General features: G+C 38.6%; 1 protein-coding gene across 1 annotated transcript; it reads right to left on the bottom strand.

Annotated features, from left to right (window-relative positions):
• On the bottom strand, nt 117,674–245,947 carry DKK2 (dickkopf WNT signaling pathway inhibitor 2). The gene is made up of 4 exons (XM_005681333.3): nt 245,002–245,947; nt 123,420–123,570; nt 122,001–122,156; nt 117,674–119,324 (listed from the first exon to the last, which is right to left on the bottom strand). The coding sequence occupies exons 1-4, from the start codon at nt 245,221–245,223 to the stop codon at nt 119,074–119,076; spliced, it is 780 nt and encodes a 259-aa protein (XP_005681390.1). The 5' UTR covers nt 245,224–245,947; the 3' UTR covers nt 117,674–119,073.

The following is a 288,358-nucleotide window of genomic DNA, read 5'->3' as shown; positions in this document are numbered from 1 at the left end:
TAGTCCTAGGACATAAAGCAAATGGATGGGAATGTGGCTGGACAGCTTGTCTGGAAGTGACAGAGGTCAATAGGTGCAGTAGAGAGAGACAGGTATTTATGTCATTGACTAAGTAAACTTTGACTTGTATTCAACAGTGTTTTTTTTTTTAAATTTGAATATGTGATTGTTTAAGTTATAATTTAATTGAATATAAACAGTTCAACTTCAGATCAGTTACACCTAAAAGGTCACTTTGCAATCCATTTTCATTTCAGATAAACAGATTTTTTTTTTAAATTTATTTTGGTTAAAGAAGTATATATGTACTTCTCAGTTCAGTTCAGTCACTCAGTCATGTCCAACTCTTTGAGACCTATGGACTGCAGCATGTCAGGCTTCCCTGTCCATCACCAACTCCTGGAGCTTGCTCAAATTTATGTTCATTGAGTCGGTGATGCCATCCAGCCATCTTGGCTTCTGTCATCTCCTTCTCCTGCCTTCAGTCTTTCCCAGCATCAGTGTCTTTTCCAGTGGGTAAGTTCATTGTGTCATGTCAGGTGGCCAAAGTATTGGAGCTTCAGCTTCAAAATCAGTCCTTCCAATGAATAATCAGGACTGATTTCCTTTAGGATTGACTGGTTGGATCTCCATGCAGACCAAGGGACTCTAAACAATCCTCTCCAACACCGCAGTTCAAAATCATCAATTCCTCAGCACTCAGCTTCTTTATGGTCCAACTCTCACATCCATACATGACTACTGGAAAAACCATAGCTTTGACTAGCAAAGTAATGCTAGTTGGCATTTGTTGGCAAAGTAATGTCTCTGCTCCTTAATATGCTGTCTAGATTTGCCATAGCTTTTCTTCCAAGGAGCAGGCGTCTTTCAATTTCATGGCTGCAGTCACCATCTTCAATGATTTTGGAGCCCAAGAAAATAAAGTCTCTCACTGTTTCCATTGTTGCCTCATCTATTTGCCGTGAAGTGATGGGACCAGATGCCATGATCTTCATTTTCTGAATGTTGAATTTTAAGCCAGCTTTTTCAGTCTCCTCTTTCACTTTCATCAAGGGGCTCTTTAGTTCCTCTTCACTTTCTGCCATAAGGGTGGTGTCATCTGCATATCTGAGGTTATTGATATTTCTCCTGGCAATCTTGATTCCAGCTTGTGCTTCATCCAGCATGATGTACTCTGCATATAAGTTAAATAAGCAGGGTGATAATATACAGCCTTGACGTACTCCTTTCCTGATTTGGAACCAGTCTGTTGTTCCATGTCCAGTTCTAACTGTTGCTTCCTGACATGCATACAGATTTCTCAAGAGGCAAGTCAAGTGATCAATTCCCATCTCTTTAAGAATTTTCCACAGTTTGTTGTGATCCACACAGTCAAAGGCTTTGGTATAGTCAATAAGGCAGCAGTAGATGTTTTTCTGGAACTCTGTTGCTTTTTTGATGATCCAGCAGATGTTGGCAGTTTGATCTCTGGTTCCTCTTTCCTTTCTAAATCCAGCTTGAACATCTGGAAGTTCTCGGTTCACATACTGCTCAAGTCTAGCTTGGAGAATTTTGAGCATTACTTAGATAGCATGTGAATTGAGTGCAATTGTGTGGTAGTTTGAACATTCTTTGGCCTTTCTTTGGGATTGGAATGATAATTAACCTTTCCAGTTCTATGGCCACTGCTGAGTTTTCCAAAATTGCTGGCATATTGAGTGCAATACTTTCACAGCATCATCTTTTAGGATTTGAAATAACTTAGCTGGAATTCTATCACTTCCACTAGCTTTGTTTGTAGTGATGCTTCCTAAGACTCACTTGACTTTGCATACCGCGATGTCTGGCTCTAGGTGAGTGATCATATCATCATGGTTATCTGGGTCATTAAGCTCTTTTTTGTACAGTTCTTCTGTGTATTCTTGCCACCTCTTGTTAATATCTTCTGCTTCTGTTAGGTCCATACTGTTTCTCTCATTTATTGTGCCCATGTTTGCATGAAATATTCCCTTGGAATCTCTAATTTTCTTGAAGAGATCTCTAGTCTTTCCCATTCTGTTGTTTTCTTCTGTTTCTTTGCATTGGTCACTCAGGAAGGCTTTCTTATATCTCCTTGCTGTTCTCTAGAACTCTGCATTCAGATGAGTATATTTTTCCTTTTCTCTTTAGCCTTTCAGTTCAGTTCTGTCACTCAGTTGTGTCCAACTCTTTGCGACCCTATAGACTGCAGCACACCAGGCTTCCTTGCCCATCACCACCTCCTGGAGTTTACTCAAACTCATGTCCATCAAGTCGGTGATGCCATCCAACCATCTCATCCTCTGTTGTCCCCTTCTCCTCCTGTTTTCAATATTTCCCAGCTCTTCACATCAGGTGACCAAGGTATTGGAGTTTCAGCTTTATCATCAGTCCTTCCAGTGAATAGTCAGGACTGATGTCCTTTAGGATTGACTGTTTTGATCTCCCTGTAGTCCAAATGACTCTCAAGAGTCTTCTCCAACAGCACAGTTCAAAAGCATGAATTCTTCAGCACTCAGCTTTCTTTATGGTCCACCTCTCTTCTTTTCTCAGCTACTTGTAGGGCCTCCTCAGACAACCATTTTGCCTTTTTGCATTTCTTTTTTTGGGGAAAGGTCTGTGTACTTCTAGCAATACCCAATTATCCATGCTCTCCCTTTAATAGGAATATCTGATTTATTCAATGTGGCAATGTGCCCAGATAAAAGATTATATTTCTCACCCTTCTTGACGCTTGGATCAGTCATACGATTATGCACTGGCAGTTAGATATAAACAGAATTGTTTTATTGGACTTCTCGAAGTTTTTTCAATTTGCCATCAAGAAAAACAATGTGGTAGCTGGAGTCCCATGGCAGCAGGGCAGGACAGAGGGCTGTAGAGAATAAAGATGGAAGCGCAAGGGTCCTTGACAACCTCAGAGGCCCTGAGTCCCAGTTCTTGCCATGACTTCTTCTGGGTTTTGTGTGAGAAAGGCACTTTATTTGAACCATGTCATTCAGTTATCCACTTGTTACATTCAACTAGTGGGTAATTCTAATTAATATAAAAGATAACCCATAGAACTTTTGAACATTTGGCTAAAGATTGCAGAGTTTTAAAATATTTGTTTATACCACGTGACCTGTCACCTAAACTAAAAAAATCATTTTCTACTGAAAACAAAAAGTGTAGTAAAAACATTTTTTAGCTTTCATCTTGAAGGTAGAGGGCCTACTATAGAGTAGAAATTGAATAAATATTTAAGTGAATCATCATATAAATTAAGGACCTGGAGGACCTATTGTACTTGTCAGTATAAGTATACAGAGATAAATGAATGTTGTCTTTGCCTTAATGAGGTTTCTCATTTTATAAGAGTAGTATAAACAACTGGCATTTATACAGCATGAAAGGCATGAAGTCTTATAGCAGAGGCACATGGAAACTATTAAATGAAGTGAAGTGAAGTGAAGTCACTCAGTCGTGTCCAACTCTTTGCAACCCCATGGACTATAGTCTACCAGGCTTCTCCGTCCATGGGATTTTCCAGGCAAGAGTACTGGAATGGGGTGCCACTTCCTTCTCCAGGAGTTCTTCCTGACCCAGGGATTGAACCCGGGTCTCCTGCATTGCAGGCAGACACTTTACCGTATGAGCCACCAGGGAAGCCCAAAGTACTGAGAGTGGCATTTAGATACTGACTGAAACACAGAATGGTAAAGCAAGGAAAGTAGATTGGGCAAGACTGTAAATTCATGCTTAAGAATTTGTATTTTGTTGCCCATTTAATTGAGAGAATGATTAAGTTTTAGGAGGATCATTCTGATGATCATGTGAGAAATTTATTGGAGAGGCAGAGACTGAAGGCTAGAAGGGAGTACAGTTAGAAGCAAGTCTCTGATTACCTCAGTCTCAGCAGGGAAAGGGAGAAATGTAATTTCACTTCTGTGAGTCCTATAAAGTTGAAGTCAAGGCAAGAGGGAAGTTTTTTCCTAAAGGATTAGAAGGTGAGAGTTTAGTGGGCAGAGACAGTATTGGAAAAATAACCATGGATCAACAGAAAGCTACAGGAATCACTGTCATGGTGATTCCTGAACTGCGTCCTTCTAAATTCAGGCATTGAGCCCCAGTGTGAGTGTATTTGGAGATGGGGCCTTTAAGGACATAATTAAGGTTAATTCTGGCACTAGTGGTAAAGAATCTGCCTGTCGATGCAGGAGATGCAGGTCCAGTCCTGGGCTGGGAAGATCCCTTGTAGTAGGAAATGGCAACCCACTCCAGTATTCTTTCTGGGTTAATCTCATGGACAGAGGAACCTGGTGGGCTACAGTCCATAGTGTCACAATGAGTCAGCTGCAACTGAGTGACTGAGAATGCACGAGGCCATTAGAGTGAGTCCTGATGTGATAGGATTGGTGACTTTATAAAAAGAGGAAGAGATACCAGAGATCCTTCTCTCTCTCTGAAAAAACAGAGGCCACATGAAGACCTAGCAAGAGGTCTAGAAGCCAGGAAAAGAACTTCACCCAAAATCAATCATGTGAAAGCACCTTGATTGTGGACTTCCAGCTTCCAGAATGATGATAAATAAATTTCTTCTCTTTAAGCCATCCAGTCTGTGTTATGGTGTGATGTCAGACTTAGCAGACCAGTCCAGTCATAGGGTTTGACCAAAAAGAATAGAACCAAGGTAGATTCCTGTGTTGCTTCTAAGGGAAGAGGGGAGTGCTTCTCTCCATACTCCTCATTCCTCTGTGGGAAGGACACATTGTGTCAGACGGAGTACAGTGATTGAGCCACACTTATTATGTTTCTTCGTTGATAAACAACAATAAAAATGGTACTGACCTCATAATTTTGTTATGGGAAGTAAACAAGTTACCAGTGAAGGTAATAAGCAAAAAGTTATTGCCCAATAACATTAGCTGTTTTTATTTTGATTAATACTGACAGTTTCCACTGGCCCCAGTTTTATATTCTGCATTCTACCAAACCATAAAGATCTGACTCATAGATATAAATCTGGGAATTGTTGACATGCTTGATTATCTCTATGGGAGTACAGAAGTTGGTAGTACACTAAATTCTGTACTCTAATAGATTAAATAATAGCAATGTTCAAAGCCAAGACACCCACCACCGTCCTCTTTACTTTCCATAGCAAGTTGCCATAAAAGATAGAATTGTCAAAACAGACTCACATGAATCATAGGCCTTACCCAACACCAAACTACTAATGATTCAAAAGATACAAGCCAGAAGCATGCACACATGTAGTATTCCTTTCCTGAGGGGCCTGAGCCTTCAAAGCTTCCTAATTGTCCCTTTTCCCACACTGGGAGTAGCAAACAAGCACTAACAATGTGTGGTGTGCGTGTCAGCTCAGTTGCTTAGGTTTAGAGCTGCTTAGCTTTTATATGTGCCTAGTCATTCAGGGTCAAAGATATTACAGCTTTAATTTCCATTCTCTGGTCAGCTATATCCCATAGTTGCATAAATTCCAGATTATTTATAGTAATTAGTATAGATAGGCATATCCTGCTCAAATCAGCTTTTAGGTATAAATTCTACAGATTCTACCTTTTCTTTTTAGTTTTAAACCAAAAAGTTGGTGAGTAGAGGTCAGGATTTCCTCCTTTCCCATCCTACAGAACTTCCTGCCAGAAGGTGAGACAGGATAGAGTAGTATTTTGGAGGATGGCCTCAACATCCACCTTGCCTGAATAAAGTGAAAAAGTTGGCTTAAAGCTCAACATTCAGAAAACTAAGATCATGGCATCTGGTCCCATCACTTCATGGGAAATAGATGGGAAAACAGTAGAAACAGTGGCAGACTTTATTTTTTTGGGCTCCAAAATCACTGCAGGTGGTGACTGCAGCCATGAAATTAAAAGACGCTTACTCCTTGGAAGAAAAGCTATGACCAATCTAGATAGTATATTCAAAAGCAGAGACATTACTTTGCTGACTAAGGTCGATCTAGTCAAGGCTATGGTTTTTCCTGTGGTCATGTATGGATGTGAGGGTTGGACTGTGAAGAAGGCTGAGCACCAAAGAATTGATGCTTTTGAACTGTGGTGTTGGAGAAGACTCTTGAGAGTCCCTCGGACTGCAAGGAGATCCAACCAGTCCATTCTGAAGGAGATCAGCCCTGGGATTTCTTTGGAAGGAATGATGGTAAAGCTGAAACTCCAGTACTTTGGCCACCTCATGTGAAGAGTTGACTCATTGGAAAAGACTCTGATGCTGGGAGGGATTGGGGGCGGGAGGAGAAGGGGACGACCGAGGATGAGATGGCTGGATGGCATCACCGACTCGAGGGACGTGAGTCTGAGTGAACTCTGGGAGATGGCGATGGACATGGAGGCCTGGTGTGCTGCGATTCATGGGGTCGCAAAGAGTCGGACACGACTGAGCGACTGAACTGAACTTGCTCTCATTGGCTGCATATGCTTGCCAAGTTACTTTGTCAGTCATTGCCTCATTTTCTTCGTTTTTTCTTTTGATCTGCACAATGGACATAATGATAATGAAATTTAACACAAATTAAATTACTGTGGAATTTATGTTAGTCAATGTAAAGTACTTAGTTTAGAATAGTGCATGAAATATAGTGAGTTCTCAGACTATCAGCTAACAAGTTTAGATGTTACTATAATTACAGGAAGAGACTCTATGAATGAGATCTGTTTTTTGGTCCGTCACCATCAACCACTTTCTGCTAGCTCCTCTCTTCTGCTCATAAGTATGCTATGAGCTCTCCATCCTAAAGGGATACTTTCCTGCTCTTTAAAAGTCCCACCTCGTCATTTCCAAAGGAGAAGAAATGTTCCTCCAATAAAACAGGGTATCACTTGATTGGTTGAAGAGAGAATAGTAACATATCATTGGGGATTGGTCATTTTTCTCTTTACCTCACAAATCTATGTCACAGTTTTCAAAAAGTTCTGGCATGCATTCCATAAAGCTCTAGCCAAGTTCAAGGTCACAGAGAGACAGACTTACATGGTTGGCTTGAAGCTTGTTGAAATGTTTCTTTAGTGATGTTAATATTTTATTGAATCACCTTTTCACCATCCACACTGGTCCAACCTTGATTAAGGCCCTAATCTACTCAGTGCTTAAATAATTATCCCTTAATTAGACTTTCTCACATTTTGCTGTTTCTGTTCTTGCTGCTGCTGCTGCTAAGTCACTTCAGTTGTGTCCGGCTCTGTGCAACCCCATGGACGGCAGCCCACCAGGCTCCCCCATCCCTGGGATTCTCCAGGCAAGAACACTGGAGTGGGTTGCCATTTCCTTCTCCAATGCATGAAAGTGAAAAGTGAAAGTGAAGTTGCTCAGTCGTGTCTGGCTCTTCATGACCCCATGGACTGCAGCCTACCAGGCTCCTCTGTCCATGGGATTTTCCAGGCAAGAGTACTGGGGTGGGGTGATATTGCCTTCTCCAGTTTCTGCTCTTCTATACCCTTAATTTGCTCCCCTGACCTATTAAAATTCACCAACTAAATTAACAATCTGTTCAAGTCATTATCCTGCTTAAAAACAATCTCTGCTCCCAAATTTCCTAAAAGATGAAAGCTTTATTCAAGACTTTTCAAAACTCTTTATTTAAGGCTTTTCAAAATGTGATTTCCAAACTCACTCTTAACTCGTATCATTCACTGCAGCTTATTCCATTCCCCAAGCACCCAGATCAATGTCCCTGATCTCTGATGATGTCATATGCTCTTTTGTGTATTTTATTAATTTTTTAACCCCAGAACTTTGATCACTCATTTCCCTCTATTTGGATTGCCCCTCCTGTGTTTTAGCTCACCTCCCTCTACTTTGAGAGCTTCTCAGATTAAACTCATGTCTTCAATTTCTGGTTTAGGAAATTTCCCTGATTCTCCTGGGTAGACAAGTTCTCTTCCGACAGTTTCACTTGCCACAGTGGTTGTCAATGTGGAATGAGGGAAGAGTTAAGAATTTCTTGAGGGACTTCCTCAGCGTATATAACATTCCCAGCCTTCACTTCTCCCTGATAATTAAAGATAGTCATTTGATTGGCACACTACTTCATAGAAGTTCAAGTATATGGTTGTTATTTATTGAGAGGCCTGTTTCCCATTATCGACTGAGCGTCTCAAGAAAAGCAACTATATCTTAGTCACCAGCACATCCACCATACATAATATAGGTGCAATAAAATTATTTTAAAATGTAAACTCAGTTTATCAGTTTTCACATTAAGACACTGTTTGCAAATAAAGTTGAAGTAATTTTCATCCATCTTGGTGTAGATTAGTATCTAGAATTAACAATACACTTAGTTATTCTGGAGGTTGTGCTCTGTGAATTTTAAAGGAGCATTTGTTTCATTCCCTCTTGTTCAACTCATAATAGTTCATTGTATTAATTCCCTTTCGCAGAAATTTTGATGGAGAAATGTAGAAAACATGAGCATGTGTTTATAAAGTATGCTTTGTTTGCATCTCCATCATAATAAGTTTAAGTTTACTGTTTAGCGATCTTCTACAGACACTTAGGATATTTACTTGATTTACTCACAGGTGTATAAGCTATAATTATTAAAATATGACTTTATTTTTTTGAAAAGCAGAGTAGAAGAAAAATGAGAGCCCTCTGGTGGACAATAATTTCCAAGTATCATATATAGTATTTTCCTGATAGAATTTTCTAAAAATTACAGAAACATTATAGTTATAAACTGATCAGTAACTAAAATTAAGATGAACTTTAAAAGTTATTTCAACTCCTAAAGTATAATTTAAGTACATTATTTTCCAAAGAAAATGTCTGATTCTAAGTAACTCTCCTACTAAAATAAAATCAATTAAAATCCATAGGAAAACTCACAAAACAGACAAGAATAAACAAACCCATTTTCTCATCCTTTCACACTGAGTTATGCAATAGATTCATTAAATTACAATCCAGAAAAGTGATAAAATTAGGAGTTTTGAAATGCAAATTATGCAATATGCAATGGACAGGTGTATTATCTTTTCATTTTTTCCTAACTTGAAATTCTCAGATCATAAAATTAAGCATTTTGAAGTGAACAGTTTAATGACATTCAGTTCATTCAAAGCGATGTGTGCCACCACCTCTATCTACTTCCAAAATATTTTCATTATCGACAAATAAAAACCTATATCCATTAAGCAGTTACTCCTCTATCCTTCTTTCCTCAGTCCCTGGCAACCTCCAATCTGCTTTTTTTCCCTATGGATTTACCTAGTCTGAATATTTCATATAAATAGAATTATACAACATGTAACCTGTGTCTGGCTTCTTTCACTTTCACAGCATAATTATTTTAAGGACTCATTCAGACTGTAGCATGCATCATCGTTACATTGTCTTTATGGCTGAAAAATGTTCCATTTTACATATATATTAATTTTTGTATCCATTCATCTATTGATGGACATTTGGATTGTTTGTACCTTTTGGTTCTTATGATTTATGAGTATTTGTTTTGAGTACCTGTTTTCTTTTTTTTTTTCAATTCTCTGGGGCATATGCATAGGAGGGGAATTGCTGGTTCTTATGGCAGTTCTATGCTTAACTTTTTGAGGAACTACCAAACTTTTTACACAGCAGCCCCATTCCTACCAGCAGTGCACGAGGGTTCCAATTTTTCCACACCCTGACTACTATTTATTATATATTATCTGTCTTTGTGGGTGTTAAGTTATATTTCACTGGGGTTTTGACTTACATTTCTCTGATGGATAATGATACTGAGCATTTTTTCATGTGCTTATTCACCATTTGTATATCTTTGGAGAAATGTTTATTTAAGTACTTTGGTTGTTTGCCTTTTGTTGTTGAGTTGTAAAAGTCTTTATATATTCTGGGTACCAAATATATGATTTGCCAAAATTTTCTCCCATTCTGTAGGCTGTCTTTTCAGTTCCTTGATAATGTAGTTTGATGTACAAAAGTTTTTAATTTTGAAGAAGTCTAATTTGTCTAGTTCTTATTTTGTTGCTCATGTTTTTGATGTTATAGCTAAGAGTCCATTGCCAAACTAAAGTTCCTGAAGATTTATTAATACCCTAATGGTTTCTTCTAAGAATTTTATTGTTTTAACTCTTATATTTAATCTTTGCTTCATTGTGAGTTTATTTTTATGGTGTTAGGTAGAGTTCTAACTTTATTATTTTACATGTGGCTATAGAGTTGCTCCAGAACCATTTGTTGAATAGGCTATTCTCTACCATTGAATGGTCTTGGCATTCTTGTCAAAAAGCAATTGGGCTTAGATACATCGGCTAATTTTGGATTCTCAATTATATTCCATTATCCTTATGTCAATACCACACTGTTTTGATTACTATAGCTTTGCAGTAAGTTTCAAAATTGGAAAGTGTGAGCATTATGACTTTGTTCTTTTTCAGGATTGTTTTGCCAGTTCATGACCCTCTGTATTTCACATAAATTTGAGAAATAGCTTTTCCATTTTGGGAAATAAAGCCATTAAGATTTTGATAGAATCAGTAGATAGTTTTTGGTAGTATTGCCACATCTTAATAATACTAATTATTCCAATCTAAAGCATAGGCTATCTTTTCATTTATTGAGATCTTCCTTAATTTTTTCATAGTTTTAGCAATGTTTTACAGTCTTCAATGTACAACTCTTTCACCTGTCTTATTAAATTTATTTCTAGCTTGTTTATTCCTTTGGATACTGTTGTAAATGGAATTGTTTATATATATCTATATATATTGGATATGTTATGTGTCATGTCCCTGCAACTTTGCTGAATTTGTTTTTTAACTCTGGTTGGTTTCTTTTGTGCATAATTTAGTGCATAAATGTTTTTAAATCATTATGTAAGAGTAGTATATAATTCTGGAGTTTAATATTAATTTTACTATTCTAGAAGCAATAAATTTCAAAAAGCCCTGCATAATCAGAGAAAAAGTGCTTATTTAATTCAATTGTAGTTTTATCAAATGTTATGACTCTTAGCGACTGCAGAGTACATAATAATTTTATAATTATTTCTTAATCCAGGCAATATTTACACAAGGCTAAAGATCCTCTTTTTAAATCATTTTATGAAGTTAAATGTGAGAATAGTTTGACCCTATCTTCTTCCAATCTATATAAATTCCTGTTCCTATCTATGTAGTCCTAGCATGACATGGGGGGAAATTTGCACATACAACGTAAACTCCTATACACCAAGATGAAGTTACAATTATAAAAATAGAAACATGATGCCTAGGTACAAGGCAACAGTGGTGGTTCTTGTGGTTCAGTGCTTGAGTCTATAGTTAGGGAGACAAGGAGGAGATAAAATATGGACAGTCTCTGTGGAGTTGTCTTGAGGATGGGACAGGCAAGGTAACTTTCAGAAGAGGGAATAGATACAAATAAGATAGTGTTGGATACAAGCATGAGGAACAACCAAGGGCAAAAAAAGCACAGAAATTTCTCTGCCTCTCACTATGCCATACAGTTTCAACATCACAGAAAATCAGCAGACATTGAACCATGAATCAATAGTAAAACAAAGTCAAAAAGTGATTACATTGGCTCTAGATTATCTATGTATCCTTGGAGTCTAATTACTTTTCAACAACTTAATTTCAGTTGCATGTTACTATAGATGATGGAGAAGTTGTAGGATGCCCTCTGACATTTTTCAGGAAAACCAAAGTGTTTCTTGTAATAGAGATACTGATTGAATCCAAAGTAGGGTGGCAAAGCAAGCCAAATCCCCACTAGTATATGTAAGAGAAATAGGCTGTAACTTATAAAAATAAAATAACTGCCCTCTCCGTATCTATTTCTTTCAGGTAGTAAAACAGTTACTTGAAGGAACCTAATTCTTGAGACATAGTTCCTACATTAATGACTCCAGCTCTGTTCTTTTTTAAGATCGGTCTTGCTGCTTAGGGTCTTTTGTGCTTCATTGTGAATTTTAAGATTTTTTTTTCTATTTCAATGAAAAATTCCACTGGACTCTTGATAGGTGTGCATTGAGTCTGTAGATCACTTTGAGCAGTGTGGACATTTTAACAATGTTAAGTCTTTCAGTTCATGAACATGAGATGTTTTTCCATTTGTGTCTTCTTTAATTTCTTTCAGCAGTGTTTTATAGCTTTCAGTGTACAGTGCTTCATTGAGTTAGTTAGGCTTATTCCTAAGTATTTTGTTCTTTTTGATACTATTGTAAATGATAGTGCTTTCCTAATCTCCTTTTAAAAAAATTATTTATTTTAATTGAAGGCTAATTACTTTACAGTATTGTAGTGGGTTTTGCCATACATTCACATGAATCAGGTATGGGTGTACATATGTTCCCCATCCTGAACCCCCCTCCCACCTCCCTCCCCAGCCCATCCCTCAGGGTCATCCCAGTGCACTAGCCCTGAGTGCCTTGTCTCATGCATCGAACCTGGACTGGAGATCTATTTAACATATAGTATATTGTCACCCTGCTTATTTAACTTATATGCGGAGTACGTCATGAGAAACGCTGGACTGGAAGAAACACAAGCTGGAATCAAGATTGCCGGGAGAAATATCAATAACCTCAGATATGCAGATGACACCACCCTTATGGCAGCAAGTGAAGAGGACTTAAAAAGCCTCTTGATGAAAGTGAAAGACGAGAGTGAAAAAGTTGGCTTAAAGCTCAAAATTCAGAAAACAAAGATCATAGCATCCAGTCCCATCACTTCATGGGAAATAGATGGGGAAACAGTAGAAACAGTGTCAGACTTTATTTTTGGGGGCTCTAAAATCACTGCAGATGGTGACTGCAGCCATGAAGTTAAAAGATGCTTACTCCTTGGAAGAAAAGTTATGACCAACCTAGATAGCATATTGAAAAGCAGAGACATTACTTTGCTGACTAAGATCTGTCTAGTCAAGGTTATGGTTTTTCCTGTGGTCATGTATGGATGTGAGAGTTGTACTGTGAAGAAGGCTGAGCGCTGAAGAATTGATGCTTTTGAACTGTGGTGTTGGAGAAGATTCTTGAGAGTCCCTTGGACTGCAAGGAGATCCAACCAGTCCATTCTGAAGGAGATCAGCCCTGGGATTTCTTTGGAAGGAATGATGCTAAAGCTGAAACTCCAGTACTTTGGCCACCTCATGCGAAGAGTTGACTCATTGGAAAAGACTCTGATGCTGGGAGGGATTGGGGGCAGGAGGAGAAGGGGACAAACGAGGATGAGATGGCTGGATGGCATCACTGACTCGATCGACGTGAGTCTGAGTGAACTCTGGGAGTTGGTGATGGACAGGGAGGCCTGGCATGCTACAGTTCACGGGGTCGCAAAGAGTTGGACATGACTGAGCGACTAAACTGAACTGAACTGCATATACATGTTTCAATGCTATTCTCTCAAATCATACCACCCTCGCCTTCTCCCACAGACTCTAATTTCCTTTTTATACATTTTTTTTGTTAGTGCAACTGATTTTCGTATATTGATTTGGTATCTTGCACCTTCACTGATTTTCTTTTCTAATTCAAATATTTTTTGTGGATCTTTAGGATTTTCTGTATATAAGATCAAGTAGTTTGCAAATGGGGACAGTTTTACTTCCTCCTTGCCAATTTGGATGCTGTTTATTTTCCTTTCCTAATTACTCTGACTAGAGATAGTCACACAATAAAATAGTAAAGCTTCTGTCTTAGGAAAATGTAGCAGAAAAGACAGGTAACTTGTGTTTACCATTATAAAGATGAAATTAAAAATATATTTACTCATTTGAAATAAATTTACTCTCAGAAATAGTATAAGCATTGTTAGTGTAGCTCCTCCAGAATAATTTGAGGTGAGTGAATTTTATGGTTTGAGCTGATTGGTTTATAGTTCATTGTAATGTTCAAGCTAACTAACCTCTACAAATACCTACAATTAAAACAGTTTTTATGAAAGGCCATGACATTTTCTTTGGATGAAAAAAAAACGCAATTCTTTAACTTTAAAAAGAATATTTAAATTAGACGTTTAATTTACAACCAGTCAAGATATTAACTCAGAAAAGTTTTTCTAAATGTCAAATTTCCCTTCACAGATGCTATGTCCATTTTCTTCATAATCTTCTCTCATTATTACTATAGTGTCATTTTTCTACCTTTCCGAATAAAAGGAACTGGGTTTTTAAGCAAAGTAAGATGAACATCATAATCTCACAGTGTACAATATCAAACTTCTGATATACCTATTCGTGATATCCCAGGAAATGCAAATTATCTCCTAACAAAATGATGCTACATTTTTTTTAGTAATGTTCTAAGTAGAATAGATCATAGTTTCTGGAGTTTCAATTTTTAAAATTTGGAAAGAGTGTTTCTGGAAAAGCAAATCTCTCATTGGGTCATGGAATATCACTATTTGTTTCCCAAATTTGTATGTTTCCTCTTAGGATCAAATCTCCTCTGTCACTGTCTCAGAAAATAGTAAAATATGACTTCTTTCCAGATGTCTTTTGTTATGGAGCAAATTACATCCTCCTAAAAGTCATAGATTGGAGCCTAATCCTCAATATGATTTTATGGTTTAAGAAGTTAATTATGGTTACATGAAGTCATAAGGGTGGAACTCTAATCCAATAGGACTAATATCCTTATAATAAGAGCAAGAGATACTAGACAGCTCTCTCTCTGCACAGATATAGAAAACAGTCCAAGTAAGGAAACAGTGAGAAGAGGGCTGTCTGCAAACCAGGAAGAAGAATCCCACCGGAAACAAACCCTCTGGGCATCTTGCTCCTGTATTTTGAGGCTCTAGAATTGTGAGAATATAAATTTCTATTGTTTAACCCATCTACTTTGTTGTATTGCACTATGACAGTCCTAGCAGACTAAGACAAATAAGAGAAAAGGACATTTGTTACAAAGAATTGCCTCACATGATTACATCTAGAAATCCAATGTAGAATCCAAAATCTTCAGGGTGGATGGACAGGCTGAAGACTCAGGAGAGCCAAGGGTGCAGATGAAGTCTGGAAGCAGTCTAATGTAGATAGAAAAACTTTAGGAATGCCAGTCTTTTTCTTCTATTCAGGCTTTCAACTGATTGATGGCAGCCTTCTTACAGAGTTAAATGTTAATATCATTCAAGAATATGCCCCTAATTGACATGTAAAATTAACCATCACACCTTTCAAAGTTTTTTTAAGATTATACTGAAATTAAGCAATATATCGTTTAAAATTACGATCTTGTCCTTTCCTTCCAATTTCACAATATCTCCTTTTAATTTTGAAATGTGATTCCTATAAAGATCCTGAGATATGTAGTATACATCTTTTTCCACTTAATTAATCCTGTTTTTCACTATAATTTGTGATTGCCTGGGGGAAATGGTCTTTTTTCAATGATTGGCTAAGAGTTTTCCTCCCACATTTATTTGGGTAGCTTGTTAGTTTTTTTTCCTTTTTCTTTGTGTATAAAAATGAAAAGTATCTATAAAGGAACAGGCATCCCTGGAATAGGCATACAGCGTAATTCAGATGTTATGTCAGAAAAATCTACATGCACTGAGAACCCCAGCATTTAACCTCATTACTGTTTGAAATGGAAACTTTTCAAATAGGACTTCATCCATTGTGAAATGATACAGAGTTGAAATACAGTTGGATGATAATCATATTAGTATCTTAGAAAATCAATTCCAATATGTAACTTGATACATTTCTTTTTAAAAAAGGACATTCATACACACCAAGAAGCTCCTGACAAGGAAGAATATAACAGTCACTACAGATGTTTTTATCTATCTGCTTAGCCATAAAAATATCATTATGTGATATTTTTACCTGAACTGACAGTTATGAATAATCAAGCTATTTCATATCTATAATAAATTTTACCATCATGGGGTCTGTCATCCAGAACTTGGGTCATTTGTAGCCTTAGTTGCTTTTGATCTATTTGATTCCTGCTCTTTCTAGTACCAATAGGCATGCCAACAAAATTTTTCTGAGATAATTAAGAATGTCTTTACTTAATTACCTTTAAGATTATCAGTCTTACTTTAGAGAAACTTACTCTTTCTTTACTTTGTGTCTTTCTGTCCAGCTGAAAGGATACTTGGTGCCACTTAATGACTCACAGATTTTTAATAAAATGTGTTGTCTTAGCTCTGATTGCTATACTGAAATATCATAAACTTGGTGGTTTATCAACAACAGAAATTTGTTTCTCATGGTTCTGGAAGCCTGAGATCATTGTGCCAGCATGACAGTATTCTTCTGAGAGCCCTCTTACAGGCTGTGGATGGCTGAATTTTCACTGTATCTTCCCATGGTAGAAAAATATTTGCTGTCTCTCTAACTCCTTATAAGGGCACTAATCCTACTGATGTGGGCTCCACCTTCATCACCTAATTTCCTCCCCAAAGGCCCTGCCTCCAAATATTATCTGGCTATAGATTATATTTCAGCATATGAATTTGGGTGGGGGGTGGTCACAAACCTTTAGTCCATTGCAAGTGTGAACAGTGTACTGTTGATGTAGTTTTTGACCCCAGTGTGAGTTTCAGTTGGCCTGTATTGCTTAAGGCCTTCTTAATTCCATTTCATTTGTCAAAAATGAGAAATATGACATTTGCTATCCCAGAAAATGTGGGATTATTTGGAATACCTGGTTTTCTTTTATTCCTGAAAACTGGCCAGCTCATCTCTTGACTCATATCTTTCACTTTGTGTGCAGCTGTGGCACACTAATAATATTGCTTTCTAATCTCTATCTAAAACCAGAAACTAAATCAGTACGTTATGTGCCTTTCAAGTTATCGCAAGTGACACGATTACATAATGTTTTGTACAGGATAATATTGGTTGTCATCTTTCCAGATTCCTAGATAAATGTCCTTGGTACCTATTACCCACCACCAAAGTCAATGACATTTACTATTTTTTTCATTCGAACCCCAATTCTGGTACCAATTTCCATGTCAATCAGTATAGCTAAGTTATGCTGTGATAACCAATGATCCATTATCTTGGTGATCTGTCAAAAAATTATTTCTTGTCATGTTATATATCCATTTTGGGTTAACTGCATTTATTCTTCACTCCAGGACCCAACTTGGTAGGCCTGACCCATTTCTGGGGAAGGCTGATCTCACAGCAGACAAGTAAGAGAGAAGGTTGGATAAGACCATGGCTTTTATAGATTTTGTTTAGAAGTAGCACAGGTCACTTCCATTCATATTCAGTGGAAAAAAACAAATCATATATAACTTTATATGTAAACAACTTTTTAACTCTTTGAGTCTAAATTCCTTCACCTGTAAATTGGAGCTGGTACTGTTTCCTACATACTGGTGCTATTATAAAAGATAACTGACTAAATACAGATAAAGTGCTCAGAGCTATAGTTCTGAACTTGCCATGCTTATATTTGAACTAGGATACCTACCTAGTAGAAGAGTCTGGGCTCTGTCATTGCAGGGTATTTTCCCTCCTTAAGATATTTATGGAAGCCATATACATAGGTATATTTTAATATGATTTTGTAATAAAATAAAAAATAATTTCCCAAATCTTCTGTCAATTGCATTTCCCTCTTCACTCTGTTTTCGCTTGTAATCCAAAAATGGCTTATCTGACCGCTTAAATTGTTCAGAAAAAAATTGCAGATTATATTACCATTTATAAATATATCCCACTGATCTGATAGTAGAGGATTCCATAATTGTGTTCTAAACCTAAAATAGATGGCTTTATTCATATATTTTCTCTCATCTGGATAAGGAACTTGATATGAATGGAAAGGAAGATTTCAAATATTTATTAAGTCCAAAAACAATGTTTTCATACTCAACTTCTATTGTATGGACATCATGCTATGATACTGAGATCTTTAACTGTGAATTTCTCTAAATAATGTGTAAGGGGAATGATTAAGATGTCCCTAAAGAGCAGCATCTGTGGGATAGTTGTAGGAATTTATAGTAAGAATTGGAGATGTAGCTTAACATCACCTTTTGAATAGTTAGGACAAGGTGGCTCAGATGGTAAAGAATCCGCTTGCAATGCAGGAGACCTGGGTTCAACCCCTTGGTCAGGAAGATCCTCTGTAGAAGGGATTGGTTACCCACTCAAGTATGCTTGCTTGGAGAACTCCATGGATAAAGGAATTTGGTGGGATACAGTCCATGGGGTTGCAAAGGATCAGACATGACTAAGCGACTCACCCTTTCTAGTAGTTAATTTCAGGTATACAACATAGTGGTTCAATATTTTTCACAGATTATACTCTTTTAAAAATTATTATAAAGTATTATCTGTATTGTCCATTATATGCGTGTATCTTATTTTATACCTAGTAGTTTGTATTTGTTACACCCCTCCTCCCCATTGGTAACTACTACATTTTTATCTGTATCTGTTGGTCTGTTTCTGTTTTGTTATAGTCATTCATCTAAATTTTTTTTTAGTTTCCACATATGAATGAAAACATGCAGTTTTTTTCCTTCTCTGTCATCTTTATCTAAGCATAATACCCTCCAGGTCAACCTGTGTTGTTGCAAATGGCAGCATTTAATTCTTTTTTTTATGGCTGATCAATATTTCGCTGTATATATACCCCTACTTTTTTATCCATTCATCTGTAGATGAACACTTAGGTTGCTTGCATATCTTTGCTAATTTAAAGAATGCTGCTATGAACATCAGGGTGCATATGACTTTTCAAATCAGCGTTTTCAGTTTCTTCACATGTATACCCAGAAATGAAATTTTGGATCATATGGTAGTTCTAGTTTTAAATCTTTGGCGGGTACCTCTGTATTGTTTTCCATAGTAGCTGTACCAATTTACATTCCGATGAACAGTGTACTGAGTTCCTTTTCCTTACATCCTCACCAACACTTATTATTTACTGTCTTTTTGAGGGTAACTATCCTAATAGGAGTGAGATAGTATCTCATTGTGGTTTTTATTTGATTATCATTTTTCTGACGATTACTAATACTAAGCATCTTTTCATGTGTCTGTTGGCCACCTGTATGTCTTCTTTGGAAAAATGCCTATTCAGGTCTTCTGCCCATTTTAAAATCATTTTTTTCTGTTGAGTTATGAGTTCTGTTTATGTATTTAGATGTTGTTGCTTAGTTGCTGAGTTGTAGCCGACTCTTTTGTGACCCCCTAGACTGTAGCCCACCAGGCTCTTCTGTCCATGGGATTTCCCAGCAAGAATACTGGAGTGGGTCGCCATTTCCTTCTCGAGGGGATTACTGACTCAGGAATCAAACCCACATCTCCTGCACTGGCAGGCGGATTCTTTACTGCTGAGCCACCAGGGATGTGCAGTTTGGGTATTAATGCCTTATCAGATGTGTCATTTACAACTATCTTTTATTCAGTAGGCTGCCATTAGCCTTAGTTTTGCTAATGGTTTCCTTTACTGTGCAAAAGCTTTTAAGTTTGACTAGGTTTCATTTATTTTGGCTTTCGTTTCCCTTGCTTGAGAAGACAGATTCAAAAAGATGCCACTAAGATAGATGTCAAAGAGTGTGTTGCCTATGCTTTCTTCTAGGAGTTTTATGGTTTCCAGTCTTACATTTGGGTCTTTAATCCATTTTGAGTTTATTTTCATATATGGTGTGAAGAAATGTTCTGATTTCGTTGTTTTTGCATGTAGCTGTCCAGTTTTCCCACCACTTACTGTCTTTTCCCCATCGTATATTCTTGCCTCATTTTTCATAGATAATCGACCATATGTGTGTGTGTTTATTCCCAGGCTCTGTATTCTGTTCTCTTCTATTGAACAGACTGCACCTGTTTTTGTGCCAGTACTATGTAGTATAGAGTGAAGTCAAGGAACATGTTAACATTTTTTTTTAATCAATTGCTTTGGTAATTAAGGATCTTTTGTGGCTCCATACAGATTTTTGGATTGTTTATTCTAGTTCTATGAGAAATATGGGGATTTTGATATGAACTGCATTAAACCTGAAAGTTGGGCTTCCCTGGTGGCTCAGAGGTTAAAGCGTCTGCCTCCGATGCGGGAGACCCAGCTTCGATCCCTGGGCCAGGAAAATCCCCTGGAGAAGGAAATGGTAACCCAATCCAGTATTCTTTCCTGGAGAATCCCTTGGATGGAGAAGCTTGGTAGGCTACCATCCACAGGGTCTCAAAGAGTCAGACACGACTGAGCGACTTCACTTTTAAACCTGAAAATTACTTTGGTTAGTATGGACATTTTAGCAATATTAATTTTTCTAGTCCCTGAACATGGGGGCTTCCCTTGTGGCTCAGCTGGTAAAGAATCTACCTGCAATGCAGGGGACCTGGGTTTGATCTGGGTTTGATTCTGGCCTGGAAAATTCCATAAAGTATATAGCCCATGGGATCGCAAAGAGCTGGACATGACTAAGTGACTTTCACTTTCACAGAGGATGGGTTATCTTTACATTTCTTTGTATTATCTTTAATCTACTTCATCAGTATTTTATAGTTTTCAGAGTATGGGTATTTCACCTCATTGATTAAATTTGCTTAGTAATTCGGTCGTGTATGACTCTTTGCGATCCTATAGACTGTAGCCCACTGGGCTTCTCTGTTCATGGGATTCTCCAGGCAAGAATACGGGACTGGATTGCCATTTCCTCCTCCAGGGAATCTTCCCTACCCAGGGATCAAACCCATGTTTCTTACTTCTGCAGCATGGGCAGGCATGTTCTTTACCACTAGCGCCACCTGGGAAGCCTAGGTATTTTATTCTCTTTCATGCAGTTTTAAGTGCGATTGCCTTCTTATTTTATCTTTCTGATTGTTCGTTAGGGTATAGAAAAGCAACGGATTTCTGTATATTAAACTTGTATCCTCCAAATTTACTGAGTTAACTTATTCTAGTAGTTTTTCTTATCTGATTGCCATGGCTGGAACTGTCAATACTACTTTGAATAGAAATGTTTATGGTGGGCATCCTGTTTTGTTCCTAACCTTAGAGGAAACACTTTCAGCTTTTCACTGTTGAGTATGTTAGCTGTGAATTTATCATAAATGGCCTTTATTCAGTTGAGATGTGTTCTCTTTATACCAACTTTTTTGAGAGTGTTTATCATGAATAGATGTTGAATTTTGTTAGATGTTTTTCTGCATCAATTGAGATGATCATGTGATTCTTCATTTTGTTAATAGGGTATATCATATTGATTTGTGGATATTGAACCATTCTTACATTCCCAGGATAAATTCCACTTGATCATGGTATATGATCCTTTTAATGTATTATTGAGTTCAACTTGTTAATATTTTCTTGAGGATTTTGGCATATATATTCATCAGAGATATTGACCTATTTTCTTTCTTTTTTTTTTTTCCTTGGGTTTTTTGTTCTGATTTTGATATCAGGGTAATGCTGGCCTGATAAAATGAAAATGGGAGTGTTCCTGCTCTTCAGTTTTCAGGAATATTTTGAAAAGGATAGGTATTATCTCTTCTTTATATGTTTGGAATTCTCCTGTGAAGTAGTTCAGTCCTGGACTTTTGCTTGTTGGGAGTTTTTCTTTATTATTATTATTATTCCTGATTCAATTTCAATACTAGTAATCTGTATCTTTAGGTTATCTGTTTCTTCCTAACTCTTGGGAGACTGTATATTTCTAGGAATTCATACTTTTTTTTTCGGGGTTGTCCAGTTTGTTGACATATTACTGTGCTCCTACAGGTCCCCACAAGAGGTGCAGGTGCTGACTAGTTGGCTTCTCTTCCCTTCCTACCAGACTTTGTGTCGTTCTTTCTGTACAGCCTTGATTGTGGAAGAAGCATTCTGCTAGTCTTCAGATCATTCTCAGTGAGAGCTGCTCTATGTGTAGTTGGAGTATTGATATATTCATGAAGGGACATGTGCTCAGGGTTCTACTCTGTCATCTTGATCCCACCCTTAGAAATATTTGAGATGAATGTATTTAATATAGAATTAAATTAAAATTCGTATCAATGTGTCTACATTTTTATAGTGACAGGAAAAATCCTATTTTATATTGACAAGTTTTTCATACAAAAATCCAAGCTCCATCATATACTTTTCCTAATCGTTTTAGCCATTTTAGATTATAGGAAAGCATTCTTGTATGTTCCTTACTGATATATCTTTTTTTCTTTCTTTTTTATCTCCCCATAACAAAATTGTTTTACTGTTTTACTTCTTCTACATCAACTTACCTTAGACATATTTCATTTATGTTTCATCTATTTGTGCCTTCAAACTAGACCTCACTTATTTTAGTGAAATAGCATAGATCACAAGATTGTTGCTTGATAGGCAAAAGGTATGGAAAATAGATCACACCTCAAACCACTTCATAGAGGCTGTGTTAGCACCCATAAACATTGACAACACAAACGTTTAGGAGTCATACTTAAGATTCAGATTCAACTATGAGCCATATAATTCTAGACAAAATACTTAACACCTGAAGACTTCTACCTAACTGGACAGGAAAAGTGGAAAAATGCACATATATTAATAACATGATGTCCAGAGCATATTATATTTACCACAGAGGTTAGTTTTATTTCCTGGACTTAATTGTCTAATTCCATGATTTTCAAAATAAAAACACTTTTTGAATGAAATGAAATCTTATGTGTGTTATGCTCCGAGCCCGTATCTCTGAACCGACCGAGAGAGAGAGCAAGTCCACCACGGTACTGCAAGGGCAAGAAGGGAGTTTATCTCTAGAGCGCTAGGGCCCAAGTCTCATCCCACACAAGGGAATCCGACAAGAGCCCCGAACAAAGGAGTATGGCGGCTTATATACAGGCAGTTCTTTGTCTCAGTTAGGGAGTAGCTGGCGTTACATGATTGGCCAGGCAGGATGAGAGCATATCCTGTCTCTTTCTGGTAAACATGACTCAGGTCCTAGAGACCGTCGTTTGGTCCCTAACAATGTGAACTCCTACATACAAAATGGATATGATCCCATGTAATATGGTCAAAATGTCAATGGGTGCAGAGAATCCTATCAGTTCATTGATCACTGCCCCTTCCCACTTCATTCCTCCTGGATCATATATTGCACCATCATGGAGATAATTTATAAGATATTGAGGTACTTCTCAAAAGAACAATAGGATTTTGGAGGTACAGAGCTTTTACTTTTATCCAAAAGATGTTCTTTTATATCTTACAGGACATATCCATTATTTCTACCATGTGTTTTCTTCTACTTTTTTTGAGTTCTGACTGCTTACCTACCTATATTTTGACTAATCCTATTGACTTGATATCCTCTGAGTTATTCCAATTTTGCTTTCTTTTTAAAGGCAATTGTGTCATTTTAATTTTGAGTCAGAAAATGTAGGATTTTCATATTCTCCATAGCAACATTTTCCTGGGACATGCCTCTCATCTATTGGTGCATTTAGGGGTATACTGAGTCTCTCTCAGATTCTTCTCTGTACTTCCTGTTACGTATTTTTGCTGAGATATCAGGTATTTTACAAGCCTTTCTACAAACTTTGGAGTGTATGTGTATATATGCATATACATACATACATACATACATACATACATACATACATGTACACTTAGATTTGTTGAAAATGTAGCTTTCAGGTTTTCTTATATTTTCTAGTTGACTTTTTATGGATTTCAGGAGAATAAGAAAGTATTTTATGAAGCCATATTCTTGCTGCATGTCTCTCTTATTATTTCTGAATTTTGATATGACAATGAAGCTGTCCAGTTGAGTTTATTAGAGTGGTAGTTAGGTCATAAGTATAAATGCAATATCATGAAAAACTACTACTGTCATGAAAATGTACTGTCATCAATAATCTATTCATTATGCTAGGCAATCTTAGCATAGAAGACTGCCTGTGTATAAGAGATTTTAATCTATATTTTAAATGCTATCTGATTTAAATCTGTTCATGGGGTTCTAATTTAAATCTGTTCATGGGAGGGTAGCAGAGGATGAGATGATTACATAGCATCACTACCTCAATGGACATGAATCTGAGCAAACTCCAGGAGACAGTGAATGGCCAAGGAAGCCTGGTGTGCTGCATGGGGTCTCAAAGAGTCAGACATGACTTAGTGACTGAACAACAACAAAATTTAAATCTAATTTTTAAATGCTAGTTTTTGTATTATAAATATCTTTGCTGAGGACTAATGGAACAATATATATAACTTAGTTCAAATTTTTGATACATTTTTCTTAATGAGAAGGATAGAAATGATTAATTACTTGTCCCAATTCACAAAGCAACCCAGAGGACCAAAATAGACAATTTCATTATTTGGATAATTGTTTACACTGATGAAGCCTCTGTATGAGTTCCAGTTGTTGCCCATATGTGCAGTGATCTTTATAAATGGTCTTTGCAACTACTTAAAAATATGTACAGCTTATGCAACCAAGACCATTTTTGTCAGCATGAGGGGCTATCAAAGCCAGTTATCGTTAGTGTTTTTCTTTAAAGAAAAAATCAGATTGTGGCATTAAGTACAGGAGAGACAAAAGCTATAAAATTTGTTATATCATGGAACTCCTGACTTGTTTGTGCACAATAGTCATCTGCTACATGATTGAAATACCAGTCAACCACAGAGACATTATTTTTTAATTAGCAAGTGAGCCAACTACTGGAGTTGGAAAAATACTTGGTAGATCCAAGTATAAGATTATTCAAAGTTCAATAAGAAAGAGAAAGGGATTCAGTAATTGCATAAATGATCACATTCCCTCTTGATTTTTCTTTGTTTTGCACCTGCTTTAATATTGATATTCTCCTTACACATGGTTTTAGTTTAAATTTAAATGAATTAACCAAAGTAGCCAAGAAATTGCATTTGTTTCCTAGCCTCTCTTTACTTAGTGAGAAAATAGATGCTAAAAAGAGAATGGTTAAAGAGAACTTTTGACCAAAAGGGATAGCAGATGTCATACATTTTCAGAAGTTGTAACATTTGTTTCAATTGACTTCAATTAATTAATTTAACTTTCCCAAGAGAAAAACTGCCAAATATTCTGAAATCAAGTGAAAACCACATGTGAGAAAGAGATAAATTATACTAAATAACACTGGAATGTGGTAGAGTGGAAAGTTCTCATTTAAATAGGCTGTAAGATAAATAATGGATGTGAGAGTTGGACTGTGAAGAAGGCTGAGCGCCGAAGAATTGATGCTTTTGAACTGTGGTGCTGGAGAAGACTCTTGAGAGTCCCTTGGACTGCAAGGAGATCCAACCAGTCCATTCTGAAGGAGATCAGCCCTGGGATTTCTTTGGAAGGAATGATACTAAAGCTGAAACTCCAGTACTTTGCCCATCTCATGTGAAGAGTTGACTCATTGGAAAAGACTCTGATGCTGGGAGGGATTAGGGGCAGGAGGAGAAGGGGACGACCGAGGATGAGATGGCTGGATGGCATCACTGACTCAATGGACATGAGTCTGAGTGAACTCCGGGAGATGGTGATGGACAGGGAGGCCTGGTGTGCTGTGATTGATGGGGTCGCAAAGAGTCGGACATGACTGAGTGACTGAACTGAACTGAACTGAAGATAAATAATAAAAAAAAAAACATGAATAACTTATTGTAAAAGATTACATATTTATGAAGGAGGTTTTCCTGGAAAAAGAGTAGTAAGTAGTCTTAAACATGGGAGACATGGCTATATTAGTTTGTGGTTTCTTCATGTACTTCATATTGTATGAAGTTACATATAGCATACCTGTATTCTTCAGCTAGAGTTATTTATTACTGTTACATTTTGAGGAATAAGCATAAAAATGACATTTTCCCCCTCAGTCAAATGAATACATCATAGATAAATAATTATTCTATGTCTCAAAAAGCTGGTGGTGGGCAGGACAATGGAAGGATGAGGCATGAACCAAGGAAACTTGTATGTAATATCTTCTTATATTAACAATATATAAAGCTTAAAATTTTATCCACTTTGTAACCCCCAATATATTACCCTTCAAATTTGCTGAAAATACCTATAAAATCACAAAAAAGTTATACATTTGCTAAATGAAATAATTTAAACTTGAAAGAAAAATCTGTATGATCTTATTTATATGGAGAATCTAAAAAAGTTGAATCCATAGAAGTAGAGTAGAATGGTGCTTACCAAGAGTGAGGAGGTGGGGGAAATGGGGAGATATTAGTCAAAAGGACAAAGTTTCAGTTATGTAGGATGCATAAATTCTTGAGACCTAATTTATAGCATGTTAGTTAACATTATATACCAAAAATTTGCTAGGAGAGTAGATCTCAAGTATTCATGCCACAAAAATAACAAGAACAATAATAATAATCAACATGAAAGTACCAGGGCCTGTTTAGCACATTCACTATCAGAGAGAGTGAACCAGGATAAGAACATGCACCCTGATCTCATGGCATATCTGGATATTTGCATGTGCAGTAGAGTTCCATGGATGTTGGGAAGATGGTATCTCCCCAACACAGCATGCTCCCAGCTGAATAAAATACCTAGAGGATCCTCCCCATTACCAACGAGGTGCTACTTTTTAAAGTTATTTATTTAACTTGTTGAGGCCCAGATTCCAGTTTCTTCTTGTCTATAATCCCTATCTCCAGATACGTCTATGTTGTTTTCACATTCATACAGAAATAGCAACTCCAAGCAAACAACTGGACGTAAAGGAAAGAAAATGACTTGGCATTATGTAAACTTGATTGTCTCATGGTAAGGAGATAAGAAGAATGTTGTTTGCCAGATTACTGGGAATGTTATTTTCTCACTTTTTTTCAAAAATTCAGAGTACCACAGAACCAGGTGTGGGGAGAAGAATAAAATAATATGCCTGTATGATTGACCTCCCTGACAAAACTTTGAAATTGAACATAGAACTATGATCATTAACCAGCTCTTTTGTTGGTCTGAAAAGATCACCCTTCATCTAAGGCAAAACTGCTACCACTTTCTACAGCACTTAGTATACATGAGATATTATTCTAAAAATGTTGTGTAAATCAACTTGTTTAATTTTACTAGACACCATATGAGGGAGATATTATCATTGTATTACCCAAGATTTACAGATGTGAAACTGAAGTATAGAAATGTAAAATTCACAAAACTAGTTAGCAGTGAAATTTGGATTTGAAACCAGGCAATATGGATGCAATGTCTGACTTTGAATCATTTTGCAATACAGAAAGAGATAGGGACCCAGGTTGGCTCTGCACCAGACCTAACTCAACGATCCATCACTTCAGAATTTGTAATGAAATAAAACATTATTAGAATCAATGAGAAAAATGACCTGACATGAGGAAAGAAATATCCTAATGGACCAAAGGAATAACCCCCTCTGAGAATGATCTCTTATGAAATCCAGAAGAAAATGTTAAAAAATTGTATGGAATCTTTAAACATTGTCTTAGAAGAGAAAAGAAAACCTGAAATCACTAAGATATGAAAAAAGACAATAGGCTGCGGTGAAAATAATGGTAGGAGATTAAAAAGAACCTTGAGAATATCTAATTCAGTATCAGATTAAAAATCCACAAGATACTACTCTATGCTGATACTTTATACAACTTAATGAGTAACAAATAGGAACAACTTACATGCATTTGCCAAAGACTTAAGCTGAAAATTAATACTCCTTGAGAAAATATTAGGCCAAACGGAAAAGAAGCAGTAATCAATAATACATAGTAGAGACTGTTTTATGATATGGGGGGAAAAAACCTGATGAAATACTAAAAGAGCTCTCCATGTTCCACAGAGAATAAAATATATTTATCTTAGATTCTTAAGTGCAAAAGACTAGAGATCCCTTTCAGAAAATTAGGGATACCAAGGGAACATTTCATGCAGAGATGGGCATGATACAGGACAGAAATGGTATGCCCTAACAGAAGCAGATGATATTAAGAAGTGGTAGCAAGAATACACGGAAGAACTATGCAAAAAAGATCTTAATGACTCAGGTAACCACAATGGTATGATCACTCACCTAGAGCGAGATGTCCTGGAGTGCAAAGTCAAGTGGGCCTTAGGAAGCATCACTATGAACAAAGCTAGTGGAGGTGATGAAACTCCTGCTGAGCTATTTCAAATCCTAAACGATGGTGTTGCTAAAGTGCTGCAGTTAATATGCCACCAAATTTGGAAAACTCAGCAGTGGTAACAGGGCTGGAAAAGGTCAGCTTTCATTACAGTCCCAAAGAAAGGCAATGCCAAAGAATATTCAGACTACCACACAATTGCACTCATCTCACAAGCTAGCAAGGTAATGCTCAAAATTCTCCAACCTAGGCTTCAACTATAGGTGAACCAAGAAATTCCAGATGTTCAAGCTGGATTTAGAAAAGACCGAAGAACCAGAGATCAAATTGCCATCTGTTGGATCATAGAAAAAGTAAGAGAATTCCAGAAAATCATCTATTTCTGCTTCATTGACTACTTTAAAGCCTTTGACTGTGTGGATCACAACACACTGGAAGATTCTTCAAGAGATGGGAATACCAGATCACCTGGCCTGCCTCCTGAGAAACATATATGCAGGTCCAGAAGCAAGAGTTAGAACCAGATGTGGAACAACAGACTGGTCAAAATTGGGAAAGGAGTACATCAAGGCTGTATACTGTCACCCTGCTTATTTAACTTATATGCAGAGTATATCATGCGAAATACCAGGCTGGATGAATCACAAGCTGGAGTCAAGATTGTGGGGAGAAATATCAATAACCTCAGATATGCAGATAAAACCACCCTTATGGAAGAAAGTGAAGAGGAACTAAACAGCCTCTTGATGAAGGTGAAAGTGGAGAGTGAAAAAGCTGACTTAAAACTCACCGTTCAAAAAATGAAGATCATGGCATCCAGTCCCATCGCTTCATGGCAAATAGATGAAGAAACAATGGAAACAGTGACAGACTTCATTTCCTTGGGCTCCAAAATCACTTCAGAGCATGACTGCAGCCATGAAATTAAAAGATGTTTGCTCCTTGGAAGAAAAGTTATGGCAAACCTAGACAACTTGTTAAAAAGCAGAGATGTTACTTTGCCAATAAAGTCCATATAGTCAAAGCTGTGGTTTTTCCAGTAGTAATGTATGGATGATAGAGTTGGACCTTTAAAGAAGGCTGAACACCCAAGAATTGAAGCTTTTGAACTGTGGCATTGGAGAAGACGCCTGAAAGTCCCTTCGACTGCAGGGAGATCCAACGAGTCAATCCTAAAGGAAATCAGTCCTGAATATTCATTGGAAGAACTGATGCTGAAGCTGAAGCTCCAATAGTTTGGCCACCTGATGTGAAAAGACTCATTAGAGAAGACCCTGATGCTGGGAAAGATTGAAGGCAGGAGGAGAAGGGGACGACAGATATCATCCCCTCTATACAGAGTATCATACGAAATACTGGGCTGGATGAGTCGCAAGCTGGATTGAAGGCAGGGAAGAAGGGATGTCAGATAGCCACACCGACTCAATGTACGTGAATTTGAGCAAGCACCAGGGGATGGTGAAGGACAGGGAAGCCTGGTGTGCTGCAGTCCATGGGGTCACAGTCAGACATAACTGAGTGACTGAACAACAACAAAAACAAGAGGAATTATCATTTTTTTTATTGGTTTGGAGAAACTCATTCCCAAAATCATATGGCCTCTAGACCCAAGACCAGATGATGGTAGTTCCTTGACATTATTTTCCATTGCTTTTATAGTTTGGGCAACCTGTTTCTTGCTCATTGTTGACTATTTTTATATTCTAAAGAAGCATAAAGGCAATCTAAATTTCAAAGTTTACAACTTGGTTATTTATTTTAATATTTTAAAACAGTATGACTTCCTATTTGTGGTCATATACCTTTTCTCATTCCTGATGTTATTTATGCCTGTCGTTTTGTCCTTTCATCTGCAAGTTGTCCAGAGACTTATTTATGTCATGGATTTTTTCAAAGAACTAGCTTTTAAATACAATTAGGAATTTTGCTGCATTTCTGTTTTCTTGTGTTTTGCTTCTGCTGGAATTTTTTTTTTTTTAATTTCCTCATGGGTTTCTTTAAGCTTGGGTTTTGTAGGGTGGAGTGCTTTCACTAGTTTGAAGAGCTGAATATTGAATGTGTTTTCATTTAAAGCTAAAACCTGTTTATTTTTTCGTCTTGTATTCCACAACTGTATTCCACCACTGTGTTCCACCACTGTATTCCACAACTTGTAGTGCAGATATATTATTTAACTACAAAGCAGTTGCAATTTTTATTTTCTTAATGATACAGGACTAATTTGAGAAAGTGCTGTTAAGTTTCCAAATGGATAGATATTCTGGATGTTTCTTTTTCCTTTAACCCTTCCTATTACTTCCTAATTTATTTCACTGTGGATGGAGAATGTAATTTGTATAAATTCTATGTCTGCAAATTTGAAATATATTCTTTCTGGCCTAATATGTAATCAATTTTAAGGTTTCCATGGGAGTATAAGAAGTGTTCTTTATTGGAGTTAAATTATATGAAACAATTAAATCATTATTATTTATCATTACTTTTATGTGCGTCCTGTATAATGGATAGCCCAGGTTATAGCTGAGCAAAATTAGTTTCTAATTGTCTGCTTTTTGATTTCTAGTATCATTCCAAATCATATTGATGCTGATCAAAGTAGTACTCTGGACATACATATTAAAAAATTGAACATTACTTTATTGGGAGATTTTATGTATGTATAAATATGTATGAAATGTATATGTATATATGTATAAAATATATTTATATATAATCTCCCAATAAAGTAATGTTCAATTTTTTAATATATATATATAATATATATATCAAGTTTTGAACAACTGTATTATGTACTTGTAGTAATATTCTTTAATATGATTTGATACAATCAAGTGTATATTGTTCAGTTTAGTTTTGTCACTCAGTCGTGTCTGACTCTTTGCAACCCCATGGACTGCAGCTCACCAGGCTTCCCTGTCCATCACCAACTCCTGGAGCTTACTCAGATTCATGTCCATCAAGTTGATGATGCCATCCAACCATCTCATCATCTGTTGCCCCCTTCTCCTCCTGCTTTCAATATTTCCCAACATCAGGGTCTTTGCCAATAAGTCAGTTCTTTGCATCAAATGACCAAAGTATTGGAGCTTCAGTTTTACCATCAGTCCTTCCGATGAATATTCAGGACTGATTTCCCTTAGAATCAGCTGGTTTGATCTCTTTCCCAGTCCAAGGGACTCTCAGGAGTCTTCAACACCACAGTTCAAAAGCGCTAATTCTTTGGCACTCAGCTTTTCTTTATGGTCCAACTCTCACATCCATAAATGACTACTGGAAAAACCATGGCTTTGACTATATCGACTTTTGTCAGCAAAGTAATGTTATCTTCTTTTAATGTGCTGTCTAGGTTGGTCAATAAAATAAAGTCTGTCACTGTTACCATTGTTTCCCCATCTATTTGCCACGAAGTGATGGGACCGAATGCCATGATCTTCGTTTTCTGAATGTGTAGTTTTAAGCCAGCTTTTTCACTTTCACTGTGGTATATTGGTTACCATATCATATTAGTGTTTTCAATGCCAGATTAATTTGGTATTAAAATTGTACACTGTGCTTTACCTTTTATATCTGTTTACTTAATATATTTATTTCAGTGTTAACTATTTAGGTTACTTTATTTTAAATGTACCTGTTTGAAAACACCCTTAATTGTTCTTACCTATTTTTCTCTCTTCAGTTCAGTTCAGTCGCTCAGTCGTGTCCGACTCTTTGCGACCCCATGAATCGCAGCACACCAGGCCTCCCTGTCCATCACCAACTCCTGGAGTTCACTCAGACTCGCATCCATCGAGTCAGTGATGCCATCCAGCCATCTCATCCTCTGTCATCCCCTACTCGTCCTGCCCCCAATCCCTCCCAGCATCAGAGTCTTTTCCAATGAATTAACTCTTTGCATGAGGTGGCCAAAGTACTGGAGTTTCAGCTTTTCTCTCTTAAGAAGGGATATTTTACCATTTAGATTTATTTCTAAAAATTCCATGTTTATAAATAGCATTTTAAAATAAATTATAATATTAATAGTAATGCTAATTTAAAATGTTTTCCATGGACAAATATATATGTAAACACTGAATACTGCAATAACTTTTTAGAAATTCTAATTTCACATTAGAAAATTAAAGGCTCTAATAAGTTTTGAGTAAAAAAATATGTTTAAATCTTACTAATTTAGCTGATAATCTAAGATTGTCTAAGAGAGATATTTTTGTATGAAGAGCTTCTTTAATTATGCTTGAAAATAATGTTTAATTTATACCAATTAAAATTCATAAACTTTATTTTTGTTGGATAATTAAGTTCAACTTGCTATGTTGTTTATAGATCCCATAAAATAAGAACAATCACCATTTAAGAAAGGACTTCCCCGGTGGCTCAGCTATAAAGAATCTGCCTGCAATGCAGGAGATGCGGGTTCAATCCCTGGGTCAGAAAGATCCCCTGGAGGAAAGCATGGCAACCCACTCCAGTATTTCTTTCCTGAGGAATCCCATAGGCAGAGGAGCCTGGTGGGTTACTGTCCATAGCATCACAAAGAGTTGGACATGACTGAAGTGACTGAGCACACATATCATTTACGGAAAATTTTGTGTTCTATTGTATCAGATTGAACACAGTAAACTCGTAAATTATCAGATCCAATTATAAACCTAATTAACATCCTTCTCCATATTAAGCTGCATTTCAGAAATGTAATATATTAAAAAGTTTTGTGTTCTATGTATATTTGACAAAATAAATTTACAATTTTAATTTGCCACAATTTAAAAACTGAAGCTTTGCAAGTTATATATAAATGAGTAAAACCACTTTTAATTATTCCTTTACAGTTTGCAAACAGTCAAAGTTCTGTGTATATTTCAGCTCAAAATCACAGAACAAATATGTCAGCTTTCGTAAATATAAAACATTAAGTATGATAATATTTAAAAATACAAATACACCAAAGTATTTTTTAACATAGCACAAATAAGACTCCTACGATTTTTAATTAGATTCATCACCTCTATAGTTGGTTACTTTTTTGTTTAACTTTTAATTTTTATTTTATATTATGGTTCATTAACAATGATGTGTTTGTTACAGATATACAGCAAAGTAATTCAACTATACCCATACAAGTATTCATTCTTTTTCAAATTCTTTTCCCATTTAGGTTATTGTAGAATATTGAGCCACGTTCCCTGTACTATACAGTAGGTCTTTGTTGGTTATCTATATTAAATATAGTGGTGTGTACAGGTCAATTCCAAACTCCCAATCTATCCCCCAGCACCAACCCTTTCCCCTTGGTAACCGTAAATCCTTTTTCTAAGTATGTGAGTATTTCTGTTTTATAAATAAGTTCATTTGGATTCTTTTATTTTTTAGTTTTCTTGCATAAGTGATATCATGTGGTCTGACTTACTTCACTTACTATGATAATCTCCAGGTCCATCTGTGTTGCTGCAAGTAGCATTATTTCATTCTTTGTAATATTTAAGTAATAGTCCATTATATGTATGTACCACATCTTCTTTATCCATTCCTCTGTCAATGGACATTTAGATTGCTTCCTCATCTCCAGTGTTGTAAACAGCACTGCAGTGAACATCAGGGTGTATGTATCCTTTTGAACCATGGTTTTCTCCAGACATATACCCAGGAATGGGGTTGCTGGGTCGTATGGTACCTCTGTTCTTTGCTTTTAAAGGAACCTCCATACTATTCCATACCTGTTATATGAATTTATATCCCCACCATCACTATAGTTGGTTACTCTTAAAAAATTATTAGATTTATGTTTTAGAACAGTTTCAAGTTTACAGAAAAATTAAGTAGAAAAAAAGCAAGCTTCCTTCATGTCACTTACACATAGTTTCCTCTGTTATGAATATCTTGAATTGATGTGGTATATTTACTATAATTAATGAATATTGATATATTACTATTAACTAAAGCTCATAGTTTTCAATAGGGTTTGCTTTTTTTTTTTTTGCAGTTGTTTGTGTGTCTTTGTGTGTGTATGTGCTCAGTCATGTCTGACTCTTTGCAACCCAATAGACTATAGCCCGCCAGGCTCCTCTGTCCATGAAAGTTTTCAACTAAGAATACTGGAGTGGGTAGCCATTTCCTACTTCAGAGGATCTTCTCAACTCAGGGACTGAATCTGTGTCTCTTACATTTTCTGCATCGACAGGAAGGTTCTTAACTATAAGCGCCACCTGGGAAGCCCTTATAGTTATATGAGTTTTGATGCATGCCTAATCAACAATTACTATATCATACAGAATCATTTCACTGCACTAAAAATCCTCTCTGCTGCCCCTATTCATTCCCTCAGCCCCCACCAATATCTGACAATCATTTATCTTTTCACTGTCTGAGAAGTTTTTCCCTTTCTTTTTTTTGTTTTCAGGAATAGTATCAGGCAAACTGTGGTACATGCTTGCCCCACTCCCTGTCATGCAAGGCCACCGCCATCCAAAGCCCAGCACCTATATACCCGCCGACAAACAAAGCTGTTTGTAAACAAAGTTGATTATATATCAGGTTTCTGAGTCCATATCTATATTTATATCTATATATCTGTATCTATATATGTAGTCTTCTTCCCTAGTTTTCTCTCAATGCTGGTGTTCCAGTGCCTTCAGTTTTTTATCTTATTTCAAGTATATGTCTATATTATAATGAAAATACCTCTATAATATTTCTTAATTTATGCCCTGTCAGACTGTCACCTTCCTATTAAGCCTGATGACTTTCTAGTCTCATAGTGCTATTTGAAACTCATTTGAAAAGCAGTTATGAAACTCATTCTATAATTACTAACTAGTTCAGGGATACTGTAGATGGAATCAGAAAAAAAAATCACCAAATAGTAACATTTATGCTATATTTCTATCTTCTGCTAGAATATAAAACATGAGTCACAAAGACAGCCATGTAATAACATAGCTCAAGTACTGCTGAGCAGAGAGAAAGTTGAATATTTGAAATAAACACCTAGGACCATGCTTAAAGTTTTCTAGACTTGGGATATATAAACCAAAAAGTGATATCGATTTGGGATTGGGCACAGCCACTGAGGAAGAGAGCCCCACAATTTCAAACTAGAAACCACTGCCAAAGGTTATTGAGATTTATTAAAGGAAATTTGCTTTCTAACTAGCTCATCCCTCAGATTTTATAAATAAATAACATCATGCATTTTACCAAGAGATAACCGAGAAAGACTCTGAAAATGCAGGCAAAAAAGTATCATTTGTACTCTGTGGTATTTATTACCAAGCAATTATATTCTACATTTGTCAGCAAGTATATAGGTGCTGGGCCTTGGATGACGATGACCCCACATGGCAAGGAGTAGGGCAAACACACATCACAGCCTGCCTGACACTATTCCTGTACACACCCTCTTTTTTTTTTTTTTTACTTTATTTTACTTTACAATACTGTATTGGTTTTGCTATACATTGACATGAATCAGCCACAGGTGTACAAGAGTTCCCAATCATGAACCCCCTCCCACCTGCCACCCCATATCATCTCTCTGGATCATCTTCGTGCACCAGCCCCAAGCATCCTGTATCCTGTATTGAACATAGACTGGCGTTTCATTTCTTAAATGATAGTATACATGTTTCAATGCCATTCTCCCAAATCATCCTACCCTCTCCCTCTCCCTCGAGTCCAAAAGTCCGTTCTACACATCTGTGTCTCTTTTGCTGTCTCGCATACAGGGTCATCATTACCATCTTTCTAAATTCCATATATATGTGTTAGTATACTGTATTGGTGTTTTTCTTTCTGGCTTACTTCACTCTGTATAATCAGCTCCAGTTTCATCCATCTCATTAGAACTGATTCAAATGTATTCTTTTTAATGGCTGAGTAATACTCCATTGTGTATATGAACCACAGCTTTCTTATCCATTCATCTGCTGATGGACATCTAGGTTGTTTCCATGTCCTGGCTATTATAAACAGTGCTGCGATGAACATTGGGGTACATGTGTCTCTTTCAATTCTGGTTACCTCGGTGTGTATGCCCAGCAGTGGGATTGCTGGGTCATAAGGCAGTTCTATTTGCAGTTTTTAAGGAATCTCCACACTGTTCTCCATAGTGGCTGTACTAGTTTGCATTCCCACCAACAGTGTAAGAGGGTTCCCTTTTCTCCACACTCTCTCCAGCATTTATTGCTTGCAGACTTTTAGATCGCAGCCATTCTGACTGGTGTGAAATGGTACCTCATTGTGGTTTTGATTTGCATTTCTCTAATAATGAGTGATGTTGAGCATCTTTTCATGTGTTTGTTAGCCATCTGTATGTCTTCTTTGGAGAAATGTCTATTTAGTTCTTTGGCCCATTTTTTGATTGGGTCATTTATTTTTCTGGAATTGAGCTGCATAAGTTGCTTGTATATTTTTGAGATTAGTTGTTTGTCAGTTGCTTCATTTGCTATTATTTTCTCCCATTCAGAAGGCTGTCTTTTCACCTTGCTTATAGTTTCCTTTGTTGTGCAGAGCTTTTAATTTTAATTAGATCCCATTTGTTTATTTTTGCTTTTATTTCCAGAATTCTGGGAGGTGGATCATAGAGGATCCTGCTGTGATTTATGTCGGAGAGTGTTTTGCCTATGTTCTCCTCTAGGAGTTTTATAGTTTCTGGTCTTACGTGTAGATCTTTAATGCATTTTGAGTTTATTTTTGTGTGTGGTGTTAGAAAGTGATCTAGTTTCATTCTTTTACAAGTGGTTGACCAGTTTTCCCAGCACCACTTGTTAAAGAGATTGTCTTTACTCCGTTGTATATTCTTGCCTCCTTTGTCAAAGATAAGGTGTCCACATGTGTCTGGATTTATTTCTGGGCTTTCTATTTTGTTCCATTGATCTATATGTCTGTCTTTGTGCCAGTTCCATACTGTCTTGATGACTGTGACTTTGTAGTAGAGCCTGAAGTCAGGCAAGTTGATTCCTCCAGTTCCATTCTTCTTTCTCAAGATTGCTTTGGCTCTTCGAGGTTTTTTTTATTTCTATAGAAATCTTGAAATTATTTATTCTAGCTCTGTGAAAAATACCGCTGGTAGCTTGATAGGGATTGCATTGAATCTGTTGATTGCTTTGGGTAGTACACTCATTTTCACTATATTGATTCTTCCGATCCATGAACATGGTATATTTCTCCATCTATTAGTGTCCTCTTTGATTTCTTTCATCAATGTTTTATAGTTTTCTATATTTAGGTCTTTAGTTTCTTTAGGTAGATATATTCCTAAGTATTTTATTCTTTTCGTTGCAATGGTGAATGGAATTGTTTCCTTAATTTCTTTTTCTACTTTCTCATTATTAGTGTATAGGAATGCAAGGGATTTCTGAGTGTTGATTTTATATCCTGCAAATTTACTATATTTATTGATTAGCTCTACTGATTTCCTGGTGGAGTCTTTAGGGTTTTCTATGTAGAGGATCATGTCATCTGCAAACACTGAGAGTTTTACTTCTTCTTTTCCAATTTGATTTCCTTTAATTTCTTTTTCTGCTCTGATTGCTGTGGCCAAAACTTCCAGAACTATGTTGAATAGTAGCGGTGAAAGTGGGCACCCTTGCTTGTTCCTGACTTTAGGGAAAATGCTTTCAATTTTTCACCATTGAGGATAATGTTTGCTGTGGGTTTGTCATATATAGCTTTTATTATATTGAGGTATGTTCCTTCTATTCCTGCTTTCTGGAGAGTTTTTATCATAATTGGATGTTGATTTTTGTCAAAGGCCTTCTCTGCATCTATTGAGATAATCATATGGCTTTTATTTTTCAATTTTTTAATGTGGTGAATTACATTGATTGATTTGCAGATATTGAAGAATCCTTGCATCCCTGGGATAAAGCCCACTTGGTCATGGTGTATGATCTGTTTCATGTGTTGTTGGATTCTGATTGCTAGAATTTTGTTGAGGATTTTTGCATCTATGTTCATCAGTGATATTGGCCTGTAGATTTCTTTTTTTTGTGGCATCTTTGTCAGGTTTTGGTATTAGGGTGATGGTGGCCTCATAGAATGAGTTTGGAAGTTTCCCTTCCTCTGCAATTTTCTGGAAGAGTTTGAGTAGGATAGGTGTTAGCTCTCCTCACAATTTTTGGTAGAATTCAGCTGTGAAGCTGTCTGGACCTGGACTTTTGTTTGCTGGAAGATTTCTGATTACAGTTTCAATTTCTGTGCTTGTGATGGGTCTGTTAAGGTTTTCTATTTCTTCCTTGTTCAGTTTTGGAAAGTTGTACTTTTCTAAGAATTTGTCCATTTCTTCCACGTTGTCCATTTTATTGGCATATAATTGCTGATAGTAGCCTCTAATGAGCCTTTGTATTTCTGTGTTGTCTGTTGTGATCTCTCCATTTTCATTTCTGATTTTATTGATTTGATTTTTCTCTCTTTGTTTCTTGATGAGTCTGTCTAACTGTTTGTCAATTTTATTTATCCTTTCAAAAAACCAGCTTTTGGCTTTGTTGATTTTTGCTATGGTCTCTTTTGTTTCTTTTGCATTTATTTTTGCCCTAATTTTTAAGATTTCTTTCCTTCTACCAACTCTGGGGTTCTCTATTTCTTCCTTTTCTAGTTGCTTTAGGTGTAGAGTTAGGTTATTTATTTGACTTTTTTCATGTTTCTTGAGGTATGCCTGTACTGCTATGAACTTTCCTCATAGCACTGCTTTTATAGTGTCCCACAGGTTTTGGGTTGTTGTGTTTTCATTTTCATTCACTTCTATGCATATTTTGATTTCTTTTTTGATTTCTTCTGTTATTTGTTGGTTATTCAGAAGCGTGTTGTTCAGCCTCCATATGTTGGAATTTTTAGTAGTTTTTCTCCTGTAATTGAGATCTAATCTTAATGCATTATGGTCAGAAAAGGTGCTTGGAATGATTTCAAATTTTTTTTAATTTATAAAGGTTAGATTTATGGCCCAGGATGTGATCTATCCTGGAGCAGGTTCCGTGAGCACTTGAGAAAAAGGTGAAATTCATTGTTTTGGGGTGAAATGTCCTATAGATATCAATTAGGTCTAACTTGTCTATTGTATCACTTAAAGTTTGTGTTTCTTTGTTAATTTTCTGTTTAGTTGATCTGTCCATAGGTGTGAGTGGGGTATTAAAGTCTCCCACTATTATTGTGTTATTGTTAATGTCCCCTTTCATACTTGTTAGCATATGTCTTACATATTGCGGTGCTCCTATATTGGGTGCATATATATTTATAATTGTTATATCTTCTTCTTGGATTGATCCTTTGATCATTATGTAGTGGCCTTCTTTGTCTCTCTTTACAGCCTTTGTTTTAAAGTCTATTTTATCGGATATGAGTATTGCCACTCCTGCTTTCTTTTGGTCTCTATTTGCGTGGAATATCTTTTTCCAGCCCTTCACTTTCAGTCTGTATGTGTCCCTTGTTTTGAGGTGGGTCTCTTGTAGGCAGCATATATAGGGATCTTGTTTTTGTATCCATTCAGCCAGTCTTTGCCTGTTGGTTGGGGCATTCAACCCATTTACGTTTAAGGTAATTATTGATAAGTATGATCCCGTTGCCATTTACTTTATTGTTTTGGCTTCAAGTTTATACACCCTTTTTGTTTCCTGTCTAGAGAATATCCTTTAGCATTTGTTGGAGAGCTGGTTTGGTGGTGCTGAATTCTCTCAGCTTTTGCTTGTCTGTAAAGCTTTTGATTTCTCCTTCATATTTGAATGAGATCCTTGCTGGGTACAGTAATCCAGGCTGTAGGTTATTTTCTTTCATCACTTTAAGTATGTCTTGCCATTCCCTCCTGGCCTGAAGAGTTTCTATTGAAAGATCAGCTGTTATCCTTATGGGAATCCCCTTGTGTGTTATTTGTTGTTTTTCCCTTGCTGCTTTTAATATTTGTTCTTTGTGTTTGATCTTTGTTAATTTGATTAATATGTGTCTTGGGGTGTTTTGCTTTGAGTTTATCCTATTTGGAACTCTCTGTGTTTCTTGGACTTGGGTGATTATTTCCTTCCCCATTTTAGGGAAGTTTTCAACTATTATCTCCTCAAGAATTTTCTCATGGTCTTTCTTTCTGTCTTCTTCTTCTGGGATTCCTATAATTCGAATATTGGAGCGTTTCATATTGTCCTGGAGGTCTCTGAGATTGTCCTCATTTCTTTTAATTCTTTTTTCTTTTTTCCTCTCTGATTCATTTATTTCTACCATTCTATCTTCTATTTCACTAATTCTATCTTCTCCCTCCATTATTCTACTGTTTGTTGCCTCCAGAGTGTTTCTGATCTCATTTATTGCATTATTCATTATATATTGACTCTTTTTTATTTCTTCTAGGTCCTTGTTAAACCTTTCTTGCATCTTCTCAATCCTTGTCTCCAGGCTATTTATCTGTGATTCCATTTTGATTTCAAGATTTTGGATCATTTTCGTTATCAATATTAGGAATTCTTTCTCAGGTAGATTCCATATCTCTTCCTCTTTTGTTTGGTTTGGTGGGCATTTCTCCTGTTCCTTTACCTGCTGAGTATTCCTCTGTCTCTTCATCTTGGTTATATTGCTGGGTTTGGGGTGGCCTTTCTATATTCTGGGAATTTGTGGAGTTCTTTATTATGGAGTTTCCTCACTGTGGGTGGGGTTGTATCAGTGGCTTGTCAAGGTTTCTTGTTTAGGGAGGCTTGTGTTGGAGTTCTGGTGGGTGGAGCTGGATTTCTTCTCTCTGGAGTGCAATGAAATGACCAGTAATGGGTTATGAGACGTCAATGGTTTTGGAGTAACTTTAAGCTACCTGTATATTGAAGCTCAGGGGTGTGTTCCTGTGTTGCTGGAGAATTTGCGTGGTATGTCTTGCTCTGGAACTTGTTGGCCCTTGGGTGGTGCTTGATTTCAGTGTAGGTATGGAGGCGTTTGATGAGCTCCTATCTATTAATGTTCCCTGGATTCAGGAGTTCTCTGATGTTCTCAGGATTTGGACTTAAGCCTCCTGCTTCTGGTTTTCAGTTTTATTTTTATAGTAGCCTCAAGACTTCTCCATCTATACAGCATCGATGATAAAACATCTAGGTTAGAGATGAAAAGTTTCTCCACATTGAGGGACACCAAGAGAGGTTCACTGAGTTACATGGAGAAGAGAAGAGGGAGGGGGTAGTTAGAGGTGACTGGAATGAGATGAGGTGGAATCAAAAGAGGGGAGAGCAAGCTAGCCAGTAATCACTTCCTAAGTTCGCTTTACAGCCTGGACCACTCACAGGTGTTCACGGAGTTATACAGGGAAGAGGAGAGGGAGAAAGTAAACAGAGGTGGCCAGGAGGATAAAAGAGGGAAATGAAAAGGAGAGAGACAGATCCAGCCAGTAACCAGTTCCCTAAGTGTTTTCCACTGTCTGGAGCACACAGAGATTCACAGAGTTGGGTAGAGAAGAGAAGGGAGAGGGAAGAGACAGAGGCCCCCTGGTGGAGAAAAAGGAGAGTCCAAAGGAGGAGAGAGTGGTAAGCCAGTAATCTCGCTCTCAGGTAAAATTGAGTACTGAAGATTGGGTTTTTAAATGTACAAAATTGACAACAAATACCAAAAAGCAAAGATTAAAAATCTAGAGTAGAGGTTGGATTTTCAAAAATACAATATTAAAGAAAAGAACAAGAAGAAGAAAAAAAAAAGCCACAAGAATTATTAAAAAACAAGGACAACCACAAAAAGACTATATACGGCATTTGCTTTAAAAATAGGGTCTTTTTTTTTTTGAAAAGTAATAGTAGGTCATAAAAATAAAAATTAAAGGAGAAATAGAGGACTTAAAATTTTTAAAAAGTTAAAAAGAAAAAACAACCACACAACAACATCAACCAAAGAAAGAAAAACAAAGGAATGATCATAGAAATAGTAAAGATATATCTGGCCCTTTCTCTGGTGTTGTGGGCAGTGTGGGGTCACTTCCAAGGTGGTTCCCTCTGTTTAGCTTCTTCTGTTTGTTGGTCTCTTCAGTGTCTGATTTCCGCCCTGAGGCAGGGGGGTGGTGGTGGACACTTTTTTTTTTTAGGCTCACTTGTTCAGTTGCACTGTGGGAGGGAGGGCTGCTGCAAACAGATAACACTGGCACGTGCTGGCAGTGTCTCAGCCCCACTGGGCCTGCCCCTGCTCGCGGTACACACCGCTCAGGCTCTATGTTGCTCCGCTGGGAACCATCTGAGGCCGGCCTTAGGCTACATGCACCTCCCCGGTCTAAGCCACTCAGGCTCGGTGCTCAGGTAGCCCTCAGAGGCGCAGATTCGGTTGGGCCTGCATTTTGTGCCCTTCCCAGGTCCGAGTAGCTCAGGTGTTTGCCGAGTGAGGTCGCTGCGACTTATCGCCTTTCCCATTTTTGCTGCTCAGTTTTCTGGGAGTACCGCTGGCATCCCTTCTCAGGCGGATGATGACTATCCAGAACCCCTAGAAGTTAGTTAGCAAAGAAGCCTGCTTGCATTTTGTTAGGTAATGTCTCTCTTGGGTTGCTATTGCCCCCTTCCAGCCCTACGGCTCTGGCTGCCTGTCACCGGAGGAGGATGGTCTGTGGCAGGCTATTTCTGTTCCATCCTTTGTTCTGTGTGTGGTCCCAGTGGTGTCCTGTGTTCGAGCTTTTCACGTGGTAGCTATCCCACAGTCTGGTTTGCTAGCCCAAGTTAGTTCGTTCTGGTTACGCATGGGGTGTTCCTGCCCGATTCTTAAAAAGCACTGCAGCCCACACCTCCCTGCCCAGGCCCCACTTGCTAGTGGCGGATGCAGGCATCTGCACTGCTTCTCCACTGGCGGAGTTACTGTTGGGCTTGTAATCTGTTGGTTTTAATTATTTATTTATTTTTCCTTCCTTTTATGTTGCCCTCTGTGCTTCCAAGGCTCGCCACAGACTCGGCAGCAAGTGTTTCCTGGTGTTTGGAAACCTCTCTTAAGACTCCCTTCCCAGAACGAGACTCCCTTCCCAGGACGGAGCTCCCTCCCTATCTCTTTTGTCTCTTTTTTCGTCTTTTATATTTTTTCCTACCTGTTTTTGAAGACAATGATCTGCTTTTCTGGATGCCTGATGTCCTCTGCCAGCATTCAGAAGTTGTTTTGTGGAATTTACTCAGCGTTGAAATGTTCTTTTGATGAATTTGTGAGGGAGAAAATGGTCTCCCCATCCTATTCCTCAGTCATCTTAGGACCGCCCCCAGTTTTGCCCTTTCTAAAACATTGTGTAGTTTGAATCATGGATAGCCTTAGCCTATGGATGGGGCAACAATGGAAACAGTGAGAGACTTTGTTTTCCTGGGTTCCAAAGTACTGAATATGGTGATTGCAGCCATGAAATTAAAAGATGTTTCCTCCTTTGAGGAAAAGCTATGACCAACCTAGACAGCATACTAGAAAGCAGAGACATTACTTTCCTGACAATGGTCCATCTAGTCAAAGCTATGGTTTTTCCAGTAGTCATTATGGTTGTGAGAGTTGGACTATAAAGAAAGCTGAACACCAAAGAATTGATGCTTTTGAACTGTGGTGTTGGAAAAGACTCTTGAGAATCCCTTGTACTGCAAGGAGATCCAACCAGTCCATCCTAACGGAAATCGGTCCTGAATATTCATTGGAAGAACTGATGCTGAAACTCTAATACTTTGGCCACCTGATGTGAGGAACTGACTCACTGGAAAAGACTCTGATGCTGGGAAGGATTGAAGGCAGGCGAAGGGAACGACAGAGGATGAGATGGCTGGATGGTATCACCGACTCAATGGACATGAGTTTGAGCAAGCTCCGGGAGTTGGTGATGGACAGGGAAGCCTGGTGAGCTGCAGTCCATGGGGTTGCAAAGAGTTGGACACGACTGAGCGACTGAACTGAGAGCCTTTCCAGGCTGGGTTTTTCACTCAACAATATGCATTTTAGGTCCTGTCACGTCCTTTTTTTTTTTTTCTTTTTTAATTTACATTCTTTTCCAAATGTCTTTTTGTTGGGTGGGGCGTGGGGCGAGTCTGTGCCTGGTCTTAGTTGTAGCACATGGAATCTTTGATCTTCATTTCCATGTGCAAATTCTTTAGTTGCGGCACACAAACTCTTAGTTGCTGCCATGTGGTATGTAATTCCCTGATCATCTATTGAACCTGGCCCCCTGCATTGGGACCGTGGAGTCACTGGACCACCAGGGAAGTTCCCATGTCGTTTTATAGCTTGATGGTTTATTTCTTTTGCAGTTCATTTCAGTTTCTCAGTCATGTCCAAATGCAACCCCATGGACTGCAGCACGCCAGGCCTCCCTATCCATCACCAACTCCCAGAGTTTGCTCAGACTCATGTCCAGCCCTGGTGGATCCAGGGTAATTCGAAGGGGAGACAGAATTGGCGTTCTAGGAAAAAGCTATTTAATTAAAAGTATAAAGAGAGATTAGAAAGGAATAGTGTAGTAGGAAAAATAGTGGAGAAAAAGAGACTGAATAACTTGGTTTACGTGGGATACCAATAAAGCTTCAAGACAAGAAGCTTGCACCACCTACACAGGCCATAGGCGTCTTTCCGTTCTCCTGAAGGAGAGGAGGCACTGAGGCCTCCCCGGTCCAATCTTAGAAGCCCAGGCAAAATTAGCAGGCTTGGTGAGTACCCACCCTCCAGATGGGAATTCAGCCAGAAAAACAGAGAATAAGAAAGAAACGACACAGGGGAATCAGTCTTTCCATTTGCTTATATACTTTTTGTTATACATAGGGATGAATACAGAGTCATGCGGGGTCAGCAGACCTGACCCTTGTCAAAATCAGGTGCTTCATATAAAATTATACAAAGGTCTTAGGAGTTTTACATCATCTTATGGCCATGAGGCCTGCTGACATTTTATGATCCTTTCTTTCTGATAACCAAAAAACTTACTTTCCAGGGGTGATTTTTCTTAAACCAGGCACCACCCTCCGAAGGTACCAGATAAAGTTGCATTCCTATAGGGTGAGGGTGTAGTGGGTTACAACTAAGAAAGGAATTTACTTAGCCTAAGGTTAACATGATTAATCTAAAGGTTAATACTTATTTCTCCTATATGCTAGTTATATATTCATTAACATGTATGAGGGCAGGGGATTTAGCAGCAAACATTGGCCCAATAAATGAAAAAAAAACCCTTCACCAATATAATTCCTAATCAACCCACTATACTAATAATTTCTAACTTTCTAAAAGAATCTGCCTTTAGTAGGTCTAAAACATCTCATGCCTCTCACAGGCAATCATATGTGGCCGGACGAACCTGTACAAGCAGGCTAGATAACCTTCAGAGGAGTTCGTAAGTTGAAACACTCTTGTCACGCCCAGGAATTTTTATTAACTGGAACTGGAGGTTAACTCCTTCTCCGAGAGAGGTGGTGGTGGGTCAGCCCCCCGTAAAGTCAGAGGTATAGGTGAGAGCATAAAACAGTAAAGTAGGACTCTGGTTTGGGGGGTAGATGCTTGGGAACAGGGGGTTTCCTGAGGCTCAACCCCACCTTTGCGTATGCCAAAGCCTCCTTCCTCATGACCTTTGCCATGGGCAGAGTTCCTCACGCTGGCTCCTGGCATCCTCCCACCTTCCATCTTTCCAGCATCGGGGTCTTTTCAAATAAGTCAGTTCTTCGCATCAGGTGGCCAAAGTATTGGAGTTTCAGCTTTAGTGTCAGTCCTTCCATGAACATTCAGGACTGATTTCCTTTAGGATGGGCTCGTTTGATCTTCTTGCAGTCCAAATTTCTTTTTTAGCACTGGATAATATTCTGTTGTATGAATATATTCATTCATCTCTCCCAGGTTTTGACAGGTATGAGTAGAGCTTCTATAAACATCCATGTATATGTTCTCATGTGGATTTAAGTTTCTCACTCCTTGGAGTAAACACTAAGAATCCTGGCTACTGGGTCATATGAAAAGTGTATATTAAGTTTTGTAAGAAACCACCAAACTGTCTTCCAGAGTGGCTGCTTTATTTTGCATTCCCATCAGCAATAAATGAAAGTTCCCACTGTTTACATGCATTTGATGTTGTCACTGTTCCTGAGTTTGACCATTCTAAAAGATGGTATCTCGTTGTTTTAATTTGTAACTCCCTGATCACATATGATATTGAGCATCTTTTCATATCCTACTTGCCATTTATGTAGTATATCTTCTTTGAGGTGTCTGTTCAGGTATTTTGCCCATTTTTAAATGGGCTATTCACTTTCTTTTTGTTGAGTTTTACTAATTCTTTGTATATTTTGGATTCAATCTCTTCGTTGCATATGTGTTTTGCAAATATTTTCTCCCAATCTGTGGCTTTACTTTTCATTCTTTGACATTTAAAAATCAATCTTTTCCAAACTCACAGCTACTTACTTACCAAGAGATGCTGATTTTTCGTCTCAAGTTAGTTGACATTACTGAATTGAAAAATCAAGACACTATTTTTATATGGAACCCCAATGGTTCGGGTGTTCTGTCAATCATAGCAAAAAATAACAGTAATAGTAAAACAGTGGACGTTTCGTATTATGCCAGGCATAGTGGTAAGGACTTCCAGTGTATCATCTCAGAGTCTTCTCATTGCAATATTCCTTAGTAGTTGCTGGCCATTATTCTTATTTAAGAACTGGGAACATTACAGCATGGAAAGATTCTATAATCTTTCCAAAACACAGGGCTTTTGGTCTTTACGGTATTATCTGGGAAAGAGCTGATTATCTCATATCCAAATTGTAACAAATCCAAAGGTTCCAGATAGATAGGGCCTTGCCCAGTGGCTCAGCAGTAAACAATCTACCTTCAGTGCAGGAGACACAGGAGACCCGGGTTCCATCCCAGGATCAGGAAGATCCCCTGGAGGAGGGCGCGGCAACCCACTCCAGTGTTCTTGCCTGGAGAATCCTATGGATAGAGGAGCTTGGCAGGCTATAGTCCATAGGGTCACAGAGAGTCGGACACAACTGAAGTTAGTGAGCACACACAGATAGATAAAGTAGGTAAAACTTTCTCTCTTTGTCTAAACTTTGAGAAACTGAGATGCTTGCTTCTTGACAGATGGATACTTAAAGAAAGATAAATATGGTTTCTAATTGTCCTTTAAAATGGTTTTAGAATTTACATTCTCACTTAGCTTTTTGATATTAATAAAAAGCTTCTGAGTGTATAGATGATGTTTGACTACATATAAACGAATTAAAGGAAATAGAAATTCCTAGCTCTAAAAGGACTAAAGTATTATCAAAGTGGCTCCAAATGATTGACTGTCAGGCATTCAGCATCTAGCTCAAAAACCTTTGGCTGATTTCAAAGGGAAACCATTTAGTCTTTTTGCTAAGGCCTGGCGTGCTGCGATTCACGGGGTCGCAAAGAGACGGACACGACTGAGCGACTGAACTGAACTGAAAGTATAGCTACCACATGCCAAGGTGATTCCAAACTATGTTAGTAGGATCTCAGTTTGCCGAAGGCTTAACTGATTGCATAGAAGAAAGTATTGTGCATATTGGAAAACTGAAGTTATTGTCAGTGAGAAAATAACCTGTTTATTTAGTATACATCCCTACTTTACGTGAACAGCTATTAGTGTAGTGATTAAGAGTATGCACTCTGGAGGTACACAGGCTTTGGGGTTAAGCACTTGCCTCTCCATTTTAGATTTTGTATTATTTTAGACAAGTCACTTCATCATCCTAACCTGTTTTATGGTTACTAAGATGGGGATAAAACTAATATATATTAGTGTCGTTATAACCACTAAATGGTGTAAACTAAGAAATACATTTAAAATAGTTCCATGGGCTTACCTGGTGGCTCAGAAGAAAAAGAATCTGCCTGGACTGTAGGAGATCCGGGTTTGATTCCTGGGTTGGAAAGATGACCTAGAGAAGAGAATGGCTACCCACTCCAATATTCTTGCTGGTGAATCCCATGGAAAGAGGAGACTAGCAGGCTACAGTCCATAAGGTCACAAAGAGTTGGACATGGCTGAGTGATTAACACTAAGCATAGGGCAGGTACTTCAAAATAGCACCTATATTTAAAGGGTTAATTTTCTTCCTGCATTACAGCTTTGTGAACCTTATCTTACTAGGGGAGGTAATTTTTCCTAAGAAACCTGCTGCTGCTGCTGTTAAGGTGCTTCAGTCGTGTCCGACTCTGTGCGACCCCATAGACGGCAGCCCACCAGGCTCCCCCGTCCCTGGGATTCTCCAGGCAAGAACACTGGAGTGGGTTGCCATTCCTTCTCCAATGCATTAAAGTGAAAAGTGAAAGTAAAGTCGCTCAGTCGTGTCCGACTCTTAGCGACCCCATGGACTGCAGCCTACCAGGCTCCTTCGTCCATGGGATTTTCCAGGCAAGAGCACTGGAGTGGGTGGCCATTGCCTTCTCCAGGAAACCTGCAGTTAGCTAAACTAAGAGAAATGTATTTCAGTTCTAAAGGTAAAGCAAGCACACTTCACCTTTTGATTGTTTTAAAAACCTGTCTTTTTCAAGTACTTAACAATTGGTTCAGTTTTTTCCTATTGGTTGCCTATACTATAGCAGTCACCATGCTTTGTAGTAGAGTAGCAAACATAAATAAAAGAACACTACCCTTGCATACCTACAAATGTTCTCTGTAACACATATTCTATCGGAAATTAAGTTAAAATCCATTTCATTTGGAGACCTTTACCATTACTCTTGAGACAATCAGAAATTTTTTGGCAGAGGCAGAGGGGTAGTGTTGACAGAGACAGGGATTACAAAATGAAGAAAAATATTTAGCATTTTGGGAAATACTGTGGTTCTCACTTTAGTTTCCAAAAGTTTTTTCAGGACTTTCCTAATGTTGCTGATTAAGAAATGATGAATCTAAGCTATCATTATTATCATTTTAACAAATAGAAGATTTATTTACTGACTTTATACACTTCTGTGCCATGTTGTTCCAAGAGAGAACTTTCATAGGGTCATTTCTGAGATGTCGTTAGGAAGTTCTTTGATACTCAGATTCTTAAGATTCCTTCCTCTCTTTTCCTCTCCTGCCTTTATCCAAGAGTACAGCAGTTGAGTGAAATGCTATACGCCCCTCTCTGGAAGAAATATGACATAACATTCCTTAATTTTCAGAAGTATGGCACAGGATTTTTCAGCCCTTCTGTCCAGATCTGAATTTCTACTTCACTATGGTATTGTGATCTATTACCAGGAACAAGAGGCCAGCTTAAAAGACTTAAACGGTTTTCATTTAAACTCTGGAACTTGATATTTTAAAAGCTAAAAATGCTGTCGTGTTTAAAGTAATCATCTCAATGTTTCTAAGTCTTGGTATGAAGCTTAACTTACAGAGAATGCTGACTTGCCAAGTGACTTTCAAGCTACCTCAGTATTTATTCAATTTTCAGGTCTTAAAATCTAGTCACAAAGCATATGTGAAGGGAATTCCTCCAAGCTATACTTCAGGTTAAAAAGAAAATTTAATTCAGAGAATGTACCCCAAAAGTAATTTACATCTAAGGAAATTTGATCAAAAAACTAGAGGAGAATGAAAACTAAAAAAAAAAAGATGACTCCAATGGTGTTTCAAAAAGTGACACTAAACATATCCTGTCTCCCTTTTTATGAATCATGATAGAAAAAGATACAGGGGGAAATAAAACTCAAGAAGCAGCTAGGGAACAGAACAATGTGGATCCTACAATCATGGTCTGCTTGAGTTCCTTAGTGACCTAAAAGCAACAGGGGTCTACCTATGAGTGTTGGGAGCAAGAACAGCCCCTCAAGTAGCTACAGATTTGGACTTGCTCAACTTTTTCATTCCTGTAAGGTAGCCAGAGAGTCCTGAAGTCCCTTCCTTATCCTGAGGGATAAGGAGCATAATTTGGAAGCTCTCTACAAAAAGTACTACATATTTTCCTACAGCTATTCCCAAAAAGTTTCTTGAGTTAAAAAAAAATAGATACACATACACCACACATATGCAGATATATGCAGGCTTTTTTTTTTTTTTTTTGGTGTTTACTCAGTCTCTGAGTCGTGTCTGACTTTGTGACCCCATGGACTGTATAGTCTGCCAGGTTCCTCTGTCCATGGGATTTTGTAGGCAAGAATACTGGATTGGGTTGCTGTTTCCTACTGCAAGGGATCTTCCTTATCTAGGAATTGAACCCACATCTCTAATATATATGTATATATATGCACACACACACACACACACACACACACACACATACCTGCATACATGCTGGCCTTCAGTCTCTCTGAGGTCCAGTTTTTTAATCTGTTGAGTAGGCATTATGCTTTACCTCATGGGTTTTTATGACAACTGTGTTTGAGGATAGGGCCTGGTGCCCTTGCAATTCTATCTCTAGAGCCTCATCAGTTGCCTGTCACAAAGTACCAATGGATGCTTAGTAAATATTTTCTGAATAAGTAAAATGAAAAAAAAAAAAAAACAATAAATCCAGTATTTGAGCAAGACTTAAAAGGACTTAAAATCCTATCCAAATGCTAATTGTTACCATTATAAATTATTCTGCTGACACTAAAACACAAAACCATATCATTATTCTTTTGCCATGGTTAAATTGATCTGCTGTGATTTCACATATGAAAGAGTTCTTTTGAAAGTGATGAAATATTTCCATGTAAATTCTGGTCAATCGCCTTTAAGGAAAAACGCAATGACTGTTAATTCTCCTGATTTGAGTTTTGGTGTCAGTCAGCAGGGGACAGAGAGACATTTTCTCTCATGACTTAAATAACTAAATGTGCTACAATGACTATCTGGTTTCCTCAGAAGAATGTGGCAATATGGCATTGGACTTACCCCAAATAATAACTGAATATCATACACCAAGTCTTCGAAGACTAAAAATCTTCTCTGATAATGACAGATTATTTGTTCTCAAAGATATATCACAATAGAAGCCAAAGAGATCATCTGATGGTCATAAAAATGTTTTTTTTTAAGAAGTTACTTACAGGAGGTACCTGCTTCTTTATTATAAAATCAATGCTAAACAAATCTTAGAGTCTTTACTTAATCATGATCTTACAGACTGAGTAAACAATGTTTTTAACATTTAGATATAATCTTGTTTTGTTTTCCATTTTTCAGTATCATTTAGAAGTCCTATATAGCCAAAAATTTTTTCAGAGTGAAATTAAAACTTATGTATTACTAGAAAATTTTGAAGCATTTTAATATTGTTTTTCTATAATTTAATGTTTTTCATACCATCAGTTCAGTTCAGTCGCTCATTCATTTACAACTCTTTGCAACCCCATAGACTGTAGCACACCAGGCCACCATGTCCATCACCAACTCCCAAAGCTTGCTCAAACTCATGTCCATCGAGTTGGTGATGCCATCTCACCAGCTCGTCATCTGCCATCCCCTTCTCTTGCCTTCAATCTTTCCAAGAGTTAGGGTCTTTGCCAGTGAGTCAGTTCTTTGCATCAGGTGGCCAAAGTATTAGAGCTTCAGCTTAATCATCAGTCCTTGCAATGAATATTCGGGATTGATTTCCTTTAGGATTGACTGATTTGATATCCCTGCAGTCCAAGGGACTCTCAAGAGGCCTCTCCAACACCACAGTTGAAAAACACCAACTCTTCAACACTCAGCTTTCTTTGTCATCCAACTCTCACATCCATACATGACTACTGGAAAAACCATAGCTTTGACTAGATAGACCTTATAAGCAAAATAATGTCTCAGCTTTTTAATATGCTGTCTAGGTTGGTCATAGCTTTTCCTCCAAGGAGCAAGCATCTAATTTCATGGCTACAGTCACCATCTGCAGTGATTTTGGAGTCCGAGAAAATAAAACCTTTAACGGTTTCCACTGTTTCCCCATCTGTTTGCCATGAAGTGATGGGACTGGATGCTATGATCTTCATTTTTTGAATGTTGAGTTTTAAGCCAGCTTTTTCACTCTCCTCTTTCACTTTCATCAAGAGACACTTCAGTTCCTTTTTGCTTTCTGCCATAAGGGTGGTTTCATCCGGATTTTTGTGGTTATTGATATTTCTCCCAGCACTGGTGATTCCAGCTTGTGCTTCATCCAGCCCGACATTTCGCATGATGTACTCTGCATAGAAGTTAAACAAGCAGGGTGACAATATACAGCCTTGATGTACTCCTTTCCCAGTTTGGAACCAGTCCATTGTTCCATGCCCAGTTCTAACTGTTGCTTCTTGACCGGCATACAGATTTCTCAGGAGGCAGGTCAGGTGGTCTGGTATTCATATCTCTTTCAGAATTTTCCACAGTTTGTTGTGATCCATACAGTCAAAGGGTTTGGCAGAGTCAATAAAGCAGAAGTAGATATTTTTCTGGAACTCTTTTTCTATGATCCAACTGATGCTGGCAATTTGATCACTGATTCCTCTGCCTTTTCTAAATCCAGCTTAACATCAGGAATTCTCATGTGGAGAGTTTTGAGCATTACTTTCCTAGTGTGTGAGATGAATGCAGTTGTGTGGTAGTTTGAATCTTCTCTGGCATTGCCTTTCTTTGGTATCAGAATGAAAACTGACCTTTTCCAGTCCTGTGGCCACTTCCAAGTTTTCCAAATTTGCTGGCATATTGTGTGCAGTACTTTCACAGTATTATTTCTTAGGATTTGAAATAGCTCAACTACAATTCCATCACCTCCACTAGTTTGTTCGTAGTGATGCCTCCTAAGGCCCACCTGACTTCACATTCCAGGATGTCTGACTCTGGGAGAGTGATCCCACCATCGTGGTTATCTGGGTCATTAACATCTGTTTTGTACAGTTCATCTGTGTATTCTTGCCACTTCTTAGTATCTTCTGCTTCTGTTAGGTCCATACCATTTCTGTCCTTTATTGAGCCAATCTTTGCATGAAATGTTCCCTTGGTATCGCTAATCTTCTTGAAGAGATCTCTAGTCTTTCCCAGTCTGTTGTTTTCCTCTATTTCTTAGCATTGATTACTGAGGAAGGCTTTCTTAATCTCCTTGCTATTCTTTGTAACTCTGCATTCAGATGAGTGTATCTTTCCTTTTCTCCTTTGTCTTTTGCTTCTCTTCTTTTCTCAGCTATTTGTAAGGCCTCCTTAGACAACAATTTTGCCTTTTTGCATTTCTTTTTCTTGGGGATGGTCTTGATCACTGCCCTCCTATACAATGTCATGAACCTCCATCTATAGTTCTTCAGGCACTCTGTCGATCAGCTCTAATCCCTTGAATCTGTTTGTCACTTCCACTGTATAATCATAAGGGATTTGATTTAGGTCATTCCTCAATGGTCTAGTGGTTTTCCCTACTTTCTTCAATTTAAGTCTGAATTTGGCAACAAGGAGTTCACGATCTGAGCAGCAATCAGCTCTTGTTTTTTCTTTTTGCTTCCCTTTGCTTTTTATTGTTTTGCTTTTTTTTTTTTGTACCTTCAGTTCAGCTCAGTTCAGTTCAGTCGCTCAGTCATGTCCGACTCTTTGCGACCCCATGAATTGCAGCACACCAGGCTTCCCTGTCCATCACCAACTCCCAGAGTCCACCGAGTTGGTGATGCCATCCAGCCATCTCATTCTCTGTCATCCTCTTCTCCTCCTGCCCCCAATCCTTCCCAGCATCAGAGTCTTTTCCAATAAGTCAACTCTTCACATGAGGTGGCCAAAGTACTGGAGTTTCAGCTTTGGCATCAGTCCTTCCAAAGAACACCCATGTCTTATTTATTCACTCAACAATGTGGGTGTCATCTGGTGGCCCTAATCTTTCTTTTCAGCTTCCTAAATTTTAATGTGATATTTCATCCTGTGTCTTTGCTTTATTTGGTGAAAGCACAAAAGCGCAATTCTGTTTACTAGAATCTTCATATTATTTGATTTTTATTTGTATCTGATAAGCTGCTGACTTAATTTCTTACCACCTTACCAAAATATTTTTCTGGAGGATTTCTATAGGACCTATACCATAAAAAAGCATCTAAAGTGAGAATGACTATCATTCTTTTTCATCTTTAAAAACTCGTATTTGCTTTAAGGAAATAAATTCAACAAAATATCTTGGTAAACTCAAATAATTCAAATAAGGAATTTAAAAAGTTAGCACTTTTTCTAATATGTATATGCATGTGATTATATATTTGATGTGTTCTTTATTGTATATAGTGAGTTCTGTAACAGTCGAGGTTTTTTATTTTGATACTGTCAGAATAGTGCTTCATAACCTATAGGTATGTAAATAAAATTTATTCTAGTGTAATCTTTAATTCCCAGTGTTCATTCATTCTGTTCATTTAATGATACATGAGCTTTAAAAGCGCCTCTTTTTTGGCAAAATACATATTAATAAAATGTAATGATAGCTTCTCTGGTGGCTCAGTGGTAAACAATCTGCAAGCAATGCGGGAGATGCAAGTTTGGTCCATGGGTAGAGAAGATCCCCTTGAGGAGGAAATGGCAACCCACTCCAGTATTCTTACCTGGAAAATCTCATGGACAGAAGAGCCTGGTGGTCTGTAATCCATGGTGTCCCAAAGAGTCGAACATGGCTTAGGAACTGAACAACAATAATAATAGAACACAATATTTACGATGTGTTTATTCTAAACATTTATTGTTGTTGTTCAGCCACTCAGTCATGTCTGATTCTTTACAATCCATGAACTGCAGCATGCTGAGTTTCTCTGTCCTTCACCATCTCCCTAAGCTTGCTCAAACTGATGTCCATTGAGTCAGTGATGCCATCCAATCATCTCATCCTCTTTCGTCCCCTTTTCCTTCTGCCTGCAAGGGTCTTTTCTACGGAGTCAGCTTTTCATATAAGATGGCCAGAGTATTGGAGCTTCAGCTTCATCATCAGTCCTTCCATGAATATGCAGGATTTATTTCCTGTAGGATTGACTGGTTTGATCTCCTTGCAGTCCAAGGGACTCACAAGAGTCTTTTCCAACACCACAGTTCAAAATCATCAGTTCTTTGGCATTCAGCTTTCTTTATGGTCCGACTCTCACCAGAAAAACCTTAGCTTTTACTAGATGGACCTTTGTTGGCAAAGTAATGTCTGTGCCTTTTAATGTGCTGTCTAGGTTTGTTATAGCTTTGCTTCCAAAAGAGTAAGCATCTTTTAATTTCATGGCTGCAGTTACCACATGCAGTGATTTTGGAGCCCAAGAAAATAAAGTCTGTCACTGTTTCCATTGTTTCCTCCTCTATTTGACATGAAGTGATGGGACTGGATGCCATGATCTTCGTTTTTTGAATGTTGAGATTTAAGCCAGCTTTTTCACTATCTTCTTTCTCATTCATCAAGAGGCTTTTTAGTTCCTCTTCACCCTATGCATAAGGGTAGTTTTATCTGCATATCTGAGGTTATTGATATTTCTCCCAGCAATCTTAATTCCAGCTTGTGCTTCATCCAGCCTGGCATTTCACATAATGCACTTTGCATAGAATTTAAATAAGTAGGGTGACAGTATATAGCCTTGATGTACTCCTTTCCTAGTTTGGAACCACTTTGTTGTTCCATGTCTGGTTGTAACTGTTCTTTCTTGACCTTGCATACAAGTTTTCCAGGAGGCAGGTAAAGTGGTCTAGTATTCCCATCTCTTTAAGAATTTTCCACTGTTTGTTGTGATCCACACAGTCAAAGGCTTTGTGTGTTATATCACATCAGTCATGTCCAACTCTTTGCAACCCTATATAGACTGTAGCCCACCAGGCTCTTCTGTCCATGGGATTCTGTAGGCAAGAATACTGGAGTGGGTTGCCATGCCCTCCTCCAGGAGATCCTCCCAATCTGGGGATGGAACTAGTGCCTCTTGGGTCTCTTGCACTGGCAGGCAGGTTCATTACCACTAGCACCACCTGGGAAGTCAATGAAGTAGAAGTAGATGTTTTTCTGGAATTCTCGTGCTTTTTCTATGATCCAGTGGATGTTGGCAATTTGATCTCTGTTTCCTCTGCCTTTTCTAAATCCAACTTGAATATCTGGAAGTTCTCTGTTCATGAACTGTTGAAACCTTGCTTGGAGAATTTTTTTTTAATTTATTTGTTTTAATGGAGAGCTAATTACTTTATAATATTGTAGTGGTTTTTGCCATACATTGACAGGAATCAGCCATGGGGGTACATGTATTCCACATCCTGAAACCCCTCCCACCTCCCTCTCCATCCCATCCCTCTGGGTCATCCCAGTGCAACAGTCCTGAGCACCCTGTCTCATACATCTAACCTGGACTGGCAATCTATTTCACATATGATAATATACACATTTCAATGCTATTCTCTCAATCATTCCACCCTCGCCTTCTCCCACAGAGTCCAAAAGACTGTTCTATACATCTGTGTCTCTTTTGCTGTCTCACATATAGGATTATCAGTACCATCTTTCTAAATTCCATATATATATATATGTTAGTATATTGTATTGGTGTTTTTCTTTCTAACTTACTTCATTCTGTATAATAGGCCCCAGTTTTATCCACCTCATTAGAACTGATTCAAATGTGTTCTTTTTAATGGCTTAGTAATATTCCATTGTGTATATATACCACAGCTTTCTTATCCACTCGTCTGCTGATAGACATCTAGGTTGCTTCCATGTCCTGGCTACTGTGATGAACTTTGGGGTACACGTGTCTCTTTCAATTCTGGTTTTCTCGGTGTGTATGCCCAGCAGTGGGATTGCTGGGTCGTATGGAAGTTCTATTTCCAATTTTTAAAGTAATCTCCACACTGTTCTCCATAGTGACTGTACTAGTTTGCACCAACAGGGTAAGAGGGTTCCCTTTTCTCCACACCCTCTCCAGTATTTATTGTTTGTAGATTTTTGTATAGCAGCCATTCAGACGGGCGTGAGATGGTACCTCATTGTGGTTTTGATTTGCATTTCTCTGATAATGAGTGATGTTGAGCATCTTTTCATGTGTTTGTTAGCCATCTATATGTCTTCTTTGGAGAAATGTCTGTTTAGTTCTTTGGCCATTTTTTGATTGGGTCGTTTATTTTTCTGGAATTGAGCTGCAGGAGTTGCTTGTATATTTTTAAGGTTAATTCTTTGTCAGTTGCTTTGCTTGCTATTATTTTCTCCCATTCAGAAGGCTGTCTTTTCACCTTGCTTATAGTTTCCTTTGTTGTGCAAAAGCTTATAAGTTTAAATAGGTCCCATTTGTTTATTTTTGCTTTTATTTCCATTACTCTGGGAGGTGGGTCATAGAGGATCCTGCTGTGATTTATGTCGGAGAGTGTTTTGCCTATGTTCTCCTCTAGGAGTTTTATAGTTTCTGGTCTTACATTTAGATCTTTAATCCATTTTGAGTTTATTTTTGTGTATAGTGTTAGAAAGTGATCTAGTTTCATTCTTTTACAAGTGGTTGACCAGTTTTCCCAGCACCATTTGTTAAAGAGATTGTCTTTTCTCCATTGTATATTCTTGCCTCCTTTGTCGAAGATAAGGTATCCATAGGTGCATGGATTTATCTCTGGGCTTTCTGTTTTGTTACATTGATCTGTATGTCTGTCTTTGTGCCAGTACCATACTGTCTTGATGACTGTAGCTTTGTAGTATAGCCTGAAAACAGGCAGGTTGATGCCTCCAGTTCCATTCTTCTTTCTCAAGATTGCTTTGGCTATTCGAGATTTTTGTATTTCCATACAAATTGTGAAGTTATTTTTCTAGTTCTGTGAAAAATACTGTTGGTAGCTTGATATAGATTACTTTGGGTAGTATACTCATTTTCACTATATTGATTCTTCTGATCATGAACATGGTATATTTCTCCATCTATTTGTGTTCTCTTTGATTTCTTTCATCAGTGTTTTATAGTTTTCTATATATAGGTCTTTTGCTTCTTTAGGTAGATATATTCCTAAGTATTTTATTCTTTTTGTGGGAGAATTTTGAGCCTTACTTTGCTAGTGTGCAATTGTGTGGTAGTTTGGACATTCTTTTGTATTTCTTTTCTTTGGGATTGGAATGATAACTGATCTTTTCCAGTCCTGTGATCACTGCTGAGGTTTCCAATTTTGCTGGCATATTGAGTGTTGCATTTTCACAGCATCATCTTTTAGTATTTGAAATAGCTCAGCTGGAATTCCATCACCTCCCCTAGCTCCTCAGCCAACCATTTTGCCTTTTTGCATTTCTTTTTCTTGGTACTGGTTTTGATCACTGCCTCCCATACAATGTCACAAACATCTGTCCATAGTTCTTCAGGCACTCTGTCTATCAGATCTATTCCCTTGAATCTATTTGTCACTTCCACTGTATAATTGTAAGGGATTTGATGTAGGTCATACCTGAATGGTCTAGTGGTTTTCCCTACTTTCTTCAATTTAAGTCTGAATTTTGCAATGAGGTGTTCATGATCTGAGCCACACACAGCTCCTGGTCTTGTTTGTGCTGACTGTATAGAGCTTCTCCATCTTTGGCTGCAAGAATGTAATCAATCTAATTTCAGTACTGACCATTTGGTGATGTCCATGTGCAGATTAGTCTCTTGTGTTGATGGAAGAGGGCGTTTGCTATGACCTATGAGTTCTCTTGTTAAAACTCTGTTGTCCTAAGGTCAAACTTTCCTATTACTCCAGGTATCTTTTGACTTCCTATTTTTGTATTCCAATCTCCTATATGAAAAGGACATTTTGCGGGAGCTTTAGTTCTAGGAAGTCTTGTATGTCTTCATAGAACCATTCAACTGCAGCTTCTTTGGCTTTCGTGTTTGGGGTATAGACTTGGATTACTGTCATATTGGATGGTTTGCCTTGGAAATGAACAGATCATTCTGTTGTTTTTGAGATTGCTCCCAAGTACTGCATTTCAGACTCTTTTGTTCACCATGAGGACTACTCCAATTCTTCTAAGGGATTCTTGCCCACTGTAGTAGAAATAATGGTCATCTGAATTAAATTTGCCCAGTCTGGTCCATTTTAGTTCACTGATTCCCAAAATGTCGACATTTACTCTTGCCATCTCTTGTTTGAATAATTCCAATTTAACTTGATTCGTGGACCTAACATTCCAGGTTCCTATGACGTATTATTCTTTACAAAAATGGACTTCACTTTCACCACCAGAGACATCCACAGCTGGGTGTTGTTTCCTCTTTGATTCAGCATCTTCATTCCTTCTGGAGCTATTTCTCTGCTCTTCTCTAGTGACGTATTAGGCACCTACTGACCCGGGGAGTTCATCTTCCAGTGTCATATCTTTTTTTGTCTTTTCATACTGTTCATGGGGTTCTCAAGGCAAGAATGCTGAAATGGTTTGCCACTCCATTTCCATTGGACCACATTTTGTCAGACCTCTCCATCATTACATGTCTATCTTGGGTGGCCCTACTTAGTATGGCTCATAGTCAACTCACTGAGTTAGACAAGACTGTGATCCATGTGATCAATCTGATTAGTTTTCTGTGATTGTGGTTTTCATTCTGTCTGGATGAAGATAAGAGGCTTGTGAAGCTTCCTAAGCTTCCTAATGGGAGGGACTGGCTGTGGGTTAAACTGGGCCTTGCTCTCATGGGCAAGGCCATGCTCAATGGCTCTGGCCCCAAGTCTGGCTCAGTATCTTTTGGGGTCCCTGCTCCTTTCTCCTGGGCCCTGGTACACACAAGGTTTTGTTTGTGCCCTCTAAGAGTCTGTTTCCCTGGGGGGCTTCTGATTCCTTTTGCCGGATCCCTAGGTTGGGAAATCTGTTGTGGGCCCTCGAAGTTTTGCTACAGTGCCAGAACTTATTTGGTGTAATTTTTCTCCAGTTTACCAGTTGCCTGCTCAGTGGCTCTATAGTGGTGCTAATAGCAACCTCCTCTGAGAGGACTTACACCATATGCTGCACCTCTCAGGTCTGCTGCAACCAGAGCCCCTGTCCCTGCAGCAGGTCACTGCTGACTTGTACCTCTGCAAGAGACACTCAAACACTCAAAGGTAGGTCTGGCTCAGTCTTTTGTGAGGGTCACTGCTCCTTGCCTTCGGTCACCTCTGAGCGTCTCTGGCAGGTCTGAGATTTTGTTTTAAATGCAATTGCGCCCCTCCTACCATCTTGCTGGGGCTTCTCCTTTGCCCTTGGACATGGGGTATCTTTTTTTGGTGGGATCCAACATTCTCCTGTCAATGGTTTGTTCAGCATCTAGTTGTAATTTTGGTGTTCTCACAGGAGAAGATGAGCCCATGTTCTTAAACTCTACCATCTTGTACTAGTACCATTTTTGATTAAAGTTTTATGATGAATTGTATCTTATATATGCAGTGTAATTAACAATATGGACTTAAAAGACAATTTCATTTTCTTTGTCAGCCCACATTTCTTCTTCTAACTACAATAAACAGAATCAGCTTTTATTATTTGTTTATACAAGTCAATAATTTCATATCCAATTTTCATTTATACTTGAATAATAATTTATATGTAGTTTGTAAAAGATTCCATTTCTGTCATGACAGATTGTGAGAAGAAATATTTTATTTCACTTCAGCCAGGATTATACTTGGATTGGATATTTTCTGTACCTCATGCAAATATTCTGCTAGCCTAAATATAATATTTAAAGATCACTCTGTGTATTTATGGGCAATGACTGCTTTAATTTGTTACAAAAATTTTTACAAATTTTATTCAAATGTAATTTATTTGCAATGTGTTCATTTCTGCTATACAGCAAAGTGATTCACTGATTACATATATATATGTATATATATATATGTATGTGTGTTTTCTTTTTAATGTTCTTTTCCATTATGATCTATCACAGGATATTGAATATAGTATCCTGTGCTGTACAATAAAACCTTCTTGTTTATTCAGCCTATAGGTAATAATTTGCCCCTGCTAACCCAAAACTCCCAATTTCCTCCCACCCCTGGAAACTGCAAATCTGTTCTTTATCTCCATGAGTCTGTTTCTGATTTGTAGATAAGTTCATTTGTGACATATTTTAGATTCCACATATAAGTGATATCATGTGGCATATGTGTTTCTTTCTCACTTACTTTGCTTAGTATGATAATTCCCAGGTCCGTCCATGTTGCTGCAAATGGCATTCTTTCATTCTCTTTTATGGCTGAGTAGTATTCCACTGTGAATATGTACCACACCTTCTTTATCTGTTCATCTGTCAATAAACATTTAGGTTATTGTTTTGTCTTGACTGATGTAAGTGGTGATGCACATATCTTTTCAAGTTATAGTTTTGTCTGAGTGTATGCCTAGGAGTGGGATTCTTGGATCATATTGCAATTCTATTTTTAGTGTTTTGAGGAACCTCCATGATATTTTTCTGCACCAATTTATATTCCCACCAGCTATGTAGTAGGGTTCCCTTTTCTCCACACCTCCCTAGCCTTTACTGCTTGTAGCCTTCTTAGTGATGGCCATTCCAATCCGTGTGAGGTGGTACTTCATTGTAGTTTTGATTTGCATTTCTATAATAATTTTATGATGATGCACATCTTTTTATGTGTCTATCGGCCATCTGTATGTCTTTGTTGGAGAAATGTCTGTTTAAGTCTTCTGCCTATTTTTTTTATTGAGGTGTGTGAATTTTTTGTTGTTGAGTTGTATGAGCCATTTGTATAGTTTGTAAATTAAGCCCTTGTTGCCTGCATCATTTGCAAATATTTCCTCCCAGTCCATAGGTTGTCTTTTCATTTTGTTTATGGTTTCCTTTGCTGTTCAAGAGCCTATAAATTTGATTAGGTCCCATTTGTTTATTTTTGCTTTTATTTATATTGCCTTAAGAGACTATCTGAGAAGACATAAATATAATTTATGTCAGAGAATATTTTGCCTGTGTTCTCTTTGAGATTTTTGGTGTCTTGTCGTATATTTAGTATTTGAGCTATTTTGAATTTATTTTTACCTATGTTGTGAGGGTCTGTTCGGACTTCATTGATTTACATGTGGCTGTCCATCTTTTCCAATACCGCTTTTGAAGAGGTTGTCTTTTCCCTATTGTATATTCTTGCCTTCTTCGTCAAAGATTAATTGTCCATAGGTGTGGGATTTATTTTTGTACTCTATTCCATTCCGTTGATCCATATGTCTGTTTTTTGTGCCAGAACCATGTTGTTTTAATTACTATAGCCTTATAGTATTGTCTGAGGTCTGGGAGGGTTATGCCTCCTGGTTTTTTTTTCCCACCTTGGGATTGCTTTGGCATTTCTGGGTCTTGTATTTTTCCATATAAATTTTAGGATTATTTGTTCAAGTTCTGTGGAAAATGTCATGAGTAATTTGATAGGGATCACATTAAATCTGGAGATTGCTTTGGGTTATATGGCCATTTTATTTCTTCCAATCCAAGAACATGGATATATTTCCATTCTTTGAATCATTTTTGATTTTCCTTGTTAAAAATGTTTTATAGTTCTCAGTATATATCTTTCACCTCCTTGGTGAGATTTATTACTAAAATTTTTGATGTGATTTTAAAAAGATTGTTTACATTCCATTTCTGATATTTCATTATTAGTATAAAGAAATGCAACTGATTTCTGTATGTTAATTTTTGTCCTGCTACCTTGGTGAATTTGTTAACAACCAGTTTTAGTAGTTTTTGTGTGGAGTCTTTAGGCTTTTCTATATACAGTATCGTGTCATCTGTGTATAATGACAATTTTACCTCTTCTCTACCAATTATGCTTCTTTTTCTGGTCTGATTTCCATGGCTAGGACTTCCAATACTACTTGCATAGAAGTGGTGAGAGGGGCATCTTAGTCTCATTCCAAATTTTAGTGGGAAGTCTATCAGTTTTTCACCATTGAGTATTATATTGGCTGTGGGTTTGTGGTAGATAGTTTTCATTATGTTGAGATATGTTCCCTCTATACAAACTTTCAAAGTTGTTTTATTTTTATCATAAATAGATGTTGAATTTTATCAAATACATGTCATGCATTTATTGAGATAATCATGTGGTTTTGATCCTTTTTTGTTGATGTAGTGTATCATATTTGTTGATTTCTTTATGTTGAACCATCTTTGTGACCCAGGGATGAATCCAGCTTGGTTGTGTTGTATGACCTTCTTTTGTCCATTGTTGGATTAATTTTGCTAATATATTATGAATTTTTGCATCTATGTTCATTAAAAATATTGGCCTATGGTATTTTTTAGTAGTGTCTTTGTCTGGTTTTGGTATTAGGGTGATGGTTGCTTCACAGAATGTCTTTGGAAGTATTCCTTCCTCCAGTCTTTTAGATGAGTTTGAGAGGAATCCTTTTAAGTTTTTCTTTGTATGTTTGGTAGAATTCCCTAGTGAACCCATCTGGTCCACAGTTTCTCATTTCTTGCTTTGTTTAAATTTTTTATTCTTCTGGAAATATGGGGAATATATAGAGACGTACTTCATTGACTTGAAATGTGTACCTAAGATACAATAATCGTGTGACAAATTTTTCTGTAATGTGGAAAACATTTTGTTAAGATAAACATTTAGCCTTAATAAAATACAAATTAGCCTTTAATTTTTTGAGTTTATAGAATATTATTGAAGTGTAAGTCAAAAGGAGAGGAAAAACTTTCATGTATGAAACTGTGAAAATTTAGCCTCAATTAGTGTCAGGTGAGGAGAAGGCAATGGCACCCCACTCCAGTACTCTTGCCTGGCAAATCCCATGGACAGAGGAGCCTGGTGGGCTGCAGTCCATGGGGTCGCAAAAAGTCGGACATGACTGAGCGACTTCACTTTCACTTTTCACTTTCATGCATTGGAGAAGGAAATGGCAACCCACTCCAGTGTTCTTGCCTGGAGAATCCCAGGGACAGGGTAGCCTTGTGGGCTGCTGTCTATGGGGTCGCACAGAGTCAGACACGACTGAAGCGACTTAGCAGCAGCAGCAGCAGCAGCAGCAGCAGCAGTGTCAGGTGAACAAAAGAGGGGACTCTCACACCCTGTGATGCCAGCGGAGCCCAACACAAAGGAAAACTCGACCTTGCCAGCAAGGACATAGCCAATGAAATGCCCTGGGCTGTTCACTACAGCCCTCCCCACTTTTCCTCTCTAGAAGAGTTCTTTCCCCCATCTGGGGGGCCTTGCGTTTCACTTGTTTGCCATGGTTGTACACCCTGAATTGCAATTCTTTATTAATTGTGAATAAGCCTATTTTTTTCTTGAGAAATGATTGACAGTCTATTTTTTAGGTCAGCAAAGCCATATGCTTATACAAAATAGGAGTAGTCTTCTGGGCAAGTGTTCTAAAGAAAGGGAAAAAATGGATATCAAGAAGGAAAACAGTCAGAGTAGAATTTGGTGATAATAAAAAAAGTTAAGACAGATGAGAGAAAGCGAGCAGTCAAGTGATCAAAGGAATGATCAAGAAGTGGGGAAAAGACACATAATGTGGAGTGGTGGAGAATGCAGAACAGGATTAGAAGTCAGGAGCCTCACCATCCAAATTTGGCTGAAGAACTATCATTGGCTACCCTTATTCCATTTACAGATTCAGCTTGTTTTTTGATATCAGTAGAAATTAGGAGTTAGCGAGATCAGGATTATCTTTCCCCAGAGAGAAAAGACTTGAGACCAGAGAAGTTAAAGAGAAAAGGGCTGCCTAGAGACTGGGCTTCCATCAGCACTGCATGCCTGCAGATGAGTTTCACAGTTGGGCTCCTCTGAAAGAAGGACCGTGTATTTATTGTGGTGCAGCTGGAGGCACAAAGGCTTGGGAACTGAGTGGGTTTCAGGCATGGATCACACTGACAACAAGTTGGCTTACAGTTAATTCAGACTGTCATGAACCCATCCTGTTGGAATGAAAATGGCAGAATCAACTGATACCAGGGAGGGCTCAGGGTGTGCTTTAAGTACTCCATGGCCCAAGTCTTCAATTCCACTAGTCTCTTGCTGTGTCCAAACCTACTTTGTGGTCGCGGCATGCCAGAAATGTCCACATCCTAAACTTAATAGCCAGGAGTAAGCTATTAGCTTAGGATCATAACTAAAATTAATATGGGGTATGGATAAGCAAGACTCTGGAGGAGTCATTATCTGTCTTCCAGATGCAAGGGGTCAGGAAAGTATGGGAGCAACTGTTCATCTAAAAATATTCATATTCTCCTGGCTTCAGTCCAGATCCTGACTAATAATTTTGAAATGCTGAAGACAGAAGTTAAACAGGCATCTAGATCCATTTCCACTAGGGAGCCCTTGATCAGCCAGCAGTGGGCCAGCAGTGAGAAAAACTCTGAATCTTGAAGGCAGGCCAAGAATATAAAACCCAGTGGGTCTTGGCCTATTGTAGGCGCTAATGGAGAGACTGAGTCCTAATGAGGGTCAAGGCCAAAGTCTAAGAAGCAAGGATTGACTGAGAAGTGATGGAGTTGTGTGAGTTCAAGTTGCATAAACGTAAGGAGGGCCTCTCATGTTAATGTCTCAGAAACTATAAAGAACTAGGGGCATAATTAGAGCTTTATGTATGTTCGTGATTATCTTGTCTAAATGCTGATGAGGGAATGATAGTGAGAAATAAGAGGGTATAACGTCAGTGAGGTCAGGATAATAGCTTATTGGGGGTCAACTTTAAAAATACTCAGTTAATTGAAAAGGTAATCAATGTTATCATCTAATTAGCATTCTGTTTGCAATGTAAACTAAGGTCACCCTCTGGGGATTTTGTCTTGTTTTTTAACATTTCCTGAGTGGTCTCTATGATTATTATTTGTAGTTTATTTTCCCAAAGCACTTTTTTTTTTAACTTTAATATCGAAAAAGTCATCAAGGAAAGTATTGCTTCCTCCTAATGCCTCACCATTTATGCTATTACATTACAAAGAGGTAATTTAGGAAGGTTAGGTCATAAAAATTAGAGCTAGCTCTAATATCTAAACTTAATAGTAAGTAAAACTAATTGTGTTTTATACATTAATAGGTATACATTTAATATAAATATTCGATAAAATAATATTCATTGGAATGTTTATTGCTTGCCCCATATGTATTATTTACTTCACATATATTAATTCAGTTTTTGAACTAGATGCTACCATTATACATAGTTTATAGAGAGAAAACCGAAGCACAGAGAAATTAAGTAACTTGTCCAGAGTCATAGTTTGTAAACTTATAAACCAGAATTCAAATCCAAGTCGTATACTCATGGGCCTATTGAATATGTGATCTTGTTGCTTTTGGAGGGGAAACACACGCGCACACACACACACACACACACACACTTTAACTGAGGATCAAATTGAGATAGAATTAATGAAATAAAATGGTGCTTGGGGGCCTGTTAGAAATGATTTTTTTCTCAAAAAAAAAAAGCTTTAATATCAACATTATTGAAAGTCATTAAGTGCCTGCTCACCAGAATCCAGATAAGGAAATAAATCCAGGAACCACAGGATCCAGTAAAAACCAACTAAGTTAGCCATTTGTTGTAGTTGTTCAGTCGCTCAGTCATGTCCAAGTCTATCCAACTCCGTGAACAGGAGCATGCCAGCCTTCCCTGTCCTTCACCAGCTTGCAGATTTTTTTCAGACTCACATCCACTGAGTCAATAATGCCATCCAACCATCTCATCCTCTCTGTCCCCTCCTCCTCCCACCCTCAAGCTTTCCCAGCATCAGGGTCTTATCCATTGAGTTGGCTCTTTACATCAGATAACCAAATTATTGGGGCTTCAGCTTCAGCATCAGTCCTTCCAATGAATATACAGGATTTGTTTCCTTTCAGATTGACTGATTTGATCACCTTGCAGTCCAAGGGACTCTTAAGAGTCTTCTCCAGCACCACAGTTCAAGATCAGCAATAGGTCTGTCACTACTGGCGTATTTAAATTGGATTCTTCCTGTATCCTCAGAAATAAGTGATGCTCCAGTTTTCTTCTGGCTTTTTGTCCTGAATATCATTCCCCTGAAATAGCTCCTTGAATTCCTTGTTCATTCAAGCATGACTTGAAGAAAGGGCACTTTTATCTTTAGCTGTGTCACTCCTTGATCCTTTTTTTTTGTTTTTTTTTTGGTCCTTCTTCTGAGCTCTAAGTAAAACTACAATTAAATGTTGTACTATCTGGGGCAAATGGAACCTTAAAGAGATAGCTTCAATAAAGCTGGTTTAAGAGTCCCTGTCTCTCAACCCAGAGCCAAGCTATGACATATTACATATTAACAATGACAATATAATTTGGGCAAACATGTTGCCTATTACCTGCGTGATTACTGTCATCCTCAGCTTCACAATGATATTGGTTCCTGATCCCCAAAGGACTGCATTCGGGCTAAGTTTAAATCAGAGTCAACGGAGGATAATAGGCAGGCCTGACGCAAGCGCTCCAACAGGAAAAGTGAAGATTGCAGAGGAACACTGAGCAGAAATGGCTTGGGAAGAAGAGAATAAAGGCTAAAAATATACAGAAATAAAAAGGAAGAGGAGTCTCGGTTATATGGGAAAAGAAAATTTGTTAATAATTTAGAAGAGGCTTTCAGATATAGAAGTTTTAAAGGGAAAGTTATTTTACTTCATAAAGAAGTTTGAAGTTCTGGATTCCTTGCTCCATTAAGATAATTTAGGTAAACTGAAAAAAAAAAAAAAAAGAGGTGTGTAATTAGGTGAGAGGAAAAAGAGCAATTGACCATGCCAGGTAGGGAAAATAAGAGATTTATGCTACAGTCCACAGGAAAATGTGATATGGAAATATTTCGTGAATTTTTTTTTTTTTGGTGATAGAATGTCACTCCCACTAAAAACAAAACCATGCTGTCTCAAATTGGATAAATGTTTGGGGAATATCCCTTTTCCCTGAACATTTACACTGAGATAAAGTACACTGTAATTGATTAGAAATTTTATTCATGTCGATATGTTATCATTATTTTCTTGTTACTTACATATTATAATTTTCATCAGCTATAATTTGTTGTCCTTCAGTGAATTTATCATTTTTATATCATAGAGGCTGAATTAATGAATCAGTTTGTATCTATAGTATTCTTAAAATTTTAAACACTCAAAATTAAACTATATATATATATTTTTTAGACACAAGAAACTATATATAAGAAAAAGAAACAGAACAAAAATTATTTTTAAAACTGGAATATTTATTTCTCAATTTGCTGTCTATGCCTATGGATGTAATCTAGATTCTATAAAAATCAGATTATACTATAAATATTATATGACAACCTACTTTTTTCACCTAATGTATTTTGCACATTTTGCTTTGAAAATATAAATGCCTCTTTTCAGAAGCTTTGTGGCATTCCATGCAACGAGTAAACATTTCTTCCAACCTGTGTAAAAGTTTAGTATTCCTATTTTTTGCTATTATCTAAAACAAAGTGCTGTATGCAATATGCCAGCAAATTTGGAAAACTCAGCAGTGGCCACAGGACTGGAAAAGGTCTGTTTTCATTCCAATTCCAAAGAAAGGCAATGCCAAATAATGCTCAAACTACCACACAATTGCACTCATCTCACATGCTAGTAAAGTAATGCTCAAAATTGTCCAAGCCAGGCTTCAGCAATACGTGAACCGTGAAGTTCCTGATGTTCAAGCTGGTTTTATAAAAGGCAGAGGAACCAGAGATCAAATTGCCAACATCCACTGGATCATGGAAAAAGCAAGAGAGTTCCAGAAAAACATCTATTTCTGCTTTATTGACTGTGCCAAAGCCTTTGACTGTGTGGATCACAATAAACTGTGGAAAATTCTGAAAGAGAAGGGAATACCAGACTACCTGACCTGCCTCTTGAGAAACCTGTTTGCAGGTCAGGAAGCAACGGTTAGAACTGGACATGGAACAACAGACTGGTTCCAAATAGGAAAAGGAGTACGTCAACGCTGTATATTGTCACCATGCTTATTTAACTTCTATGCAGAGTACATCATGAGAAACGCTGGACTAGAAGAAACACAAGCTGGAATCAAGACTGCTGGGAGAAAGATCAATAACCTCAGATATGCAGATGACACCACCCTTATGGCAGAAAGTGAAGAGGAACTCAAAAGCCTCTTGATGAAAGTGAAAGTGGAGAGTGAAAAAGTTGGCTTACAGCTCAACATTCAGGAAACAAAGATCATGGCATCTGGTCCCATCACTTCATGGGAAATAGATGGGGAAACAGTAGAAACAGTGTCAGACTTTATTTTTGGGGCTCCAAAATCACTGCAGATGGTGATTGCAGCCATGAAATTAAAAGATGCTTACTCCTTGGAAGAAAAGTTATGACCAACCTAGATAGCATATTCAAAAGCAGAGACATTACTTTGCCGACTAAGGTCTGTCTAGTCAAGGCTATGGTTTTTCCAGTGGTCATGTATGGATGTGAGAGTTGGACTGTGAAGAAGGCTGAGTGCCGAAGAATTGATGCTTTTGAACTGTGATGTTGGAGAAGACTCTTGAGAGTCCCTTGGACTGCAAGGAGATCCAACCAGTCCATTCTGAAGGAGATCAGCCCTGGGATTTCTTTGGAAGGAATGATGCTAAAGCTGAAACTCCAATACTTCGGCCACCTCATGCAAAGTGTTGACTCATTGGAAAAGACTCTGATCCTGGGAGGGATTGGGGGCAGGAGGAGAAGGGGACGACAGAGGATGAGATGGCTGGATGGCATCAGTGACTCGATGGACGTGAGTCTGAGTGAACTCCGGGAGTTGGTGATGGACAGGGAGGCCTGGTGTGCTGTGATTCATGGGGTCGCAAAGAGTCAGACACAACTGAGCGACTGAACTGAAAACCAAGAACATCCACTGTAGCTAAATTTTGCACTTATCTCTAATTGTTGCTCTAATATAAGTTTCCCTGAAGAGAAATAATACAAAATGGGTCTCAGCCAAATTTCACTCCAGAAAACTTTTAATGAGTTATAATTCCCCTAATGATATATGAAAATATCCATTTGCATATGGAAGGGAGTGAAGCATAGGAAGGCAGAGGGCTAAGAAGTGGTGGTGAGATAATCCCTTTGAGACCCCCAATATCCGTTTATTCTTGAATTCATACCCTGTATAATCTCTCACCTGGACTAGGGCTGGGTCCTATGACTTGCTTCTTTCTCAATATGGCAAAGGTGATAGAATGTCACTCCCATAATTGTTACTTTACTTTGTGTAAGGCTCTGTCTTTCCAGTAGACTAGAGCTTCTGTTGCTGGTTTTCAAGAAGCCAGCTGCCATGAAATTAGGGGCAGTGTGAAAAAGCTTACATTGTAAGGGACTGGAGGTAGCCTCTATGAGCCAAGGGTGATTTTCAGCAAAAAAGTAAAAACCCTCATGCCTGCAGCTGCAAGGAACTTAATTCTGCAAACAATCTGAGGAGGTTTGGAAGCAGATCTTTCCCTAGCTGAGCCTCTGATGAGACCATTGGATTGCAGCCTGGCAAGGCCCCGAATGAGAACCTAGCTAAGCAGTGCCCAGACTTGTGACCTGCTGAAACTGTGTAAGAACAAATGTGTATTGTTTAAAGCCACAAAGCCTGGAGTAATTTGTGATGTAGCAGCAGAAAACTCATATATTAATCAAACTGGCAATTCACTCACTTATTTTTATAAATATTGACCTATGGTTTCTAATTCTTTACCATCATTTATTTCAATGCTCTTATTGTCCCAGATTTGACCAGTGTGAACCCCTACAGTAGGGTTTCTGTGTCCTTTGACATGAGGCCATCATTCTTTGATTATCTCCTGCTTTCTGTCACAATGCTTCTTCCTCTTTGCAGACACCCTCCCAGTCACAGTGAGGTTCTCATATACTGCCCCAAATTTTACTGCTCCTTCCCCACGCTTCCATCCCCTGCCACCATGGACATTCTCTTTACTCTGCTTGAAATGTGATCCTCAAGCCAGGCTGCCTACGTCCTATCCTTGAGTTGATGTCTGCTTTGTCCTAGTTGAACTCAAGACAGTCCCTGTCAGCTCATCCTTCCATGTAAACGCTCTTTTCAAGCTGCTGAATTGCTGGCGTGCTATGCCAGGCAGTTGCTATACATGGACACCTCCTCATCTCCCTCAAGCTCTGATAATCCATGCCAGGCCTTCTTATTGAATCCTCTCTTCCCTATCTTCAGGTTCTGAAGTGAGACTGTCCCTTGAGTGGATGAATTCCCTACATGCTTCAGGCTTTGACACCTAGTTCTGGTCATTCCTCCCATCCACATTTAGTCTCTGAAACCTCATTTGGTCAACCCTCTGCAAGGATGCCCTACTCACCCTGCTTGAATTCTGACAGCCTACAATAGATTTTCTAATGCATGGATATTCCTTTTAGCCTTCTTAATTTTCAACACTGAGGCCTGGCAGTCTTTCTATGCAGAAGCCTTCCTTGCATAGAAGGCAGCTCTTCCTCCATCTAGACCACCATGACTCATTCCATCTCCCCAGTACAGATACCTACCTGGTTTTCAGCCTCACCAAATGTCTTTGAACTTAATTATTTAGAGAGAGGAATGAAGAAAGGAAAGGCAAATTAAGGGTGGAGAAGGAGAATTGAAAGGGGAATGAGAAAAGAAAGAGGAAGATACATACATACATACATACATACATAAATGTTTATACATATATATATATATATAAATAATCCTATCTAAATTAAATATACCAGTAGCTCAAGCCATAAAGAATCTGCCTGCAATGTGAGAGACCTGGGTTAAATCCCTAGGTCAGGAAGATCCCCTGGAGAAGGGCATGGCAACCCACTCCAGAATTCTTGCCTGGAGAATCCCGTGGACAGAGGAGCCTGGTGGGCCCAGCCATGGACCCACAAAGAGTTGGACATGACTGAGCAACTAACACACACACAAATTAAATATCATAATAAATTTCATAGGTCAAAATGTATAATGATGCTTTGTATTTCCAGGTCTTATAAGGTTGCTCAAATATATTTATTAACATAAAGTTTTTAAAAGTTTAGTTTATTATGGAATTTAATCACAGTAGAAACTTTCCCTTTCACATCAACTGTGCTAGGCACCTATAAGGTACTCAAAAAGTTAATTTCTATTTCTTTTTTAAAGAAACTTGATGAATTTGATATTGATTTTTCTCATAAAGTATTTACCACCATCTATTTATTTTATGTGACTTATATGTAAGCAGTATATGTCCCTTATCTATCAAAATACAACTAAATTGAAAGGTAAGCCAGAACATAATTTTAATGATATCTCAATTCAGTGTTATACCTTCCTCTGCAAACATATAAAATTTATCCAAAATGACAAATTTTTATTTCCTCCACAATATGAGAAAGTGTTTAGTCTTCTTGAATTTTTCCACTCCATTTTCAAATATTGTTCTTGTTCAGTCACCAAGTCATGTCCAACTCTTTGTGATCCCATGGACTACAGCACACTAGGCCTCCCTGTCCCTCACTGTCTCCTGGAGTTTGTCCAAGTTCATGTCCATTGAATGAGTGATGTCATCTCATCCTCTTTTGCCCTCTCCTCCTGCCTCAGTCTTTCCCAGCGTCAGAGTCCTTTCCAGTGAATCAGCTCTTTGCATCAGGTGGCCAAGGACTGGAGCTTCAGCTTCAGCATCAATCCTTCCAATGAGTATTCAGAGTTGATTTCCTTTAGGATTGACTGGTTTGATCTTCTTGCTGTCCAAGGGACTCTCAAGATTCTTCTCCAGCAACACAGCTCAAAAGCATCAATTCTTCAGTGTTCTGCCTTTTTTATGGTCCAGCTCACATCCATACATGAATACTGAAAACACCATAGTCTTGAGTGTATGGACCTTTGTCGGCAAAGTGATGTTTTTGCTTTTTAATAAACTGTCTAGGTTTTTCATAGCTTTGCTTCCAAGAAGGAATTCTCCCCTAATTTTGTTGATGCAGTCACAATTTTGCAGTGATTTTAGGGCCCAATAAGAGGAACTCTGTCACTGCTTCCACTTTTTCCCCTTCTCTTTGCCATGAAGTGATGGGACCACGTACCATGATCTTAGATTGTTAAATATTGAATTTTAAGCCGGCTTTTTCAGTCTCCTCTTTCACCCTCATCAAGAGGCTCTTTAGTTCCTCTTTGCTTTCTGCCATTAGGGTGGTATCATCTGTACATCTGCTGCTGCTACTGCTAAGTCACTTCACTCATGTCCAACTCTGTGTGACCCCATAGACAGCAGCCCACCAGGCACCACCATCCCTGGGATTCTCCAAGCAAGAACACTGGAGTGGGTTGCCATTTCCTTCTCCAATGCATGAAAGTGAAAAGTGAAAGTGAAGTCGCTCAGTCATGTCCGACTCTTCGCGACCCCATGGAAGGCAGCCCACCAGCCTCCTCCATCCATGGGATTTGCCAGGCAAGAGTACTGGAGTAGGGTGCCATTGCCTTCTCTGTCTGCATATCTGAGGTTCTTGATATTTCTTCCAGCAATCTTGATTCCAGCATGTAACTCATGCAGTCCGGTGTTTCACATGAGGTGTTCTGCATATAAGTTAAATTAACTAGATGACAATATATAGCCTTGTCATACTCCTTTCTGAATTTTGAACCAGTAAATTTTTCCATATAAGGTTCTAACTGTTGTTTCTTGACCCACATGCAGTTTTCTCAGGAGACAGGTAAGATGGTCTGGTATTCCTATCTCTTTAAGAGTTTTCCAGTTTGTTATGATCTACACAGTCAAAGGCTTTAGCATAGTCAGTGAAAAAGAGGTAGATGTTTATCTGGAATTCCCTTGCTTTCTGTATGAGGCAGAAAATGTTGTCAATTTGATCTCTGGTTCCTCTGCCTTTTCTAAACCCAGTTTGTACATCTGGAAGTTCTTGATTCAAGAACTGCTGAAACCTAGCTTGATGAATTTTGAGCATAACCTTACTAGCATGGGCAGTGAGTACAATTTTCCAGTAGTTTGAATATTCTTTAGTACTGCCTTTCTTGGGAATTGGGATGAAGATTGACCTTTTTCAGTCCTGTGGCTACTCCTGGGTTTTTCAAATTTGCTGACACAATGAGTGCAATATTTTAACAGCATCATCTCTTAGGATTTTAAATAGCTCAGGTGGAATTCCAGCACCTCCAGCAGCTTTATTGGCAGTGCTTCCTAAGGCCCACTAGACTTACCACTCCAGGATGTCTGGCTCTAGATGAGTGACCACAGCATCAAGGTTATCCAAGTCAGTAAGATTTTTTTTTTTTTTTTTTGTACAGTTCTCCTTTGTATTCTTGTCATCTCGATCTCTTTGCTTCTATTAGGTCTTTACCGTTCCTTTCATTTATTGTGCTCATCTCTGAATGAAATGCTGCTTTGATATCTCCAGTTTTCTTGAAAGCTCTCTAGTCTTCCCCCTTCTGTGGTTTTCCTGTTTCTCTGCATTGTTTGTTGATGAAGGCATTCTTGACTCTCCTTGCTATCTTCCGGAACTCTGCATTCAGTTGGCTATACCTTTCCCTTTCTCCCTTGCTTTTTGTTTTTCTTCTTTTCTCAGCCATTTTTAAAGCCTCCTCAGACAACCACTTTGCCTTCCTACATTTCTTTTTCTTTGGAATGGTTTTGGTCAGGGCCTCCTATACAGTATTATGAACCTCTGTCCATAGTTCTTCAGGCACTCTGTTTACCAGGTCTAATCCCTTAAATCTATTCATCACTTCCACTATAGAGTCATAAGGAATTTGATTTAGGTGGTACTTGATTGGCATAGTGGTTTTCCCCATTTTCTTTAGTTTAAACCTGAATTTTGCAGTAAGGGGCTAATGTACTGAGCCACAGTAGATCTAGGTCTTATTTTTGCTGACTGTGTAGAACTTCTGAGTCCTAAAATGTCAGTGTTTAACTCTTGTCATCTCCTGCTTGACCACTTCCAATTTGCCTTGATTCATGAACCTAACATTCCAAGTTCCTAATACAGTACTGTTCTTTACAGCATTGGATTTTACTCTCATCACCAGACACATCCACAACTGAATGTCATTCTTGCTTTGCCCCAGCCACTTCATTCTTTCTGAAGCTATTAGTAATTGTCCTCCACTATTCCCCAGTAGCATATTGGACACCTTCTGACCTAGGGGGATCATCTTTTGTGTCATATCTTTTTGCTTTTTTATAGTGTTCATGGGGTTCTCTCGGCAAGAATACTGAAGTGATTCGCCATTCCCTCCTCCAGTGGACCACAATTTGTCAGAACTCTCCACCATGACCCGTCCATCTTTGGTGGCCCTGCAGGGCATGGCTCATAGTTTCACTGAGTTACACAAACTCCTTCGCCCATATTCTAAAATCAGTGCAAATTTCTTGTAGTTGTTAAGTGGTCACAATCAGAAGACTAGTTCATGTGATAGTCAACTCATAGGAGAGAGAGAATAGACAACTGAATTTTCAGTCTTTTCAATAAAATACTTAATACCTAATTGACAAAACAAGTAATGTTTGCAGGGAAAAAACAGTGACATACAGACTGGTCATTTATTTAGCCGATGGGAAAAAAGTTGAAAACAGTTGAATTTTAAATAACAAAAATGAGGAGAGAGTGATTATCTTTGCTTTATACTGATAAAGTAGTCGTTGTATATATGAGTATTTTATAATACCTATGTCATAGCATATGTTGTTGTTAAAACAATGCATATTGAAATATATTTGATTTATTCTTTTTAATAGAGTTAGCAAATTCCCTTGAAGAGTTTGCTCAACTTAATGTCAAGGTCAATTAAAATATGCCATTTTTATCCACAAGTGTGACATGTTTGTTGAAATATGGAATGTGGACTTTCCATCTCTTCAGTAAGTGGTTTCAAATTAACTCAAATTTGTATGCTCAGAGAAGACTGTGTTCAATAATGTCTGTTTCCTAGAAGTAAAAGTATGGTAAGAATAAAGTAATAAAAAAGAACAATAAAGGAGGAAATAAACAAATTGTGCAAGGCCTGGAGCATAATGAAGTTTTTACTGGCATGAATGGTACTAACTGTAAATTGTATCTGGGTGGTCAAGCCACAGGAGATGAGGCAATCAATGATAAAACTATGTAACTTAGGACATGGTCAATTTATTACCACTTTTATTTTGTGCTCTTCTAAGATCTTTGTAACATATAGTATAATTGATGGATACCTTTAGTATGACATCCTTGCTGAAATGTAGCCTATGGAACTTTTCAGTAAGGATAACTGCTTCCTGAAAATACTTCATTTTGAAAATCAGTTTTTATTTGCAGACAATTTAAAACACCTCTAATTTTTTATGAAGATATACATTTTATATTTTATGCTTTGGGTTGATTTTAATATTTTAAAATTTTTATGTGCATTGATTTAACTTTTATAAAAAGTAAGATAGTTATTTGGGGATAATACTAGAATTATCTCCTTGGTTATATTATAAAAATAATGTTTGTCATTTATTCAGTAAATGCCTGAGACTTGAATTATTTTCTTTATTCTTTCAACAGCCTTTGGCCATAAATGCCATTGTGTCCTCCACATTTTGCCAGAGGAAGATAAGCTTTAGAGAAGTAACAAATCCATGGTTACAGAGTTAGGAAGTGGTCAAGCCAATCAAAATCCAAGTTTATTCTAGGCCCATAATCAGCTACTATACTGGCATAGGAAAAAAAAATAACTTATTTTGTTTTTAGTCTCCATAACTGTGGTTATGTGCAGAGAGAAGGAAATACGTGAAATTAAGGACTTCTGTAATAATAAGAAAATTGCTTGAAGGTTTTAGAAATAAGTGCCTTGGTCCATGGTCCCAGTTCCCTCTGCAGATCCCCTGAAAGCAACGTTCTCCATGTGCTCCTTGGTTCACTTACTGCAGAGTCCAACAGTGCTGGTGAGGCTGGGTCACTGCCCAGGGTGGGGTTTTAGCTACAGCTAGCTTAGACCATGGTAGTTGTTGTTCACTTGCCAAGTCATGTCCAACTCTTTGCGACCCCACGGGCTGCAGCAAGCCAGGCTTCCCTGTCCCTCACCATCTCCCAGAGTTTGCCCAAGTTCATGTCCATTGAATCAGTGATGCCATCCCGCCATCTCGTCCTCTGTCACCCTCTTCTCCTTCTGTCTTCAATATTTCTAAGCATCAGGGTCTTTTCCAATGAGTCGGCTCTTCACACCAGGTGACCAAAGTATCGGAGCTTCAGCTTTAGTATCAGTCCTTCCAATGAGTATTCAGGGTTGATGTCCTTTAAGACCATGGTTATGTTGGGTGAAATTCTCAAGGTACTGCAAGGCTGGAGAACATCCAGAAGCAAAGACTTGTTAACTGACTTACTTCCATTTCTCTTCCATAAAGAACTTCTTAGTTTGAAGTTTCAGGAAACATTCTTTAAATGACTTCTGTCTTCTACTTTACCTTTATAGTTTTTAGGTTGCTTTTCCCCTATGTTAGTGAAATGATGGTATATGACACTGATGACTGATTTTCTGGCACATATTTTGAAGCAAAATTATTCTCAAAGTTGGGAATTAAAATATTATTGATCCTATACTCTGTATCTACCCACCACCACTAGCTATATTCCATCCCTGTTACTTCTTAACTTACTAAGTAAAGTCAGGTTAGAAATATGAATTTTAAAAAATATAGCTAGAAATCTGATCTGTAATCATCTGTATCAGCAGTGTCAGTAAAACTATAGTGTATATTGTATATATAATTTTATTTTTTAGTTTTTTAAATTAGAATATTTTATTGAAGTATTATTGATTTATAATGCATCAGATATACAATGTTGTGATACAAATTTTATATAGACTATTTATTATAGTATTATACCCCATTTAAATTTATTATAAAATATTGGCTGTGTTCAGTTGCTCAGTTGTGTCCAACTCTTTGTGATCCCATGAACAGCAGCATTCTAGGCCTCCCTGTCCATCACCAACTCCCAGATTTCAGCCAAACTCATGTCCATTGAGGCGGTGATGCCATCCAATCATCTCATCCTCCGTTGTCCCCTTCTCCTCCTGCCCTCAAACTTTCCAGGCAAGAGGGTATTTTCAAATGAGTCAGCTCTTCACATCAGGTGGCCAAAGTACTGGAGTTTCAGCTTCAACATCAGTCCTTCCAGTGAACACCCAGGACTGATCTCCTTTAGGATGGACTGGTTGGATCTCCTTGCAGTCCAAGGGACTCCCAAGAGTCTTCTCCAACACCACAGTTCAAAAGCATCAATTCTTCGGCACTCAGCTTTCTTCGCAGTCCAACTCTCACATCCATACATGACTACTGGAAAACCATAGCTTTGACTAGATGGACCTTTGTTGGAAAAGTGATGTCTCTGCTTTTTAATATGCTATCTAGGTTTGTGATAGCTTTTCTTCCAAGGAGCAAGTGTCTTTTAATTTCATGGCTGAAGTCACCATCTGCAGTGATTTTGGAGCCCAGGAAAATAGAGTCTGTTGCTGTTTTCATTTTTTCCCCATCTATTTGCCATGAAATGATGGGACCGGACGCTAACCCCTTATTAGTCATATCATTTCCAAATGTTTCCTCCTATTCGGTAGGTTGTTGTTTTATTTTGTCAGTGGTTTCCTTTGCTGCACAAAAGCTTTTAAGTTTAATTAGATCTGATTTGTTTGCTTTCCTTAAGAAATCAAAAACATATTGCTATGATTTATGTCAAATCTGTCTTTCTTCTAGGAGTTTTGTGGGTTTTGGTTTTATATTTAAACGATTAATTCATGTGAGTTTATTTTTGTATATGTTGTGAGATGTTCTAATTGTTTTGCATGTAGCTGTCCTGTTTTCCTGACACTGTTTTTTTGAATTATTTTTTAATTAGAGGATAATTGCTTTACAATTTGTGTTAATTTCTGCTGTACAACAGCATGAATCAGCTGTAAGTATACATAAATCCACTTCCTTTTGAGCCTCCCTTCCACCACCACCCTCAGTCCCACCCTTCTAGGGCATCATAGAGCACTAGAATGGGTTCCCTGCAACACTGCTTATTGAAGAGACTTCTTTTTTCTACATTGTATCTTCTTGCTTCTTTTGTCATAGTTTAACTGACCATAAGTGGGTAGGTTTATTTATGGACTATCTGTTCCGTTCCAATGATCTATGGGTCTTTCTGTTTTTAATGTGTCTGTTTTTGATCCAGTACCATACTGTTTTAACTACTGTAGCTTTAAACCATAGTCAAAAGTCAGGGAGTGTGATACTTCACTGTTCCAGCCCTATTCTTCTTTCTTAAGATTGTTTTGGCTATTTGAGGTCTTTTTGGTTCCAAAAAATGATGTTGAAGGAGACTTTTGAGAATCCCTTGGACTGCAAGGAGATCCAATCAGTCCATCCTAAAGGAAATCAGTCCTGAATATTCATTGGAAGGATTGATGCTGAAGCTGAAACTCCGATACTTTGGCCACCTGATGCGAAGAACTGACTCATTTGAAAATACCCTGATGCTGGGAAAGATTGAAGGTGGGAGGAGAAGGGAAAAACAGAGGATGAGATGGTTGGATGGCATCACTGCCTCAATGGACATGAATTTGAGTAAACTCCAGGAGTTGGTGATGGACAGGGAAGCCTGACTACTGCAGTCCATGAGGTCACAAAGAGTCAGAGATGACTGAGTGACTGAACTAAACTGAAATATTTTAAAACTGTTTGTTCTGTTTCTATGAAAAATAGCACTTGTATTTTGGTAGGGACTACCTTGGGTAATATGATTGTTTAACAATATTAACTTTTCTAAGCCGTGAACATGGTATATCTTTCCATCTATATGTGTCTTCTTTGATTTCTTTCCCAGTGTCTTATAGTTTTTCAATGCATGTCTTTTTCCTCCTTAGATGGATTTATTCCTAGTTGTTGTGTTTTTTTTTTTTGCATTATAAGGGGTGTTGTTTCCTTAATTTCTCTTTCTGATAGTTTATTGTTAGTGTGTAGAAATGCAACAGATGTCTGTATATTACTTTTACATCCTATAATTTTACCAAATTCATTAAAGAGCTCTAGTAGTATTTTGGTGGTGTCTTCAGAATTTTCTGTGTCATGTCATGTCATTAGCAAACATGATGATTCTGCTTCTTTTCCAGTTTGGAGTCTTTTATTTCTTTTTCTTTTTTTGTCTGATTACTGTGGCTAGGACTTCTAAAACTATATTTCATAAAAGTGATGAGTGTGAGCATCCTTTTCTTTTTCATGATTTTAGATAAAATGCTATCAACTTTTCATCATTAAGTATGATGTTACCTGTGGGCTTTTCATATATGGATTCTATTACATTATGTTCTCTATATACCCACTTTATGGAGAGTTTTTTTTTAAATCTTTAATTGGTATTGAATTTTGTCAAGCTTCTTCTGTATCTATTGAGTTGAACATATGACTTTTATTCTTAAATCTGTTAATATGATGTATCACATTGATTGGGCTTCCCTTGTAGCTCAGAGGGTAAAGAATCTCCAGTGCAGGAGATCTGGGTTTGATTCCTGGGTCAGGAAGATCCCCTGCAGAAGGAAATGGCAACTCACTCCAGTATTCTTGCCTGGAGAATCCCTGTGGACAGAAGAACCTGGCAGGCTACAGTCCATGGGGTCACAAGTGTCAGACACATATTAATCACATTGATTAATATGCAGATATTGAATCATTCTTGCATCCCTACAATAAATCCCATTTGATCATGTTGTATGATCCTTTTAATGTATTTTTGGATTTGTTTTACTAACATTTTCTTGAGGATTTTTGTATTTGTGTACATCAGTAATACTGGCCTGTGATTTTCTCTTTTGTCATATCATTGTCTAGTTTAGATATCAGGATGATCCTGATCTGAAAATTAGTTGTGGAGCATTCCTTTCTCTGCAATTTTTAGAAAATTTTGAGAAGTTAAACCTAAATATTTGGTAGAATTCACCTGCAAATTTTTCTTGTCCTGAACTTCTGTTTGGCAGGAGTTTCTTTCATTACTGGTAATTGGTCTCTTCATATGTTATATTTCGTCCTGGTGAAATCATGGCAGATTATATTTTTCTAGAAATATGTCCATTGCTTCTAGGTTGTGCATTTTACTGACATATATTTGTTTGCAATAATGTCTTATCTCATATTTTTGTACCCACTCCAGTATTCTTGCCTGGGAAACCCCACGGACAGAGGAGCCTGGCGGACTACAGTCCATCAGGTCGCAAAGAGTCAGACAGGACTGAGCAAATAAGCACAGCATAGCACAGTGTTATTTTTAGCTACTCTTTTTTCATTTCTGATTTTATTGATTTTATTTGATTTGCCCTCTTGATGAGGCTAGGTAAAGATTTATTGTTGTTGCTATTGTTTAGTCATCATGTTGTGGCTGACTCTCCTGCAACCTCATGGACTGTAGCCCACCAAGCTACTCTGTCCGCAGGATTTCCCAGGCATGAATACTGGAGTGGGTTGCCATCTCCTTCTCCAGGGGATCTTCCTGACCCAGGGATCAAACCATATCTCCTGCATTGGTGGGCAGATTGTTTACAACTGAGCCACCAGGGAAACCCACAAAAGTTTATTAGTTTTCTTTATCTTTTTAAAAGCAGATCTTAATTTCATTGACCTCTTTTTTGTTTTGTTTTATATTTTTCTATTTCATTTATTTCTTCCCTCTTCTTTATGATTTCTTTCCTCCTACTAACTTTGGACTTTGTTCATCTTTTTCTAGTTGCTTTAGGTATAAATTTAAACTGTTTATTTGAAATTTTTCTTGTTTCCTAATGTAGGCTTGTATTGTTATAAACTTCAATCTTAGAACAGCTTTTGCTGCATCTCATAGGTTTGGGCTCATTGTGATTTCTTTTTCATTTTTTCTCTAAGTATTGCTTAATTTATTCTTTGATTTCTTCAGTTATCCATTGATGGTTTAGTAGCGAACAGCTGACTCATTTGAAAAGACCCTGATGCTGGGAAAAATTGAGGGCAGGAGGAGAAAAGGACAACAGAGGATGAGATGGTTAGATGGCATCACTGACTCAATGGACATGAGTTTGGCTAAAGTCTGGGAGTTGGTGATGGACACAGAGGCCTGGCATGCTGCAGTTCATGGGGTCGCATAGAGTCAGACACAACTGAGCAACTGAACTGGACTGAAAAATATACTCATAATCCAGCCATATTTCACTGTTTCCAATGCAACATCCATGATGTGATTCATCATGGTGCATGCATGCTAAGTCACTCAGTCATGTCCAATTCTTTGTGACCGCATAGACTGTAGCCCATGAGTTTCTTCTGCCCTTGGGGTTCTCCAAGCAATAATACTGGAATGAGTTGCCATTTCCTCCTCCAAGGGATCTGCTGTTGTCTCTTAATTCTTCTCTTTTCTATCCTTGACCCCATAGCCAATAAGTCACTCAATAGCCAGTGTTTAAAATGCGAGAATCATATTACTCCTTTGTTTTAAAACTTCTGAAAGCTTCTCTGTCTGAATAAAAAAGCAAGTTTTTTACAGTGCCCTGTGAGACCCTCCATCATTTGGCCTCCATAACCACACATTCTTGAAGGATCTGGCTACCTCAGGACACTGAAGGGGATGGCCCTTCTCCTTGGAATTATATTTTTCCAGATATCTTATTAATTCAAGCTCTCATCTCCTTTCACTATCTGTTTTAATGCCACCTTTTCAAGAAAGCCAACCTTGATCATTTTGTTTTATAAAATTGAAATCCTGTCTCACTTGACATTGCCAATCTGCTTTACCCATCTCTCCATTTTTCTTCCCATAACGTTTGTTTATTTCTAGCTTTCCATTTATCTACTAACTAGTATTAATTATCTTTTTTATTTCTGGTAGAATATAAGCTCGTTGAGGAAAGAGATTTCATCTTTTTTATTCACTAACTTACCCAAGTGCTTAAAAGTGTATCAGAAACACAGAAACTGAATATTCATTAAATACTGTTACATGACTAAACAAGAAGCAGTCAAAAATTAAATTTTCTCAAGGCATCATTATATTTTTAACAAGCAAATATACTGAATGTGTTCTCTGATCCACAGAGCAATAATATTCAAAATTAATAATTAAAGAAACTTTAAAAAAAATCCTGACTGTCTGGAAAAAACAAAATAATGTACTAGAAAAAAACCCTTGAATTAAACAGCAAATCTTTAGGGAAATTATAAAATGGTAAAAACTGAACAAAAATGAAAACATTACAGTTAAAATTTATTGTGTACACTAAAACAGAGTTTGGAAAGAAGTTATAGCCTTGTATAGAATTAGTCACAAAGCAGGAAATGTTGAAGTCATACTAATTTCCTTTTGAAAAAGAACAACAGAATAATGCCAATGAAACAAGAAAATAACAAACATAAAGCAGAAATCATTTAAACAAATAATGAGAGAAGTCAAAATTTTGGCAAGATTTATGTATGAATTAAAAAGGAAGATGCTAGCAAAAATATTCTAGGAAAGGGGGAAGTAATCTCAGATATAACAGATGTTTAAAAAGCAATATATGAATACTTTATAAAATATAAATATGATAATTTGTTTTCAATCAGAGACAATATCAGTTCCTAGCTGGCATTTGGAAACCTGTGGGTCTTTATAATTGTCACAGTGGCTGGGGATGTGATATATTTAGTGTCTAGAGCCCAGGATAGAAAACTAAAATATTGAAAAAAAAGTGAAACGATTAATGAAAGATACGCCATTTTCCTCTTTTCCTACCCTTGCTCTTCCACAGAAAGCCCTGGTCTGTATTGCTTTATTTCTGAATTTTGCTGAACTTTATATTGACAGAAATATCTACCATATGTATTTTGTTTCAGGACATAGGAAAAAAGGACAAGTTCACGAATAAATTTTATGAGGCTAGCACAACACTACTGTAAAATCATCTAAGAACAGTATAAGAAAAATATAGATAATTTTTATTTTAAATCTAGAAATAAATATCTTAAGTAAATTTTATCTAAGTCCAAAATACACTAGGAAACTGAGAATGGTTCATCATTATAAGCTACTATTTGTTTAAACTACCTTCATTTTACCACATAATTGAGTATTACAACAAGCAGATAAAGCATTTCATAAAACTAATTACTTATATTTGGTTTTTAAAATTCATAAAACTAGATTGAACTTTCCTAACAATAAACATCTGTATACCTTAAACCCACAGAAAGAAAGCATTCTTACTGCAAGAAATTTAGATGAATTTACATGCATAATATCAGGGGTATGATACAGAGTTCATCACAGCTACTTTTTAGCATAATATTGAAGATCATTGCCAGTGGCTGTGAATTGAATGTTTGTGTGTGCACCCCCTACTCTTCCTGTTGAATTTATGTGTTGAAACCCAAATGCCCGAGGTGAAGGTATTAGTAGGTGGGGATCTTTGGGTGGCGATTAGATCATCCACATGAATGAAATTAGTGTCCTTATGAACAAGATCCCAGAGAGTATCCTTGTTTTCTGTACTGTGGGAATATGATTAAGAAGTCTGTGTCCCAGATGAAGGCCTTTATCTGACTATGCTCTTCTCAGACTTCCAGCCTTCAAACTGTAAGCAATACATCTCTCCTGTTTATACGGCACACAGCCTGTGGTGTTTTCTTAGAGCAGCCCAAGTGGACTAAGACAGCCAACATTTGACAAACAGGCAGGAAGAGTGTTTAGGATTATAAGGGAAGGAAAAAAATCTGTTATAGATACTTCAGTAGTAAACAATTTTTAAATAATAGTGACAGTTCACCTGAATGAAAGTTCTACTTAGAAAACAGAGTGAAGTAAGCCAGAAAGAAAAACACCAATACAGTATGCTGACACATATATATGGAATTTAGAAAGATGGTAATGATGACCCTGTATGCGAGACAGCAAAAGAGACACAGATGTATAGAATGGACTTTTGGACTCTTGAGGGAGAGGGAGAGGGTGGGATGATTTGGGAGAATGGCATTGGAACATGTATCCTATCATGTAAGAAACGAATTGCCAGTCTATGTTCGATACACGATACAGGATGCTTGGGGCTGGTGCATGGGGATGATCCAGAGAGTTGATATGGGGTGGGAGGTGGGAGGGGGATTCAGGATTGGGAGCTTGTATACACCCGTAGTGGATTCATGTCAATGTATGGCAAAACCAATACAGTATTGTAAAGTAAAATAAAGTAAAAATTAAAAAAAAAGAAAATCAATAATACAATTCTTTACTAGCATCAAGCAAATAAAAATAATTTTAAATAGGATTGGATTTACAAGAGATGTGTAAAATATATAACTTACGTTGCAAATTAATACAAGTAAAAATAACAAATAGCACATAAAGGTCCTCGGAGAAAAACATGAGAAAATTATTAAAGGAGTAAAAATGAAAAGATGCTCATCATAATTAGTCATTCAGTTCAGTTCAGTTGCTCAGTCATGCCTGAATCTTTGCGACCCCATGAATCACAGCACGCCAGGCCTCTCTGTCCATCACCAACTCCCGGAGTTCACCCAAACTCATGTCCATCGAGTCGGTGATGCCATCCAGCCATCTCATCCTTGGTCGTCCCCTTCTCCTCCTGCCCCCAATGCCTCCCAGCATCAGAGTCTTTTCCAATGAGTCAACTCTTTGCATAAGGTGGCCAAAGTACTGGAGTTTCAGCTTTAGCATCATTCCTTCCAAAGAAATCCCAGGACTGATCTCCTTTAGAATGGACTGGTTGGATCTCCTTGCAGTCCAAGGGACTCTCAAGAGTCTTCTCCAGCAGCACAGGTCAAAAGCATCATTTCTTTGGTGCTCAGCTTTCTTCACAATCCAACTTTCACATCCATACATGACCACAGGAAAAACCATAGCCTTGACTAGACGGACCTTAGTCGGCAAAGTAATGTCTCTGCTTTTGAATATACTATCTAGGTTGGTCATAACTTTCCTTCCAAGGAGTAAGCGTCTTTTAACTTCATGCCTGCAATCACCATCTGCAGTGATTTTGGAGCTCAAAACTATAAAGTCTGACACTGTTTCCACTGTGTCCCCATCTATTTCCCATGAAGTGATGGGACCAGATGCCATGATCTTCATTTTCTGAATGTTGAGCTTTAAGCCAACTTTTTTACTCTCCTCTTTCACTTTCATCAAGAGGCTTTTTAGTTCCTCTTCACTTTCTGCCATAAGGATGGTATCATCTCCATATCTGAGGTTATTGACATTTCTCCTGGCAATCTTGATTCTAGCTTGTGCTTCTTATGCTTATTCCAGCTCAGCATTTCTCATGATGTACTCTGCATATAAGTTAAATAAGCAGGGAGACAATATACAACCTTGACATACTCCTTTTCCTATCTGGAACCAGTCTGTTGTTCCATGTCCAGTTCTAACTATTGCTTCCTGACCTGCATATAGGTTTCTCAAGACACAGGTCAGGTGGTCTGGTATTCCCATCTCTTTCAGAATTTTCCACAGTTTATTGTGGTCCACACAGTCAAAGGCTTTGGTATAGTCAATAAGGCAGCAGTAGGTGTTTTTCTGGAACTCTCTTCCTTTTTCCATGATGCAACAGATGTTGGCAATTAGATCTGTCGTTCTTTTGCCTTTTCTAAATCCAGCTTGAACATCTGGAAGTTCACAGTTCATGTATTGCTGAAGCCTGGCTTGGAGAATTTTGAGCATTACTTTACTAGCATGTGAGATGAGTGCAATTGTGCAGTAGTTTGAGCATTCTTTGGCATTGCCTTTCTTTGGGATTGGAATGAAAACTGACCTTTTCCAGTCCTGTGGCCACTGCTGACTTTTCCAAATTTGCTGGCATACCGAGTGCAGCACTTTCACAGCATCATCTTTCAGGATTTGAAATAGCTCAACGGGAATTCCATCACCTCCGCTAGCTTTGTTTGTAATGATGCATCCTTAGGCCCACTTGACTTCACATTCCAAGATGTCTGCCTCTAGGTGAGGGATCACACCATCGTGATTATCTTGGTCGTGAAGATGTTTTTTGTACAGTTCTTCTGTGTATTCTTGCCATCTCTTCTTAATATCTTCTGCTTCTGTTAGGTCCATACCATTTCTGTCCTTTATTGAGCCCATCGTTGCATGAAATTTATCTCTAATTGTCTTGAAGAGATCTCTAGTCTTTCCTATTCTGTTGTTTTCCTCTATTTCTTTGCATTGATCGCTGAAGAAGGCTTCCTTATCTCTTCTTGCTATTCTTTGGGTCTCTGCATTCAGATGCTTTTATCTTTCCTTTTCTCCTTTGCTTTTCACTTCTCTTCTTTTCACAGCTATTTGTCAGGCCTCCTCAGACAGCCATTTTGCTTTTTGCATTTCTTTTCCATGGGGATGGCCTTATCCCTGTCTCCTGTACAATGTCATGAACCTCATTCCATAGTTCATCAGGCACTCTATCTATCAGATCTAGTCCCTTAAATCTATTTCTCACTTCCACTGTATAATCATAAGGGATTTGATTTAGGTCATACCTGAATGGTCTAGTGGTTTTCCCTACTTTCTTCAATGTAAGTCTGAATTTGGCAATAAGGAGTTCATGATCTGAGCTACAGTCATCTCCTAGTCTTGTTTTTGTTGACTGTATAGAGCTTCTCCGTCTTTGGCTGCAAAGAATATAATCAATCTGATTTATAAAAGTTATGTTAAAATAGATTGTATTTCTCATTGTAAAACCCAAACTTAAAACACTTTGAGAAGAAAATTTATGTGAGAAAAAAGATCTTTATGATTTTGAAATAGACAGGTAATTCTTTTTTTTAAATCATGGGATATTGCTTTGGCAGGATTTATTTCTATACAAGTAAACTATGTATGCCCTTTCACTATATGATATATTTTATTTTAATTTTTGCTGGAGTATAGTTGCTTTATAATGTTGTGTTAGTTCCTAGTGGTGACTCAGTAAACAATCTGCATGCAGTGCAAGAGACCTGGGTTCGATCCCTGGGTCGGGAAGACCCACTGGAGGACGAAATGGCAACCCACTCAGTATCTTGCCTTGAGAATTCCATGGACAGAGGAGCCTGGTGGGCTGCAGTTCACAGGGTCGCAAAGAGTTGGACATGACTAGCACTTGCACTTTCATGCCATTTTTCTAGATTACACAAATATGTGTTACTGCACAATATTTCTTTTTTTCTTCCTAACTTACTTCATCCTGATGACAGTCTGTAGGTCCATCCACATCTCTACATATGACCCAGTTTTGTTCCTTTTTATGGCTAGGTAATATTCCATTGTACCTATGTACCACATCTTCCTTATCCATTCTGTTGATGGACGTTTAGATTGCTTCCATGCACAGGCTATTGTGAATAGAGTTACAATGAAAACTGTGGCATGTGTGTCTTTTGGAACCATGGTTTTCTCTGTATATGCCCAGTAGTGGAACTGCTGAATCATATGGTAGTTCTATTTTTAATTTTTTAATGAACCACTATGTTGTTCTCCATAGTGGCTGTATCAGTTTACATTCCCACCAACAGTGTAAGAGGGTTCCCTTTTTTCTACACCTTAAGATTGGCCATAGAGGGAAGTTGGAGGCAATCTGTGTCTTTGCGGAACCTAATATATAAGATGTGGTAGAGAGAAAACTCTAAAATATGATTCACCAGTGAGGAGCAATAAGCTACACTGCAAAAGTTACTTAATCTTAGTTTATTAACCTTTAAGTAGAAATAATAAAAATACATATACAATGGAGTTACTGAAAAAATTAATGAGTTAATATAGCACCTTGGTCCCTTTGGGCTGATGTAGCACAGGACTGTAGACTGGGTGGCTTAAAAACAAATCTATTTCTCACAGTTCTAGTAGCATGAAGTCTGAGATCAGAGTGCTAGCATGGACAGGTTCTGCTGAGGGCCTTCTGATGGATAGCTATTAAGAGTTCTCCTTGTGTCTTCACATGGTGGAGAGCATAGAGAGGAAAGCAGTTCTCTCAAGGTACTTAGAAGGTCACTGGTCCCATCATGAGGGCATCGTCCCCCTGACCTCATCTAATCTTAATTACCTCCCAAAAGCTCCACCTCCTAAAATCATCAAATTAGAGAGTATGACTTCAACATATGAATTTTGGAGGAACATATATGTTCAGTTCATATCTTGAAGCATATGTAAAGACTTTGACAGAACAATATTATAAATTATAAATACCTAATAAATACTAGTTACCAGAATTTTTATTCTTGCATGTAAGAATATGACAAGATGATTTGTAGTAGTATTAAGTGAAAAAAGTAAGAAACAGGCTTTAAAGGGCTGAGAGAGAGACAACTAGAAAGCTGCCTAATTCCTACCACTGTTAAATTGGCTGACTCTGTAATTTGAGATAAAGCATTTCAGAAGCGAAATTCCCCCATTTCTTGGCTCTTCCTACCAATATCTCAGTACACCTCGTAGATCTGAAATGCCTTATCTCCCATTGGTAACAAACTTTGGGGATATTTATAATGAGTTCTAACCACATTGTACCTTGCCTGTTGGCTGCTCCACACTTTCCTTCCCGTGGATTCTCCCCCTTTCCCTGGTTAGAGCTGAGCTGTAAGTATGCACCATTGCCCTCTACTGGATGAAGTGTAGTGTCTATTAAAAGTAGGGTCGGATTTTTCTGGAGCTCTAAATTTAAACTTCATGTGTTGTGATTAACTCATGAAATAGTATCAGTATTGCCTAATAAAGCCCCTAAATAGAATTTGGTTGCTGAATTACATAGTGACATCTTTTATTCCTTTGTTTTAGTTCAGAAAAATGTTAAAATACTTCACTGGAATATATTTAGAACATTAGTCTAGTTTCTGTTTCAGTTGCATATGTATAAATAGTTTCACTTTGATGACTTGGGTGGGATAGTGACTTTTTATCCTTTTTTAGTAGAAAAATTTGAGATTGTTCTTTCCAAAAATAATTATATCTGTATTAATTCCAACTTTGAAATCTGAATTTGTCCCATCTCATATGCCTTAATATGTTAAAGCTTCATGCCCTTTATCCTCTACTTAAGTCAGTTTCTAACTTCAAGACTTGTCCAAATATGGCAGTCGGTTTCCTGGGAAAAGGTGAATACCAGGGAATGATGTCTTCATCACTCTCTACAGCTACTTCAGTCTTAAATTTTCTCTTGGTTAGTGTCAGCTGTTCAGTGAAGACAGCCAAATTCTCTGTTAAAATAATCACGCTGATAACATAAAAGTTAATAGACTATTTTAAAGATAAATTTTTTAAAAAAATAACAGCATGAGACTCATAAGATTTAATTTTTTTTTTCTTAGTTTTTTGACATTGAACTTTCTAATTTGTTTTCTTGACTAACATTCAAGAATATGTTAAGTCTGGAAGTAACTTTTAATATTTAACTTCCTAAAAATGGTTAATTTGAAAGTATAGAATTAGAGTTGCTTGTTAGCTTGTTAATTTATTTAAACAAGCTGTTGTGCTGTATCTTTAAACTTAATTTTAAGAGCTGTGTGTCATGAGCTTCTCTAGTGTCTGCTCTGTGTTAAAGGCAAGCACCCCTCCCCCACAGTCAACGAAAATGTCACAGTTCTCAACACAGTTGTTTCACTTCTATTAAAAATGAATTGTAACTAAAAGAGAGATTCAAAGCCTCCAGGCCTGTTGAGTCAGAAGATGAGCAATGAACTGTAGTAAGGAAGGTTTATCCACAGAATCTTTTGTTCTGACTCTTGTGTGCCCAGAAAGAAGACAACTAAGACAACTTAACAACTAAGACAAAGGCAAAACTGGAGGAAGGGCCTTGAAAGGGAATTAAAAGGCAGAATTAAAGCACATTAATTTGAAACAGTACAGTATAAAAAAAGAAGGCACCTCTCCCAGGGTGAGATGCAGGGGAGAGGGTTGTGGGAATGAACTGAATGAAACACTAAACTTCCTGCACTGGTTTTGAAAACAAGTGACGAAGATGGAGCTTGAATCTACTTGATAGATATCTCTTCAAGGTAGTTTAGACGAAGTTCCACCTAGTGAAAGGGAGGTGATTTTTGGAAAATCCATATTTAATTTCATTATGGGAATAACATTTAAAGTTTGTCATTTATCCATTAGAGTGTTCTGACACGGTACCTCAATATAACTGAAGCTTTATTGGCTGACCGCCAGGACAAAATGACAACGAAAAAAGTGTCAGAAATTGGTTTTGTGTAACTTTAAGGAAGAGGACAGTAGTTGTGTTTGTTATGATCTTTTTGTTGTTGGTTTGATGAGCTTCTTTGCCACTGAGTTGATATTGCATGTGTTTTGGAAGAGGACAGTCAGGAAACCATCCAAATGCGAATGCTTCAGGTTGGCATGTTGTTGTACTTAATGATTTTACAAGGCTGTGTCATGAAAGAAGGCATCCTCTTTGCAGAGAGAGTATTGTGAAGTTCGGTATTTTCCCAGTTTCCTCTGGCAAAAAGCTCTGAAGCTATGGGAAAGAGTTTGTCAGAGAAGAAACCAAGATCTTATTAGAAATTGGGCAGAGGGCTCAAAGAGATAGATAGCCTCAGAGGAATCAGTGTTAGAGAGTATATCCTGAACATCAGCAGCAGAGACGCTTCATATTAAAAAAGTTACTAGCTCATGTGACACCTCCTATTGGACATTTAATTTTCATCCCAAGTCCATAAAATAAATATAACATTTCTAAGTCATTGTTTTACATTTTCTAACTATAATTGATTATATTCTTTGCAACCAACGATGGAGAAGGTCTGTACACTCAGCAAAAAACAAGACTGGGAGCTAACTGTGGCTCAGGCATGAACTGTGTGTTGCCAAATTCAGACTTAAATGGAAGAAAGTAGGGAAAACCACTAGACCATTCAGGTGTGACCTAAATCAAATCTCTTACAATTATACAGTGGAAGTGGGAAACAGATATAAGGGACTAGATCTGATAGACAGAGTGCCTGATGAACTGTGGACGGAGGTTCCGTGACATTGTACAGGAGGCAGTGATCAAGACCATCCCCATGAAAAAGAAATGCAGAGAGACAAAAATTATTATCTGAGGAGGCCTTACAAGTATCTGATAAAAGGGAAGAACTGAAAGGCAAAGGAGAAAAGGAAAGATATACCCAGTTGAATGCAGAGTTCAAAAAAAAAAAAAAAAGGCAAGGAGAGATAAGAAAGCCTTCCTCAGTGATCAGTGCAGAGAAATAGAGGAAAACAATAGAATGGAAAAGACTAGAGATTTCTTCAAGAAAATCAGAGATACCAAGGGAACATTTCGTGCAAAGATGGGCTCAATAAAGGACAGAAATGGTATGGACCAAACAGAAGCAGAAGATATTAAGAAGAGGGGGCAAAAAAACACAGAAGAACTGTACAAAAAAGATCTTCATGACCCAGATCATCACGATGGTGTGACCTCACACCTAATGCAAGACATCCTGGAATGTGAAGTCAAGTGGACCTTAGGAAGCATCACTATGAACAAAGCTAGTGGAGGTGATGGAATTCCCGTTGAGCTATTTCAAATATTGAAAGATGATGCTGTGAAAGTGCTGCACTCAGTATGCCAGCAAATTTGGAAAAGTCAGCAGTGGCCACAGGACTGGAAAAGGTCAGTTTTCATTCCAATCCCAAAGAAAGGCAATGCCAAAGAATGCTCAAACTACCGCACAATTGCACTCATCTCACACGCTAGTAAAGTACTGCTCAAAATTCTCCAAGCCATGCTTCAGTGATAGTTGAACCAGGAACTTCGAGATGTTCAAGATGGATTTAGAAAAGGCAGAGGAACCAGAGATCAAATTGCCAACATCCAGTGGATTATTGAAGAAGCTTGAGAGTTCCAGAAAAACATTTATTTCTGCTTTATTGACTATGCCAAAGCCTTTGTGTGGATCACAACAAACCATGGAAAATTCTGAAAGAGATGGGAATACCAGACCACCTGACCTGCCTCTTGAGAAACCTATATGCAGGTCAGGAAGCAACAGTTAGAAATGGATATGGAACAACAGACTGGTTCCAAATAGGAAAAGGAGTATGTCAAGGCTGTATATTGTCACCCTGCTTATTTAACTTCTATGCAGAGTACATCATGAGAAACTCTGGGCTGGATGAAGCACAAGCTGGAATCAAGATTGCCAGGAGAAATATCAATCACCTCAGATATGCAGATGACACCACCCTTATGGCAGAAAGTGAAGAAGAACTAAAGAGCCTCTTGGTGAAACTGAAAGAGGAGAGTGAAAAAGTAGGCTAAAAGCTCAGCATTCAGAAAACTAAGATCATGGCATCAGGTCCCATCACTTCATGGCAAATAGATGGGGAAACAGTGGAAACAGTGACAGACTTTACTTTTTGGACTCCAAAATCACTCCAGATGGTGATTGCAGCCATGAAATTAAAAGACGCTTACTCCTTGGAAGGAAAGTTATGACCAACCTAGACAGCATATTCAAAAGCAGAGACATTACTTTGTCAACAAAGATCCATCTAGTCAAGGCTATGGTTTTCCCAGTGGTCATATATGGATGTGAAATTTGGATTACAAAGAAAGCTGAGCACCAAAGAATTGATGCTTTTGAACTGTGGTGTTGAGAAGACTCTTGAGAGTCCCTTGGACTGCAAGGAGATCCAACCAGTCCATCCTAAAGGAAATCAGTCCTGGGTGTTCATTGGAAGGACTGATGTTGAAGCTGAAACTTCAATATTTTGGCCACCTGATGTGAAGAACTGACTCATTGGAAAATACCCTGATGATGGGAAAGATTGAAGGCAGCAGGAGAAGGGGATGAAAGAGGATGAGCTGGTTGGATGGCATCACTGACTCAGTGGACATGAGTTTGGGTAAATTCTGGGTGTTGGTGATGGACAGGGATGCCTGGCATGCTGCAGTCCATGGGGTTGCAAAGAGCTGGACATGACTGAGCAACTGAACTGAACTATAATTGAAGCTCACTCTAAACATTTTTGTTCTTTATTTCTTGGCAGAATGTTTTCTATTTTAAAAACCCATATAAATAAGACTAGATCTCATTCTTTCTTCCATATGCAATGAATTTATTTGATCTTCAGGATTATTTAGATTATTACGTAGACTTTTTGGCATTTCCATCCTTTTATTTACACTACAGACACTCAGAATGAAGTCTGAGTCAAGGTCACCGTGCTGTGCAGGGCAACAGAATATCTAATAAATGTCTGCTTTTCTTCCAGGTTCAGGTTGGATGGGTAAGTAAAGCCACATGTGTCTTTAGCACCTGAAGAAAGCCTTTAGTATCCATCAGCTGATGCTGGTTAAATTTGTGAACCTGGGAAATATGTTTCCTAGACACTCCTTGCCTATGTGGATCCATGTTAGAAGTTTGAGTGAGATCTAGAAAAGAGACATGAGGCAGAGCTCTTTGCAGTCAGATGTCTTCAAGAACATTGTTTAGCAATTCGCATCAGGCCCAGTTTATCATTTCTGTCCTCTGTTCTATGTTCAGATCATTCCCACTTCAGGTCCTATTGACGAAAGTGGCTTCAGGACAGTTAGCAGATGCCCTTGACCATCACCCCACAGGGCTGGTAGCTGTAGCAGTTTTCTCTAGATGTAGCCACAAGCTCCCACTGAGGAGACTCACTTTAGCAACTGGACAGGCTTGGTTTCTGGGCTTCCCAGGGGGCACTAGTAGTAAAGAACCCGCCTGCCAATGAAAGTAGGTGTGAAAGACATGGCTTCGATCCCTGGGCTGGTAAGACCCCCTGGAGAAGGAAATCGCAACCCACTCCAGTATCCTTCCCTGAAGAATTCTGTGGTCAGAGGAGCCTGGCTGGTTGGCATCTCTCCTTTAGCTTCCATCTCTGTATTCCAGGTGTTCATTTCTCAACCCCTCCCACAATTGCCTAAAATATAATGACCATAATAAATTTTCCATAGCAATCATTGCATCTCTTCTGCCTCCACTGATGAACCCTAGGCAATAAAATAGGAATTTTCCCATTTTGATTTTTTGAAAAATTGACTCTCACCATCAGAAATCTTTTCTTATACTCCTTTCTCTTTCTTTGATTTTTTAGATTAGTCTTTGTCCTGCCTCTGATACAAACTTCTCTGAGGATGAATTCCATAATACTAAAAGAACAACAGCAAAACTTTAAATGAAGTTTATGTCTGCTATGTGATGATTAATATTTTCCTTACAAAAAGTTCAAGGTCAGAGTTTATTCATTGATACATAGGATACTTTGACTGCCTAGTATGAACCAATTACTGAGAGAGAAAAGAGTGACCAAGACATAATCATTACTCTCATGAAATTTAAAATATAGTGATTGGTTACTGGCAATTTAAATAGTCAATAAAACACCATATAAAGTGTGTAACTATAGTGAAGTTGAAGAAGAGTAACAGCCGAGAGCAGTGGAAGGGCGAGTTGAAAATATTTCCTAAAAGAAATGAGGTCTATCTTGAAATACATATATTCCAGGGAAAAGAAACCAAATATTCAATAGCCCAAGATAAGAGGGAAGTCCTGAGTTCCTTAGAGGAACTGAATGTGTTTAGTATGCTGAGAACATTGCCTGAATGGTAAATAGTAACTGAGCAGGAAACTGGAGAGGTAAGCGGGGACCTTTGAAGCTGCATTATTCTAACAAGGACTGATTAGAGGACATTAGGCAAAGAAACCATAGAATTGTATTTTCTTGGACAAACATCACTGTCTGCAGTATGAAAAATTAATTAGAATAATGGTTGGTTTAAGAACAAAGCCATTAGTCAGGGAGCTGCAGGTATAATCCTGTGGATGGTGGCCCCAAAGGAAGAGATATTCAGAATAGAGAATGTACAGGACTTTATGATTCATTGAATGTAAGGGCAAGTAGAAATGAATGATAACTCCCAGCTCTCTTCCTTGGGCAAATGGAAAGATGGTTGTACCATTTACTATGATAAGAAATATAAGATGTCACTACATTTGCAATGTCATCAAGTAGATGAAATCTAAAGTCAAACAATAAGACAGACTATCCCTAGGAGAGTCTGCAGTCTGTGAAGAGAGGATCCAGGTCCCTGAAAAAAGCATCACATTTTCCAGGCAAAAAGATATCAGAACAGGAGACCGGATAGAAAATCAGTGTTACAGAATCAAGAGAACAGAATATTTGAAGCCAGAGGGCATGAAAAACAATGTGGTATTTTATTTGACCTTTTGATAAAATTTAAGTTGGAAGATCTGACTAAATTTTCATCTTGCACCTTCTTACTTAGTGTGTTATTTTTTTTTTCCCTTTGTGAATATTCTTTCAGGGTTCCTTCTCTCTATTATAAAATTAATTTTGTAATGTATCTTCTAATTGCCCACATCCTGTTCACACTGGGATTGAACCCTTCCAAGAAACTAATGGATTTTGCATCATTTTCTTTTCAATAATCCATTTGGTTTGGAACACCAGTGAAATAATGTAATTACAGACACTAGAATCACTTCACTGTAACCTAGCTTGAACTTTTTTTTCATGTATTTTTGGAGCCTGATCCACGAACGAGAATCACTCACCTCAGTCACTTAACAATGACTTTGGGAAGAGTTTCTTCCTTTAGTAATTTTAGAGACCATAGGGACCATATAAGGACTCTATTGATGAATACCACAAATTAAAAGAAAGAGGAAAACAGTGCAAAAACCACTTTATAATGGAAAGTGTTAACTGTTAAAGATGAGCAGCTGGGATTTCTATATCAGGCAATCAGAGCAAACCCCTTGTGTATTAGTGCACTATGCTTTCCAAAGATTTTTTAAAAGTGTCTTACAGTGGGTTGTGCATGTTCTCTCCCTCTGTCTGGGAGCCTTCAGGTGCATAATTTCTAATAAAGATGACTGTGGCTCACTCTTCCTCCCACCCAAGGGAATAGTTCTGCTGGATAAAATTTCTCAGCTTATTCATCATTTCTCCTTAAGGACTCTGAGATGAAGGCTGCAGATGAAATTATTCTATCTTTCCAAGTGATAAATTTTCTGTTCCTTTATGTTCCCCAAAGATAGCATTAGGCTTTGAGAAGGACTCCTTCGAAACCCAAATCTACTGCAGTCTCAGGTCAGATTGAGACTGAGGTCTCGGCCACTACTTCTCCAGAGGTGACCACCAGAGTTCCTTCCACTCATTCAGAGACGAAACCTGTCAGTAGGAAGGAAAAAATATGTCCCCATGGCCCATTTCCACCCTGAGTCTTTTTTTGACAGAGTAAAGATGGCTAGTTGGACCAAAGTTGAGGTCCTTTAGTTATGTGCTGGGAACTCGATTTCTCTGGGAATAGTGCCAAGACCACCAGACTCATTGAGCTCACAACTTTTTACCATCACATCATCAGAATGAATTCCAGTCCCTCTGGTCAATATTGGATTCCAACCAATGTGAGTCAGGTTAAAGGTTACTAACTTTAAAATTACTTTGTGTCTTTGGATTTTTTTTTTTTTTTTTGTAATGTCTCTTTCTGACCCCTCCCCATTGTCTCGGTAATTAACTTAACATCTATCACTTCTTTATACAAGTTGTGTGTCACCATATACTGGTTTCCAGGCTACTGGTTGACAAATGTCTGTCTTTATATGGTTATAATTACTTAAGTTGAAAACGTTAAGCCTTACTTAAGAAGGGATAGTTCATAGGGAAATTTTACAAATAAGAATGAAAAGTAAAACTTAGCTCTCAGGCTGCATTTCTATAAGGAAAAGATTCTGACTCCTCCTTTGGGTCTTGCCTTTTTGAAAAAATAAAACTTAAATGAACACAGTGGCTTCATTACCTTGGCTAATCAGTCATGTCAATGGAGAAGAGCTATGCAGGATGGAAAAGTAAATTGAAGGACACATTCAGTTCAATATATGGCCTCCATGATGCTGATCTAGGCCTTGCTGGTAGGTTGAAGGGCAGAGAGTGGACATAGTGAGGAAGGTACTGAAACTGTCAGATTCTAAGGTCTGAATAAGTTAAGAATATTCAAGCTTTAATAGTACCACCTAAAGCAGCTATTCCAAATACCTAATTCAGCTCATAGCAACAAAAATTTATTAATTCCTCCCAAAAAAAGGCATATATATTCCCCTGATGTTCATAAAGGTTCACAGTGGGGTTTGTTTTTGTTGTTCTGTTTTGATTTGTTCTGTAAGTCAAGGGATGTGATTGGAATTTTCCAGACTGGTGCTTCTCCAGTCTTTAATTCTCTGTTTTGAAATAAAATTGCCTTCATAGTACTCTCAAAGATGGAATAGGATAGTCTTTGTGCTGATAGAAATAGTTGCTCTGTAAGGGTCACACCTGCTTAAAACCCCTGTGCAGGTTTCTGAAAGGGTGCACACGGGGGGATGAGGAAGCCACAACTGTCTTCCCTTTAGCCAGATCATCAGCCTGCTCCCAGAGTGGGCTTCCTTCCCTCCAAGAAGCAGGCCTAGAGTTTTCGAGTTGGAACCCTTCACAGAGTGCTGGAGCTTCTGGCGTCTATTCCCAGCTGCACCATCAGATCACAGAGTGACCTTCTGCAAGTGAACGTCTGTGTGATGTGGAGTTGGTTGCCTTGTGCAGGGAAGAGTTAGCATGCGTGGTCAGTGTTCACTGTGAGCATCTTGCCTGAAAGGTGTTGCGTGCTCTGAGGAAGGAAGGTTCCTGCATGATGTCATTGCTTCCAACGTATGCTCAGATGTTTTAAAAAAAGAAAACAGAAGGTAGGATAAGGAAAGCAAGCCTCTTTTCTTGGAGGGTGTTTCAGGGATTGTAGGAGGGACGCACAGACAAGTAGGTGGGAAATTGTTTTCCTACCATAAAGCACAACTTTTGCATCATGTCACTCTGACAAGTGGAATTTAAAAGATATTTCCAGCAAGGTGTGATGTACGCTGGAAATGTTTGATGAAAGAACATGGGGAAGTGATTGGGGACCTGGAAATATGGAGTTGATTTGAACCTTTCGATGAAAATCCTCTTTTCTGGGTTGTTTCCATGACTTGTAATATCACCGTGATGACATTTGCATTCTCCAGCTCAGGGTTAGCTAGAGAGGAAGTAAGGGCTCAGTTCAATTGCTTTAGTGAGCACATAAACCATGACCTCTCCTGGAAGATAATTCTAATTAAAGGATAGTAAACCCTAAGTCCATTTGCTTCTAACATGGGTAATAGAATTATACACAATTGTAACATTTGCCTGAATATGCAGAGGAAATTTTTCTTCATTGTTTGCATCCTGGTTTTGAGTTGAAAGCAGTCATAATTTTCACGTGGTGATGTCAGATCCATTCCCACAACAGAGATTAGACAATACCACAAACACAGATTTATGGTTTCATGGGAAAAATCTCCTGTTTTCAAACATTTATCTTTAACAGTAGGCTACTGGCAGGAAGGGAAGGCCACCAGTTGCACATGAAAAGTGTGGTATCCTGGTGTCGATGATGAGCAATGCTCTGGCACAGACCCTGGTTGCTTCTGGTGTCCCTGTTCCCACTCGCAGTCCCCATTCCTCTGATAGATTTGACATCAGCCATTATAGATTGAGCACATAGTAGACTGGGGGCATCCCAGCTCATTTATGTAAGAGAATCATCAAATGTTCATTACCATTAACAATAAAAAATACGATAAAGTACTTTCTATCGAGGGAATTTCTATTTTCAAATATTAAAGGAATCTTTATATTCCATAGTTGAGGAAGCTAAAAGAAAACTTTGTTTCAGTTTTCTCCTCTGTAAAAAGATTAACAAGTAAAACATCAAAACTTCTAGGTTTAAAATGTTTTCTTTAACTTGCTAAAAATTTCAGATTTTCTAATAATATCATGACACTGCACTTAGTAATTTCAGAATAATTACTTTAAAAAAGAAACTGCTGCCTGCCTCTTAGTATTTTATGATCATTTAGTGCTATCTTTGTTTATCTCTTTAAATGCTATCTAGTCCCCAAAGAGACTTAAAGGGATCTGTAAATATGTTCACAGTATAGTAAGATGAAATAAATACATGATCAAAGTGAGGCAAAAAAAAAAAAAAAAACTAAGGGGTGTAATTATAGTGAGGATAGTATTAACTCTTTCATATAGTTCACTCCATTTCCCAGAGATGAGAACCCTAATGAAATGGTGAAATAGTGCCAATTAAAGCAGTAATTCTCAAAATGTCATCTGAGTACACCTTAGTTCCCCTTAGATGCTTTGGGGGAGAAGGAAATGGCAACCCACTCCAGTGTTCTTGCCTGGAGAATCCCAGGGATGGAGGAGCCTGGTGGGCTGCCGTCTCTGGGGTCGCAGAGAGTCAGGCACTACTGAAGCGACTTTGCTGCAGCAGCAGACGCTTTGGGGGTTACAAAGTGAAATTATTTTCATAATAAAACAAAAACATTATTGGCCTTCTCTCTCTTTACTGTCTCTTGATCACACAATGGAATTTTCCAAAGATCACATGACCGTCACTCTGATGGTGGACTTACTCTGAAGGCCAATGGAATCAGCCTTGTGTGCCTGTATGTGTTTGTATTTGTTTCAGCTCCTCACGTGGTACATTCCACATAAACAAAAGCACTTTAAATTCCTCAATTGTTAAGAGTATGAAAGAGTTCTGTTCTAAAATAGGAACAAGTTTTTCGGTTGCCAGTTTCCTTACATTAAGGCCTATAAATTGTCATTCATAGAAACTTAATAGATATTATTCTATCTGCTCATGAGCAGATGAGTAACTTTTAGGTTATTTATGATGTACTATAATCATCAGGAAAGCAGTGGCTCTTATTGAACTCTTATTTTGAGGGTATTGGTCAAAGCTCCTTTGAGGAACTGATGAAAACCATGAAGCCTCTTAACTAAACACAACAATGGACACACAGATATTACAGAGAATTTCATAATGTTTTTTAACACCCCGAAGTCTGTCAGTTGACACCATAGAGTTCTAAGAACTGCACAAGAAAACCAAGAAATCCTGGTTTCTTATAATTGATGTCTTTAAATTGCTTTATAATACAGTTTTAATGTAAATTTGGGTAATAAGATACAGAGAGGCTTAATGAATAGTGGTTTCTTTTTATCCTCTCTCTCTTGTCATCTCTATTTCTCCCCAGAGTATAAAGTGTTTCTAGTTATATCGTAACTCATTCTATTTCAGAAAGAAATATTATTTCTGATCATGTTGGTGAATGGAAGGTTTTGCAAGCTCAGCTTTCCTTCCTTAGATCCTAAAAATAGTAACCGCAGTTACATAGCATAAATCTATTTCTTTGGAATATTCTAATGATCTCAAAAATAAAAATGCTGAAGTCTCATAGATTTAAAAGACTTGGCTACATGCAGCTGCTGCTGCTGCTCCTAAGTTGCTTCAGTCATGTCCAACTCTGTGCGACCCCGTAGACGGCAGCCCACGAGGCTCCCCTGTCCCTGGGATTCTCCAGGCAAGAACACTGGAGTGGGTTGCCATTGCCTTCTCCACGTGCAGCTAGGTGAGCTGATATAGGACTGTGGAGACTTTCATGAGGAATGTTTAGTTCTAACTACAGCTTCTGAATTTCTAAGATGTGTTTATTGAATGACTCCCGTAATACAGACCTGGGCACTGTAGGGACTATTTGAGTACAGTATGACATTTGGCTGAGACTCAGTGAATATATAAGACATAATTCATGTATGAGTAGATGATTTTATGTGGGAGATAGTGTAACATAATCAAACAGAATGGTTGAAAAGAATGTTTCTAAATTCAGAAATATTGGTAGGTGATAACATTTACTGACTGTATGACTTGAGCAAATATTTTAATCTGGTCTATTGAGTTGGCATAAAGAGCCAATAGGGTTGATACATAGGGTTATTGTGAGAATTAAATTTTGTGATTCATGTAAAGTACAGAGGAGTGTGTGTCATACAAGTGCTCACTAAATGTTATTACAGAAAGTGCTGTGGGATGTGATGCAATGAAAAACACAATATGAATTTGGAGAAGGAAAGGATCACCAGGGGTCAGAAAGGTCTAAGGGAGAGTTCATGAAAGAGGTAAGGCTTCAGCTGTGGGGCTACTAAGTGGAGTGGGGAGTTATAAACTTCTTGGTGCGCCATAAATTTAAAATCTAATGGAGGAGAGAGGATCAGCCCCAATACGTATAACCACAAGTGTCAAAAACATGGAAAGAATGCTTAGGTCTCTAGAGATATGCATAGAAGTGCTAAAACACAGGCAAATGAAAAGGATAAAGAGTGGGTGTGAGTTATTATAAAATGATTGGAATAGAACTAAGTATATTGCACTACTTATGGGACCAGATTGTTCCCTTCATTCTTCCCAAATTAAATTTCACTTTCCTCGTAGGAATCTTTTGTGGTTAATGGTTCCAAAGGGAGGACTTATCTTTTGTTTTATTTATTTTGGAGGAAACACACCTTATGCACACAGAAAATACACACACATGCATACCCATACCCCAAAAATGAAGCACCAAAACTCTGTACCTTTGAAGACATTTATGCTTTTTGTCTTTTCACTTAGTGAATTTAAAAATATGGAAGGAATTTTAGAGAAGGCTCACAAGTACATGTTAATGGAAATATATGTCTGTAGAAAAATTTCAAGGATATCCTAAAGTAATGTCTTTCCTGATTTTTTTAATGATCATGATATATCCTGGCTTTATTAGTACACTTTTCCTGATTAAGAACCCCCTTAAATAAAGAACCCCCACTAATTAAAATAACACCATCTGGTTTTAATACTGCATAATAACTCTTCCTCCTCTTAATCCCAGGGCTGAAGCAACATTCAATCTGGACCATGCAGAGGTCATGTGGTGTTAGCTTGCTTGCTGCTACAATTTATGGATTTGTTGGTTGAGGATCCTGAGAGATAGGGGTGCTGGAGATTGTATAAAAAGTAGGTCGAGGATCCAGAAGAAAGATATTAGAGTTGTACGCATACATGCTAGCTTCTTTTTTAATTATTTACTTTTGGCTGTGCTGGGTCTTCGTTGCTGTGCAGGCTTTCTCTAGTTGCGGTCAGTCGGGGATGCTCAGTTGTGGTAGAGAGCTGCTTGTTGCGGTGGTTTCTTGTTGCAGAGCACACTTTCTAGGCGGGCGGGCTTCAGTAGTTGCAGCACATGGGCCCAGTTGTTGTGGCACACCAGCTCAGGTGCTCCACAGCATGCGGAATCCTCCCCCCGGGACAGAGATCAAACCCATGTCCCCTGCATTGGCAGGTGGGCTCTTATCTACTGCGCCACCAATGAAGTCCTACATGCTAGCTTCTGCTTTCAGAATGGATACTCCAGATTCTAGAGAGACTTTCTCAAGAAATAGCATTTCATGAATCTTTATGAATTAAGAAGGCAAGCCATGTGAACATCAGGTGGGAATGTGTGTATGGAAGCTACACTAGGCAAAAGGACTGAAGGCAGGGTGAGTTTGATGAGAACAACCTTGGTGAGGTCAAAGAACAGGAAAAAAAAAAAGCTTGACTGGAGTGGGGTGAGAGAAAGGGAGAGAGATGGGAGAGGAGCTCTAAAAGATAGGCAGAGGCCAGACCACATTGAATTTAGAGGCTATTCTGAGGGTAATGAGTGACTGGAGTTTTTGTAGCAGAGAAATCTGTGATATTTCATTTTGTTACCAAATATACAACAAGAAAAGATCCCACATTCAATTAAAAAAATAGCAATTGGTAATCAAATGCAAGAGTGGTGGCAATTGAAGAAAGGAAGAGACTCCAGCTCCCCAAGGCCCTAATCAATTGCTGTTGGGCAGAAATACAGATCCACCGTTTTCCTATAGTTCAGGGTAGTATGTTTTCTTTTTCAGCAGGATCTAGAAATTCAAATTTTTTATGGGGGGCTATATGTGAAGATAATATAGTTTTTATTTTATTGCTTTAATATTTTTATGCAAAAAATTACGTGTAAAGTCATAGCGCCAGCCTTTTATGAGCATATGAGTAATGAATAACTGCCTTTACACAGCATTAGCAGTTAGGTTTTCAGATAGGCTAGCTGGCATATCAACAAGGGCACAGATAACAGACTGTGGGATGCTAGGCAGATTAGGATAAGTGGTGACTCATCTTCCCATGAGAGATTCAGTGGGTTGTCTTGGAAACATAAGGAGGAACAGAATAAAAGAGAAGGGAAGCAACCCTAATCAACAAGGACCTACTGTATAGTCCAGGAACTATTCTCAATATTTTGTAATAACCCAAATGGGAAAATAACTTGAAAAAGGATAGATACATGTATATATGTAACTAAATCACTTTGCTGTATGCCTGAAACAAGCACAACATTGTTAGTCAACTAGACTCTCATATAAAAAAAATTGAAGCATGTTTAATCAAAAAGTCAAGCTATATCACATGTAGATGGAAAATACGTTTTTTAGAAATTAATCTTACATATAATATACTAAAAGTCAGATTTTTTTTGTAAAAAACACTTCCTATTTTTGAAATGCTAGAATTAATCCACACTTTTCTAAAATCAGCATACAACTCAGTGCTTGTAAATTCAAGTGGTCAGTAGACAACACTGAACAAACTGGGAAGCCAGATGAAGCCCTGGCCGTGATGACACTGCATCTTGGCTTGCATAGACGGGGAGTGAGAACAGTGAAGAGGAAAAGCGCATTAACCTCTGGACCTGGTCACGTATCAGGCAGGCTCCTGGCAGGAAGCAGGTGGCAGACAGAGACAGGCCACTGAGGAGAGACTGATGAAGTACCATTTAAAATGGTGTGGGCAGGGTTAGGAAAAGGCAACGAGGAATATTCACGTCTTCAGGGCTAGGATTAGCATGAAGTAATGTTGGTATGACTGAAGGAATCATTCCTGAAACCTGGAGAGGACTTAGAAGAAATATGTTCATCCCTGCCTGTGGCCTTTGGTGGAAGAATACAGCCACTGCCAGACGCTGCCACATCAGGGCAGGAGCCAAATGTAGATACACTCCGAGCCATCTGTTCTTATTCCCAGACCTTCCTCGGGTGTCTTCCAATGGCCAAACCCAGAAAGGAGCTAGAGGTTTAGAGAGCCCCCGACCGCAGTTGGTATTGGTCAGTCTCATGGGACACAGGAGGACCAAGGTAGACCACCTGGCACAGTCAGGCAACTCTTTTAAAAAGTGATTTAAAGTACTTTATAACCTGTAATATCCATCCAGGAAGCATTAAAAACCTTTCCAATTTAAGATATTTTTATGAAAACAAGTTGCAAACTGAAACTTGTAGATTTTTTTTTTTTTTAAACTAGCAAGTTGTGGCCATCATGCAAAGTCTTTTCTTACCTGACTCTGATTCTTCAAGTTTTTGTTTTCCTTAAACGAAAGACATGCACTTTTCTCAAGAGCACTTTTCATATTCTGGTGAAAACTATTCATCCAACCCAGGGTTTTTGAGAAAACACAATCTGAACTCACAGTCGGTCTCACGTTCCTATTAAGGTCTCAGATGTAGTGAATGAATGGAGGGAACAAAGGAGGGTATCTGCGAAGCACTGTTTATAAGAATCACCGTTCTTCCAGGAGCTGTTCAGTTCTCTAGGCCACACTAGGCAAAGAAGAAAAATATATGTATAGTAATATTTTTAAAAATATATAAAAGAACTGGCCTACAAGCAAAGCACAAGTGTCAAATCAAAGCATATTGGGCATGGTTTGGGCAAATCTCTGCCTTCACTTCCTCTGGCCCCCACTCCAGTGACGCTGGCAAGTCGTTTTGTTCAGTTAGTATTTCTGTTTCCCTAACAGATGATTGGACCCGCTTTGAATGTATGCAGTCAAAGAGTGATTAACACATTTGTATCATGTGTAGTAATACTGTGTATTATCTAAATAGGAATAATATTTTGGTATAAGTAGCATAGAACATAGTGTAAACTCAGTGGAACCTTAAACTGATTTTCTACAAGATAACAAGATGTTCAGGCTTCAGCAATACGTGAACTGTGAACATGCAGATGTTCAACCTGGTTTTAGAAAAGGCAGAGGAACCAGAGATCAAATTGCCATCATCCGCTGGATCATCGAAAAAGCAAGAGAGTTCCAGAAAAACATCTATTTCTGCTTTATTGACTATGCCAAAGCCTTTGACTGTGTGGATCACAAGAAACTGTGGAAAATTCTTCAAAAGATGGGAATACCAGACCACCTGACCTGCGTCTTGAGAAACCTATATGCAGGTCAGGAAGCAATAGTTAGAACCGGACATGGAACAACAGACTGGTTCCAAATAGGAAAAGGAGTACATCAAGGATGTATATTGTCACCCTGCTTATTTCACTTCTATGCAGAGTACATCATGAGAAACTCTGGACTGGAAGAAGCACAAGCTGGAATCAAGATTGCTGGGAGGAATATCAATAACCTCAAGAGGAGCTAAAAAGCCTCTTGATGAAAGTGAAAGTAGAGAGTGAACATGTTGTCTTAAAGCTCAACATTCAGAAAACGAAGATCATGGCATCTGGTCCCATCACTTCATGGGAAATAGATGGGGAAATAGTGGAAACAGTGTTAGACTTTATTTTTGGGGGCTCCAAAATCACTGCAGATGGTGATTGCAGCCATGAAATTAAAAGACGCTTACTCCTTGGAAGGAAAGTTATGACCAACCTAGACAGCATATTGAAAAGCAGAGACATTACTTTGCCGACTAAGGTCTGTCTAGTCAAGGCTATGGTTTTTCCTGTGGTCATGTATGGATGTGAGAGTTGGACTGTGAAGAAAGCTGAGTGCCAAGGAATTGATGCTTTTGAACTGTGGTGTTGAAGACTCTTGAGAGTCCCTTGGACTTCAAGGAGATCCAACCAGTCCATCCTGAAGGAGATCAGCCCTGGGATTTCTTTGGAGGGAATGATGCTAAAGCTGAAACTCCAGTACTTTGGCCACCTCATGCAAAGAGTTGACTCATTGGGGGCAGGAGAAGGGAACGAGAGAGGATCAGATGGCTGGATGGCATCACTGACTCTATGGACGTGAGTCTGAGTGAACTCCGGGGGTTGGTGATGGACAAGGAGGCCTGGTGTTCTGCAACTCATGGGGTCGCAAAGAGTCGGACATGATTGAACGACTGAACTAAACTAAACTGACCTGAAGACGTTCAAAGAACTAATGATTAATTTTCTGATATGAACTATGTTCACAGAAGGATGTGAGGTGTGGTGGGATGGAGTTTCAATCACTATTTTAGCATGTTAATCATACCAGAGCAAATTCCAATCATATACTCTCCAAATCCTGCTTTAAAACATCCCATTCCTGCTTTCCATTCTAGTTGTGAAATTTTGAATTTTTAAATTACCTTCCAGTTGTGCACCTGTCAAGTAATCATTTATTTGTAAACTTTATAAACTTATTCTTGGTAACATGCTAAATTAGACAGATTTGTCCCCTGGAAAGAAGTAGGTGGGGAGTAATATCTGCTGGGGAGAAAATTATGTTTTTTCCAATTAGCCCACATTCTAGCACTAGCTACTATGATTTCAGGGGAAATAAGGAAAGTGCTTTAGGAAGTACTCAGTAAATCTTGGGAGTGAAGAAATGGTTATAAAAGATGTACTTTAGCCTCAAGTCTGATACTAATGAGCTCTGTGGTAGTAGGCAGGCCACAGAATCCCCTACAATCCTGAAAAGGGTCATCATTTCCAAATGGGGGCAGCATGGACTAATTGATGAGTGCAGAGTCTGGCTTCAGAGAGTCAATCTCAAACCTTGGCTTCACCACACTCTGCTACAGAGTAGTTGCTGTGAAAAGTGACCAGAGATGATGGGGAGACATCAGTAAGCCAGCACCTGGTCCACAGTCAACCTTCAAAAGAGACAGGAGTTGCAATCATATTATAAGGAATAAAGCATAGTAAGACACTTGGCATTTCTGAAGCAAATAAGTGCTGTGTAGATAGTAATGATTATTATCATCACTCTTGTGTATGTTTCCTATGGGAAAGTCCTTATGAACATTCCTCTTTGCCAATTGACGATGAGATAAGAGCTGGATTCTCAGTAAGATGACTTGAAGCATCAGAAAGGAATGTTGGACTAGTGCAGGGTTCTTTTTGGATAGTCTCTAAATCACTGTTTTTGTCTGTGAAGCCCCCACCCATAACAACCAGTTTTCACCCAGTCAGTCCTCCTTTTCCCGTGCTGCATTTGACTTTTTTCAAAGCTACCAAAACAAAGATTATTTCAAGGAGAGCTCACGTAACAGTCCTGATTCTTTAACATTTTCCCAAATTGCCCCTGCTTTTCTTCCTTCCACAGGGTCACTCTCTTCAGCCTGTCTCCCTCTTAACACTGAGTAGTTTCTCCCCAACCCAAGGTGGGTTTTCCCTGTTAAATAACTGATACCCACTCTCCTCTATAACCTTAAAATAGTGTTTTGAGTGACTTTACACTCATTTACAAAATAAATCCTGTTTTCAAGGGTTTTTCTTAAACCACTTTTATTTCAAGAGAAGTTAGCACAGCACCCCCAACTTTTCCTTAGGTAATATTCATTTTTAACAGTCCCAAACTGGAGTCCATGGTATATTGGGGAATTTACTCCCCATAGAGAACTCAAAACGCATGTAAGAATTAAAGATTTTAAAATTTAAAAAATAAAAAAATAAATAAAATTTTAAAAAAATTTAAAAAAATTAAAAATTAAAAATTAAAAAAAAATGTAAAAATGAATTTTGCTGTATCTTCCTTTGAGGCATTATTAAACGGTGGCATCACTATATTTTGATCTTAGAAAGTTATAAGACCAGTATGTTAAATAGCTTGAATGATGCTGTGCAATTCCTGTAGACATTGCTTAGTCTTCCTGTTATCTAAATAAGCTTGAAGTAATGGCATACAATTGGGCACAGAATAAATAGCTATTGAAACAGGCAAAAAACACAGCTGCCAGGAGCAATAGCCAAGATAAAGAAATAAATGGTTGATAAAATGATCTCAATTTCAAAGTCTGCTTGAGAAGCTTAAGACGGACTTAAAATGTTTTACGTGCACTAGCTGATCTGATGTTCTCCATCTGTTACTGGGCCCTGGAGGCTGACTGGCCATTAAACAGAGAATGATGACTGGTGTAGCAGGTGCAGTGAAGTGGGAAGGTGTGGAACAAATCAAACAAGTCCACGGCATCTGTAAGAAATGCTGACCCCCAGGAAATTTTCAAAGGTCGTGCACTGTGGTATTCATGACGTATGTGTGAGAGGTATGATAGCCAGCGTATTTCTCATGAAAGTACTTCAGTTACTTGCATATTGTTATTTCTTTAGAATCCCCAGGTCCTACACTCTACAGTTACTTAAGACTCAGAAGATAACTATGACTTGCTTTGACAAATTGCCCTTTAATGCAGTGCACTGGCCCCGTGTCAATGGGAGTGTTGCCTGAGCTACACCCTTTGCTAAAATAGTTTTCTAAACCTACTGCTGAGAGTCAACTGTTCTCTTCCTGGAAGCTTTCCTTGACACTCTTTGACATCTGCCTCGGATTGAAGCTCCTGATTACCACCTTTTAGTATTTCTGCCATGTCTTTCCATGCATCTCATGCTCTCCCTCCTCAGTCTCTAGGCTCTGGCACCTGTTTATTCCCTTTTCTGTATCTTCCCGATACCCCTCATCCTTTCATTTGTCTGCAACTGCTTCCCTTAGTGCATCCAACAAGTTCTCTCTTTTTATTGATGCAATCCCTCCTTCATATAACTTTTCATTATGTTCTCAAGATGTCAGGTGAGAAACTTACAAAGGGAAATTTTCTAAAGAATTGTCAGTATTCTACTGAGGGCAATTCTTTATCTATTAACTATGATAGCACTGTTCAGGGAAGAGGTATTATTTTAATCTTTCTTTTCTCATCAATACTTTCTCCAGGTTCTTGATCCTTATATGAGGCTAAAGAGGTTTTACTTTCTCTCACAACCCTCATCCAGATCAACAGCACATCCGGTGGCCTCCATCTCCAGCATATCCTAAGTCCAGTGATCTGTCAGTACGTCCACCTTATCTCACCATTTAAGTCACTAACAGTCCTTGCCTGGATGCGCTTGTCTCTTTGCTACATGCAGCTTAGGTGGTCCTTTCAAAGGGTCTCAGCTCATGCTACTTTCCTACTCAAAAGCTCTTGCTACCTTCGTATCTCTTTCAAAATAGATGTATTTATGATGGGCAGAAAGGGTCTACACAATCTGACTCAACTCTCTGTCTGACCTCATCCTCTTTCTCTCTTCCCTTATCCATTCGACTCCAGTCTGCCTCTCAACTTCTTCCCATGGTCAAATGTTTACTTTTGCTCTTCCCGTGACACTATTTCTCCAGACCACCCCTCATTTCATTCAGGTTTCTACTCAGGTTTGCTTCCTCTGAGAGATCTTCCCTGACTGCAAAAGCTAAAATAACACTCCTCAGCTCCCTCTGTTCCTTTACCCTGCTCTGGTTTTCTTCATAGGGCTCATATCTCCTCTCCTGTAGTATTTATACAGTTGTTACTTAGTTATTTTCTGCCTCCTAGCCATTTCCCTGAAAAATAGCTGGAGGGTAAACCCAATGAATGAATAAACTTTACTGGTTTGGTGTTCTGTTTCTGCCCACTGTGCCTGCAAAGTTGCCTAGCACAATAGATATCGCTCTTCGTAAGTACGTGTTGAGTGAAGGAATGTTAAATTGGGATTGTCGTCTATGCCCCTGTGCGCTCTTTGCTAAAATAATTTTCAGAAATATCCGTAGCAGTTTAATTTCAGGAATGTGTGTTGGTGAGCTTCTACAATTAGAACAAATGTGGGGTAGAGGGAGTAAGGAATTCCTCTGAATGAAGCCGTAGAAGCAGTCACTGCAGTACAATCCTGAAAAGGTCAGCTTGCAGGGACTGTGAAGGCCACATCCCCCAACTAAACCTGTCCTCAGATAAGCACTGGTAATGCTTGGAATATGCTGAGACCAAAAGAAGCCTCAAAGAGGTCTTCACCACGGCAGACTTCTAACTTGACCAGTTTTACACGAAGGCAGCAATACTGCAACTAACAGTCTCTAAAAGTGGGTGAAGAACATAGCTGGGATTCTCCCTTCTCTCCACCCCAGTTTATGGTAAAATATAGTTCTGTAGCTATTACCTTGGTGGGACATTTTTCGCACATAAGTTTAGGTATATAGGCCGTGGGTTCCAGACAGCTAATTGGGATTGGTTGACTTTAGCAAAGCAAAAACAAAGATTTTCTCCATCCATCTTTCTTCATTCAGATTCCAAGCATCTCTACTGTGGTTTTTGACAACACCAAGTCCTAGATTTGTTAATAGCACGTTCTCTGAGATACCTGTTCTATGAGGTAGAGACGGGCTTCTTTTCTCAATGTGGTGACAGTTTTTACTTAATCTTGTGCATCCTAAAAATTTATTGGACTTTATTAAAAGTGAAAGTCTCTCATTCCAGTGAGAAACAGCCCATTCCATAGCTGTTGGAATCCCACTTAACCCAGGCATCCAGAACTGTCCTGAGAACTCCCAGACAGAGAGAAGGAATTTACAGTCACCAGGGGGGAGGTGCTAGGGGGAGGGATAGATCAAAGGTCAGGCACTGACAATGTACTGTGTGCTGTGATTATTTGCTCAGTTGTGTCTGACTCTGTGACCCCATGGACCATAGCCCACCAGGCGCCTCTGTCCATGGGGATTCAACAGGCAGGAATACTGGAGTGGGTTGCCATGTCTTCCTCTAGGGGATCTTCCCAAACCGGGAATCAAACCCAGATCTCCCACATTGCAGGTGGATTCTTTACTGTCTGAGCCACCAGGAAAGCCCACTGACATGTACACACTACTGTATTTAAAAAAGATAACCAGTAAGGACCTACTACAACAAAATTAAAAAGTGAATTATTTTACAGTAAACAAACAAAAAATAACTCCTCTGGCTGAGTCAGAGCAGAATATGGAATGAGGGAGAAATACTGTAGCTGTGAACTTGAGGATTTTGAATTTTGATTTCCTTTGACTCTATTCTATAGAGGAAGATAGCAAATGTATAGTATTATGTCATTGGCAAACAGTCACAGTTTTACTTCTTTTCCAATTTGGACTCTGTTTTTCTTTTCTAGGACTTCCAAAACCGTGTTGAATCAAAATGGTGATAATGGACCTCCTTGCCTTGTTCCTGATCTTAGACGGATGCTATCAGCTTTCCACCATTGGGAATGATGTCCGCTATGAATTTGTCATATATGGCCTTTATTATGTTGAGGTAAGTTCCCACTTACCGCAAAAGAGATAAGAGCTTTTATCTTAAATGGGTGTTAAATTTTATCAAAAGTTTTTCCTGCCTCTATTGAGATGATTATATGGTTTTTATTCTTCAATTTGTTGCTGTGGTGTTTCACAACGGTTGATTTGTGGATACTGAAGAATCCTTGCATCCCTGGGATACATTCTACATGATCATGGTAAATGATCCTTTGTATTGGATTCGGTTTGCTATTTTGTTGAGCTGAGCACTTTCATGTCTATGTTCATCAGTGATATTGGCCTGTGATTTTGTTTTTTTTGTGTGATACTTTTGTCTGGTTTTGGTATCAGGGTGATGGTGGCCTCATAGAATGAGCTTGGGAGTCTTCCTTCCTCTGAAATTTTTTGGAAGGGTTTCAAGGATAGGTGTTAGCTCTTCTCTGTTTGATAGCGTTTGCTTGTGAAGCCATCCCTATTTCATTTTCAGTACTTGTGAAAGGTCTGTTCATATTTTCTGTTTCTTCCTGATTTAGTCTTGCAAGGTCGTATTTTTCTAATTTGTCCATTTCTTCTGTGTTGTCCACTGAAGATAGCAAATATAGACTGATTTCTCTGGACTTCAACTTATTTTGGTTTTAACATGCAACAAGATATAAATTTTATACTTGAATTCATTCCAGGAATTTTTTAATGGAAGAGGATTTATATTAAAAACTAGGGTATCAGTTTTCTCAGAATTTATGACTGAAGTGTTTTTATACATTTTATTACCAGATACATATGTTATTTAATCCTACTACAAAACCTCTAATCAACTATATTAGTAATGTGATGGACATAATTTGGATTATAAAAAGAAGGATGCAGCTATTGGATTTTTTTTTTCAGTCCTGATGATGGTGTGATTTTAGAGTCGGTTGAATTAGTGAACTATTTTCATTCATTTTACAATTTTCTGCAGATAAAACCTAAATTGCCTAGAGGATCCATGAAGAGGGAGTAATTGGAATTGGGGAAATGACCTCAACTATTAGATAGCTTCTCAGATTTTGGTTATAACCCTTATCTTCACCATAGTCAATGGTTATGTACACTCAATTAATATAAAGATCTGGGGAATAAAATGGAGAGAAGGTCTTCTTTTCTAATCCTTAATTTAGTTTTATGTGAAATGTATAATAATCTTTGTCTCGCTTCATCCCTCACTCACTCCTTTCATGTGGTATGAATTACCCACTTCTTTTTTTGTTTGTTTTTAAATTTTTATTTTTTCTTTATTTTACTTTACAATACTGTATTGTTTTGGCCATACATTGACATGAACCCAAAATGGCACCCCACTCCAGTACTCTTGCCTGGAAAAATCCCATGGGCAGAGGAGCCCAGTGGGCTGCAGTCCATGGGGTCGCTAAGAGTCAGACACGACTGAGCGACTTCACTTTCACTTTTCACTTTCATGCATTGGAGAAGGAAATGGCAACCCACTCCAGTGTTCTTGCCTGGAGAGTCCCAGGGATGGGGGAGCCTGGTGGGCTGCCGTCTATGGGGTTGCACAGAGTCGGACACGACTGAAGTGACTTAGCAGCAGCTGAGAATTTCAAATAACAGATGCTTGATTGATAAATTAAAAAGCAGAGACATTACTTTGCCAACAAAGGCCCATCTAGTCATGGCTATGGTTTTTCCAGCAGTCATGTATGGATGTGAGAGTTGGACTGTGAAGAAAGCTGAGCGCCAAAGAATTGATGCTTTTGAACTGTGGTGTTGGAGAAGACTCTTGAGAGTCCCTTGGACTGCAAGGAGATCCAACCAGTCCATTCTGAAGGAGATCAGTCCTGGGATTTCTTTGGAAGGAATGATGCTAAAGCTGAAACTCCAGTACTTTGGCTACCCCATGCGAAGAGTTGACTCACTGGAAAAGACTCTGATGCTGGGAGGGACTGGGGGCAGGAGGAGAAGAGGACGACAGAGGATGAGATGGCTGGATGGCATCACTGACTTGATGGATGTGAGTCTGAGTGAACTCCGGGAGTTGGTGATGGACAGGGAGGCCTGGCGGGCTGCGATTCATGGGGTCGCAAAGAGTTGGACACGACTGAGCGACTGAACTGAACTGAACTGAATGATAAATGCATTGTTCCATCTTCTCTTCACCCTTCTTCTTTGGCAGTAACTTCCAGAAGAAAGTGTCTCATTCAATTCTGCCCATGTACATTGTAAGTTTTACAGGGGCAGCTCCAACAGGTAGAACTGATATTGTCTGGTGCTGCCTGACAGTGGGCACGGATTCTATCTCCTTGCCCAAGGATACATGCCACACTCTTCATTATTAACTTTATCAGCCACAGGGTTATCTGTCATCTGCCTTTCTTTCTTAACCTTTTCCTGAAATGGTCTCAATTTGAGGGAGGAGAAAAGTGTAATTGATTGTTTCCCCTTAAATTCTAAGACTTCAATAGGGTATTGTTTTTTCTTGGCTAAAAAGAAAGTCAGGGCAATTCATCACTTCTCAGAGCATCTCACTCAGCTCAGTGGAAAAGAAAAATATCACCCGTGTGATTGTTATAATCTAAAAATACACTGTAGCTTAGAAGTCTGAATGTTCTCAATTTGAAGAAATAGATAACTATTTGTGAAAACACTGAGTGACTAATTAGAATAACGTGGGGAATTATTTCAGACATGCTTGAGATGTCTTCAATCCTGACCTCCATCAGACTGTTTGAGCTTCATTCAGCTGCCATGGCTGTACTTAATTCATTCCACTATGTCACAGAATGTTTATTTCCCACATTTCTATCCCATTAACATCTAATACAACATGTGCTCTTGCAACCAACCCCAGTCTCATAACTGATGAGTAATGTTTGTCAAACACTCCTGACATCTTTGTGTTCGGGAAGAAGCGGAAAAACCTTCCAGGGAACTAGATTTTAGTTCATGGGGGCCCTCTGTAGCCACAGGGGTAAACATATTTTGTAATTTATTTGTGCCATACAGGAATGAACCAATACCTTAAGCATATTAGCATTTCTATTTGGAGAAATTTCAACCTAAAGTGAAGATGATAAGAAATACAGTAGGTGACTTCAAGTGTTTTAAAGAGGTTTGTGGAATATTTGTGTTCTAAGATGTTTCAGAAGGAAAAAAAAAAAGGATAATTGAGTAGAAAGCACAAGTTAGAACACTATAGATTTAATAAAGAAAAAAATCAGTTCATTCCAGTCTCTCAGTCATGTCCAACATTTTATGACCCCATGGACTGCAGCTTTGCCAGACTACCCTGTCTGCCACCAACTCCCAGAGTTTGCTCAAACTCAAGTCCATCAAGTCAGTGATGCCAACCAAGCATCTCATCCACTGTTATCCCCTTCTCCTCCTCCCCTCAATCTTTTCCAGCATCAAGGTCTTTTCAAATGAGTCAGTTCTTCCCATCAGGTGGCCAAAGTATTGGAGCTTCAGCCCCAGCATCAGTCCTTCCAATGAATATTCAGGACTGATTTCCTTTAGGATTGACTGGTATGATCTCCTTTCAGTCCAAAGGACTCTCAAGAGCCTTTCCCAGCACCACAGCTGAAAAGCATTAATTCTTTCATACTTAGCTTTTTTTGGTCCAACTCTCATATCCATACATGACTACTGGAAAAATCATAGCTTTGACTAGATGGACCTTTGTGGGCAAAGTATCATCTCTGCTTTTTAATATGCAGTCTAGGTTGGTCATAGCTTTGCTTCCGAGGAGCAAGTGTCTTTTAATTTCATGACTGAAGTCACCATCTGCAGTGATTTTGGAGCCCAAGCAAATAAAGTCTGTCATTGTTTCCATTGTTTCCCCTTCTATTTGCCCTGAAGTGATGGGACCAGATGCCGTGATCTTAGTTTTTTGCATATTGACTTTTAAGTCAGCTCTTTCACTCTCTTCTTTCAGTTTCATCAAGAGGATCTTTAGTCCCTCTTCACTTTCTACCACAAGGGTGGTGTCATCTGCATATCTGAGGTTATTGATATTTCTCCCGGCAATCTTGATTCCAGCTTGTGCTTCATCCAGTCTGGCATTTCACATGATGTACTCTGCATAGAAGTTAAATAAGCAGGGTGACAATATGCAGCCTTGATGTACTCCTTTCCCAACTTGCAACCAGTCCATTGTTCCATGTCTGGTTCTAACTGTTGCTTCTTGACCTGCATCCATATTTCTCAGGAGGCAGGTAAGGTGGCTTGGTATTCCCATCTCTTTCAGAATTTTCCACAGATTATTGTGATCCATACAGTCAAAGGCTTTAGTGTAGTCAATGAAGCAGATGTTTTTCTGGAACTCTCTTGCTTTTTCTATGATCCAACAGATGTTGGCAATTTGATCTTTGGTTCCTCTGCCTTTTCTAAATCCAGCTAGAACATCTACACATACACAGTTCATATATTGTTGAAACCTAGCTTGGAGAATTTTGAGCATTACTTAGCTAGTGTGTGAGCAAATGAGTGCAATGTGCAATGGTTTGAACATGCTTTGGCATTGCCTTTTTTGGGGACTGGAATAAAAATTGACCTTTTCCAGGCCTGTGGCCACTGCTGAGTTTTCTAAATTTGCTTGTATATTGAGTGCAGCACTTTCACAGCATCATCTTATAGGATTTGAAATAGCTTAGCTAGAATTCCATCACCTCCACTAGCTTTGTTCATAGTGAGGCTTCCTGAGGCCCACTTGACTTCACACTCCAGGATGCCTGGCTCTGGGTGAGTGATCACACCATTGTGGTTTTCTGAGCCATTTCTTAATGACTCTCTTTTGTGTACAGTTCTGTGTATTCTTGCCACCTCTTCTTAATGTTTTCTGCTTCTGTTAGGTCCATACAGTTTCTGTCCTTTATTGAGCCCATCTTTGCATAAAATGTTCCCTTGGTATCTCTAATTTTCTTGAAGAGATCTCTAGACAATTACAGCTGTCCCACCATGAAATAAGCACCTAACCATAAACTGCCTTGGATCATCTCACGGTGATGTCATCCAAAGGATATCTGCTAAGACTGCAAAATCAGACCCATCTGTTCAGTTGAACTCTGAGAATCTGTGCTTCTTAAAAGTTTTTCCCATAAGCAAAAACACAAGGAAATTTGAATTCCATTTTTGAAGGCAAAAAATTTAATATATTTTATCTTATTATACATTTCCCCTAAATTACAATGTCAATAGCTGCAAATATATTCTGCTACAAAGCTTTCTGTAAGAAATATCTCTATAAGAAAATACATCTCATTAACATTTCCTGTAAATAAATTACTTCAAATAATAATTTTTGAAGGGATGTACATAAGGGAAATAATGCAGAAACCAGATTTTAAATGTAATTATTGTATAGGAAATGTTTCCCTGAAATGTTCCATTTTCACGTTGCTAAGCTTATAGAAACCTGTTTGTACAGACTTTGGTTCTTAATTTTTGTTTTAACAGACATGTGGGGAAAAAATGCAAATCTTAATCATATTAGTGAACCTATGTGGAAAGGTGAAATTCTTAATAGACATGCAGGCTCAGGTTCAGTTTCTACTGGGAGAACTTGAATTTGAGACTGCAAATGAGCTTTAAGTAAATGAAAACTATGGAGTGATTTATAGTCTATAAAAGAAAAGGTCCAAAGTAAAAAGTATAAGATAACTTTTTGGCTTTAATCTCTAGGCATAATATTTAGAACTGAATAGAACTGAATAAAATAAAAAGTAATAAAATGGATGTAAAAATTTAGAACCTGTGGTTTCTATAGATTAGCAAAATGTAGATTTTACAAGATATTCCATTTATAATTTTTAATCTCAGTGACTGTAGAAGACAGAAACTGTATCTTTGGCAAAAAAAAAAAAAAAAAAAAAAAAAAAAAAACCACACACAAAAAAAAAACACAGCTGTTGCAGAAAGAGTTGATGCTGAAAAAAGTCAGATGGTGCCATCAGCCAGTTAGAAAGCAGCTTACCAAGAGAAATGGAACCTTATTATCCTAACTGCCTTGGAGTCCATTTAATGAGACCTCCTCAAAATAAGATGATTTTATGACCTCAGAAATATAAAAGAAATATTTTGTGGTCAAGTAGTTACCTCACACTGAACTCATCTGCATAGTAAATATTATGATAGCAAATCCCATGGACAACTTCCATGAAGGCTGTGCAGCCTTGGGCTTCACATATGAAAAGTCAGTTTGTGCTTCAAACATATGATCCATGTGTTGCCAAAACTGGACAGCTGACAAAATTTCCTTGCTGTGCTTCAGTGCAGAACAGATATATCTCATTTCTTTTATCATTTTTACTCTACTGCAGAGTATGTGGAGAGTAAATGTCTAGTTCTATCTAACATAGGGAATGCCAAAGCTTTGAATAATATGATCTAGTAACTTTTACTTTGGGCATCTTAAAATTTTTACAACCTGAAAATTCTGCTCTGTTATTCACGATGGGTATAATTTGGAGAATAAAATGAGTAGGGATAACGCAAAATCAAGAGATGCAATTTATATCTAGAAACCTGAATGGATTACTTTGGTCTTATTCTACTGGTTCTTATTAATTATAGCTGAAATTAAACTTTTCAAAAATATAAACAAGCAGCTTAAGGAAAAACAAAGTTGTTTTCTTTTTTTTTCCTGAAGGACTTAAAGACCTGTGATTATTTTGAAATTATTTGGAAAATATTGACTGCTTTTTTTCCTACCAAGGTCTTTAATTGAGCAGTAAGATGTAGTGTTCCAAATTAAAAGGTGATTCTGCGTTGCAGATTCTCTGTGCTCCATGCTTTTATTTCCCATAAACAATTCCTCTTTTCACGTTTTAGAGCCTGTTGTATGCCAGGGTATATGGGGAGTACTTTGTTTAAATAGAAATAAGGCTTTATAGTTATTTTTTATAGGCAGTCACCACTGTGAAAGAAATTGATCCTCCAGCACAACCTAAACTCCTGGAAAGTCACATGGTATTCATCAGTAATCCCTCTGTGTGCCTTTTATTTATTTATTTATTTATTTTGAGTCATGGCATCTTCACAAATGTGTACATTATTTACATAAACAAGTTGCATGATGGAAAACACACTGACCACACTTGTCACCCTTTCTGATCTTCCATTTCCTTTTTCTTTGATCTATGTTCTTATCATATTCCTCATTTTACCCCTTCTTCTGAAATCCAAATCCTACTGTCCACCATGCTATAATGCATTAAATACATGGATTCACAGTCTGCTCCTGATGCTTGTCCTCATATTTTCTGACAGACGTGGAGTCTGGCTTTGGAGGAGTAGGTGGCATCTTTCCATACTTTACAAGACAGGCCTTTTGCGCAGTCACACCGCTGGAAGATTTCCAGCCCATGTGAGCCCTTCTTGCGCTGCTTGGTACAGACTTCCCCCTGATGGAGCACTGGTTTGCAGATTTTGGTCCAGAAGTGACGAGCACAGCAAAACCCTTCAGTGCAGTCTAATGAACGTAGACAGGGATCTCCTTCGTGTCCTAAAGAAATGATGACCGAAAGATTTTACCATGACACTGTAGGAGAAAAATCTACTCTGCAATCAGAAGCACCTAAAATATTTGTACTTAAACTATCTTCCTATCTTCCATGATGTCTTAGAGTCATAACAATTGACTTTCCCTCTAATCATGTGAACCAAGTATCATCTCTTTCCATTGTTTGCTGTCTGAATATTAAGTTTAATGAATAGCTAGGAGGGGGTTGCATCTTCTCTTCACTTTGGTATGGTGTGATCTTAGATATTTCTGTTTTGTGTTGTTGTTTACTTAGGTGAATGACAGTAAAAAGAAATGCCTTCTATTTAATTTGATACCTTCTTGGAAAAAGTAAACAAACTGAGTCAAGAAGGCTGAAGTTGTCTGTATCTCCTAAGGCCAGGTACCAGTTAAAATCTAGCCAGGAAAACAGAAGCTGAGTATTGAAAAGAGAAGATATTTAGCGCAGAGAACTGAGTCACACAGGCAGTGAGTTGCAAGGCTAAAAAGCACCAGAGAACGTAGAGCAGCACCGCAGGAAGCCACCACCACACTTAGGCTGGAGGATCCAGAGAAGCTGGTGACGTCAGCATGGGGCAAGGGCAGGGGACTGGAATCCCGGCAGGAGCTGAGGCCCTGAGGAGGCGCAGCTCTGCCAGAAACACTCCCAGAGGTAGAGAGAATCCGTTGGCCTTTCCCCTCCTCTGCCTCTCAATCTCTTACCTCAGCCAAACCCATGCGGCTGGAAGCCACCTGACAGGGAGTCTAGGCAATGAAGTCTGTGAAAAGCTATGATGCAGAGTGGAGCAGAGCAAGGGCAAACAGCCCCAGGGTCAACCAAGAACCCATCAAAAAAAATCTCAGGAGCACAGATCTGGAGATTCAGTTCAGTAAAACGATGAAGTCAGCAGAGAGCACCCACATGTCGCAGTGGGATTGATGTGTAGCTTCTTTGTCATCTCCCAGATTGTAAATAGTTCTGACTTTTTAGGCCATGTGATCTGTGTCACAGCTCTTCATTCTGCTCTTGTATCACAAAAGCAGCCACAGATGATGCCTAAGTGAATGGGCAGGCCTGTGTTACGATGATCCAGAGAGATGATATGGGGTGGGAGGGGGGTTCAGGATTGGGAACTCATGTACACCCATGGTAGATTCATGTCAATGTATGGCAAAACCAATACAGTATTGTAAAGTAAAAATAAAAATTAAAAAAAAAATAAAAAAACTGGCAGCAGGACAGACTTGGCTCATGGGCCGTAGTGCGCCAAGCCTGATCTAAAAGGTTAGCTGCCATCCTGGATGTCACCAGTCCCACTGTGTGAATGTGGGCACAACTCACTAGCCATCAACATCTTCTGCTAGCTGCCATCAGGAAATTATACATATAATTAGCTAGTAGTGATTAATAAATTAGAAACTGTACTGTAACATAGAGATCTGTCAGAATAAAGATGGACACTCGTGTACTGACAACTTCTCAGAAAGCTCAGCGGGTAAAGACTCTGCCAGCTATGCAGGAGACACAGGAGATGCGCGTTTGATCCCTGGGTCAGAAAGAGCCCCTGGAGAAAGAAATGGCCACCCACTCCAGTATTCTTGCCTTGGAAATCCCATGGCAAGAGGAGCCTGGGGGGCTACAAGTCCATGGGGTCAGAGAGTAGGACACGACTGAGTGACTAAGCATGCATGTACTAACAAATGCGTGTGATTTCAGTGGGATGGAAATAGGAGATAGGAGATAAGGCCTTCAGGAAGCGTAGACGAGGGCTGGTTGAAGAGGAACTGTCAGTCACTTTAACCCTATTGATAGAATCATTAGTGTTTTAGGTTGGACTAACAAGTCAGATATTTTGTAGGATACTAGATCCACAGAAGGTAAAAATATGGGGAAATGGTTTTATGGTTAAGTAAACTAGGGAAATACAGTATCTAAAAAAGTTAACCTGTTTTCCTCATTGCTGAACTTGTCAGAGCCTTCAATATATCAATGTTTATTTTAAAGTTCCAAAAATGGGCAAATACACTATTATAAAACTCTTGAACACACAGGCTCTTTTAGTCATATAATATCTTGAAAGAACAGTGCTCCACAGAATACACTTACAAAAGCCTCCTTTAAAAATATAAGTATTTCTACTTTTCAAAAATTTACTATTAGTGATTAGGCTTACCAAATATTGTGACACAAGGAAGGGAATTTTTATGGGCATACATAATCCCTCTTGAAACCAATTTTTTTGGAAAATTGGTTTATGCATAGTATATTACCTGGTGGTTTAGTGAAATAAAATTTCTGAATCTGCAAAGGTGAGAAAAGGACTCTAAATCTTAGTAATTTAATCTTAAGGCAGGAAACATTTTCCCATTTATGTTTTGCAATGCTTTATTCTTGATTATGGAAGAGAAATGCTTGTGTAAAAGATTTATTCTAAATATCTTGTAAAAAGGCTGAACTATTTAGAAAATGGCATGGTTAACTGGAGTACCACAATTCTTGTCATATGTATTTCTCACAATTTAAGATCTCCAAGAAACCTCTAGAATCCTCAAAATTGAGAAGAAATTCAGTTAAAATCTTACTATTTCAGTAACTTCCCATTATTTTTTTTTTCAAATTGCACTCAGAAGCAATGGAATTAATTATCTACATTTCTCTGGAGCTACAACTATCCCCACCTTTTATATGTGACAGCTTAGTGTGAGGTCTTCCCAGGTTCTGCCATCCCAGGTCGTGGTTTGAGTGATGGCCGTGGTTCCGATCTCTGTGCCGAGTGCTGTCCAGAGCTGGGATATGAGGGGTTAAGATGCTCTCGGTGACTGGGATGCAGATGCCTGGAGATGGTCAGATAATTAGTTAGACTTGTTCAAGTAGTCTCCCGATGTGAAGTATGAGGCCATGTATCTATCATCTATCTAGACTTGAGAACTCAATAGTTTGGACCTAAGCCAGGCTTTCTTGATTTCAATCTTGCCAATCTCATGACCAAGTGACCTTGGGCAAAAATAGGGATAAAAACAGAATTCCTTTCATAAAGTTACTGTGAATACATACGAAGAGTTTAGAAGAGTGACAGAGTGAAGTATTATCAAATCTTAGTAGCTTAAAACTGTCTGATCAGACATCTGTGTTCAGGATCAAGGTTCCTTTTTTAATCAAAAAGAAAATCCCCATCTACACTGTAAACATCTCTAATGGGATGAGGTCTTCTTCCCCTCGCTTCTTGTCCAGGATACTCTCAGTAGGACCAGGCCCACAGGTCAGGAACAAGTGTAGGAATATGAGCCTGATTATGATGTTTTGCAGGACTAACTGTGTTCCTGATCATGTTCTGCAAGTATGTAATGGTTTACCACGTGTTGGAGGTTCTTCATTTCATCATCAGTGCTGAACTGTCTGCCCATAAGGTCACTGAGATTGGGTGAAGGCCACGTAATAGACTTCTATGTTTCCGTTTGGAGGAAACAATCACCCTATCAGCATTTGTGTGTGCCACAGTGTGGGGCTTTCAAAAAAGGGCACCTTGAGTGTGAGAATCAAGCTATGCAATTGGTATGAAAATGAAAACAAACTCACAAGTGTATTGATGAATCACAGGTTTCTGTCTTTGGTTCCTTTGCACATATTCACTTAAGTGTTCAGTGGAATATAACGTCTAGCTATTTATATGCAGCATTTCAACATGGCAAATCCTGGGTCAACATAGATTATAAATTACAGCAGGTGATCAGAGCCCAGGAAAACTAAGATCGGAGAGGGACAGTAAAGCACTCACCTGCAATGCAGGACACACAGGTTTGATCCCTGGGTCAGGAAGATGCCCTGGAGAAGGGAATGCCTACCCACTCCAGTATTCTTGTCTGGGAAATACCATGGACAGAGGAGCCTGGCAGGCTCCAGTCTATGGGGTCGCAAAAAGTCAGACACAACTGAGCGACTAATACACACACACCAGGTAATCTTATACATTTCTAAACCCTGATCCTACTCCTGCCAGTTTGGAAGTCTCCTTATATTTTAGAAGTATGACTAAGGAGAAGTCTCCAGGTTTCCTACATGAAAGGAAAGAGGCCCATCAGCACTGAATGAGCCTTTACCATTATTGCAGCGGGTACCAGGACAACACATGCCATCTCTATGGCAGCGCTTCTTTTTCCTTCGACACACCATGCAGGCCGACGATCCTTGGTGAGGACTGTGGCAGTACCTCCCAACTTCACATTCCTTATCGCTGCTACAAGGGTAGGCCTGTCATGAAGCAGAACAAGAACACCAAAAGCAAAGATTAGATCTTGTAAGCAAAAAGCTATTGCCCCAAATCGTGATGGAAAATCAGAATATTTCCCTCCTCAAAGGAAATATTTAATAATGTTTGGAGCAGAGGTACTATGTAGTAACAATTACTTAATTAAGGGCTTTATAAACATTGATTGCTGATGGTGATGACAAAGATAAAGTTGACAGTGTTCATGTATTTTCAATGACACGACGTTGGGGTTAGGATTTAGATTTTATTTTGATTAGTAGAGCCCTAACGTGTGACTCTGGAGGCTCAAAAAATAGCTGTAATTGTTATACTGCCACTGATTTAAGGTGTAAATGAAACAGCCTAGTCACTCTTTTTTTTTTACCCACTGAACTAGCATAAGGAGAAGGTTACAAAAAGCAACAATGGGCTGTGCTAGCAGCTAAAATACATTTCCTGCCCATTTATGGAACAGATATTCTAAGAGTGATTTCTCAGTTCCTGCCTGCGAGGAACACACAGACAGAGATGCTTCCAGAGAGTTTGAAGCAATGAAACTTTGGGAACAAAGAATTCAAGGAGCAGTATCTTCACTCCAAATTCAGTGATGAGCAGCAGTAGAATTCTGAGTGGTCGGAGCATGGTAAACTCCAGTTATATCATTATGGTCTCAGGAAACAAAAAAGCAGACTTGGGACATACCAAATAGCCCTACAGGCTACTTACACAGGGAGGACTTCTGTTCCTACGCTTCTCTACCAAGTTGTTGATTCAGAAGGCTACTTAAGCAGTGTCATATATTATCTCAAAAAATGCATTTATATACACCCTCAATTATATATTCCTTGTATCTAGGAAGTTACTGGAATGCTTAAAATGTCCCTGTTTTCAGAGACTGAGAATGGAGAAACAGAACTATCACACCACACATCAAAGTAACTCACATTTTGAGGCATGTTGACTGGGAGACTTATTTGGAAGTCTTTTTTATTGCTGTGGTGTAGCTTGCTGTTTTTCCTACTTTTCACAATAATGAATTTCTTAAAATTGCAAAATAAAAAAACTTAAAAAGCAATATAGCTTTTAAGCGAGCATAAATGATAGGACTAGAAAACTACAGGGTAAAGTTGTTGTGACGCTCAAATGATTGGTGTGGTTTGAAGGTCTCACTTTTGAAATGAGGCTGATGGCTGTGCCCTGCACGCATTGCTTCTCCCTCACCCCCACCCCTCTCTTTCTTCCCTCGCCTTTTCTCCCTGGGCCCTCCTCCTGGGTGTGTCTGCGTGCGTTCAGACCCCTTGTGTTTTCCATTCAGATCTGATCATGTAAGAAAGAGGAAATAAGTGTGAAGTTGATGTGTGACTCGGGAAACTTTACATGTTATTTGATGATAAAAGATAAACCTTTAACATCATTACAATTTACTTTTACCCTCAGAAGAGAACAGAAAATAGAAAAACCTCTAACTTCGGACTGAAAAGTGCTCTTGAAGCATTGCGCACTGGCAATGTCTGATGCCCACTTTATAAGTGAAGCCCGATAAAACTATGAAATTGATTTGGATATAACTGTCCCATTCTGTAACTTCATCAGGCTTAAGAAAGAATCTGAATGAGCTTGAATTCAGAGTATCAGGCCACTTTTCAAGAGTCCAGGACTGATGAAAACAAAACAAATGTCACTTCCGGACTTGCTACACTCTTTCCCCCCCCGGAGCACTTTACTGCCTTCATATTTAAACCCATTAAGTTTAACTGAAATACACTTCACATGTTTCTGATTCATTTACATTTGTTTCACCAAATTGTTTTGCAAGAAACATTTGATGTATCACAAGGTTTGTTGTTTTTTTTTTTCCTCAAAAATAGGACATGTTCTTTCAATGGAAGTAAACACTTGCCACCTAAATCATCATGTGTAATTCAACTCAAACAATGACTCTTCAAGGGATTTTGAATATAGAGAAATACTTGATTCCATTCCTAAAAAAACAGCCTGTATGGTAGAAAGCAACTTGTTTTCTAAAAGTTGAAGTTTATTTAAGCAGAAAATTAGAGAAAGCACATTATCATCTTCCTGTTCTCAGTTGTTGGGAAATGGAAAATACTTGGTGGAAAATATTTGACACTGTTACAGAAAGCAGTATGCACAGCAGTACTTTGTGAATGGGATCACAGTAAAATTCTCATCAATTTTTCAGAGGAGAGAGCAAAAATAGTAGGCAGTGTTATTATGTTCCAGTGTATCTTTTAATGAACTAGAAATGATATAGGCAGAAAAAGTATGCAGGAATTTTTTTTTTTTAATGGAAGGTTATTGTTAATGTGAACTTGTCCTTGGAATGGAATCCCAGAACATAATATTCAGGGAAGTTCTTTGACAAAAATAAAAGTGTTTAATAATTAAAATACAAGGTTCTATTACATAGCTTCTAGTATGCTTATGGAACTCCTGGCGCCAATAAACAGCATTTATGTATGAATAAAATCAAGAATAGATGAGAAAAATTGATTGAAACAAGTTATAGGGAAAGGAACTGATATTTGGGGACATGCTTTGTCTTCTGAAAATCAGTGTCCCTCAGGATGGGTCTAGTCAGCAATAAAGTTTACTTGATGTAACCACTAGCAAAAAAATGCAGAACAGGAGAAAACACCACTCTGACTGGTTAAAAGGGATTCTCATGTTTTTGGCCTAATGCATTATTTTTCAGGAAAGAGTTTTAAACTCAAGTATGAGAGTCCTGCAGTTTGCTATGGAGTTTTTCCTGAACATTCAGTTCAGTTCAGTTGCTCAGTCGTGTCCGACTCTTTGTGACCCCATGGACTGCAGCACACCAGTCTTCCCCATCCTACATTAGTCCCTTTTAACATGTCTGGAAATGGTACCATATTAGGCAAGAGAGGGAGGAAGGGAGAGACAGAGAAGAAAAGCACATAGTTACCATAGTTATGGAGAATCCTGAAGAATTGATGACTTGTGGCAATTAACAAGCCCACTGAAGGGACTTATATACTTTAATAAAAGTGTCATTAAGAAACTTTCCCATGGAAAAGTACTTTCCTTTACTTTGGCCTCCAAAGGTCCCACTTAATGTTGATTTTTACATTTGAGCACCTCAGTCTAAGTTTCCATTTAACAAAAATAATAATATGCATCTCTGGTTCTTATTTTATAAATGAGTAAGAAGGCTGATTCTCTTTGCCTGATATAGAAATTATTAATAGTGAATTTCTTTGGCTCTTCATTCACTTGACGTTAAGTGAACAGTATAAGGAACAGTGACAGTCTATGTGGTGTCTAGAAATCAAATGAAAGAATTAGAGACTTTATGCATGGCTATCCTGTATTAATATTTCCAAAACTGAATCAGAAATCATTCCCTGAGCATCCGGGAATACGCACGCGCCTTCATGCAAAATCATTCATGACTTATCCTCAGTCACACTTAGGGACTGAATTCATTTGCGAGACCTAATAATAGCAGAAGATAGGCCATAAATTAAGAAAGCATGAGAGCTGTTGAAGCCAAAAAACAGAGAAGTTTTGCCCAACCCCCCCTTTCAGACTAAAAATACAGTGGTTCCCATAAATAGAAGTGCTAGTTATCATTAGCAGGATGCCATGGACTGAAATAAGAGTGAACACATTGGGCACAGCTTGAAAATAATGTCCATCAGAAGTGAGCATTTCTTGTTTAGTATAAAGGGTATTTTTTGACATCCATTTACTCTGTGCTAATCTGGAACCTTTCTTTACAGTTTTAGCAACGAAGTGAAGAGAGGTTAAGTAACTTCTGCAAATAAGTCTTATGTGCTCAGCAGCAGAAAAGTTGGGGATCAGAGCCCTGCCCTGGGTTGCAGACCTCACTGTAAGGTGTCACGACTGATCTTTTAATGACTGTTAATGCACACATAGAAAAGGTATTTGAATGGTGACCAGTGTGCTGAATTTAGAGATTAGGAAAATAAACTTGGCCACTTCCCTTTCTAGAAGCCTCCAAATACCAACAGCATGTCCTGCTGCAGCTGTTGGAAAAACAGAATACTGGCAGAAAACACTGACAAGACTATAAACAACATTTTCTCTTTCCATCTTTTTGACAACCGTTTTATGGCTGTTTAAATTCAGTGGAACCAGAGTTATAAGCAAAATCCCAGCATGCAAATAATGACAAATAATATTCTAATGAATAAAATAAAATGTTACTGCCTCTTCTTAAACTAATTGAGCCTCTTTTTTCCCCTATTATTCTTAAAACTGCAGAGAGAAAATGCTTATTAAATCAAGACTTAGATTTAGGGCTGACTGTATTTTTTTTTACTTTTCAATTACTGCCCATCCCTTAGAACCTTCTCCCTGCCCCAATGCAACAGAGAAGTGATTATGAAATGGGAAGTGCTTCAGGTATCTCAGCAGCACTGACTACTTTTTATAGACCTTTTGCCACAAGTAAAACCTTAGTTTAACTCCCAAGCTTTCGAAACAGTGACATTGTTCCTATTTAATAGAGGAGGGAAAGAGAAGAGAGAAACATCACACAGTTTTCATGTGGGGAGCCACCCATCCGGATTCTTGCAAGAGCGTCCTAGTTTTGTTGTTGTTGTTTCACTCGGGACAATCCTTTGTCCCTGCAAGCACTGTTTGTAACAATCTTGGAAGTTTTCTGGAGCCAGAAAAACATCGTCAGCTGGGCAGGCAGAAGAAAGCCTGCAGGGGGACAACCCAGCTGTGGGAATGGAAAACATTTGAAGCAAGTGGATAGAGGGAGGTGGCCAAAAGGGCTGGGGACTAGAACATGTCTGAGGTCTTAACACAGCAAAGGGTTAGCGATTGCATTTGGGAAACCAGATCAGACTGACTTCCTCTCAGTCCCTAGGGAAAAGATTAATTTCCCTTGCCATGACATTCTGCATGATGGAGCTATATTTCAATGAACATGCAAACTATGCTACCCTTTAACGTGGTCGTTTCAGACTCATACCCTAACATTGTAACTGCAGGAGGTGCGGGGCAATATAACTCAATCTGTGTAGTTGTACACTTCATGCCAAAGGCTAGGCAATTTGATCTTTTCCTTTGTCCACAATTACCTCTAGGGGACAGGGGTTTACTAGATGCATCTTTGAGGATTCCTGAACCTATTGCCAGGAGAATTGAGCTGTTTTAACTTTGAGGGGAAATTTTCAGATATTTCATGATATTCTGGATGTGCACCATAGTTTCTTAAGGCGGCTGCTTAGATATTCCTTTAGTATTCAATAATTACTTATTTGGCTTTTATTTATTGAACTCCCAACTATAATATAGAAACTAAAAACTATATTCTGTGATCTGAAAATCATTGCCCCTAAAATAATTTTGGAAAACATGCATCATCACATGCATTTGATATGTAAAATGTTTCAGTGTAGTTTATTAATATATAATGTTAAACATTTTATAAGATGAAGTTCACAGTAATTTGTCATGATTCAATAAAATATTGTGCAATGCAGCCTGATCCTAAAGTAAATCACAATGTATTTATCAGTAGATATTCTTCCTTGAGAAAGATAATCTTAGAAAACATTCAATTAAATTTTAAAATGCACAAGTCATCACAACTGTTTTGAATGTTTTATATTCAGAACTTTCCGACTAGAGCCAAGACTCACTTAAAAAAAAAAAAAAAGGATAAGGATGTTTAAAGTGATGAAGGATACATAAATTGATCAAAAAGAAAAACCTACAGCCAAGAGTACCAAGTAAGGCTCTCATTCAGGTTCTCACTCAGATTCAAGAAGAAATCAATAGCTTTACAGATAAGAGAATTCAGCACCACCAAATTAGCTTCACAACAAAAGCTAAAGGAACTTCTCTAGGCAGGGAAGAAAAAGAGGCCACAACTAGAAAGATGAAAATCACAAATGGGAAAGCTCACCAGTAAAGGCAAATGTACAGTAAAAGTAGGAAATCATCCGCACACAAATATGATATCAAAATCAGCAAGCATTAGAATAGGAAAGCACAAATGCAAGAAATGAGAAACACATTTGAAATTAAGAGACCAGCAACTTAAAACAATCGTGTGTGTGTGTGTGTGTGTGTGTGTGTGTGTGTGTGTGTGTGTGTGTGTGTGTAGACTGCTATATCAAAACCTCATGGGAACGGTAAACCAAAAAAAGAAATAGATACACAAAAAAAGAAAAATCAGTGCAAACACAACTCAATAGAGTATCAGACTGTCATCAAACCATAAGAACAAAAAGAAGGGAAGAACAAAAACCTACAATAACAAATCCAAAACAGTTTTTAAAATGGCAATAAGAACATATATGTTGATACTTACCTTAAATATAAATGGATTAAATGCTCTAACCAAAAGACATAGACTGGCTGATTGGTTACGAAAACTAGTTTCGTATATATGCTACCTACAAGCGATCTACCCCAGGCTCAGGGGCACATACAGACTGAAAGTGAGGGGATGGAAGAAGGTCCTCCATGCAAATGGGAATCCAAAGAAATGGAGTAGCAATCCTCATATCAGACAAAATGGACTGTAAAGACTGTTACAAAAGATAAGGATAATGTAATACATAATGACCAAGGGATTAATCCAAGAAGATAAGGAAAGAAAGTGCCTTTCTGTGTTTAGAATGTCCTGATCAATCACTAAGGATATCTTTGTTAAACCAACATTCTGAATTCTATTTTAGTTTGCCACCGAACGTGTTTTTTGTTGTTGTTGTTGTTGTTGTTGTTTTATCTCTGACTAATGCATTCCAAGATTTGGAATGTGTGATAGTTTTGCCTTTTCATACTGTTCATGGGGTTATAAATGAAAGAATACTAAAGTGGTTTGCCATTCACCTCTCCAGTGGAACATATTTTGTCAGAACTCTCCACCATGACCCGTTCATCTTGGGTGGCCCTACATGGCATGGCTCATAGTTTCATTGAATTACACAAGGTTGTGATCCATGAGATTAATTTTCTGTAATTAGTTAACATTGGTTAGTTTTCTGTAATTGTGGTTTTCATTCTGTCAGCCCTCTAACAGATAAGAGGCTTGTGGAAGCTTCCTGATGGGAGGGACTGGCTATGGGGGAATCTGGGTCTTGCTCTGATGGGCTAGACCATGCTCAGTAAATCTTTAATCCAATTTTCTGTTGATGGGTGGTATATTACACTGAAAGATAAACTCCCAGGTCCATAGGTGCCGCATATGATACTGGAGAAGAGTGGAGAAATAACTCCAGAAAGAATGAAAGGATGGAGCCAAAGCAAAAACAGCGCCCAGTTTCAGATGTGTCTGGTGATGGAAGTAAAGTCTGATGCTGTAAAGAGCAATATTACATAGGAACCTGGAATGTTAGGGCCATTAATCAAGGTAAATTGGAAGTGGTCAAACAGAAGATGGCAAGAGTGAACATTGACATTTTAGGAATCAGCGAACTAAAATGGAGTGGAATGGGTGATTTTAATTCAGGTGACCATTATATCTACTACTGTGGGCAAGAATCCCTTAGAAGAAATGAAGTAGCCCTCATAGTCAACCAAAGAGTCCGAAATGCAGTACTTGGGTACAGTCCTAAAAATGACAGAATTATCGCTCTTCATTTCCAAGGCAAACCATTCAATATCACAGTAATCCAAGTCTATGCCCCGAACCACTAATGCCAAAGAAGCTGAATGGTTCTATGAAGACCTACAAGACTTTCTAGAACTAACACCAAAAAAGATGTCCTTTTCATCATAGGGGACTAGGATGCAAAAGTAGGAAGTCAAGAGATACATAGACTAACAGGCAAGTTTGGCCTTGGAGTACAAAATGAAGCAGGGCAAAGGCCAACAGAGTTTTGCCAAGAGAATGCACTGGTCATAAAAAACACTCTCTTGCAACAATGCAAGAGATGACTCTATACAAGGACATCACCAGATGGTCAATACATAAATCATTGATTGTATTTTTTGCAGCCAAAGATGGAGAAGTTCTGTACAGTCAGTAAATCCAAGACCAGGAGCTGACTGTGGCTCAGATCATGAACACCTTATCGCCAAATTCAGACTTAAATTGACGAAAGTAGGGAAAACCACTAGACCATTCAGGTATGACCTAAATCAATTCCCTTTTGATTATACAGTGGAAAGGACAAATAGATTCAAGGGATTAGGTCTGAGAGACAGAGTGCCTGAAGAACTATGGACAGAGGAGGTTCATACCATTGTATAGGAGGTGGTGATAAAAACCATGCTCAAAAAAAAAAATTCAAAAAGGCAAATGGTTGTCTGAGGAGGCCTTACAAATAGCTGAGAAAAGAAGAAAAGCAAAAGGGAAAGAAGAAAAAGAAAGATACATTTGTCTGAATGAAGAGTTACAAAGAATAGAAAAAAGAGATAAGAAAGCCTTCCTCAGTAATCAGTGCTGAGGAACAGAGGAAAACAATAGGATGGGAAAGACTAGAGATCTCTTCCAGAAAATTAGAGATTCCAAGGGAACATTTCACGCTAGTTCAGTTCAGTTCAGTCGCTCAGTCGTGTCCGACTCTTTGCGACCCCATGAATCGCAGCACGCCAAGCCTCCCTGTCCATCACCAACTCCCGGAGTTCACTCAGATTCACATTCATCGAGTCAGTGATGCCATCCACCCATCTCATCCTCTGTTGTCCTCTTCTCCTCCTGCCCTCAATCCCTCCCAGCATCAGAGTCTTTTCCAATGAGTCAACTCTTCACATGAGGTGGCCAAAGTACTGGAGTTTCAGCTTTAGCATCATTCCTTCCAAAGAAATCCCAGGGCTGATCTCCTTTAGAATGGACTGGTTGGATCTCCTTGCAGTCCAAGGGACTCTCAAGAGTCTTCTCCAACACCACAGTTCAAAAGCATCAATTTTTCAGTGTTCAGCCTTCTTCACAGTCCAACTCTCACATCCATACATGACCACAGGAAAAACCATAGCCTTGACTAGACGGACCTTAGTCGGCAAAGTAATGTCTCTGCTTTTGAATATGCTATCTAGGTTGGTCATAACTTTCCTTCCAAGGAGTAAGCGTCTTTTAATTTCATGGCTGCAGTCACCATCTGCAGTGATTTTGGAGCCCCCAAAAATAAAGTCTGACACTGTTTCCACCTTTTCCCCATCTATTTCCCATGAAGTGATGGGACCGGATGCCATGATCTCGGTTTTCTAAATGTTGAGCTTTAAGACAACTTTTTCACTCTCCTCTTTCACTTTCATCAAGAGGCTTTTTAGTTCCTCTTCACATTTTGCCATAACGGTGGTGTCATCTGCATATCTGAGGTTATTGATATTTCTCCCGGCAATCTTGATTCCAGCTTGTGTTTCTTCTAGTCCAGTGTTTCTCATGATGTACTCTGCATAGAAGTTAAATAAGCAGGGTGACAACATACAGCCTTGACGTACTCCTTTTCCTGTTGGAACCAGTCTTTTGTTCCATGTCCAGTTCGAACTGTTGCTTCCTGACCTGCATACAGATTTCTCAAGAGGCAGGTCAGGTGGTCTGGTATTCCCATCTCTTGAAGAATTTTCCACAGTTTATTGTGATCTACACAGTCAAAGGCTTTGTCATAGTCAATAAAACAGAAATAGATGTATTGCATAGGAACCTGGAATGTCAGGTCCATGAATCAAGGCAAATTGGAAGTGGTCAAACAAGAGATGGCAAGAGTGAATGTCGACATTTCATTCTAAGATGGGCACAATAAAGGATAGAAATAATATGGACCTTACAAAAGCAGAAGATATTAAGAACAGATGGCAAGAATACATAAAAGAACTATACAAAGCAGATCTTAATGACCCAGATAACTATGATGGTGTGATCACTCACCCAGAGCCAGACATCCTGGTGAGTGAATTCAAGTGGGCCTTAGGAAGCATCACTATGAACAAAGCTAGTGGAGGTGATGGAATTGCAGCTGATCTATTTGAAATCCTAAAAGATGATGCTTTTAAAGTGTTGCATCCAATATGCCAACAAATTTAGAAAACTCTGCAGTAGCCACAAGACTGGAAAAGGTCAGTGTTCATTCCAATCCCAAAGAAGGGCAATGCCAAAGAATGTTCAAAATACCAAACAATTACACTCATCTCACACACTAGCAATGTAATGCTCAAAGTTCTCTAAGTGAGGCTTCAACAGTACATGAACCGTGTATGTGTAGATGTTCAAGCTGGATTTAGAAAAGGCAGAGGAACCAGAGATCAAATTGCCAACATCCATTGGATCACAGAAACAGCAAGAGAGTTCTAGAAAAATATCTGCTTCACTGACTACACTAAAGCCTTTGACTGTGTGGATCACAACAAACTGTGGAAAATTCTTCAAGAGATGGGAATAACAGACCACCTTACCTGCCTCCTGAGAAATCTGTATGCAGGTCAAGAAGCAACAGTTAGATCCAAACATGGAACGACAGATTGCTTCCAAATTGGGAGAGGAGTACATCAAGGCATTTATTGTCACCCTGCTTATTTAACTTCTATGCAGAGTACATCATGTGAAATGCTGGGCTGGATGAAGCACAAGCTGGAATCAAGATTGCCAGGAGAAATATCATATCCAGATGACACAACTCTTATGGCAGAAAGCGAAGAGAAACTAAAGAGCTTCTTGATGAAAGTGAAAGAAGAGAGTGAAAAAGCTGGCCTAAAACTCAACATACAGAAAACTAAGGTCATAGCATCCGGTCCCATCACTTCATGGTAAATGATGGGGAAACAATGGAAACAGTGACAGACTTTATTTTCTTGGGCTCCAAAATCACTGTGAATGTTTATTGCAGCCACGAAATGAAAAGACACTTGCTCCTTCAAGAAAAGCTTTGACTAACCTAAACAGCATATTAAAAAGCAAAGATGTTACTTTACTGACAAATGTCTATCTAGTCAAAGCTATGGTTTTTCCAGTAGTCATGTATGGTTGTGACAGTTGGACCATAAAGAAAACTGAGCACTGAAGAATTGATGCTTTTGAACTGTAGTGTTGGAGAAGACTCTTGAGAGTCCCTTGGACTGCGAAGAGATCAAACCAGTCAATTCTAAAGGAAATCAATCCTGAATATTCATTGGAAGGACTGATGCTAAGGCTGAAGCTCCAATACTTTGGCTACCTGATGTGAATAACTGACTCCTTAGAAAAGACCCTGATGCTGGGAAAGATAGAAGGTGGGGGAGAAGGGCACAACAGAGGATGAGATGGTTGGCTGGCATCACCATCTTGATGGATATGAGTTTGAGCAAGCTCTGCAAGTTGGTGATGGACAGGGAACCCTGCTGTGCTGTATGAGATTGCAAAATGTCAGATAGAACTAAAGGACTAAAATGAATTCAACTGTTTTCCTTTTCTCTCCCCATAAAATAGCAAAAGACTTATTGTAAACACAGGCATTTTCCCAGACAATTTTAAGGAAAAGAACCATGGAAGGTGAAGATCTGGAAATTGATTCCCTAAAACAATTCATGCTGTGCACACTGTGGAAAACCTTTGAATACCTTTTACACATGCTCATTTTAAGACTAAGTTTGTTAGACATTTAATTTTTTTATATAAAAGTTCGGAATTTAGAGAATTTCTACTAATACTTCCTGGATTATAAATTAGGAATGCTAGGTTTCTGGCAGGGTTCATTAACCTCCTCAGTGTTCAGAAAGCCTCACCTAAATCCTAAGAAACAATAATTTTGTGAAATAAATTCAGGGTCCTCTCCCACTTCAGTTCTTCACCCTGTTCTCTGTATGTCATTAGGTAGAAAAGAGGTTCTCAGGAATTCCCCACTTCGAACACAGACCACATTCTCAACTGCATTGTTTGTTTCCCTGCTGTTGATCAGGGGGCGAACGGAAAGAGGAATGCTTCCTTTATGGTCTCAGGACCTGAGAAATCTAAACCATCTTGTTAACTGGGCTTTTATTTTGCTGGTTTTAGGCCATTTCCCCCTAATTTGGAATATATAGGGCAGAACATTTCTATCCCTGTTCAAAAAGCATTTCCAGAGTGCTTTTGTAGCAGTGGCTGGAGCCCTTTATACTCCATATGTAATCATAAAGCCCTTGGTAATTCTGCATTGACTCAGTATAACTGTCCTAACCAAAACAGCAAAAGAAATTCCACAGTTTTGCATTTTCTTTTCAATCCAGGATCAAAGGTCTGTAATATATAATTTTCATTGTAGCCTTTCAAACTTACCTGACCTCATGACCTGTAGCAAAGTAATATGGTAGGAAGAAATTTGGAGTTATACCAAAGTTTGAATTATGCATTCACAATTAATTTGTTGTTACAAGTTATTTAACTGAGTCTCAGTTTCCTCCATGATAAGATGGAAATAATCCTTACCTTTAGCAGCATTTCCCCCTCTTTGTTTGTTCAGTTGCCAAGTTATGTCTAAGTCTCTTGTGACCCCATGGACTATAGCCCACCAGGCTCCTCTGTTCATGGAATTTTTCAGGAAGACTAGAGTGGGTTACCATTTCTTCTCTGGGGGATCTTCCTGACCCAGGGATCAAACCCATATCTTCTGCATTGGCAGGTGGATTCTTTACCACTGAGCCACCAGGGAGCCCTTCCCCCTCCTTACCTAATCTTAAAAATCGCATTGGGTTTCTTTAAAAACAACTTATTCTTCACAGACTACTCATAGAGGCTAATTCTGTAGAACTAGATGTGGTCCAGGAATCTTTATTTTTAATGAATACTGTCCTGGTAATTATATGATAAGGTAAGATAGGGAAACACTGCTTTATAGAATTGCTGCAAAAATTACAGACGCTTTTGTGCATGTATTATACTGACAATGTCTGGTCTACATGAGATATGGACTCAGTAGTGTTCCAGACAGACATGTATATAGGGTAGAGATTGGTTCCCTAACGTTAGCATGAATCTAAGTAAGAGACTCACTAACAACAACAACTATTTCCAACTATTTCCTCAGTGCTAGTACGTAGCCACTGTGCTTTGGGGTGGCTTAAGAATTTCTAAAACTGTATAAAAAAGTAAAGTAACATATAACACACCGGTGCATTTGGGAGAAACACAGTGTCGACTCAGAGCTGTCAACACAGCCATTATGGCTGGCTTGTTTCATATCCTCATGTGGTGTCCACCTGGTTCTGGTTGACAATGCGTAGCTTTGCAGTTTTCTTTGCATCGTGTGTCCTGTTGGTCTTTACAAAACAAGTACTCTTCCTCCCCATACCAAGTATGAAAAATAGATGAGGTATGATTTTATTATTATTTTTTTTTTTGTATAGCATCAGATTTTCCTTTCTAATGAAAAGCACATTGAAAATTCAAATATTGATGTCCAAGTAGATATGAAAACATTCTTTCAAACTGCTGTTTAAAACAGTCTTTCAGTTCAGTTCAGTCGCTCAGTTGTGTCCGACTCTTTGCGACCCCATGAATCGCAGCACACCAGGCCTCCCTGTCTATCACCATCTCCCGGAGTTCACGCAAACTCATGTCCATCGAGTCAGTGATGCCATCCAGTAATCTCATCCTCTGTCGACCCCTTTTCCTCCTGCCCCCAATCCCTCTCAGCATCAGAGTCTTTTCCAATGAGTCAGCTCTTCACATGAGGTGGCCAAAGTATTGGAGTTTCAGCTTTAGCATCAGTCCTTCCAAAGAACACCCAGGGCTGATCTCCTTTAGAATGGACTGGTTGGATCTCCTTGCAGTCCAAGGAACTTTCAAGAGTCTTCTCCAACACCACAGTTCAAAAGCATCAATTCTTCGGTGCTCAGCTTTCTTCACAGTCCAACTCTAACATCCATACATAACCACTGGAAAAACCATAGCCTTGACTAGATGGACCTTTGTTGGCAAAGTAATGTCTTTGCTTTTCAATATGCTGTCTAGGTTGGTCATAACTTTTCTTCCAAGGAGTAAGCGTCTTTTAATTTCATGGCTGCAGTCACCATCTGCAGTGATTTTGGAGCCCCAAAAAATAAAGTTTGACACTGTTTCCACCTTTTCCCCATCTATTTCCCATGAAGTGATGGGACCAGATGCCACGATCTTCGTTTTCTGAATGTTGAGCTTTAAGCCAACTTTTTCACTCTCCTCTTGCACTTTCATCAAGAGGCTTTTTAGTTCCTCTTCACTTTCTGCCATAAGGGTGATGTCATCTGCATATCTGAGGTTATTGATGTTTCTCCCAGCAATCTTGATTCCAGCTTGTGCTTCTTCCAGCCCAGCGTTTCTCATGATGTACTCTGCATATAAGTTAAATAAGCAGGGAGACAATATACAGCCTTGATGTACTCCTTTTTCTATTTGGAACCAGTCTTTTGTTCCATGTCTATTTCTAACTGTTGCTTCCTGACCTGCATATAGGTTTCTCAAGACGCAGGTCAGGTGGTCTGGTATTCCCATTTCTTTCAGAATTTTCCACAATTTATTGTGGTCCACACAGTCACAGGCTTTGGTACAGTCAATAAAGCAGAAATAGATGTTTTTTCTGGAACTCTCTTCCTTTTTCCATGATCCAGCTGATGTTGGCAATTAGATCTGTGGTTCCTCTGCCTTTTCTAAAATGAGCTTGAACATCTAGAAGTTCACAGTTCATGTATTGCTGAAGATGATAGAATAAGTCAGTGTTGGTAAATATTTCTGTGCCCCAGTGTGAATTTTTAATGTTTCAAGAGTTGGAGTCATTTTTCACTTATAATATTATGGGTTTAGAAATGAAAATCCTATGGAGGTGTGTGTATATGTGTATGTACATAAGATATCTTGCCTTCTTGCCTTCTCTTGGGAAGATATACTCAAGAAACACATATCAAAATTTACCAGTGGGAATGTGGACAGGGTTGCTGAGAACAGAAAACAGAAGAACATTTAGTTTCCATATAAATGCTTTTAAACATTTTATAATATGTGATGAGTACATGTATTATCTATTAAAATTAACATAATTTTTTAAAGGTCTACAGTTAATAGGCCCCATAGAACACACCGAAGCAGAAGCTTGACTATAACTAAGCCATTTCTTTTAAGGTTCTTGAGCATCCTCAAATTTTGGCAACTATGAGGGTCCCTGGAACCAATTCCCTATGATTACTGATGAAAAACTGTAATATTATGAGATTCAAAGTGAAATTTTGTACTCCTTGGTAATTTATGCCTCATGTTTTTTCATATTAGGAAGGCTTGGAAGAACTTGGATTTCTTAAAGCCAGGGTTTATTCAAGAGTATCAAGAATACAGATTGAAGTTTCTTGATTAAAAATTTTCTCTTTTGTTTCATAAAGTGTTTATCTTATTAGCAGAATCACACCATCAATGCAACATTCAAATTATACACACACACACACACACACACACACACACGTACTCATATATAAACAATCCATTGTCCCAACAATTATTTAATTGAGCTAATGTTTATTGTCTTGACTCATATAATTCAGTATATAATGTACAAACTTTATGCTTCTGTAATCTCATTTGATTCTCCTTTATTTCTTCTAGGAATCAAGCTAGACCAATAGTCAAATAGCCACTTGCCGTATTCTATTCTAACTTTGATGCAACAGTTGATGGAAGCTGATAAAACTGAAAATATTACTGTTTAATACTTGGGAAGATGGAAAAAGCATAGCAAAATATAACACTCAATATTCATTTGTCTTGAAAATACTCAAATTCTGCTTGAAGCTCCTTATAAATATTTCTTGAAAATATAAAATGTTACCATTTAAATTTAAGGTCATAAATCAGAAAGCAGGCAACATTTTATCCTCTAGATATTCTATGGGGAGAAGCACTCACTTGAGATAAAGCGCGGCCGTAGATGATCCAGAAGGTTGGAACAAGAGGTTTACTCAATAGCAATAACCACAGAGATTAGACTGAAACATAAGAAACCTTTTAATTAAAAAAGTAAGATGAAAAGGTGATTCACAATGCTAACACAGAACTCTGCCTAAGTAACTCAGTGTATTTCTGCCTTTCCCATTTGGAAGAAAACAATAAGTGCATGAAGAGTCTATGGAGGGACTAAGATACAAGCTATAGGTGCAATGAGATGAAAGACTTCAACTCTTGCACTTTGGATGAGTTACTGAGAGATAAATTTGTATGTTACTAAGAGAAAGGAATAGGAGTTATATCATCAGTTATTTCACCATACTTATTCTTTTCCAGTTTCTAGTTTTTTTCTTTAGGTAGTTTACATGCCTGATATATACATAACCTGTAAACTATGTAAAGATCTATGCCACATATCTGTTTTATTTTTATTTATTTGGAATGTTTAGTTGATAAGGCAGATCTCACATGGAAGTTCTTCATGCAAAGAGCACTCTAAGTACACCCATGTCATCATTTCTGGGTTCCAAAGATCCAAACATTGTTTCAATTAGAGTTTGAATTAGTCTAAGAGATTCTAACATAATCATAGGGTTAAATCATCCAGGAAAATTATTACCTGAGTTTCTGTAAGATGAAATTATAATATATAAGGCTACCCATTTATTTCAGACATTCACAAGATGATTGGATTGAAAAGCCACAACCTGGAGAGTTATAGTGTCAGATAATAGCAATTATATGACTACATGATGTTTATTAAAATTCTTCAAAAAATAATCAGTATTTTAATACACATGTGGTTCCTCTCAGCCTTCTACCCTCATGACCAAATTTAAGCTCTTATTATGTAGAAGAAGAAAAGGGAGGTTAGCACATAAAGACAATCTACTTCTAGTGAACAATATGGCATAGAGCACAACATCACTCATTAGCTTATAATCTGCTGTCAAAAAATTCTATTTAAATGCTTTTCTTGAGATGGGAAAGGGAGGAAATTATGAGCCAGATGACAGATACTTTGGTTTGTGTGATGTTTGTGTTCAAATCTCAGCCTCAGAAATATGGTTCTTCTAGTGATGACATATTCAGTGTGTCAGTAATCTCAAAGAAAACACGTAGAAGACATTAATCCCCCAAACCACACGCATCTCAATACATCTACTTGGTGTGGCGACGAGGACCTTCTCAATAGTGCAGGAGAGGTCAGATGATTTGTTCCTAAATGACAGAAATGAAATCCCATCTCAGGTTCAGGTCAGTTCCCCCTTCATCCTATTGGTTTTTCCAAACGGTACAAACTGTGGAAAGAGTATGCTCCTATGTATTTCTGCTGCTTCTTTTTTTGGCCCTTGTTCATTACTAAGGATCCCCAGATGTGCTGGCATTGGACTCTTTAACACTTCTGTGTCTGGCATCACATTCCAGCAGAATTTTCAGCAACTATGGGGCTTTAAAATGTGAGCTGGTGGAGAGAGAGTGGGAAAGAGAAGTGGAGTGCAGGATCACCCCACAGACTGGGGTAGATAACGTACTGCCTCAGCACAACTCCTCAACTGCTGTTTTGGTCAGAAGGAAGTCTAGACAAACATTAAAACAAAATTATTAATTAGCAAATGGTTAACAGAGTTTTTGATACAACTTTGCTAGGCAATCAGAAATCTTACACTTTGTTTTTTCAGATTACCCCCCACCCCGCCCCCACCCCCTCATATCCAACAGTAAAGTGTTTCTGGGACTATGTTTGAGATGCTATCTGAAATCTATCCCATTTGCTTTGGTTTGCCTGGTTTAACCAAAGCAGGCAATTTTGTTGCAATAAAGACGAGCAGAAAATATTTCTCTTCTTAGCATGGCATTCTGATCCCTATCTACCCCCTCTACTACATTATATATGCCAGAAATAAGGGGCTGCTTGCCCATCCCTTAGCCACACACCCTCATGTCTATGCATTTGCAGACGTTTTTCCTCTGCCATGTGAATACCTTTTCTCCACTCACTTCATCATCAGAATAATTCCAACTCATTCAAAGATGATATCCAGAAAGTGCTGCACTCAATATGCCAGCAAATTTGGAAAACACAGCAGTGGCCACAGGACTGGAAAAGGTCAGTTTTCATTCCAATCCCAAAGAAAGGCAATCCAAAGAATGCTCAAACTACCGCACAATTGCACTCATCTCACACGCTGGTAAAGTAATGCTCAAAATTCTCCAAGCCAGGCTTCAGCAATATGTGAACCATTTATTTCCAGATGTTCAAGCTGGTTTTAGAAAAGGCAGAGGAACCAGAGATCAAATTGCCAATATCCGCTGGATCATCGAAAAAGTAAGAGAGTTCCAGAACAACATCTATTTCTGCTTTATTGACTATGCCAAAGCCTTTGACTGTGTGGATCACAATAAACTATAAAAATTCTGAAAGAGATGGGAATACCAGACCACCTGACCTGCCTCTTGAGAAACCTATATGCAGTTCAGGAAGCAACAGTTAGAACTGGACATGGAACAACAGACTGGTTCCAAATAGGAAAAGGAGTACGTCAAGGCTGTATATTGTCACCCTGCTTACTTACCTTATATGCAGAGTACATCATGAGAAACACTGGGCTGGAAGAAGCACAGGCTGGAATCAAGATTGCTGGGAGAAATATCAATAACCTCAGATATGCAGATGACACCACCCTTATGGCAGAAAGTGAAGAAGAACTAAAGGGCCTCTTGATGAAAGTGAAAGAGGAGAGTGAAAAAGTTGGCTTAAAGCTCAACATTTGGAAAACTAAGATCATGGCATCTGGTCCCATCACTTCATGGCAGATAGATGGGGAAACAGTGGAAACAATGGCTGATTTTATTTTTCTGGGCTCCAAAATCACTCCAGATGGTGATTGCAGCCATGAAATCAAAAGACGCTTACTTCTTGGAAGGAAAGTTAAGACCAACCTAGACAGCATATTACAAAGCAGAGATATCACTTTGTCAACAAAGGTCCATCTAGTCAAGGCTATGGTTTTTCCAGCGGTCATGTATGGATGTGAGAGTTGGACTGTGAAGAAAGCTGAGCACTGAAGAATTGATGCTTTTGAACTGTGGTGCTGGAGAAGAATCTTGAGAGTCCCTTGGACTGCAAGGAGATCCAACCAGTCCATTGTAAAGGAGATCAGGTCTGGGTGTTCACTGGAAGGACTGATGTTGAAGCTGAAACTCCAATACTTTGGCCACCTGATGCAAAGAGCTGACTCCTTGGAAAAGACCCTGATGCTGGGAAAGATTGAGGGCAGGAGGAGAAGGGGACGACAGAGGATGAGATGGTTGGATGGCATCACCGACTCGATGGATGTGGGTCTGGGTGGACTCTGGGAGTTGGTGATTGACAGTAAGGCCTGGCATGCTGCGGTTCATGGGGTTGCAAAGAGTAGGACATGACTGAGTGACTGAACTTAACTTCATTTTTGGGGAAATTTTTGGCCTGGCTCCTCACACCCCAGCTAATTTGGATATCCAGTTTAACCGGCCTGCTGCTAACACCTCATGCTTATTTGTACTTTGTTGTATTATAGATCATGTTCTGTTAAATTATTCTTCTGCCTTTTTATGATCTTTGATCATGGAAATCATCTTTATATTTCCCCATGGACACATAATTAAGTAAGTTAGTTTTCTGCATTTTGTCTGGTAATGAATTAATGAATGAGATATTATTGCAATAGTGGTTTGAAATTTGTACCACTGAGTGCTCACATAAGTACCCATAAGAAGATGTTAAAAAGAAGTATTTCAAAAATCAAGAGATGGTTTTGTATATATTTTGAAAGATTTTTAAAAAATCAGCTAAGTCCTACATAAATCATTTGTAACCTATAACATTTAAATTAAGAACCTCATATGTGTTTATAAAAAGAAAATTGATTGAAAAGTAATTCTGCAGGTAGCAACTTGGCTGCAGATATTTCATGCTGAGCCTCAGATTCACATTTTCAAGTGCTGTCCTCAGCCCTTTACATTACATCCCTAAATGGCCAAGAAACACATGAAAAGATGCACATTATGACTACTTATTATATGAATCAAATCAAAACTACAATGGCATATTACTTCACACTGGTCAGAATGGCCATCATCACAAAATCTGCAATTAATAAATGCTGGAGAGGGTCTTAAGAAAATGGACCCCTCTTGCACTGTTAGTGGGAATGTTCTCTACTATGGAGAACAATATGAAGATTCCTTAAAAAAACTAAAAATAGAACTACTATGTGACTCAGTAGTCCCAGTACTGGGCACATACTAAGAGAAAACTATAATTCAAAAAGACACATGCACCCCAACGTTCACTGAGGCACTATTTACAGTAGCTGCACACATAAACTACCTCAGTTCAGTTCAGTCGCTCAGTCGTGTCCGACTCTTTGTGACCCCATGAATTGCAGCACACCAGGCCTCCCTGTCCATCACCAACTCCCGGAGTTCACCCAGACTCATGTCCGTCAAGTTGGTGATGCCATCCAGCCATCTCACCCTCTGTCGCCCCCTGCTCCTCCTGCCCTCAATCCCTCCCAGCATCAGGGTCTACCTAAATGTCCATAAACAGAGGAGTGGATAAAGAAATGCGGCACATATATACAATCGAATAATAGCCATAAAAAGGAATGAAATTGGGTCATTTGTAGAGATGTAGGTGGACCTAGAGTCTGTCATACAGAGGGAGGTAAGTCAGAAAGAGAAAAATACCGTATGGTAATACATATATATGGAATTGAAAAAATTGGGATAGATGATCTTATTTGCAAAGCAGAAATAGAGACACAGATGTGGAGAACAACCGTATGGATACCAAGGGGCAAAGGGAGTCTGTGATGAATTGGGAGATTGACATACTATGCATGAAATAGGTAACTCATGAGAACCTGTGGCGGTACACCGGGAGCTCTACTCAGGGCTCTGTGGGACCTAAATGGAAATGAAATCCATAAAAGAAGGTATATATGTATATGTATAGCTGATCCACTTTATTGTATGTAGAAACTAACACAACATTGTATAGCAACTATACTCCAATTAAAAGAATTTTAAATTCTCATGTTACATTCCCATTGCTGATATTTTTCACATATAAATTATCTAAAGGAAAAAATAAACTCTTTCATCTCTAAGTGGAATCGATCATCTCTGCCACGGCAATAATGCTGTCCTAGAAGTACATGACAATGACTCTCTATTTCATTTCTTCCCTAACTGTTCTCAGGAAATTGGTTAAGCCTCTTGGTGGTGGGAGTTATGACACTGGGTACTTCTAAGGATCAAAAGAAGCTGCTGACCTTCCATCCTAAATACTTCTTCCTAAATTTTCTTTGCCTTTGTCTATCAATATTTTTCTCATCGGTGGTCGTATCTTATAGCATTCCTAGTTAACCTTCACCACTATATTTTTGTAAGGAAACAAAAAGGTGAGCAGCTAGTCTGGCTTCCTTTAAATATCCTAAAGATATGTAGATGGAATACTAAGGGGATTCAGTTTCCTGATACACCTTCATCACCACAATTTAGAAACTAGTACGAAACAACTACTTTTTCAAAAGCTTGCCCCATGGAATACCACCACCAAATCATTTATTTTCAAATCTAACTTGTTTATGAATTCTAAACAAATTGAGTTAGTAAGCAAGTTTCCCACCATGTTAATTTTGTTAAATCTCATGGGCATGCCAGTTTTTACCCTAAAATGGACAGTGTGTCTATGTTTTGAAATAAATTTACTTCAGATCATGTCTATAATTCTCATACACACCTATCAACTCCCCTCGTTATGCCCACGCATCAGAATTTTGAGGATACCCATACAGGTTTCAGGCCCTGCTCCCAAGTTTATGAACTTGGAGAAATTTGCAAAGTACTTTACTCAGCCTAAACTAGAATCATATTTCATATTTGTAAAAAGATTTACAGGAAGAGCCTATTGCCTAGGCAAAAAGGCAAAAAATAACTCTACCTCAGGAAATTTTGACAGAAGTTACATATTTGTTACATGTTGTGAGTCCAGGCAAGGATGTCACTGTGTGTTTGAAAAGGTTAAGTCTCTTTTTAAGACTCCCGTATAATTTTGGGATATGGTCTAGTGAGGTAGGTGAGTGATTGGATTCCCTGTTGAAGGAAGAGGAAAGACAGCCACACCTGGGCCCAGCAGGTATCAGATAGGATGGATTATGGCCTAACTATAACATTTCCTGTGTTTAAATGAGATCACCAGAACTTTAGTCACACAAACAAATCAAGTTGTTTCCACATTAACATTGGATGAAGTGATTTTTTATTACAAAACCCAGTACTTGCCAGACTCTTTTCTGAGGGTGGATCAAAAGCATAAGGGTCTGGTCATGCGCTGCTTTTCATCTCCCCTGCTTGAGCACGCACTGACTAATATGCACTGACCAAATTCCACCTGCAATTTCAAACAGGGCTTTTCGGAAAAGTCCTCTTTCAAGAATATGCTCTTGAAATAATACTGCTCATCCCATGGTAACAAGAGCTGTACTTTTATAAATGGTACACTGAAAACTGTTTACAACTTGCAAACGATGATTCCAAGAAACATTACAATGCCTTTCTTATACATAGACATTAATAAACAAGAACAAATTTGCTGAAGAGTCCAGTCCTGCTTTTTGGGAACCTTCCAAAAAGAAGTTAATCATTCTTTAAAACACATTTTCATAGAATGAATCAGTTAAAAGAGTAATCACCCAGTTACTGATTAAATAATAATAATAATCACTAGTTAACATCAGTTGTGCATACAGCTGTTTGTCTTCAAAAGCAGTGGCTTTCTGAAGCATTAACAAATTAACTGTCTCTGCCACAACTGCCAGCATGCGTTTGGAGAGCCCTAGGGAGAAGTTCATTTAACATTCGTAGGTCCTGTCCCTGTAACGTCTGGGGGTGGATCTTTCCATTGCTAGATAAATGTGTTTCGATGTACAGAGATGGGATAAGAATACACACCCATGTCCTGCTGTCTGGCTGGCTCACTGCCAAGTCCTCAACCAATCCCTGATCATTGGCAAAAATTTGCTTCTAGCAATAGAGCAGGATGGTTCTCATTGAGAACAGTCTTTGCTGAAAATAATACAAAAGTTGTCTGGGAATTTGGGTGCATAACCTGGGTGTGGTGAGGATGAGTTCAGTATTCTCCCCCATAACCTCAGCCCAGATGTAAATCCTTAAATTCACCATGTCACTAGCCAAAAAGACTCCTCCTGCTAATAGATGCCACAGATGCTGGAGCTTCTCTACAAACTGCATGTATTTTCATGAGACTCTGAAAATAACAGGCTCCTGGAAACTGCAAATACTTTGCAGATGTGCTTTTTACAAAATGATTTCACAGTGTGACTAAGCACCTTATCGATATGTTACTCACAGAGGAGTAAAGAACAACCACTTGTCTTTACACATTTCAGCTGTAATCACTTTTCCTTGATGACTTCCAAAATTGTAAGCATTCAAGAATTCTACTTATTGGATACTTAATGATATTAAGGAACTCAAAGTCTTGATAATAGTATTGCAGTTACTTTTCTAAAGTCCTCTTCTTTTAAAAAACCAACTCCTCAACGAAATACTGGCAAACTAAATCTAACAATACATTAAAAGGATCATACACCATGATCAAGAGGGATTTATCTTAGAAATTCAAGGATTCTTCAATATCCACAAATCCATGTGATACAGCACACTAACAAGCTGAAGAATTAAAAACATATGATCATCTCAATAGATAAAGAAAAAGCTTTTAACAAAATTCAACACCTATTTATGACACAAATGCTCAAGAAAGTGGACACAGAGGTAATATACCTCAACATAATAAAGGCCATATATGACAAACCCACAGCTAACATCATTCTCAATGGTGAAAAGCAGAAAGCATTTCCTTTAATGTCAGGACAAGAAAAAGATGTCCCCTCTTGCCACTTGTATCCAAAATAGTTTTGGAAGTCCTAGCCATGCTAATCAAAGAAGAAAAAGAAATAAAATCCAAATGGGAAAAGAAAAAAATAAAACTGTCACTGTTTGCAGATGACATGATACTCTACATAGAAAAACCTAAAGATGTTATCAGAAAACCACTAGAGCTCATCAGTGAATTCAGTAAAATTGCAGGATACAAAATTAATGCACAGAAATTCCGTGCATTTCTATACACTAATAATGAAAAGAAGGAAATTAAGGAAATGATCCCATTTACTGTCACATCAAAAAGAATAAAATACCTAGGAATAAACCTACCCAAGGAGGCAAAAGACCTGTATTCCAAAAACTGTAAGATGCTGATGAACGAGATGGAATACGACACAAGCAAATGGAAAGATAGTACCATATTCTTATATTGGAAGAATGAATATTGTCAAAATGACTATATTACCCATGGCAATCTACAGATTCAGTGCAATCCCTATCAAATTACCAGTGGCATCTTTCACAAAACTAGAACAAAAATTTTTTTAATTTGTATGGAAACACAAAAGACCCACAAAAGACCCAGGCCAAAGCAGCCCTGAGAAAGAAGATGGAGAGATCAGGCTCCCTGACTTCAGACTGTACGACAAAGCTGCAGTCATCAAACCAGTGTTGTGCTGGCACAAAAACAGATAAATAGATCATTGGAACAGCATAGAAAGCCCAGAAATAAACCCACGCGCCTATGGTCAAATAATCTGTGACAAAGGAGGCAAGACTATACAGTAGAGACAGTCTCTTCAATAACTGTTGCTTTGAAAACTGGACAGCTACATGTAAAAGAATGAAATTAGAAGATTTTCTAATATCAGACACAAAACCTTAGAACGGACTGAAGACTTAAATGTAAGGCCAGATACTATAAAACTCTTAGAGGATGGCATAGGCAGAACACTCTTTGACATAAATTGCCACAATGTCTTTTTGTATCTGCCTCCTAGAATAACGAAATGAAAAACAAAAATAAAGAAATGGGACCTAATTGAACTTAAAGTCTTTTGCACAACAAAGGGAATTATAAACAAAATGAAAAGATAAGCCACAGAATGGAAGAAAATATTTGTTAATGATGCTGACAAGGGATTAATCTCTAAAATTTACAAAAGGCTCATGCAGCTCTATATAAAAGAAACAAACAACCCAAACAAACGAAAAAAATGGGCAGAAGATCTAAACAGACATTTATCCAAAGAAGAAATGCAGATAGTCAAAAAGTACATGTAAAAATGCTCAATATCACTAATGATTAGGGGAATGCAAATCAAAAATACAGTGAGGTTTCACCTTATACCAGGCAGAATGGCCATCATCATAAAGTCTACAAACAGTAAATGCTGTAGAGGATGTGGAGAAAAGGGAACCCTCCCCTAGACTGTTGGTCAAAATGTAAATTAGTACAATCCCTATGGAGAGCAGTAGGAAGGTTCCTTAAAAAACTAAAAATAGATTTACCATATGAGCCATCAATCCCATTCCTGGGGATATATCCAGAGAAAACCATAATTCAAAAAGATACATGCATCCCCAATGTTCATTGCAGCACTGTTTATAAGACATGAACCATCATGCTAGACTGAGTTGCCTGTTAGCATATTTCCTAGTTACAGGTTTTGCTAATTCAATCAGGGACATTGTCTCTTTAAACAAATAAAAAAATAGCCTTATAAACAACTGACTGGTTCAAAAATTGATAAAGGGATACAACAAGGTGTATATTGTTACCCTGCTGATTTAACTTATACGCACAGTACACCATGTGGATGTATGATGGATGACTCACAAGCCTGAATGAAGATTGCTGGGAGGAATATCAACAGCCTCAGATATGCAGATAATACCTCTTTAATGGCAGAAAGTGAAGAGGAACTAAAGAGCCTCTTCACGAGTGTGAAAAGGTGAAAAAGCTGGCTTGAAATTCAACATTCAAAAACTAAGATTATGACGTCCGGTCCCATCATTTCATGGCAAACAGAAGGACAAGTGGAAGAAGCAATGACAGATATTTTTTCCCCTTGGGTTCCAAAACCACTGCCAATGGTGACTGCAGCTATCAAATTAAAGATGCGGGTTCCAAAACCACTGCCAATGGTGACTGCAGCTATCAAATTAAAGATGCGGGTTCCAAAACCACTGCCAATGGTGACTGCAGCTATCAAATTAAAAGATGCTTGCTCCTTAGAAAGAAAGCTAAGACAAACTTAGCATATTAAAAAACAGAGACATCACTTTGCTGACAAAGGTCCGTATAGTCAAAGCTATGGTTTTTCCAGTAGTCATGTATGGATGTGAAACTTGGACCATAAAGAAGGCTGAATGCGAAAGAATTGATACTTTTGAACTGTGGTGTTGGAGAAGACTCGTGAGAGTTTGTTGCAGTGTAAGGAGATCAAACCCCTTAATCCTAAAGGAAATCAACCCTAAATCTTCATTGGAAGGACTCATGCTGAACCTGAAGCTCCAATCTTTTGGCCACCTGATGTGAAGAGCCAACTCACTGGAAAAGACCCTGATGCTGGGAAGGATTGAAGGCAAAAGGAGAAGGGTGCTGCAGAGGACGAGATCATTAGATCAAGCATCACCAACTCAATGGACATGCATTTGAGCAAACTCTGGGAACCAGCGGAGGACCAAGGAGACTACTGTGCTCCAGTCCACAGGGTCGCAAGGAGTCAGACATGACTGAGCGACTAAACAACAAGAACAGGCTTACAGAAGGTGTCCACTTTTTCTACATCACAGGTGCACTGACTGAGTCAACATAAAAACGAAAACATGTAGCTGAAAGCGCTATGTCAGCTTTCAAATGATCGTGTAAATTAGTGTCTTATTCCTGGCTGAAGATCAGTGCTTTTACTTAACTAGTTAAGCTTACTATCTCTTCTAGCATGTATGAGGAAATTACCAAACTGTGTAAGTTTGTGCTTGCAAAATTCTAGAACTAATATCTACTATCTTGGGTCTGACACAGAGTGCCTGGCACAGAATAGTCATCAATGTTAAATGAATTATTTTCCTTAACAGTCAAAGGTAAGAGGGCTTATTTTAGTATTACTTGAGGTGCTTCTAGATACATAGAAATATAGATATATATATAGCTGTAAGCAACCTATCTGACATAAAGACACAGATCCATCCTTACCCATAAAGTTTTCTGCCTGTGTCCTAGTCCGTGTTTACTGAAAGGTCTTAGAAGTACCAGTTAGGGCATCAACTCCTATCCTGCATCTCTGCAAGAGTGACGCCAGCTTAGCATCAACCCCAAACCACTTTCTTTGCCCTATCCCATGTGTGTACATGTGTATAGGTGGCAAGTGGCGATATAGCCAACATGTATTCCAACATCTGCCTACCAGATTGTGCATGCTCTCCCAGTCACTTTGCTTGGGTTGAGTATAGAGGAGCATTGCTGGGAAGAAAACGGTAGATTTGACAATGTCTTGTTTCTGAAGTGCTAGGATCCTTTAATCTTTTTTCTTCCTTTGATGTCTGAGATTTCCTTCTTTATGTACTGACACTGGGACTAAATGAAACACCAGGAAATCATTTACCAGTAAAGGGTATGTGTTACAAACACCTGCAGAGTCCATAGTACCCAGGTGACTTGAATTACTCACACATTTCTAGAGCTCTGCTCTGAGGGTGGGTGGCTGTTTGGACTCTTTTTTACTTTAAGTAAAAAGATGACAGCTTTGGTCACATTTTAATGACTTCTATTTATTTTCTACCTAATCATCACAGAAAGGCACAAACAATGGGGGTGTACCTTTTTGGCTCTGATGAACATAAACGCAGTTGCCTGAAAACACATAGAAATCTTTGTACAGATGAATTTTAGATTCAAACAAAAGAGGTGGTATTATTGTGGTCCAAGTAGCTGAGGACTGGGAGATGGAATTCTGGATTCAGGTCCTGATTCTCCCTTACCAGCATGTAGACTTTGCACATATCACTAACATCTGTGGGCTTTTGGTTTTTGTCTACATAATGAGGGAAATCACCTCTTAAAAGCTCCATTTTGGTTTCTGTTTATAAAAGCTATTTGTTGCAACTAATATAACAGTTGCCCATTTTTCAGGGACTATATGTCATTAACCTTCTTTTCTTTAGCATTACAGAAATAATATGATATTACCTGCTTTTATTGTTTGTTTCCATCCAGTGGAACAAACTAGAGATCTAGACAAAACTTTTGGTAAATATAAAATAGCACCAGCATCTCAACAGCCTGACACTACAAAAATTCTAATAATAGGTAACATTTATTGGAATTATTTTTTGTGGTTACTATGGACTGTGTTATGTGTTAAGTGCTTTACATGCAGTGACATGTGTGTGAGGCTTCTGCACAATGTGAAATGTCATGAATTGCAAACCTTCAATTCAGTTCAGTTCCAAATTGGAATGTTAAAAAATCCCAGTGAATGTTTCGTGGAAATGCATATAGGTGGGGATGATCCTTTGGAGACCTTCAGGAAAGTATTACAAATGCTATTCTATTTCTTTTTCACAGAAGTCTTCCCTATCTCAGTGAATGGCAAGTCTGTACTGGCAGTTGTCAGGCCAAAACCTCACACCATGCTGTATTCCTCTTTCACTCCTAACTTCAAATCTATCACCAGATCCACTGAGCTCTAGCCTTAATGTGTTTTTGGAATCCAACCTCTCCTCACTACCTGCACTGCTTCACTCCTTTCATCTTTGCTCCTCCACCCCAGAATTCTCCCACACCACTGTATTCTCAACACAGCAGCCTTAGTGGGTCTGCTGAAACGGAAGATCTCTCCTGTCAGTTACTCGCTAGAAACTGTCCACTGGCTATGCATCTCATTCAGCACAAAAGCCTGAACCCCTTCTGTTTGAAAGGAGCTGACCCTGTGCTTGTTTGACACTGCTCACCCCACTGCAGCCATGCTGATCTCCTCATGATTCCCACACACCAGGCCTCTTCATACTTAAAGACCCAGCAGCCAGCCCTTCTCTGCTGGAAGGCTCATCCCCAGAGAGCCACCTGACCCAGTTGCCCCTCTCCTTCCTTCACTGTATTATTGAGGCCAAACTGACACCCCACTCCATTGCTCCCTCACCTCCTTTACAACTTTATTTTTCTCCACAGCATTTCTCACTATATGGCATGCTAATTATTTGAATCATTTACTTATTTATTGTCACTCCCCTGACTGAAGTATAAGCACCATGAGGGCAGGGGTTTTTATTTTCTTTTATATGACTGTATCTACAACATCTGGAACTGTGCCTGGCCTCTCATAAATGAGTAAAAACAGATGAATGAATTGCCATATGCACATTGTTTTGCACTTCTAGCATTAACAGGGTACGGTTCCTCCCTACTGCTCTCTCGTTGAGGCTCCATAGACTCTTACTTCTCTAATGATTTTTCCTTTCTCTTGTATAACTTTGGCCTGCTACCAGAACATATTGTTTTCTGGAATTTGACTAGTGAGAGTTCAGTTAGAAAGAGTGTGTATTTTTATTTCTTCCCATCTGCTACCAAATTGTGCAAAATTCTATTAAAAACAAAGTCTCTATGCTTATTCTCTTTTTGTTAGTAAATTTCTTGAGAGAGTAGTTTATACAGGCTCTTTGTGGCTGCTAATCTATTCCTTAATTCATCATGTAACCTGAGATCTGATGCTATCAATGTGCAGAAACTCATAAATTATCCCTGGTTGTACTTAACCTTCAAAGAGCTCAATACAGAGAGTTATCCCTACTCATTTCATTCTGTCTCTTTCTGAAGGACATGATTGTCCTGAATGGACACCAATTTTCTTAGTGCCTAGCACTCATCATTCCTGGTTCTTCACCTTATCTTAAATGGGTCATCCTCATTCTTTCATCTTCCTAACACAGTAATTCTAAACAGCTCTGCTCTCAGATTTTCCAGTTTTTTGGCAGAATGTTTCACTCCAGAGTTCTGTCTATGTATGGCCCTGACTGCCTTCTATATACAGCATTCTCAAATGACTACAACTTGTCCCCTGCAACTCTGGACATGATGGCCTCAAGGGGCTGTCTCTTCCCTTTTGGAAACAAATTCCTAAATTATTCTTCTCTGTGACAAGTAAAAGTTGGATTCCCTTTCCATTCTTGTCTAGATATTCTGGTTCTGCCTATTAAATCTACTCAGAATAAGTCTCATACTCTTATGAGTCCAGTGGCTTTATTTAACTTTCTGTGATTATATCTTAAACCACAAGAAAGCCTCTGCTTATTTTCAGTCAGTTTCTTTATGGGAAAGAACCTATCTCTATATCATATATTTTATTACCTACTATGAGAGTAGATATAGCAGGAATTTTTTTATACTATTGTATATAATTTAATGAACTTTCCAAGTTTAGAGGTGAAGGTGGAGAATTATCACTATGAATCTGTTAACAACTTTTTGTAAATAATATCCTGTGCCCTTCAAAATGAGTAATATTGGTACCAACATTATTTATTTGTATTAAAATTGTGATTTAAAATGAGTACTACTTCAGTATGTATTCAGTGAGTCCATAAAAAAAACACTTCCTCAAAATAAAAATAACCTCAACTATAAATAAAATAACCTTCAACTATAATAACATGTAATTCTATGAGTAGAAATCAGTAGTTAAAAGCTACTGATCAACTACTTCTACAAGAAATCCTAAGTGTTTTCTCATCTTCAAACACTTTACCAAGAATTTTCAAAAGGTTTGACTACACTTGCAATCATGATTTCCACTTGTGTTGGGATTTACGGAGTATAAAATATAGTCTGTTGGTTCATATTCTCCAAAACTTAATTTTGATCGTTCATCTTTCCAACATGTTGGTCAATTTGCTTATAAAAATCATGCAAAACTTAAAACTCACAATATTCATTATTTTCCAAGTGACATGATCTTTTATCCATTTTTTAATCCCTGATATATTTCTCTCTGCATTTTGCAAGTTGCATCTCATTTCCTGCTTTAGCTTAGTTATTTCTTGGTATTCCTCCTAGGTAACTCCTTTTATTTTATGGTATTCCCATTTGTGTTTCAACTCCTTGTTCAATTTTTTCTGTAGACAACCAGCTGTTAAGCTTAAGAACACCAGATGTGAGTGTAAGATTTGAGATGCTGTTACCAGGACAACCAGCACTGCGTGCCGGCCATCCCATCACTGTATTCACTGCTCCAAAGTGGGGATTGCGCTTCACTCTCCTCTATGGAAATAAAACAGACAAAAACACACTTGTAACACAAATCTAAAGAGGTGGCTAGAACTCCCTTCTGGTGTAAATTTTGTTCATACCATCCCACTGGTTTTGCTCTACAGAAGGAGAACAAAGTAACAAATGTTTAATACAGAAAAATATGAGATGAAGGCTTTAACCATTACCACTTGGAAGATCAATTACATTTTGATGATTTTGAAGGCTATAGATAATTTGCCTCATCTAGTAGATAAAAGGGAAAGCTGAGACTTCTCATCTTTCCTTCCCTTTCCTTAGAAGCTCAGAGGTTACTGAGACTTTTTCCCCACTGTGTTCATGGGAGGTAGTCCCTCACAGAAAAACAGCAACCCTACATTTATGTCACTACATAGCCCAGTGAAGAGTCGAGCAGCAGGAGACTGAGAGTGTTCCCAGCAGAAAGGAGACTATTTCATCCTCCTCCTCACATTCCAGAATCACACAACAATGGGACATAGGGTTGCACTACATTATAATAAATTCTATCACTTTCAAGTAATAAAATCAAATATTTTAGACTTCAAAAATATACTCACTTTATAATTCCAGTTAGTTTATCATAAGGTTCTAGACATCTAGTTTTCGTACAGTGTGAAAGTCCTACTATGCATTATGGGGAGGAAAATACAAGTTATAGATGGAGTTTGAGCACCATCTTTTGCAAATTATCAGCCAAGCCTCAGTTTAGTTCAGTCACTCAGTTGTGTTTGACTCTGCGACCCCATGGACTGCAGCACTCCAGGCGTCCCAGAGTTTACTCAAACTCCTGTCCATCAAGTCAGTGATGCCATCCAAACATCTCATCCTCTGTCATCCCCTTCTCCTCCCGCATTCAGTCTTTCCCAGCATCAGGGTCTCTTCCAGTGAGACTTCTTCGCATCAGGTGGCCGACGTATTGGAGGTTCAGCTTCAGCATTAGTCCTTCCAATGAATATTTAGGACTGATCTCCTTTAGGATGGACTGGTTGGATCTCCTTGCAGTCCAAAAGACTCTCAAGAGTCTTCTCCAACACCATAGTTGAAAAGCATCAGTTCTTCAGTGCTCAGCTTTCTTTATGGCTCAACTCTCACATTCATACATGACTACTGGAAAACAATAGCTTTGACTAGACAGATCTTTGTTGGCAAAGTAGTCTCAGTTTCCACAAACACACAATGAATATAATAATCACTATTTACTAGACTGTTGAGTTGTCAAATGAGATAACCTGTTACTTAAAGTACATTATAAATGCTGTAAAAGTGTTATTATTCTCATTAATTTACATAAAATTCCCCAAATAGATGATAAACTGCATGATGAAAATCTGTCCCTTCTTCCATATATATCCAGGGTCACCACTGTACCAGCTAAAATTTCACAGACACAAGATTAGCGATGATCTAAAAGTCCTAGGATGTGCATATGAATTTTGAAGCTTTGAGTTGTTTTGTTTGTTGCTTTGTTTTGCCTAATGTCATCATCGCTGCTTTATATTTTCTATTTGGACTACTTAATTTTTATATTTTCATCATAGCAAAATTAGAGAGGAGAGAGGTATGACTTCTGTAATTGCATCTTAATTAAGGCACAATACATTCCTTAATAAACCACTCCATTACTTCAAATGACAGCCTAATTCAGAGTTGAGAACTGCTCATTTTTATGAGACAGAGAAGAGCAGGTATCTGAAAGTTCATATGTACAGAAACCACCATCAGTGTTAGATGGCTGTGTCTGTAAGACTGGAATGGAAACACTTCCAGACAGTGTGGAGAGATCTCGCCATTGTGGAATATGATCCCACCAGTTCATAATTAATAGCACTGCTTTGTCTCAATTGGAGAGCCTTGGGAAACTGCACTGTGAGGCAACTTTGCTTCTCCATGGGACTTCCCAATGGAATTTTTTTTTTTAATCCACAAATCAAGTAATAATGAACAAGACAGTGTGCTAGATTATAATGTTAATTATCTCTTAAATTAACAACTTACTGGAAATGTAGTAGGTTTTGTTTTCTCTTTTAATGATATACTCAAGCCCTTCTCCAAACTGAAGGCCAAGCAAGTTTTCATGCTTCTCTTTTTTACCCATATTTCCAACCCATCCATCTAAAGTCAGAAAGGCATAGTTTCTCTACAGCTGAAACTCTTTGAAAGCAAGTGTAAGGTGAATACATTTTTAAAACAGGCTTCTTGTTGACTCCATTCACTATGCTTGAGCATACTGATTAAAAGAGAAATCCTAGGTTTAAACTATGACACGGCCCGGTAAAGAGTTAAGTGAATGTGACCCCTCTGGTGGAGCCCTTTCCTCCATTCCCTCCATCTGCACCCCAACCCCAGAAACAGAACTTCCACTCTTTCTTTTCTTCACCAGGGAAGGTTTCAGAGGGTTGGCAAGAGCACCACTGCCTAGAGTGTGTCTGTGGAATAGCTGCTTTCTCACCTATGCAGTCACACCCAGTAGGTTTCAATACACCACACATGAACTCACTATCACTCATCTTTTCACTCCTAAAAATACAAAGGAAAAGCAAATTATTACATTTTTCCAAAAAGGTTAACAAATTTCTGATGTACCACAGAAACTTTGGTGAATTGTAGCCAACCCTAGATATGCTAAATGGTTTTGCCATAGTCAGAAATACAGAGGGAGCAAATGAAAACATTGCCTGGTAGTAGGCTATTGGTATCAACTACAGAATACTGATTGAAAGAGAAATCCTAGGTTTAATCTATGACATGGCCCAGTAAAGAGTTAAGTGAATGTGACCCCTCTGGTGGAGCCCTTTCCTTCATTCCCTCACCTGCAACCCAACCCTAGAAACATAAGTCCCACTTTTTCTCCCAGCAGAACTCATTTCCCTTTGTTACAGCAATTATCACAAACTATTCTAGTTGTTTAGACATTTCCTTAGTGCAGGTAAGGTGTTAGACTCATCTCTATATTCATGTTCATAGTAGTTTCTGATATATAGAAAAGGGTCAGTGAATAATTATTGAAAACAGAAATTCTGAACTCCAGAGATAATTTCATCTAAATTGTAGAATGCACTCCATATTAAGATGGTAATATACTAGCATTTAAAAAAAGAACAAGAACTCTTCAAAACATTTAGCTGACCACTTCTACTGAAGTAAAAGAACTGAGAATTGATTCAGAATTGTCTGCATTGCAAAACTGTATTTTTGCAATTTCTCTGACCTAGAATAGAAATGACCAATAATATGATGTGTGCTAATTTACATCAGCCGTGTCCGACTCTTTGTGACCCCATGGTCTGTAGCCCGCCAGGCTCCTCTGTCCCTGGGGATTCTCCAGGCAAGAATACTAGAGTGGGTTGCCATGCCCTCCTCCAGGCGGTCTTCCTGAGCCAGGGATCGCACCTGCATCACCTATGTCTCCTGCACTGGCGTGCATGCTAAGTCACTCAGTCATGTCTGACTCTTTGTGACGCTATGGATGGACTGTAGCCCGCCAAGCTCCTCTGTCTATGGGATTCTCCAAACAAGAATACTGGAGTGGGTTGTCATTGCCTTCTCCAGGGAATCATATAAATTATATATAGATTATATTATAGGATCCTTGGATGGGCTGTTGATACTTTTGTCTTTGTTAAGAGCTTTATTAACAAAATTTTAATTATCCCAAGCTCAAGTGTCAATACTAATCTCAATCCTTTTTAAAAAGAATCAATCAAAAATAGATGCAAAAAAAATAGATGAGATCTGTGAGAATATGCTTGGATTACACATTACTTAGCTTTACAAAATCTGTACTGTTAGTCAAGAAACAAGGTGATACTGTCACTCTTAATCGTCATTTATACCATCCATATTAAAAAAAGAGTCCTACTGCACTGAATATATGGTAGGCCCTGTGAAGGAAATCTAAATTCATGGTCACATGGCTAGCATCATTTTTAAAGGATATAGTTTGGTAAACTTTTAAGTAAGCAAGGAGTACAAAAATTACGTACTTGAGCATAGCTGTTTCTAATTTTTGGTGTCTAGTTCAACCAGTTGCTCTCCTGCCTAATAGAGTCACTTTTCTTTATGTTCTCCCAATTCCGCAAATATAATGAAATGAATCAGCAAATTATCATTAAAAAGTTAAGAGATGAAAAACGACTTTAAATAGAGACACATGTTTGCATTTGTTTTCTTTACAGTTGATCATGTCAAGCACACATTCTGGAACACCAAAAACATGTGCCTAATTACTGTACTTGACTTGCACAAGATGTCTAAAAAAAGATTTTGTCTGTGTGGGAAACATATTCCAAACAGATAACGATTTTCCTAGTGGATAAAAATTAAATATTGCAAGTATCCACATCACAAAAATTCATTACATTAAGCTTTTTTAAATAAGCTGGGTGACAATATACAGCCTTGACGTAGTCCTTTTCCTATTTGGAACCAGTCTGTTGTTCCATGTCCAGTTCTAACTGTTGCTTCCTGACCTGCATATAGGTTTCTCAAGAGGCAGGTCAGGTGGTCTAGTATGCCCATCTCTTTCAGAATTTTCCAGTTTATTGTGATCCACACAGTCAAAGGCTTTGGCATAGTCAATATAGCAGAAATAGATGTTTTTCTGGAACTCTTTTGCTTGTTCGATGATCCATATGCAGAGTACATCATGAGAAACGCTGGGCTGGAGGAAGCACAGGCTGGAATCAAGACTGCCAGGAGAAGTATCAATAACCTCAGATATGCAGATGACACCACCCTTATGGCAGAAAGTGAAGAAAAACTAAAGAGCCTCTTGATGAAAGTGAAAGAGGAGAGTGAAAAGGTTGGCTTAAAGCTCAACATTCAAAAAATGAAGATCATGGCATCTGGTCCCCTCACTTCATGGCAGATAGATGGGGAAACACTGGAAACAGTGGTGTTTTATTTTTCTGGGCTCCAAAATCACTGCAGATGGTGATTGCAGCCATGAAATTAAAACATGCTTACTCCTTGGAAGGAAAGTTATGACCAACCTCGACAGCATATTAAAAAGCAGAGATATCACTTGGGCAACAAAGGTCTGTCTAGTCAAGGCTCTGGTTTTTCCAGTGGTCATGTATGGATGTGAGGGTTGGGACTGTAAAGAAAGCTGAGCACTGAAGAATTGATGCTTTTGAACTGTGGTGTTGGAGAAGACTCTTAAGAGTCCCTTGGACTACAAGGAAATCCAACCAGTCCATCCTAAAGGAAATCCATCCTGGGTGTTCATTGGAAGGACTGATGTTGAGGCTGAAACTCCAATACTTTGGCCACCTGATGCGAAGAGCTGACTCATTGGAAAAGACCCTGATGCTGGGAAAGATTGAGGGCAGGAGAAGGGGACGACAGAGGATGAGATGGCTGGATGGCATCACTCACTCGATGGGCATGGGTTTGGGTGGACTCCAGGAGTTGGTGATGGACAGGGTGGCCTGGCGTGCTGCGCTTCATGGGGTCACAAAGAGTCAGACATGACTGAGCGACTGAACTGAACTGAAGCTTTTTTAATGAGTGCCTGATTGCCTTTCATAAGTTTATGTTCTTGACTGGTCTCACTTTTTTTTTTTTTTTTTTCTCAGTGACTCTAGAAAATTGGTCTTCCATGTCATTAAGCAGTGGTTGATTGGCTTACTGTACTCAATGCAAGGAAATTACCTCTTTCCTTGTCACATAAATCTGTTCAAGTTATCTGGGAAGTCTAAGTGATTCTTTCTGCCTATTCTTTCAAAGGTTTCTTAAGAGGATACAGTTTTAAGTGGGAGCTAGACCCATAATTTGTAAAATTTCTATAAGTTACTTTATTCCTAGAACATAATGGTCAGATTTTAATGGGAATTTCAGTTTTGTGTTTAACTGTTGAATATACTTGATAAAGAATAAACACAGAACATGAGCAAGTCCATGACAACAGTAAGTATATTGTCAAAAGTGAAGCATTTTGAAAAAATTATCATTGACTGAAGTTCTCTTTTACTCATTCATTCATTCAATAAATATTTTTTGACCCTTGTGAAGCCAATTTGCTCTTCTTACTGCAGATATTCAATTAAGCTCATATACAATGAAGCTCAAGTAATTTTTAAAATGTGATTTCTAAGTTTGCTCAAGATGTCCTCAATTTATGAAACAATTTCTCACTGGCATGAACACTGAAGTAAGGGGGTACAAACTTAGACAAAAAAAGGATGAAACTAATTGTGCTTAGAAAGAACTTGCATGTTTAGATGAAAGTGAAAGTTGCTCAGTCGTGCCCAACTCTTTGCGACCCCATGGAATTCTCTAGGCCAGGATACTGGAGTGGGTAGCCATTCCCTTCTCCAGGGTATCTTCCCAACCCAGAGATCAAACTCGGGCCTCCCACATTTCAGATGGATTCTTTACCAACTGAGCCAACAGGGAAGCCCAAGAATACTGGAGTGGGTAGCCTGTCCCTTCTCCAGGGAGAGAAGCAGGGTCTCCTGCATTGCAGGTGGATTCTTTAACAGCTGAATCACTGGGGAAGGTATCTATCATAAATTTATTTTGTTAACAGTGATTTATGTCTCAGTAAATAAATGGTTGACTAGGCTTAAGACACACCACTTGAAGTTTCAGGATGTTTCATATTAACATTTGTATTGTTATAAAATGTGCAAACGTTCCTTCACACTAGTTATACTTTATAGCTAGCACTAGTTAATTTCTATTAATTAACAACTAACTAACTTAATTCTTTTTCCATTGAGTCAGCAATAGTGATTAAACTATAAAGGAACATTGAAATGGATGGGGTTTTTTTCCCCTATATTCTGCTTCCCTCCTTTTATTAATTCTTTTTTTTTCCCTAGGTTGTCATTAGGTTTTTGTTGTTTTTTTTTTTTTTTAATTTTTATTTTTACTTTATTTTACTTTACAATACTGTATTGGTTTTGCCATACATTGACATGAATCCACCACGGATTGTTGTCATATGCCTGCTCTACTGGGGAAAATAGTTTAATAATATAGTGCATGTGCTAAGTCACTTCAGTCATGTCTGGCTCTTTATGACCCCATGGAATGGAGTAGCCTACCAGGCTCCTCTGTCCATGGGATTCTCCAAACAGGAACACTGGAATGGTTTGCCATGCCCTCCTCCAGGGGATCTTCCTGTCCCAGGGAGAGAAACGGCATCTCTTACGTTTCTTGCACTGGCAGATGGGTTCTTTATGACTAGTGCCACCTCGGAAGCCTTAATAATATGGTCACTGATGTTTATTATTCAGTATAATTATGCATATTTGGGCAATCCAAGCATGTGATTTTTTTTTCTTTTTACCTGAAGTTTTTTTTTTTTTTTCTTTTGACAACTTTATACATAAAGAGGTTAGTGACAGATAGTGAAGTCGCTCAGTCGTGTCCAACTCTTTGCAACCCCATGGACTGTAACCTACCAGGCTCCTCCGTCCTTGGGATTCTCCAGGCAAGAATACTGGAGTGGGTTGCCATTTCCTTCTCCAGAGGATCTTCCCGACCCAGGGATTGAACCTGGGTCTCCCGCCTTGCAGGCAGACGCTTTAACCTCTGAGCCACCAGGGAAGCCCCAATAAAGAGGTTAGTTCCACTTAATTCATCTATTTGTTAGAAGCTTAACTAATATTTTGATGAAATAGAAGTTTTACGTTAAATACTATGTTTGGCTTGACACCACATATGAATTCTCATGCCATCTCATCTCCCCCTTCTCAGGAAAGTTAAGAGTTGGCTCAATTTTTGTGTGTTCTAAAATAGTAACCCTAAATTCATTTAATCTTTCAGGAAAAAAAAGATGGTGTTTTCACCCTGTTGAAAAGTTAGTACATATTGTGGGCTTTCTCTTTTGCAAAATTTAGAGTTGAAAAATATTTAGTATTTTATTATAGTAGCCATGTTTTAATGTCATGTTAATTTTCCTAAATTTTTAATCTTATTAAAACTTCTGAGACCTTGACATTTTCACAACAAAGTGGTTCTAGAATTTCAAAAGAGTCAAAAAAAAAACATACGACAATAAATTTTAAAATGTTTTAACCTTATAAAGAAATTTCAAACTCAATGTTTTAACCACTAACAGCTTATAATAAAAAAAAAAAAGAAGAAGAAGAAAAATAAAATCTGGTAATGACTAACAATCACAGACTCTTGGTGTGAATTTTCCCTTTCTTGTGCTTCTGACATTTAGTTTCAACAGTATATAAATTAGATAGACAATAGTAAACCCTTTATGCAAATTTACAGATATTTAAAATATGTTTCATAACCTTTTCTACTGGAAAAAATGTCTCATATATTTCTGGCCTTCCATCATTTACCACAAAACTCAAGCAAATACAAAGAGACCAGTTATATAGCACAATATTTAAAAGACCATGATGGACCTGGCTCTATCACTTACAAAACCGTCTGGCTTTAGACAAGTTACTTCACCTCTTTGTATACCTGTAAAATCCTACCTCATAGAGTTTTTCCAAGAATGATGCGACGTGACATATTTAAAGCACTTAGAACAATATCTGGCAATTAATAATTGTTTTGAGTGTTTAGCTACCGCTATTACTGTTCTTGTCATCACAAACTTAAGAAATTAAATCCATGGATAATATCCAACTCTCAGTTGATTAAACCATCTTTTTTTTTTCCTTATCAAACAGTGGACTGATTCTTAACCAGAGGCCTCTGAACTTGGTTGCAAAAGCGTGACATCTGTATTTTCACTAACCTCCAGCTCCATGTCTTTCAATTGTAAATACACACAATGGATCACAGTGGCACGAGCAGTATCTGTGACTTTGTCAACAACAGAAATCACAGATATCTTCATATCACATTACAGTCATTTCTGGAACTCAAAATACTGTTCCTACCCATCATTATTTTTAAGTCATGGTATTTATTAAATCTATAGCTATATCTTATTATTTAACATATAAATACATATATTGTCATATTACTAACTTGGTTAATCATATTTAAATATAAACAGCATTCCTTTTAGTTTTATTATTTTGTTTTAAATGTTATTCTGAGAAGGTCCCTAAGTTTCGCCAGACTGCCAAAGGGGACTTGTGTACTTGACCTACTGATTCAAGTACATGGATGGATAGAGGGAGCTTTATTTACTCTCATTCTCAGATGACTATACCAATATTCAGCAAAATGACTAAGGGGTGGGAAACTAAAAGAAGGAACGATTATTTTTGGTGGGATGCTCCAAACAGTTTACAAGATTTAATACATATAACCCACCTGACTTGTTTTTGTTTATGTAATTATTTCCGTATTCTTCCAAAATATCTTAATACCACTGAGAAGTTCTTGGTTATATTTGAAGTCTAGTGAAAAATCCAGGGATACATGTAGTAATTTAAGATCTAAAAATAATTTAGAAAAATGTAAAGGCTTTTACATACTTAATTTCAAATGAACTTGGTTCAGATGTTTGTAGCAAGTCATGGATGATTAATTTATATTCTAAGATGATTGAAATTATGATATAATGACCACATAATTTAAACAATAATTCACCAAAAAAAAACAGTAGCTAATAATGCTGTCTCTAGTAAAAAGTGGCTTTTGTGATGTAATATCAGACTCATGAAATTCATTCATTTTTTTTTCATATGCCTCTTACACTATGGAATTTATGTCAGTATATACATTACAGGACAAAATGTATGTAGCATTACTCTCAACTACAGTCACAAAAGCTGCAATTGAATACCAACTGATCAATTTCCTGGGGTTTTTCTCCTTAGTAGCCAACTCTCCATCTCTCCTAAATTTTCAGTCATTTTAATTTTCCCAAGAAAGTACTTTAAAAAAAAAAAAACTCATCTGTTAAGAAGTAAACTAAATGTCTTGATCATTGTTCTCAAATAGTCATGTTTGAAAGAGCATGCTGTAAGCCCCCGGGTTCCTTCTTTCTTTAAACAATATGCATCTTAATGAACAGCCTGGAAGTCTTAATTCTCTGGAGGCTATCTCAGAACTACCAAGCTCTTCAGCGGCAGGAATCTGGTTAATAATATTGATAGATTACGAGTAGAAGAAAGGTCCCAATAAGGCACTGTCTTCAAAAATTTATCTTCATTATTATAGTCCATTTGTATAATAAAGCAGTGCACTTTTTTTTTTTAAAGGAGGAACTGCTTTATAAAGTTACACAACAAATGCTGGGACAAGAATTGAGGACAATTAATTTTCCTGGTGGATTCACTTATCGATTCATTCAAATAACAAATATTGAGCACTTATCACTGATCAGGGCCTGTGGGAAGCTCTGGCTTCACAATGGTGGAAGTAAACAAATACAGAATTTGGTCTTATGGAGCTTGCTGCTTGGTGGAGTAGAGAGTAATAAATACATATAAGCTCAGATAGGTAAATGAGACACAGCACGTAGAAGCACACAGCCAAAGAACCTCATCCAGATGAAGGGTCGGAGAAAGTTTTTTTGAGGAAGTGATATTTGAGCTGAGAGTTGAAGGGTACCTGCTGCTGCTGCTGCTGCTAAGTCGCTTCAGTCGTGTCCGACTCTGTGCAACCCCATAGACGGTACCCCACCAGGCTCCCCCGTCCCTAGGATTCTCCAGGCAAGAACACTGGAGTGGGTTGCCATTTCCTTCTCCGATGCATGAAAGTTAAGAGTGAAGGGTACTTAGGAGTTAACTAATTGAAGGGAGAGCCATGCTGAGGAAAAGTTCCAGAAAATGGAAATGTTTTGTGAAAAATCCCTGTGGCAGGAGGCTGTGTGGTGAAAAAGAAGGTGGAAGTGTCCAGAAGTATGAGAACAAGGTGACAGTGAAGAGAGATGAGGCTTGCTCAGCCATGACCCAGATATATTGGTCTTTATTGTAAAAGAAATAAGAAGTCACACAAGGATTTTAAGGAGAAGGATGCATTGACCTTGAGATACAGATCTTTCTTCTCTGCTGGGATATGTTAATTACATTAAACACAGTGCTTAGCACTTAATAGAGTTGATAAATACATGTAAACAGAAAGGAAGAAAGGGATGGATGGAGAAAAAGAGGAAGAAAGGAAACCTCAGAGAGTGAAACAGTAGAATTGCAAGATTTAGAGATATCTAAATTGAATAGAGGGCTTCCCTGGTGGCTCAGAAGGTAAAGAATCTGCCTGCAATGATCCCTGGGTTGGGAAGATCCCTGGAGAAGGAAATAGCTATTCTCTTCAGTATTCTTGCCTGGAATTCTATGGACAGAGGAGCATGGTGGGCTACAGTCTATGGGGTTACAAAGAGTCGGACACAATTGAGTGACTGACACACACACAAGTCAAATAGAGCCCCCATCCACTATGGGGCTCCTCAACTTTTTCCAGAGTTTATCTCATTTTGGTTGTTATTGTCATTTTTATATAGATGGGATAATAAAGCCAGAATAGCTCAGCAACTTGCTTAAAGTGAGTCAGCCATACCAGCCCTCTCTCTGGCTTGTTAGAGTGAGTGTCTGCATGCACACATACATATAAATCTTTTTTTTTTCCCTCTCTCCACTGAGGGGGTCTTGGTAGTAACAAAGATTCAGAGAGTCTAAATAATGGGGCCATGCTTCATATTCTTCAAATTATTGCAAATATTACATTTACTTTGAATTAAAGTTGTTGTGAATCACAGTGTGCCCAACAGATAGCAGAAACACGTAATGCATAAAATGGTCTGCATATGAGTCATTGAGTCTCCCTTCTCCATATTGCTTTCTGGGCAGTCTGGCTTTAAATGTGTTGGCAAGATTCCTGAATGCTTGTCACACATGGGATTTACAGAAAACTAAAGAGCTGGCTCTCGGTGTAGTTCTTCAGGTTAAGAGAAAAGGAGTTAAAAATATTATTGACTCCCCCACTGAAGAGAAGATAAAAAGACACTCCCTCAAGATATGCGGTCATATTCTTCCTCTCTTTCCCACGTTGCCAATTTGGATTTCACAGAAGCATGACTGGTCAACTTAGAGACACTCCCAGAGCAAAACAAAAGTACTCAAGAAGAAATTTTAGCATTTGACCTCAAACAAATCCCAGTTCTTTTCTGGAATTAAGTTGAGTGCTAGGTTCCTGGAGGATAAGGCTGGTGTATGCTCTTTTTTTCCTTTCTTTTTATTTTTTAATTGAAGAGTCAAGCGCTGCAAAGAGGCAGTTTCATGATCTTTGCTGAGAACTCAAACCTGGCTTCCCTTACTCTGCCTTTGCTCAGACTTTTAAGCTCCAGTTTGAGACCCCTCTTCCCTCCTGTCTCACACAGCCTGGAGCCATCCCGGTGCTGCCCCTTCTCCTTCGCCAGGACTGTTTCCCTAGGGACCTACTCTCTCAGTAGCACTAGGGCCCCTTCTTCCCTTGTCTTCTGTTTCCACATGTCCCAGCCCTCCTCCCCTCAGAAATCCAGCACCAAGCTGACTCCATAACCGCACACCAAAAAAGCTTTACTCTGAAAATCAGTTGCGTAACTTGGACCAGCGGTAAGTGTTTAAATGGGGAACAGAGGATGGGGTGGGGAGGGAAAAAGGATAGTTTAAAAAAAAAAAAAAAGGAGGAATATGTTTTCGCTCCTGATGTACTTTCAACCTGTTTATTTCTGCCTGCACCACCCCCCAGCGATAGAAACCTTAAATGATTTTTATGTACCATAGCACTTGCTTTAGGTGTGATTTTTACTCTACCACTTTCTGAACTAATGGGAAATAGAACAACTTGGAATTTACTGGTAGCAGCAAAGGAAAGGAGCTGTCAAAAAAGGGACATAAGGAGTCCTCATGAGCACAGACACATCCCCAGATGTCTAGTCAGACACCTCCTTCACTCTCCTGAGTCTAAGCTTCCTCTCAAATCTACTATGTAAGACCCCCCTCCCCCCAGGGGGATAAGAGCTGGAGAACTTCCTGTTTCTATTGAGGAACTGGATGTGGACTTCAGGAGGGAGATGTACACCACACAGTTTCAGAGAGATTAAGCTAGATAGGACTGTATGAAAACCCAGCCATTGTCATGATTTTCCTTAAAACATGTGTTTTTGAGTTTGAGTCAGACTTTAGTGCACTTGAACCAGGTGGCTTGGGTTTGCATCCCAGTTCTACCACTTTTGAGATGCATGACTTTCAACAATTTATTTAACCTTAATTTCATATTTATGAAACAGGGATAATGTTTCTATCTGCTTCACAGAGAACACTTTCTGGCACTATATGAGCCTGTTAAATTAAGGATATAAATAAACAAACATTTTGGAAGCATTCTGAATACATGAGTAACTGCAGGCATGCAACTGCTGTCCATCTAAGAAAAGAGTAATGGCTATCTTTGTTAGGACTGTGGCCACACTGGCGGTGCTGATCATCAGGAAAGTCTTTAGACCACACAGTGCAGTTCCAAACTTTCAGGCCAACTATGGCTACGTTTTGCCTAAAGAAGGAGAAATTGGTGCCCAGAGTTTACATTTGACAATGTCTATCAGGAAATCTTGCTGTAAAACGTGATTGACCACTTCTTTGAGAAGGGTCAGAAAGGTAAAGGCTCTACAATGTTAACACAACTATTTGGAAACAGAAAAAAGGAATCAAATAAGTTTGTTGCTATGTTTCAAACTTTTAAAATACCCAATTAGGTTTTGTTTTGTTTTGCTTTGCTTTACAGAAGTAAACATTTGTTTGGGTGGCCATCTTAGAATCTATTCTAGCACTGACTTTTGTCATAGTGTGCAAACATTTCCTTGCTTTGTATTTTCTCCGGGTAAACATACAGGGAATGTGATTTTCCATATGTACTCTGTCATTTGCATTGCTTTGGGGGATTTGATTAGTCTGAGATATACAAGAACCCTGAGTCAGGATAAACTCAGCGACTAACTTTCTAAGTGATATTGAGTTGTTCCCTCTGGATATGCAATTTCTTTGTATTACAGATTTACTTCTCCTTAAAAAAGCAAAAACAAAACCATGATATGTTCCTCCTGGTACCTTTTATGTTATTAAAGCAAAAGTGGTTGCAAATTCATTTTAACATGTTTCAAAAATAATTCAACAACCTATATCTATACTCTGCTTAGTGCTAGAAGAAAGAAACGGAAGATTAATGGCACACTCATGAGACAAAGCAGAGGAAACTCTTGCCCTCAAGATCATCAAAACCTAAGACATGTACACAACTACCTATAATGTAGGCCAGACCACATAAATGCTAAGCAGTGCTTTAAAGTCCTCTGAAAAATAATGCCCTAACTAAACATAATCACCCTAAACTCAGAGTAGGAATGATGCTGTTATTACTTATTTCTACTGTCTTCCATCTATTTTACGGTATTCTTTGATCCATTCTTTGCATTCTTCTTGTCTGAAAGTAATATTCTTGATATGTTTAACAAGGAGACCCCCTCCTTTGTTCCTAGATGCCTTGGCTGCTGACCAACAAAAGCCATTGAAAGACTTAATCCTTTAAGCTTGGCACCACATCAGTCTGGAAGTCGTTTACATGCAGAGTCCTTTGGAGTAAATACTCATTAGAGGTTCCATTGGCTTATTTGGTCACCCACAGTTTGCAGTGGGTGGCCCAGTTGGTATCCTCATTATTACATTTTCCACTCCTGAAAATTATCCAGATGTAGCAACCTGACGCTGTTCCCTTTGGTACTCTAAATCTGTTGTAAGGAGCATCCATTATTTGTGATGCTAGTTAACAGATCCAAAGAAGTAAGGGTCTCAGACTGCAAATGCTATAATACATTTTTAGCTAAAATACCTTTTTCAGTGCAACTCCTGAAATACAATCTGAGTATTTCCAAGAGTAATTTGCTAGTAATTCTCATACCTGAGGATGTAGGAAACTGTGTCATCTCCTTTCCTCCCTCTCTCTTTCTCTGCCCACACTCCTCCACACTATCTTTATGTAAAGGAACAGACCAAATCACAAGGTTTGGATTTTATCAAGGTTCTTCACAAATTACACAGCATACTTTTTCTTGTACTACCTAGGTACCTAGAGCTTCTTGACTAGTACTTAGATCAGTGAAACAGAGTCTCTATGCTGTCATCTTTCTGGGTTTAGCAATGAAAGTTCTCAAGGGAAAGAAATCAGCTAATGTTTCCTGACTACGTATTAAGTGCAGAACAGAATAACATTAAAACAAAAGGCAGTTAAACTTGCTTTCCTTTTGCTGAGCTTGCATCATAATGTACTTAGTCGTTCAGTCATGTCCAACTCTTTGCGACCGCATGGGCTATAGTGCACCAGGCTTCTCTGTCCGTGGAATTCTCCAGGCAAGAATCCTGGAGTGGCTTGCAATGTCCTCCTCCAGGGTATCTTCCCAACCCAGGGATCAAACCCAGGTCTCCTGCATTGCAGTGGATTCTTTACCATCTGAACCACTAGGGAAGCCCAAGAATACTGGAGTAGGAAGCCTATTTATCCCTGGAACTTCCTGACCCAGGAATCAAACCACAGTGTCCTGCATTGTAGGTGGATTCTTTACCAGGTGAGCTACCCGGGAAGCCCTTATTCTTGTAATAAGGCCAGTGTAAGTAAGTTGGTACTTTTTTCTTCATAATTGTTATGATAAGCATGTGCAAAATACTTACAATAATATCTACCAGATGGGGTATTTATTGACATATGGATTAAAACAATAACATATATAAGGCCTACCCAGTGACTCTGTGATAAAGAATCCTCCTGCCAATGCCGGAGACACAGGTTCTGTCCCTATCCAGGAAGAACTTACATGCCATGAAACAACTAAGTCCATGTGCCACAATTACCAAGCCTGTGCTCTGGAGCCCACGAGCCACAATTACTGAAACCTGAACATGTAGAGCCCATGCTCCCACACACTTCAACTAGAGAGTAGCCCTCGCACACACAACTAGGGAAAATCTCACACAGCAATGAAGATCCAGCACAGCCAAAAATAAATAAAATTATTTAAAAAATAATAATGCAGAGTCTTCTCATGTACAAGGTAAAGTCAGTGGCCAATGCCAGGGGACAGTGGGGGGAAGCAGTTCCTGGCTTACCCACCCTCTTCCTAGGAAGGGGACTCTGGCCTGCAGAGGGGGGGCTCCTTGAGGGCCCCTTCCCTCACCAGCCGCTCAGATCGTCTGCAGCAGCGCCTGCGTATCACCCAGCACTTTGGACAGGTAAGCCCCCTCCCACTTAGTGCCAATGCACACACCTGGAATTATCACCAAGTCCTTCTCTCCTTCTCTGCCTCCAATCAGACATCTCAACTACCCCCAAATGGGGTGCCCACACCATCCCCCATTCACAGAGCCCCCTGATTCTGTAGCTCCTGAGGCCCTGCCCCCAGCCCCCAAATGTGTCCTTTGCAGAACCGGCCCCTTCGCCCTAGGAGTCGCCCCAGCAGGAGACTCAGGCTGGAAGAGAAGCCCTCTGAGTCCCTGGAAGAGAGGTAAGACTCCAAGGCAGGGGACTGGAGGGAGGGTAGTGTTGGAAGTGGGGGCCAGGACTGATGGGAAAGTGGGTCCCCAGACTCCAGACACTTAGGGCAGCTGGTCTGGGGCAGAAACCTGAGGCTGCCCATCATCACCCAGGACACCCTCCCTGAGCCCAGAGGATGCTCAGGACCCGTGGGCAGAGGAAGCGCTGGACGGCAGCTTCCTGGGGTCTGGAGAAGAACTGGATTTGCTAAGTGAGATATTGGATAGCCTGAGCACAAGAGCCACGCGGACTGGTAGCCTTCGGCCCAGCCAGAGTTTAGACTGCTGCCACAGAGAGGACTTGGACAGCTGCCTCAGCCTGGTGAAAGCCCCACTCCCCGGCCCCCCAGTCCCTCCCCATTTGCCCATCCAACCTGCCAGCACCTGCTTCATCCAAAGGCCAGCAATCTGCCATCTCCCACCCCCACCCAGCCTGACATACCCGGCTTCCCCCCACTGTCCCCTGGCATTGGCCACTGACTTTACCTTGTACATGAGAAGACTCTGCACACCCTTCAAGCCGCTCTTTGCCTATGGAGGAACCGAAAGAGTGATTTGACAAGGGTATTTGAGAACCAGGCCCTCAACCCCCGAGGACAGATTCATCTTGCCATCTGCTCATGGGTGACTCAAAATACATTCAGAATCCCCCTGTACTAAGGAGCTAAGGAGTCAATACAAACATGCCTCTTTGACTAATATAAAAGGAATATTCCTCGAGGAGATAACCCCCAAATGAAACTGGGAGTGGCAAAGCTGGAATGCTGTAAAAAATCAGTGTTCAAAAGCAGAGCAAAGAATAAAAATTCAACAGACAGTTCCGAGCTGCGGGAGCCGGTCCCAGGAAACTTTTGGATTTGGGAGAAAAACAAAACACTAAGCATGCAAGCAGGAATGTTAGTGTCTCAGAAGGAATACCCCGAGACGTTTGCCAAAGAATCCTGGTGATCATTTTTAAATAGGAAAGACGTGATCTGACAAACGGGAAAGAACACAGTCAATGGAACATAAAAGTAGGAAACATTGCAACTGGTTTAACTGCTGGTTCAGTTTGATAAACTGTCCTCTAAACAGAAGGTTAAAACATCCTCTGGCTTGGTCACCCTGGTAACTGGTCTGTCCACCCCAGCCTCACCGAGCGGTACATGTTCCTGACAGCTGGTTGGGTCTTGGCCTTGACGGAGTGCAGAAGGGCACCACCACCTTTCTGTGGAGAGAGAGCCAAGGCAGAGAGGCATAGGCATATCCCAGACCCCACCTGCCCAACTGGGTTGTGTGTCGCTGGAAAAACCCTTCTCCCTCTCTGAATTTTCTTTTTTTTTAAATTAAAAAACTGAGTTATAATTTTAAAAAAAAATAAAATAAAAAATAATAATGCATATAAAGTTTATAGGTAGGACAGTCGCTGGCTTATTTTTTTCTTATAGGTACCAATACCTGAGAAGGTATTGCATTCTTTTCATATGAACTAGTGTTAGTTTTCAGTAGGAAAACATTCACAGTTTTTATTTTTAGAATTTATAGAACTCTAAAATTTGTTGTTAATTTCCCCTTGAGCTATGGAAATGGAAAGGAGAGGTGGTGTTCAAGGGCAAGGGAGTGTGAGATCTAAAGCATACTGGGCATTACATTGAATATTTGCATCCATTATTTCATTTAATGGATGAAAAGAGTAAAGAGTCTGCCGGCAATGCAGACTCTGGGTTCGATCCCTGGGTTGGGAAGATTCCTGAAGAAGGAAGTGGCTACCCACTCCAGTATTCTTGCCTGGAAAATCCCATGGACAGCGGAGCTTGGTGGGCTATATGGGGTCACAAAGAGCCTGGACCTGACTGAGCGACTTTCACTCACTTTGATCTCATTTAATACTCAAAATAATCATACAAGGTGCATATTGTTCTGTCTGTGGAACAAAAAAAACATAAAACTTGGGCCAACAAAAGCTAAATAAAGAGCCAGGGTTTGAAGGCAAGTTCATCTGGCTCGAAAACTCACGTTTTTCCCATTCCTTGAGTTCTGATTAGCTTATACTTAATATCATTTTTCCAAAGACAAGAGGCATGTAGGAAGCATCCTGTCATCTTGTGCAAAGTCATACAGTATCCTGGATTTTAACTGCCACTAAGATTTAATAACTGTGTGAAAAAGCAACCAGCAAGGTATCCCCCTGTGTACCATAAATAGGCCACTCCATGGTAAATTACACACTCGTGACTTATCCTAGAAGGAGCTCCACATCACTGTTAGACACTGTTGCTGACCCAAACCATGAGGCCTTGCACGTGTTCAGGATCTGCTCTGCTAAGTGTGTAGCACACTCGGCAGAAACCATGCTGTTCCCGTCCTTACTACTGACTTACTCAGACTCCCTGCACTCGTGCACAGATGCAGTTTCTGTCTTTGCTCATCCGTCACAGTGTCCAGGTGTTTGTTTGTTTGTTGAACCTGGATGTTTAACCCCATAAGACTTTTCCAAAGGGTCAAAAAGATTCATAAGGGGATAATACATAAAACTCGTCACTTTACTACCACAGGTCTTAAATTTTTCATCCACAAACCTGAACGTAAAATTTCATTTTGGTGGATATGTTACAGTTTCTGCTACATCAATCTTTATTACAGACAGCTTCTCCCATATAGGATGCTGTAAGAGTTCTAGAGTAAAGTTTTAATTTTAACAACACAATTTCTGATTTTGTTTCCCTATGAATGTGACTTGAAACTCAGCACATTCTGAGACACTAGCAATATTAATTTCAATTTAGACCAGATGGTTATATATTTATAATAGCTATACATCTATATATTTACATATATAGGTATATACTTCTAGATATCTGTTTATATATATACATATGTTAATATGTATATATCTAATCATATATTATTAAAAATTATGTTTAAATATTTAGGCTCAAACCTTTTAAACTTCTTTTTTGCATGCTACAGTGTGACTATAAATCTGCTTACATAAAGTGAAGCCAGTGGAAGATATATAATTTGACTTTTATTCAGCATCACACTAGATATATCATCACAGAAGTGTAACAAGTAATAATTCTTTGGGTGTTCTTTTTTTTGACACAAGTAATAGGACTTTTCTCTTCTGAGGGATTCACTGTGATTAAACAGAATAATTACATGCTAAATTCTTTGTAAACAAGTTCACAGAACATTCATTTATCAGACATATTAAACAGATTCTGTGTGTATAGGCAAATAAATGTACTGTGGAATCACTGCTACTTTTAATAATGCTGCTGATTGTACGTAGACTCTGTGTGCTGGGTATAGGCGCATGGAGAAGGCAAAGGTATATGAGGAGTAGTCTAAGCCATCGTGAAGTTTCTTACCTAATAATATTAAATTGGCACTATATACCATTTTTTAAATCCATATATATGATCTCATTTTATCATTACAGCAACAACAGGAAGTTCAGTTCAGTCTAGTTCAGTCACTCAGTCGTGTCCAACTCTTTGAGATCCCATGAACCGCAGCACACCAGGCCTCCCTGTCCATCACCAACTCCCGGAATCCACCCAAACCCATGTCCATCGAGTCTGCCTGTTATTGTTGGCTGCAAAGCCCAGCTTTATGATGTTACTTAGTGGTGCTTTTCCATGATTATTCCCAAGGGAAGAGACTTTTCCTCTTCACTGGACTATTTTAGTGTTTTTATGTTTATTTATCATTCTCTTTATATGACACTAATTGAAAATATTTGTGCTTATGTATATTCTTACCTCCTCAGCTAAATTATAAATTCTTGGAAATAAAAACTTACACAGTTTTTTTTCTTTCAGATAACTACAGCAACTAGGACATTACTGGTATATGCCATAAATATTGGGAAATCAGTAAAACACTGTCAATGAATCTAAACATATCACTCTAATGACACATTTTGTAATTCTAACATTATAATCAACACAACTACTATAGAATGAGTGTAGTTCATTCTGTTTTCACTTTATTTGCTTATCTTCTTCCAGAATAAAATTTTATTCTTCACCAGAATAAAATCTCTATGAAAGAAAAAATGTCTACTTTGTATAACATATTACTCCTAGTTATTTATCATTTGTAGAAGGAAGGAGACAGGGAGGGGGGGAAGAAGTAATGTATAAGATCTGTTTGCATAAATCACCACGTTTGCTACAGACACCTGTGCCTCATTCCCAAGTCCCTGGTGCTCCCAGTACACCAGGATAGAAATAAACCCAGATGAACTGAGGCTGCTGACACTGAGCACACTGTACAAGAAAGCGGGAACTAAAAGGTCTTGCCTGTCTCCATCTCTCTTTTGCTCATTAATTAAATGAAGATTATGAAAGTGCAAAAATGGACCAGCATAATACTGATTCAGGTGTTTTATAAATGTTTAGAAAATATAAAGGTGCGCCTTCCATATACACACTCATCATCAAACTTCATAGCATGAAGGTGCCAATCTCTGTTTATAGCCACAATGAAGACAGTGTTGATTATGTAAAGCAGTGGTCAAAAGAGGGAAGAAAGAAAAGGGAAGAGGGAAGGAAGAAAGGGTAAAGCATTATCTTAGGGAAATTTTTAAAATTCAATGAAGAAAGGATTGTCTTTTCAGCAAATGGTGTAAAAGAACTTGGTTATCCCTAAGGGATAATCTGTTCTTGCCTGGAGAATCCCAGGGACGGGGGAGCCTGGTGGGCTACCGTCTTATGGGGTCGCACAGAGTCGAACACGACTGAAGCGACTTAGCAGCAGCAGCAGCAAGGGAAATAATAATCATCTTGACCTAAATTGTACATCTTATACAAAAATTTACTCAAAACTAAATCATGCATTTAAATGTAAATGTAAAATCATAAACATTTAGGGGAAAAAAGTAGGAAGAAACTTTGGGGTCTGGGACTAAGCAAAAAGTTCTTAGATCTGACACAAAAAAATCATAATCCACAAAAAGAAAAATGATAAATCAGACTTCATCAAAACTGAAAAATTTTGTTATATGAAAGATATTAGAAGGATTGAGAGACAGATAAGAGTCGTTGAAATTGTTTGCAAACTATACCTCCGCCAAAGGTCTAGTATGTAGACTACGTAAAGAACTCTTCAAAGTCAATAGTGAAAAAGCAAACCACACAGTTAGAAAGCAGGCAAAAGACATGAAGAGATACTTCAACTAGGAAGATACAAAATCGGCAAAATGCACCTGAGAAGACATTCAACGTCACTGGTTATCGGTTCAGTTCAGTCGCTCAGTCGTGTCCGACTCTTTGCGACCCCATGAATCGCAGCACGCCAGGCCTCCCTGTCCATCACCAACTCCCGGGGTTCACTCAGACTCACGTCCATCGAGTCCGTGATGCTATCCAGCCATCTCATCCTCTGCCGCCCCCTTCTCCTCCTGCCCTCAATCCCTCCCAGCATCAGAGTCTTTTCCAATGAGTCAACTCTTCGCATGAGGTGGCCAAAGTACTGGAGTTTCAGCTTTACAGGGAAATGCAAATTAAAACTACAGTGAGATAGATACCAGGACACATCTATCAGAATGGTTAACTTTTTTAATTAGTGAAAACACCAATTTTGGTGAGTATGCAGAGATACTGGACCACTCATGCATTGGTGATGGGAATTTAAAATGTACCGTACTCTGGCATTTTCTTGAAAAACACAGATGTAACTATCATACAAACTAGCAATTGCACCTCTGGACTTTTATCCCAGAGAAATTAAGACTTCTATTCATATGAAAACCTACACACAAATGCTTATATATTCTTTTTTAATTGTGGGAAAATACACAGAAAATTTAGAGTTTTGACATGTACAATTCATTGGCATTAAGTACATTCACAATATCATGCAATCATCAATAGTATTCATTATCCCAAACAGAAACTTCATCCTCATTAAATGATGACTCCCCATTTCTCTTCTTCAGCCCCTGCTAACCTCTATTCTACTTTCTATCTTCGTGAATTTGCCTATTCTTGGAAATTCATATTAGTAAGTGAAATTGTACAGTGTGTTCTTTTGTGTCTGACTTATTTCACTTAGCATAATCTTTGCAAGGTTCCTCTGTGTTGTAGCATATACAGAAATTCTTTCTTTTCTAAGGCTGAATAATATTCCATGCTAATATACATACATGCATACATATATATATATATATATATACACACACACACACATATATATATATACACACATTTTGTTTATCCATTTATCTGTTGAGATACATTTGCGTTGTTTTTACCTTTTGGTTACTGTGACTAATGCTGCTATGAATATTCATATACGAGCTTCTGTAGCAGCTTTATTCTGAATAAACAAAAACTGGAAACAAACCCAGTTGTCTTTCAACTGGTGAATAATAGTTAAACAAACTGGTATATCTATACCATGGAATACTACTCAGCAATAAAAAAGATGAATTATTGATACGCATAACAGCTTGAATGAAGTTCCAGAAAAGTATGCTAAGTGAGAAAAGCCAATCTCAAAAGATTATATACTGAAAGATTCCTTTATGGAACATTCCTGAAATGATAGAATCTGGGCAAGAGAGAAGCGAGCGTGACTATAAAGGCAACACAGTAGATCCCCATGGAATGAAAATGTTCTGTACCTTGACCTATATCAATGTAAATATCCTGGTTGTGATATTATGCCATAGTTTTATAATACCACTGAAGGAAGCTGGGTGAAGGACACAGTAAATCTCTCGTTTATTATTACTGCTTGTGAATCTAATTGTCACAAAATATTAGACTGAAGAAAGGAGAGAAGAAAGGGAGGAAGGTGGGAGGGAATGAAGGAATGGAATTTCACTCAGATAGTCAAATATACAATACAAAATCAACCTGCATCTTTGATCACAACTCAATTTAGATCCCAGCTGATGCCGGATCAGAGCAACCAAGGTAGCAGAGCAGAAAGAAACTGTGCTCACCTCCTGTCACGAGTGCAGCTAACCTACGACCATCTGCAGAATAACCACTGATGAAAGAGACTGGAACCTTCTAGAAAAGATCTTCTACCATTAAAGACGTAAAGAAGCACAGCCCAAGACAGGCAGGCAAACCTGTGATATCCAATCCCATACCCTCAGGTAAGCAACCCACAAACTGGAGAATAAATATATTACAGAGGTTCTCCAACGAGTAAGAATTCTGAGCCACATGTCAGCCCCCCACCCCCACCCCAGCCCAGGGGTCTGGCACCAGGAAGATGCCAGCCTGCAGGGCCTAATAGCAGGAGCCCCACAGGACTGGGGAAAATAGAGACTTCAGTCTTAATGGGTGCACACAAAATCTTATGCACACAAGCACCCAGGGCAAAACAAGTAACTTGACAGGAACCTGGGCCAGTCATACCTGCTGGTCTCGGTTTCCTGGAGAGGGATGTGTCTGTACTGGGAGTGGGTGGGGACTGCAGCTCACCCACAGGATGTAGACACCAGTGGGAGACATACTGGGGACATCCAAATGCAAAAAAACCCCTGGCAGCTACATATTGGCTCACGACTACCCAGACGTGGCCCTACCCAATAGCCTGTAGGCTTCAGTGCTGCAGGGGACACCACACCAAACAACGAGCTGGCTAACCAACAGACTGGCTGCCTAAAGACTAAAGAGCCCACAGCTGCTCCCAGACATGCCGCTAGACGCGGTCCAGCCCACCAGAGGGCCAAGACCCAGCTCCACACATCAGTGGGCAGGCACCAGCCCCTCCACCAGGAAGCTGCACAAGCCTCAGGAGCAGCTTCACCCACTAGGGGACAGACACCAGAAGCAAGAAAACGGTGATCCTCCAACACAGGCCAGACTGTCCCCTGTGACCAGCTGGGCACTGGCCTTGCCCACTAACAGGCCAGCACAACCTTCAGGACATTCCAGACCTCACAGCCAGCTGTGTCAGGAATGCCTCACCCCAACAATCGGAAGAAAGCGCTGGGACTCATGGGTCCTATAACGAGACTTCAGGAATCAACTCTGCATGCCAGTAGACTGGCACTAACCCCAGGTTCTGTCTTCACCTGCCAGTGAGTGGGCAACAGCCCCCAAGTCTTTGGGGACCCTGACTCTGCCCACTGGTGAGATGGCACTAGCCCCAGGGCCCCTAGGGTTCTTCAACCAGCCACCTCGTGACCAGACCCCACTAAACAGCAGTCAGCTGCATCCACACAAGACAGGACCTGGCAGCCAATCAGAGTAGGAGCCAACCAAGCCTAACAGACTGCCTACAAAGCCAGCCTGCCACTAAAGGAAGGCTCACACAGCCTGTTCAGGGGAAACCCCTAGAGCCCATAGCTTGGTTGACCAGAGCGAGGTGCACTTCTGGGACCCATAGGACACCTCCTACAGAGCGCCACTTCTCCAAACCTACCACCTACATAAAAGTGCCAATAGCAACTTAGACAAAATGAAGTGGCAGAGGAATATGGTCAGATGAAGGAACAAAATAAAACCCCAGAAGAGGAACTAAGTGAAGTGGAGATGGGCAGTCTATCTGAGAAAGAGTTCAGAGTGATCATCATAAAGATGATCAGGGAATTTGGGGAGAGAATAGAGGTACAGAGCCAGGAGTTAGAGTTTTTAAACAAAGAATTAGAAAATATAGAGAACAACCAGAGATGACAAATACCATAACTGAAATGAAAAAATACACTAAAAGGAATCAGTGTTTCCCAGCTAGTCAAGCTTCTTCCACATTGCCCACTAATGGTAGCTCAGATACTGTGTGAATACTAAGATATTTCCAGAATACAAAGAGTGATTAAATATCCAGAGTGTATACTACACAAAGTACAACTATAAAATGGCACAATTTAAAATTTCCTTCAACTCATGCTTATTTAGAGAATCCCTCAAAAAGTTTGGACAGGCATTATATCTTGACACTATGTAGCTACTACCTTCAGTTCAGTAGGAGTTTCTCTTATTAGAGATGTTTCATGGAAGCAGAGGGCATACTCGGGTTCCTCTTCATACTGAATGAATATTTTGCTTATCACTGAAAATTTCCAATGAGGGAAATAACTTTGAGTCTATGTTAATTGTTGCAGGCTTTGCCAGGAGGGTGCTAATCATGTAGTTTTTTTTGTTTGTTTGTTTTTTATTGAAGGATAATTACTTTATAGAATTGTGTTGTTTTCTGTCAAACTTCAACATGAATCAGCCATAGGTATACATATATCCCCTCCCTTTTGAACCTCCCTCCCACCTCCCTCCCCATCCCACCCCTCTAGGTTGATACAGAGCTCCTGTTTGAGTTTCCTGAGTCATACAGCAAATTCCTGGTTGGTTATCTATTTTACATACGGTAATGTAAGTTTCCATGTTACTCCTCCCATACATCTCACACTCTCCTCCCCTCTCCCCATGTCCATAAGTCTATTTTCTGTGTATGCTTCTCCATTGCTGCCCTGTGAATAAATTCCTCAGTACCATTTTTCTAGATTCTGTATATGTGCATTAGAGTACAATATTTATCTTTCCTTTTCTGTCTCACTTCAATCTGTGTAATAGGTTCTAGGTTCATCCACCTCATCAGAACGGACTCAAATGTGTTCCTTTTTATGGCTGAGTAATATCACATTGCGTATTTGTACACAGTTCTTTATCCATTCATCTGTTGATGGACATATAGGTTGCTTTCATGTTCTAGCTATTGGAAATAGTACTGCAATGAACAATGGGATACATATGTCTTTTTCAATTTTGGTTTCCTCAAGGTATATGCCTAGGAGTGGGATTGCTGAGTCATACAGCAGTTTTATTCCTAGTTTTTTAAGGACTCTCCATACCATCTTCCATAGTGGCTGCATCAATTTACATTCCCACCAACAGTGCAAGAACGTACCCCTTTTTCCACACCCTCTCCAGCATTTATTATTTGTAGACTTTTGATGATGGCCATTCTGACTGGATATCTCATTGTGGTTTTGATTTGCATTTCTCTAATAATGAGCGATGTTGAGCATCTTTTCATGTTGGTTAGCCATCTGTATGTCTTCTTTGGAGAAATGTCTGTTTAGGTCTTTTTCCCATTTTTTGATTGGGTGGTTTGTTTTTCTGGTATTGAGTTGTATGAGCTGCTTATATATTTTGTAAATTAATCCTTTGTCAGTTGTTTCATTTGCTATTATTTTCTCCCATTCTAAGGGTTGTCTTTTCACCTTGCTTATAGTTTCCTTTGCAGTACAAAAGCTTTTAAGTTTAATCAGGTCCCACATGCTTACTTTTGTTTTTATTTCCATGACTCTAGGAAGTGGATCATAGAGGATCTTGCTTTATGTCATGGAGTGTTCTGCCTATGTTTTCCTCTAAGAGTCTTATAGTTTCTGGCCTTGCATTTGGGTCTGTAATCCATTTTCAGTTTATCTTTGTGTATGGTATTAGGAAGTGTTCTAATTTAATTCTTTTACAAGTAGCTGTCCAGTTTTCCCACCACCATTTATTGAAGAGGCTGTCTCTTCCCCATTGTATATTATGCCTCCTTTGTCAAAAATAAGGGACCCATAGGTGCATGGGTTTATTTCTGGGCTTTCTATCTTGTTCCATTGGTCTATATTTCTGTTTTTGCACCAGTGCCATACTGACTTGATGACTGTAGCTTTGTAATATAATCTGAAGTTAGAAAGGTTGATTCCTCCAGCTCTGTTCTTCTTTCTTGAGACTGCTTTGGCTATTCAGGGTCTTTTGTGTTTCTATATGAACTGTGAGAATTTTTTTTTCCAGTTCTCTGAAAAATGCCATTGGTAATTTAATAGAGATTGCATTGCATCTGTAGATTGCATTTGGTAGTACAGACATTTTCACAATATTGATTCTTCCTATCCAGGAACATGGAAGAACTTTCCATCTGTTTATGTCATCTTTGACTTCTTTCATCAATGTCTTATAATTTTCTGTGTACAGTTCTTTTGTCTCCTTAGGTAAGTTTATTCCTAGACATTTAATTCTTTTTGTTGCAATGGTGAATGAGATTGACTCCTTAATTTCTCTTTCTGATTTTTCATTGGTAGTATATAGAAATGCAAGTGATTTCTGCGTATTGATTTTGTATCTTGCAACTTTGCTAAATTCACTGATTAGCTCTAGTAATTTTCTGATACTATCTTTAGCATTTTCTGGGTACAGTATCATGTCATCTACAAACAGTGAGAGCTTTACTTCTTCTTTTCCAGTCTGGATTCTGTTTATTTCTTTTTCTTCTCTGATTGCTGTAGCTAGGACTTTCAGAATTATGTTGAATAATAGTGGTGAAAGTGGACACCCTTGTCTTGTTCCTGATCTTATGGGGAATGCTTTCAGTTCTCCACCACCGAGAATAATGTCTGCTGTAGGCTTATCATATATGGCCTTTACTATGTTGAGGTAGATTCCTTCTATGCCCATTTTTAGGTGCTGTATTTTTTCTGCATCTATTGAGATTATCATATTGTTTTTATCTTTTAATTTGTTAATATACTGTATCACATTGATTGATCTGTGTATATTGAAGAATCCTTGCATTCCTGGAGTAGTCCCAACTTGATCATGGTGTATGAGCTTTTTGATGTGTTGCCAAATTCTGTTTGCTGAAATTTTGTTGAGGATTTTTGCATCTGTATTCATCAGTGATATTGGCCTGTAGTTTTCTTTTAGTGTGTTGTTTTGTCTGGTTTTGGTATCAGGGTGATGGTGGCCTCGCAGAATGAGTTTGGAAGTGTTCCTTCCCCTGCAATTTTTTGAAAGAGTTTTAGAAGCATAGGCATTAGCTCTTCTGTAAATGGCTGATACAATTCCCCTGTGAAGCTATCTGGTCCTGGGCTTTTGTTTTTTGGGAGATTTTTGATCACAGCCTCAATTTCAGTGCCTGTAATTGGGTGGTTCATAATTTCTAGTTCTTCCTGGTTCAGTCTTGGAAGATTGAACCTTTCTAAGAACCTGTCCATTTCATCCATGTTATTCACTTTATTGCCATATAGTTGTTCATGATAGTGTCTCATAATCCTTTGTATTCTTGCATTGTCTGTTCTAACTTCTGCTTTTTCATTTCTAAATTTGTTGATTTGATTCTTCTCTCTTCTTTCCTTGATGAGTCTGGCTAAAGGTTTGTCAATTTTATTTATCTTCTCAAAGAACCAGCTTTTAGTTTTATTAATCTTTACTATTGTTCCTTTCCATTTTTTTTCATTTATTTATGCTCAGGTATTTATGAGTTTTTTTTTTTTCCTTCTACTAATTTTGTTTTTTTGTTGTTGTTGTTGTTCTTTTTCCAGTTGTTTTCGGTGTAAAGTTAGGTGGTCTATTCAGTGTTTTTCTTGTCTCTCGAGGTAGGATTGCATTGCTATAAACTTCCCTCTTACTGCTGCTTTCGCTGCATCCCATAGGTTTCATCCCATGAAAACATGTCGAGTTTTCATTGTCATTTGTTTCTAGAAATTTTTTTGTTTCCCTTTTGATTTCTTCAGTAACCTATTGGTTATTTAGAAATGTGTTGTTTAATCTTCACATGTTTGTGTTTTTTAGTTTTTTTTTTTCCTATAGTTGATATGTAGTCTCATAACGTTGTGGTCAGAGAAGATGCTTGAGACGATTTCAGTCTTCTTAAATTTACTAAGGTTTGATTTGTGACCCAAGGTGTGCTCTATCCTGGAGAATGTTCCATGTGCACTTGAGAAGAAGGTGTATTCTTCTGCATTTGGATGGAATGTCCTGAAGATATCAATGAGATACATCTCATCTAATGTATCATTTAAGACTTATGCTTCCTTATTAACTTTCTGTTTTGATGATCTGTCCATTGGTATGTGTGGGGTGTTAAAGTCTCCTACTATTATTGGGTTACTGGCAATTTCTCCTTTTATGTCTGTTAGTGTTTGTCTTATGTATTGAAGTGTTCCTATGTTGGGTGCATAGATATTTACAATTGTTATGTCTTCCTCTTGGATTGATCCCTTGATCATTATGTAGTGTCATTCCTTATATATTTTAATCTTCTTCATTTTAAGGTCTCTTTTGTCTGATATGAGGATTGCTATATCAGCCCTCTTTTGCTTCCCATTCACATGGAATATATTTTTCCATCCTCTCACTTTCAGTCTATATGTGTCTTGAGGTCTGAAGTGGGTTTCTTGTACACACATATATATGGGTCTTGTTTTTGTGTCCATTCAGCCAGTCTGTCTTTTTTTAATCCATTTACAATTAAAGTAATTATTGATATATATGTTCCTATTGCCATTTTCTTAATTGTTTGGGGTTGATTTTGTAGATCTCTTTTCTTCTCTTATATTTATTGACTATATGAGTTAAAGGGACTATATGAGTCCCTTTAACATTTGTTGTAAAGCTGGTTTGGTGGTACTGAATTCTCTTAACTTTTGCTTTTTGTCTGAAAAGCTTTTTATTTATCCATCAATTTTGAATGAGATCCTTGCCAGGTAGAGTAATCTTGGTTGTAGATTTTTCCCTTTCAGTACTTTAAATATATCCTGCCATTCCCTTCTTGCCTGCAGAGCTTCTGCTGAAAGATCAGCTGTTAAGTCTATGGAGTTTCCCTTGTACACTACTTGTTGCTTCTCCCTTGCTGCTTTTAATATTCTTTATTTGTGTTCAGTCTTTGTTAATTTGATTAGTATGTGTCTTGGCATGTTTCTCATGGGTTTATCCTGTATGGGACTCTTTGTGCCTCTTGGACTTGATTGACTCTTTCCTTTTCCATGTTGGGGAAATTTTCAACTCTAATCTGTTCAAAAATTTTCTCATACCCTTTCTTTTCCTCTTCTTCTTCTGGGATCCCTATATTTTGAATGTTGGTGTATTTGATATTGTCCCAGAGATCTCTGGGACTATCTTCAGTTCTTTTCATTATTTTTATTTTATTCTGCTCTTCAGAAGTTATTTCCACCATTTTATCTTCCAGCTCACTGATTCGTTCTTCTGCTTCAGACATTCTGCTATTGGTTCCTTCTAGAGTATTTTAATATCATTAATTGTGTCATTTGTCTCTGTATGTTTATTCCTTAATTCTTCTAGGTCTGTTAATTGATTCTTGCATTTTCTCCATTTTGTTTTCAAGGTTTTTGATCATCTTTACTATCATTATTCTGAATTCTTTTTCAGGTAGTTTGCCTATTTCCTCTTCATTTGTTTGGACTTCTATGTTTCTAGTTTCCTCCTTCATTTGTGTAGTATTTTTCTGCCTTTTCATTTTTTTTTCTTAATTTATTGTGCTTGAGGTCTCCTTTTCCCAGGCTTCCAGGTTGAATTATTTCTTCCTTTTGGTTTCTGCCCTCCTAAGGTTTGTCCAGAGGTTTGTGTAAGCTTCTTATAGGGTGACATTTGTGCTGTTTTTGTTTGTTTGTTCGTTTTTCCTCTGTTGGCCAAGGCTGAGTGAGGTGGTAATCCTGTCTGCTGGTGATTCCCTTTGTATTATTTTTAGTTTGTTGTTTAGATGAGGTGTCCTGCACAGGGTACTATTGGTGGTTCAGTGATGCTGGGTCTTGTATTCCAACGCTTGCCTGTCTGTGAGTTCTCACTATTTGATACCCCCTAGGGTTAGTTGTTGGAGAAGGAAATGGCAACCCACTCCAGTGTTCTTGCCTGGAGAATCCCAGGGATGAGGCAGCCTGGTGGGCTGCCATCTCTGGGGTCACACAGAGTCGGACATGACTGAAGCAACTTAGCAGCAGCAGCAGCAGCAGCAGGGTTAGTTTTATAGTTTTTCCAGTAGTCATATATGGATGTGAGAGTTGAACTGTGAAGAAGGCTGAGCGCCGAAGAATTGATGCTTTTGAACTGTGATGTTGGAGAAGACTCTTGAGAGTCCCTTGGACTGCGAGGAGATCCAACCAGTCCATTCTGAAGGAGATCAACCCTCGGATTTCTTTGGAAGGAATGATGCTAAAGCTGAAACTCCAGTACTTTGGCCACCTCATGCGAAGAGTTGACTCATTGGAAAAGACTTTGATGCTGGGAGGGATTGGGGGCAGGAGGAGAAGGGGATGACAGAGGATGAGATGGCTGGATGGCATCACTGACTCAATGGATGTGAGTCTGAGTGAACTCTGGGAGTTGGTGATGGACAGGGAGGCATGAAGATTTATATAAGATTAACTGCAAGGGGAAAGAACAGTAGGAAAGGCAAACAAAGGAATACATGTAGAAAAAATATAATAGGTTTAAAAAATTAAAATTATAAAAAAGAGAAAAAAAAAGGAAGAAGAAAGAAAAAAGGATAAAAAGGAAAACTCCACAGAACTGCAAAGGCCCAACATGGAGGCAGAGGTTTATAGCAACAGTAAAAAGTGTGACTGAATGTACATATATACATATACACCCATAAGCAAAATCTAAACAGTCCAATAAAGTACAATAGATTGACCCAGCGAACAAAGGCAACCAAAAAGTATGTCTACCAGAACAAAACTAACTAAAGCACAAACTGGAAAATAAAACTAATGCAAGGTGCCAATTTGGGAATAAAGCAATGAAAATAAAACTAACTAATATGTTGAGACTAAAGGAAAGAAAGAAAAGAAAGAATAGATGTGCAAAGTTAAACAGAGGTAGACAAAGAAGATTTATATATATTAAAGATTAACTGCAAGGGGAAAAGTACAGTAGGAAAAGCAAACAAAGGAATAAATTTGGAAAAAATAATCATATGTTTAAAAAATTAGAAATTAAAATTAAAAAAAGAGAGAGAAAAACAAACAAACAAAAAAAACAACTCCCTAGAACTGCAAAAGCCCAACACAGAGGCAGAGGTTTTAACAATAAAAAATGTGACAGATAAAAAAAGAAAAAAAAAAAGCTCAAAAGTGCCAATAAAATCGACAACTACAAGAGTGGGGAGAAAAAGGGAAAAAAAAGAAAAACAAATCCAAAAGAATCTACAGAACAAGTCAAAACATAAGAATAATACATGTTTTTCTTGAGTCACTGCTGCCAAGACTCCTTTCCCTCACTGGGAGTCACAGTCCACTTCACTTCCCTAGGATGCCCCCCAACACTGTGCTGATCTCTGGACCTGCTTTGGGGCAGCTCAGATTCTGATCTGGTCCTACTCCTCTGTGTTCTTGCCTCCAACACACACAGCTATCAGAACTAGTACCTTTTCTTTTGTGGGAGCTCTCAAGGACCTTTCATATATTCCATAGACACAGAGTCTGCCTAGTTGATCTTGTGGATTTAATCTGCAGCTTGTACAGCTGGTGGGAGGGTTTTGGGTCTTCTTCCTTAGTTACACTACCCCTGGGTTTCAACTGTGGTTTTATCTCCACCTCTGCATGTGGGTCGTCCACTGGGGGTTGCTCCTGAGGCTGCCCTGGAGGACTTGGGATTTCCCCTGTGAGGGCCAGGTGTGGAAGTGGTGCAGCTGCTTGGGTTGCTGGGGTTCTGGCAGCACCAGGTACTCAGGGGAGTTGGCAGCTAGGGCAGCAGGAAATACAGTGCTCTAGAAGGGTATGGCAGCCAGTATTGGCCAATACGCTGCAGTAATCTTGCCTGGAGAACCCCCTCCCTGACAGAAGCCTGGCAGGCCACAGTCCACAGGGTTGCTCCTGCACACATAGGCGCAAGACCTTTTTGCCTGTGGCAGCTCTGCCCCAGTGAGAGTTGAGCATGAAGGTGGCACAGCTGCTTGGCTTGCGGGGACCCTGGCGGCACCAAGTGTGCAGCGACATGGACTGCCACTGCCGCAGGAGTTATGGCCCCATCAGAGTCTTTTTCCAGCCTCTTATAGCTGGCAACCAGAAGGCCTCTTTGGCCAGTGTTTCTCCATAGGTCCACCCGTACATCACTTAGAGGGCTTCCTTGCCTGGGGTCCTTCTCTGTTTGGTGCATCAGTCACTTAAAGGAGCACCCTGGGGGGGTCCTACTCTGTAGTTCAGTGTCTCAGGTGTTTGATGGGCCAGCCTCTCTATTGTTCAGCTGCCAATGCTGGCATGTGGGGAGAGGGAGGCTGTGGCGGTGGCTCCACCCCCTACGTGTGACTCAGCAGTATTGCCTTGCTTCCATGGCTGCCTGGCTTTCCTCCACAGGCATTCCCACCACAATGGCCTCCCTCACATCCTCTCAATCCTCTCTGCAGTCAGCAGCAGCCCTCGCCCAGGGATTGCTCCACAATCCCTAAACTCCAGCTCCCAGCCTCTGTGTCATCTGGGGTATGTATGGCTGCGGCAAAGACTGTCAGATTCTCATTCCATTTAGGCTGCCACAGATCAGCTGCTTCACTCCAAGCCTTGTCTGTGTCCAAGCCTTAAATGTTTCTCCTCTGACTCGGACAATTGCCCCGATGTGGGGATCAGGTCCCTGCTTCAGTTCCCCCACCTGCTGAGGGCAGGTCCCTTCCTACTAACACTCCTGTTTTCCCCCTAGTTCCTTCATCCTACTGAGTTGTGCATGGTTCTATATATTCTTTTCCGCTGGTCAGGCACTCCTGTCCGCTCTCAGCTGGTTTCTGCATGCACTTCTGTGTCTGAAGGTGTATTCCTGATGTATCCATGGAGAGAGATGCACTCCACATCCACTTAGTCCTCTGCCATCTTGTTCTCTGATCTAATCATTTAGTATTAGTGGAAGACATTGTCAAGTGAAAGCAGAAGTTGACAAAAAATAGAGATGGTTCCTTTTAAGTTTCCGGTATTGGCATTCAGTTCATAAGCAGTTTCAGGCCAAGTGTAAATAGACTCTCTAATCTTAATGTTCTTTATACAGTTACAAATTTCAATGTAGATTGGCGATCTTAGTGTGGGATAGCAGTTTACCACAGAACATTGGTGGTGGTTTAGTGACTAAGTCCTGTTCAACTCTGCCACCCCGTGGACTGTAGCCTGCCAGGCTCCTCTGTCCATGGAATTTCCTAGACAAGAACACTGAAGTAGGTTGCTACTTCCTACTCCAGGGGACCTTCCTGACCTAGGGATCAAACCTGTGTCTCCTTCATTGGCAGGCAGATTCTTTACCACAGAGCCACCAGGGAAGCCCACCACAGAATGTATTTCTCTAAAAACTAACAGTTCAGGGAAGTGTTCTAGACTTTCTGTTTGCACTTAGCTGAAAAGACTTACTCATACACACACACACAACACACACACACACACCCCATCGGTGAACTCATGTCAGAAGAGTTTATAGCCTCTCTAATTTGAAGCAGTTGGTACATTCTAAATATGGAAAGCTCAGGCTTCTAGAATCATCAGTACCTTCATTAAGAATCAGAATCCTTGATTTAAAAATGTTCTTTAATATTCTCTTTGTAGGGGGATTTATATCACATAGCTGTTAGCACTTCCCCTATTGTTCCCAGAATGTCATGCATAAATGTCAAAAACAGTACATTTCATTCATACTCTAAAATTAAATCCTTTATCCCACAATTAGCCATAATCATGACCACATACGACTATGATTTACCATAACGAAAATAGATGGCGTGGAATTTATTGTTGGCTTATGTTTGAAAAACCAAGGCATACTTTTAAGTTAAATAATTGCATGCAAACTATTTGGGACATAATTCCTGCTTATTTTGTTTTCCATATATCTCTATCTAGTTAGATAGCAAATTGTTACAATACCCCCATTAGTAAAATCTGAGGGACTGCTCTGTGAGTGTGTTTGAAATACGCTCTTTGAAAACATAATGGGAAGAATAAATTATAAATTCCATTTTACTGATAATTTTTTAAAATTATTGATAACTTATATGTACTGTTACTGTGTAGACCTATGTCAGTGATCTGATTGGAATAACATAATCACTCTATAAGGTAAAGAGCATGTAAAATACATCATTTCTTTTGCTTGCCCAATGCCCATATCTCTTTCTTGGGTACCACCACCCTGATGTTTTATTTAGGAACTCAGCCTCCCTCATTTACTACAGTTTGTCAGTCGGGCCACATTGCCTTTTCCTGCCGTCCCTTCATCAAGGAAATGAAGTCAGTTCACTGACTCTTTCTGGGAGTTTGCATCTTGAGTATAAGAGCCAAAGGATGAAATCGGATGAGAAATCTTACTTTGGCTGAGGTGCCCTTACAATGCCCAAATATCTTGTTTTCTAGAACCCTGAAGCTCTTCTGAGGCTCAGTTCATTCTTTCATTTGATTATTTCAGCTCTCTCATATCCTTACAGTAAATTCCTTTTTAAAAATAATTTTGTGTAGTCAAGAGCTGATTTCTGTTGCTTACACCTGAAGAACTCTACCTGCTATGCCGCTGCCTTCTTGCAGACAAGGCAGCTGAGACGTAGAGAAGTGAAGGAGCCCCGCCACACCCATATAACATTTAGACAACACAGCTAAACCTTGCCAGCTTCAAGCTCTCTTTTAATCCCTAAGTAACATTGCCTCTGTTTTCAGGTTCAGAAGAGTTTAGATGAGAGAGTATCTAGAAGGTCACACAATAATATTAGGTCAGACCAAAAATATAAAATGAATAGAGGAGGAAACATCCCTTTCTTTGTTACATTTAATCAGATCGTATTTAACTATTAAATGTTTAAGTATTAAATATTATTCACTGTGCACCTGAAGAACGCCTCGCACTAAATAAAGAGTACAAAACCATGACCAATTTTGCAATGAATCTGGAGGTTCCGGTAATTCCTTTTAGTGTTTATTGTGACACAGCTGTACACAATTCCAGAATTAACATGGGTTCAAGTAAAGTTGCTACCTGCATTTAAAAACACATTTTTATTTCACACCCATTTAGCTATGGACGATATAGTGAAGTCCAAAGCAACATGTGCTAACATCTGTAAACATCACTTTAAAACTCCCATGAAGAAATTACATCATCAGTCAGAATCAAATGCAGGAGGACCAGACTATGCACAGATTGAAAACAAGAATGGGAGGCAGCACTATGATGTCTTCAACCCCAGGCTCAAGGACCTTTGTCCCTTTTGTGACTTGGATACTGTTTACATCCTTCCCCAATGTCGCTAAATGGAAGCAAGACTATCTAAGAGTGCACGTGGCACTCTGACTGAGGATAGGGTGAGGCTGCGGCGGGGACTGGGGCTGGGCTCACAGAATGCAGCCTGCCCAGACTGGCCTGATTTATTCGACCAAACTTCTGTCTCTCCCTTCTGGCTAGTGACCTGACAAGCCCTCCCTAGAAGCTCCTTTCCATGGAAGTTTTGTGAGCTATGGTCTTTTCTAGGTCTGTTTGAAAGTGGTTACCCTTGGGGCTGCTGAAGAGGTGGAATGTGGTCTGAGAGATTGGGTAGGACAGAAATACAGCACCAAAGACCACCTACATTGCAAGGAAAGTTTTAAAATCAATACTTGGTAAAATCAATAAATTTCCCCCTTAAATTTTGTTTAAAATGTCTTAGAGTAAGGAATATTTTATTGTTTGGTGTGCTAGAATGATCCTGGACTACAAAGTCAAGCAAATCTGGACTTAATTTGGCCTCTATGCTTGCCTGCTGTGTGACCTTAAACAAGTAACCTCTCCATGCCTCACTTTCCTGGTCTGTACAATGAGGGCAACTCAAAACATTCCCACCTCAAAGGACTGCTGGGAGACGACTTGAGGTTTGTTTGAAAGTGGCTACCCATGAGGCTGCAGAAGACGTAGAAAGTGGTCTAGGAGCTGGAGAGACTGGATAGTCTGTCAAAGCAATCTCTGGCATATGATAGCTGCTTAAGACTAGTACTTCCATTCAGAAAACGTTTTTGAAGATTATTTTACTAGTCCACAATGTAAACATTGTTTAGGAAACATCTTTAGAAGCCACATATTGCCTAGCTACTCATATAATACCCACTGAATATATATATATACACACACACACACACACACATATATGTGCATGTGTGTATATATATATGTGTATCTTCCTCCAAAGAAGTCTATATATTTTTTTTCTCTTTAAAAACAGGGTGGTGATTTAGTTCACAAGAAATAAAATTAATTGGTCATAGTTTTTTTTTGGTTGCAGTGGAATCAGTTAGGGTTCTACCAGTCAGAAAGTGGTAGCCTATTTAAACTGTATATCTGAAGAGTATAAAGGGGCTATTTACAATGATGTGGGCAAGATTTACAGCAGGAATGTTCATTAGTGGCAGCCACATAGTAATGCATAATTTTCTAGTAACAACATTAAAAAAGTGTAAAGAAACAGGTAAAATTAATCTTAATAATATACTTAGTTTAACCCAACCTATCCCAGTAATTTTAATGTAATAAATACTTAAAAATATTTTTTCATACTAAATCATTGAAATCTGATGGGTATTTTACATTTACAGTCCATCTCAGTTTAAATAATAAATTCTCAAGTAAAATATAGCCCTACCAAAGTAATAAAGCTGTGTTTGAAGTGAAGTGAAGTGGCTCAGTCGTGTCTGACTCTTTGCGACCCATGGACTATAGCCCACCAAGCTCCTCCGTCCATGAGATTCTCCAGGCAAGAATACTGGAGTGGATTGCCGTTTCCTTCTCCAGGGGGTCTTCCCGACCCAGGGATTGAACCCAGGTCTCCTGCATTGCAGCAGACGCTTTAACCTCTGCACCACCAGGGAAGCATTATTTCTGGCTTTTAAGTTTAAATGTAATTAATTATAACTAAAAAAAAAATTCAAGTCATCAGTTACACTATTCTGTTAATCATACCATCAAGTGGTCAATAGCCTCCTGTATCTGGTGGCTACCATATCGAATGGTACAGGTTTAGAGAAATAAAGGAAACCATTCTCTCTCTTAAGCCTGAAGAGAAAGTGGGGGTGGCAGAAACCTGAACAGCGTTGCTATGTGGAGAAAGTGTCCTCCACATGCCTTTGGTTAAGGTACATAGACAACCTAGACGGCCAAGTACAGAGGGACCAAAAAGTATACTGTGCTTTTATTCTATTAAAATATGTAATACTCCTCAGGACTGGGTATTATTTTATTTAAAAACCTGGCTTCATTTGTTATAGATAATACTATTATTATCTGTAATAGTACTAATCCATTAACAGTACTAATCTTGTGTAAACTAAAACTGTTACCTAAAAGATTAATTTCCTATAATCCAACTTGTTTCCTTTTTTGTTTCCAGAATTTCATAAAATTGAATATTGAGATTCATACAGTCCTAATGTCATTTTCTAAGATGATGTTTTTAAGAATAAATGAGTCAGCAATAAAAACGTGTAGTATTTTTGTTATCCCACCTGGCACTGCTGGGTTCGTCTTCTTAAGACACCTCTTCTTCTGTCATCCCACTGTTCAAGAACCTTCAGGGCTCTCTCTTCTCTACCAAGACAAGGCCAACCCTTGGCCTGGCCTTCAAAGAACTCCATCACTTGAATTTAACCTACATTTCAAAAGTCTCCTATGAGCATTTCCATGCAGCCAGATCAAGTTATTGCAATCTTCAGAATACAGGCTCAATTTACAACAGTACTTTTTCCCACACTAACTCATTTTCTTCTGGCCTCCAATACACATATATGCAGATGCATGTACACATATATGCACATCAGAATACTACTTTTCTTCTGAATTTTTCCAAATCCCACCCATCAGTGAGGTTCCTCATTGGGGCTCAAACTTTTGAGGCCTGGTAATCCATTCATTCTACATCCTCATTTTCAAACCCTGAGCTCCAGCAAGAGTCCATTCCCTCACTCATTTGCCACTTGGATCTTCTACCTCCAGTTGTTTCCATGGCCAACCTTGCACTGCTCCCTTCGGTCTCCATCCTAATGCTAAATTCTTAAGTGATCCCATGGAGCCAGAAATGTGACCAGATTTTGAATCTAGGTCACTTGCTAAAGCCTTCCCCCAGAGGCCTGAGTTAAGCAGCAGGTTGTGAAATACCAACCATTGTCACATGTAAATGTATCAAGAGTATCTCTGCTTGAACAGATTTATCATATTATCATCAGTTACATTCATGGTGCTCGTCATCTGCCTTAAGCCATGAAATCACTGGATTATTAGATGAGAGATTTGCATTAGGAAATAAGCTGCTGCTGCTGCTGCTGCTAAGTCGCTTCAGTTGTGTCTGACTCTGTACAACCCCATAGACAACAGCCCACCAGGCTCCCCTGTCCCTGGGATTCTCCAGGCAAGAATACTGGAGTGGGTTGCCATTTCCTTCTCCAATGCATAAAAGTGAAAAGTGAAAGTGAAGTTGCTCAGTCGTGTCTGACTCTTCGAGACCTCATGGACTGCAGCCCACCAGGCTCCTCCATGAATGGGATTTTCCAGGCAAGAGCACCGGAGTGGGGTGCCATTGCCTTCTCTGAGGAAATAAGTAGAGATACTAAAAGGTTTGGGTTAAGTGCTGACCTGCAGTTAAGTGCCAGACTTTCCCTCTATGTAGTTCTGCACTGGCAAACAACTCTCTGATTGGCACATGGAATGTAGCTTTGCTCACCAGAGCCCAGTGTCTCTGGTATGGTCTGTAGAATTGCTGGAGTAATACCCCTCTCCCCATCCTGCTCCACTCCTCACCTCCTAGCCATTAAGATTTGTCCATGGGTTTGCTTCTGAATTCAGGCTGTTACTGAAATCAGGAACAGCAATCCTTGACCTGTACTCTGTAGCACATTAATAGGTGTTAGTGGCAACAGGAGTGAATAATAAAATAAATTTTGAATACCCTGGCTAGAAGAAAGATAAGCTTCTTTGCTGCAGAGATTCTCAAAGCTTTTACTAGGCTCATGTGAACTGTGAATCATTAAAAAGAGATATACTAGGAAGCATTTACATGTATATTTGAGTAGAAAAAAATCACCTCCTGATCCCCACCTAAACTCTGGCCCCAGAAAATGAGAATTTCCCTCCTGGGGTTGTTGTGAAGATGGAAATGAGTTACTGCATGGAAAGCACTTAAAACAGTGCCTGACAGAAGTGCTCTTTGGGCTTATTATTGCCGTTGTTATCACAGGACACGGTTTAAATTAGACCTTACTGGTGTTCCTGTGCTCTTGAGAAAGAATTGCATGTGGATTGAATGGAGTTCTTTTTAGGAGTTATGAAGATCTCATACAGATACTGCATAGAACAAGTATGCCTCTCTCTTTGGGTTCCTTTGAATCAGAAAATGGTTCAAGTGCAAAGAAGTTTATTCTTTTCCATTCTTCCCAAAGCCTGGGTGACCAGGGTTCAATTAAATTGCATGGCATAATGGTCTAGAGTATAGCCTTCAGTGTTGCGTTAGTTGTTCAGTCATGTCCAACTCTGTGACCCCATAGACTGTAGCCTGCTAGGCTCCTCTGTCCATTGGGACCTTCCAGGAAAGAATATTGCATGGGGTTGCCATTGCCTGTTTCAGGGGATCTTCTCAACCTGGGGTTCGAACCTGGGTCTCCTGCATTGCAGGTAGATTCTTTACCATTTGAGCACCAGGGAAGCCCAGAGTGGTTTAAATCTTGACTCTTCCACCAATGACCATATACCCTTGGACAAATTGATTAAAGGTGCCAAAAAATCTGTAAAATTATTTAAAATCTTTTTATCTCTCTGGGTTGTTGTTAGTAACTTAAAAGATTGTGCCTGTGAAGTACCTAGCCCATGACTGATGGCTTTATTTGTTGTTTAGTTGCTAAGTCTGCCCAACGCTTTGCGACTCCATGCACTGTTCGCATCAGGCTCCTCTGTCCATGGCATTTCCCAGGCAAGAATAGCGGAGTGATACATGCTGAAATGCTCAGTAAGTGGAGGTTCCTAATTATCTCACTAACAGAATAATTTCTCTAGTTTATTTAAACTGTGAGATAGTAGTTCAGTTGCCCATGTAATCATTGCCACAGTATCTATGGGGACCAATTTGCTTCACAAGTGAAGGTGAAAGTTGCTCAGTCGAGTCCAGCTCTTTGTGCCCCCATGGACTATACAGTCCATGGGATTCTCCAGGCCAGAATACCGCAGTGGGTAGTCTTTCCTTTCTCCAGGGGATCTTCCCAACCCAGGTATCGAATCAGGGTCTCCTGCATTGCAGTTGGATTCTTTACCAACTCAGCTCTCAGGGGAGTCCTATTTGCTTCACATCTGCTAGGTATTTAGTAAATATATTGGCCTCTTGAATTGCTGACTGATTGGATTGCTGGATTAGACTCCTGAAGCCTAGTGGGTAACTCCCTGCCATTAGGAATTGAAGGGGGATACCATACAGGCTCAGGGACCACTGTCCTGGGCAACTAAAACAGCCAAACTGGTTTTTTCACAAGATCAAAAATAATCTCTGAAGGAACTCTGGTACCTCTTTATGTTTAAAAACCTATAAACAATTTCTAATATCATAAAGATTTAGTTCCTAGGCAAAATAAAAAGTATTTCCAAGTTCATTGGTTTGATTAGGAAGGTTGTGAATAGTATCAAAGCTATTCACAATCCAGTGGTCAGAAGCTGTGGGAAACATACTTTTAATTTTAGATATTTCATGCAACACTGCTAATGTTATCTATCCTGTTTGGGCAGGGAGAAAACTGGCAAGCATTGTGAGATAGGGATTTTATGTGAGTTAATGGAAATGTTGTGGCTGACCAACAAAGGAACTTCCCCAGCCAAAATCCAAACAAAGACATTAACTTGGAAGGGGGAAAAAAGCCTGCAGAATAATAATATCGTGCATTGAAACCTTATCTAGTGGTTGAAGTAATTTGGTTTGAAGAACTTAAAGAGCATTTTGTGGTTTGTGAAAACAGCCAGCAGACACTGTATTTAGCAGCCTCTCCACTATTAACTTCACATACCATCCTCTCCTCTCACCAAGTGGGGCCCTTTAACTATCTTTATCTCTGGATTTTTACCAGCCTAAGACCTCTTGAGGACAGAAGCCAAGCTTTCAGAATCTGCAATGCAATGCCCATATGCCGCAGACTACTTCGGAAGATTAGTATGGCCACAACAGATCTGAAGGTTTGCTTATACTCACTTAGGATAAATTTTCAGATTTTAGTCTGTGATTTAGGAGCATCTATCCCTCTTCCAAAACAATCACACACACACACCCTCCCACAGATGAATCCTCATAACCAGTTCTCAATTAGAGTTGGTAATAATTCTGAATTAAATAACTCAAAAACCAGGTTATACTAAGTGAACCAGACACTGCAAAAGAAAAATAATTTCAGGGTTAGAGACCAATTCTTTTTATCTTATAATTCAGCACCATGGCTTTTGTGTATGTGTTAATAACAGGAAAGTCACCAGGAAAGAAGAAGAAACTTTGCTAAGGAACTTACCAAACTAACCCTTTCATGGCTACCACTTGCCCCATCTGGGCCCAGCCACTCTCCTCTGAAGTCCCAATGCTCCTCTGAGCACTGCCTTACACACCCAACATAAGAGAAAGCACAATAATGGCTCTTGTTTGACCAACATGTGGACACATGCTGTTAACTGCTCAAACATCTCCAGGAAGATAGTAGGACTCATTTCCTTATTTGTATTTCATTCATTCACTTTTTATTGAAGAAATCTTTAAAAAATAAGTTCACCAATATGAATTTTCAAGATGCTACATAATGTAGAAGGGAAAGTGAATCATAAGGTCACTAAGGAACAGGACTTTATGTACTTTTAGGTACCCATTCACCAAGAGAAATCCAAAAGAAATTTTACTCCCATATTTTTACTTGGTTAGCCATCTGTCCCAAACTCAATTCTGTGATATTGAGAAATCCTTAAGGTGGAGAAAAGTGCTGGAGAATAAAAACCAAAAAAGCAGACTTTGGAAAACTTTCAACTGTAATGAAAATTCAAACAGAATGCATACAAATTATAGTTGTCATTTTAGGCCTTCAGAGTCACAGAGTCTCTTAATTGATAAGTGCTCAGATACAAAACTGGCCCCAACTGCAATAATTTCTAGATCAGATTTTTTTTTAAGTGTGAATCAATTTATGGACAACATAGAATATGCAACTATTAAGGAAAAAAGTATAAACTTAGAGATTTCTTATTTCAGGTATTCTGATCAGGATCCTATTTTGTTTCTAGGAAAGGTACCTGAACCCCTCCTATTTTAAAACTACACAATTGTAAATTTAATATGATGTCAAGAAAGGGTTTTGAATGAAGTTCTGAGCCCAAAGTTCTATGGTAAACTATGAAGGCACCTGGATGTTGAAGCTGACAGATCTCAGAGGCTACAGCCACCCTCACCCTCCAAGACATCAAAAAAAGGACAGGATCTGATGATTAATCTCACACACAAAATGGCTGGGCCAGGGGATGCAGACAGGTTTTCACAGTTCCTTTAGTGGCCTGTTTCACTAGTCTGAAAACCAGTGAGGTGACGAAAAACAGCTGCACAAGATTAGAAAGCAGAGGCAGTTGTGACAGGAATACAGCTATTAGACTTCCTTGCTTCTCTGAAAAGTGCCTGACACCTAGTTTAGCCTTTTTCTATAGGCCAAGGTTAACTTTGAGTTAACTCTGGCTAATAATAAATTACATGTAATTTTGAAAAGAAATCATTGAGTTGAGAGGAAGCATAGGAAGTTTCCCATATTAATGTATATAACAGTGAAAGTCACTCAGTCGTGTCTGACTCTCTGTGACCCCATGGACTGCAGCCTACCAGGCTCCTCTGTCCATGGGATTCTATGGGCAAAAATACTGGAGTGGGTTGCCATTCCCTTCTCCAGGGGATCTTCCTGACCCAAGGGTTGAACCTGGGTCTCCCACATTGCAGGCAGATTCTTTACCCTCTGAGTCACCAGGGAAGTCCTATATTAATATATATATAATGGTATATATTAAATATTCCCTATAAATTGGCACAGTTATCTCTAGAACATTCCTAGAGGGTTCTATAACACAAAAGAGCCTACTTACTTTCATAAAATCTCTGGCTTTTAAAAAATTTGACTATGCCAAGCCTCCTTCCTCATGACCTTTGCCATGGGCGGAGTTCCTCATGCTGTGATCAAGCCTCAGGAAACCCCCTGTTCCCGAGCATCTAACCCCAAAACCAGAGTCTGTTTTATGCTCCCACCTTCGAATCACCCTGGATCCACTGGGGCTGGACCCCGGCATTTGACCTTAATCAAATTTCAAGTAATCTCTATAATACCTATAATGCCTATTAGTGCCAGTACGTTCTTCCAGTTACAAAGAAAAACTGTTTCCACCATACTAGCTATACAGTGCATTAACTCTTTCTGTATTTAGCACAGGTCCTAACATGCAGTGGACTTTTGATGTCTGTTATATAAATAATTGAGTGAATGGATAGTTACTCCATACCAGCACTTAGAATACTGCTAGATATTCTTTCCAGGTTAAAAGCTTCAATTATTTTATTTGTTCATCCTATGAAATGATTTTCAGATTTTTTATCAGCCAAGTGCCACATGTTTTGGTCAGAATATTTAGATTATACTTATGCTTATAATATAAATATGCAAATAGATTCAATTTCTCCTGAAATACAGGAAATTACTAAGACTATCAACAAGTTTATCTGGGGCCAATCAGCTATCCAGGCACTCAAGAGATTTATTTTTAATTCTCTTAGTGCTTAATGCTTCCTTTATCATGCCAATGAAAAATACCCCATGTAATTTCATCTAAAAAAAGATATTGGAAGACTGGAACATATTAATAGTAAGTCCATAAACCAAAACATCCATGATAAACATGGTAACTTAAATACTGATATTTCTTTTCAATTTCCAAGACTCAGGTATACTGAAATAAATATTCAGATCCGCAATTATGCATGTATGTGTAATCAGCTACTCAGACACTTTTTAATGGGCATTATACTTGCCCTTCTCAATTTAAACATTTTCTTTTTTTCTCTCTTTTATAGTCTACCAAATTACATCTGAAAATGGAGTCCATTAGAGTGTAACCTTACGCAACTATTGTTTTCTTCAGGAGGAAATAAGGGAGAGCATGTGCAGATGCATCATATCAGGCTCCTGTTTCCAGAATTACAGTCTTAAAGCTGCCAGGACTGTTTAAGAGCAGGGATGATCAGGAAATTGTTCGGCATATGAAACACCATTTTCTGAACATTTAAGCAGGTGAGGCAGGAGAATGCGAAACAACTGGCAAAGAGAACTTGAAATATTCAAGCAAAGGACTTTTTTTTTTTCCTTTTCAGCTTTCAAGATATCCTGTTTTTCCACAAAATAAATGAATCATATTTTCTATTCTGTTTTCAAGGCACTGAGTTTTTCTGTCCATTCTATTTCAATCTCACAGTATTGTAGGCCTCCATCTGGCCACAAACAAGTTATTCTGCTTCAATTTCTTCTGGAAGAAGAGTAAAATAAGTGTATCCAGATTTTTCTAGATTCAAATTACTGTAACCTCTTTGGTGTTGCAGGAGCATAAAGGTATATTTGGACTTCCCAGGTGGCACTAGTAGTAAAGAACCCATCTGCCGATTCAGGAGATATAAGAGATATGGGTTTGACCCCTGGGTTGGAAAGATCCCCTGAAGGAGGGCATGGCAACACACTCCAGTATTCTTGCCTAGAGAATCCTATGGACAGGGGAGCCTGGTGGGCTACATTCTATAGGGTTGCAAAAAGTCAGACACAACTGAAGCAAGTTAGCATGCCCACAAAGGTATATTTACATCTGTTCCTTTACTCCAGTAAGGGCAACCAGTCAGTCTTCCCTACAGAAGCATTCTCTGAAATGAATGCCACCAAGGATTTACAATAAATCTCATTTAACACAGTAGTACTAGTCAAAAGAGAAAACTGATATAATTTTTTAAAAAAATCTTCCCTCCTACACTGTTGGTGGGAATGCAAACTAGTACAGCCACTATGGAGAACGGTGTGGAGATTCCTTAAAAAATTGCAAATAGAACTACCTTATGACCCAGCAATCCCACTGCTGGGCATACACACCGAGGAAACCAGAATTGAAAGAGACACATGTACCCCAATGTTCATCGCAGCACTGTTTATAATAGCCAGGACATGGAAACAACCTCGATGTCCATCAGCAGATGAATGGATAAGAAAGCTGTGGTACATATACACAATGGAGTATTACTCAGCCGTTAAAAAGAATTCATTTGAATCAGTTCTGATGAGATGGATGAAACTGGAGCCAATTATACAGAGTGAAGTAAGCCAGAAAGAAAAACACCAATACGGTATACTAACACATATATATGGAATTTAGGAAGATGGCAATGACGACCCTGTATGCAAGGCAGGAAAAAAGACACAGATGTGTACAACGGACTTTTGGACTCAGAGGGAGAGGGAGAGGGTGGGATGATTTGGGAGAATGGGAATTCTAACATGTATACTGTCATGTAAGAATTGAATCGCCAGTCCATGTCTGACGTAGGGTGCAGCTTGCTTGGGGCTGGTGCATGGGGATGACACAGAGAGATGTTGTGGGGAGGGAGGTGGGAGGGGGGTTCATGTTTGGGAACGCATGTAAGAATTAAAGATGTTAAAATTTAAAAAAAATAAAAAATTTAAAAAAAAATCTTCAATGTATTCTCATATAAAGGGAATAGTTCTACAAAATAATAATATTTTCATAAATGTATGTCCAAATAATTTATTGTCAAATTTCCTTAAAATGAGCCATATACAAATAGCTATAGCTAATCAGAAAAATAGTCCTAAGTCTTTTTTTGAGAGAGCAATCTTATTTATTTGTGCTGATTACAGAAAACATGAAATAGTACTTTAAATTGATGACCATATTAGAAAGCCTACATTTGAGACACTAAATCACAAGTAATCACATAGACTGATTATAAGTATGTGATTCTGCAGCTGATACAAACAGCTTCCTGAATAATATGTGAAAAGCAGAGCAACAACTGAAACATTAAAACTGAGTGTCTCTGACTTAACCTAGAGGTAGTATAGTAACTCCTTATGGCAAAAAGTAACTCATCATGGCAAAAAGAAGTGGAAAAGGGGAAAGTAGTGACAGATTTCCTTTGCTTGGGCTCTAAGATCACAGTGGATGGTGACTGCAGCCAAGAAATCAGAAGACGATTGCTTCTTGGCAGGAAAGCATTGACAAACCTAGACAGTGTATTAAAAGCAGAGATATTATTCTGCCAACAAAGATCTGTGTAGTCATGGCTGTGGTCTTCCCGGTGGTCACTTATAGTTATGGAGAGCTGGACCATAAAGAAGGCAGAGCACCGAAGAGTCAATGCCTTTGAACTATGGTGCTGGAGAAGACCCTTGAAAAGTCCCTTGGGCAGCAAGGAGATCAAACTAATAAATCTTAAGGGAAATCAATCCTAAATACTCGTCAGAAGGACTGATGCTGAAGCTGGAGATCCAGTATTTTGGTCATCTGGTGCAAACAACTAGCTCATTGGAAAAGTCCCTGATGCTGGGAAAGATTGAGGGCAGAAGGAGAAGAGGGCATCAGAGGATGAGATGGCTGGTTGGCATCACCGATGCAATGGACATGAACTTAGGCAAACTCTGGGAGATGGTGAGGGACGAGGAGGCCTGGCGTGCTGCAGTCCATGGGGTTGCAAAGAGTCACACACAACTGGACGACTGAACAACAACAGAGACCTTAGGGGAAAAAACAGGTAGGAGTTGGCTTCAGGGAGAGTATACAGACATTGGAGATAGAAAGACCTGGGTTAATATCCTGACCTCTTACTTTTGTGTCCTTAGGCAAAACTATGTTATTTTCCTGGTGATAATCCTAAACCTACCTTCCAGAGTTACTATACTAATCACAACTAAAGTATGTAAATCACCTAGCACAAGGCCTGGGTCACTGCATATTTTAGGGTTTTAAGAATACATTAGAAGCGACCCTACTTTATAAAGAAAATCTGTGTGTGTGTGTGTGCGTGTGTGTGTGTGTCTGTACATACATATATACGTATATATCTTTTTTTAAGGGGGCTTCTTTTTCTAGTTCAGCTTTTATTTCTTTAGTTAGAAAGGATACGGCTACATGAAAAACAAATAACTTGTTAAAAAATCTAAGTCAAATTTTGTATTTTTCTTTTTACTTTAATATTTTATAGACATATGCATAATGTCAATTTTAAGTATAAACTGGAGTATTTTAAAATGGTAAGAGATCAACTCCTCAGATATTTCTAGGAGAAAGAACTGTGCCTGTGAAAGGAAGGGAATGTTTTGAAACCTTATCACTATGAAAAAGAATAAATGTGATAATGAAACATGTAATATGAAAAGAAATACACAAAGAGGTGATAAGAGTAGATATATTTGCATAAAAGGAAAGTGTGTAAAGGGTGATAAAATGAAAATATAAACGTCAACGGGCCAAAATATTTTAAAAACAATGCATAGTTTTAAAAATCATCAAAGATAAAAATCCACTAAAACTTACTTATTAGACTTAAAATTTGCTAGATATCTAATAAATTATTACTTCTAAGAAGAATGATCCTTGATTAATGGTGAATTTGCTTTTACTATGGATTTTTATTTTTTACTGTTAACAGTGTGAAAAACCAGTCTAATAGTTTTGAAGTGATGTTAATAGCTAGAGATTAAATTCCAGTGTTTCTGTTTAATTCATCAAAAATATAACACTCATTTCAATTAGAATAAACAATGTTGTTTGTAAGATTTAGACAAAATGACTATGGATTTTTTAATCTAAGCAAAACTTGTGGATTTTTCAACACTGAACACTAAACTTTTAGTACCAGAGGCTTTTACTCAGAGTGCAAGCTTCTATTCAAGGAGCAAAAGGGCATTATACTGCATACCTCAATTTGTTATTTGGTAACTATTCAGTGACTTTCTCGATGCTAATCATTTTATCTCCCTATTCTTTTCTATTTCATATGCTAATAGAGGAGGCTTGTATCAGATTTCCTAAATTGTGACCCCTCTGAGATATAGTACACCCACATATATCAAAGGACAAAGAGAACAGATGGTCCATTACATGCAAGACATGATGCCAACTCTTCAAATGTAATGTCTCACAGAATCCTCTTGCAATGAATATTATCTCCCCTTTACAGATGAAGAAACTGACATTTGAGTTCAGTCTCTTGTCCATGGACAACACAGCTAGGAAGTTTAGATCTCACCACCTTGAAAATCTGTGAGAGTTGGGGTAAATAGTTATTTTCTGTTTCACAACTACCTGAAATATACTAACTGCAGCTGGTTCTAAAATCATAGATTTGAAGCATCCTGAGAGGGAAAATCCAGGTATGACTGGTTGAAGGAGTAACCTCTTTTAACTTTTCTCCATATCATATGGACAGAATTCTTCTCTCTGCTAAAAACAAAAAACAAATCAAAACAAAAAACCTACACTCTGTTCCATGCAAGATGGGCACAATAAAGGACAGAAATGGTAAGGATCTAACAGAAACAGAAGAGATTAAGAAGACATGGCAAGAATACATGGAAGAGCCATACAAAACAGGTCTTAATGACATAGACAACTACGATGGTGTGGTTGCAAACCTAGACACCCTGCAGTGTGAAGTCAGGTGAGCCTTAGGAAGCACTACTATGAACAAAGCTAGTGGAGGTGGTGGAATTCCAGCTGAACTACTGAAAGTCCTAAAAGATGATGCTGTTAACATGCTGCACTCAATATGCCAGCAAATTTGGAAAACTCAGCTGTGGATACACAACTGGAAAAGGTCAGTTTTCATTCCAATCCCAAAGATGAGCAATGCCAAGGAATGTTCAAACTACTGCACAATTGCACTCATTTTACATGCTGGCAAGGTAATACCCAAAATCTTTCAAGCTAAGCTTCAAAAGTACGTGAACCAAGAGCTTCCAGATGTACAAACTGGATTCAGAAAAGGCAGAGGAACCAGAGATCAAATTGCCAATACCCATTGGATCATAGGAAAAGCAAGAGAATTCCAAAAATAAATTCTGCCTCATTGACTACACTAAAGCCTTTGACTGTGTGGATCACAACAAGCTGTGGAAAATTCTTAAAGAAAAGGAATACCAGGCTGCCTTACTTGCCTCCTGAGAAAACTATATGTTAAGAAGCAACAGTTAAAACTGGACATGGAACAACAGACTGGTTCAAATCGGGAAAGGAGTACATCAAGGATGTATATTGTCACCCTGCTTATTTAACTTACATACAGAGTACATCATGCAAAATATTGGGCTGGATTAGTCACAAGCTGGAGTCAAGATTGCCTGGAGAAATATCAACTACCTCAGATATGCAGATGATCCCACCCTAAAGGCAGAAAACAAAGAGGAACTAAAGAGCCTCCTGATGCAGGAGAAAAGGAGAGTGAAAAAGCTGGCTTAAAACTCAACATTAAAAAAACAAAGATTATGGAATCCAGTCCCATTACTTCGTGGCAAATAGATGGGAAAAAATGAAAATGGTTTATTTTCTTGGGTTCCAAAATCACTGTGTCCAGAGACTGTAGCAGTGAAATTAAAAGTCACTTGCTCCTTGGAAGAAAAGCTATGACAAAACTAGACAGCATATTAAAAAGCAGAGACAGCACTTTGCGGCAGAGAACCATCTGGTCAAAGCTATGGTTTTTCCAGTAGTCAGGTATGGATATGAGAGTTATACCATAAAGAAAAGTAAGCGCCGAAGAACTGATGCTTTTGGACTGTGGTGCTGAAGAAGACTCTTCAGAGTCCCTTAGACTGCAAGAAGATCAAACCAGTCAATCCTAAAGGAAATCAGTCCTGAATATTCACTGGAAGAACTGATACTGAAACTGAATCCCCAGTACTTTGGCCACCTGATGAGCACTAGAAAAGACTCTGCTGCTAGCAAAGATTGAGGGCAAGAGAAGGTGATGACAGAGGATGAGATGGTTGGATGGCATCACTGACTCAATAGACATGAGTTTGAGCAAGCTCTGGGAGACAGTGAAGGACAGGGAAGTCTGGTGGGCTACAGTCCACAGGGTCCCAAAGAGTTGGACATGACTTAGCAACTGAACAACAACAACCCTTTGTTTAGAAATATATAGCCTCAGTGAGGCCAAGCTTTACCACTTTTTAGCATCATCAATCTATACAACATACAAAGCTACTGAATGTCAAGGATTGCCAATAATATCAGAAGAGGCAAGAATGAATCCTTCCCTAGAAACTTCAGAGGGATAATGGTGCTGTCAACACCTTTATTTCAGGCTTCTCCCATCCTGACCTGAGAGTGAATAAACTTCTGTTGTTTAAAACCAATTGATTTGGCTTAAATATATAAATTTCTATTGTTTCAAGCCACTCACTTTATTACAGCAGCCCTGGGAAATTAATAGAGATCTTGGTAATCCTAAGGCTTTGCATTTCTAAGAATTTTCTAAATAAACAACTTAACCCTTATATGATGAAATTCATGCCTTCAAGACTAGATTAACAAATAGCTTTTTGAGGTAGCATGACTGGGGTTTAAAAATAACTGGCACTGATTGCTGTAAGGAATAAATAAAATTTAAAGCTCTTAGCCCCAAACCTGGGTGGCATCTCTTGCTCAGTAAGAAATAGTACATTCTTTTTCTTCCTTTGTATCTCAGATTATCTGCAAGTTTTAAGGTCATGCAGGACAGAGAATTACGGCTTGCCACCTCTCACACCATTTGGTGCATTGTCTTGCTCATAAAGTATGATATGTTGTGTTTACAAAAGAATAAACTTATTTTTTTAACCTAAAGGAATGAGAAGGTATTTGTTTTCCATAAGGAAAGGCACATAACAATGTATTAAAGAAATCTTCTGTAACAATTAGGAACAAATAAACATTTTAATTCACAACTGAGAAAAATCACTGTCCTTTGGGATGTGAAAGCCTTATCATTACATCATTACCTTCAGTGGGCTACTGCAGACCTCAGCCCTGAAAAGCACTATGGTCTTTGCTGACAAGAAATAAACTCACCCAATCAAAAATAAGCAGGAAGTGAAATGTTACATACCATGAAACTTACTCTATACGTAATTTTTTGCACTTGGTACATGATGACTTTTCCATCTTCCTTCAAAAAATCTCTGATTTTAAAACCATGTGTTGGAGGGGAAAAAAAAAATCTGTCCTGAATTTTATCATTCTGGCTCAGGAGAGCCTAGGGGAGCTATCCCACGTTGAAGGTCAGGAACAGTGGCAGTAAGGAGATACCCCTCATCCAAGGTAAGGAGCAGCGGCTGTGCTTTGCTGGAGCAACCGTGAAGAGATACCCCCACGTCCAAGGTAAGAGAAACCCAAGTAAGATGGTAGGTGTTGCAAGAGGGTTCAGAGGGCAGACACAATGAAACCATACTCACAGAAAACTAGTCAATCTAATCACACTAGGACCACAGCCTTATCTAACTCAATGAAACCAAGCCATGCCTGCTGGGCAACCCAAGACGGGCGGGTCATGGTGGAGAGGTCTGACAGAACCTGGTCCACCGGAGAAGGAAATGGCAAGCCACCTCAGTATTCTTGCCTTGAGAACCCCATGAACAGTAGGAAAAGGCAATATGATAGGATACCAAAAGAGGAACTCCCCAGGTCATTAGGTGGCCAATATGCTTCTTGAGATCAGAGGAGAAATAACTACAGAAAGAACGAAGGAATGGAGCCAAAGCAAAAACAATACCCAGTTGTGGATGTGACTGGTGACAGAAGCAAGGTCTGATGCTGTAAAGAGTAATATTGCATAGGAACCTAGAATGTCAGGTCCATGAATCAAGGCAAACTGGAAGTGGTCAAACAAGAGATGGCAAGTGTGAACGTCGACATTCTAGGAATCAGCGAACTAAAATGGACTGGAATGGGTGAATTTAACTCAGATGACCATTGTATCTACTACTGCAGGCAGGAATCCCTCAGAAGAAATGAAATAGTCATCATGGTCAACAAGAGAGTCCGAAATGCAGTATTCGGATGCAATCTCAAAAACGACAGAATGATCTCTGTTTGTCTCCAAGGCAAACCATTCAATATCCCAGTTATCCAAGTCTATGCCCCAACAAGTAACGCTGAAGAAGCTGAAGTTGAACGGTTCTATGAAGACCTACAAGACCTTTTAGAACTAACACCTAAAAAAGATGTCCTTTTCATTATAGGGGACTGGAATGCAAAAGTAGGAAGTCAAGAAACACCTGGAATGACAGGCAAATTTGGCCTTGGAATGCAGAATGAAGCAGGGCAAAGACTAATAGAGTTTTGCCAAGAAAATGCACTGGTCATAGCAAACACCCTCTTCCAACAACACAGGAGAAGACTCCACACGTGGACATCACCAGATGGTCAACACCAAAATCAGATAGATTATATTCTATGCAGCCAAAGATGGAGAAGCTCTATACAGTCAACAAAAACAAGACCAGGAGCTGACTGTGGCTCAGATCATGAACTCCTTATTACCAAATTCAGACTCAAATTGAAGAAAGTAGGGAAAACCGCTAGACCATTCAGGTATGACCTAAATCAAATCCCTTATGATTATACAGTGGAAGTGAGAAATAGATTTAAGGGCCTAGATCTGATAGATAGAGTACCTGATGAACTATGGACGGAGGTTGGTGACATTGTGCAGGAGACAGGGATCAAGACCATCCCTATGGAAAAGAAATGCAAAAAAGCAAAGTGGCTGTCTGGGGAGGCCTTACAAATAGCTGTGAAGAGAAGAGAGGTGAAAAGCAAAGGAGAAAAGGAAAGATATAAGCATCTGAATGCAGAGTTCCAAAGAATAGCAAGAAGAGATAAGAAAGCCTTCTTCAGCGATCAATGCAAAGAGATAGAGGAAAACAACAGATTGGGAAATACTAGAGATCTCTTCGAGAAACTTAGAGATACCAAGGGAACATTTCATGCAAAGATGGGCTCGATAAAGGACAGAAATGGTATGGACCTAACAGAAGCAGAAGATATTAAGAAGAGGTGGCAAGAATACATGGAAAAACTGTACAAAAAGATCTTCACGACCCAGATAGTCATGATGATGTGATCACTAATATAGAACCAGACATCTTGGAATGTGAAGTCAAGTGGGCCTTGGAAAGCATCACTATGAACTAAGCTAGTGGAGGTGATGGAATTCCAGTTGAGCTGTTTCAAATCCTGAAAGATGATGCTGTGAAAGTGCTGCACTCAATATGCCAGCAAATTTGCAAAACTCAGCAGTGGCCACAGGACTGGAAAAGGCAAGTTTTCATTCCAGTCCCAAAGAAAGGCAATGCCAAAGAATGCTCAAACTACCACACAATTGCATTCATCTCACAGGCTAGTAAAGTAACGCTCAAAATTCTTCAAGCCAGGCTTCAGCAATACGTGAACCATGAACTCCCTGACATTCAAGCTGGTTTTAGAAAAGGCAGAGGAACCAGAGATCAAATTGCCAACATCTGCTGGATCATCAAAAAAGCAAGAGAGTTCCAGAAAAACATCTATTTCTGCTTTATTGACTATGCCAAAGCCTTTGACTGTGTGGATCACAAGAAACTGTGAAAAATTCTTCAAGAGATGGGAATACCAGACCACCTGACCTGCCTCTTGAGAAATCTATATGCAGGTCAGGAAGCAACAGTTAGAACTGGACATGGAACAACAGACTGGTTCTAAATAGGAAAAGGAGTACGTCAAGGCTGTATATTGTCATCCTGCTTATTTAAGTTATATGCAGAGTACATCATGAGAAATGCTGAGCTGGAAGAAGCACAAGCTGGAATCAAGATTGCTGGGAGAAATCTCAATAACCTCAGATATGCAGGTGACACCACCCTTATGGCAGAAAGCAAAGAGGAGCTAAAAAGTCTCTTGATGAAGTTGAAAGAGGAGAGTGAAAAAGTTGGTTTAAAGCTCAACATTCAGAAAACGAAGATATGGCATCTGGTCCCATCAGTTCATTGGAAGTAGATGGGGAAACAGTGGAAACGGTGTGAAACTTCATTTTTGGGGGCTCCAAAATCACTGCAGATGGTGACTGCAGCCATGAAATTAAAAGACACTTACTCCTTGGAAGAAAAGTTATGACCAGCCTAGATAGTATATTCAAAAGCAGAGACATCACTTTGCCGATTAAGGTCTGTCTAGTCAAGGCTATGGTTTTTCCAGTGGTCATGTATGGATGTGAGAGTTGGACTGTGAAGAAGGCTGAGCGCCGAAGAATTGATGCTTTTGCACTGTGGTGTTGGAGAAGACTCTTGAGAGTCCCTTGGACTGCAAGGAGATCCAATCAGTCCATTCTGAAGGAGATCAGCCCTGGGATTTCTTTGGAAGGAATGATGCAAAAGCTGAAACTCCAGTACTTTGGCCACCTCATGCAAAGAGTTGACTCATTGGAAAAGATTCTGATGCTGGGAGGGATTGGGGGCAGGAGGAGAAGGGGCTGACCGAGGATGAGATGGCTGGATGGCATCACGGACTCGATGGACAGTGAGTCTGAGTGAACTCTGAGAGATGGTGATGGACAGGGAGGCCTGGCGTGCTGCGATTCATGGGGTTGCAAAGAGTTGGACACGACTGAGCGACTGAACTGAACTGAACTGGCTACAGGATGCTGTTTCTTTATAATGCCTGATTTCACAGTGCACAGATATGCAAACAAATTGTTCAAATCTTTTAAGTCTACGTTTTTGTATTCTGGAACTCAGGGTATCACTGTGTGGCTCTATAGTTAGCAGACCAACTGGTCTTCTCCCTGCCTTTTACTTGCTTTTTCCATAATCAGAAGCTGGATCTCATTTCCAAATTAAAGACCTCTTCACCAAAAATTTATTTTTATGAAGGAGTGGCTTTACAGTGTTTGCCATTTGGGTTATTTTATTTGGCTTTTTTATTCTCTTCAAAATGTGAATGGAAAATGTTTATCTGCTGGAGGGCTACATGCATCTGCTTTGCTGGCTGAATGATTTCCACTGCCAAAAAGAAAAGGAAGGGAAAAAAGAAGGAAAAGGCATAGAAAAACCACTAGTCATTGAACAAATGTTGAGTCAAAAGCAAATTTGGCATGCCCTAAAAATGGTATAAAAAATTAAAAATCAGTTTCATTCTAATATTCTAACTTCTGGACCTGGGGTTCAGAGTATACTCTCTGTTGAATTACTTACCATAACACAGTGATTAAAATCCCAGGTTCTAGACTAACACAGATAGCTTGTTTGAATTCAACTGTGCCACTTACAAACTATGTAATCTTGAACAAATCATTTGACTTTCCTCAGCTTTCACTTCCTTTTCTATAAAATGGGGATAATACCCATCGCTTGGTACCACTGTGAGGATTGAATTAAATAACATAAGTAAAATGCTTAGTATAGTATCATATAGGGCTTCCCAGGTGGTGCAGTGGAAAGAACCCATCTACCAATGGAGGAAGTGTAGGTTTGATCCCTGGGTTGGGAAGATCCCCTTGAGGAAGAAATGGCAACCCGCTCCAGTATTCTTGCCTGAGACATCCAATGGACAGAGGAGCCTGATGGGCTATAGTCCATGGGGTCACAAAGAGTCAGACACAACTGAGAGACTGAGCTGAGCACGTGCACATAGTATCAGATGTTATCACATTCCATAAATGGTTAATAGTACATAATTCAGGGCACCTCCTACAGGATTATGGAGAGGTTGAAAATGAGCTCTTCCATAGCTCAGGTCCATAAAACGTTGTTATTTAACAGGTAGGGGAAAGTTGGTTCCTTCTGGGGGTGCTGAGTGGGGCTGTTGGCAGTCTTTAGCCATCCTTGACTTGTAGATCTCTGCCTTCCTCTTCACATGGCATTATCTGTGTGTGCCTGCTACTCTGATGGAATCTTCAGAGGGAACTAGCTACTCGATGGCTCAGTTTTCCTCTCCTACAGCCAAAGTCAGAAGAGGGATCAGCACAGGATGCCTATGGATCTCCACCAGAGTCTCCTCAGGCTTCATTCAGCCCAGGCAAGTTTACCGTCACTCCAATCCTAACAAACGTGTTCCTGTTCCCAGAATTCCCTTAGCTGACTGGAGGGGCCTCGGGATCCCAGCCCAGTAACCTTCGTTGTCATTGAGCCAAAGACCATACAGGAGGCTCAGGCTTGCTGGCATTGCCCTGAAGCTGGCCTTGGCAGAGTGCGGACTTAGAGGCATTCAGAAACTTCCACGATAGTAGCTTGGCCCTTTTGGCTTCTTGGCCAAGAATATGCACCAAATGCCTCAACTAGCAGCTTCCTTTCCTGCTGGCAGTGTTACCATGGCAACAACAAATCATCAGGGTACAACTAAATCATTAGGGTACAACTAATCTGTCCCGGTCAGGGTTCATCATCATCACGTGACCTGTGTGCACGCACATGTTCAGTTGTGGCCCACTCTTTGTGACCCCAGGGACTGTGGCCTGCCAAGCTCCTCTGTCCATCGGAATCTCCAGGCAAGAATACTGGAGTAAGATTGCCATTTCATCTTCCAAGGGCTCTTCCTGACCCAGAGATCAAACCCAGGTCTCCTGCATCTCCTGTGTTGGCTGGTGGATTCTCTACCATAAGCCCATCACCTGGGACATTCTTCAAATGCAAAATGTTAGGCTCCACCCCAGATCCACTAAAGCAGAATCGGCATTCTAGTCAAATTCCCAGGTAATCTGTATGCTCATTATGATTTGCTAAGCCAGCTCTAAGAAGTTAAGTCTTGCATTCCAAACTGAACTACAGGATGGGGGGAAAACGCATAGGGATGGAATTCATATACTCTTGTTTGTTTTACTTATTTATTTTCTTATGAGTGATGGTCAAAATTAGAAGTGATAAAGCAACTAATGGTTCAGCATAACATATTAATAATTCTATGTAGATTGAAAGAGAGCAAGAATCTACAAAACAGAATTCAAGAGAGAGAATAATTTACATTAAGCCCACCATTCCAAATTGTGTGATCAGAGTGAATGAGGTTTGGGTGTATGAATATGCTACTGAATTATTCAAAATGCTTCTTATATTTTGTGACACGGTATTTCATTTCACTGTGACTCAGATGTTTGGAGAAATACATTTTCAACCTATTAACTACTGTATCTGATGCTCATACAGATCATAATTCTAGTGGTCCTTTCCAATCATGAAGAAAAATGGATTGTATTAGTTATTATTGATAGGCCTATGCTGGGGTCCATAATGATGACTTCCTAAGAGATTTGTGAGAGTGGTCTGGACCAAAGCCCCGGTTAAAAATTTATTAACGTCTATTCTACCATGAACCACAAGTCATCTGCAGTTGCCAAAATACTGTTTTACAGTTTTAAAATGTATCTCACTGTATTAAAATGATACAATAAACTTAAAGAAGATGTGGTATACACAATGTGTGACTAAAAATCACACATACAGTAGGCAGAATAATGTCCCCCCAATGATGTCCAGATTCTAGTCCCTAGAACTTGTGAACATGTGACTTCACATGACAAAAGAGACTCTGCAGATAGTAAATCCCTTGGGATGAGGTTAGTCTGGAATATTGGGGTACACAGATTTTAAAACTGGAAAAGATTCCAGAGTGATGCAGTGTGAAATGATTCAACCTCTGTTTCTGGCTTTGAACATGGAAGAAAGGGGTCCAGTGAGACAAGGAATGTGAGAAACCTCTAGAAAGTGGAAACGTCCAGGTAATGGATTCTCCCCTAGGGCTGTAGAAAGGAACTCAGGCTTGCTGACACCATGACTTTAGTCCCAGTGAGACTAGTTTTGAATTTCTGACATATAAATCTATAAAATAATTGATTGATTTAAATGGTTGATTTAACCCACTAGTGAAGTGAAAGTCACTCAGTCGTGTCCAACTCTTTTGTGACCCCCATAGATCGTCCATGGAATTCTCCAGGTCAAAATACTGGAGTGGGTTGCTGTTACCTTCTCTAGTCAACCCAAACCAGTAGGCACTGATGTCTCTTTGCTTTTGGCATGAGTGAAGTCTATCTGCGAGTCCCCTCCAGGATATCTTCCTGTAAGCTATAAATTTGGGAGAGCTGACTGGTTGTTACGGGGATTATTCTTTTGACAGACTTCACATCCTTTAACAATCTGCTTATAGTTTCTATTAATCCTTTTCTCTTGAAAGGACTCTTAGCAAATTGGTAAGTATTTTCAGTTACCAAACGGAAAGTTTGATGTAGAGTTTTAAGAATCTTCCATTGGTGCCAGTCTATACTCGATACAGGATACAGGATGCTTGGGGCTGGTGCACTGGGATGACCCAGAGAGATGATATGGGGAGGGAGGTGGGAGGGGGGTTCAGGATTGGGCACTCATGTACACCCGTGGCAGATTCATGTCAATGTATGGCAAAGCCAATACAGTATTGTAAAGTAAAATTTAAAAAAAAAAAAAAAAGAATCTTCCATTGGGTGCTAGAGGGCAATACCAGTTCTTCATCTTCTGTTTGAGCCCATCCAGAGGGGAGAAGAAGTATCTCCACGAGAAAGAGGGTGTTGAAGTTCCTCGGAAACTTCCTTTCACCCACTAAGTTTGTGGTAATTTGTTATGGCAGCAAGAGAAAACAAGAAATAGAAAAAATTTTTAATGTGAAACAAAACAGCAGAGAGACCTAGAACATCTGTTTCTTCCTTCTTGATGCCTCCCCAAAATACACAGAAATACTTGGATGATGTTCTAACACCACGGCATTTTTGGTGTTTTCTATGGCCTCTGATGAGCACGATTCTCTTAATTCACCTCCGCATCTCTTGTAGTCTACTTGCATTATTATTCCGAACTTGCAACTTAAGAGGTAGAAGCTATTTTCCAGTATTTTTTTTTAAGTGGGAGGATAAAATGCACAGATTTGAAGTTTCTATTCTTTCAATATCCTATGGGCTCATACATACTCTCTGTTAGACAAATTACATTATGATCTTACAATTATCAGTAGTTTCACTGACTATGCTACACTAGGCAACAGAAGTTTTTAAATCTCACTTAGTAAATACTTCGTTTTCTAGAGCAATGCGTTTCCAAATCTGGCAGCTTACCAGAATCACTGGACAAGCTCCTCAATGAAGATGATGGTCTCCTCTTGTTTTAAAACAGCACAACTATACAGAAACTAGAATTGTAATGGGGGTTTAAAGTAAATAACACCCTTCTATGTAAAACCCAGTCCTGGCTTCAAAGACAATTCATTTAAGAAAATGTTGGAAATAAAAACTAAAGAGCTGAGAAGGTAATCAAAGAACTAGAATGTCACTAATGAGCTGGAAGGTAAATGTTGGAAATAAAAATTAAAGGGCTGGAGGGTAATGGTTTGAGGCTCACATTAAAATGACTCAAAAAATGAAAAAAAAAGCAGCTTTTTCTGTTTTATTAATGATTATCATAAAGTTAAATATACAATTTTGATAAAGTGGATAGAGTGTTACAGCATGATTCAGAATTCCAACATCTCAACAACATTTCAAAGCAGTCCACTTTTCTGTATACCTAACTAAACCCCAAGAGGGAGTCCTCCTGGTTTCTTAGCTCCTCTCTCCATGCTTAGATGCACCTGGTTGTGGGGGGAAAAGAATACCTTCAGCAAACAATCTTTGGGTAACCAAGAAGGTTTGTTTGTTTGAATAAAATTTCTAGAGTCCGGTTGAAACCTTTAGTGACTCCAAGATCATGTTAACTGCACAGTTATTTGTCAAGTATTCAGTTCTATGTGATTCATTTGATGGCTGAATTGAGTGCAGATGTTTTCTTTTCTTTTTATGCTCTGCTCATCCCCTCCCCTCACTTATACTTCCCACCTCCCAATCTGACTTAAGTGAAAGAAGTAAAAAGTCAGGTGACAATCTCTGGCTTAGGTCCTGTTACTAGACAAAGCAAATCACGTGAAAATTAAGGATGTTAAGTAAGAATCTTTTGGCAAAATAATGTTCTCAAATTTTGATTGGAAAGGACAGAATTTTGAGGGCAAATTAAAATAAAATTTTAATCTTCCTTGGTTGTAAGTAAAATGTAGCTATTTTGGAGGAGAAAATAAAGGGAAATAAGGAAATGACAAATATGTCATGACAAATTAGTCAAACATTGATAAACTGTAAACCTTTCAAAAGGATAGTATTTTAGATGTTATAAAGAGAAATATTCTTTAAAACAGAACCTCACTTTACATTTTCAGAGATAATGGATAAAATCAGTGAGCACATGTACTCTGAAGGAGCACCTATCATAGTAACTTTGCTTTTATAGGTTAATTAATGATAGAATGATCCTGAATTCATTAAAAAAAAACACAGAAGATTTGTTCTTTCTTTAAGTTTGTGCTTAAATTTAAGCTCCTGCATGAAACTTTAATATGACCTCTGTGTCAATGGACTCAAGAGTAACGGAGGCTCTATTTTATCTGTACTATATGGTCATGAAAAATTTGTGGCACAGGTTTCAGAAAGGTAAGAAAATAGATTATTTTTTCATATGTATTTGTTTTTTCTTGGCAAAGTAGACATTTATTTCAGCATTCCTGAAAATATAGTGACTCCATTAGTACAAATAATTACAGTTTTAAACTATACCACTACAAAGTAAGAAATGTTTTGAGAAGAAATCAAAGACTTGAAGTGGTGCTATGGCTCACAACTCGAGACGATTTTCTAACCCAAAGATGCCCTTCCTTGAGTATGCTCGTGCAGTTTCATGTAATTCCAAGGCAGCAGCTCTGGTGTCATCATCAAGTACATCACATCTCAAATTGGCTGCATACTGCACTCACTTAAGAGCTTTAAAAACTAACCATGCCTGGATTTTACACCAGGAGACTTCATTGTTCTGAGCGGCAACTGGGGAATCTGATGATTCTAGTATGTAGCTAAGTTTAGGAGCTGATATACTAGTGGATGAAGTCATGCTTTGGGCAAAGATAGATAATGACATACTTGATATTGGAAAGACTTGTCGTGAACAGTGGGAGGCAAGTACATGCCGTTAAACGTGGTTGCCGATTCCTTGGGAAATACCTACTTTCAGAATGAGAAACTTCCAAACTAGACCCCTGTCTCATCGCCTGACTTTTACTCCTTTCCAGGCTGTACCTTGCTTGATTCAACTCCAATATTCTCTACTAGTAATCTCCCTACTTAATGTTTCAGCCTTTGATAAAATAGGATAAAAGAAAATAGGTATTCTCTAATTACCACTAATAAAAACTAAGTAGACAACATAAAAAAGCAATATGGAATTACATTCCATATTTAAGAGGTACTTTAAAAGACTTACAATTCAACACTTATTCATTCATTTAAGTTATATTTACTACATGTCCACTCTGTGTCTGTGCTAAATGAAGGACGGATAAACAATAGTGAAAATAAGATTTTCAGTCTGAGTGGGAAGGGGGGCTCAGCAGTAATACTGACCAAAAATATTCACAGCAGCAACGATTATAATGAAGGTAAATACAGGATGCTATAAAAAACACAAGCTGGAATCATGATTGCCGGGAGAAATATCAATAACCTCAGATATGCAGGTGACACCACCCTTATGGCAGAAAGCGAAGAGGAACTAAAAAGCCTCTTGAAAAAAGTGAAAGATGAGAGTGAAAAACTTGGCTTAAAGCTGAACATTCAGAAAACGAAGATCATGGCATTCGGTCCCATCACTTCATGGGAAATAGATGGGGAAACAGTGGAAATAGTGTCAGACTTTATTTTTTGGGGCTCCAAAATCACTGCAGGTGGTGACTGCAGCCATGAAATTAAAAGACACTTACTCCTTGGAAGAAAAGTTATGACCAACCTAGATAGTATATTCAAAAGCAGAGACATTACTTTGCCAACTAAGGTCCGTCTAGTCAAGGCTATGGTTTTTCCAGTGGTCACGTATGGATGTGAGAGTTGGACTGTGAAGAAGGCTGAGCACTGAAGAATTGATGCTTTTGAACTGTGATGTTGGAGAAGACTCTTGAGAGTCCCTTGGACTGCAAGGAGATCCAACCAGTCCATTCTGAAGGAGATCAGCCCTGGGATTTCTTTGGAAGGAATGATGCTAAAGCTGAAACTCCAGTACTTTGGCCACCTCATGCGAAGAGTTGACTCATTGAAAAAGACTCTGATGCTGGGAGGTATTGGGGACAGGAGGAGAAGGGGATGACTGAGGATGTGATGGCTGGATGGCATCACTGACTCGATGGACATGAGTCTGAGTGAACTCCGGGAGATGGTGATGGACAGGGAGGCCTGGCGTGCTGCTATTCATGGGGTCGCAAAGAGTCGGACACGACTGAGCGACTGAACTGATAGAACACCTAGGAATCGCACTTTCTCTTGAGAAGTTCAGGAAAGCCTGTAGGATGAGCAAGAGTTATCCAAGTAAAACGTATAATGGGAAAAAGAAGAAGCCCACACGTTAGGCGAAAATAAACACTCTTGTAACACGGACCTGTAAGTCATGGTCAAGCAGTTAGACTTTATCTTAAAGGGGAGAGACACCATCAGATAGGCAATTTAGAAAGTTCATTCCAGCCACAAAATTGAATAGCAAAGCAAGAGGCCAAACCTCTTTTAGTGTCTCATACACACACACACACACAAACTGAACATTCTGTACAATTCAGGTTATTTTAGTGCCAAGTAAGACTTATACTTGTTTCCAAGTTTTAGGATTTAATATTCTAAGAAAACTAAAAGTCAAATAAAATTGTTACTAGTAGTAATAACATAGAATGGTTTCCTAGACTTGACATTTTACTAGACAGATGTTTTCAAGAGTATTTAGAAAGATGATGAACAAATATAATCAAAACTGGATTATATAACAGAAGTATCAATTTGTCACTCTGTTATCAGGAATATTTCATTATTTATAATGTCTTTTCATAAAATGCCAAATAACAGAATATGCTGTTTGCAACCTGATAAACGAAAATGAACATGAACATCAAAGATTATCAAAGTAGAACCAAATAAATGTTCTCAACAACTGAAATCTTTTCATACACTTAACATTACTCATAAAAAGGAATTCTTGATTACCTACTAATGGACCAGTTCAAAAGGTCCATGTCTATCATTTTCAAGCACAGAAAGAAAATTCTCCTCACTTTTCATACTAGAAAATTATAACATGCCCTTCCTTAGCTAATGCTCATTCAGTAATGTTTTTAGGACTGAGGAATTCAAAAGTAAAATAAAAATAGTGGAATTCAAAAGTAATGTTGCAGCTGAGGAAGGGCCTGGGCTAATCTCCACTGGCAACAATCAGAACCACTGAGAGTCCAGAGAACAGAGTGGGTTTGGAAAAGGAACTAGAGAATCTGAACTTGTTCTGTATTTATGAAATATTACTACAAACAAGAAGCTGGAAAAAACCATGAAAGGGCTAGAAATCTCCAGCTGGAAGGGTGGTAGGGGGGGAGATGAGTTCTTATTTTCAACATATGTATTAATTATTGAACAAAGCATGGTAGGAGTTTGCAGCTGGAAGGGGTAGAGCAAAGGAAAACAGAAATTTTATTTCAGAATAAATTTATGAAATCATGCTTCAACAAGGGAACTTGCAGCTGGGGGAGGGCAAAGGGACAGAAATATTTTTCAAGAAGTCACTTTAATAAAATATGCAAACCCTCACTTTGACAGTATTGGAAGGGACGTTCTTGAATCAGTATCAAAGTGGACTAAGGCATTTTCTTATGCGAACAAAAAACAGTTTTAGGCTCCTTGGACAACAGAGATTTTTCTTTTAATGAGTACTTGCTAACCAGTTTTCTAAATCTCTGTAATTCTCTGGGAATTCTTCTCAAATTACAAGGAATAAGATTTTGGCCCCAGGTGACTGACTGTTCCTCAATTGTTCAAGTTCGTACTTCAAAAGAATTTATTTTCCTCTAAGGATCCCAAAGCATTTTGCCATCTGTGAAGTGTACCATCACTTTATCGGTTTAAATGAGCTGTTTTTTACACTGAAAAAAAAAGTATACTCTTTTATTTCTCCCATTTAAATGACTTGATTTACCTTCAAGTAAATCAAGTAGGCTGTCTTGTGTGTGTGTGTGTGTGTGTGTGTGTGTGTGTGTTTTTAACCTTAAACAGATCCTTTTATTGCAGTGCTTATCAGAGCTTTTATTTACTGATGGGAAGCCAACAATGATACAATAACATCTATACTCGTGTGTGTGCTTTGAGTTAGATGACAGCCACGAGTCTTGATTAAACCCTCATCAACTAAAGACTATACACTATTCCATGATTCCCTTTCAAAGTATAGGTTAACTTATTTTTTTTCATTTTTTATTTATTTATTTTTATTTTACTTTACAATACTGTATTGGTTTTGCCATACATTGACATGAATCCGCCATGGTTGTACATGAGTTCCCAATCCTGAACCCCCCTCCCACCTTTCTCCCCATATCATCTCTCAGGGCCATCCCAGTGCACCAGCCCCAAGCATCCTGTATCCTGTATCGAACCTAGACTGGCGATTCATTTCTTACATGATAGTATACATGTTTCAATGCCATTCTCCCAAATCATCCCACCCTCTCCCTCTCCCACAGAGTCCAAAAGACTGTTCTATACATCTGCATCTCTTTTGCTGTCTCACATACAAGGTCATCATTACCATCTTTCTAAATTCCATATATATGTGTTAGTATACTGTATTGGTGTTTTTCTTTCTGGCTTACTTCACTCTGTATAATCGGCTCCAGTTTCATCCACCTCATTAGAACGGATTCAAATGTATTAAAATACATAAACATGAGAGCTGTTAGGCAATAAAAATAGATAATAATTCTATTCCTTGTTTAAAATTGAAGTCATCTACTAAATTGTGAAGGAATGAATAAAATGGAGTCTACAGTGCTAAAGCTTCTCAAGTGGCTCAGATGGTAAAGAATCTGCCTGTAATTCAGGAAACCCCAGATTTGATCACCGGGTCAGGAAGATCCCCTGGAGAAGGGCATTGCGATCTCCTCCATTATTCTTGCCTGGAGAACCCCATGGACACGGGAGCCTGGAGGGCTACAGTCCATTGAGCTGCAAAGTCGGACACAACTGAGCCACTAACACTAACTAGCTAACTACAATGCCAAGAGAGCACTGAAATGGAGCCAGGAGACCTCTGGGTAAGCAGATCTATGAACACTGCACCTGGATGGAACATGAACTTTGAACTGGGCCACAGTGTCCTGAAAGAAGGCTTACACAGCAGACTCTCGAATAATAACAACCTTAGCAACTAATCAAGTACAGACAAAAATGGTTCCAGTCAGCCAGCCCCAATCATAATTTCTGCAATACGACTTATATTAGATTCTTCCTTTTTCCATTAAAAACCTTTTGGTTTTCACCTCTCCTCAGAGTACATTTGGGTTTCTGCCAGATTCTGTGTCTCCAGAATTATAATTCCTAAGGCCCCAAATAAATGCTTTTGTTGCCTTACAGCAATGGTCTTATGTTTTGGTTGACAAAATACACATGAAGTACCTTCACACAATCTTTCACTCATCAATTTAAGCGAAATCCAGTATTTAATTTAAATAACATTTCTAAGAGATGACAGGGACATCTGTCTTTTTTTTTTTTTTCTTTCTATGTTCCCAGTTCTAGGGCAATACTCGTCATATAAAAGGTTCTCAAAAATTTGTGGTTAAGAGAATGAACGTTGGGTTCAATTTTAGTAAGAGGTGACAAGTCTCAGAACCTAAAACTAAAGAGAATGCATCAAGTTGCCCTTCTAGTTCTCCTGTTGAGTACTAAAACTCCTGAAAGTTTTCTATTTACTTTGCTCCAAACCACTGAAATAGAAAGACCAAGAGTTTGCAAAAGAGAATAATCCTCCAACTTCTGAGTCTAAGAACCCTATTAGAATCCTCGAAACTATTGCAGGCCCCCAAAAGCTTTTTCTTTATGTTTGTGACAGCTATCAATAATGACCACATCAGACATTAAAGCTTTTTAAGGCACAATATTTAATAGTTCATTTCAAAAGAATAACTTAACCCCATTATTTCTTATGAAAAATAACTATTTTCTAAAACAGGAGAAAACTGTAGTGAGAAGCATGAAATTGTTCTACATTTTCAAAATCTCTTTAAAGTCTGAGTTAGCAGAAGACAGCTGGATTCTCTTATCTGCTTCTGCATTTAATCTCTTGTGATATGTTGTTTTGGTTGAAGCAGATAAAGAAAATCTGGCTTCACTTAGATATGTAGTTCAAAAGGGGAGGAGTATCTTAATAGCCTTTTCATATAATTATGAATATTCTTCTTTGATTACTATACCAAAACTCAATAGATGGTAGTTTCTTAAAGGTTAGTTACAATGTAGAACCCAAGGCCATATTAATGAATCTTTCATACTGTATTACATTAAAATCCTTTGCTGTCCTTTGCAACATCATCCATTGATCTTTTAGGAAATGTTGGTTCGCAGACTTATACAGACCTTGAAAAATCATATCTTATCATGGCAGCAAATATCATGAGCTGTTTTCCTTGAATTAACAGGTTCATTTTGTCCATTTCTGAGAAAACACTTGCTAAATACTTGCTAAGTCTGAATAACTACAGCTTGTTTTTCCATAATTCTTTCAGGTAAAAAAAATTTTAAAAACTGCTGTCACTAAAAAACAGCAGCAAGTTCCACGTGCAACTCAAGTACTGCAGTTGTATAATGAGGTGCAACAGAAGTGCTTTATGCATATTTTCTATTTCATCACACAGAATGTTTGAATATATGCACAATTAAATTTTACCGCTTCTTCAAGGACATTCTTAAGGTAAAATACATATGCTTGTATGCATGTATGTAAGTATAACTTTATTATGAGTATATTGGTGAAGAACACAATGGCTACTGGCACAATTTGGTGCCATTACATTGATTCATGCTAAGGCACCAGCAAGTTTACTCACCATTTTTTTTGCAATGTGTTTTTTATAACATATTAAATAACATCTTAAGTCCTGGATATACCCAAGAGTCTGTGCAACAAACATTAAGAACCACTTATGTAAGACAATATTTTCATGCTAATAAATTAGAAAAAGTAATTTTTACTCTTAAAGAAAAGAATTAGTATCCACCTCTATTCTCTTTAGAACAGGAAGTAGCTAACCAGATATAACCTACCATTCATGTAATAAGAATCACTTTAATCACACTCACCAAATGCAACAGGCAAAATGCATCCAAAGCTGAACTGCTGAAATATCTCATATCCCATACAAGCAATCCTGCTGAAGCGAAAGTTTAAACACAGGTTTTAAAGTGATTTCAATCTGCTTTACTACATCTTAAGAATTATCACCTACTTTACAAGCAAGGAACCCATGAAGCAAATAGATTTAATAAAATTCCCAATAGAAGAGTTCAGCAAAAGGTTTTTCTACATGTAATTAAATCCATCCAGGATTCATATCAGCTTCAGCACTGAGGCCTTAGCATTAATATTCTCTTCATCTCTAATAAGTAATTTAATCTCTATCAAATCGCCTAAGAAGTTGCAATAATAGGATAGAGACATGTTTTGTAGAAAGGCTTGCTTACTGAAGCCATGAATCCTTTTCTAAGGATTAGGAAAGAGGTTAGGGAGAAAATACCCCCAAATCATAATACTTTCAGAGATGGTGAGTAAGCAGAGGGATATCTAGGCTCATAGATCAGGGGAATATGCCAAAAGGCGGGATAGGTGAGAGGGAAAGAGGCTCATCCCTGGTTGGGTAGGAAACTCATAAAGGCTTTAACTACATTCTCTAAGGTCTGAGTCCTGCTTTTATTCAACTCTCCCTAATCTGTTTACCATAGTGTCAACACATGACCTCCAAACATCACTTTTAAAATGATAATATTTCTTAAAGGGTATGCTCAGAGATATTTGCAGAAGGCAATGGCACCCCACTCCAGTACTCTTGCCTGGAAAATCCCATGGACGGAGGAGCCTGGTGCACTGCAGTCCATGGGGTCGCTAAGAGTCGGGCACGACTGAGCGACTTGACTTTCACTTTTCACTTTCATGTGTTGGAAAAGGAAATGGCCACCCACTCCAATGTTCTTGCCTGGAGAATCCCAGGGACAGGGGAGCCTGGTGGGCTGCCATCTATGGGGTCGCACAGAGTCGGACACGACTGAAGTGACTTAGCAGCAGCAGCAGCAGCAGCAGCAGCAGAGATATTTACCTCTCTCTCAACTCTCATCTGCCAATATTTCACCTTAGTGGATCATCCCCAAGTTATACAAGGGTTCTCAGATCTCCCTTTTTTATTACCTTTTAATTTTTTATGTTTAAAATATATTAAAACATATTTGGTACATGCAAAATATATTTAAATATGTGTGTATTATAAAGCATAACTATGAGCATACCATCCAACCTAAGAACTAGAACAATATCAATAATTCATCTCAATTTAGTATATCTCCTATATCCCAACCCTCCTGACTCTCCAAAATTAAACTGTCTTCCATATTATTTATATACTATTTCCTGTCACTAACCATTATATTTCAAAGCTTCATTTGTGCTTGGTTCTAGCTATAGTTCATTTATGTATCTTCACTGTTCAATAACACTCTACAGCATTAATACACCATAATTTATATGTACATTCTTTTGTCTATGAGCTTGGTTGTTTCCTGGTTTTTTATACTACACACCATGGTGCTATAGCCCTTTTTATACATATCTTTTGCTGCACATAAATAAACATTTATCTGGGTTATGTCCTCAGGAGTCTTAGGAGTAGAACTACTAGATCAGAGATTATAGGAACATTCATAATTACAAGGCATTGTCAACTGATTATAGGTGGCACTAGTGTTAAAGAACCTGCCTGTCAAAGTTTGTGATTCGATCCCTGGGTCGGGAAGAGCCCCTGGAGAAGGAAATGTCAACCCACTCCAGTATTCTTGCCTCGGTAATTCCACGGACCGAGGAGACTGGTAGCAATCCACAGAGTCACAAAGAGTCGGACAAAATTGAAATGACTTTGCACACAAGTACGTAGCCAGGGGCTTATGTGCATAACAGTGATTACACACTCATGAACAATATACTGAAATTCCAGATAATTCTCTTACACACTTGGTATTATCAAGTTTTTAATTTTTCATCATCCAGTGTATATTAAAAGGAAAGTCAGTATCTTAATTTGCATTCTCTTTATTACTAATTAATATCGATACTTTATTCAAGTTTTCATTGGCCATTTTATTACTCTTTTGTTAAGTGCCTATTCATGTTTTTTTTTCATTTTTATGGAATGTTTAACCTAGTTTTAATTTCTTATTAACTCACAGAAATTTGTTGAATATTCTAGACACTAATCCTTAGTCATACAAGATTTGGGTTGGCTACATGTGCTACTTCCAATTATCCAGTTCCATGTACTGCCCAGTTAGTGATATACTTTTCCTTTATGGTATCATTGGGTAGGTCAGCATTCTTACTTTTAACATAGTCAAATTTATCATCTGTTTTCTGGTTGGTGCCTTGCTTTCTAAAATCCTCCTTTTCAAGATTCAAAAAATATTTATTATATTTTCTTCTAAATATTTTTCATTTTATTCTTTTTGCATGAAAATACTAATTCATTTAGAGTTGATCTTTGTATTTAGTATGACAATGTTACAATATCGGATTTTTCCATATAGATACTCAATTTTCCAGGATCAGTTTTAATTTTTATTTTATTTTTTTTTCAGGATCAGTTTTTAAATAGTTCCTCTTTCTCTTAATGATCCATGTCTCAATCTTTTCCTTGACTCTCTAATCCGTTTCATTGGTTAATTTGTCAATATCACAAGATCAACTAACACAGTCTGATATTTTTCATATCTCAAGACACAAATACTAATTCCTGTAAATGGGATTACAGAATAACCTGAAAATTTGGCAAAATAAAATATTTTTGGTGTTAAAATGAAATACAATTTTCTTCAGGTATCTATGACAGATAAATCATTTATTGGTAATGTGGTGCTGGTTTAGTCACTAAGTCGTATCCAACTCTTTGCAACCCCATGGACTGTAGCCCACCAGGCTCCTTTGTCCATGAGATTCTCCAGGCAAGAGTACTGGAGTGGGTTGCCATTTCCTTCTCCAATATAAGCGAACACTAAAAAAGAGAAATTGAATAATTATGATAAAATCTGAGACCAGGATAAATGGCATAATAACATCATAACATTTCTTGTGTGGTATCATTTCCCCTATTTCTAAACAATAAATTAGGCCTGCTCTTTCAAATAATCAAACAAGAGCAAAAGTTATTTAAAAGTCTGAGTTTGGAGAACTAAGTCACATCTCAATACCATCTGAGCCACAAGGGAAGTCCCTATAAGACTGTTAGAGAACCCAATGGCCAATCTAAGAAATCATTCTTCTTTGTCTGCTAGCTATAAAAACCCAAAAGAAGAAGACCCCAAAAAGCCAAAGAGAACTGTCAAGAAAACACAACTAAGACATGGGTTTTGATTCTGTCTGGTCACTAAAAAAATGACTGAGGAATCCAGTATAACAAAGAACAGGATTTTCAAAATGTTTTTGTTTTTATAGGCTATGGTCAGTAAATGCTACTTGAGTAATTTTTCCTGCCCTGGCAATGCAGACTTGATGATTGAACTGGTTTTTAGGGTACCAGATTTTTTAATACTCTAAATGTATACAGATATAACACTTTCTAGACTATAAAATAAATGTGTTTCTCATGTTTGTAAAAGGTATTTTCTTGCGAAGTTCTGCTCTGCCCTGTGTGGTGATGGTGTTTTTCAGTTGCTAAGTCCTGTCCAACTCCTTGCAACCCCCTGGGCTGCAGAACACCAGACTTCCCTGTCTGCTATCTCCCACAGTTTACTCAAATTCATGCCCATTGAGTCGGTGAGTCTATCTAACCATCTTATCCTTGCCGCCCCTTCTTTTGCCTTCAATCTTTCCCAGCATCAGGGTCTTTACCAATGAGTTGGCTCTTCACATCAGTTGGCCAAAGTATTGGAGTTTCAGCTTCAGCATTGGTCCTTCCAATGAATATTCAGGGTTGATCTTGTACTAAATTAAATTCCTAAGTCAATTTCCTATGAACTACTGTTAATTCACAAGCTGAAATGTCTGTTTTGATCTATGGATATGTTTTTAAGATAGAGCTAAGGGGCTTTCCTGAGGGACTGAACATGAATGTATGGGGAAAAAAGAAGTTACAGATGAATCCAAGCCTTTTTGGTTGAGCAATTAGAAAAACAGATTTACCATCAAATGGGTTGAGGAAATCCATGGGTGCTACAGCTTTGGAAAAGGGAAAAGATGATTTTGATATGGTCAGTGTGAAATATGTATTAGTGGAAATGTTAGGTTGACATTTATTATTCTGAAGTTTAAGACAGACGTATTGCTAAGAAATACAAATATGAGAGTCACTGGCATATAGTGGTACTTAAAGACAAATTTCCTCTCAAAGAAAATGGCTATAAATGGCATCATAGTGTCATCAGACTGATTCCCATGTTCAAGAAATTATAAAGTTAGCTTGTCATGATTTAATCTAAGTAAACCTATGTCTTTCCTTTGGTAACTCTATTTCCATAAGTACTTAATTTTACAATCTGCTTTGCAATGTAGGCCACAATCAGTATCAAACTCATCGTTCTATGGAATAAACCATCACTTTTTGAAAATTAGGATATCTCTTCCATATTATATCATTCCTTTTAGGTCCAAGGTAATAGCTGAATTATCTTAAAGCAGTGGGATAAAATCACTTCTGAGTAATAAACTTTTCTTTCTTGAGCTGAGCGAGTAATTATGTCTCCTTATCTAAAGGCAAAGCTGATCAGATTTGTAGGACATATTTGCGTAAAGATGAATAGCTTTTGGCAAAGAAGACATCATTTTCAGAATTATCTTTTGTGAGAGAGAATCAGAGTCAGGGAAGGAACACAATCTATGGCACTAAATATGTTACCATCTACTTCCCTCATTATTCCCACTTATGTTTTTCCTACTTAGACACATTCATTATAAGTGGTTGTTAGAAGCAGCTGTTACTAAGATGGAAAGGAATGAGAAAGTTCTTAAATATTACTGTCTTTAAAAAAAAAACTTTAGAACATCTGGGCTCTGCACTAAGAAATATTTTTGGTGAAACCGAAATGACTATGTAAAAGATTATGCAGAAAAGAACAACTAAATTTCTTCCTTGTTGCCTGCATTTGAAAAAAATCGTTTACTTTCACAGTCGTTTTTGTGAAATACTATGAAAAGTATTTAGGAAACTGTCTAGTTTTGCTTATTTTTAAACCCTTGAAGACTATTTAACATTGGAATGTGGTTGCTCAATATATACTAATGATTGGAAGACTACCATACCATGTATGTACAATTTTTAGCTTTGTTTATGTATTACAGCAGTATTTTCCTTCTCTAAGAAACTTTCCCATCCTTCTGAGATGCCTCCCAAATCCTAAGAGGTGAGAGGAGGGAACACGAACGACAAAACACAATATAAAAGAGGAAATCAAAACCAAAAAGTTGGCCCAGACTCCTAGAACAAACCCTGTACCCTGGGTCCCAGCTAAGCATGAGTTAGAGGGTTATGTTATCACCTTACTTGGGGCTGTTATTGTTAGCCCGCTATATCTGTTGTCACTGGAAAACAGCATAGCCAAGTCATACTTCCCAGTGGAGGAAAACGTGGTGTCAGAATTTCAAGAAGGTCCAAATCAGGACACCTGTGTGCCAGACAGGCGCAGCTGCACAGGCGGGCTGGCCGGGGCCGCGGAAGTCATCTGCTCAGCACATGAAATGCCAGTTTCTTTGCTAAAGATGGGCTTGAAGGATGGGATTCTTTAAAGGGAAAGCTCACCACTCGGCTGTGACATCCTTAGCCTTTCTCACATTTTAAAATAAACAGTTTTAGGAAGAGGGGATTAAAGGCTTATGTCTGAAAGATGACAAGTAGAGTATATAGTGAGCTCCGGAAGAATTGCCTCCGAAGTTCTCCTTCAGATCAGCGTTTGGCTTTTCATTCTGGTGACTGATGAAGTATGACTATAACTCTCAGAATATTCCAGGTGTTAAGCATGTGCAAATTCCAAAAATACTCTGTGTTCTTGTCACCGGGTTTGCAACAATCAGACCAGCAAGGAATTCTCTCTCTTCCCTAGTTCCCTTAAGCTGTAAAGAGCCATTTGGCCCCTACCTTGACTGACTAACCTTTAATGAAATTCTGGTCAGAGAAAACATGGCGGACCATCCAGAGCAATTGAACAATTAATTAGTATTAATTGTTTTTTCTTCCCCAATAAAACTGACATCTAGAATAGTATAAACTATTTGCAGCTTGGGATTTGAATGTCCTATAGTCTATCTTTAGGTGCTTACCTAGCAATCTGTTGTTATCTTTAAGTGACCATTAGTAATTATTATATATTTAAAAGGTTTGTATTTCTTTTAATGGATATATATACTCTACCCCACTTGAAGCTTGTGGCAACTATGATTTCTTTTTCAAAGATGAGAAAACAAAGTTCAGTATAGTTTCTAGAGCTTATATGCACAGTTCTATAAAGCTGTTAAATTCCTGAAAAAAATAAATAAAACCCAATATGGAAAAGTCTCATTCACTTTAAAAAAAAAGTGTGTTCTTTCCACTGCACTCATCAAGACAAAACTTTTCTGTATTAGAACTATACTCAAATAACTCTGAGTTTGAAGCTGATCCATCATGGGACCACAGATACCAAATACTGAGCTCACTTATAATGCATATGGTCACTTTTTTAGCATTTTCTTTCCTGCCTGACTGCCTCCCTCAAGTTTTACTGAGGGCCCTGCACATGACAGGTGCTATAGGGTATTGAGACAATGAACTAATGTTATTAATATAGTGAAATTAACAAATTTCTTGACATAAAGTAGGTTCTCAACAAATGCTGGTTGCACTATCTTCTAGAAACAAGGACTTGTGTATTGCTTAGAATCCAACCACAGTACCAACCACACTGATGCTGTTTGTAGGATATTGGTAGAAACGTGCTGGAGAAGTACAGTCACAACATGGTTAATATCAGGCTACATTATCCATGGGGCAGGCAATGACTAAAGTTTGGAGGTCGGCCTGTTTATCCTGCTTAATTTTGTGTTTAAGACACAAGTAGCTATCATTTATGATCTTCCTCTCCTTTCCATGCATCTTAGCTTCAGAATATCACTCCTTCAATTTCTCGTATTAAATCTTATTATGATGATTGATACTAGCTCTTCATTGAACATGCCATTCTTTAATCTGCCATCAGGGATTTGAAATCAATAATTTGTCCAAGGCTCTGGCCACTCTGCCTTGATTCCCTGAGATATTTTAAAGAGTTCTTAAAAATTAGGAATATCTTACTCCCACAATTAGAGCATTTTCTGCAGCTAGTCTCTGACTCTCCCAGAAATGGACTTTTTATAAAACAGAATTACTGGTGAGGTTGGGCTACATTTTTTTATTGCTGTCTACTAAGAACCAGAATTGTATTTTGGTCTTACTTTTTAAGTGACAGGCTATCAAATAGAGTTGTTCTTTTGTGTTGAAAGCTTGTATTTTTTAAACAATAAAATTCACAGCACACATTCAAATCCAATTTGTAATCAATCACTGGGGTGGCTATGGCACAAGACCTGAGTGTTGGTCACTTGTCCTTTTAACAATGAGAACCAAAATAGACAATGGTTTAGTCACAATGTGTTGCAGCTGGTGTGGCCAGGACCCCATTGGAAATGTGACTTCAAGAAGATTTTTTCTTGTTAAAAAACAATTTCCTTCTAAAGAGTGTTGGGAAGATAGCAGGAGGGCACATAGGCAAGGAAATTTACAAGGATTTCCAAAGAGCATTTTGGAAGCATTGGATTAATTTTGAACAATTGAAAAACATTTTTACTGAGTTAAGCTGTTTAGTCTTTTCTGTGAAACTTTAATAGGATGTTTTTGCATTAAAAAAATAACTTTTGACAGACCATCTTTTTTTTTTCCCCCCCTGATCTCAGTGCATATATTTTAACTAAAAAGCGGCACATGAAGTAATGAGTATCATCAGACTGGACTCTAGGGAAATGCACTGGTGTGATTTGCTTCTGCTTCCTCTTTCACAGAAAGAGTGGGTTTTGGGTGGGGAACATACTCGTGGCTTGCACTCATTAATTGCTTCCTGAAGTTCCTGCTTCCCTGAGAAATGGTAACCATATTACATAAATTCCAGCCAGGTTCTTTTTCCTAGAGTGGACTTGATTACAAGGTGACATGACAGATTTGTTTAAGGCTATCAACCAAACTGGGGTATACCACCTTAAAGCGATCAACATTGAACTGTTTACAATTATAACTACAATACTGATTCTGTGACTCCGAATGCCTTTTGGAGCTTTTTGGAATTGGCTTCACCCAGTGTACCACATTTCTTCGATGTCCTCACCTTCCGTGGGATATTCTATTTATGGAAACAACACAAAGGCACTCAGTATCAAGGATTTTGAATACGGTATGTTAATCAGTATATATAACCACCAGTATATATGACCACTTGTTTATGGTCATAAAGTTATGGCCTTTAATAAACATGTCAACTATTTCTGAAGTTGATTTCAAAAGAAAGGTCTACATGACAATGTCAAAGGAATGAGTTTTCTGCAGTGACTAATTTGGAAGAATAAATGCTTGAGTGTGCCCGTTTAAAAACACATATGACATCATTTTAAACTTGTACTTTACCACATTCTTTCTTTGATACATTTCAGTCCACCTGTTCCTCCACCCAGTCTATAAGAACTTGCCCACTTTAATTAACACAACCCTTCTACCATCCGTTCTGAAGTCTCCAGACTCTTACCTTCTACTAGTACTATTTTGTTGGTTCTTACCGTGCTTCTAATTCCCTGTGAGCCTGCCTTTTTCTGGGCCAGGAAGATCCCTGGAGGAGGAAACGGCAACTCACTCCAGAATTCTCACCTGGGAAATCCCATAGACAGAGGAGCCTGGCGGGCTACAGCCCATGGGGGTTGCAAAAGAATCAAAACATGACTGAGCTACTAAACAACAACTGCCTCTTCCCACTTATGTTGCCAAAGTGCTTTTGTAAATGATAAAATTAAGATCTGGCTTCCTCCAGGAGCAGTGAGGCACTGACAAACAGGAGAAAATAATAAAAATTTAATTCTTTCCAAAATATTTGGAACAAAAGAGGCAGGCAGGCACCACCTCTTAACATGAGCACCATAATGTCCAGCATGTCAGACCTTTTCTTAACGGGTTGATGAATACAGTATAACTCTTCAAGGACAACCTGGCTCTCTGTCAAAGGAACCAGAGTATATGCTGTGACAAATGGCTAAAATAAGTAGATACTTTTTCTGTTAGCGAGGAAGTGTTTTTACATAGAGATCGATATCCAGCTTCATTTTATTCAAGTTTCACTTACAGCAGCACAGAGAAGGTTCCTGTTCTTAACAGAATTACAGTCAGAGTAACCAGATAACTGAGATACAAGTGTTCCTCTTAAAAATCTTCATAAAAAGGAAAACTCGTCAAACTGTTCAGCTCTCATCCTGTACTGAAAATTGAGGCTTGAACTGGACAGTATCTGGGGGTCTCATTCAACCTTAAAATTCCAACCGGTTTCCTCAGATACACTATATTTGTTTTTATGGCTACTTATACCAAGGACCCCGTAGAATATATGTGTCTAATAAATGTTTGTTGACTGTGACCGTAGCATCTAATACCTCTAAGAAGTAAGCAATTAGCAAGCTGACTGGCTTACCAGAAGAATTTAATCACATCTGAATTCTCAAACATACCAGTAAAAAGTCTTTAGCTGGATTCTCTGGCCTCCAATTTATATGAGGCTGCAGCATGGCATGACTAAGTAGGCTCAAGTAAAACTGCTTGGCTTTAAACCCTAGCTCTGCCACTCATCAGCTGGGTGGTCTCAGGGCCAAAGTATGAGAAATAAGGTAACTGACGATGTTGTGTGCCAAGTGGAGAAGTGGAGACTTCATGCCCTAGAAGTGAACATTTCTAGAACAGCTTTAACAGAGTTTTGACTTTAGGAAGCTCACTTCTGAAATAGTGTGGAGGATGGTTTGGAGAAGCAAAAAACTACCACAATGGTGTAATGTTCCCCTGGGAAATGATAATGGTCTGAATCAAGGCCATGACAGTTGGGATGACGAAAAAATAACAAAAGCAATCATTATTGAACAAGAAGAAGAATCCTCTAAATTAGAGGATAATTACTTAGGAGCAGGAATGGCAAGCAGGAAGCCTGCACTGTTTACAGCCTGAACAAATGTTTGGGTGAGATTCGTGCACATGTAACATGAAAGATCAGAGCTACTACACTGTTCACTAGGAAATGCCAACTTAGCAACACAGTAGTATGTTTTCACCAGCTTTGAAAAATACCCACTTTCCTGTTTGAAGGGTTTGTGGCAAAAATATATTTTGTCTGTCACAGTTCATGTGATCTCACAGCCATACAACTTGACTTTACAATTGGCTGTTTCCCTGAAATGTATGCTTTGTGAACCCTATAACATATAATGTGCCCAAAATATGATGCTCAAGTTTAGTTCCAGAACTTTAAAATACACTTACTCTTATTATTGAGACCCTTATTATGCCTTTCCAAGACATTTTAAAAATATATAAACAGTAACATATCTTATACATGATAGAATAAAAATGCATAGGGCTCTTCTTGAAGTCATAGGCAGGATATTCTAATAGCAGGCTGTCTGTAGCCTGCAGGAATAAAAATAATAATTGTCATTATAACATCACCAAGTTCTAATCAGAAATGTGGAAGTATTACTACTGACACTTATTTTTTCCCAAGAAACCCAAGATAATCAAGACAAAAAGGCAAAGAAAGAAAACAAAGGCAAAGAAAGAAAACAAAAGAAAAGAAACACCTTCCACACTCGGTCTTTCTTGCTTTAAAAAAAAAAAAAAGAGGCAGTGTATCAAAACAGAAACTGAATTTATAATTCCAGAATCATAAAATCCATCTAGAATAACTTATTCTTGGTTTAACACTAATTCAGGTTTATCGTTCATAAATTCAGAGTGGAAAGGTCTTAGTTTTTTCATTAAAACAGCCTCTAAAGATATCATGTAAATAAGCAATGCTTTATATTTTGCAAACAGATAAGATAAAACACCATCATTACAGGCCCTACTTTTCTGATGAGAAAACTAAGGCTTGAAGGTGTCATGATTTCTTCATGTCCGGCATGTTAGACAATAGGCTAACCAGGTCTTCTCAATCTATATCCCAGCCTGTGTCACGTTCCCCTGCTAACTTATGTAGAAACTGTATGCTCAACTGTATACTCTTAGAAATAAAGTATGATGATACACATTCTGGGCACACACCCAGAAAGAACAATACTAATGTGGGATAACAGACTAACATTAAGATGTCTGAAACATCCAAGTACCAAACACAGCATTGTTTCAAGTCAGTTACTCCTGAAATAGAGAGAGAGGCAGAGGTTCGGTCCATCCCAGGTGAAGAGCTCCCCTCCATCGAGACCAGAGGCTGACAGGCAGCTGAGCAGGGAAGGTGGGAGCAGTCTGAGATGATGGACGCTTCATTCCATGAAAACCTGCCTGCCTCTGCCGTCTACCTTCCCTCACTGGGGCTGACTCCTTAAGTACTACCGATCTTCAACCATCATGCCCTGAGTCTGCTGCAAAGCAAGGGCAATAGCAGACAGGTCAGTGGTTTTTCAAAAAACAGGTTTCGGTCAGTCTATTCTTTAGTGATGACCAGTATTCAAAGATAAAGAGCAAAGAGAACAGAGCAAGAGAGCACCACAGCACGGAATAGAAGGAAAGGACTAAAGAAATTTTTTTTTTTTTGCCTGGCCTGCTGCAGTCCATGGAGTCACAAAGAGTCAGACATGACTGAGCGACTGATCACAACTGCATCTTAAGAGTATTAATTGTTGAAACTTCTCTCAGGGTTGTGTGCATGCGTGCATGCGTGTTCTTGATTACAAGGGGAAATATTTTTCTTTGGTAGAGACTCTTCAGCCAGGCTTCCTGCTAAATGCATTATTAAAGTATCATGACTAAAAGAGCAGGCAAGGAAAATATACCCAAAGCCCTGTCCTTTCATTAATTTTCTTTAAATCCTACTGACACAGTTGTCATCACAGTATTGTATTCTTTGCTAATACATTTTGACACACACAAATTGAGAGCTGAAAGGGGGTTCTACATATAATTTATCTCCCATTAGTTTTTTTAATCAACTGAAATTAATTCGTCTACAGAGCTTTGTTATTATTTGAAAGGCCCTTGTTAAAAGTCAGAAGATACAAGTTTCAGCAGAAGTTTCTTTGTCACAGGCAAAGTATTATTTGTAGTATTAGAGCAGATCACAACAATCTCCTAAATTGCTTCCCCCATATGTAAAATAAGCTGAGTTAGTCTGTTATACAAGTTCTTGAAATTTGCAGGTGATAAAAATTTTTCTTGGTTCTTTCTTTAACACTCTCCATCTTGATTAATAGTGATTAAGCACACTTTAAGAATCTTCTTATTCAGTTATTAAATATCAAGCACTTTTAAGAGTGCATTAGATAAATGTTGAGTAAATGTTGAGGTAAATGTTATGTAAATGTTGAGGTTTCTCACTCTAAAAATTAATAGTTATTTATAAGATTGGAAGTAGCAAAAAATGACTCTTTAGTGAGTAGTTCAAGCTATAAAAATGAACATTACATATTGCTTAAAATATTTGTGTGCATATTATAATATGTAACATTTCCTGAGCATAAATAATAGATACTTGCGTCTTCTCATCAGATATTAATGTAACAAGTTCATCATAGAGAAAAAATTGGAGGCCATTTAAATCCCAAGGATTCAAATGCACGGAGGTCAAGAAACAAAAGCACTGATGGGAATGTCCACAGCTTTCTTTCATCAGCAGCAAGTGATGAAACAGACCAGAGCATAAGAAGCTGGGGTAATCAGACTTGATTCTTGGGACCTGCATTAGTCTGACCCCGGGAACTTTCTAGCAGGCTTTTTTATAACATTTAGAAATCAAAAAGACCTGGTTGCCTGATTCCTGACTTTGATGTTAACCATAAAAGGTTAAATTTTGATATGGAGATTTGTTTGTTTCTGGAAGGACTTCCAAAACAGTTGAGCAGGCAAGGAGGCTCAGTAGTTTAAACAAGCATACCTCCGTAAGTGACAAACGATTTCAAATAAGGAAATAATGGGTTTCCCTAACGGCTCAGATAGTATAGAATCTGCCTGCAATGCAGGAGACATAAGAGACCTGGGTTCGATCCCTGAGTGGAAGATTCCCTGGAGAAGGAAATGGCAATCCACTCCAGTATTCTTGCCTGAAAAAATCCCATGGACAGAGGAGCTTGGCAGGCTGCAGTCCAAAGGGTCTCGAAGAGTCGGACACAACTGAGCGACTAAGCACAGCACACCAGCACACAAGGAAAGAAAAGAACATGGAACAGAAAGAAAAGAGAACTGGGGAGAGAACGTGAAGGAATGTCCACATTTATAGGCACAACGTCGTGGAGGAATCAGCGAAAACTAGAAAGAGGAATGAACCAGAGAGGAAGAGAGAAATCTGTAATATTACAGAAGTAGGGGAATATATTAGGTGTAAGAGAGATATAACAGGCTACAGAGTATACAGGATGGTTACTAGAAAACAGACTTTGGATTTCAAGTGACAAATTAACACAGTGCTCGTTGAGCCAAATTTCAAAAGGCTGAGATGAAATGAGAATGAGAAGTGAGCACTGTTATTTGATTGTGAGCTGTCATCTCAGTTGATTTTGAATGACAGTTTCCCCATCGGAATGAAGTTTTTTAGTTCATTACCAGATAGAAACTCTTACTGGCAGTTTATATCTAGTACATTGAAAGAAGTATATTACAGACTCCAGGGAGTTGTCTTTCACTCTCAATTTAACATTATCAAAATATTTCCAGATTACCTGAATCTTGAAAAAAAGAACTCAAAACAAACAAGGGGATGAAATGGGAATAATGAGCTCTAAATCTCTGAGTCCGCTTTGTATATAACAGGCTGACACTCAAAGAGGGTTTTAAGTCTTCCAAATTCTTAGCAAGCTCTTCAGGGTCCAAGCACTCTGCATAAAGTGTCAAGAAGTTTGCCTCTACACAGCCTGTCTTACTTTGGAGAATATCAAATTAATGCTGTTGGCAGCTGACTCTAACATGTTATTCAACTGTTTTGGTTCCTATGTTTAAATAACTAATATTGCCATCATTGTTAGGACCCCCTCCTAACATAGTTGTATTTTTAATGTCTGGTACACTCTTGCTTCTGTGTAATTTCACCAATTATTCAATTATGTACTATTTTGCTTTCTTTCACAACACTGACCTATTATCACTTTTAATGCTGACATGCAGTACAAGAAACATGACAGCATATGTATATGTGTACATGTATTTTTTTTGTCTTGTTTTCTCCTGATTTACAATTCTTGGCATTGGTGTAATTGAGTTCATTTGTTTCCTTCATGTATATCATATGTATTCATTTAGTTACTCCCGCCCATCTTGGTGGGGAAAATTAAGTAGCCACTTTCTATTTTTCACAGGAGCACTTGACCTTACATATTTCTGTAATGGTAATAGAAATAATAACATCAGTTAAATGACTGAGTGCACTTTCCTCTTCCTCCCTGTTGCCCAGTAAGTTGAGTGTTATTATTGTTATGGTTGCTATTGTTATTATTATCCTATTTTACAGATTTTTTAAAAAGGGCCAGAGATTAAGTGGCTTTTCCAAAGCCATTAAGCTAGCCAGATGCAACTGAGAAAAACTCTCCTAGGAATTGTTATGAAACTCTAGTGCTGCTACAAATCAACCGATCATCTGAAAGGCAGTTAGGAGGAGGTCAAAAGTAAAGGAGAAACAAAGCCAATAGCAGGTTCGAAACGGCTTCTCCCTCTCTGATCAGAGTGTGATGGATGCCAGCCAGACCAACGGAAAGTCACTGCAGAGAGGCCGCTGGGAAGGCCCCCACTTTGCTGATGTCAGTGGGCACACGGTGTCACTCAGAGGCGGGGGGATGGGTGCTATGTGGTGGTTACCGAGAGCAAAATAGGATTTTTGCAGTAGCGTTCCTTTCTGCTTGTGGCAATGCAATAATTTAATGAAGAAGAGTAGGAGAAAGAAAGAGGGTGTGTGGGGGGGGGGGTCTGTGTGCGCGCACATGCGTGTGCCTTGTTGATAGTGAATTTTCTCTGGCAGGGAGGCAAGTAAAGGCAGAGATGACACTCATGTACTACTATGTGCCTGCTTTTAAGTCCATAAACTATTCTCATACTCTGGCTACTCAGAGTAGCAGTTGGCATCAGCAGAGGGTTTGGGTTTTGCTATGATTTTTAATGAACCTAGACTCATACCTGTGTGAGTTGGAAATAGAATAGGGAAGAATAAAATAAAGGCCCATGTTTCCTCTTAACTCCATACTGTATAGATAGTGTACCCATGTTTCATTTGGCTGGATTCTGTGGCAGTGCAGCCTGGTAGGTAAATATTCAGGCTCTAACACTACATCACTTAGGTTCATGTTGTAGCTTTCTGCACCTACTGCTGTGTGACTTGTACAAATTGTAAAACCTCTCTGTGTCCCAGGAGAATTATTGCTTTATCAGTTATAAAACTAAGGGTTATCAGTTACAAAAATTAGGACTTACTATTTATCTGTTATAAAAATTAGGACTTACTCGCTTCAAAGGGCTACTGAGAGAATGAAAAAATTAATTTAAATGAAGTATTTGAAGCAATGCCTGGCAGAGTAAATAAGTAACAAATGGAACCTCTTACTATAATTTTATGTGTCCTATACCTACTTGCAAGCCAATTTAAGAAAATGATATCTGAAAGCCACTCTTGTCTTCTAGTCCTGGGAAGAACGTTATTATTCTACATGGTAAAGCATAACGTAGAGAGTAAAATTTTTAGGAGATATTTGGATAAATCTAACACTTCAAAAAGTCTCTCTCCCTAATTGTAATGCTTTGTTTTTCTAATTAATATTAATATTCATTCACTGCTTTTATTTACTTTCTTGCTTTAGACAGGGTGGGATAGTTAAAATGTTGTATGATAATGAAATATTTAAATTTAAGCTATTGTATGTGCCAAAATTATAATACTTAAGTAGAATCAACCAATTAAATTAGACCCTGTAATATATTTCAAAAGATATCGGATGCACATCTGTCCCTTTTATCTGACTGTAGAAAAGAGATAAGTAACTTATTAAAATATTTACTACTTTTCTGTTTTGCTGATTTTATTCCTACATTGAAGCACATAGATAAATCTAAGCTACTATTAAAATCCCACAAATGTAGTATCCTAATCAGGTTCACTGGTTGTAGATAAAAGTTAAAATACTAATTCTGTTTTTAGTGCTGCATAAACTGAGTTAAAATACGGCAATTTACATCTGATATTGAAATCTCTTCTGCCTCAATGGTTTCTGATTTAATTTACCATTACAAAGACAAGGATTTACAGGATGAACTGTCCCTAAGGACTCTGATTAGACGTTGTTGTTAGTCATGGTTTTCCTTTCTTGTTTTGAACCCAGAGAAGTGAGCAGTAACCCAAAATTGTTAACATGAGAGACTCATTGGGAAGCCACTATTTAAAATATTTGGATGTTGACTTTCCTCCTGTGGACAGATGTTCCTATCAAAAAAAAAAAAATCACCCATATTTTAATATCAGTTGACCTCTGTGTGTGGGAGAATTTATTCTGAAAAAAAAAAAAAAAACAGCTATTAGAGAAAAATGTATCGTTCTCTAATTCCTGGAAAGTAAAGTGGGGACAGAGGAAGAAAAAAAATTAACTTCTGCTGTCCTTAAACAGTAATACTAAATTTTTGTTTTACGTTCCATATTAACATATTTCTATGTAATCTTAAAGCAATGCTACATGACACAAAAATCTATCTATTATTATTAATTTTGTTTTTGGGGGAGGTTGCTTCAGATTTTTAAAAAATGACTGTAAGAGGAATATAAATATTGCATAAATCTTTTCAATGATTAAATAATTAACTAGGAGTAGCTTTATCACCTTTTTATAGATGAATACAAGTGACTAGAGGTATAATGAAGCAAAATGACTTAAAAGGGCCATCAGGAAATCACAGAAATAAGACTGTAACTCTTTTCAGTGCTACATCAATACCAAAGAATGAACAGCCAGAAGAGCCTGAGTCTAAAATACTAAATATGCTGACCATGATAAAGGCCTCTGTAATTTAGCAGGTCATTGTACTGTACACTTAATATAACTGTGCAGGGAAAAGAAGAAGAAAGCATGATAATCTCCTAGGTACCCTTCTATTACATTGCTCTCTCTACTTTAAAAATTATACGATTTGAAACATCCTGGGAAGGAGTTTGTATCGGAGAGGAGTACTCAAGAAGACTATGGTAAGGTCAGAGTCACAGCTGGAGTGAGTTTAAGTAACCTTGTCCTTTGCTTTCTCTTCTCTAACACAGAAATAAAATGATGGATGTCCCCATTTAGATTATCATTAAAATACTTTTCTTGCTATTCACTAGGTAACCATCACTTGTATCAACCATCAACTTTCTACTATCGATAGAGAAAGAAAAAGAAGTAGTGTAGTGTAGATTATTTCAAATATTTTTTTTTTTGTTTTGAAAGAATTTTAGAGATGACTTGTTTTCCTGATTATGTCTAGTGTCAACTGAAGTACAGAGGAGATAGCAAATATTTAACCTCTAAGAGGGGAAAGTTGGGCTGGGGTTTTCAAAAAACAGGTCATGGCTAATTTTAGAAAGTTAAGCGATCACCTACAGAAAATAGGATATATAGTTTTTTTCAGTGAGCATTTTCATGAGTGATGCAAATAGATATGGCATTTTTATTAAAGAAAATTCAAAAAAAAATATTAGTGTTCTCTTACCAACTTCCTCAAGCTTCCATTTCAGTGTATTTCAAGCGTTCTTTTCTTACAACATAATTTCATCAAACCACTGTCCCTCAAATGTCCAAATTGTATTAGAAAATAATGGAATCTGAATTTACATGAAACCAATTTCACCTTCTTTTTAGGGACATATACCAAGAAGCTTTTCTACCTTTAAAATATAATTATTTTTCACAGTTCTCATCATAAGTTTTACAAATACTTCAAATTCATACAGCGTTGTGTTCAAATTAAATCTGCTGGTCTCAAAAAGACAAAACAAAGAATAAAGGCTAAAAGAAGCAATTACAAACACATTCAAAAGATTTTTCATTCACAAATAAAAAATCACTGTTCATTTCAAGCGTAAACTGATTTTATAAATTGCTTTTTGAAAAAAAAATCTGCCTTTAAAGTGGCCTTTAAAAATCGATACCTCATACAACTGAGGTGATGTTGAGCAATAGTGTACTTAATCAGAATATATTTGTTCACATGATATTGAAAAATGCTTTTGATTTAGAAAGTTTGCAAGTCTCTTCATAAATTGAGATGTATAAATTATTCATATATATGCTAGTTACAGTCCTACGACCTAATTTATCCAACATACATATACAAACGCATACTACCTTTTAAAACCCATCAGTAATAACAGATGCAAGTGGAAAGTCAAATTAAAACAATGTGAATAATTCACCAAAATAATTTTTGCTACTTCTGTTTCCATCACCTGAATGAAGACTAAGACATTCAACTTTCTATGGCAGTTTTAATCAAAACTCATAACTATGTCTTTGAAAACAAACCTAAGGATGAGAATTGTAACACCCTTGGAGAACAGTGCATTTTCTCTGGGCTCCCTCTAAATCTTTCCTGAAATTCAAAGACAACTTTTCCAGAAGTGATTTACAAATAATCCACCTTGCTGACAAGACAAGTAGAATTCCTATAAATAAGAATATTTTCTTCATATGAGATCAGACTACGGTGAATCAAGAAAACCTTGGAGTCCGTTTAGCCTCATTTTCACATTTGTAGATTAATGAATTATTGAATTTCTTCAATAATTTCTTCTGCAATAGCAATAACATTTTTATTTTTATTCTCCATTATGAAAATAAATCAGGAAAAGTAGACAATCATTCAACTTTCACTTAAGGAAAAGAAGACTAAAGACTAAGTTTCTGACATTCATCCTTGAGGTTATATCTTACAGTCTCTGGTCCCTGTATCTTTACTGTTCAGGGCTTCCCTGGCGGCTCAGACAGTAAAGAATCCACCTGCAATGCGGGAGACCTGGATTCAATCCCTAGGTTGGGAAGACCCCTTGGAGGAGGGCATGGCAACCCACACCAGTATTCTTGCCTGGAAAATCCCACGGACAGAGGAATCTGACGGGCTACAGTCCACAGGGTCGCAAAGAGTCAGAAATGACTGAGTGACTAAGACAGTGACTGATTGACAGGCCATCATCAATCAAAGATTGGGGATGGGAGACAGACTTATTAGGCCTCAAGATGACATGATATAATTAGTTTTAGCAGTTGGCATTTTACTTACAAATTTTCTCAATCAATTATTTTGTGATGGATAAAAATTCAGCTCAACTGATTTTTATTTGTAGTTTTTCTCCATAAAAGGATGTGGCATCTTCCGTTTGGAACAATCTTTCTAATTTCCATTCCATTGTTGAAAATAAGAGTGCTAAAATTTTTGGTAACCACATAAGAAGTGAAAGAAAGAAGATAAAGAGATCCATAAGTATACAAAGAATTCCTCTACCTCTACAAGAAAAAGATTTTTTTTTCTATTTGTTCCTTCACAGCAGTATACTTTTTAGACCACCCGATAAACAAGTGCAAAGCCAGAATATACAAAAGATAATAATTTTATTTTCCAGCTATCTTCCTGTGATTCAACTCAATGTTTCATTCCATGTTCCCACTGTCTCTAATATGTTACAATTTTCTCACAAATATGATGTCAATTTTTAAGGATCCTGTATTACAATTAAGTGAATATAATGAAATATATTCCATTGAACCACTAAGATATGGAGAGCATAAAAGATATTCAACTTAAAAAAAAAGGAACTTCAACTGATGTATAAAAGAAATCTTCAATTTGAAGACATGCAACATAACTCACATACTCTTTAAGGAGCAGAAATTTGGAGAGATAGAAAAATAAGCAAACATATTTGTATATGGATGTAATATCAACACATAAGTGATAAGCCAGGTTTTTAGATGGACCCCACAGTCTAGCCCATATAACTCTACGGCTAGTGGCAGTATTGACAACTGATAATTTGACTGAGCAACATTAGGTGTTAGGGCCCACGGTGTCAGAAACAGAAACTTTTAAACTTCTTTACAGAAATTCACAGAATGTACATAGATTAGAATCAAAAGGAACCTCAAAGATTACTGGGTCCATCCCTCTGTTCTTGGCTGAACTCAACATGGCTCTTTTCAACAACTGATAAGGTGGAATTTGAAGTCAGTAACATTAGGGGGAAAAGTCAGATGATTTGGACTGAGCGCACCCTTTCTCTGTAAGCTTTGACCTATTGTGTGATGGGTTTCTAAGAGAATGTTGTCAGTTCCTATTGAAAAAGGCAGAGCATTTCCTAACGAGGAGAAAAAGGCAATGAGAGTGGTCTTGTTAGTGTGGATGGAGGTGTGTGCACATGTGTGAGAATATGCACCGGACATGTATGCCTGTAGTGTGTATGCAGATGTATAGTTTATTTCCCCTGAGTCATTAAAAAGAATCCTGTGTTTGCAGACTTTGTTATCCTTTCAGAGGAGAGCTGAAATGTTTGACATTTCAGAACCCAGGAAGCATTCTGGAACTGCAGAACTAGCAAAACTCTCCCGTGAGAGGGCAGTAGGGGGCCAAGCGGAGCCAAGCGGAGCAGACTCTTCCCTGTGGTCCCTCCAGCACCGGGCTTGGCTGTCAATCTTCACCCTGATGCCTGCGCCGCGGGCATGGGCAGTGGAAGACGCTGCTGAGAGCGCGCACAGCAGCTGCAGCAGGCTCCTCTCGTAAAACAAGGAAACCCACGATCTGTGGGGCAATGAGCTGCCTTTATGAATTGACAGTTGGGCTGTGTGAGATGCCGGTGCTGCTGGGCAAACTGGCTCTCAGTCTTGGCTTCCCACAAAAGGAGCGGAAGGGGGAGCTGTAGTGGTTCCCAGTGCCCACAGGGCCCCCTTTCCTGGCCGCTGTACGCTGGCCACAGCGGGTGCCGCGTGGAGCATGCGAGCTCTTGTCTCTCTCTGTGTGTGCCTGTTTGTGTAACTACTCGCATGACTGTCAATCTCCCTGTCTGCCTGGGTGACAGAGAGACAAAGATGCTCGGGAAAGTTTTCACTGGAAAACATACCTCGGGAGTTCTCCTGGCCATGTCCCAGGTACTCTGGTTCTCCACACCTGATACTACCTCTGTCAGCTCATTATTTTGTTTCCTCTGGGATGATTTATATCCAGACGTGAGAAGTGCACATGTGCTGAGGTTTTCTGTATGTGACCTTACTTCCCGGAACTGAGAAGGAAGGAGAACCTGAAAAACGGTCAATTTTCCCTTCGGATTGTAAAGTGCATGGGATAAGAGCCCAGAAACTGGACTCAGACTGTCCGAATTGGAATCCATCCGCTCTGCCACCTACACTAAGTGTGTGCTTTGGGCAAATAGCTTCTACTCCTTGCCTAAGTTTCTTCATTTGCAGGGAAGGCATGGTAACAGCGCCAAGCTCATAGGGTGGTGAAGATTGAATATATTGAAAACTCATAGAACAATACCTGACACCCAATAGTTGCTCTGTGTTAGCTAGTAACAGCATCCTCGACATCCGCTGTGTTAAATGCGGAGAAGATCCGTCCTGGCCATTTTCCCCATCGGTACTCGCTAGCGCTCCGTACATGCCCATATCCCAAAACAGAGATGAGAAAGTACCCTATCCCCTATCCATCCCGCCCGCTCCACATCCTCCAGCACCCACACCCACACCCACACAGCCATCTCCGCCAGCGCAATCGTGCATCTGGGAACCCCTCCCCAGCTATCCTGCGCGCCACACCTGGGGGCGCACTCCTTGTGGGCTAAGTCAAATGAAGTGCCCAAGAGCCCGGGTCCCTACCTCTTCTGGTTGAAGAGTGTATTGGGGGTATTTTCCTACCTGCCCCAGGTTTTTGCCCTTCTTACTGCCGCCGAAAGCCAGTCCTTGGTAAGTGCCCGCAGATCGATTGGCGGCCTGGGCAGGCGTCTCCCCGCCCAGAGAGGACTTGATGGAGTTGAGTTTGGCCCGCGAGCTGCCGAACTGTGAGCTCTCCACCATCAGCACCGCGGCCAGTAGGAGCAGGCAGCGGGAGGAGTCCTTGCCCCGCATCAGTGCGGCCATCTCCCGGCGAGGGGTCTCCCGGCGAGGGGTCCCCCGGGGAGGCGCAAAGCCCGAAAGGATACGGATACAAATGGGAAGGAGGACCCCGCACGGGGCCCTGCACTCGGGGCGAGGACTCGCAGACTCTGTTCCCCCAACCCCACTTGGCTTTGGGGGCCCAGCACCGTGTGAACTCAGTCTCAAGCCTCAGACCCGGAGGAAGCACGACCCAAGCAAGACCCGCTTCTCCGCCAGGGCAGGAAGTTCTGCAGTAACTGGAAGCAATCAAAGGCGAGGCGCCTTCTCGCCAAGGAGGCGTGACCCGAGGTGCAGGCAGACCCAGCCCCACGGACCGCACCGCTTCCGTTGCTCCTTGCCCACACCTCCTCCGAGGTCCTGCCTCGGCTCTCAGAGGTCCAGTCCTCCTCTTAACTGCTCAGGAGGTCCACATGAGTTCGTTCTCCTTCGGCCTCAGCTGCGTTTTCTCTCCTCTCTTCCTTCTCTACCTCTTACGTCTCAACCTCTGTGGGACTCAAGTCCTCCTTTTCAAAGTTAGCGGGCACTAATATGGGAGATCAGGAACCGCCCCCAGACCGGACCCTGGAGATCAGAAGCCAGCTAAGGTTTCCCACGCGCATGCAAAGTCGCCCGAAGCGGTGTTCAACCAGCCCGCAGCCAAGCGCTGCCGGGGATGCTGCGTCGCCCCCGAGCTGCCCTGCGCTCCCTGCGCTCCGCCCGGTCTCCCTCGCTGCATCTGCTCTCTCATCGCCGCCCCCTTTGCTTTTTATAGCTTCTCACAGCGGGGTGGTTGGGGGGGGGGTTCCCTCCGCCCCCAATTCAAGAGTGACAAAGAGTAAAACTGTTTCTATCACCCCCACGTCCCCGCCCGCCCCCCTTTTCTTTTTCCTGCGGCTTTTCCTTCTGAGGCTTCCCCTTCTGCTTCTCCTCGCCCCCTCCCCCTCCCCTTCCGCCGAACAGGAACTGAGAAGATGGGATTCACCCCTAGAGTAACAGGCGGACTCCTAATTCCTGACAACCAACCACTCCAGAGGGTGGAAGAGCCTTTGCCAACAAACGGAGGGCAAATGTGGAAGTGAACAGGGGCGAACCGCCACCGCGGTTCAGGACTGCCAGCACCCTTCCATGGGTTCCCCAACCCACCTCCAGTCCCTGACTCCGAGAGGAGCCCTAGAAAAGCCCGATAGAAGGTTAAGGAAAATGAGCATCTGGGCGTTAATGGTCTGTGTACAGAAGTTGGGTTTTAGCCTGTGCCTCCCAGAGGATGTGTGAGGCTGGCACTGTATTGGTGCGCTAGGGAGTGTGTAACCGATCCAGATGGGGCTTTGGGAAGAAGAGCATCAGAGAAGGGGAAAGAAAGTCCCACCATGCTACCAAGAGGCGTTTGGCACTTTTTCGTCTCCTCCTTCTTCACCCTACAGACCCCCTCCCCACCACACAAGGAGCTGTTTGTCTCTGTCTCTGAGAAGCGGCAGGCATGGGGGCAGGGGACCTGAGCTCTGAACCTCACACTTCTACCGGGCATCTTTACCATCCTAGGCATCTTTACCATCTTAGGCAACTCCTCCTTTGCAAAGAGGAAATCCAAGACAGGAATGAACTGCGGGCGAGGGAGTCTCTGAGGTTCTGCTTTCTGCCTCTTCGCCTCTGGCAATCATATTCAGTGCCTTTCCTGGGAGACCGGAGGCTCGCCTGTCTTTGCTTCGGTGGGAAAGAGGTTCAGAGAAGGGCTGGAGCGCGGCGCTTGGGGGCGCCAGTGGCAGCTGGCGAGGCGAGGAAGTAAGCTAGAGATGAGAACTGTCCCAGGCAATCTCCCGGTTTGGAGACGATCAGAGGCAATAGAGCGCCCAGGCTTCCAAAACAACCAGAGGGCTCAGGAAATTGTTGCATTTCTCCTTCCCTGGTGTGCTACCATCTGTGCACAGAGAAGCCGAGGCTGTGCGGCACCACCACTCAGGAAGCTGTTCTTTGGGAACACGTTGTCGAATTTTCAGACCCGAGTTCCTCAGCTTTCACACCGGATCCTGGCACACAAGGGCACGGACAGGGGCACACAGTCAAGGAGGTACTGAGAACGCTAGCCATTCCTTTCTTTTCCCGCAAAAGGGCTGAGGTCTACAGTGTAAATTTACAGCTGGGTCCCCCAGGCTGCACCAGCCTTGCATGTTTCTCTGCCCTGTTGTGTGAATCTGTGTGTGGAATTCATTTTCAGAATGATTTTTTTTTTTCTTTTTGAATACACAAGCAAAAGATTAAAATTTGAGGAGCCCTCAGGTATGTTTTCTTCAGATTGCCATGTGCTTCCTCAGAATATAAGAGATTTACCTTGAAAAAAAATTTTTTTCACTTTTTAAAAATGTGCCAAGAAATGGGTTTGTAACGACAAGTGAAACATTCCAGGCACTACTGGAGGGCAAGAAAACTGACTTACACTCTATAGATCAGTACTTGGGATTCAACGCATAGACTTTACACAAGGGCGTATCTTTTGTCTTCATGGGGATTTGCCAATCAGAGAAATAGAGAAAATTAAGTTAGGAGCCTAAAGGTTTGTATATTTTTCAAGAGTATTTTAAAGCAAGAGGAAAAGAGAGTTAAATATGTAAGCAATAAATTGCTTAACCTCCACTTGAAGAGTGTGGATACAATCTGCTGAAGAACCACCTCAAATGAATCAAAATAAAATTTGAAGATAGTTTGCTTGTTTCTGTTGATTCCCTCTTTCTTTACCACCAATCAAAGTAAGATGCTACATAGTCAGAACCTAACTCCTGGCATGTTCTACAAAGAAATAAGTGTAAAGCTCAGCGTACGTACTCTTGAGAAACCCCTAGGCTCTGGGATATCAGGATAAAGAGATTATCTCAGAGGTTTACACAGGATCCTACAAATTCCAAAAGCAAACTTTGCAAATACAGTTAAAAATCCAAGTTCACATGAAAGTCACTTTCACAAACACTGTCCCTTTTATATAAAACAAAATCAACTGCTAAAACATACACAACTACACCTGAGGATAAAAAGGAGGTAAAAAACTAACTTCATTTATGATCCAGATGCTCTCTGTAACACTGTATAGAAGACAGACACACAAAACCCACATGCAGACAAGTAGATACGCATACACACAATCAACTAACTGCAAATAAACATAATCCTTTGGATTACTGTCATGATCCCACACGTGTTTTCTTATGTGTTTTTGTAAGTATGAAGACACAAATTTCATATTCTACAAAAACAGACTTTTACACCTTTTGCAATAACATCATTAGGAAGCAAATGTATAAAAGCAACACTATACAGAAGTATAGGGTCCTCTTGACCAGAGGAAAGTGTCTCTGTGAAAATGCCTCTGTAAAAGTGCCTCTTTCTCCTTTGGCCATAATCTCCCTCTTTTTGCTCCTCACCATAGGGTCACTTTGGTTCCACAGAAAAATCACAACTGACTCAGCAGTTCCTACCAGGTCTTGATTTCCTTCTGAATACTTAGGACCAACGTGAGCTCAGTGTGCACCTCATTGCCTTATTCTTATTTTTCATCCTATTACCTCTCCCTGCATTAGCAATTACTTCCAACAATAATCTATTTATCAGCTGCTCATTTATTCACTGTAAATTTATTAAACGTAGGGCCCTGGAGTATATAAAAGTGAGTAAGTAAGGGCCTTGGCATTGGAGGGGCTCACATTCCACTGTGAAGGCCTTGACTTACTGAAATCTGCCTCCACCCATCTCAGGAGTTGCTGCCATGACCTTCCTCTGTTCTCATCTGCCACTGAATTCTGCCAGCCTCAGTCTCTAAGAGGGTATTTGGATCTTCCAAGCTAGATTGAATTTTCACATGACTATGGGAATAAAAGTATTAGGAGTGTCCCTCCAGAGTCATGTCTTTTCTCGTGAATTGCATTTTAATAGCATACAGGGAGACAGTATCCCTGTATGTGTGATTAAATGCAGATAAATGACACTAAATAAGAATGGAAGTAGGGTACTACAGTAAATTTGGAAAGGGACACTAATTTTCAGTAAGGACCATAGGTCCACAATCATTTTGTTTACATGAGATAGACATGAAACATCTTCATCATGCTGGTGTTAAAGGATTTGGAATTTATATTTTTGTAGGTTTCCTCTCTCCATAATAAATCAATAAATCAGCCTAACTGGTCCTCTATTCTAGCAAGACTTTGGATCTTACCAATGACAATTTTATGTTTCTCACTTTGCCTAAGGAAAAACAGTACCATGTGTCAGCACCAATTACATTTTAAATAATGCATAATAAATAGTTGTTAGCACTAGTACTGTATACATTACCAGATATGAAAAACTGCATCTCCTGTACACACTATCCTTGCAATAGTTCAGCTGTTCACTCTCTTCTGACTTGATCTCCTGAACAACAGAGCCAGCTAATGAGAAAAGACCATGTCACTCACATTTAAGGCACTAGCTGTACTTGATGTAAACAAGCACAGGTGAAATGGTTCAAGTTTATTTTGGAGTAAATCAATCAGAAACATGATTTCTTAGCCAATGTCTTGTTTTTTGATCCTAACACATCAGTCTTCTCAATACTTAATCTGCCACCCAAATGAAAGAAATTTATTAAAGTAGTCCCTCCCCAAGAGACTGAATCCAACTATAAAAAGCATGCAAATAATATAGTCAGAAACTCAGGTAGAGAAACTTCTATTGATTCTTGTGCATATGAGTGACCTTAAATAGAAGTGAAAATAGATATCATCTCCAAACGTTTAACACCAAACCTGTCACAATTTCTGCTGATTCTACACCTCTACTGCTGAGCTCTGGCAGGCTGTTTCAAGATTCATCTTTGGAAAGAGTACTAGACTTGGTGGCAAAAGGGAATTCTACTTAATTCTTGACAGAGGTCAGTGGTTTCCAAACTCTGTTCCTTGGATCTCCAGAGTTCTGCAGAAGTCTGACAAGGAAGTTAGACCTACTCTTATTTTTGACAGGATCTCATGGGAAATGGCTCCAACAACATGGATTTGTAAATGCCTGTCTTGTTACTGTTTTTATTTGGGGGAGGGCTGTGTTAGTTGCTTGGTTGTTTTTAAGCAACTGCATAGATATGGATGCAACAATGAGTTGGGCAAAATTCTGTATGAGCCCTTAACCTGCCAGTTACATGGAGTGATTGCTATCCTGTTACTGTTGCAGATGTTTTCCAAAGCAAACATTACTCAAAGGAAGAAACTATTGAAAATCTGGCAGTTTTTCCAGTCAGATATGATCATTTGAAGTAAAGAATACTAAACAATGGAAGGGCAGAGTAGCTAACCGAGTCATGGTAAAATGTGTTTGTTCTTGGTCAGTTATCTAAATCTATGAATATAAAAACAGAAAAGCTTCAACTATAAAATAAATTGTGGCACAGACTTGAAAATAATAGGACAACTATTTGCAAAAAAACTAAGGGAAAAAGTTTCTAAGTGGCAATTTAAAATCTGTGTTTGAAGCCTAACCAGGCTCAGTAACAGGAAATGCAAACTGTGTTGTTCATCTTCAAAATGCTCATCCTGTAACAGATCTTACCTTCTGATACCCTGGAAATAGGCTCCAATACTCAAAATCAGCTTGAGGTATGAAAAAAATCAAGGTACTAAACTTTCAATCAGTTTAAGGGATTTTACAGGTAACTGGCTTGGAAGATACAGGAATAAAAAAATATAATAATAATCAAAATATACAAAATGCTTACTATGGGCCAGGCTTGTTAGGTACATTACATGTATTACGTGTATTATCTCTTATTTGTATCCCACAGTTCATGTGTTTAAAGACATGTCCAACGTTAATAACTTGCAGCACCTCAGGCCCTCAGTTGTACTTACAGAGGTGCAATCGTGGCAACAACATGGAATGCACCTAAGAAAAGGAGAATTCATCTGAAGAAAATGGAGACACCTTTGCATCACTGAAGGAGGACTTAAACAGTGATTCCTCTAAAAGAGCCAAGATAAATCCTTTGATAAAGGGCCAAAAATAACACGAACAATACAAGTGGATGAGTATGTATATCGCAGCTTCGACCAACAGAGTAAAAGCCTCTCAGAAACAATGATATTACAAAGACTCCCTGTTATAAAGATGGTGTCTTCATCTGCTCAGGCCGCAACAGTGAAACACTACAGACTGGACTGTTTAAACAACAGAAATGTCTTTACTTACAGTTCTGCAGTCTGGAAGCACAAAATCAAGGTGTTAGCAGGTTTGGTTTTCTCTGGGGGCATTTCCCCTAGCTTGCAGACAGCCTTCTTCTCACTGTGCCTTCCTTCCATCTTTGTCCAAATTTCCTCTTTTTAAAAGAATACATGCCATATTTGGATTAGGGTCTATCCTAAAGACTGCATTTCAACTTAATTACCTTTTGAAAAACTCTATCTCCAAAGGCAGTTATGCAATTATGCCTTATCTCCAAAGGCATTAAAGGAGTTATGGAGGTACTGGGGGTTAGGGGGGCAGCATATAAATTTGGGGAGGGGGCATGCAGTTCAGCCCCAAACAGATGGATTTATAGACACCAGGAATATAAGACATTTGAGGAAAGGGTAACCTTTCTGGAACTCTACCAGAGTTCCTAAACATAATGTGGGAGCAGTGGCATACAGGTTTAATTGAAAGTGTGATTTAAAATTTTCCTACTATCATTTTACCTCTTACCTGTGTTAATGATATTAACTTCATCACCTTTCTTCTGTGTGAATTATGGCCAAATATGAACGCAGCTGGGTCTAAATGTGAACGTCGAGATTCCACAGGGGTCCTGAGAAAGACAACAAAAAATACAAGCTGTTTGCCAAGAAGATAAGATCATTTCTACATTTAAAAACAGCACTTTGTTAATGAAAGATGGAAACAATAAAATACAGGAGTGAATGATACAAAAATGAAGTTATTATAGGTCAAGGAAAAAGGAAGCAGCCATCAAAAATAGAGTGATCTAGCAATCAGCACATTGTTCTGTTAATAACTTAATTTGTCCATTTATTTAATTTAACTTGTTCAGTTTACTCAGTAAATTAATAGTCACTTGGAATCACAGTACCTTTAATTAATTCAAGGCAGCGTTAAATATGTTGAAACAGAGGGACTATCTAATTTCACTGAAACTGTTCATGAAATCATTTTGTAATATATGTGCACTTTGACCACTTGGTTTTTAAGTTATTAAGAAATCTGAGTTAGAATAAGCTCAAACTTCATTTTTTTTAGTTGTTACTGTTGTTTCTCCTGAGATCCATAAAACTTATCTACATCAATACCACCCTGAACACACCCAATCTAGTCTAAAACCCATAAAATGCCATTTGATTACTGCTGTCAAGAATGTATGTGCAGATTTGTATGTAACGAAGATAAAACAACATCTCATAGAACACAATAACTGTTTCCATATTCTAAAATTGGGTTACCTTTGCTCTTGAATACCAGTATTGTATATTTTAATTAACAAGAGAATGACATCCTTAAATCTTTGATCAGTTTGCCTTTTAGGTATCAAAATGTATTATATGCCCCTCAATGAAGAGTAACTTTTGGAAATAGAATTTGCAAGAGCAATCAAGACAAAAGAAAAAGTCTAGGTAAAAATGAACAAAGGGAGAAAGTAGATCTCAAAAATATGAGACCAGTTTTTAAATCACTTCGTAAACACGAGAGAAGAGAGAATGCTAGAGATATGTAGCTAGAAAAGTTATTTTGTCCCAAAACTCTAATATAAAGAAATGCTTATCTGAATTAACAATGGGCAACAAAAGAGGGTTGTGGTCCAATCCTATATAAATTTAATATGTAAAAAAAAAAAAAAAGAATACAGACTAGAATAGCAACACTACCTGCAAGAAAAAAAAAAAAAAGAAAGAAAAGAAACACAAAAAATACAATGCCCAGTAAACACATAAAAACAGTAACCTAATATTTCAAACAGTAACCTAATATTCCAAAACATGATAAAGAAAATTAAGAAAAATTTGTAACTAGGAAACAACACATGTCAGGATTAGAAAACTTTAACAACATGTTTCAAGAAAAGAAAGATATAAAAATAGATGTAATAAGCAAAATCATTTCACAAATTAAGACTGAATGAATCTCCTAAAGAAAATCTTTAGGAAAAATACCAGATAAAAAGGAAGAATGTTGATATATTAAGAAAGAAGGAAAGAAAAGAGTTCAAGAAAAATAAATGCAGAGCTAGGAAAAGCTGATTCAACATACTTAAAATAGTTTTCCCCAAATAAGAAAACCAAGCAATGGAACAAAACAAACCCCAAATAAGAAAGTGTTCTAAAATAACATGAACAAAAGCAAAAAGATCTAAAATTACATATGATAATTTTACACAGGAGAAAGCCTAGAATGAACAACCCCATAACATATTCTAGTTAAACTACTGAACTTGAAAAATAAATAATATAATTTGGCAAGTAGGCAAAAAAGTTGCGTCACTTGCATCAACCATGTTTTATACTAGGAGACAATTAAGTAACATATTTAAGATATTCAAAGAAAGAAAATATGAACCAAGGGTTTTAAATACAGCTAAAACTGATCTTTATGGACAAAAGGTTCAGAGAAATGGTTTGTGAATCCACGGAGTCAGAGAACATTATCACATAACCCCTTCCTTAGAAATTTGGTAGAAAATAAGATTTGGACAACCACAAAGATTTGGGAGACACTGAAATGAAGCAAGGTACTGAAAACACAATTTACCTGTAGAGCTAAGACTACAGGATGGTCTCCAGAGAGGGATGTAGTATTATATAAAGTCTGTCTACGATAACAAATAACAGGAGAATGAGCGCACGCACTTATGTATATGAACGTGAAGAAGTCTTCTATAAAGTTGTAGTAAACAAAATTCTAGTAAAATTTTTCGAACAATACACCATGACTAAATGGGGTTTATTCAGAAATGTAATGTACTTAGAAAATCCATTAATATGCTTCATCAGTATAATAGAGCTAAGTGCGGGGGTGCACAGAGTCGGACACAACTGAAGTGATTTAGCAGCAGCAGTAGCATAGTTGCAGAAAAAGCATTTGGCAATACTAAGTCAAATCCATTCATGTTAAAAATCACCTCAATAAAATGGGGATTTATGGAACTATATTCAGTTGACCCTTGAACTACACAGGTTTGAACTGCCCAGGTCAACTTTTATGTAGATTTTTTTTTCTTTCAGTAATGACTCCCACAGTACCACAGAAGCTTGGTTGGTTATATCCTTCAATATAAAGGAACTGTGTATACAGGGTGCTGACTACATACTATACTCAGATGTTTTTACTTTACAGAGGGTCGGTGTCCCTAATCCTTGCACATTGTTCAAGGGCCAACTGTATAGGTATCGGTATACATATAGGTATAGGTAAAGAGATAGAGACATAGGGATGGATGTAGACAAGATCAAGTTAATAGGGACAGAGAAATCGTTACAAAATTTGGAATCTACTTTATAGAATCACTTGATGCTTAAACGAGAAAGTCAGAAACGAGATAAGGATGATCACAATCTCCACAACTTATGGGCACTGTGTTACTGGTAGCAGTCATCAGCTGAGCAACAGAAATCAAATATAGCTGTAAGAATTTGAAAGGTTAAAATGAAACTAGTATTTGAAGATAATGTAAGTATATATTTGGAAAACTAAAAAAAATGGAATTCACCAAGGAATCCGCTTTTAAATTTAATATTTAAAAATCTCCAGTTTTCATATATAAGAAAAAAAGTGTTTAGATGTTATCATGGAAGTGAAGAATCTCATGTCAATTGCCAAAAACTAATAATACAATTTTTAGGTATAAACATAACCTAAAATGTACAAAGTATTTTTTAAAATATTTCATCTTTTAATCTTTCCAATACTCCTGAAACATAAAAAAAAAAAATAAGTAGACTTAAGCAAATGGAAAGTAATACACTATTCCTGGAGCAGAAAACCAAACATTATAAAGATGTCAGTTATTCCCGAATTGATTAACAAATTTAGTGTAATCTCAATAAAAAATACATCATGTTTCTTTTCCCCCAAAACTGACAAAGTTGTTTCTAAAATTCATTGGATTAAAAATCTTTCAGGAGTGTAAACAAGAAAGGTCAGGAAAACTCTAAAAAAGAAGAATAGTGATTGGAAAGATGGAGATAAACTCACCAGAAATTAAAACCTCTAAAAAAGGCATTCATTTGTTACTGACACATAAAAATGGTTTGTTACTGGCACATAAAAAGACTTAGAGACCAACATAAAACAACAGAAAACTCAGGAATTTACCCAACTGCATATGGACATTGAGTATATGATAAAAGTACCATCCCAAATGAGTGGGCTAAAAGATGATTAGTTTAACTAGATAATCATATGGGGAAAAAAAGTGAAATGAATCTATTCTTCACACCCTAACAGATAAATTCTAAGTGTAAAAAAGCCCCAAATAATCCAAGAGGTAAAAAGAAAACATGGACGAGTTCCTCCATAAACTGAATTCCTCCTTAACCAGGGAAATGGAATTCACCAAAGAATCAGTTTTTAAATGTAATATTTAACAATAATAACAATTTGAAATTTAACAGTCACCTAATTTAAAATCCAGAAGTAACCAAGGGAAAGATTGAAAATTTTGATATCATAAAGATGATTTTTCATGGTAAAAAATCACTATAAACAAAGATAAAATATTAATGACAAACAAGAAAAGTAATTGGATCTTTTGTCAGAGATAAATGATGACTATCCTTTAATGTGTAAAGGGCTTCTAAAAAATAGAAAAATCCAATAGCTCTAATTAAATATAGTCTAGTGATATTAACAGCATTTACAGAAAGAAAGCAATTGGCTTTGAAAATGCGGAAAAGCACTTGCATATAAGAGAAATATAAACTAAAACTACACAATATATGACTTCTTATCTATAAGACTGAAAAAATCCTAATGTTTGACAATATCTCTATACAAGCCTGTTAGAAAACAAGCAGCTTTGTTGATGGGAATACAAAGTGATGTTATCCCACATGGAGGGTTTTGTCAACCTAGTAAAACGACACATGCGTTTACCTGTGACTTAATGAGTAATCCCACTTTTAGGACTCTATTCCAAAGATACTAAAAGTAAGATCATATACTAACAGAACAGTGTTTACTATAGCCCTGTCTGTAACAACAGGCTTTGAAAAGAATGTAAATGTTTATAAGCAAAGCACTGGTTGAATAAACTCAGAAAAAAGTGAAAGTCACTCAGTTCTGTCCAACTCTGTGACTCCCATGGACTGTAGCCCACCAGGCTCCTCTGTCCATGGAATTCTCCAGGCAAGAATATTGGAGTGTGTTGCCATTTCCTTCTCCAGGGGATCTTCCTGACCCAGGGATCGAACCCAGGTCTCCTGAGCTCCAGGGAGATTCTTTACTGTCTGAGCCATCAGAACATATCCACAAATCCATAATGAATTTCTATGTGTCTTTAAAAATGAGTAAGTAAAATGTTTAATATACTTAATAGAGTGATCTCCAAGATGCATCATTAACTGAAAAAGGCAAGATGGGAAATTGTGCACTATCATTCAACTAGGAAAGGATAGTTACAAATATGTATCTACAACGGTAATTCTATCTACTTGTCTTTGCTTACAATTTAAAAAATATTAAAGATAAGCTACCACAAAAATTAAAATGGAGGACAGAAACAGAGTGGAGGGCACCATGAATATAAATTAGTCTCATTTCCAATAATTGGCATTGTCACTGTAGAAGTACTTTACATAACTATAAAATAATAATTCATGTGCTTCGTTGCTCAGTTGTATCCAACTCTTTGTGAGCCCATGGACTGTAGCCCACCAGGCGCCTCTGTCCATGGGATTCTCCAGGCAAGAATACTGGAGTGGGTTGCCATGCCCTCCTCCAGGGGATCTGCCCAACACAGGGATCGAACTCAGGTCTCCCGCATTGCAGGTGGATTCTTTACTGACTGAGCAATCAGGGAAGCCGAATTATTCATTCCTGAACTATTTTCAATCATCAGATTCTTAGTGGTAGGGGTAGTATCGTTATCTTGAGACTTTCCTGTGGTTTCTATGGGGTTTTATTTGTAATTTGTGTGGTGGGGGCAAGGACTTTTGATATTGGAGATGCTAGAGATGGAAGAAACAGATGTAAGATCTATGAGGCTAAGCGTAAGCTTTCCTGGTGCTCAGCTGGTAAAGAATCTGCCTGCAATGTGGGAGACCTGGGTTCGATCCCTGGGTTTGGAAGATTCCTAGGAGGATGGAACAGCTACCCACTCCAGATTCTGGCCTAGAGAATTCCATGGACTCTATAGTCCATGGGGTGGCAAAGAGTCAGACATGAATGACTGACTTTCACGTCTTCAGTTCAGTTCAGTTGCTCAGTTGTGTCTGACTCTTTGCGACCCCATGAACGGCAGCACGCCAAGCCTCCCTGTCCATCACCAACTCCTGGAGTCCACCAAACCCATATCCATTGAGTTGGTGATGCCATCCAACCATCTTACTCTCTGTTGTCCCCTTCTCCTCCTGCCCTCAATCTTTCCCAACATCAGGGTCTTTTCAAATGAGTCAGCTCTTCGCATCAGGTAGCCAAAATATTGGAGCTTCAGCTTCAACATCAGTCCTTCCAACGAACACCCAGACCTGATCTCCTTTAGGACTGACTGGTTGAATCTCCATGCAGTCCAAGGGACTCTCAAGAGTCTTCTCCAACACCACAGTTCAAAAGCATCAATTCTTTGGCGCTCAGCTTTCTTCACTGTCCAGCTCTCACATCCATACATGACCACTGGAAAAACCATAGCCTTGACTAGATGGACCTTTGTTGGCAAAGTAATGTCTCTGCTTTTTAATATGCTGTCTAGGTTGGTCTGCAGTGATTTTGGAGCCCCCAAAAATAGATAAAGTCTGACACGGTTTCCACTGCTTCCCCGTCTATTTCCCATGAAGTGATGGGACCAGATGCTATGATCTTCATTTTCTTAATGTTGAGCTTTAAACCAACTTTTTCACTCTCTTCTTTCACTTTCATCACGAGGTTTTATAGTTCCTCTTCACTTTCTCCCATACAGGTGGTGTCATCTGCATATTTGAGGTTATTGAGATTTCTCCTGGCAATCTTGATTCCAGCTTGTGCTTCTTCCAGCCCAGCATTTCTCATGATGTACTCTGCATATAACTTAAATAAGCAGGGTGACAATATACAGCCTTGATGTACTCCCTTTCCTATTTGGAACCAGTCTGTTGTTCCATATCCAGTTCTAACTGTTGCTTCCTGACCTGCGTACTGGTTTCTCAAGAGGCAGGTCAGGTGGTCTGGTGTTCCCATCTCTTGAAGAACTTTCCACAGTTTATTGTGATCCACACAGTCAAAGGCTTTGGCACAGTCAATAAAGCAGAAATAGATGTTTTTCTGGAACTCTCTTGCTTTTTCCATGATTCAGCAGATGTTGGCAATTTGATCTCTGGTTCCTCTGGCTTTTCTAAAATCAGCTTGAACATCAGGAAGTTCACAGTTCACGTATTGCTGAAGCCTGGCTTGAAGAAGTTTGAGCATTACTTTACTAGCGTGTGAGATGAGTGCAATTGTGCAGTAGTTTGAGCATTCTTTGGCATTGCCTTTCTTTGGGATTGGAATGAAAACTGACCTTTTCCTGTCCTGTGGCCACTGCTGAGTTTTCCAAATTTTCTGGCATATTGAATACAGCACTTTAAATCACTGCAGATGGTGACTGCAGCCATGAAATTAAAAGATGCTTACTCCTTGGAAGAAAAGTTATGACCAACCTAGATAGCATATTCAAAAGCAGAGACATTACTTTGTCAACAAAGGTCCATCTAGTCAAGGCTATGGTTTTTCCAGTGGTCATGTATGGATGTGAGAGTTGGACTATGAAGAAAGCTGAGCGCTGAAGAATTGATGCTTTTGAACTGTGGTATTGGCAAAGACTCTTGAGAGTCCCTTGGACTGCAAGGAGATCCAACCAGTCCATTCTGAAGGAGATCAGCCCTGGGATTTCTTTGGAGGGAATGATGCTGAAGTTGAAACTCCAGTACTTTGGCCACCTCATGTGAAGAGTTGACTCACTGGAAAAGACTCTGATGCTGGGAGAGATTGGGGGCAGGAGGAGAAGGGGACGACAGAGGATGAGATGGTTGGATGGCATCACTGACTTGATGGATGTGAGTCTGAGTGAACTCCGGGAGTTGGTGATGGACAGCGAGGCCTGGCGTGCTGTGATTCATGGGCTCGCAAAGAGTCGGACATGACTGAGTGACTGAACTGAATTGAACTGAACTAGGTTGGTCACAACTTTCCTTCCAATGAGTAAGAGTGTTTTAATTTCATGGCTGCAGTCACCATCTGCAGTGATTTTGGAGCCCCCAAAAATAAAGTCAGCCACTGATTCTATTGTTTCCCTATCTATTTCCCGTAAAGTGATGGGACCAGATCCCATGATCTTAGTTTTATGAATCTTGAGCTTTAAGCCAACTTTTTTACTCTCCTCTTTCACTTTCATCAAGAGGCTATTTAGTTCTTCTTCACTTTCTGCCATAAGGGTGGTATCATCTGCCTATCTGAGGTTATTGATATTTCTCCCAGAAATCTTGATTCTAGCTTGTGCTTCCTCCAGCCCAGCATTTCTCATGATGTACTCTGCATATAAGTTAAATAAGCAGGGTGACAATATACAGCCTTGATGTACTCCTTCACTTCACTGGAATTTGAATTTTCAGTATTATTATTAACTTTTTTACTAAAAGGACTAAGGGCTCTTTATAGAAAAGGCTAAAGTAGGAAATATACAAAATCAGCCTTATTATCTTGACAAATCAGACAGCAAGGAAATTATAAAAGACCAAGCTAATTATTTTGAAAATGATAAAAGAAAAAGAAAAAACAAGCATTTATTATGCTTTTTCTAGTCTCACAATACTTCAGGGTAACCAAATAAATTATCAAGAATGCCTTTCATATAGGGTTTTCCAGGTATAGGGGTTAAAATATGAAGAATAGATGATAGAATTAAAACATTATCATTTTGTAATCCTTAAGGAACTATGGAATCTAGGCAATTATCATCAATGTTTGATTATATTACAAATATTGGGACTGCCAACTATTAAATACTACTTGATGGCAGTACACCTATGGGTTTGAACTGCACAGGTCACTTATACACAAAGTTTTTTCAATAAATACACACTATGATACTACATAATCTAAGGTTGGTTGAATTGGTAAATGTGGAACCGAGGATTTGGAGGGCTGACTGTGAAGTTACATGTTGATTTTTTACTGTGTGGAGCGTTGGTGTCCCTAACCTCTGAGTTGTTCAAGGGTACAACCTATGTACAACCTATCAAGGTGTCTTGCCAAAATATTGAATCTGACCAAGCCTCTATATTGAAGTATGAATTTTCAGAGATCTAGGAAATGGAGGAACTAATTAAATAGCACCATGGGGATGAAATCAGTAAACCCTGACTACATGTGTAACTATATAACAAATGACTCAATTTTTATGAACAGCAGAAAAAATGACAAAAAATTCAAGGAAACAATATGACAAAGGAAGAAACTCATAAATTAAAAGATAACTGAGTCACAGTAAACGGTTGTAATGCATGGATCATATATGGATCTAAGTTAAATGAATAATTATATGATGGATACTTGATAAATTTAGAAGCTATTATTAATTTTTAAGATGTGATCATAGTTTCTGTGAATGAATTTTCTTTTGCAGAAAATTTTTATCTTTTAAAGATATATACGTACTAGAATATTTACAAGATGAGATAGCTTTATGTCAGGAGTTTGCTTGAAAACAATCTCAGGGAGGGATTTTGGGATTAAGTGAAACCTGTTTGATCATGAGTTGGTAATTGCTAAAGCTCAGGGATGTGTACATATCATATATATAAGAATTCATTATAAGTATACTCTATTTTCATAGTTATGAAAATTTCCATAAATAAAAGTAACAATAGCAATAACAATAAGATATTAAAGGCAAAAACTCCAATTATACAAACAGGTGGCCTTTGGAGCAAAGTATCTTCATGAATATTGATTATATCATTTCATATTCTTCTAAACTCTTCAACACAACTGGAAACACTGAAATATTAGGGCTGTAACTTAATGTTTTCATGAGGAATTAATCTCTTCTAAATTCTTCTGCCATGGCCAGTTGGCTTCACTGCCACTATCCATTTACATTTCTTACCAGGAGACATATCAAAAACAAGCACGTTTTGACTTTCTTTTTTTTTACGTGACATCCAATTTCAGTGATAGTTTTTGTTTCAGTAATAACATCTCAGACTATGTTTTCTGATTTAGTTTGGGGGCAGGTAGAGGAAGAGTGTACTCAGATCCCAAAGCATCGCATTTTGTAGCATAGAATGCATAACTGTAATGCAGGTTTAGAAGCTAGAGAAGAATAGAAGACTATCCTAGAGATAGTTGTAGAAGATAATTCCTGTACAAATACGCAAAATAATCCTATTGATACTAGAGTTTACCTTTGAGAGGTAAGTTTTACAACTGAATTAAATTTTTTTTAAGAGGACATAACCTAAAAGTGGTGGGGGCTTCCTAGGTGGCGCAGTGGTGAAGAATCCACCTGCCAATGCAAGAGGTGTAGAGACAGGGGGTCAATTCCTGGGTTGGCAACCCACTCCAGTGTTCTTTTTTTGTTTAATTTGTTTACCTTTAATTGGAGGATAATTGCTTTACAATGTGGTTTGTTTCTGCCATACATCAACAGGAATCAGCCACAGGTATACACATGCCCCCTCCCTCGGGAAACTCCCTCCCCCCTCCCACTCTGTTCCATCCCCCTAGATTGTCACAGAGCAGCAAGTTGAGCTCCTTGGGTCATATGACAAACTCCTACGGGCTGTCTATTTTACCTAGGGTAATATATATGTTTCAAAGCTACTCTCTTAATTCATCCCTCTCTCTAGTTCCCTGACCATGTCCACAAGTCTGTTCTGTATGCCTGAATCTCTCTTGCTGCCCTACAAACAGGATCATCAGTACCATTTTTCTAGATTTCATATATATGTGTTAATATACGATATTTGTTTCTCTCTTTCTGACTAACTTCAATCTGTATAATAAGCTCTAGGTTCATCCACCTCACTAGAACTGACCCAAATGTGTTCCTTTTTACGGCTAAGTAATATGCCATTGCTCCAGCATGCTTGCCTGAAAAAATTCCATGGTAGGCTCCATGGGATCACAAAGAGTCAGACACGACTAAGCACACCACAACAACCTATAAGTGGACCCTGAGTGAACTGTATGCCTAGACCCCCATCTCTTTCTCAGGGAACCATTTTCACTGAAAACAGACTCTCATCTGCAGTTCCTTTTTGGTATTACATGATATGTGAATTTTTATTATTAAATTATAGTTGATTTACAATATTGTGTTAGTTTCAGGTATACAGTAAAATGATTCATTAAAAATTTTTTTCAGATTCTTTTCCATTATAGGTTGTTACAAGATATTGCAGCCATGAAATTAAAAGACGCTTACTCCTTGGAAGGAAAGTTATGACCAACCTAGACAGCATATTCAAAAGCAGAGACATTACTTTGCCAACAAAGGTCCATCTAGTCAAGGCTATGGTTTTTCCAGTAGTCATGTATGGATGTGAGAGTTGGACTGTGAAGAAAGCTGAGCGCCAAAGAATTGATGATTTTGAACAGTAGTGTTGGAGAAGACTCTTGAGAGTCCCTTGGACTGTAAGGAGATCCAACCAGTCCGTTCTAAAGGAGATCAGTCCTGGGTGTTCTTTGGAAGGACCAATGCTAAAGCTCAAACTCCAATACTTTGGCCACCTCATGCGAAGAGTTGACTCATTGGAAAAGACTCTGATGCTGGGAGGGATTGAGGGCCGGAGGAGAAGGGGATGACAGAGGATGAGATGGCTAGATGGCATCACCAATTCGAAGGTCATGAGTTTGGGTGAACTCTGGGAGTTGGTGATGGACAGGGAGGCCTGGCATGCTGCAATTCATGGGGTCGCAAAGAGTCGGACACGACTGAGTGACTGAACTGAACTGAAATATAGTTCCCTGTGCTACAGAGTAAATCTTTATTCCTAATCTATGTTATGTGCAGTAGTTTGTATCTGTTAATCTCATGCTCCCAGTTGGTCCTTCCCCCGTCCTTCTCCCCGTTGGTAACCGAAAGTTTGTTTTCCATGCCTGTGAGTCTGTTTCTGTTTTGTATCTAGATTCACTTGTATTATTTTGTAGATCCCACTTAGAAGTAACGTTTGTCATTCAGCTGGAGAACAAGATTTCTGGCAGTCATGTTGCCACAACACCATCTGCCTCTGGCCACATGGTATTTCCATTTGGTGTCACATCTGAGTTAATAAGGCCAGTGAGCCCCTTCCTTCCCTGTGAAACTGGGAATCAGCATTAAAAATAATAGTCTGATTCTATGTGTGTTCTTGATATAAGATGCAAACTCAGAATCAGCTGGTGATATTTTCTGTCTTGCGACCAAGAAGGAAAGTGAGTCAGTCTTTGGGGAGAGAGATTGATGCAGGTGAGCAGAAAGAAATGGAGATGATTGATGAAAGAGGTGGAGATGACTGATAAGCTTATGTGATGATGTTGAAAATGAGAGATCAAATAGTTAAATGGCTGGATGGATAAGTAGGTAAATAGATATAGAGATAAAATGGTAGAGATAACTGAATAGTTATTACACACAGATATGTCCAAGTTATGCAGATAAATGAGAAATGCAAAATGAAGTAAAACATTTTGTTTATGTGTATGTACACAAAAACTGAACATTTAAATAAAACTCATACTCCTAGTAGGTTGGTTTCACCATGGGAAAGAATGTAGTACTGATGGGAAATAGGCTGCTGAAGGGTGCTTTTTATTATTATTTATATATATATATTCCAATAGTATTTAATTTTTCTAGATCAACTTGCATTTTTGTTTTGCTTATGCAAATGTTAAGATATACTTATATTCACAGAATATTTAAATGGATAGAAAAACAAATTTTATAACTGTCAATATCCAGGAAATACTGAGCAAGAACCCAAGACCTAAAGGGGAAAATTTTTGACTTCAAAACAATTAGTAAAACATTTAAAATTTTACCAATTAAAAAAATTATCAATTCTTAACTCTTAAAAGAAACAAGTAAAAGCATAAGACCCATTTTGGGGATGTAATATTTTATTTCCTTTCACAGACCTGCTCTCTTGTGTTTACTTAGGCTAACACTAAATAAATTGCTATTCTCTAAGCATTCACATTCCCTGGAAGAAAGAAGCCATAAATTGTGTCATTTAGCAGCAAAGGCAGGGCTGGGAATACATACTCAGGACAGAAAATTCAAAATATATCATAGTTATCAAGAGTAGGGACTCTGATTTTCTGGTTTTGTATTCTTTCCCCAAATTCTTTAGCTTCATCCACTGGGTTTCATATTAACAAATATTTATGAAATGATCACATATGAATTATAATTGCCAATTGCCAAACTAATCTCAGATAAATTCAATCAGCTACTAAGTGACTTCCCAATAGTCTCATCAGACCTTTTCATGTATTTAAGATTCTGGTCTTACATACTTGGCCCATAGTTGGCCAGCGCCTCAGCGGTCATGTCTAAACTAAGCTTTATCTCGACTCCACTTAAGCTGCATTTCCAACAGATTCCAGTGGGACAAAGTCTGCACATTCTCTTTCTTGGACACTAGAGGGAGATTGTTTGCAGTCACCCACTCTTAGGTGTATTTTGCAGCAAGGCTATGCCCTTCTCATCACCATCCAGTCTGCTGCTGTGAATAGTCACATATGGCAGCTTCCTATCCTTTGGCCCTATCAAAACCACACATTTTTATGAGTGTTCTTCTAACATATGTGGTGGTGGTGGTGGTTTTTAGCTCATATTTATTTAAAAAATGAGATTACAAATTGAGGACGCTTAAAACGGGTAAGGCTAACATCAAACCAAAGGAGTCCATACAGAACTCGTTGATTTAATCATAATTACAAAGAAAAATACATTAAAAATGCAATAGCTGAACGTTTGGAACCTCAGAGGATACAACTAGTTTGTACTAAAGCAGGTTGGATGGCATCATAAATTCAGTGGACATCAGTCTGAGCAAACTCCAAGAGACGGTAAAGAATAGGGAAGCCTGGCATGTTGCAGTTCTTGGGGTGGCAAAGAGTGGGACGTGACTGAGCAACTGAACAGTAGTAACAATATAATAAAACCTTCTGTGTTCTCATCCCCTCCCACTCTCCTCGGTCACTCAATCCCAGCACTCCAGCCTCATTGCTAGTCCTGAGTCCTACAGACACATTCTCACCAGGAACTTCTCCCTGGCCGATCCCTCGGCCCACAATTTCTTCCTGCCAACATCCTACAGCTCATTCCCTCAGAGGTTCAAGTCTTTGCCCAGATGTCATCTCCCCAAGCAAATCTACCCTGCCTAGGAAATCCCATGGACAGAGGAGCCTGGTGGGCTACAGTTCATGGGGTCACAAAGACTCTGACACGACTGAGCAACTGAGCACACACATACCATGCCACATATCCTATCTTATTTCTTTAACTTATTCTATGTTTTATTTTTCCATGCATTTATGTATGAATTCTATTATACATAAATTCTATTATGCATAAATTCTATTATTCTATTCTACATAGTTTACTTATTTGTTTTGTTGATAATAATCAGTACATGATGTCTATGTCCTTTACTAACATATAAGCTCTATGAGAGTAAGGATGTCAGTCTGTTTACATATCACTGTAGCCCAAACACCTAGATTAATGCCTGGCAGGGAAAAGGTACTAAATGTTAAAAGACTTAATTAAATCCTCTGCAGTTTAATTCAATAAAACATTATTGCTTTGTACTTGAATTTAATAATATTTTTCATGATCTCAACATCTGTTATTCAGTGAGTTTTTCTTACCAGAAAACCTTGCAAAGATAACAACATTATTTTGACATAGAGTTTTATTCCACAAACACTGATGGATAGCTATCATGTCATGTCTTCCTTGTGGTTTGGCACTTGAAGTCCCCTTTCTTTTTAAAGCATCTATGAATAATAAATCTTTCTGTAACTTTCTTCTCTTTTATATAATATAATTTATCTGCATTTTTCCATTGGAGTTGAAGAAATATAAAAGATGACTTAGAGATGGAATAACCATAAGAAAACTGTGAAGTCAGACCAAGTAAATCTTTGATGCTGTGCCAACAAAAATCATCTACTATTCCATCTCTCTTAGACACTGTCCCTCAGAAAACTGTTTTATCACTAGCCATAAGCTAATCCCAGCTAGAGCACCAACTCTGAGTGCCTTAAGATAACTGCAGCTCTAAGGAGATATCTGTGTTTAAATTAAACTGGAAAACTCTGAGACCCCAAGGATACAAAACAGTACATCTCCATGTTAGGTAGGAGGAGGGAATATTTGGGAAAAACAGGCAATATCCAGGCTCTCTTTGAATCATATTACATAAAAGGTCTCAGCTCCTAAGACTGTCACTGGACGAGTGATTTTTCAATTGGTAGAAGATCACCTGGAGAAAGGAAAAGCTACCCACTCCCGGATTCTGCCCTGGAGAATTCCATGAACTGTATAGGCCATGGTGTTGAAGCTGGACACAACTGAGTAACTTTCACTTAATGTGGAAGATAATGCACTATTAGCAGTGGCTCAGATGGTAAAGAATCTGCCTGCAACGCAGGAGGCCTGGGTTTGAGCCCTGGGTCATGAAAATCCCTGGAGAAGGCAATGGAAACCCACTCCAGTATTCTTGCCTGGAGAATTCCATGGACAGAGGCGGCTGGCTGGCTACAGTCCATGGGTCGCCAAGAGTCAGACATGACTGAGCTACTAACACACACAGTACATAAGAATGTGTAGGTTAACAGACCACAACTGATAAGAACAAAGCTATAATAACTGTGGTGGGCACGCAGTCAGAATAACTACAAAAATGCAAAATATAGTGGGTAGATATAGAGGATATCTTTGCTTATGCCTCCCAGCACCACCTATCCTTCTCAAAATAAAAGCATCTTTGTTTTTCTTGGTGAAATTACCCACTCCCCATTGCCCTGCTCTTAGTTCATGTGACTTCAGAGTGGACACAGGACCCAGACCTTGAAACTCAGAGCATTCTATCCTTGCCCGCAGAAGCTGATTCTTAGCGGCAGGGTCAGGCATTTGCTGGAAACTGTGGAATGAGAAGTTCTCCTGCCAAGATTTCTGAATTTGCAAAAGGTAAGATAGGGGAGGGCTTCCCTGGTGGCTCAGTTAGTAAAGCGTCTGCCTGCGATACAGGAAACCTGGGTTTGATCCGATCCCCAGGAGAAGGAAATGGTAACCCACTCTAGTATTCTTGCCTGGGAAATCCCATGGACAGAGGAGACTGGCGGGCTACAGGCCATAGGGTTGCAGGAGTTGGACATGACTGAGCAACTAAACCTACTTACCTACCTAAGATAAGAAAGCACCTACTCAAGAAAGAAGGCTCTTGAAGGAGAAAACTGAGTCAAGAGAAAGAGAAAAGTACTAGTTAGGGTTTGAGCCAAATCTGAAGTCTAATATAAGAGGACCTGTTATGAGAACCGATAAACTTTCCTTTTTGTCTAAGTTATTTCAAGGTAGAGGATTTTGCCACGCAGGTCAAAAGAGGTCATAAAAAAATACACTGAATTTGGAATATTCAACAGTTAAAATTTTCCAGTCTAGAAACAAATAGACAACATTTGTTACTTGAGCAAATAAGTATACTTTCATTAAGTTTAAGCTTAGCAGAAACTAGAGTTCAGGTTTAAATAGGGCCAAGAAGATGTTTGAGAATTTACTAGAGAACTATCATCCTATGTGATAGATACCAAAATTGCTTATGATTTTCTAATATGGAAATATACCTTAAGATTAAAAAGTTCTTTTTCAGATTCAAATGCATTTTATTATTCACATACTTTGGATCTGGCAATTTGATATGAAATGGAATTGTAAGGAGAATCTCTTAAACTCTTTTGATTTATAATGACTATTATGTATTATTCAACTTATAAATACTTTTTGATTTTTAAATACCTCTCAGGATTATTAAGGGTTTCCCTGGTGGCTCATATGGCAAAGAATCTGCCTGCAACACAGAAGACCCGGGTTTTGATCCCTGGGTTGGGAAGATCCCCTGGAGAAGGGAATGGCTACCCACTCCAGTATTCTTGCCTGGAGAATTCCATGGACAGAGGAGCCTGGCAGGCTACAGTCCATGGGGTTGCATAGAGTCAGACATGACTGAGCAACTAACCTTTCACTTTCAGGATCATTAGGTTGCAATAAACAAAAATTTACCCAAGTCTGCATAGAAAGTTTGAAGCACGTGAGAGAAGAAATGTGTTGGCACCTGAGGATAAGACACAGAAGCACAATTCAGCTTGATCACACTGGCCTAGGCCTGAGAACTGAGAACCCTCTGGTTTTCATCAGACTCTCTGCTTCTTGTTCTTGCCTACCTTTGTGCTACTGCTTAATTCTGCCTTTTTTTTTTTTTTTTCTGAAAACCACACTTCTTTGCTGACTTGTTGTAGTCTTCTCTTTATAACTGGATTTGGCTTTTTTTTTTTTTTTTTTTGGAGAGCCAACTTCCAGTAATATCTCTTTCAGTTTTTCTTAGCAGGATGAATCACTCAGTTTGATTTTTCTAAATTCCAAATTCCTGGTTAAGAGAATCTGTTTGGTTCCCTTTGGGGGCAGGGTCATCTGGTACAAAGAATCTACCTGGGTTCACCATTTCACATAGTGGAAGCGTCCGATGGGGACAGGTACTTTTCAGAAAGCATGTGAGGAGGGAGGCAGGGATTAATTTTTCTACTGCAGAGAGTAATATATAAATAATCTTGATTACCACAAAAATATTTACATTCATTCTCACTAGGGGAACATATTAAAATTATAGGAGATAGCCTTACAAAATAAATAATAATGATTTGAATCATTAAGTCATACTTTCAGGGTACTATTGCATGGTTTGTGTTCTATACAGAGCACTTTGGTTTCTATTAAGAGTAAATTAAAATATACATAAGTTAGAAGATTCTTTAGACATGTTCAAAATTATTCTGTCCATTATGTTTTAGAAAGTTGAAAATCAACAGTATTACCTCTATAGCATTCATTAATGTGTGGTATATTTCTGAACAAAAGAAAGATTTTAGAAACAACCCAGACATTACATTCACTCTGATAATTGTTTAGAGATGTTGGTTTTACTGGAAAGTTGAGGAGGGACAAAGGAAATGAAAAAAAAAAAAATCAACGACTAACCTACAAAATCAATTGAAAAATTCAAAATTGTTTCTGATGTTACAACCAACCTAATTTCTCAAGACATCATAAAATAATTTAAAACATATTCATATAGCTATAGATAATATTTATCTAAAGCAAAGAAATTGTAACCATACAAAATCAAATGCATCTGATTTAGTTTTAGGGGATCTTTATGACCTAATATGCAAAGCAATTTTGGAGGAAACTAAAGCAAAAAATTTAAGCTCTCAGAGATCTGATATTTTTTCTGAAATGTGACATATTGAAATAATCTCTACTAAAAGGAGGGATGATGCAATTGAGCAAACGATATTAGTTCAGAAGATGAAAGAAGCAAATGACATATTAACAATCAACAATATAAAATAGAAAATGTACAATACTTGCTGTAACTGTTTAGGGTTTCTCTACTGCTTGATATTTCAAGCTTATAAAGGTGATTTGATGATTTTTCATTAATGAAGCAATCTAGACATGAAATTAGGCTTAGAGTCAGACACAACTGAGCAACTGAATTGAACTGAACTGAACTGCTTAGTATTTCAAGCTTATAAAGGTGATTTGATGATTTTTCACTAACGAAGCAATCTGGACATGAAATTATGCTTATGTTTAAATACAGAAAAAAATTAAGAACGAGACAGATTAAAGGAACTGCCGGGAGAAATATCAATAACCTCAGATATGCAGATGACACCACCCTTATGGCAGAAAGTGAAGAAGAACTTAAGAGCCTCTTGATGAAAGAGGAGAGTGAAAAAGTTGGCTTAAAGCTCAACATTCAGAAAACTAAGATCATGGCATCCGGTTCCATCACTTCACGGCAAATAGATGGGGAAACAGTGGAAACAGTGGCAGACTTTATTTTGGGGGTCTCCAAAATCATGGCAGATGGTGACTGCAGCCATGAAATTAAAAGACACTCTTTGGTCAAGTTATGACCAACATACACAGCATATCAAAAAGCAGAGACATTACTTTGTCAACAAAGGTCCATCTAGTCAAGGCTATGGTTTTTCCAGTGGTCACGTATGGATGTGAGAGTTGGACTATAAAGAAAGCTGAGTGCAGAAGAATTGATGCTTTTGAACTGTGGTGTTGGAGAAGACTCTTGAGAGTCCCTTGGACTGCAAGGAGATCCAACCCGTCAATCCTAAAGGAAATAAGTCCTGGGTGTTCATTGGAAAGACTGATTATTTAAATAATCACTATTAGAAACAAAACAAGAATGGTTTAAATTGTTACAATCTAATTTCTGAGGAAGAAGACAAATTTTTCCTAATGAGAGTCACATGTTATTTTTAGTATTAGAAAAGTGTTAGTATTTAATTAATAAAGTACAAAATCACAAGAAAACTAAGTAGATATATGAGTATTTTATAATAGTGGTTACTTCAACTAGATATGGCATTTCAAATAACTGAGTAATAAGCTCAGCTTTTGAAGGGGGGGGGTCCAAAAAAATGCTTCCAAGCAGAGATGATATGTGACCTGAGATTTAAGGAATGAACAGGAAATAGTGAACCAGAGGACAGTGACAGAGGCCAGAGGAACAAAAAAGTCACTGAGCTGCAAGCCTGAGTGGGCAGAGCTCAGGCTGGACTGGAGACAAATGCGAGGAGCCTATAAAGCAGCAGTTCCAGGAAACCAGTGTCTCAGGCGAGGACGAGACTGCCACGCCCTCGTTTTATTTCACAGTTTCAGGTTTGTCCAGTTATGTTCCCCTGAAAGTTTTATCTCCTTAAACCTGGACAACTCCAGGAATATCACCTGTCCTTGCTCAAACACACTCTTCATCAAATATTAAAAAGGATTTTTAACATTCAAAATACGTGCTCACAGGGGTGGCTCTTCTGCAGCCATACCTGCTTAGGGAGAGCTACTTTTTGCCATTTGGTATCCTCAGTGCCTATCCCCATGCAGCACACCGCTGGTGCTTAATAAATGTTTAATGAAAGAAGAAACAAACGCTAAGCAGTAACTTTCTGCTTATTTCTAGAAGGCCTTGCAATGAAAACTGGGCACTAAAGCATAGCCTGTTATGTAACTGTCATGGTTAATAATGAAATACCTGAAATGGATTGACAATACATGGTTTCATATCTCTTTCTGATTTACCTGCCTAAAAATAATAAGAGCTTGGTCTGCAAGTCAGGCAAACGCTGCTATGAACTAGGTGTGTGTCATCATTAAGCTAACTAGCACAACTGTCCCTTTAAGTCCCGTAATATAACAGGATGCAGAGGTCATTTTAAGTATAATTTTAAATACTCTAAAAATAACATTTATTTCACTTGTTTGCTATTATGCAGACAATAGTTTTGTGTAATGATTGAATTTCTTCCCTTTTGCCCAAACTATATGCAGAAAATAATTTTACTGTTGTCAATATACGGTCATACCATTAATCATATAAATTTATGTGTGTAAATATATGTATTTACACACACATATATATATATTGATTTTCTCTCTCCTGAGTATAAGAAAAACAGTATTAATACTCTGATGCAGTTACTTTTGGAAGTTTATAAAGTAAAATTTTAAAGAGCAAATGTTGAAAATAAGGAAGAGAGAGAAACAGAATTCAGTTATTAATTTATATATTCTCACCTTTATCTTTTCAAAAAAATTGAAGTAGTTAAACAAAACCGTTGTACACAATATTCCAAAGAACAGTCTTCCCATATCTGCTGAATTTATTTATCAGAGGAACAACAGAGACAAAATGAATCTTTTAAATTCAGGATAGTTCCTCAGGGACAATTAAATCTAAGATATTTATATAACAATGTAGGTAGAGAGGCACTATATAGTTGGACAAAATTTGTCATTACAGGAAAAGTAAATAACTTACACACACACAACAGGAAAACATTCATCACAAACAGCAGAACAGGCAGGAAAATTTTCACCAAGAGTTTAAAACCGCAATGTGAAGCAGCAGTAATTCACTGCCGAGAGTTTAGAAATAAAAAGCATAACAACAACCCTAACTTTGACAAGTAGAAAATACAAATGTGTTACAAAGAGAACTTTTTCAAAACCATGACTTATTCACATAGTCATCATTGTTGTGAAAATGAATGTTTTCACTATGTGTTCACTTAACGACTCAAGAACTCAATAATTCAGTTCAGTAAATACTTGCCACATATATAGTCAAGCAACAAGTCAGGATACAAAGATGTTCACAGCCTAGTCTCTACTCTCAAACGGCCCACAGTCTCAGAAGGGAGGCAGATATGCAAAGAAATAAGTTACAGTACAGTGAAGTGAAAGCTTAAGAGTCTGAGCAAACTGCTGAGGTAGCAGAGAAAAATTAATAATTATGACTAATTACTTCTATAGAGATTCGAGGGAAGGAAAGTATAGAAGAAAATTTCCCAGAGGAGGGGAATTCTGAGCTAAATAGTTCAACCAGAAGTTCACTTTCCCCTACTTCACTCTCTGTATTCCTGAAAAGACAATGCTTGTTTGGAAAAATGAAGAAGGATCATCACAGCAGGGTTTGATTTTATTTTTTGGCAAGAAATAAAGGAGTACAAGGGGCCAGAAATCATGGCAATTAGAGGAGAAGGGCCAGAACTTAAACAATCATAATAATCAAAGAGAAAGTCTTTTAAATCAATTTTAAATTGAATTTACAATAATTATGAAGCATTATTTTCCTCCATATCTTCCAAGAGGATCTAAATCTGCCAAATACCATCCATAAATTTATCCTGCACATTTGTTTCTAGTAGAGTGAAGGTTGTTTTTGTATAGCCGTCCTACTCCAGAGATGGTCAGGGCATGACCTATATGTCTTTAAATATTCAGAATTCGTTTTCAGAATCAAAGACCTAAAGCATGCTCTCCTACTGTGCGCTGAAAGTAGCCTCCGAGGATACAATAAAGGAAAAATCATTTGGGGATAATATTGTTATGTCACTGGTTCAAAGAATATAGATGCAAGTGCTAGTATTTTTTAGTAAAGCTATCATTGATGAGGTTACAAGGAGTCAGACATGACTTAGCAACTGAACAACAACAAAAATCACTGATGGAGTACCTATTGCATGCCAGGCTCTTCACTGAGGGCTGCATATACATTTTTCCATCTGGTCTTTATCGCTTCCTTGCAAGTAAATAATACCCAATTGACATGAGGGTTTGAACTCCAGAATTACCAGTCTTTAGAAGCTTCACAAAACTATAAGGCTAAATTTGAGGATGGGCTAAATTTGAGGATGGGAGGAAAGAAAATACAGAGGACTTTTCAGGTAGATTAAACACTCTGAAGCAAGGTGACCAAAGCATCTGAAGTGCTGATTCTGCCTCTTTTATACCCAGGAGGACAGCAAGCACTCGCATCCACCAAGAGCTGGGCCACCCTGTGCTGTATCCTCCTCGCTACTGCGTCTGACTTTCCTAAATTTCAGAGTCCATGTGTGGCTTAAGTCATGCCAAAGCCCTTTGAATGAGGAAGCCCAGACATCTTGGATGTGGGGGATGTAAGCTGTTGATGTGATTCATCCTTAAAGAGCTCAATATCCAACATGGTGTGGGACTTTCCAGCTCTACCTGTACAAGTACAAATGCTTTTCGCCTGCTCAGTCTGCAAAACTGAAGCGTGCTGCTAATAATGGAAACATTTCTCTCCCTACTATTTTTAAGAATTCCAAGGAAATCCATAAAACAGCTTGCTTCCTCTCAAGAAAAAAGGGAGATAAGTTTATTTTGACAGACTATCTCTTCTCTAAATACCTATCATAAATCAGTCACTGTTTCCCTAACACAGATCCAAATCCCCCAAACCAGAACAGACAGTTTTATTTGCTGTCCCTCATGTAGTTTCATTGTCAGCATCAAGTCCCCAAAGTGGTGGTGTTAAAGCATGCCTTCCTTGGCCACATTGTATTTCAACAAACCTCTTTAAATTATTGCTTAAACTCCAGAATTTCATGGAAAAGAATTTGAAATTTGTTGGTCTGGAGTTACTATGTTCTTAATTTTACAGACAGATGGATATTTTTGCACAAGAGTAACAATCTCACAATGGACAGTGAATTCATTACCAACAGGTTAACTATTTTTAATTGTATATGTTTACGTTCTCTCTACCAATGATCCTCCGGTTAAACATTTTACAAAGTGATAAATTATCTTATAAAATATGCCTGTTTCCACCAATGTCCATGATTTGCTCTTTGACCTTTGACTTAGATTGTCTTAAATCAACATAAAATTGTTAGTGGTAAAGAAGGTTGGCAGGTCTGATTCCAAATCCTCTGCTTTTTTGTAACAGTTTTATTTCCTGTCTGGTAAGCTCCAGCTGGTGACTGTGCTGTGTAGCTATGGCACTTAGAATTCCACTGTAGATCTTGTGTAGGAGTAAGAAATCTGATTTGCACCACCTCTAACTCTGCTCCTCAGTGTACACTTAAGACTTCTGCAACGTTCTTTAGGTTTACATGCTTCCAATCTAACATTTTCATTATTTCAACCAAGGCATTTTTCAGAAAGGGTCTCAAGAAAGTTACTTGATTTGAAAGACAATTGCCCCCAAAATGATCTTGACAGTTTGCATGAACTGGGCTATCAGTTCTAGGAACTTACTGTTTTAGTCAGTTTGGGCTGCTATTAAAAAATTATCGTAGACTGGGTGGCTGTTAAAACAACAAACATTTATTTCTCAAGATTTGGCAGGCTAGAAGTCAGAGATCAGACTGCTAGTTTGGTCAAGTTCAAGAGCCTCCTTCTTGGTTTTGTCCTCATCCAGCTTTTCCTTGGTGTGCACGTGAAGACATAGAGATTTCATGTCACCTCCTCTTTTATAAGAACACTCATTAGTTTCCAAAGGCCCCCACTTTCAAATACCATCACACTGGGAATTATGCTCTCAACAAAAGAATTTTGGAGATACAAATATTCAGCTCATAGCACTTAAAAATAGACCATAAAGCTTTATTTTCTGGAGATGGAGGGCATGCAGCGAATAGTGGCACCAGTGATGCGTCCTCCCAGGCTCCCCTTTCTATCTCAAGGCTCTATCCCAGGATCAGTTCCTGCTATACCTCTTAGGAATAATTGTCACTTTTGACTTGTGTGATGTTAATGCCTCTACTTAGCAATGTTTGGTTACATGAATCCTCTTTGCTTCCACACAAAGGTAAATGGGAAAGTCGGGTTGCCTCTTGCATTGTCCTTAACCGTACAGGTCTAGAATGTCACCTGTGGCTTTTGTTTTTGACCAGAGTTCAGACACTCCACAGAGCTTCCATTCAACATGACCATCCAACTAATTCATCAAAAGAAAATATGTTCTTAGTAGTCCACTTCATGACTTGAATATAGTAGAAGCAGAGGCTTACCTTTCATCTGCTTCATACTTCTAAGATCAATTCAGGGACACAGAAGCTGTATCATGAGTTCAATAACTTTATTAAGGAAGGCAATATTAATCAATACTTAGTTAAATCTGCTCCAAGAAAAGTCAGAAACAGAGTTACTTCTTCATGAGATACACCTAGAATGCCAACTAACTCAAGTAAACCTTAAATATTTATGTTTATTACTATTCCTGGGACATTTGACATAGATGATACCTATACTCTTTTTTAAATCTCCAATATTAGACAATTAGAAACAAGGTCCATGGTCAGAAATAGTAACATAGGAATTAAAACCTTGTGAGAGGGATTCCATCACAACTAGGAAGCATTAAAGAGATTTTTAAAAATTAACTCCATATGAAAATAATTCATATTGCTTCATATCAAGACTTCTTTATCAATTTTAATTTAAATGTTTAATAATATAGATATTACACTTAAAATCCAAAATAATATAAAAAAATTAATTTATCAACCAATATGGAGATATACTGTTCCTGGGGTTCTCTGCCATGCTGGATGACTCACAAGCTGGAATCAAGATTGCTGTGAGAAATATCAACAACCTCAGATATGCAGATGACACAACTCTAATGGCAGAAAGCAAAGAGGAACTGAAGAGCCTGTTAAGCATGAAAGAGAAGAGTGAAAAAGATGGCTTAAAAGTCAACATTCAGAAACTAAGATCATGGCATCCATCATTTCATGGAAAACACATGGGGAAGAATTGGAAACAGAGACAAATTTTATTTTCTTGGGTTCTAGAATCACTGCAGACAGTGACTGCAGCCAAGGAATTAAAAACCTCTTGATCCTAGGAAGAAAAGCTATGACATCATTTTGCTGACAAAGGTCTGTCTAGTCAAAGCTATAGTTTTTCCAGTAGTCAAGTGCAGATGTGAGAGTTAAACCATAATGAAGGTTGAGTGCCAAAGAATCGATGCTTTTGAACTGTGGTGTTGGAGAAGACTCTTGAGAGTCTCTTGGACTGCAAGAGATCAAACCAGTCAATCCTAAAGGAAGTCAACCCTGGATATTCATTGGAAGGCCTGACGCTGAAGCTGAAACTCCAATACTTTGGCCCCCTGATGCAAAGAGCCGACTCACTGGAAAAGACCCTGATGGTAGGAAAGATTGAAGGCAGGAGGAGAAGGGGACAACAGAGGATGAGATGGTTGGATGGCATCAATGACTCAATGGACACGAGTTTGAGCAAACTCAGGGAAATGGTGAAGGACAGGGAAGCCTGGCATGCTGCAGTCTGTGGTGTCACAAAGAATCAGACGTGACTTAATGACTAAACAATAAAAAATGGAGATGTAAGATTTTAAAATACCCTAACTTTGCTAAATTAACCCTTTAGTTTTGAAACTACTTCCATTTTTCCTATATATCCAAGAAATGGAAGATCTGTAGTATTATAATAATAATAATAGTATTACTATTATTAATAGTAATAATAGTATTACTATTACTAATTATTTATTATCATGCTATTATTAATTCATTCAACAAACATGTATTTCATACACGCTATATACCAAATTCTGTTCTGGGTCCCTTCATATGGCATAGTTTGCTCTTAGATTAGCTATAGTGAGCATGCTGGCAATGGATGCTCTTATTTACAGACTTTTCAATATATATGTGCAGCTTTTACGTGCAGCTGCTATATATATGCAGCTCTCAGGTATAGCTGCTATATCTGGCTTAAATATTAATAAAAAGATCTTTAAGAACTTCTGTAATTTATTGAGTATGTACTATAGTCCAAGAATGTCTTTAAAGAGTTTAGGTAGATGATCAAGCATATAGTCAAACTTAAAAATGAGAAAATCAAGTCAAAGAGAGATTAACTAACATGCCCAACCTTCCACTATTAAACACAAAATTACAGATGGCCATAAATAATGTACCCAAAGTAACTGATGGTACCTTTCAATTATAAAATCATATAATCATATTATTTTACCAAAAGAGAAATAGTGAATACTCTAACCCCTATGCCTAAACAGTGCTTAGTAAAGGTCATAAAACACACATATTTTTGATGATTAAATGAATGAATATTTTGTCATATTTTGGTTTGAAATAATTAAATTTCTCAGTCAGTTTCTCTGCTAGCTACAGAGTTTAAAGCTGAGGCTAATGTCCAAACTCATGTAGTAAATGGTGAATTGTGATAACCTGAAGAGGAGGGTAAAGGACTTTTTCTAACATCCAAATTCCTAGTGAAGGCAGCAGTACTCATTCATTTATTTATTCAGAAATAAGTGATCAGTCACCTTGTGCCAGAAAATGCAAAAATAAGCAAGAAGACACAGTCTTAGACTTAGCTAAAGTTTCAGCTGCATTATTAAAGACTTGAACAAGCAAACAATAAATCTGCAATTTAGATAACTATCATGGGAAGCTTCAGGATACCTTAAGGTGGGAAGAGAAACTTCAGGACACTTAGAGAGAAAGTAAGGATAAACAAACTTGGAATGTTGGAGAAGTTCTCCTTGATAAAGTAATACTGAAGTTAGGATAAGATGGATAGCATCAAATCAGGTTAAAGAAAAGTGCCGGAGTGGTGGAAAGGCATTCCAAGCAACGGGGACCACATGAGAGGAGCAGGAATGAGCTTGTTCTGCTAGCGTGACCTAGAGAAGAGCAAGGTAGATGGAGGCGCAAGGTGAGAGGTGAAGCGTGATGGGAGAGGTGAGGAAGAACATGCCAGCAGAAGCCACATCACGCAGGCTATGCTACGGAGTTAGCACTTTATTCTAAAAACAGAGATACCACTGAAAAGATTTACACAGAGGAACAACTTGAACAACCATATCTTGAAAAGTCCAGTCTGCCCATATTGTGCAGCAATGGCTTGGAAGAAAACAAGGAAACTAGTTTGGGAATTAGAATAGTGCAAGAGAGCCATAACAGATTGAAGTAGAGAAAATAGAGTAAAATGAACCAAAAAAAAAAAAACAAACCAGAAAAGATAAGATGTACTTAAAGATAATAATGAGTTGGTCCACAGAAGGAGGGATACCATGTCCCTAGAAGACTCCTTTTCATTCTCTTCAAAACAGCCCTATCACCCCTATCAGAACATGAATCCCAGGAAAATGACTGACAGAAACTAATCTGACCCTTGAACAACACAGCTTTGAACTTCGAGGGTTCACTTCTGTGCAGATTTTTTTCATCAAGTACCATAGTACTACATGAGCCTCGGTTGAATCCGAGGGTGTGGAACTACAGACACAGACGGTCAACTGTGAGGTTGCAAGTGGATTTTCCACTGTGTACCGGGTCAGCATTCAAGCGTCAATTCTATATGAACTAGTGAATACTCTAACCTTTATGCCCAAACAGTGCTTAGTAGATAAAGATCATAAAACACACATTTTTGGATGATTATATGAATGAATAAAATACAATCATTTTAAAGACAAGAGCTATTCAGATTCTTTGATAAAAAATGTATCCATTGTCAAAAATACTTTTTGACATTTTTGACAGTGATTTGTACAGCCTATCATTATTTAAATCATTATAAAGTATCACCTATCTCACCACAAATGATAATTGGATATAAGTAAAAACATAGAATTGTAAAACAATGAAAACCTGTAGGGAATTTAATAGTTTTTAGCAAAATTGTTCTTGATTGGTACCTAATTACTCTCTTTTTTTTTTTTCCTTTTTGCAACATGTACATGTGGGAGTATACAATACCCGCCTCTCCTACATAAGCAGCTTTAAACACATTTTTAAATAAAATGTATTCAGTATCTTTAGTTTTACATATTTTAAACCAATACAATCATTTTAAAAACAGGCTTGCTTTACTTCTTTGAACATACATAGTTATAAAATCTTTCCACATTAAATATTGTTTCTGCTTGTTTTCACTCTTATAAGAAAGAGATGTGGTCCTATCAAAATATTTTGTTGGGGCTGCCCCTGGGGGTCCAGTGATTCAGAATCTGCCTGTCAATGCAGAGGACATGGGTTTGATCCCTGGTCTGGGAAGATCCCACATGCCATGCAGCAACTAAGTCCGTGTGCCACAACTGCTAAAGCTCATGAACAGTCTGTGGTCCACAATAAGAGAAGCCACCCCAATGAGAAGCCCGTGCACTGCAAAAAACGTAGCTCCTACTTGCTGCAACTAGAGAAGGCCCATGTGCAGCAACAAAGAACTAGCACAGCCAAAAGTAAACAAAATTTTAAAAATATATTTTGTGAAAGGTAATAAAGTTTTAAATAATCACACAATATGTAAAATAGCCCATCACATATTTTTAAATTATCTATACTTATAGGTGTATTCTTTCAGTGAAACTGCAGTAGACAGACATTGTAGTACATTATCTCCAATGTGCTCTGGCAACTCACACACAGACCTCTGACAAGATGCAAAACCACTATCACCCACTGGTAGAGCCTTCACCAAATTGTAGTTTCTCCATCCCTACAGCTATATATCTATGTAATGGGGTCGCAAAGAGTCAGACACGACTGAGCAACTGAACTGAACTGAACTGAACTGAATGTATATAGATACAGCTCTAGCTTACAGAAATTCATTTCTATTTTTTTCTACCAATACAAGTAAGGTCCTTTCTCACTCCATGTTTTTCTCTTCTTATATCCTTGTTAAAGAGAAAGAACTTTCCTATTTTTCCTTTAGAAGCAATTCAACAAAAATTGACAAAGATTGCTTTATTTTACTGTTATATCCAAAATAATTTTCTGCTTATCTATAATACAGAGACACAGAAAATTTCAACCCTGTCCTATTTGTACATTTTATACAAAACAGAGATGTATAATCTTCAGGCTGTTAGGACATCAAAGCATGTGTCCTCGATTTTAAAATTTACATTTCATTTTTCCCTCTTACAGCAGCTAATCAAGTAGGAGAAGGTCACCAACTGACCATCTGATTTAATATTCTGAAGTAATCACATAAAGCTGGTAATGAAGCGAAAAGAGAAAACGTAAATATAGGAGGTGGTGAGATATTTGGACTGGAGTATCTGTAAAATAGCACAAGCATTAGTCAAGTGCATCCAATTAGACATCGTGTTCGTTACCTCTGGATATTGCACAACCCTGTCTTTGGATCCAGCTGTGTATGTAAGTCTTTGACTTATGTGCAATGGAGAGGGCGCATGTTGATAGAACACGAGCTAGCTGCTTAGACTGCATAACCATTACATTTATGCGATTCACCCAGCTGGACATCCTTCCTGAACGACTCCTGAGTGATATTTTTAAATATACATTCTTCTAGGGGAAGGGATGAGATAAATCACTTTATGTTCCTTTCTCCAAAAGCTGTTCCATAAAGACTCTGTCTCTTTGATGGATCTCAAAATTTCCTGACAGTTGAATATACCCTGTTACAGAGTATCTGTAAAGCAAAAATGTATATAACATGCTTTCTTCAAGCCCACATGTAACAAATAAAGATATCAAATGAACTGACATTTCTGCATTACAGCTTAAAATAACATCCTGTGTGACTTCTATATGCTGTGCTGTTAGCTCAATTTCAGATTTTCTAAACACTGGCTTTGCTTTCAAAGAATAATGTTCCAGTTCCTGTACTGAGTGTGTGGAAAGTGGTTCTAAAGCTGGAGGGAAAGTTAAGAATGTGTGGGTTTTGGCTTCAGAATTAGCCATGCTTTAGTGATCTCCTGCACTAAACTGTTTCTTATTAATAGATCATGCAACTACCCACCACCATACACCCTCCCCCTTCCCCACACACATATCTGACACATTCTTATAATCAACAGCAAATGTTCATTCTGAAAGTTTCACTTTTTTTTTCTTAAGCCCACCCTGACATTCACTCTGATACAATGAAACCATCAACTATCAGAATTTAGTGTTTGGAGTGAAGCATATAAAATTAGTGAGTATATCCTGAAAGTATATTTGATACTTTTGAAGTAATATAACATTTATTAAGTTCACCCTTTCCAAAGAGAATGGAGATTTATCCTGAATAAACAAAGGGAGAATATATGAAGTTATATAGATATTTAGTAATTATGACAAAAATGTACGAAAATTTTACATTTAAAGACCTTTTCACTTTGAATAAAGATTTTGAAAATGCTTTAGAAATAAATTCTTAAAAGTCTTCAAAAGCTTAAATCATCTTAAGTCATTGTAACATTTCTAATACATTTAACCATGTAGATCTTACGATTTCACTCTGCCCAGTACAAATTGTAGCTCTTATTTACCATGTAGCCAAGCATTTGCTCTCCTCTCTATTCTCATCTTAACTGCTCTGCTTCAGTGACATTGCTGTCCCTCCTCTTGGTGAGACCCACTCCTTCCCTTGGCTTCTCTGTCAGTCATCTGCCCCTCCTCTCAACACAGATTCTTACCCAAATCTTCCCTGAATTGATCTTCTTTCTCACACTTTCTAAATATAAATGTCCCACATTTCTCCGGTCCTCCCTTTCTGAACTTCTGTTAATATTACTTGCACTTAAATATCAAACTACAAATACATGGATTTTTCTCTCTTGCTCTCTCTCTTTTCCTCCCTTCCTGTCCCCTATCGCCAACTGTGTGTGTCTTTCCCTAAATTTCCTTAAATCTTTTTTGTGATTATGCTTGAGAGAAGTAAATTACTGGTGCGGTGATACAGATTTACAATTAATACAACATCACAGTAGATAACTTAAGAGATCATCCATTTTACTTTACGAATGAAGAAATAATTTAGAGGGATTTATGAGCTCCCTTTGCTGGATTCTAAACCTATTCATTCAGCACATCCTACAGGGCAGGCACTATGCTAATGCTGAATAAGGTATAGTATTTACTCTCAAAATGTTTAGGCCAACAGAAGAAAGAGAGAGATACAAATCACTACAGTACAATTGTCAATGTAAAATAGTAGATATACGTACAATATACAGACAGTTTATAGACAGGGAGTATGATGGATGGAGAGAGAAGCCAAAGATCACAATCAGAGGAAGGATCACTATGACAGGAGGTCAGAACATGTGGAAATTTTCCTGGAGGATCAAGGGAGCAAGGTAGTTCAGACAGAAGGAGCAGTGTGCTTAGAAAACTTAGCCTGGTGGCAGTGTGAATATTGATGGAAAGCTTGGAAATTGGCATGATCCTCATATATAAAAGGGTTCTTTTTATAACACACATCAATGGGACCATGTCGTTGTGTGGTCGCTAAATTGTGTCTGACTCTCTTGTGATACCTTGGACGGTAGTCCACCAGGATTCTATATATATATATATATATGGGATTTTTCAGTCAAGAATACTAGAGTGGGTTGCCATTTCCTTCTCCAGGGGATCTTCCCAACCCAGGGATCGAACATGTCTCCTGCATCAGCAGGCAGGTTCTTTATCATTGAGCCACCATCTGACCCTTGAATAACACAGGTTTGGAACTGTGCTTGCCCACTTATACAGATTTTTCTCACAAAATATATACTCCAGTACTACACAATCTGGTTGGTTGAATTTACAGATACAGAGCTCAGGATATGGAGGGCCCATGGTAAAGTTATTTATGCTCAGATTTTGACTTTATGAGGGTCAGTGACCCTAACCCCTGTGATGTTCAAGGGTTGCCTATGTATAAAATAAAGCATTACTACCTATATTAACATGGAAGTTCTCAGCACTAGGTCATGTCCTACACAGCATTCCCAGTAATAATTCACATGGGGTCAACAAATGTGATGACAATAAAATCTGCATTTTACAATATTAGCTTGTGATGTTACAAATTCCCAAATACCAATCTAATTGCAGCTCACAAATTTTTATAAATAAAATGTTATTAGAACTCACGAATCTGTTCTCATTTTTATTAATTTTTGATGCACATCATTTAGAAAATGTTTGAGAATGTCTAAATAAATGGAGGAGAGTGTAAATATTAATATGTTTTGTTGTTAATACCTAAAGTATACTGAATTGTGGTCAGAAAATGTAAGCTTGATGATATTGATCTTTTTGTATTTGGTGACGCGGTTGCACACTTTGAGTTCAATTTTTCCAAATACCATATGGGTGTACAAAATGTGTATTCACTGATTATTGAGTATAGGAATTTAACATATGTCTATTAAATGAAAATTTTAATGTACTATTGAAAGTGATTATATTGTGACTTCTTTGTCTATGCTCTCTCCATTATTATGGGAGGTTTGTTAAAATTTTCCTACTCTGATGGTGAGTTTGTCATTAATTCCTTGTAATTTGGTCAATTTCTTCATAAACTAAAAGGTTCTTATGAATATTTAACTTAAGAATCCTTATATCTTAATGAAGAAATAATTTTATCCTCTTTACCTCTAGTATGTATTTTTGTCTTAATATCTGTTATTCCATTCACTCAGACCAAAAGCCACACCCAAAATCTAGTCTCCTTTCTCTCACATCGAAAACCCAAGTCACTAACAGTTCAGTTCAGTCGCTCAGTCATGTCCGACTCTTTGCGACCCCATGAATCACAGCACACCTGGCCTCCCTGTCCATCACCGTCTCCCGGAGATTACTCAAACTCACGTTAATTGAGTTGGTGATGCCATCCAGCTATCTCATCCTGGGTCGTCCCCTTCTTCTCCTGAGCCCAATCCCTCCCAGCATCAGAGTCTTTTCCAATGAGTCAACTCTTCACATGAGGTAGCCAAAGTACTGGAGTTTCAGCTTCAGCATCACTCCTTCCAAAGAACACCCAGGACTGATCTCCTTTAGAATGGACTGGTTGGATCTCCTTGCAGTCCAAGGGACTCTCAAGAGTCTTCTCCAAACCACAGTTCAAAAGCATCAGTTCTTCAGTGCTCAGCTTTCTTCACAGTCCAACTCTCACATCCATACGTGACCACAGGAAAAACCATAGCCTTGACTAGACGGACCTTTGTAGGCAATGTAATGCCTCTGCTTTTCAATATGCTATCTAGGTTGGTCATAACTTTTCTTCCAAGGAGGAAGCGTCTTTTAATTTCATGGCTGCAATCACCATATGCAGTGATTTTGGAGCTCAAAATAATAGTCAGCCACTGTTTCCACTGTTTCCCCATCTATTTCCCATGAAGTGATGGGACCAGACGCCATGATCTTAGTTTTCTGAATGTTGAGCTTTAAGCCAACTTTTTCACTCTCCTCTTTCACTTTCATCAAGAGACTTTTTAGTTTGTCTTCACTTTCTGCCATAAGGGTGGTGTAATCTGCATATCTGAGATTATTGATATTTCTCCCAGCAATCTTGATTCCAGCTTGTGCTTCTTCCAGTTCAGCATTTCTCATGATGTACTCTGCATATAACTTAAATAAGCAGGGTGACAATATACAGCCTTGACGTACTCCTTTTCCTATTTGGAACCAGTCTGTTGTTCCATGTCCAGTTCTAAGTGTTGCTTCCTGACCTGCATACAGGTTTCTCAAGAGGCAGGTCAGGTGGTCTGGTATTCCCATCTCTTGAAGAACTTTCCACAGTTTATTGTGATACACAGTCAAAGGCTTTGGCATAGTCAATAAAGCAGAAATAGATGTTTTTCTGGAACTCTCTTGCTTTTTCCATGATCCAGTGGATGTTGGCAATTTGATCTCTGGTTCCTCTGCCTTTTCTAAAACCAGCTTGAATATCTGGAAGTTCACAGTTCACATATTGCTGAAGCCTGCTTTGAAGAATTTTGAGCATTACTTTACTAGCGTGTGAGATGAGTGCAATTGAGTGGTAGTTTGAGCATTTTATGGCATTGCCTTTCTTTGGGATTGGAATGAAAACTGACCTTTTCCAGTCCTGTGGCCACTGCTGAGTTTTCCAAATTTGCTGGCATATTGAGTCAGCGCTTTCACAGCATCATCTTTCAGGATTTGAAATAGCTCCACTGGAATTCCATCACCTCCACTAGCTTTGTTCGTAGTGATGCTTTCTAAGGCCCACTTGACTTCACATTCCAGGATGTCTGGCTCTACCAGACATCTGTAGATGGTATGTCTGATCATACCATCGTGATTATCTTGTTCATGAAGATCTTTTTTGTACAGTTCTTCTGTGTATTCTTGCCACCTCTTCTTAATATCTTCTACTTCTGTTAGGTCCATACCATTTCTGTCCTTTATCGAGCCCAGCATTGCATGAAATGTTCCCTTGGTATCTCTAATTTTCTTGAAGAGATCTCTAGTCTTTCCCAATCTGTTCTTTTCCTCTGTTTCTTTGCATTGATCACTGAGGAAGGCTTTCTTATCTCTTCTTGCTATTCTTTGGAACTCTGCATTCAGATGCTTATATCTTTCCTTTTCTCCTTTGCTTTTCGCTTCTCTTCTTTTCATAGCTACTTGTAAGGCCTCCCCAGACAGCCATTTTGCTTTTTTGCATTTCTTTTCCATAGGGATGGTCTTGATCCCTGTCCCCTGCACAATGTCATGAACCTCCATTCATAGCTCATCAGGCATTCTATCTATTAGATCTAGTTCCTTAAATCTATTTCTCACTTCCACTGTATAATTATAAGGGATCTGATTTAGGTCATACTTGAATGGTCTAGTGGTTTTCCCTACTTTCTTCAATTTAAGTCTGAATTTGACAATAAGTAGCTCATGATCTGAGCCGCAGTCAGCTCCTGGTGTTCTTTTTGTTGACTGTATAGAGCTTCTCCATCTTTGGCTGCAAAGAATATAATCAATCTGATTTCAGTGTTGACCATCTGGTGATGTCCATGTGTAGAGTCTTCTCTTGTGTTGTTGGAAGAGGGTATTTGCTACGACCAGTGCATTCTCTTGGCAAAACTCTATTAGCCTTTGCCCTGCTTCATTCCGCATTCCAAGGCCAAATTTGCCGGTTACTCCAGGTGTTTGTTGACTTCCTACTTTTGCATTCCAGTCCCCTATAATGAAAAGGACATCTTCTTTGGGTGTTAGTTTTAAAAGGTCTTGTAGGTCTTCATAGAACCATTCAGCTTCAGCTTCTTCAGTGTTACTGGTTGGGGCATAGACTTGGATAACTGTGATACTGAATGGTTTGCCTTGGAAACGAAGAGAAATCATTCTGTCATTTTTGAGATTGCATCCAAGTACTGCATTTCAGACTCTTTTGTTGACCATGATGGCTACTCCATTTCTTCTGAGGAATTCCTGCCCGCAGTAGTAGATATAATGGTCATCTGAGTTAGATTCACCCATTCCAGTCCATTTTAGTTCGCTGATTCCTCGAAGGTCGACGTTCACCCTTGCCATTTCTTGTTTGACCACTTCCAATTTGCCTTGATTCATGGACCTAACATTCCAGGTTCCTATGCAATATTGCTCTTTACAGCATTGGACCTTGCTTCTATCACTAGTCACATCCACAGCTGGGTATTGTTTTAGCTTTGGCTCCATGCCTTCATTCTTTCTGGAGTTATTTCTCCACTGATCTCCAGTAGCATATTGGGCACCTACTGACCTGGGGATTTCCTCTTTCAGTATCCTATCATTTTGCCTTTTCATACTGTTCATGGGGTTCTCAAGGCAAGAATACTGAAGTGGTTTGCCATTCCCTTCTCCAGTGGACCACATTCTTTCAGACCTCTTCACCATGACCCTGCCACCTTGGGTGGCCCCACAGGGCATGGCTTAGTTTCATTGAGTTAGACAAGGCTGTGGTCTGTGTGATTAGATTGGCTAGTTTTCTGTGATTATGCTTTCAGTGTGTCTGCCCCTTGATGCCCTATTGCAACACCCACCGTCTTACTTGGGTCTCTTAACGTGGGGTATCTCTTCATGGCTGCTCCAGCAAAGCACAGCCACTACTCCTTACCTTGAACGTCGGGTATCTCCTCACCGCCACCCCTCCTGACCTTGAACGTCAAGTAGCTCCTCTAAGCCCTCCTGAGCCCGTGCAGCCACCGCTCCTTGGACGTGGGGTAGCTCCTCCCGGTCGCCGCCCCTGGCCTGGGGCAGGGGGTACCACCTCCGGGCCCCTGCCCCTGACCTTGGACGTGGGGTAACTCCTCTTGGTTGCTCCTGCGCTGTGGCAGCCTGGCACTCTCAGCCACCACTCCTGATCTCGGAGGCGAAATAGCTCCTCTCGGCCGCCGCTCCTGACCTTGGACCTGGGGTAACTCCTCTTGGCCGCTGCCTCTCGGGCATGGGGTCCTCCCAGCTTCTGCCCCTGACCTCTGACGTGAGGTAGCTCCTCTCAGTCGCGCTTGTACGCCGTCGCAGACAACCACAGTTTCTAACAAATCCTGTCACTAACAAATCCTGCCAATTCCATTTTCAAAATACAACCAGAAATCAACAATTTCTCACCTCTTTCATTGCTACCAGTAAATCCAAATCACAGATTTTCTTTTAATCTTTA

This window comes from Capra hircus, chromosome 6 (assembly GCF_001704415.2).
Source record: "Capra hircus breed San Clemente chromosome 6, ASM170441v1, whole genome shotgun sequence".
NCBI classification, from domain to species: Eukaryota; Metazoa; Chordata; class Mammalia; order Artiodactyla; family Bovidae; genus Capra; species Capra hircus.
This window is presented reverse-complemented; position numbering and strand designations above follow the sequence as displayed.

Bases quoted from the DNA above. Each gene is read 5' to 3' on its own strand.
- DKK2 (XM_005681333.3), bottom strand. From the start codon at position 245,223: ATGGCCGCACTGATGCGGGGCAAGGACTCCTCCCGCTGCCTGCTCCTA. The intron at 123,571-245,001 runs GTAGGAAAATAC...GCTTCATGACAG, and splicing joins AGGGCAAAAACCTGGGGCAG to GCCTACCCTTGTAGCAGCGA. The intron at 122,157-123,419 runs GTAAAGGCTCAT...GACCATCTCCAG, and splicing joins TGGTACCCGCTGCAATAATG to GCATCTGCATCCCAGTCACC.